Source organism: Rattus rattus, chromosome 2 (assembly GCF_011064425.1).
Source record: "Rattus rattus isolate New Zealand chromosome 2, Rrattus_CSIRO_v1, whole genome shotgun sequence".
NCBI classification, from domain to species: Eukaryota; Metazoa; Chordata; class Mammalia; order Rodentia; family Muridae; genus Rattus; species Rattus rattus.
The window spans coordinates 172,422,668-172,667,979 of NC_046155.1; the positions used below are offsets into that span (position 1 = coordinate 172,422,668).

Consider the following 245,312-nt stretch of genomic DNA (forward strand, 5'->3'; position numbering starts at 1 on the left):
GGCCTTTGTGGTGGAGGAGTGGCTGCTGAGGCTGGAGAGGGCATCTTGTAATTCATTAGACCTGTTGCCTATGGGCGAGTGACTGATTCAGTTAACCATGTTTTCTTTTTCTCAATTTCCCTATGATAGGACACAAGGCAAATGATCATTGCCAAGTATATAAGGCAGGGTTTCTCAACCTGTGGGTCTCAACCCCTTTGGAGGTTGAATGACCTTTTCACAAGGGTAACTCCTAATACCATCTGTATATTAGATATCTACATTGCATTTCATTACAGTAGCAAAATTACAGTTATGAAGTTACAATGAAAACAATTTTGTGGTTGGGGGGGCAAGGGTGGTCAGCACATCATGAGGAACTCTATTAAGGGGTTGCAGCATTAGGAAGGTAACTTTTTTTTCTTTTCCTTTTTTCGGAGCTGGGGACCGAACCCAGGGCCTTGTGCTTGCTAGGCAAGCGCTCTACCACTGAGCTAAATCCCCAACCCCAGGAAGGTAACTTTAAATATGAATAATGACCTGGCCTTGGGACAGGGAAGCATCCCAAATCAACAGTCTGTTACCAGTTGCCTAGCTGTGAGATTTCACTGAGCTGGACCTGTGGGGACCAACACTTGCCAAAGACATGTTTCTTAGTAATCTATCAGAGCAGTTGGCTGATGGCCTGGGCACCCATCCAGCTCTGCCCTCCGTGCAGAGTCTCAGCAGAAGGAGATGGCCAGGGGACCCGGTTGCAGCTGTTGTGGCCAATAAATCATTGTTCCCTGTCAGCTCTAACAGGGAGTCAAATTCCACCCCTGGAAGACAAGTCCCCAGTGTTACCTGGAATGGCGTCTAGGACAGGGATCAGGACCCGAGGCTTCCAGGTACTCACCTAGAGACATAATACCAATGTGTGCTGTGTAAAGATTATCCCTGTGTATTCAAACGCTGATTTCTGTGCCCCCTAAATCTGGTTGCCAATCTTATTCTAAAAAAAATCTCCTGTCTCAAAATTGTGTAAACATTGCTCTCCAATTATTCCCTGCTTGGTCAATAAAGCTAGCTCATCAGCCAATGATTGAGCAGGGGAGAGAAAGGAGATAGACTTCCTCCCAGCCAGGGGGACAGAGAATGGAGTAGGGATTAGCCAGGGGGAGAGAGTCCAGGAGACACCATGAGGAAACGCCTGGAGCAGACAGAGCCAGATCTGTACTATCCTGGGAATTTTGTCTGGGAGGTAGCCCGATTAGCATAGGGGATTAAAATAGATGAATACTGCTCAGTTGTTGTGCCCTTAAAGCTTGTTAAATAAAAATGGCAGTCAAATCTCAATGATTTGGGAGTTAGCTGGGTTAAGAGGAAAACTGCAACACTTATTAATCCCCACTAACACTCACCTACCTGAGGATCTCACAGCTCCTCCAGTGAGGCCCCTTCTGATTCCCACAGGGTTGTGATCATGATGAGGAGGCCCAAGAGTCTGGGCTGAGTTATCCAGCACACGTCCTTCTCTCTGCAGGGTGGAGTCAGTGAAGAATTCCGTCTCCACCATGTGTGTCCTGCACTAAATGTTCAAACCCCAATAAGGGGACACAATGCAGAGGAGAAGCAGGCACAGTCCAGGCCTGACAGCCTGGTGTAGGAAGCAGAAGAATCCTCTCGAAGGCCTGGAGATCAAAAGAGTTAACCGTGTGTTCAGAGAAACTCACAGACATTCAAGGTTTCTTCCATGTAGAATCTGTTTTCCTGGATGATATTTCAGAGCAACAGGGCCCCTCAACCCTTCAGATCCCCACTTAAGTAAATTAGAGGCTATTTCCTCCTTTACAGTCTCACACCTAAATGAACGTGTGCTACTTTGAGCAAGTACAAGGCTCAAAGATTCTCTGATTACGAGCAAAATCACAAGCCTTTTCCCCCTTTAGTAGCAGAGAATTTTTCTCTTTAACAGTTCGCTCGGCTGTAGTGGGCGAGTCCAGCAGGTTAAAAGCGAGGCTAGAAGGAAAAGCAAGATCACCCAGCAGTGTTGGGCCCTCTAGTCTTAGGGTCGTGTTTAGCCTAGGTTTGCAGATGGGGGTGTGTCCATCCTTCTAGGTGTAGGAAGGCAACATGAACCGCATTCCCACAGTGCCCTTGAAGCGGTGTCCTCTGCATGGAGTTCTTTCCTCAGGTGTCTCTGTCCCTTATATTTGGGGTGAGAGAGGCCTCCCCTAGCCACCTTCTCTAGAGACCAGGAGCATCCCTTCCCAGTGTATTTCTCTATGCCCCGGTGTATTTGCAGCCAATCCCTGGCTGTACCTCCTAGAAGCCTTTGCTGCTCTGCCAACCAGTCCACTAGAACCACAGCTTTGTGAAGATAGGGACCGAACTGCTGTTTGGAAAGACCATGTGCCTGGGAAAGACTCAAACGCCTGTGAATGAATGAATGAATGAATGAATGAATGAATGAATGAATAAACTAATGCCCTGTGTGTCCAAAGATTTTATTTACAAAATTCTCTGTTTAGTGACTAATGTAAGTGTTTAACTGATTTTTTTTTCTTTTTTTCGGAGCTGGGGACCGAACCCAGGGCCTTGCGCTTGCTAGGCAAGTGCTCTACCACTGAGCTAAATCCCCAACCCCCCCCCCCTTTTTTATATGGGGTTTGTGTGTGCACATACACATGTGCCTGATTAAAATTCAAGGTCAGGCTGATTCCTGGCAGCAGTTACCAGGCAAGGCAGGAAAGCGTGAGGTCTCCTGACGGTGGGGAAAAGAAGGGGAGTTTACCTCTCTCTAGAGAAAGATCGCCATTTATGTGACCTGGCCAGGCGTGGTCAGAGCATTCCTACGGAAACTCACTGAGTCATTAAAGAAAGAAAAGAAGGACAAGGGCTGGGTTTGGGGATTTAGCTCAGTGGTAGAGCGCTTGCCTAGCAAGCACAAGGCCCTGGGGTCGGTCCCTAGCTCCGGGGAGGGGGTAGGGGTGGGGGTGGGGGGGGTGGTGGTGGAAGACAAGGGCTGGAGAGATGGCTCAGTGGTTAAGAGCGCTGACTGCTCTTCCAGAGGTCCTGAGTTCAAATCCCAGCAACCACATGGTGGCTCACAACCATCTGTACTGAGATCTGATGCCCTCTTCCGGTGTGTACTCACATAAAATAACTAAATCTTAAAAAAAAAAAAGTAAAAGAGCATGCCAACACGGATAACTGTCCCTGGGCACAGGGCCCGCCCTGGGCTGAGGTAGACACACACAGTGACTCCCGTAGGAGAGAACTAGTTTCCCTTTCCCAGCAGGTATCAATTGCCAATAGCTTCTTAGGGGTGGGGCTTGATGTTTGACCCTGTGCAGGTCTTGTGCATGCTCCCAGTCTCTGTGCACGCTCATGTCCAGTCATGTCCGGGTGCTGTCATGGCTGGATGCCTGTCTCTTCACAGTCATCTACTACCTCCAGCTCTTAAAATCTTTTGCCTCCTCCTCTGAATAGATCCCAGAGCCCTGAGGGCATCGCAGTGTCCAGAATCCCTCCTTTTCCCTTTCCCTTTCTTTTTATAAAAAGTGATTCACTGTCAGGCAGTGGTGGCTCACGCCTTTGACCCCAGCACTTGGGAGGCAGCTCTGGCTGTCCTGGAACTTGCTCTGTAGACCATGCAACCCTTGAACTCAGAGATCCTCTGCCTGGTGGCGTTAGGGCATCTCTGGGATGAGCTAGAAACCCAGAGTAGTGGGAACTCCCAGGAATCTATGAGGGTGACCCTAGCTGAGACTCCTAGCAATGGGGGATGTGGATTGAACCGACCACCTCCTGGGACCATGTGAGACTTCCAATGGAGGGAATAGGACACCAACCCAGCCACAATCCTGCCTATAGGGTGCTCATAGCTAAAGATGGAGCAGGAATTGAGGGACTGGCCAACCAACTGACTGGTCCAGCTTGTGACCCATGCCATGAGAGGGAGCCCACCCCTGACACTGTTAAACGATATCCTGCTATACTTGCAGATCGGAGCTTAGCATAAGCATCATCTGAGATAGGTCTGGCCCAGCAGCTGATGCAGAGACCCACAGCCAAACATGAGACAGAAATCCTCCTGCTTGGGAAATCCTGCTAAAGAGGGGGAGGAGGGATTGAAGGAGCCAGAGGGGGGTCGAGGACACCACAAGAAAACCCACAGAATCAACCGACCTGCCCATAGCGGCTCACAGAGACTGAACCAACAACCATAGAGTCTGCATAGGACTGACCTAGGAACTCTGCCCATATGTAACAGATACGCAGCATGGGCTTCACATGGGACTCCTACCAGCAGAAGCAGGACCTGTCTCTACTCTGTTGCCTGCCTTTGGGATCCTTCCCCCTAACTGGGCTGCCTCATTCAGCCTCAACAGGAGAAGATGACCCTAGTCTTTCTGCAACTTGATAGGCCAAGGCTGATTGATATCCATGGGGGGCCTGCCCTTTTCCGAAGAGAAATAGGGGAGGAATGGATGGGGACAGTGGAGGAGGTTGGAGCGTAGGGAGAGAAGGGCTGGGAGGAGAGGACAGAGGGGAAACTTTGGTCAAGATGTAAAGTGATAAATAAATAAATAAATACATTAATTAATTAAAATGAAGCGACCACTTTAAACAAACATTTAGTGGGCTGGAGAAATGGCTCAGTGGTTGAGAACATTTGTTGCTCTTGTAAGGGACCCAGGTTTAATTCCTAACACCCACTAGATGACTCACAACCATCTGTAACTTCTAGACACATGGTATACACTCATACACATGTAATAAATACATTTTAAAGGTCTTTTTTATTGGATATTTTTTATTTACATTTCAAATGTTATTTCCCCCTATCCCACCCACCTCCCTAAAGGTCTTTTAAAAAATACTTAGGGGGTTGGGGATTTAGCTCAGTGGTAGAGCGCTTGCCTAGCAAGCACAAGGCCCTGGGTTCGGTCCTCAGCTCTGAAAAAAAATAATTAGAGTTGTATCTTCTTTTTAAATCCTGCATATACAGGCACTTTGCCTGATGTGTGTTTGGGTACACATGTGTGTACCTGGTGAATCTGAAAGCTGGGAGACATAAGATCCCCTGGACCAGGCTGGCCTCAAACTCACAAAGATCTGCCTGCCTCTGCCAAGTGCTGGGATTAAAGGTGTGCAGTACCCTGCCTGGTTCATTTGTTTTAAGGAGGCAGTAGTGATTTTTAAAAACCCTCAGCTGGGTGGTGGTGGCGCACGCCTTTAATCCCAGTGAGTTGAAAGGCAGAGGCAGGCAGATCTATCTCAAAATAAATAAACAAACAAACAGCCTTATGTGTTTATGTATCTCTTGTTCAAGGGCTAAGTAGCTGGGGGGGAGGGTCCCTTTATTGGTGAAAATGTTTTCCCTCAATGTTCCTTTTAATACTGTTAGCTACATTTAAGGCTGAGTACACAAGGTTTAAATTTGTATCCACCATATACGTTCCAGAACTCTTCCTGAGGCCATCAGGGGAAGAAGTCCGTCGGCAGAGCAGTTCCACTCCTCCGCCCCTACACGCATCCCGGAAACTGCTAATTTTACAGACGTTGTCAGAGATGGTAGATAAGCAAAGACAAAACAAAGATCGGAGACTCCGAGTCTGGAGGAAGTTTGCGGACGCAGCTATTCCACGAACAGGTCCCTTCAGGGAAGTTGTTCCCTTTGAGTCCTGGGCTGCTCTCTGGAGGCAAGAGACTGGCTTCAGATGCGTGTGGTATTAGATCTTCAGATGACACCCTCCCAAAGCCATGTACTATTATTATAACACAGGAACAGACTATGCCTGAGTCTAGACAGCCATTCTCAACCTGTGGGTCGCGACCCCCAAACAGCACCGGAAACCGCGAGTATTTACACTACACTCCATGACAGTAGCAAAATTAGACTTATAAAGTAACAACTGCAATATTTCTTATGAGGAACTGTATTAAAGGATCCCAGGTTTAGGAATTTCTAGTTTCGGTGCTATACTGGCCACCGACAAGCATTAAGTGGGTCTCTGGCCAGTGAAACAAACAAAATAAACCAAGGTAACAGGCAAGCGGGGCTGAGCAGGGGAGATCAGCAGGGGCAGGCAGGAAAACCCATCAAACACCGATCTCAGTAAGAGCACTCAGGAATCCTAACCCCGAGGGACAGAGGCACAGCTCTACCTTGACACCCTCAGCAGGCAGAGTTCCGGACAGACTGGATTCAAGACTTCAGATCTGAAAGGGATCTTAGGACTGGCTCGTAAAGGCAATTGCATATAGGTGTAAGTGTGAACATGGAAAAAAGAAAGACGGCCATAGTCCCAGTGAGTATGGCTTTCCGTGGGAACACAGCCTTTACACATGAGAAAAGAAGATCTGAGACATGGTCCTTTTCTATATATGTATCGCTGGCTGTCCTAGAATTTGCTATGCAGACCAGGCTAGTCTCACAGAGATCCACTTACCTCTTCCGGGACTAAAGGTGTGCACCACCATGCCTGGTTATAAACAGGAAATTTTAATATAGCCCAGAACATCTTTCTCCCTCTGCCTTTACCTAAAACAGGACATGATATTTTCCCTTGACACAGAATTCAGTAGAAAGTTATTCCTAGAATTATCTTGGTTTTTGTTATAGCCCCTAAAGGATTTCAAAATAGATTTCTTATTGTATTTAGTATATGCTTTGAACTCATGTGTAGTTTCTTAGAACTCTTATTAATGATTATGAATTACCAATTTAGAATTTTGTTTGTGGATGTCTTTATTTTTATTTTCTGTGAGTACTTTGCCCGAGTGTGTGAGTGCCTGGTGCCTACAGAGGCCAGAAGAGGGCGCCAAAGCCCCAAGATCTGGAGTTATAGATGCTTGTGAGCCACTAGGTGGGTGCTGGGAACTGAACCCGGTTCTTTGTCAATAATAAAAGTGTTCTTAACCACAGAACCAGCTCTCTCTATCCCCTATAATGCCTTTTGTGAACCTCTTAAAATTCTAACTGAAGTTGGAAAGGTGGCTCAGTGGTTAAGAACACTGCTCTTCCAGAGGTCCTGGGTTCAAATCCCAGCAACCACATGGTGGCTCACAACCATCTTTAATGGGATCTGATGCCCTCTTCTGGTGTGTCTGAAGACAGCTACAGTGTACTTGTATATAACAAATAAATAAATATTTTTAAAAAATTCTGAGCAGGCTGGCCATTTGTGATCTTTACGTGTGTGTGTGTGTGTGTGTGTGTGTGTGTGTGTGTGTACGTAGAACTTTGTCAAGTGCACAAAACAAACCAATTTAGAGGTAGCAAATGGAATCTTACAGGTATTTCGGTTTCCCTATTTTTGTTTTTACCTCTAGTTTCCCCCACCAGTGCAGCCCTGTCCTCTGAAAACCCTTTCTACACATCCGCTCCTCCTCAGCTTCCCTCTAGAGCCACTTTCTTGGGTCTAAGGACTGTAAGTGCACTCCCACTTTTTAAAGACTCACAGGAATCTGATTCTCTTGTGTACACCTCTCCTGGGACACACATCGATTACTGATGTCTAACAAGATAGGAGGGCTGATCTACGTGTAACTCATGTCGAACTTCCTCCAACTTAGAATATGAGAAAAAAAGTGACCTGTACCACTGTGTTCAAAAGCAAGGAGGTGTGGTGAAGCACTCCTTTAATCCAGCAGGATCTCGAGGCCAGCCTGGTCTACATAGCAAGTTCCAGGACAGCCAGGGCTACATGGGGAAACCCTATCTCAACAACAAAAATATTGAGGAGGACTGAACCCGGTAGGCACTTGGACCCATGACGCCTGTACCTCACCTGGAGCTTCCCATCTCTCCCATCATGCTTTGCTTCCAGAAACCAAGTAAGATTTCCCTTGTATCTGTGGAAGTAAGGGTTAGAATGGCTGGGCTTTTGTCTTGACTTTTATTGCTGTTTTGCTTTCTTAGACCATCTTATTCTGTAGCCCAGGCTCTCCTTAAATTTGCTACGTAGTCCAGGCTGGTCTTGATCCTGCCTCCTCTTCTTCCTCTTCCTCTTCTTCCTCCTCCTCCTCCCTTTCTCTTCCTCTTACTCCTCCTCTTCTTCTTCATTCTCTTCCTCTTCTTCCTCTTCTTTCTCTTTCTCTTCAATCTCTTCTCTTCTTCCTCTTCATTTCTCTTCCTTTTTTCTCTTCCTCTTCATTATCTTCCTCTTCCTTTTCTTCTTTCTCTTTCTCTTCTTCCTCTTCTCCTTCCTCCTCTTCCTGCTCTTCTTCTTGTTCTTCCTCCTTTTCTTCCTCTTTCTCTTCCACCTCCTCCCCCTCACAAGTGCTGGGGTTACAGGTTTGTGTTACTCTGCCCTACTCAATGTGTCTTCTTGTTTTGTTTGAGATGGGGTCTCATTAGGCAGCTCAAGATGGCTTGGAATTTGTGAGCTCCTGACTCAGGCTCCCAAGTGCCAGGACACAGCTACTACAGCCATACATGGATGATATTGACATTTAAAAAAAATTAAGTCAGTTTTTTGGCTTTTTTTTCTTTAAATAATTTTCAATGCGGGCTCATCTAACTCTGCATGACTAACGCGTGGTTTGCACATTAGCCAGATAGCACAGGTCTAGCACTACCCCTTTCCCGTTTAGCATGTTAGGAGCCCAGAGTACAGATCCCTCTCACTTCTGCTCAGGGAAACTTGTAGAGAAGGAGGGAGGAGAGAGGGGGGAGGGGAGGCTTTCAGGCTCCACCAGAATTAGAATCTATATTTAAACAAGAACCTTTGAGGTCCAAGATATGGCTCATGGGTTAGAAGCCTGAACCACTCTTGCAGAGGACCTAAGTATGATTCTCAGCATCCACTTCCGTAAAGAGACAGAGTATACTCCATCTCTGCTAAGATCTAATGCCTCTGCTTCTGCAGGCACCTGCACTCATGTACACACACACACACACACACACACACACACACACACACACACACACACCCCTACCTGTACTCACCTGAAGGCACATGCACACTACTAAAAAAAAACAAAAAAGACTCTTAAACTAAAACTAATAACCTTGAGTGGTCTGTGAGCACGTTGAAGTTTCATACGTTAAAGTACTTTCCAGCTCTAAATGCAAATATTTTACACTCACGCCTGTCATTTGACTGGGAGCCAGATGGAATTTACTAACCTGTGAAGTCCAGGCAGGTCTTGGGAAACACTGGTGGTGCTGAGCTGCCATCTGGTGTCCACACTTGGTAATTACACTTAACCATACTCGGGAGCTGGGGGCGCTGCAGGAATGTGACGACCAACTCACAGATGGGACTATGAATTACTGTTCTGCACATCAACTTCAAGGGACTGTCAGGGCAGCCCAGTCCCCCAGAACTGAGTAACTTCACATCTGAAAGTTAGGTTTACTGGGCTCAGTGGTAAAGGCAACCCTCCATCCCGCCCCAATCCTGAGAACATAGTTGGAGGTGCAGGACTCCCACAGTGAAAGAAAAGGACTTTCAAAAGCTGTCTCCTGATTCTCACTGACATGAAATGGTATGTGGGCACTCTACCCCCACAGTAGATAATAAATGTCTCACAAAAGTGAAGTTTAAATCTGTATTGTATTTTATTTCCTGTGTGTGCATGTGTGTTTTTCTATGTAGTAAGAGTGGAGACCACGAAACAACCCAGAGACATTTCTCAGGTGTCTTTTCCTGAGACCGTCTCCCATTGGCTCGGAACTTCACCAAGTAAGTTAGGCTAGTTGGCCAGCAAGCTCCAGGGGTCCTGCCATCTCACCTCCCATCTCACCACGGTATTACAGGGACACACCACCAAGCCCACGGAAGAAAGAATTTACAGGGAAGGGAGGCATAGGAAGAGAGACCCACCCCAGACATAGTGGGCGTGGACTTGGTCTAACTTCATTTTTAAACAATATCTTTTCAGTGTGTGTGTGTGTGTATGTGTGTGTGTGTGTGTGTGTGTGCGCGCGCGCGCGCGCGCACGGGCGCGAGCGCCACACATGAGCATGCGCATAGAGTACCAGTGTCTCTGGAGGCCAAAGGCTTTGATTCCCTTTCAGCTGGAGGTCAGGTGGTCATAAGCCACACCCACATGATGGCTCACAAACATCCCTAACTCCAGTTTCAGGATATCTGGGATCCTCTTCTGACCCCAAGGACATCAGGGATGACCACATGCCTAAAGACATGTTGTTCACTACACATGAAATAAAATAATCTAAAAATAAAACGTTTTCAGAAAGTCGTCCATTCGCCTACTCAAGATTCTGCAGGTTAAATGGTTCAAATTTCTATTCTCACTAATATTTTTTACTTTCACCACCACCAATCCACAGCATAATTTCTTCGTAGATCTGTATCTCCATACTCTCTGTCTGTCTGTCCTTCTATCCCACAGTGCATTTTAAACCTTCCCTCAAAACCAATACCAGAGTGAGATCTGCCATTCTCTGCAGTGCAGAATCATCCACACTTTCATCACAGGCGACCTGTGACTTCCTGCAGGGCAAAGACTGTGAACGGGAGATACAGGTCGTAAGCTAGGTACCCCGAGCATCTTCTCCTGGTTTTATATCCCCGTGGAAAAGGCACAGACATTAAGAAATTAGGATCCTTACTTCAGGGAACATAAATAAAAATCGGGGAATAAAATGTGGAAATAATCATCCAAAGAAAAACAGGTCTAGGAATGGAGGCGGGTGGTAAAGCCTTCATTCCACAGATGAAGTTCGTTCAGCAGCATTACAAAGAGAACAGAAACAGCGCCACCTATGGGCGAATGTGGCTACTCACAGGCTAATGATCAGGCCGGGCTGATAATCCCAGCTGATCTGGAGTGGGTCTAGTCGTCAGATATTTTGGATGCTTACCACAGGCTACTGCTGGTCCTGAATTAGCTCTTGGTTATGTTCACCAGGCAGGAGCCTGTACTCGCTCCCTGGGGGAAGCAGAGGTACCTACAATGAGCTCGGGCTGGTGTATTCTCTTTTAAAACTCCCACGTGAAGCACGAAGTGAAAAGATGTGGTATGTCCATTCAGTGAGATGTTATATGGCAATAGAAAGAAACAGCGCCCCCTTTCCTTCTTATTCATAGACCAGACCAGCTCTTCTGTGACCTCCCTGCCTCAGGCCACCAGACAGGCAGCAACCTGCCCCGCCCCCCAACACTCACCCTGAGGCCGTTGTTGTTTTGGCTTTACTTTGTCTTGTTTTTGTTTTCAGGCAGGTTCCTAAGTACTGGAGACTGGCCTAGAACCAGGTTGATCATGGAGGATGCCCTTGGAATCCTGATCCTCCTGCCTCAACCTCCCATGTGCTGTGATTACAGGAGTGCACCACCAAGACGAACTAAAATGACCGAATGTTCAATAGGAGGCAAGAGGATTTCCAGGTTCAGTTCAAAGCCTGGCCTGACCATGTCAAAAGTAATAGGAATAGTCAAAGGAGGTGACAGAGGACTTGAATCCCTTTAAGTCCCTGGGCTTTAGTCACTCCAGAAGCAGAGATGGGCACCCTCTGAGCTTGTAAACATAACGAGTTTCTGACTAGCCAGGGCTATGTAGAGAGACCCTGTCTCAAAACCAAATAAATTAATAAAATATATTAGTGATAAATTGTGTGCTTGAAACGGAGCACAGCCATGTACACCTGTAACTCCAGCACTGATTACATAGAGGCAAAGGGGTTAGAAGTTCAAGGCCAGCCTTTGTACTTAGAGATACCGTCTAACCAAAAACTATAAAAATAAAGCTGCTAACATGACTCATTGGGTCTGTTGACCAGGCTGGCCTGATAGTCAGTGGACCAGGCTGGCCTCTATAATTTGTGATCTTCCTGCCTCTGCCTCCAGAATGCTGGGGAAATAATCCTACACTACCACCTGTGTGTGTGTGTGTGTGTGTGTAATTTTTAAAAAATGACCAAAAAATTAGAAATAGGCTAGGTACGGTTGTGCATGAATAGGCTAGGTGTGGTTCCGCATGCTTGTAATTCTAGTCCTTGGGGAGTGGAGGCAGAAAGATCTAAAGAGCTCCAGGTCTTCCTTGTTACACAGCGAGTGTGAAGCCAGTCTGGGATACATAATACTTTGTCTCAAGAACAGAGGCTGGAGAGATGGCTCATCAGTTAAGTGTTGGAGTGATGTCTTTGTACACTGTGTGAAGATGTGTCTTTGTTCTTCTTTGCCTGGCTTATCACAAAAGGCTCGACAGTAAGATGAGACATCCGGCAGAGAGAGTGGAACCCTGGGGAAGAGAGAGCCCCCAGGGATTCACCACCCAGACTCGGAAGTCAGATGTATGAAACTGAGGAGAGATAATCAGCCACACGGCAGACATAGAATAGTATAACCAGGTAATATAAGTTAACAGCTAGTTGGAGAGCAAGCTTAAGATAAGGCCAAAAGCTTTGCAAATAAATATAAAGGCCTCTGTGTCATTATTCAGAGCAAAAGCAGGCACAGCCCTTTTACAAAGGCCCTGTGCTTTTATAGTCAAGCACAATTATTGCGCTTGCACAGGACCCAGGCTCAGTTCCTAGCACCCACACTGTGGTTCACAACTATCTGGAACTCCTGTCCAGGAGATCCATATGTGTGTATGTGTGTGTGTGTGTGTGTGTGTGTGTACATATATATATATACATATATATACATATATATGTACATATACATATATGTACATATATACATATACATATATATATGACACTAAAAAGGCAGCTGGTGGAAGAAACCCCTACCTAGTATTCGTGAAACTCCAGGTTCAATAGCCAACATTGCAAAAAGAGAAACACAACGCCAAAGACAGGGATTCAATGGTACAGTGCTTGGCTAGCATGCATGGAGCCATGGGTTTCATCCCCAGCACCATAGAAAGTGGTATGGGGGGGGGCGTGCAGCTTTGTAATCTTAGCACCTGAGAGGAGAAGGCAAGAGGATTAGGAGTCCAGGGCCATCCTCACTGTGGTGGTTTGAATGAGAACAGTCCCCAGGCTTGTGTTTGGAGGCTTAGTCCCCAGGGTCCCCAGTTGGTAGAACTGTTTGGGAGTCTTGGAGGTGTGGTCTTGTTGGAGGAAGTGTGTCACTGGGGTGGACTTTGAGGCTCCAGCGCTCTCTCTCTCTCTCTCTCTCTCTCTCTCTCTCTCTCTCTCTCTCTCTCTGTGTGTGTGTGTGTGTGTGTGTGTGTGTGTGTCTATGTAAGCTCTCAGCACCATGCCTACCTGCCTGCTGCCATGCTCCCCACCATGATGAGGGTGGATTCATCCTCTATAACTGTAAGCAAGCCCCCAGTTAAATGCTTTCTTTTCTTTTTTTAAGATTTATTTATTTATTATATATAATTACACTGTAGCTGTCTTCAGCTGCACCAGAAGAGGGCATCAGATCCCATTACAAATGGTTGTGAGTCACCATGTGGTTGCTGGGATTTGAACTCAGGACCTCTGGAAGAGCGGTCAGTGCTCTTAACAGCTGAGCCACCTCTCCAACCCCCAAATGCTTTCTTTTCTAAGCTGCCTTGGCCATGGTGTCTCTTCACAGCAATAGACAAGTAACTAGGGCACTGGGCTATATATATGGAGTTAGAGGCTAGCTTGGGAGTAAAAAAGCAAGCATGAAAAAACATGTGAGGACTGGAGAGATGGCTCAGAGGATAAGATCACTGGCTGCTCTTCTAGAGGTCCTAAGTTCGATTCCCAGAAACTACATGGTGGCTCATAGCTATCTATAATGAGATCTGGTGCCCTCTTCTGGAAGTTGGACATAGGAAGCTGAGGAGAGGTAACCAGTCACGTGGCAGACATAGAATAGTATAAACAGTTTAATATAAGTTACAAGTTGGGAAACAAGCCAAAGCTTATGGCCTAGGCATTTATTCGTAAAACATAAACCTCCAAGTCGTTATTTGGGAACTGGGGTGCAAGTGGAAACCCCAGGTTACATGTAGGAGACAAAAGATTCAGGGGCTGGAGAGATGGCTCAGCGGTTAAGAGCACTGATTGCACTTCCAGAGGTCCTGAGTTCAATTCCCAGCAACCACATGGTGGCTCACAACCATCTGTAATGGGATCTGATGCCCTCTTCTGGTGTGTCTGAAGACAGCTGCAGTGTACTCATATAAATAAAATAAATTTAAAAAAAAAAAAAAAAGAAAAAGAATGCTTGTTGCTCTTCCAGGGGCCTAGAGTTTGGTTCCTGGAAACCAGGTTGAATGAGTCACAACTGCCTATAACTCTATTCAAGGGCTCTCACAGCCTCTTCTGGCCTCTGTAGGCATCTGTATTCATGTGCATATGCCTACGCACACACATGCATGCGCACACACAAATAAATTTTTCATTTTAATTTTTTTAGAAAGAAAAAAGCTGTTCTTGGAAATTCCATCATCCTGGACACTTATTTATCTATCTTAGCTGGCTATTTGTCTATCTAATCTGTCTATCTGTCTGTCTGTCTATCTAATCTGTCTATCTCTCTATCTATTCTTTTGAGACAGGGTTTCTCTGTGTAGCCCTGACTGTCCTAGAATTCACTCTGTAGACCAGGCTGGCCTTGAACTCATGGATCTGCCTGCCTCTGCTTCATTATTGCTGGGACTAAAGGCCTGTGCCACCACCCCCCAATGCTAATGACAGAGATTCCTGATTCACACACATTACACACAAATGGTCATGGCAGAGACTTTGATCCCCACCTCCTGCCTGCCCATCGCCCTTCCCAGCACTTTACAAGTCAGGCCTCTTAAGAACCGCTCTCAGCGCTGTCTTCCAAGTCCTCACAACAGCTCATCGAGCTCTGAGCGTGCAGTGGCTTTTCCAGTGCAGAGCTTGAGAATCCTCCCCCTTCCTCCTGAAAAACGTTCTAAGGCATAAACACCACATGGTCAGGTCTGCCTACAGCAATGCCTATCCTCTGATACCAATTTCTATCCTAATTGGCTTCTGTTGCTGTGAAAAACAACAACAAAATCACCGGCGAAAAGCCAGTTGGGGAGGAAAGGCTTAATTCAGCTTACAGGTCCACTGTTAAAAGGTGGCCGATAGGGCCTCAAGGACAGAACCTGGACAGAGGGACTAAAGCAGAGACCTGTGAAGACTGCAGCCTACTGGCTTGCTTCCAGGCTCTCGGCAAGCTAGGTTCCTTATATAGCTTAGTCTCCGCCCCCATCCCAACCCCATCGGGAGCGGCACCACCCACAGTGGCTGGGCCCTCCCACATCAATTAGCAATCAAGATAAGGCCCTGCAGACATGGCCACAGGTCAATCTGATAGAGGCGATTGCTCAATTGAAGTTTACAACCAAGATTAGCCATCGAGGGCTGGCCTGCCGGTCTAGTCTGTCTACTTGGTGAGAGTTCCAGACCAGCAAAAGACCTTGTCTAACAAAGTAACAAGGCTGTTCAGGTTGACTTTTGGGACTGGAACGATGCTCAGTAGTTGAGAACACTGACTGTTCTTCCAGGGAGTCCAGGGTTCAACTCCCAGTACCCCTGTGGCGGTTCCAGTTTCAGAGGATCTGACACACTCCTCTGGCCCCTCTAGATAGCAGGTATACACACAGCACACAGACATACATTCAAGCAAAACACCCAAACACAAAAAATAAAAATAAATGGAAAAAATGGCCAATACCAAGTGTTTGAGAAATACTGGAGCAAGTGAAATTCCTCCCTCCTCCCTTCCTTCCCCTTCCCCACCCCTTTCTTTTCTTGACAGGGTCTCCTGAATCCCAGGCTGACTGGAACTCAGTATGTTGTGAAGCATGACTTTGAACTTTGGACCTTCCTGCCCGTACCTTGTAAGTGTCAAGATTAGAGGTGTGATCCACCAGGACTTACCAAGTAAGTTAGGTCCCCAGTCCTAAAAGTCTTCAATGGCTTTGTAACAGTGTGTTAATTAGAGCTGAGCATGGTGGTATGTGCCTGTAATTCCAGCATGAGGGAGATGGAGTTGAGAGAATCAAAGTACAATGTCACCCTCAACTCCATGGTGACTTCAAGCCTGTCCATTCTAGGTGTCCTTCCTTATACGCGTCTCAGGACCCTAACACAAAACGATGAATGGGGCAAGTAAGAAAGCTCATCTAGAAAAAGTGGTAGCGTTTTTTTTTTTTTCCTCCGGAGCTGGGGACCGAACCCAGGGCCTTGCGCTCACTAGGCAAGCGCTCTACTGCTGAGCTAAATCCCCAACCCCGTGGTAGCGGTTTTTAAAAATGAGTGAGCCATTTCAAAATGGTGTGGAACTGAGGTCGCCGCCACCCTCCCCTCACGAGGGTGTTTGGATGCTCCCTTTCCCGAACTGTGCCTGTTCCTTGCTAATCGTTAACCGATTCGGTGCCCAGATTGCCTTGGGGAAATCAGAACGGAGGCTAGAACCAGTCTTTTTCATGAAGCACCGAGACTACATACCAGCCGATTTGGAGGAAAAGACGGCCCGCCCTCCCTCCCGACCCATTTTCCCTCTTCCCCTATACACTCAATAAAATTAAAGTAAATCAAAAAAAGAAAGAAAGAAAAAAAGAAAAAGTGGTAGCTACACAAGCCCAGGGACCAGAGTTCAATCCCTGGAACCCCCTCAACGAGGAAACACTTGACTTCCAAGATGTCCTTTCACACCCACAGGCAGGCCATAACACCTGCCTACACAGACACTTTGAAAGAAGTCAGTCGGAACACCCACTTTGTAAAACTTCTTGGGAAGATGTACCCAACTCACCCTTTGAGTGGCAATTTTATTCATTCACTTAGTCACTGACGTTTTGTTTTGTTTTCTCTTTTTGTTTTCGTAATAGCATCTCGTGGTATAGAATGAGCTAACACGGATCTCTCTTCTGTCGAGGATTTTAGTGCATGAGTGTTTTGCTTGCATGTATGTGCACTGTGTATATGCCTGGTCAGAAGAGGGTATTGAATCCCCTGAAACTGGAGTTAGGGATGGCTGTAAGCCACCATGTAAGTGCTAGGGTGTGGGGCAAGCGGTCTGTGCCACCAGTCAGAAGAACTGGTAAGGTTGGAGCAGGTTCAAAAACCCCAGTAAATCTCATAATTGAGAACAGCATGCGTTGGAACCAGCTACTGGCTAGGCGCTACTGTAAGTGATCCCCAAAAAACAGATAGGAGCCAATCTGATACAATCACAGTGGGGCTTTTTTATTTTATTCCAGCTAGCTCGGGTCTCTCAGGGCACCAGCATCATGGAGTATATTTTTGGTGATGAGGAGCCCCAAATATCTATGGGGGCAAGGCTTTATGGTAAGCAGCAAGCATGGAGGGGGTTTGGGGGGAGGTAAGTGTGCAGGCTTCTAATTGGGAAGTTACTATGGCCTTTAACATCATTGACTGGTGCTGGGAATCATCATAAAACTTAATTTCTGGGCTGGAGAGATGGCTCAGCGGTTAAGAGCACCCAACTACTCTTCCAGAGGTCCTGAGTTCAATTCCCAGCAACCACATGGCGGCTCACAACCATCTGTAATGGGATCTGATGCCCTCTTCTGGTGTGTCTGAGGACAGCGACAGTGTGCTCATATATAATAAATAAACCTTTGAAAAAAAACTTAATTTCTGCTCCCCTCTGCATTGGTGGTCATTAGGCAAGGGGTGGGCTTGTAACCTGGGGATGCAGGTTTGTTGGAGTCGCTGGTCTTGTTGGGGATTAGCTTGGAAACTAATGCCAGGCCTGTTAGTTTGCCTGAGTTTAAACCAAGGTCAGGTTCTCTAAAAATGGAACATGTAACCATGACACCCCATTGAGAGGGCCATGACAGTCACATAGGGACAACACCTGAAGTCCTTCCCCATGCAAATAAAGCATCCCTAACACCTCAGACTGAGCCAAGGGATCTACCCCTGGTTCCTACCCTATCCCCAAATTCTTATAAGGTCCCTACCAACATGGAATAAAGTGCACGAGTTATTTCACCGAGAATCGCCCGAGGGTGGCTGTTTTATTGAGCTATAACTCTCTAGGTAAGAGTTTCTCTCAGGGCTGGAGAGATGGCTCAGTGGTTAAGAGCACCGACTGCTCTTCCAGAGGTCCTGAGTTCAAATCCCAGCAACCACATGGTGGCTCACAACCATCTGTAATGAGATGATGCCCTCTTCTGGTGTGTCTGAAGACAGCTACAGTGTACTCATATACAATAAATAAATAAATCTTAAAAAAAAAAAAGAGTTTCTCTCCCAAAGCATTCATTTCTGGACCTCAGCTCCACACAGCAGGCCATACTTGCTCCACCGGCTGCTGTTTGCTGTTTTAGTGGCTCAGTGGCTCCAGCTTCTGGCTGTCCATGGCAGCTCATTTGCTATGGCTGCCACCAGCACAGAGGCTGCAATAGTTTGGCTACCTGCCCTGCCGAGGCTTCCCCTCAGAGAGCTGTACTTCTTTGGCCATTCAGAGCCTCTCGGAACGTTTCAGTCTGACCCGGCTAGAGATCCTCAGATTTCGTGCATCCTGTCTCCCAGAAGTGCCACAGGCATTCCAGCAGGGATGCAAATATCCAGCCCTACACTGGGGATTGAACTCAGGTCCTCTGCCAAAACCAACAAGTGCTCTGAGATCAAGGAGGCATATCTCCAACCCCTGGCCTGAAGAATCTCTTGATCCTGCCTCAGTCTCTTGCCTGCTAGAATTATAGGCTTTTACTTTTATAACTGGCAAAGGTGAACACTCTTAAGAAGAATCTGGCAGCATGATCATGAGAGCCAATGTTCTATCCTGACACAGAGTTTCAGGGCTACATCTCACAAACACTAAGACCTAGAAAGCTGAACTCGTATGACAAAGCATCATTTCCTGGGGAGAGGAAACACACAAACCTATCCACCCCAGACAGGGATCCATGACAGACCAAAGTCCAGATGTTACCAAAGTCCAACTTGGTGAACCATGAATTTTACAGGACGGTAGGTGAGGGGTTACTTACAGGAGCAGAAATTACTAAAAGACGTTATATCACCAAAGCCCATCCCGACATGAGTGACAGGTCACAAAAGCTGGGACCCTAGAGCACACTGCACAACCTGCAGGCAGCTCAGTAAGTTGATCTAAACCTCTTCCAGACAGCTGGTCTCCCTGAGAGAGGGGGTCTAGTGAATCTGGTCAGTTTCAGGAACTTCCTGAAGCTATTTTGTTTCCATTCATGATGGAAAGTTTCAATCTCTGAGGAAACTTATACAACAGTGAGTACTTACAGGCAGATTTCATTTACATTCAGTACTTGTGGTGGTTTGAATGAAAATGTCCCCCATAAACCCAAGGGAGTAGCACTACTAGGAAGTGTGGCCTTGTTGGAAGAGGTGTAGCTTGGTTGGAGGTATGTTACTGGGGCTGGGCTTTGAGGTCCCTAAAAGCCCAAGTCAGATCCAGAATTTCTCTCTTCCTGTTGCCTGTTGATCCAGATGTAGAACTCTCAGCTACTTCTCCAGCATCATGTTTGCCTGCCCCCCACCCCCATGTTTCCCACCATGATGACAATGGACTAAACTTCTGACCTGTAAGCCAGCCCCAAATAAATGGCTTTTTTTTTCTTCTTCTCTATGTTGGATGGTGGCACATAACTTTAATCCAAACAGGCAAAGGCAGGAGGATTTCTGAATTCAAGGCCAGTCTGGTCTATGGGATGAGTTCTAGATAGCTAGAGCTACACAATGAAACTTTAGTCTTAAAAAACAAACCAAAAAAGTTTTCCTTTATGAGAGTTGCCATGGTCATGGTGTCTCTTCACAGCAATAAAACCCTAATTAACACAGTACTAAAACAGGCAAAAACGAATGCAGGGTCATGGACATAGTGACTGGTGTAAGAGTTCTCACTGTAGAGACTGTAGAGAGTCACTGTTCTGAGTGTAGAGAGAAGTGAGAGGAAGGAGGCAATGTTAAAAGGCATCTGAGAGATGGCCTAACACTGTTATTTTACTTACAGGATAGGATGGTTGGACATGCACACCCGTAATCCCACTAATTGAGAGGTTAAGGCAGGAGGATCAGGAGTGAAAGCCCAGTGTTGGCTACATAGTGAGTCTGAGGTAGCCTTTGCTACAAAATACTCCCTCTTAAACAAAATAAAGCCCAGTGGCAAAAGTCTATTAACTCCAGCGTCTGCAGAGGCTGAGGTGGGAAGACTGAAAATTCAAGCCTGAAAGAACTATACAGACTGAGCAGCCTTGGTGAAATTCTGCCTCGAAATAAAAAAGAAAAAGTTCTCTCAGTGGTAGAGAGTTTGCCTCTTACCTCTCCTGCACCAAAAAGCAAACAGGCAAACAAACAAGCTGAGATCTGTGCTGTACTCAAATTTACATTTCTTAAATTTATTTCATCTCCCTTCCTTCTCTCTTTTGCTTTCTGAGGCAGGATTTCGCTGTTTTTCTGTGTTGCTTTCAAGTAGCCCAGGCTATCCTATAACTCACTTCACAGATCAATCAGGCCACAAACTCTCCCAATCCTCTGGCCTCTCACTCTTTAAGTGCTGGGATTATGCCGCGCCCAACTAATTTTACAAATTTGTAGAAATAGGTTCACCGTGAATCCTTCCAATAAAATTTGGCGTAATGTACACTAGATGTCTTGAGTACTTCCTGGAGAGCTGTGATTGCAAGCACCCATGGCTTCTTGTTCCTTCCCAGTCGTTGGCTGCCTTTCTGGCCAGTGGAGGAAGATTCCATCGTTTGCAGAATTCTCCCTCAGCTTCAGTGAGAAGCGGCTTTCTCAGCTCAGCTGGTAGACGGCGCTGTAGGATCACCCACCTCTTGCTCATGCTCAGCCCTGGCCCCGACCCTCTCTTTAATTCTCCGGAATAGAGACTATATCCCAGCATCGCCAATTTTTCTGCAAAATTTTTGTGGTCGTGTCTGTCCGACAATGCCTCCCCCACCCCCTCCGCTACCATCCATTTCTGCAATTCGCATCCAGACCTGAAGCTGCGTTTGGTTCCTAGCATTCTGGTGGAAGTGACCTCTAGCTATTCGGGCCTCCAGGGCCATGCTTGGGAAATCTTGATAGAGATCCAGCCCGGCAGCCCGCTCTTGTCTCTGTCAGCTAATTGTTTAGTCGGATGTTTGTTTATCCTGGAGTGGAGGGGGGAGGGTGCGCGGGGGTGGCTGCCCCCAGGGAAGCCTGCTTCCTGTCGTTGGCTTACTCAGCTACCACAGCCTGCTTCAACCCTGGAAAGAATTGCAGGGCTGGGAAGGCCCTGCCTGATGGTGCCTTCACCCAACAACAACACTTCCGAGCCCTCTCCCTTGTGGTCAGACCTGTTGGTGACATCTATGGTAATTGTGGGAGTGCTAGACCTGCACTCTTAAGAGATAGGAAAGAATTAAGAGATAGGAATAACCAGGCTGCTGTGGTGGCACACGCCTTTAATTCTAGCACTCTAGAGGCAGAGACAGGCCAATCTGTGTGTGTGTGTGTGTGTGTGTGAGAGAGAGAGAGAGAGAGAGAGACGTACCCTGATCCAATTTTTGAGACATCTGAAACTATAAGAGTGATCAGACAAGGACTTTTACCATTAGATTGAATGCCAGCTATTCTTTTTGTTTTGTATTCAATTAATTATGCATTAACATATTTGGCTATTGTTAATAATTATTATTATTATTATTGGTTGAGCTAGAGTCCATGTAGCCTGTGCTGGTCTGGAACTAACAATGTTGCCAAGGTAGACCTTGAACTTCTGATTCTCCTGCCTCTACCTCCAAAGGCCTGTGATCACAATATTACAAGTGTGTGCCATCGCACCCCATTTATGTGGTGCTAGCGACTGAACCGAGGACAGGCTACATAGGCACTCTAGCAGCTGAACGACAGCCCTCGCCCAGGCTTCTCATTTATTAAAGTTCCAGGATCAGGCTATTCTGAGGGAGTGACGTCAACCCGAGACTTGAAGAAAAGGTGACAGGCTTCAAAGAGGAAAAACCTGAGTTCAGCGTGAGATACTGTCTTTTCACATATTTCCCAAGAGTGGGTTTGGTAGGGCTTTGTTTTTATTCTATGTGAATGATGGGCTTGCTTGCATGTATATCGATGTACCACATTCGTGCTTGGTGCCAGAGCCTTTGGAACTGTAGTTACAGATGGCTGTGAGCTGCCACGTAGGTGCTAGATATCGAACTCAGGTCCTTTGGAAGGTCATCCGGTGCTCTTAAGCACCACACCATTTCTCTGCCCTGCAAGGATCTTATAATTTTCTGGACTCTGTTGTGGTAATGCATGCAGTTGTGTGAGAAATAGGATTCGTTTTCTATCCAAAGTAGTTAGTCCAACAAAGGTCCACTTTTCCTAAACCTTCCTCTTTCCCTTTACCTAGTTGATGAGTCAGCCAATCATGTCAAATTGAGAATCTTGAGTTCCCATCAATGGGATAAGACAAAGTCGCCATCTCCATCAAGAATAAAAGACAAAAGCCATCTCAGCCACGTATGTTCAATAGTTGAGTTTAGATTTTGGTGCTCGCACACAGACATGCTTTTATAGAAATTCATCTTTACAAGACATGGGTATTTTTTACTTGCATGTCTGTGCAGTTTCTGGGGAGACCAGAAGAGGGCATCAGTTCCCCGGGAACTGGAGTTACATGCAGTTGTGAGCTGGAATAAAAGCTGAGTCTTTGGAAGAACTGCCAGGGGTCTTAACCTCTGATCCATCTTTACACCTCCCTGCAAGCACTGCGTTTGCAAAACAAAAATAATAGTAATAATAATAAACTCTCTGGCTGAGTTATTTTTGCTTTGTTGTTGTGTTCTTTTGTGCAACTCCAACATCATTCCTTTCCAACACTCAGGAAGCAGAGGCAGAGGACTGTCACACATTGAATTCCAGTCTGAGCTACATAGTAAATTCCAGGGCAGCCAAGGATAGCTAGCGAGAAAAAATGTCAATGGAAATTATCTTTAGCCAGACGTGGTGGCACATGCCTTTAATTCCAGCACTCCGGAGGCAGAGGTGGATTTAGGTCAGTTCAAGGCCAGCCTGGTCTACAAAGCAAGTTGCAGGGCAGCAGCCAAGGCTACACAGAGAAACCCTGTCTCAAAAACCAAAAAGAAAATATTTTACTCGAGACACTCTGTGCTTAGGATGGAATGCAGTGCCTTGTGTATATATACACGCCTTCTACAAATGACTTCTGTCCTCAGCCCCAGGCTGGCTTAGAACCCACTTTTAACTGTCAATCTCTTCAGCCTACACCACCAGAACCTTCCCTCCTAACAAACTTTAATGAGAGGCTTCATTTGTTGGGATGTTTTAAGATTTGAGCACATGTAATTTTATTTAGCAAGGCTTACTAAGTACTCAATACTTGGAAGTTATTCCCCTATACCCCACCCTCATTTAGAGACACAGTAGTCCTCCTTTAATTCCCTTGTTGCTTTCTGATGTATCCCGTGGCCAGGAGGGAGATATAAATAAGAGATCACATTCACATTTCTCTCATTACAGCGTAATATATTCAAAGTTTTTCTATTATTGTGGTTAGTTCTTTACTAAGAGTAATTCATCAGCTTATAGATATCCATGTATAGGGGAAATCGCCCATATTTTACAGGGTTCTAGTAGTTCGAGGGTCCCATTGTGAATTGTAGCCATAGGGACTATTATACCTCATTCGAGTCTCCATGCAACACTTTTTGAGTTCAGTATTGTTATCCCACTTTTCAGATAAAAAGCCTGGAAAGAAGTGCAATGCTGAATCGGAAACCACGTGCTTACTTCATGCATTCCGCACACTGTAAGGCGCCGGGAAAGCCTGTCTTTAACAATCCATCCTTCGGGAGGGCTCCCAGAGGAATACAGGGTTAGAGAGGAGCCCTCTTACATCACCATTTCCCCTGCAAGCACCCAAAGTGACATGTGGTTTGCTGTCATTTGCCCGATGCTGACCTGGAGGGTAGGGCTGCAATGCAGGGCCTGTCCTCCTTCTGCCTGGGACCAAGCACTGGGTGAAATCACCAGTAACTTGTATCAACGCGCCTGGCCCACAGGTTTTTCTTCAGCGCCCGGGAAAGAGCACGTGCCCCTGTCCCCGCCCACTCTTCCGGGCTGGCCAACGGAGAGCTTGGATTGGGCTGCGGGGGACCACGCCCCCTTGCCTTGCCCAATCGACTCCCTCGCTGGGTACGCTGCCTTCTTCACAGCCACGCCTTGCCGCCCCACGTTACGTCTATCTCTTTCCCCCCCCACCTCCGTTATCCCGAGGCTGCGGCTCGACTAGGCGAACCCACCTCCCTCTGCCTCCCATTGGCTAGTAAGGTCCCGCGCGAGCGGGATGGAGCCCTAAGTAACCCGCCCTGAAGATCCAGGCCATGCCTCTCAGAGCTGGCTTTCTCCTGGAGCCGGCGCGGTGTGGGGAGGGGCAGTGGGGATCTGCTGCCTGGAGCGCGCAACGTCGTGCGCGCCCCCTTCGGGCCCCTCCCTCCCTTTGGTGGCTTTGCAGACTGCAGCCGCCTCTGCGCAGGCGCACTAAGCCCACCCCGCGCCCTCCTGTGCCAGTTCGCGGGTGTCCTCGCGCTGTGTGAATCTGGCGCCGCAGACGCTGGGGTAGCGGCATTTTCCTCAGGCGCGCACGCGCACTCGCGCCCCCGGTGTCCGCGCGTGCCTGTCCTCCTGGGCTACTGTCCTCGAGGTGCGCTTGGCCCTGTGGGCCGTTATCCACCTTCCATCCCCCGCCCCAGCGCCTTTCGCCCCTCAGAAACGCACGCGCACTTGCGAGAGGGTCTCCAGCACGCGCACGGCCGCAGCGGCCGCAGGAAGGAGGCGACAACGCCGCCGCCGCCGCCATTGCGCGGGAGGGAGGGAGCGAGCGAGCGAGCGAGGCTGGTCCGCCCTCCCCCTGGTTCCCGCCCCTCCCCCCTTCCCCTCCCCGCCCCCCCGCCCCGAGGGAGAGCCGCGGCGCGGCGGGAGGAGGTGGAGGAGGCGGAGGAGGGAGCCCGCGAGGGAGGGTCCGCCCGGCCCCCCGCCGGAGCCGCCACCGCCGCCTCAGCCGCCTCAGGAACGAGTCGCTAGGGGAACATGGCGCCGGGCCCGCCGTCGCAGCGGCCGGGATCGCGGAGGCCGGGGCCGCGCTGAGGGCGCCCCCAAGGCTGGTAAGTGTCTCGTCGCTGGCAGAGGGGAATGTGGGGACGGGCGAGGCGCCGGGCGCCGCCCCGATGCGGGATCCAAGGGTGGGGGAAAAGGCGGGGACCGCAGGGCCCAGAGCCCGCGAACAATGGAGGAGCCGGAGGGGGAGGGGAGGGAGCGCCCCCCCAGCGCCCCGCGGTCCCCGCGTCCCGGCCGCTGCATGCCCGGGCCCGGCCCGCGCGGCCCGCCTTGCCCTTCCTATTCGCCACTGTCCCCGCAGCCCTGCAATCCCGGCGTCTGCCTCCTCACACGCCCCACCACTACCCGATGGGGGATCTCGGTGTCTCAGCCTCCACTTGAGATATCCGACTCCCAAATCTGAGCCGCCTCCTTTCCCACTTCCTACCCCCCGGACCCCTAGTCATACCCTTCGCTACCTTTTGGAGTCGGCTGTGCTCCTGGGACATCCTCCTCATTGACCCCTCTGTATCCCTTCAGGCGCTCACTTTGGACATTCGTGGCCCTTCTACCTTACCTGTTTTCTGCTAGCATCACTTTTGGGGGGAAGTCCCCATCCTCCTCCTTTGGCCTATCTACTGTTATTATCCCTGCCTTAGAACATCTTGCATCCCCAGGAGCTGTCCCTTTAGGACCTGCGGTTCCACCTCCGTGGAGATCCATACTAGATGTCTGTTGATGTAGTCACTGCTCTGCTGCCCTCCTGGTCTCTGCTTTGGACATAATTCCTCCTCCCATTTGAGCCCAACTGCCCCAAATTTTTGCCCTGGCCGCAACGCTGAACCTTCTGCACCTCCTTGGGAATGCCCCTAGGCTGCCTCTCCTACCGTTCTCAGATTTAGATGCTCCTTGCTCGCTTCCTTCTCTTCTCAGTGCTTGCTCCCGTTTTGCCATTCAGACCCTGTCCTCTTTTCCAGACCTTTCTGCCTGCCAACTCTGCCCCTGTGCAGGCGCTCTGATCTTGCATGCACTCCCCTGTGGTGCTTGGCTTTTTTGCCTCCTCTTTTACCCCCTTTTCTGTCCCTTAGGGTGTCTCATTTTTGCCATTCCCTTTAGCAGATCTCTGCCCTAACGCCAGCTCCACTCCGTTGTACTCTCTTTGCTCCTCTATTCTCGTTGAGTTTCTTCTTTCCCACTTTTATGTCAGCGCCCCTCGGCTTCAGTCATTTGCTCCCTCTCCCCCCAAGCCCATCTCCAGGAAGTTCATCTACACCAAGGAGTTGCTGCCTATGTCTTCTTTTCTCCTGGTGTGCCTCTGCACTTTAGATGTCTCTGACCCTGATGCCTATTTTGCCCTTTTCCTACAGGCTTTCCCCTTGTTTACTCTATTTGGTGCCCTTTCCTTATAGCCCCCTTTTGGAGCTGTCCATTTGTCTGCATATTTTTGAACTGTTTTAAACTTTACTGATGCTGTCTCTGTCAGAGTGACAGTCGTCAGCACTGATCTCCTTGCGTCCCATCTTTGGTCCCTCTTAATTCTAAGCCCTCCAACCCCCATTCAGCCTTTCACTGGACTTTTCTTCGTTCGCTGACCTTGTCTTGCTCTGCTTCTCAGCCTCCTTTCAAGTCCTTTTCCTTAGTTCTAACCTGAAGGTATCATTCTTTTCTTATTATTCTTGTCTCCCCTTTCTTGGAGCCTACACGTTCTTGTATAGATGCTCATTTTCTTTTGATACCGGTCTCCCAGTTCCTTTCTTCTTTTGCTTAACTCATATCACACCTGCTTCTCAGGGTTTCCCATCCACTGCCAACCAGTTCTCCATTGAGGACATGCCCCTGTCTTAGGTCTGTCTTTTACCTATTATGCATCTCTTAGCATTTGCCAGGGTAGGTTTAGCCGAGGTACTCTAGGCACAGATCCAGACTGCAGATTCTCTATGGAGTCCTGAGTGTTTTGAATTTTATCCTCAAAAATCCTCCTGAGATGAGAGAGAGAGAGAGAGAGAGAGAGAGAGAGAGAGAGAGAGAGAGAGAGAGAAGAGAGGAGAGAGAGAGGGAGGGAGGGGTAGGGATTGATTGGTTGCAGCTCTCTGCAGTCTGGGAGTGTCTCCCCATTTCTCTGATTCGTATCAAGGTTAGTGGTGGTGGGTAGGATTTATCTATTGCTCCATTTGTGTTCTCTTTGCTCCCTCTCTGGGCCTCACAGCTTTGTGCCCTTGGGAAAGGGGATTGCAGCTGCTCCTGACTCTATTCTTCTCACTTCCCTCCTTGCCTCTGAGCAGTTGTAGACCGTTGTATGCTCTACACTCTTCTACCTCCACCACACACCAGCACACTCCCACCCAACCCCCAGAAGCATTCGGGAGTATGTTTTTCTCATAAACTGAAAAGTTATGTTCTTGTTTTACTCCAGGCCAGGGAAATGCCAGTTCTCAAGTTTTGCAGGTCCCAGGGGGTGCTGTGGCCACACTTGGTGTTTACAGGCTAGTCTTCAGAAGCAGTAGTCTTGCCTTCTCCCCTGACCTTTGGTTAATGCTGTGACCTTGGGGTCAGATTAGACCCAGTGGGTTTCTTCCTTTTTCACCTATGCTCCTTGGAAGGCTCTAGCTTTCTGGTCTTCAAAATGGTGTGAGCGGGATTTGAAAAGCATTTTGTGGTGGTTGTTGAAAGGAAGAGTGCCAAGTGTCACTCAGATTTCTGCCCACTGGTATAGCCAGCACTCCTGGCCACAGGAGCCCAGTGTGTCTGGGCAGATCCATGCTGCCTGTGCAGGGAACCAGTGGTGAGTTCTGACTTCCTCAGACTTATGAGGGACCTGGTTAGGTAAAGTTGGAGAGGGCTGCCAATGGCTGGCTGATAGAAGTGCATTTGGGATTGTTGTCTGTGAACTGTGCCTTTCCTGCCTTTTCTAACCGTGTGTTCCTCAAGTTCCTCAATGATTTTGTGGTGGGTATTCAGGAAATTGATTCAGAAGTAGAGGTAGCTTTTTACAGAAGAGCTATCTGACTATATTGTTCTTTAACTTGGGAGGGTGAGACCTTTGGTGTGTTGTAGGTTTATTTATTTCTTGAGTAAATCTAAATCAAAAGCCTGTTGTTGTTGTTGTTGTTGTTGTTGTTATCCTTGTTTTCTTCCCTGTGGCCTAGGGCAATTGCATATTAAGACAGCTCTTCAGCTGTGAAGGCACATTTACTGGAAGGACTTTCTTAACTGAGCTATGATCAGACTGTTTATTTCAGCACCTGCTTAGAAATAGTTCTGTGTGAACACATTCGAAATAAAAAAATCTTCACTGTCATCTACAGAATTAGATCATTGACTCATCCAATGTTAGGGTATTTGTATACAAGAACATGGGGGTGGTGCATAATAGATCTGTGTGCTTTCCCTAGCTTTATAGAACTATAGGCTTTTTGGGTTCGGGTCTTGTCTCTTGTTCTTGTCAGTTATGTATTGTGTGGTTGGAAGCTGGGGTCTTGAACGTCGTTGCTAGGTTTGTTCTGCCGCTGAGCTGTAGGACTTTAAGCTTGAGAACAGTGGGGATTCTGATGCTTGTGTGCTTTTGTTTGTTTCTAATGGTGTTTCTCTGGCCTCAGGTCACAGCCTCCTGTATTCACTTTAGAGTTTCTGTACTCCGAGTCAATTCAAGCAGTTGTCTTATTTTTCATTCTTAATGTGGAGGTGACACCTACTTAAGAGTAGGAACAACTGTGTGCACAACACCACAACATGTGTTTCCAGAGTCCTCCTAACACTGGCGGCCTAAAAAGTTCTGCATCAAAGCTGAGAATAGGAAGAGGATTGACAGAAAGAACAAAGAGCTGTTTTTTCTTCTACGCTGGGAACTAATGTTTCAGGACTGTCAGATTTCTCTGATGGTAGTGGAAGCTCCAGTCCTGGAATTGACATTTGCTTTCGTGATGGAATTGGGTGCTACAGAAATGTGAGGTGGTAGCCTTGGCCTTATGGAACAGTTCTTTGCCAGTTGGGGCGGAGCGTGAAGCAAGACGGCAGCAGACAACTTTTTTCAATGCACTAGCATGTCTTCAAGGGCTCTTAGCCTGTCTAGAGTTTAGAACTGGCCCAGTGAGAGTCCTTTCTTAGTCCCTCCCCCTCTTTAAAACTAACCTTTCTTTGTGCTCATGACTCTTTTTTTCTTGCTCATTGCTTTCTTTTTTTAATTGGCTTGATGATGCCTCAGGACAAATAACAAGTCAGAAACTCATTCTTCTTCATACTAGACAGATTGGTGTAGGTGTCTGGCCTGAATAGTGAGTGACTTTTGGAAAAGGACAGTTGGAAAGGGTGCAGGTTGCATAGTGGACGGTTGTAGCCTCATGGCTGTGTATGAGGTTGGTCTTCCCGAGATCTACAGCAGATTAGCTCATTATAGCTGGAGGTAGGCAAGGTAACCTTGGTCTGATGTCTCTTGAAAGGTGTTGAACCTCTTGTAGGCCCTCCTTGTGATTTTGTAGCACTGTTGTCATTTGCCACCTGGCAATCTAAATAGTGTCTTTTGTTCATTTACTTTTATTTTTTTGAGACAGGATCTCACATAGCCCAGGCAGGCCTCTATCTGGATAGAGGTAGGTATCTGGATAGATCTGAGGGTAGCTTTTAAGTCATCTCTCTGCTTCTGTCTCCAAAATTCTGGGATTGCAGGTATGCACTACCACATCTGGTTTAATTTATCAAATCCATGTGACTTTTCATCAGTCATTTACTTAACTTACTTAAATTTTCTACCTTTCACAAACCCCAAAGATTATTTTGCCTGTAGATGGAAGGTGACTAACAGAAATGCTGCCTTGGGCCCTAGAGTTTTGTGGCGTCATCTAGAGTATCAGTGCAGCCTTTGCAGGTAGGAAAGTAAAAGGCTTGCCTGGGGTCATGTGGTAGGCTTCTACGATAGTACAAGAGCACTGGACACAAGAGTGGGGGCCTGCCTTCTGTCAAGGCCGTATTGTAATTAATTAGGATTGGGGACAGCTTGCTCCTCCACTGGGCTGGATATCACTGTCTGAAGTCTGAAGTCCAGCCCCGATGGTAGACTCCATTCAGTAGAACAAACTGTGTTGGAAGAGCTGGGGTTAGTGCTCAGTACCTGGGGCTGTGCTAGGATCCCCCTCTTGTCTTTGTCATGTCCTAAAACAGAATTGAGATAGGGCCTTTCCTGGGCTTACCTTTGTGGATACTTTTTTTCAATGGAAAATAAATACTGCCATTTTCTAAGCCATTCATATGGAAATTAGTTTATAACATGGGGGGGGGGCTCTCCAGATTGTATTAGCTACATAACTCAGCTTACACCTCTTTTATAAAATGGTAGGGAATTTTTCAAGCTGAGTCATTGTTGACCTAGGCTCTCAAATAGCAATGGTCTGAATAGTACTTGAATTACTGGTATTAAGAAGTGCAAACAAATCATTCGTGTTCATCTTCCCAAAAGTTTATTTCTATTTAACTTTTAAAACAATACTTTATCAGACTTTATCTATAAAGAATTCTTGAACATAAATGGGCCCCTGTCAATCTGATACTGAACACCTCTGAGCTTAGAGGAGAACTCAGTCCACTCGGCCATGAAACACCATCACAAGGTTGTCGTACTTTTGCTGGAACTAGCCAACCTGCCGAACTCCGCACCTTCCCTTAGGAGTGCAGTGCTGCTGTGCTGTGGCCTCTGCAGCAGCTGTGTCTTGTGCTTGTGCTCCTCCTCGGGCCTGCCCTCTTCCTGACCACTGTAGTGAAATTGAGCCATTGACAGAAAGCTTCACACGCTGTAAAGAAATATCGAGGGCTGGAGAGATGGCTCAGTGGTTAAGAGCACCCGACTACTCTTCCAAAGGTCCTGAGTTCAATTCCCAGCAACCACATGGTGGCTCGCAACCATCTGTAATGGGATCCGATGCCCTCTTCTGGTGTGTCTGAAGACAGCTACAGTGTACTTATATATGATAAATAAATAAATCTTTAAAAAAAAAAAAAGAAATATCGACAAAGCCAACCAGAGTGGCACACACCAGTAATCTTGGTGCCTGAGATGTGGAGGGAGTAGGAGATGATGTTTAGGGAAACCTCAACTACTTACTGAGTTCAAGGCCAGCCTGGGCTACTACAAGAATCCTATCTCACCCCCCCCCCCAAAAAAAAAGGAGGAAAAAAAAACCCAAACCAACTAGAAAAGGAAACTCCTATCCTGACCCTTTGACTTATCAACTATGTGATTTGGGAAAATTGTTTTTCCTTCTTGCAGAATAAAGGAATTGTATCTGCTGGCTCCTACTCTGCCGTATTGTCAACATAGTGAGAAATTTGGGCATTTCTGTTCCAGATTCAAATCCAGATATCACAAAATTAGGTAAAATTAAATTTGTCTTACAGAAAGAAGGTACAAATGTTTGACCAAGTACTGACTGCTTAACTCCATAGTTTTTTAGGAGACAGAAAGATAAAGTACCTCTTGAGTGAGTCTTTTTGGTGCTGGGGAGGAACCCAGGAACACATGCTATTGGGCATGTGCTCCATTGCTGACTTAGAGCCTCAGCCAAGATTTTCTCTTGAGAATATTTTTAGGCAACTGGAAATGTATAGAGAGACTATTGCCATAATTTGTTGACTTACAGCTAAAAAATAAAAATTATGAGGTGAGTGTATAGGCTCAGTGGTAGTCTTTTGTCTGGCATACGTCTGGTCCTGAGTTCCATTTCTAGCATAGCGGTTAGCTAATGTAAAACATTAAAAAGTACATGGAAATGCAGGTGTTTGGATAGAAAACACTGCTCCTTAGTTTTGTTTCATTGCTGACTATAATTGCTAATTTGTTCATTTATTTGTGTGTGTACACACGTGTATGCGTGCATGTACATATGCACCTGTTCATGCCGTGGTACATATATGGAAGTCGGGACAATTTATGAGAGTCAGTTATCTTCTACCATGTTGGACTTAGGGATTGAACTTAGTCAAACTCAGGTTGTCAGATTTGGCAGAAAGTTCCATCATCCACTGGGCCACCTTGCTAGCCCAGGTCACTATAATTATTTAGTAACTCTGAGTTGCAATTGGAAAACAGGGTTGGGGTTAGAATATGTTAGTCAGCTGAAGCTAAAGTATAGCCTTCCCACATGCAGAAGATTGATTTAAGATTGATTTATTCTTGCAGAGGACCTGGGTTCTATTAGTAGCATCCACATGATAGCACACAGCCATCTGTAACTCAGTTCCAGGGATCCAATTCCCCCTTCTGGCCTCAGTGGGCACCAGACACACATGGTGCACAAACGAACATGCAGGCAAAACTTCCAGACACAGAAAATGAAAATTTAGGAAAAAAATACATGTGCAATTGCATTGAACATTTTCCAATCTGCATTTAAATGATAGGTCAAAATCATGTTATCTCTTGGAGCCTGTGTTGGGTGTGAGACAAAAGAAAATGATCTCTGTTAATGCCATGGGTAATTAAAGAGGACTCTTTGTTCAGTAACACACTGATTGTATGTAAACGAAAGTCGGTACTGCATTAACACAAGATTATTGGGGTTTTGAATGCTGTGTCTTCAGCAGAATGGGTCAGAGCAAGAGGACTGCCTGGAGTGGGAGTGGGACAGGGTCCTGACCCTGTAGAGTGACACCACTTCCTTTATTCTCGGAAATGCCTATTAAGGTAGCAGAGGAAGCAGTGGATTCTGCTCTTGATGATCACCTTCTCCATGGCTTGAAATCCCAGTGTGTCTTTTTAATATTGCTGGATTCTAAGAAATGTCTCCCTCTGATTGATCAGTTGAATGCAGATAAAAACCCTTCTGAAAAATGAAAAAGGGAGGAGCCCCACCTGTTGGCCTGTGCCCAGTATTAAGCCACTAATATTGGAAAATGGGTAGTAGCTTTTGGACTTTTGATGTGTTGATAAGAAATACTTACTCTCCTGTGCACAGGTCTTTGTAAGTTGTTGTTGCTGTTATTGTTACTCTTTTGGGTGGTGGGTTTGAGAGTACCTCTGTATATGTGCTCCACAGCCTGATGACTGTGGAGGACAGTGACATTTGGTTGGTTCTCCAGAACTAGAGGTATAGAGGGTATAAGCCTCGAATATGGGTACTGGGAACTAAACCCAGAGCCTCTGCAAGAGTAGCAAATGCTCTTAACTACTAGCCCCAACAGATGGTATATAAATTGACACACACACACACACACACACACACACACACACACACACACACACACACACACACACTAGTGCTGGCTAACCCGAAACATACTTTGGTAGAATTTGGTAGCTTTGAGCACACAGTGACCCTTCTGTCTTGGCCTTTTAAATGCTGGGGTTAAAGGTGTGTGTCACTATGCCAGATACTCAGGCACAATTTTAAGAGTTATGCAGTCATGGATGTATATATAGTTACCTGTTTAATTAATTAACTAAGTAATGGTTTTTTGAGTCAGAGTCTCTGTGTAGTCCTGGCTGTCCTAGAACTCACTCTATAGACCAGACTGGTATTCAAGCTGCCACCACCACCACTCTAATAATTAATTTTGAGGCAAGGATCTCAATATATAGTTTGGCTAGCCTCCCGGTCCAGATGCCTCCCACCAGCCCCTTGAATTTTGGGATTACTAGCCACTACACTGGGTTATTTGCACTATCAATCTAGGCTGAGAAACAGAGATACAAACTATGATCCTATATGAACATATTGAGTATTGTGATGTTTATAAATTTAGAAGATGAAAATCTAAATGTTTTGACCTTACGGGGATTATTATGAAAAAATATGAAGTCATTTTAAAAATATGTTTTTCAAGAATATTTGACATGGGAAAGTGCACATAAAATTAAGTGTGTGTTGGGGGCAGGATATAGAGCTATATACAGGGTGAATCTAGTTAAAACATACATGGGAAAGAACTGAAAGAAGCCACACAGAAGTGCTGTTTGAGCTAGCTTTGTTGTAGAATTTGCAGTAAGGAACCACTGTTTTTCCTGCGTTGTAAATTGTGTGTGTGTGTGTGTGTGTGTGTGTGTGTGTGTGTGTGTGTGTGTGTGTGTGTGTGTGTGTATTTTAAAGATTATGTGTATGAGTGTTTTACCTTCATATATGTCTGTGCACCACATGCATGCCCAATGCCCAAGGAGAGGGTATTAAATCTGAAACTCGAGTTACAGATGGTTGTGAGCCAACATGTGGGTGCTAGGAACTGAACCTGTGTCATGAGCAAGGTCAGCAAATTCCCTTAAGGGAAGGCTTCACTTAACCCTGGAACTTGATGTTCCATAAGGCTGGCCTCAAACTCAGACAGATCTGCCTGTCTGCTTCTGCATCAGGTCTGCTGGGATTAAAGCTCAGCCAGTATGTCTGTGTACCCATGCCTGCCTGGTCTAAAGATGATTATAAGCTGCTATGTGTGTGCTGGGAACTAAAACTGTATCTTCTAGAAGAACTGCCAGTGCTCTTAGCTACTAAATCATCTTTCCGCCCCCCTTTTTTTTTTTTCTTTTTCTTTTTTTTTTTTGGAGCTGGGGATCAACCCAGGGCCTTGCGCTTACTAGGCAAGTGCTCTACCGCTTGAGCTAAATTCCCAACCCCCCCTTTATTATATATATATTTTAACAATGGCAGTAGTTTTTTTGCGGGGGGAGGTGCTGTGCAGTCATGCCACTGTGCATGTGTGGTGATTGATGAACAGCATTTTGGAGTACTTTTTCTTTTCTTGGAGAGTGGGACTTGAGACAGGGTTTCTCTGTGTAGTTCTAGCTTTTCTGGAACTCATTTTGTAGACTAGGCTGGCCTTGAACTTAGAGATCTGCTTGCATCTGTCTCCCATTGCTGTGTTTAGAGTCATGTACCACCAAGCCCAGCTATTTTTTTTTTTTTATTCCTGATTTTAGAAAAAAAAAAAAGTTAACAAGTCAGTGTACCGTATGTTTTTCTATATAAAATTGAAAGGAAATTTATGCTGAAAAACAAATTAAGGAGATCTTTTGGACTCTAGTCCCTCCAGGGCAGACACTGTTTCTCATAGAGTAGTCAAATTAATTATTAACAACAGCCACTGCTTACTTTGTACCAGTGGCTGCTAAGTAAGTCCTTCTCTCTTCCTCACAATCACCCTCGCAAGTGGGGGTTATTTCCAGCTTCTAGGTGGGGAACTGAGACACATGAGTGAGGAACTGGCCTAAGGCTACCTGGTCAACCATCCTGTATGGAAAGCTTCTTTAGTCTGTCTTTCCCTTTCCAGAATGTTCTGCACAGTGATCTCTCCCAGAGATGAAGAGAGCTAGAGTCACTTTGGCTGCTGGCAGTTGGAGCATAGTTCTGCCCAGTAAATCCCCTGTATGTTCTTGATTCAAGGAGAGTCAGGTCAGAGTCAGGAATAGCCATGAGGTTAATTATGTCTTTTTCACATTTTGGGGTGCTTTAGTGGTAGTAAGTACAGTGAGGAGACAAGGAGATGCTCTAGGCTTTGAACTGGAGATCCTACTGCCTTAGCCTCTGAAGTGTTGGGATTACAAGAATGTGTCACCCAACCTGTGTCTTTTTTTTTTTTTTTTTTGTGGGTTTTTTTTTTCAGAGCTGGGGACCGAACCCAGGGCCTTGCGCTTCCTAGGCAAGCGCTCTACCACTGAGCTAAATCCCCAACCCCACCAACCTGTGTCTTTTTTGTGGGCCAAAAATGTGTTTAAAGAGTTAAGTAATTTAAATAAATAACACAGAAAGCTCTAGGGGGTGGAAATGGATGGATCTTGAGTTCAGGTTCATCCTCAACAGGCTCGGGAGTTCAGGCCTGCCTGAGCTGGAGATCCTGTTTCCAAAAAAATTTTACATAGTTGTACTTAATATCTAATCTCTTTAATTCCATCTATTCAAATAATTTACACGGTTAGGAGCTGCTAAGCAGGAGAAGAGAGCAGGCTGGTTCTTTGTAGCTCATGGGTAGGAGAACAAGTTTTATTTAATCTTTTACCTCATTCAGCCACTGTTTGGGTGATGAGAAGTTAAGGGTGCCAGTTACACAAATTGAGTGTCCTTCTTGCTGAGTATGTGGGCCACTGAGGAACAAAGGCCCCTATTCCCTTACAGGTAACACAAGGAGCACACTGTTTCTATACCAGAAAGTACAGATTTGCGAGACCAGTGGCCTGATTCTTTCTTCCTGATCTTATCTTAAAGAATTAAGTGTGACTAAACATTTCAATGCAAGAATGCATTGACTGGGGCTAAGACAGATTTCATCTGAGGAAAAAAATTTTTTTAGGAAGCTGGTTGGGTTCATGTTTCTTTTGAATAAGGACTAACTTGGGCCAGTGTGTAGGTGAGTGGTAGAGCACTTGCCTGTGCACAGGTCTGATTTCCATTCCCAGCACCACAGGGAAAAAAGAATGATTTGGAAATCATGTTTCCCACATTGGCTTTTATTGTAGCTATTTAACAGAACACCATATGCACAGCAATGCAGGTTTATTGGCCACTAGTTTTTGCTCATAAGGGCTAGTTCCAGAAGACCTGATTGATGGTCACTTGCAGTGTTGAGGGGGTGTGTGACCAGGAAACTGCAAAGTTTGGGGCTGGGAGTGGAGGTATATATACCTTTAATCTGCATTCAGAAGGCTGAGGGTCTTGAGTTGAAGTTAGCCTGGACTATATATTTTCTACTGTAAATTAAAACAATAATAATAAAGGCTGGGTGGTGTTGTATAACTTTACTCATTATTGGCAGAGGCAGGCAGAGCACTAAGGAATGAGACCCTGTTTCTAAAAAATAAAGTAAATAATAAAAAACAAATACAAAAAGACTTTGGGCAGCTCTGCCAGTTAGTTTTGGTCCCAAGACAAGAACCTAGGGCCTCAAGATTCATACCTGCAGCTCACTGCATTATTTTTATTTCTAGAGCAGGCCTAACGAATAATATTGAGTTTAGTGTTTGTTGACTAAAAATGGTGAGTGTTGGACATGATGATGTCCACCTCTAAATCTCAACATGTGGCAGGTAGAGGTAGGAGAATTAGAATTCAAGATCAGCCTTGTTTGCATGAGATCCTGTCTCAAAAAAAAAGGTGTTGGATACGATCTGGAGAATTAACTCACTTAATAGAGTGTTCACGTAACACATACAAAACCCTAGGTTCTAATGCATAAAAATCAGGCATTTGAGTTTGAGGCCAGCCTGGGCTACAAGAGACCCTGTCATTGTTGTTATGCCATCCCCTTTTCCTTTTAAGGTCTTGAGCTAAGACCTAGAGAGGATGCAGTCTTGAGTACTTTGGTTCTTATTAGAGTATTGGGATTCCTCAAACTGTTCAGTAGGAGGAACATTTTCTCTGCTGTTTTCAGTTGCTTCTTACATGGGACTGGTTATTTTTATTGTGAGTTGTATATAAAACGGGTTCGGGGTTGGGGATTTAGCTCAGTGGTAGAGCGCTTGCCTAGAAAGTGCAAGGCCCTGGGTTTGGTCCTGAGCTCCAAAAAGAAAGAAAGGGGGGAAAAAAAAAACCAAAACCAACCAACCAACCAAACAAACAAACAAAAAACAGGCTCAATACTGACTGCCTACTTAATCTTTTACCCTCATGGACTCTGTAAAGATGGGAAACCCTTGAGCTTGTGGAGAGGAAAGGCACTGTAGGAATGTCCAGATAAGGATTAGGTTGCCCCAGGCTGGATTTGCTGCTGTAAGTGGAGCAGACCTGCTGCTGAGCTTGTTATCTCTTAGTCTTTGCAACAGCTGTCTCTGCCCCCAGGTTGCAGCGACTTTTGGGGTCTTATCAGCAAGTATCTTATATTTGGAGATGTTAACTCCAGGTCACAGGCCAAGTATCAGTCGTAACTGTGTGTCCAGACCTTCCAGCCCTAGGCTGGGCCTCAGTCACTTTCTCTCTCAGCAGGCTGTAGCCTGCACAAGGCCCTGTCCTTTCCCTCTCACCTAAGGCTGAATCCTCTTAGGCAAGACAAACTTCTCGTGACTCAGCTACCTCCTGGGAAGAGCAGAGCAGAGCGGAGCAGATCATAATGCCCAAGTGACTACTAATAGGGTCTCAGTGCAAATTCGAGCTCTAATGGTGGGTTTGGGAAGCGTGGAAGAGTGAATGCCTGCCTAGGTCATGGTCCGTGTTCACCAAATGCCTTTGTTAATTGTATGATGCCTGGAGTTGCCTCTTAAGGACCAACTGAGAGGTTGGTGGTTGGAAAGTTTACCAAACACAAGTCCCTGTAATTTGTTCAGGAAGGGGCTGAGGGAGAAAGTAGGCTCAAGGGTCAGACTAGAAATAGTATTTCCTAAGAAAGTTGAGGGACTTGCGTGGACATATGGAGGTGTGTGTTTTTTTGTTTGTTTGTTTTTAAAGATTTATTTACTTAAAGTATATGAGTACACTGTAGCTGTCTTTGGTAACAGTTTTGAAACAGGGTCTCACATAGTCTAGGATGGTTTTGAACTGGCTATATAGTGGATAACCTCTGATATTCCTTCCACTACCTTAGAAGGAGAGTATAAGTGTGTATTGTATTAAGATCTACACTGTGCTGGAAACCAAATGCAGGGCTTCCTGCATGCTAGGCAAACACTGCACTCCCAGTTCCTTTTATAGTCTATGGATAGTCTTACCCTACAGTGCAGGTTGGCTTGAAACTCAAAGTAATCCTTGTCTGTCCTCCCAAGTGCTAAAGTTGTGAGCCACCATACCTGGCTCTCCTTTGTTTGATAACCACACACCCTCTTCTCTCTTTTTAGGGTCTCTGTGTAGTCTTGGCTGTCCTGGAACTCACTATTTAAATCAGGTAGCCCTCAAACTCAAAGAGATCTACCTGCCTCAGTTTCTGCCTCCCAAGTGCTGAGACTAAAGGCATATATACTTCGTCTGGCCTGACTTTCCCTTCTGGAGGTAGGTTTCTTTGTTCTTGTTGTTAGTGTTATTTTATTTAGTAAAGTGCCTGGCATGTGAGTGCTTAATTGGGACTGGTTCCTTTTGTTGTTGTTTCCTTGTCAGTATTGGGGATTGAACCCAGCATATCATGTGTGCTAGGGTGTCTCCTGAGGCCTGAATGAAGGATAAAGTATTTTGGCTGAGGAAACTGGCACCAGAAACTAACTACCTGGGTGCCCAAGGCCTGCAGTAAACCTCCAGCTTGCAGCACATCTGCAGGTGCACTTTTTTTTTTTTTTTTTTTTTTATTAACTTGAATATTTCTTATATACATTTCGAGTGTTATTCCTTTCCCGGTTTCCGGGCAAACATCCCCTCCCCCTCCCCTTCCTTATGGGTGTTCCTCCCACCTCCCCCATTGCCGCCCTCCCCCAAAAGTCTAGTTCACTGGGGGTTCAGTATTAGCAGGACCCAGGGCTTCCCCTTCCACTGGTGCTCTTACTAGGATATTCATTGCTACCTATGAGGTCAGAGTCCAGGGTCAGTCCATGTATTAGTCTTTGGGTAGTGGCTTAGTCCCTGGAATGCAGGTGCACTCTTGACTACCGGCTTAGAGCCCACAGGACATGTTGGAAGGGGTCTGTTAGACAGAAGGAGACTTCACAAAATCCCCTCCTAATACAGCAGTCTACACAACATCCCTCTTCCCTGGGAGCTCACCCTTAGGGAAAGAAACCCTTTGAGGTTTCATCCAAAGAAACTAGATCCTCCAAGCTACATAGATGACTATAATAATAACAGACAGCTCTATGCCCTCTCTGTCTGCCAGGCACTGTGCATGCAACACATATCCTTGTGAACTTGATACTGTGTTTGCTCCCATTTCTCAGATGAGGAAGCTGAGGCAATGTGAATAGGTGGCATAGCTGAAGGGTTCAGGGGCAGGTAAAGACTTGTTTTATTATTATGAGGTGACAATTTGATCTGCACTAAAGGTACTCAGGTGGTAAGAGTATGGCCTTTTGATGTGTTCCCTTGATTTGTAGCAGAGCTACTTGTTAAAGATCTCCAGAATAACCATCAGCTAATTTCAATTCTCTCTTCCCTCCTATTTTGTTGTGGGGGCCTAATTGGACTTTTTAATATAGTTTCATTTGTGTGGGGGTGTATATGTGTGTTTAACCAGCATTTTATATAACCCAGGCTGGCCTCAAACTCACTCTGTAGCTGAGACTACACTTGAATTCCCAATCTTTTGCCTTTGCATATTAAGTGTTGGACTTACAGGTATAGCTAGCTATGCCTGGCTGTTAGGCTTTGGTTTTGGTTTGTTTTTCACATTTAATCTCAGCATACCTCAGCCAAGTTAGAGTCTGTTGCTTATTCATTTCTCTAATACCTCCTTGAAATGTTTGTTTGTTGGGTTTTCGAAAGCTATGGTATTTGTGATGCTACAATGCCAGTGGCTTGTGTTATCAGCATACTCTGGAATGTATACTCTTATGCCTGTCTCCTTATTCCCCTACCTCCACCTGCATTTTCAAGTTTGAATTAGCACCTGGACTTGTTTTATGTACAAAGGGATTGAGCCCAAGACCTTACGTAAGCTAGGCAATTGCTGTGCCATTAGACTATAGACTCATCCCATTGATTGGTTTGATTGATTTTTGTTTTGAAATAGGGTTTCTATGAGTTGTTTGGTATGGCCTTGAATTTATTCTGTAGCTTAAACAGGCCTTCAACTTCTCATCCTCCTGCCTCAGCTTTCTAAGTAGTTGGTATCACAGGCCCATGCTTGACAGTTAGGGCTTTTTGTAACATAAGCCATGCAATAGTGTCCTCTGCATTGTCACCTGTCAGTTTCTGCAATATCGCTAGTAGGACAAAGAAGCCAAGATTTTAATTTTATTTAATTTTGACTAACTTGACTATTAAAATGACCAAAGAACTAGAGAATGTGGTGGAGTCTGGATGATATATGCATAAAAGACAGCCCTCGCCTCCTTTTTTTGCTTCTTCCTACCTCCCTCTCTTCTTTCCCTCCCTCTCTTCCCCGGTTGCAGCTCTGGAGAAGGCCTGCCTTCTTTTTTTTTTTTTTCCCCGGAGCTGAGGACCGAACCCAGGGCCTTGTGCTTGCTAGGCAAGCGCTCTGCCACTGAGCTAAATCCCCAACCCAAGGGCTGCCTTCTTATGCCTTTGGTTTTGAGATAAAATCTCTTTGGGTAGTTCTTATTGAACTCTGAATCATTCTGCCTCAACTGAGTGCTGGGACTACAGATGTATGTTCCCATGCCCTGCCTTAACAGCTCTTTTAAAAATCTGTGGACCTATTTGACCATTTCACCAGCATTGCAATGATTTCTGCTGCACAGTGGGGTTTTTATTTTCTTACAGTGATGAGTATGGAACCCAGGGACTCCCACATGTTGTTAGGCACTCAACCTGAGCCACACCACAGGGTTTTATCCTTGGTCCTAGGAAGTGGATTTTGCTTAAGGCTGTCGGTTTGGGAGTTTTGGGAGTGAGTTTGTACAGCCGAGGTATGACTAATGCTGGTAAAGTAGAGATGATTATTACCATGCGGTAGATTGCTGCCTTATAACAATCAGAGGCCTGAAAACCGGGGAATAAGATGAGTCATTCTTCCTGGCCTCCCAGTGTCCCAGGTGGATTGGTAGCATTTTGTTCTGAGGACTAATTGAGGGGGTCCCCTCAGACTTTTATTGGAGCCTTACGAAGGATAAAAAAGGACTTAGCACCTGATCTGAAGAAGCAGAAACTGGTCTTTTTTCTTCTATAGGAGAAGCAACATGTTAGGTCAAGTTTGTTTTGTAGGAGTGTGTGTGTGTGCGTGTGTGCACTCCAGCACATATGTAGACCTCTTTGTAAATATGTATTCTTGTTCTGTTACATTTCTGAGAGTCCCTAGTTCTTATTTCAAGTCATCTGTTTTTGTTACTTGTGTTCTGTAGTCAAATGAATTTACCTTTCCTGTAGCCTGTGGGGTGATGAGGAAGCCTAGATACTGTGACAGTAAAGAATCAAACAGCAGTGTTCAGAAGTAAAGGGGAACATTTTAGGGAGTCTTTGAATTAAGTGGAATGGGGTGTAGGGTTTTTTTGAACCCTGGAAGAGAAAATGGAATTAATTAATGGGTGATTGGTGAAATAGGTAAGAAATCTTTCTTTTTTTGTGGTGCTGAGGATAGAGCCCAGGGCCTTGGCCAACAGTGGCAAGTGCTCTACTGCTAAGCCCCACCCCCACAGCCTATAGTTTAACTTCTGCCCTAAAGTTAATCTTTTACTTTTTTTGAGAGAAGGTCTCATTCTGTAGCCCAGGTTGGCCTGGAATGTAAGGTGTCCTACCTCTGTCCTGTCTTCCAAGTAAGTACTTGGACTATAGATGTGTGTCTCTGTGGCTGGCTTTTTTTTTTTTTTTTGGACCATAATACTGTGTGTCAATTGAGTCCTGTATGTACACTGAGCCATCTTGTTGGCCATGAACAGGGAAAGTTGGACAAGGACCATACATACATGGAGGTCAGAGAACAGCTTTTGGAAATTCTCTCCTTCTACTGTGTTTGTCCCAGGGATTGAACTTAGGTTTTTAGGTACAGCATCAAGTGCTTTTGACTCATAGTGCAATCTTTCCAGCTTATCCCACCTCACCCTCTTTTTTTCTTTTTGATGAAACAGGTTTTCTATTATGTAGTTCTGGCTGTCTACAACTTGCTATGTAGACCAGGGTGGCCTTAAACTCAGACCTGCCTGCCTCTGCCTCCTGAGTGCTGGAATTAAAGGTGTGTGCAGTCACACACCACACCTCCCCCTTTTTTCCCTGATCTAGGGACTCGCTATGTACACTAGATCAAAGATACGTGCCTGCTTTTGCCTCCCCAGTGTTGGTATTAAAGGTGTATCACCTTCAGCTGCTCCTGATCATTTTGACTACTTACTTCCTGTGTGCTAGGGTTCAGGCATAGCCCACCATGCCCAGCATTTAGGTTTCTGAGAATTGGTCTCAGGTCCTCATGCATGCTAGACACTCTACCAACTATATCACAACCTTTCATATGCCTTGTATCTGAGATTGTCCTCTCTAACCTACTCCTCCAGTCAAACTGAATAAAACCTAACAAAAGCAACCTAAAAACATAGCTTCACTAAGTCTGTTTACGTCTTGATACATAGCTTAGAGATTTCTTTTTTCCAACAAGTCTTCCCTCACATGCAGAAGGAAGTGCCTTATTTCATATGCTGCGTGCCCTTCAGTACTTAAACTTACTCTTCTGTCTTCCAGTGGCTTGTTTGTCTTTTCCATGTCAGACTCTGGTCAGGGCCTTCCATCATTGTTTCTCTAGGACCATAACCCAGGAGTCTAGGCATCGTCAGTAATCAGGAAATGCTGGTGGAACAAATACATTGTACAACAGAAGCAAGATTCCTGCCCACACCTCAGGCTCTGCTCACAGTTTCCTTCATATCCTGGACATATGGATGGCTGTGGTCTCTGCATCCATGTGTGCTGAAGAGAGCCACAGCTCTGCCAGAGAAGGAAGTATGGCTCTGTAAAGGGGAGAAATAGTTTATGTGTAGGCTTCCTTGAATTTCAAGCTCTCTGGGCTCCTATTTGAAGAAATGTTTTGTTTTTAAAACTCTGCTTAGTTATGCAGCATGATCTTTTCTTGTACTGTTTAAATCTATAGCTCACTTTGCTATAATAGATAATGTGTGTGTTATTTTAAACCTGTTACTTAGTAAACTAGTCAATAATAGCTAAATAGAATGTAGTCAAGTGTGGTGGCACATGCCTGTAATTCCTGCATTGAAGAGGTTGAGGCAGGAAAATGACTGAATTTGAGGCTAATCTGAGCTACACAGTAAGTTCCGGGCCACCTATCCTGGCTACATGGTAAGACCCTGGCTCCTTCTACTCCAGTCTTCAAGTTTCAGTCTTTGTTGCCTCTAGTTAGATATGACCAAAAATGCCCACCCCCAAAAACCAAAAACCAAAACAGATTCAGAGCAAAGGTAATAAAGAGAATTCTGGAGTGCTCTTGGGCTGTATCCTGAATTTGGTTTTGTCTATTTTCTGCAGAGTGTGGATCTGTAGCTTTCATCAAATCCTCAAAGGAATTCATGACCCAAAAAGCTTGCAGCCATTGGTTCAAAGTAATGCTGAGCCTCATGGCCTCGTTTTGTCTCTTACTGTACAGTTGAAATGGAGTGCTGTGTTTTTCTGATGCTCGTTTGGAGAGGTCCTTAGTGCAAAAGAACTCTGCTGTTGAGATTGTAAGAGAGGAAATGTGTAAGTTGTTCTTTTTGAAAGTTTGTTAATTTGGTTCTGAAACCTTTGTTTCTTCTTTGATTGTTGTTCTAGTGTTGGGGCAGCAGAGACTGGAGGATCCCAGGTGCTCACTAGCTGGCCAGTCTAGGGAAATTGGTGAGCTCCAGCTTCAGTGAGAAACCCTGTCTCAAAATATAAAGTGGAAAAAAAAAAATGAAGTGGAGAGCAGTTGAGATAGACATTTATTATTGTCCTTCGGCGTGTGCGTGCACACACTCGCACACACACACACACACACACGCACACACTAGCATGTGCATGCTTGACCACATGTACTCAAAAAAAAATTACTGAGCCATTCGGAGGAAAGAATAATGTACTTAAAGAGAATGGGAACGTAGATATTGTTAGAAACAGTGGCTTAAGCATTTTTATATATGGGTCTTTTTTCTTACATGATGTGGCTAGGATGAAGGTTTCTGATTCAGGGTTTCTGAAATTTTTTGTGTATGCACAGATTTGGATCAGATTGTTTACACTGGTATCAGGTTGTCTTAAGATTAAGAATTGGTTAATAGCCAGGTAGTGGTGGCGCAGGCCTTTAGTCCCAGCACTCAGGAAGTGAATCTGTGAGTTCAAGGCCAGCCTGGTCTATAGAGTGAGTTCTGGAACAGTCACAGCTACACAGAGAAACCCTGTCTTGAAAAATCAAAACACGGGTTGGGGATTTAGCTCAGTGGTAGAGCGCTTAAGGCCCTGGGTTCGGTCCCCAGCTCCGAAAAAAAAAACCACAAAAACCAACCAAACAACAAATGGATCTGGGGAGATGATGCAAGTAAAGACGCCTGTTCTTCCAGAGGCCTGGGTTTGATTCCTAGCAGCCACACAGCAGCTCACAGCCATCCATCCATAACTCCTTTTTTTTTTTTTTTTAAATATTTATTCATTTATTATATGTAAGTACACTGTAGCTGTCTTCAGACACACCAGAAGAGGGCATCAGATCTCATTACAGATGGTTGTGAGCCACCATGTGGTTGCTGGGAATTGAACTCAGGACCTCTGGAAGAGCAGTCGGTGCTCTTAACCACTGAGCCATCTCTCCAGCCCCCATCCATAACTCTTTAAGAATTAGTTCATTTGGCCTATTGGATAGAGTGGAGCTATAATAGACCTTTTACCCTGAAGTTGTGTATTTTAATACAGTGTTACTAGAGAACTTTTCCTAGTTGAAAAGAACGTATTGAAGGCATAGAAACCTTGAAAAGTTTTATATGCTCTTTTCTTGTTTGGTGTGTGGAAGGTGTCAGTGAGAGAGGTGGGAAGGAGAGGCTCTCAGGAGGAAATGAGGAACTTTCCGAAGATTTCTCTCCCTAGCTCCTCCAGCTGGGAATTCCCTCTGAACTTTCCAGCTACACTGGACCACTTGCTTTCAATTCACTGTGCTTTTAGACCGTGTCAGCTTATGAGTCCCTCTCCTGATTTGGAGTTGGTACTTATAGAAGATTTTGGAACTTTATTAAACGAAAAAGAATGTTGCATATGAAGGGAGTACTTACTTTCAGAGTCAAAGTGACTGAAAATGCAAAAGATTATCTGGCACCCATTTGAACTCTGAAGAGAGCTTAGGAAACCTCTTAAGACTAGAGAATGTAGATACTAGAAAGGCCCTGGCTAGAGCATGTCGCTTCTGGCCTGGGGTTGTCTTCAAGAATTTGGGCTTAGGTGCTGCTTCTGGCTGCTCCTGTACCACCAGGATGCATGGCTTCTGTTCAGTGGATAGCTTGGGTCAAGTCATGTTTTCCAGCCCTGAAATTCTGCAGTTAGGATTTGGTGAACTGGAGAAGGGACTTCAGCCCTGCTTTGAGTCATTTTAAAGAGCATGTGAGGAAACAAAGATGAAAATGTATGCTTCCCTGTTACAAATGTGTCTCCTCTTGCCTTTCTTAGTCCATACTTTAATCAGGTGAAGATTGTTTAAAGTTAAATAGAAGCTTAATACCAATAGAGCATGAACTGAGGGTATCAGGGCTTAGACAGAGTTGAGGACTTAAATCCTTACTAGGAAGTGAATTCCTTGACTGATTTGGTGTAGAATTGTAATACCATATTCACCAGGCATAAGCAATTTGAGAGAAGTGTGTTCACTTAATGAAAATTTTGGAGGGCCTTTTTACTAGGTTTTACTGGGTTTTTTCCTTTCTCCGTTTTTCTCCTGTTTATTTTAAGATAATGGACTGCCTCTTGTTACTAAATAGTTTGAGTCGATGAAGACTGCATCTTGGGGAAAAGCAGACTTATTATGCTGGAGCTTTGCTTTTTTTTGGGGGGGGAGGACCATATATCCAGGTTGTCTTCTAAGTAGTTCCAGTGTTTTTATTAGACTGATTTTTTAAAAAAGATTTATTTATTTTATTTATGTGACTACACAATTGCTCTCTTTAGACCCACCAAAGAGGACATTGAATCCCATAATAAATGGTTGTGAACCACCATGTGGTTGCTGGGAATTAAACTCAGGACCTCTGGAAGAGCAGTTGTTGCTCTTAACCTCTGAGCATCTCTCCAGCCCTGATTTTTTTTTTTTTTAAATTAGCTGAAAAATGATTGATTTTTGTTAGTGCTGGGGATAGAATCCAGGGCTTGGGCATACATGGTAGGTGACACTCTTCAGCCAAGGATGAGTTATCCTTAAGCCCTACTCCTTCTAGTACTAGGATTGTCCTGACGTTCTGAAAACAGCTCAAGTGATGCAATCAGGGTGCAATCTGTTGCGTGTGGATTTTAAGGGAAACTTCATGGACATACAACATGAAAGCTGGAAGATGTAGTCACCTTCCTTCTTTCTTTCTCTAGTTTTAGGTCTTGTATCTAAAGATGACCTTGATCATCATCCCTTCTCTATCTCTCAAATGTTGAAATGCAGGCATGTACCACCATGCCCAGTTTCTCTGGCATTGGGGGTGAAACCTAAGGCTTCTTCTTGCTTGTGTGCTAGGCTGGCATTCTGCCAATTAAGTTGCATCCCTAGCTTCCTATAAAGAGAAATTCCCAGGAAGGCTTTTGTACATGGAGCCCTGCTGCAAGATTTGTTAAGTAGCTCTGATTTATGAGTAAAAATGGCTCATTTGATTTATATGCTCTGAATGGTTTTACTTTCCCCTTTGAACCTTGAAATGAAATGGCCTTTACTCACAGTCTGGTCCTATTCTAACAAGGACCTCTTAGGCCAGCAGTGAAGCCCAGGCCCTTACTCCTGCTTGTCCCCTGTTCAGTGTCTTATTTTGCTGTTTCCTGAATAGCTGTTTTCCAGAGCAAGCTAATTGAAAGAGACTTCCACCTCCTCCTTTCTTTTTACCATACTACTTTCAATTTCTTTAAATTCAAGGCTGGTTCTCTTCTAGTATTTAACTGTGTCACTCTTCTCTGAGGGCCAAACTCATAGTAAGACTGTAAAGACATACTTTGTCTGGAGCTTTCAATGTTATCTCTAAAATAGTACTGTTATATAATCAGGGTTGGAGAGGGTTAGTTGTTTGTTTTTTTGGTTTTTTTTTGGGGGGGGGTTTGTTTGTTTGTTTTTGTTGTTGTTTTTAAAGAGATATTCCTTTGCCTCTTAAAAAAGAGGTGTGAATAAAACCCAACTTTTTTCCAGTAGGATAAGGAAAACTGAGGATAAATTAAGGGCAAAACCATTATGATACTACCCCTTTCATGGTTTGGAAAGTGGAGAATGGGGCTTCTTCACAGCTGAAACCCTCAGATAACTGAAATAATTCTAACTCTAAAATATTTTTTAACATTTATTTTATTGTGCTTGTTGGATGCAGGGGGTAAGGGTGAAGCTATGCTTCATAGCACATAAGTGGAGTTCAGAGGACAGCCTGCAGAGTTTTCTTCCCTCCTACCGTGTGGGCTCTGAGGATCAAACTCAGATCAATCTTGGAAGCATGACTTGTATTCACAGAGCCATCTTGCCAGCCCTCAGTTAATTCTTACTACTGAAATAGAAAGTCCATTCCCCCTTCATTCTCACTTAGGACAGGGTCTCTGTGGTTAACTGTGGAAGAAATTCTGAGTTTACACCCATAATTCCAGTACTCAAGAAGGAAGCAGCTGGGGCAGGTGAAGTACCCGGAATTGGAGGCAGCTTTGGTTACATAAGTTCTTGGCCAGTCTAGGTTTTCCATGAGATTGTGCCTCAAGCAAAACAAAAACAAGCAAACAAACAAGAAGAATGGTAACTGGAAAAGAAATTGTTTTCTTTATGAAGCTAGGTACTCAGTAGGTGTACGATGAGAAGACATGGATTGAATGACTCTTCCAGGCCTCAGTGTTCTCACATGTAGAATGAAGAGATAACTGCCCTTCCTTCCTGGAGCACTTAGTAATACTTTGAGCAGTATAAAGTACATTGTGGGGAGCAGGTTATTAAAATTGTGGGTTTAGGCAGATAAGACCTTGTTCCCCATAGTGGAGAGCTTTTTGATAGTGGAGCCTTTTATGTTTCCAGAAAGCCATGATGCTCTCATTCACTCATCTGTGGAATAGAGCAAGGGTATGGTTGAACTACTTGTATGTGTTTTAGAGGTCTCCAGCTGGGGCTCAGTAATCAGGAATGAGGCACTTAATGCCTTTAAGATACTTTTGTTCTCTGTCAGATGAGGGCGGCAATGCCTGTTTTGCTTGGTTATTGTGGAGGATTCTATAAAGTCAAAGGTGCTTGAGCTACGTCACAGCATGGCCCTTTTTATTTAGTGCTACACCTGACTTAGGAGGGAACATTTAGACAGATTGTGTTGAAGTCAGTTCTGAGACATCTTGTGTCTCTTGCCCATTTCTTGGGCAGTGAAAAAAACCTCACGTTGGCACAGGACTCCTGCTCTGTCCCCAAGAGGCCCTTAACAAATCTCAAGCAAGTGGTGACCCTTCTATAAAGGAGTGGCTAAATTACTGACATTTAATTTATTGAGAGATGTTTTCTGTGAGGCAGTCATATGTCATTGTCAGAATGAAGCATCCAGTAACTTCCCCTTTGCCAGAAGTTACATTCTCTGAAATGACTTTATTCTATCCAGTTTTTTGGTTTTTTGTTTTTTTTTTTTTGTTTTTTTTTTTGTTTTAAGATTTATTTATTATATACACTGTAGCTGTCCTCAGACACACCAGATCTCATTACAGATGGTTGCGAGCCACCATGTGGTTGCTGGGATTTGAACTCAGGACCTCTGGAAGAGCGGTCAGGGCTCTTAACCACTGAGCCATCTCTCCAGCCCTCTATCCAGTTCTTAAAGTTGGTACCTGGTTGTGGTAGTGTTTCCTCTGGTTCTTTGTTAGAGGTGATGATGGAGCTGCTATAGTGTTGAAGCGTTTGTCTACTGGGAATTATTATCAATGTATAAATATGAAACTGGGCATAGCAGTGCATGCCTGTGGCTCCCAATCTGTACAGACACTTGATTCAGTTGTAGAGACACTTGCATTTGCTTCTGTTTTGAAAGAATGGCTAGAGCACAGGTGACGTTGTACTCTTAAACCCTCAGTACCTGGGAGGTTGAGGCAGAGAGTTTGAAACAAATCTGGACTACATAGCAACTACCAGGCCAGCCAGAGCTACAGAGGAAGGTTCTGACTCAGAAAACAAAGTTAGAACAAAGGAACTATGTCAACACCCATAACTGACGTCCCACTTACTTCAGACAGCCTGGAAAGCAGCAAGAGGCAAGCATCATGTTCTCTAAGGTGTCCATCTCATGAAGCGTTTCTTTCTCATGGAAAATGGAGCCTGCAGGTGTCTGATGAAGGGCCATTAGTATGAGGTTAGTAGTTACAAAATTTGTGGCTACTTTGTTGGTATTCTTGTTTTTGTTTTGAATTTTTTGTGTATGGTTATTTTTATGCATTTAATATCTGTGTACCACATGTACACTTCGTGTCCCAGAAGAGGGCATCAGATCCTCTAGAACTGGAATTTCAGATGGTTGTAAGCCATTGTGTAAGTGCTCAGAACTGAACTCAGGTCCTCTGCAAGAGTAGCTGATGCCCTTAACCATTGAGCGTCTCTCTAGCCCAAACTACTGGTTTCTGTTTGGCCTTTTCCTTAAAAACCTCCAGTAGCTTTGTCTTGGCTTATGGAAATACCTGAAAGTAAATTTGGAGTAAGGCTTAAGGACACCGTGTGATCTCTGAGCAGGTTGTAAACACAGGCTTTCAGGAGTCAGACTTTCAGGATCTGCTTCAGATCCACACAGCTCTCAGTCCTTCCTGAGACAGTGGCAGTTTGCTCTAGAATGCAGTTTCAGACTAGCTCTTCAGCCAGGCTGAAGTTGCAGGCCCTTAGGGATGAAGACATAGACTTCATAGGAGGCTTCAGCAAGGAAGGGGTGAAAGTCCCTACACTGTGTATAACCCTCTTGCTGGATACCCCTACCACCCTGTGTTCCCTCACAGGGCTCAACACAGGTAAGTTGTTGGGAGTTTTTTCAAACTTTGAGTTCATACAGACTAGTGTGTAAGTAGCTAAGTATAGAGTGACTCTGGTTCTAAGAAATAATTGGAATGTAGCCACATTTTGGTGAGTGAAGAGTATCCTTTACTGAATGCTGTGAATGAGATGTCTTCAAAATGTTTTAAAGCAGTCACTAGGCAGGCAACTTACAAATGCTGAGAGCCAGGGTGAATAGAGGTGTGCACCTGTGATCCCAGCACTTAGGAAGGGGAGCCAGGAAGATCAAAAGATCAGTCTTGGCTACCTAGGAAGTAAAAAAAAAAAAAAAAAGAAAAGAAAAAAAAAAATTAAAAACCCAACACCTTGTCTGTGCTGAGTGAGACATGTGAAAAAGACATGTGAGGAAACAATCTCTTCCTTATCTGCAGCTGAGTTAGCCCTGGAGATACGCTGTGTCATCTGCCGTTTTAAACGGCAACAAGAACTGGAACTGCCATCCATTCTTGTACTCAGCTATATTTGGGAAGCCAAGGGAGGTGGAGTGAGAGTTTACAGGGAGGCCCTGTCTCAAAATAACAAAAAAAACCCAGCTAAACCTAGGCTTTAATATTAATTTATTTCTTTGTTTGTGGGGGTTGGGCTAGTGCCACAGCACATTTGTGGAGGTCTGAGAACTACTTCCTGGAGTTCTCTGGTCCTAGGGATGGAACTCAGGTCATCAGCCTTTTTTTTTTTTTTTTTTTTTTTTTTTATTTTTTTTTTTTTAACTGAGTATTTCTTATGTACATTTGGCAAACATCCCTTCCCTCCCCCCTTCCTTATGGGTGTTCCCTCCCACCCTCCCCCATTGCCGCCTCCCCTCGACAGTCTAGTTCACTGGGGGCCCAGTCTTAGCAGGGTTCCTTCCACTGGTGCCCTTAGGATATTCATTGCTACCTATGAGGTAAGAGTCCAGGGTCAGTCCATGTATAGTCTTTTAGGTAGTGGCTTAGTCCCTGGAAGCTCTGGTTGCTTGGCATTGTTGTACATAGGAGTCTCAAGCCCCTTCAAGCTCTTCCAGTTCATTCTCTGATTCCTTCAACGGGGTCCTGCTTCTCAGTTCAGTGGTTTGCTGCTTGCCTCTGTATTTGCTGTATTCTGGCTGTGTTGATCTCCACATCCGGCTCCTGTCGGTCTGCACTTCTTTGCTTCATCCATCTTGTCTAATTGGGTGGCTCTATATGTATGGGCCACATGTGGGGAGGCTCTGAATGGGTGTTCCTTCTGCCTCTGTTCTAAACTTTGCCTCCCTATTCCCTGCCAAGGGTATTTTTGTTCCCCTTTTTTTAAAGAAGGAGTGAAACAATCATCCCCTTGAGTTTCATTTAAAGCCACTAGGGTAATTCAAGCATTTGGGCTAATAGCCATTTATCAGTGAGTGCATACCATGTATGTCTTTCTGTGATTGGGTTAGCTCACTCAGAATGATATTTTCCAGTTCCAACCATTTGCCCAATTTTCATAAAGTTTGTTTTTGATAGCTGAGTAATATTCCATTGTGTAGATGTACCACATTTTCTGTATCCATTCCTCTGTTGAAGGGCATCTGGGTTCTTTCCAGGTGCTATTATAAATAAGGCCATGAACATAGTGGAGCACGGTCTTTTTTTATATGTTGGGGCATCTTTTGGGTATATGCCCAAGAGAGGTATAGCTGGATCCTCAGGCAGTTCAATGTCCAATTTTCTGAGAAACCTCCAGACTGATTTCCAGAATGGTTGTACCAGTCTGCAACCCCACCAACAATGGAGGAGTGGATCCTCGCCAGCATTTGCTGTCACCTGAGTTTTGATTCAGCCATTCTCACTGGTGTGAGGTGAAATCTCAGGGTTGTTTTGATTTGCATTTCCTGATGACTAAAGATGTTGAAATTTCTTTAGGTGTTTCTCAGCCATTCGCATTCCTCAGCTGTGAATTCTTTGTTTAGCTCTGAACCCCATTTTTTAATAGGGTTATTTGTCTCTCAAGGTCTAACTTTTTGAGTTCTTTTGTATATTTTGGATATAAGGCCTCTATCTGTTGTAGGATTGGTAAAGATCTTTTTCCCAATCTGTTGGTTGCCGCTTTTGTCCTGACCACAGTGTCCTTTGCCTTACAGAAGCTTTGTAGTTTTATGAGATCCCATTTGTCGATTCTTGATCTTAGAGCATAAGTTATTGGTTTTTGTTCAGAAATTTTTTCCAGTGCCCATGTGTTCCAGATGCTTCCTAGTTTTTTCTATCTATTAGTTTGTGTCTGGTTTGATGTGGAGGTCCTTGATCCATGGACTTAAGCTTTGTACAGGTGATAAGCATGGATCGATCTGCATTCTTCTACATGTTGACCTCCAGTTGAACCAGCACCATTTGCTGAAAATGCTATCTTTTTCCATTGGATGGAACCTTTGTCAAAAATCAAGTGACCATTTTTCAAGGGGCACCTTCACCCACTGAGTTTAACCTAGCAACTTAATGGTTACATTCAGGGCCTCATTGAATATCCCTAGAGAGAAATTTTCTGCAGTTGCCTTCTGGGATACCCAAAATAATCATCAAAAAAAACTCTATATTGTACTTTTTATATTCAATTCTACTACTTAATACTTCTGGGTTTATTTTCATTTTTATTATTTGGTTTGTTTGTTTGTTTGTTTGAAACAAAGTTTCTCTATGTAGCCCTGGCTATCCTGGTACTGGCTTTGTAGACTAGGGTGTTCTTGAATTCAGAGAGGTATAAACCATTACACCCAGTAGCTGCTGTTATTTCTCTATTCTCATCTCTCATCATTACTGTCCAAGCAGGAAAGTAGAAACAGCTATAGATAATATGGACATAAAAGTGTGTGTGTGTAAATATAAATATAAGTATTAAAAAAACAGCACAAGGATAGGGAGCCTGCTGTCATGGTCATAGTCCGCTTTGCTGCTGCTGGGGCCTGTGTTGAGCATTTGTCTACATTCCTCCACACTGTTTCACTGTCCTTACTGCTGGAGACAGACCAGCTATGTAGTCATCTCCTTGCCATCAGTTTCCATCAACCATTGGCAAAACCTAATTGGAGCCAAGTGGGAGAGGAATATAGGAAATGTAATTTGTAGGCTTCCAGTTCCATTCTCAACTATACAAGCAGGTGTGGGTTATGAATGCTGTGGGTTGGTGGTTCTCAACCTGTGGGTTGTGACCCCTTTGGCAAACCTCACAAATATTTACATTATGAATCATAACAGTAGCAAAATTACAGTTATGAAGTAGCAACGAAAATAATGTTATGGTTGGGGTTACCACAGCATGAAGAGCTGTATTAAAGAGACTCAGCCTTAGGAAGGGTGAGAAGCACTGCTGTAGGTGCTGTGGTAGTGACTGTTGTGTGGTGGGGATGGGCAAGGGAAAGTGTCCCTCATGCTGAGGACAGTACAACTGTGGAGCAGAGCTGCAGTGATTTACGCGGACTCTGTGGGGCTGGAAGCAGAACTTCACAGCAGTCAGGGAGCAACTTAGTCGCCAGTGAAGGATAGTTGGAATAAGGTTGGGGAGGGACTTGTGGGACTGGCCAGTAGGTTGGTTGTTATGGACATCAATGCCCTGACCTAGGCAAATCAGGAGGGAGCATCACAGTAGGATGAGCTTTGAAGTGAAAGACGGAACTAGGGCTTGGTAATGGAGCTGAAGAAAATTAACAATTACAAGTTTTTGGAATGAGTTTATGGAATGAGGCAAGTGATTAGCATAAATAATAAAATAATGAAATCTTACCTCCTGTTTTGCTATGCAAGCTGAAAAAAAGTTTTTTTTGTAAGACAAACAAGAAACAGTTGGGCCTTTAATGCTAGCACCTGAGAGGCAGCCTGGTCTATATAGCAAGTCCCAAGGTCCCAAGACAGCTGGAACTGATTAAAGAAATTTTTCCATAAGCAAAAGCAAACAAACTATGAAGGTGGAGCCCGCCTTTAATCCCATCACTCAGGAGGCAGAGGCAGGTGGATCTCTTGAGTTTGAGGACAGCCAGGGCTACACAGAAAGACCCTGTTTCAAACAAAACAAATCGAGACGTTCTTGTGTAGCCCAGGTTGCATTTGAACTTTTGATCTTCCATCTCCAAAGTACTGAAGATACTGTTTTTGCTTTGGTCTTTTGGGCTGGGGTTAAAAACCCAGAGCCTTACACATGCTAGGCATGTACTCTGATGAGTCATGTTTCTGCCCGTTTTGTTTTGCTTTTGTTTTTGTTTTCTAAGATATAAACTCACTCCATTTAGCAGGTTATTTATTGAGCCAGGTACTGTGTGCCATGCTGAAGCTAAATGAGAGCTAGATGACTCTTCTGGAGTTAAGTGAGAAATAATTCTTGATATTAGGACCTCTATAGTTGCTCTGTCTTCTGCTGGAGTGTTCATCTGGCAATCCTCCTACATTGTTACTTTCTCTGTCTGCTTGATGACTTCACTCTGAGCATTTACACGGAGACCTTTTCTCACCATTTTCCCCCTCGGACTTTATGTGCATTTGTGTACTTGTGTGCATGTCACAGAATACCTGTAGAGGTCAGAGAAAATTTTGTAGAAATTTGTTCTCTCCATGATGTGGACCCTGGGGAAGAACTCGGGTCATTTGGCCTGGTATCAAGGACTCTTCATCGATGAGATCTTTTGCTGACCTATGACCATCTTTTCTAACATTGCACTATTTCTCTCATTTGCTTAAGCTCTTACCCTGTTTGGTACAACTTCTCTGAATTATGTCTATTTTGTATTATTCACTTTTCTTTGCCAAATTCTGAGCTTCCTAAGGCAGACACTCTAAGCTTATTGCTGGTGTTTGTGCCTCATACCGAATTGGGTGTGCTTTATGGTCATTTTATCGAGTGGTTGGGTGGATGAATGAATTTAAGTAAATGAGTGCATCCTGGGAACTAAAGGGAAGGCCTCAGTAGCTGAAGTCTACTGAAGGAAAAGGTAGATGTGAGACCACATAGAGCCATGCTAACAATTTAGGATTTGGGTTTAAGTATAAGAAGGAAGTTTAATCTGTGAGCAAGGTATTTACAAGATGAGATTTGTTCTTTAAAAAGTAACCTGTTGCTTTAGGGAGTTCGATATATAGAGAGCAAGAGCATAGAATAGGCATGGGAGGGAACATGTGAGGGTACAGGATTCAGGTCAGCTCCCTCACAGCAAATATGTTGTCTCTCCTAGATGTTGACCATGACGTATCTGTCCATCCCTGGGAAGGGACTGATGGTTATCAGGCTGATTATAATGACATGCAGTTAGGTTTTTATTAGGTTAGCCACAGATCTCTAACTACCACTGTCCACAAATCTCGCTGACAGGGGAGAGCTGGCAAGGTAGCTTGGCTATGAAATGCCATTTAACTGGTTTTTATCTCTGTGTGCTTTCCCTCCCCACAGCAGGATTTGATGACCCAGCTAGTAAGAGTCCAGGCCTTGTTGACTACTTGCCAAGTACTCTTCCATGAAAATGTTAATATTACCTTGCTCAGAGTTCTCTGTTGCTCACTCACAGTGAGTGGCTTTTTTTTGGTGTGTGCTTTTGTTTGTTTGTTTGTTTGTCTAAAGACAGGGTTTCTTTCTCTATGTGGTCCTGGCTGTCCTGGAACTCACTATGTAGACCAGGCTGGCCTCAGAGATCCCCTTGCCTCTGCCTTCTGAGTCCTGGAATTTAAGGGTGTGTGCCACCAGCATCTGGCCCCTGAATGGCTTTTTTTTTTTTTTTTTTTTTTTCCGGAGCTGGGGGACCAACCCAGGGCCTTATGCGCTTCCCTAGGCAAAGCGCCTACCACTGAGCTAAATCCCCAACCCCTGAATGGCTTTTTTAAAGTGCACCTTTTTGCATTGTTTGTTTGAGATAGGGTCTGGCTGTGCAGACAGACTAGACTCAGGCTCAGATTTGGACTCAGAGAGATCCACCTGCCTCTTCCTCCTGAGTGCTGGCATTAAAGATATATACAGCCACACTCAACATGATTCTGCTTTTTTTATTAGAAGACTTTTCTTCTTTCTTTTCTTTTCTTTTCTTTTCTTTTCTTTTCTTTTCTTTTCTTTTCTTTTTTTCAGAGCTGGGGACCGAACCCAGAGCTTTGAGCTTGCTAGGCAAGCGCTCTACCACTGAGCTAAATCCCCAACCCCTTAGAAGCCTTTTCTAATGTCTTTTGACTTTTCAAGTTTGGTAGCCTGTGATAGGAATATTTTGCCTTCTGACATGTTAGCTGGCAAAGTAATAGAGGCAATCCTTTGTGAAGGTCACTTTGAAAGAGTACTAGTTGGTACTTAACATTCTTGACATTCTTACAGAGTGGCACAGGTTTATAGATGTTAAATGAAGTTCTAAAAGTCAAACAACCTTTAATTAGAAGCTAGCAAATATAAAACTTTGCTGCAGACAAAAGTTGCACCTGTAGAGAGACTGAGGGAGCTGCTGTATAACGAACGGGTAGTGCAAGAAGCCTGGGTTACTCTCAGGCCAGCTGCTCTCCATTGTCTGTTGTTCCCTGAGGTCTAGTGTGAGTGGGCACCTACAGCTTCTGAGCCTAGTTGACTTTTGTGTGGGCCTGACATAGCTTTTGGTTCTCATAATTCAACTGAGTCGAGTTCTCTATTAATAAGGAAAATAAGAGTTGAGTTGCTCAGGTGTTTTGAACTCATAATCTTGGTGGAGTGTTTTGTCTCCAGTTTTGAAATGATCCCCTAAGTGTGTGCCTGGGTTTGGAGGACAGAGATTAGATGCCATCCTGTGTTGCTCTCTGCTTTATTCTCTGTCGCATCCCCAAAACACACACCCCTACTAGTGCACAGCACACTGGAGGTACAGGTATGTGAGATCACCCCTGGCTAGGTTTGTGTTAGAGGTGGAAGTTGCTTGTTTTGTTTGATTGGTTGGTCTTTGAGACAGGGTTTTCCTGTGTAGTCCTGGCTTTCCTGGAACTCCCTCTGAAGACCAGGCTGGCTTCAAACTCACAGAGATCTGCCTGCCTCTGCCTCCCGAGTGCTGGGATTAAAGGCTTGTACTGCCACAGCCTGGCTGTGTTTATGTGGGTGCTGGGGAGCTGAATTGGGTACTAAATGTTTTTACCCACTGAGCCATCTCCCCATCCTGAAGTGGTTTGCTTTTTTTTTTTTTTTTTCTTTTTTTTAAATTTTTTTTTATTTTTTTAAACATTTATTTATTTATTATGTATACATCATACAGCTTTCTGCCTGCATGTATGCACCTGCAGGCCAGAAGAGGGCACCAGACCTGATCATAGATGGTTGTGAGCCACCATGTGGTTGCTGGGAATTGAACTCAGGACCTCTGGAAGAGCAGACAGTGCTCTTAACGTCTGAGCCATCTCTCCAGCCCTGTGGTTTGCTTTTTATATTTTAAATACATCTGAAGAGTCTATAAGCCTACAGATTGACGAATTATTGTCAAATAACCCTTCCCTTCAACAAGCAGACACATAGTCATCTTGTTCTGTATGTGATTCTTCTCTGGGCAGAAAAGTGTCTTCTGTTTTTCTTCTGTTTAGCTGAATGTACTCTATCCTTCATAAAGGGAAGGATATCCTACAAAAAGATTAATGTATCTAATGCAGCATCTTGGTATAGACAAGTTGTATCCCACACCTTGCTAGTGAGGGTTAACAGCAGAAAGGTTCGTCAAGTTATAAGTGGCATTTTAAGCCCCAGACAGGCTTGCATGGAGGCTTTCCTAAGAGGCAATGGGGCAGAGTTGAGGTCTGAGAAGGAAGATACAAGTGGTCAGGAGCTGTGGGCCCCAAATCTTCCTTGAGTGGCATGGACTGTAGAAAATCACATTAGCCATGCTACCTGTTTTCTCATAATCTTAACATCACAGCTGCAGTGCCTGACTTTGTTCTTTAGGATCCTATGTCACAGGGCAAGACATAAGGTCAAAAGGGAAGCTCTGGATTTGTTGACAGTTGCAGTTCAGTTTCTTGCATGCAGCTCAGAAAGTTATGCATGTTCTCGATAATTTGGACCAGGAGAAGAGGTATTCTGAAAGGCAGCCAAATGCATGGGATCAAGGTGATTTCTTCCTGCAGATAGGTCAGCTGTTGTTGCAGAAGAGTGGGCTGGGTCTGTTTTCCTTCTTAGTCTGAGGGCTGCAGCAGTGATAAGACGTGACTCACTGATCTTCAAAAAAATTACAGGCCAAGCACTTTCTAAGGAATGGTAGCTGATAAGGAGGAACTAGTTACTATTCTGGTCTGCTATCCAAAGGGAATCAGGAAGCTAGCACTATATAGTCTCTTTACTAAATTCCTCACAGGAACACAACTGTTTTCTTATGTTTGGACTTTCCATCGAGACATATTTTACAGTTTAAAGTTGCTCTTGAAGTGTTGGAGGGCGAACAGGTACTGTATGAACAGTATCTGTCTGTGGTGGAGACAGCTTGTTGCTGTGAATCAGCGGTGCTGGCCGGCCTCCAATCAGGATCCGCTTTAGCCTCCCTCGCTTCAGCAAGTGTGCACCACCAAGCCTTCCCTGGACTCTGTCCTCCCCTCCGCCTCACCCTTCACTTCCAAGTCATACTGCTTCTAGGATTTTGGTTGACCTCTCCCACTCTGGCTAGGCACAGGATGGCCCCAGAACTGAAGTGACTTCTGGGACTGCCTCTTCTCCTGGTCAACTTCCGGACCTTACTGGCTGCCAGCCCTCTGCCATGTGGGGGTTTTCAGTTAGAGACTGCAGACTTGTTCTTCAGCAGTCCTCTTTAGTTAATCTTGAGAAGAATCTTAGGAATCTTTTCAGATCAACCCCATTTCTTCAGATTTTGCTTCTTATTTTTCTGCCCTTTACCCTCAGCCCACTCCCTTGACAGAGAGCCATAGGGTCATTGATTTAAGTATGGGAAGGAAATTACGGCCTTGAGCACAGGCAGAAAGAATCTGGCTCCCAGCACTTCCTGTGAGCCACCACTAAATTACATAGCCAAGGCCTGACAAGGCTTTTCAAAGGAGCGACCCACACCGCCACCGTGTCAGTGATTCCATCGCAGGCAGTTGTTTGTACACAGCACTTGTTAAAAGCAGGTTGGACTTGGTCTTTACATGGGAAGCCGACTCCCATGAGGGTGAGAACAAGGGAGGGAGGGAGCAGGAAGGTGCCCTTCTTCACTCCAGAGCTGCCCTACTGTGTTTGTGCAAGCACGCTCAGAGCCTTGGCTCCTTAGAGAGTGAAGGCTGGCACCCTTGTGCACCAGGGCTCTGGCTAAACTGATACTTCTTCCTCTGTCTCAGTTTTACTTGTCTGGATAAACTTCTAGGAGAAGAAAGAGGGGAAAGAATTTGAGGGAATCATGGCAACTTGTTTGACTTTACCTTTAGGCAGAGTCTTGGGAATTGGGCTGCTAGATGTCTGAATATTTAGTGTTTTGTTTCAAAAAAGGAAAATCATAGAACCTTAAGAGCGTGTGTGCATGTGTTTTGAGGCAGGTCTCCAGGAGAGGTCTCTGACCTCTGGGGTTATATGCTGAAGCATGACCTTGAGCTTCTTTTCCTCCTGGAATCTAGGATTATAGGTGTGTGCTACTATGTCCAGACAGTTTATTTGGGGGTTGAATCTAGGGTTTGGTGCATACTAGCCAAGCACTCTGCCAACTGAACTATGTCCCCAGCCCTCTTCCTCCCTCCTTCCTTCCCACTCATTCATCCATCGGCTATGTAGCCTAGGCCTCCCAAGCGCTAAGTGTTAGAGTTACAGATATGTACCACAGTGCCTGGATCTTGATATGAAAACCAGGTTGGCCTGGAAAACACATAGTTCTACCTCCCCCATCTCCAGAGTGCTAGGATTAAAGGTGTACACCACAACTGGCAACATTTTTTAAAATGTGGAATCCCAGCATATAAAAGCAGACTAAGCTAGAATGTTCTCTTGAGGCTGAGAGTCCTGTTGTGCCACCTCTCGAGCCTGAAGAACTTCCAGTTACATCCTTGGCTCCCAAAGCATGACTTCTGCACTTGCAACAGTGAAGATTAGTGTCACCTGTTTGCCATGACCCTAGTAGGAGGACAATGGTCAAGAATATGATAAAGTGGCCTATTAGAGTCCCAGATGTGCTTGCTAGCTGTGTAAACTTCGTTTGCATGTCTCCTAGAAAATGATATAAAAGTGTATAAAGCTTACACGTAAAGTCTGAAAGTATGTATGCCTCTATGGTCTGGCTCAGAGAAGGAACCCAAAATGGACTTTTTATGTTGTGAAAGATAATACTTAAGTCCTAGTGCCCTGTCCTGACTCATCCCATCCTGTCGTCTGTCCATTTGTCTGTCCATTGTCCCCTACCCCAGAGTGTGTGCTTGTGTGTGTGTGTGTGATGCACATTCCTTGGTGCATGTGTGGCAGAGTTGGCTGTTTCCATCGTGTGAGTTCTAGGAATGGCACTCATACTGCCAGGCCTAGGCATAGCAGTAGGTGTCAATCTAGCTGGCCCGGTGTTTTTCTGTTCTTGCCAATAATAAACCAGCTTCTTTTTCTCAGACAGCCCAGTTTATTTGGGGCTGGGATTGCAGCTTGGATTGTACAGTGTGTGTCTAGCATGCACAATGGGTCCTAGCATCAATAAAGGCACAATGGAATATACTTGTAAACCCCAGAACTCAGGAGAATCAGCTGTTTCATCCCCAGCCTCCAGTTGGCCACCACAGTATGAGATCTTGCCTTACTTAAATGAGGGGGGAAAAAATGAGGAAAAAAAATTTGACTTTTTAAATGCAATTTTCTGCAGAAGAACAAAGAGCAAAGCCCCAGTTTAGCAGATTTTGAGATAAGATTAAGCCTAAGGCACAGTTTGTGCAGATTCCAGTCATTTGTTCATCTCTTTACCACAGTTGTGTGGGTTTTGTTTTGTTTTGTTTCATTTAATTCATGATGCTGTTTTTAACTTCATTTTAAACAAGACAGGTATATACATAATTTTGGGGACCAGAAAATAGCCAAGATGAATATGAGCATTGGTTTTGACTGTATAAACTTAAATTAGTTCATAAGTCCAACTGTTCCCTGTTAAAGTGCTGGGTGTAGAAGTTAACTTTGCTCTAGCTTGTGATTTTGTCCTTACCCCTTCAGTTCAGGCATCTTAGATAAAGTAAAAGCCACCCCCACCCCCACCCCAAAATGTTATGCATTTGATGTAAGTTACCTTACTTGCACAATAGCCCAGTTTAGGACTGGCAAATTATGGAATAATGCAAATGAATAGTGAGGAATAATTAGAGATAATGGGCTGAAATCCTAATTGTCAGGTTGAAATGCTTTCAGGGGAATAGTAAGGTTTATTGCTAGACTTTAAATGAGGCTAGTGTGTTCTTCACAGGCAACAGCAATGTATATGTCTTCTGCACTGTGCATAATCTTCTTGCATTTTCAGAAACATGAAGACTACTCATTGCGTTTTTTGTCAGACAGGGTCTCTCTCCTGGAGTCAGGTTATCCTTCAGCTTGAGGTCATTTTGCCTCGACTCCCAAATGTTGGAGTAAAGAATCTTTTCCTAAAAAGAGCTTTGTCCTTCCAAGAAATTAAAAAACCAACAAACAAAAACCTTACTAGATTTTTAAGTGTTTAAAAGCGAATGATGAGGCTGACACAGTAACTAAAGGTGCTGCCGCCAAGCTTGACGGCCTGACTTCCAGCCTGAGACCCACATGGTGGAAGGAGATGTCTCACTCCCACAAATTACTTTCTCAACAGCACATATGCATCATGGTATATATGTGCCCCCTCCCCCAAAAAATGTTATACAAAGTATTTTTTGTTTCACACTCTGGATAAAATTGGTCTTAATGTGAGGATAAGGTTCACTTGTTTTGTTTGTTTTTAATTTGGTAAGAATACCCAAGTGCACCGTGCCAATGTCTAGATAAGCTCTGTATGCCTGACTTATTGAAATACATTCAAGTTTGAATTTGCTTAAGTTTGCATTACCTTTCATGTGTAGTGCTTGTACAATATGTCCTAAATACTAGTTTTGTTTTTCTTACAATATGTCTGAGGAATATGAGAATCTACAGTCTTTGGGTCCTTGCACATGTGTCCACATGGGCCTTCAGTACTGGGCAGTGCCTCATGCCATTCACCCAGCCCTGTTTCCTTAGGAGCAGCATCCTCCCAAGTGGGTAGCTGAACACGTTACAGCTTCTGGGACTGTTATAGGATGCTGTCCAAGCATAACTAGAACCAGCAGTTCCTTAGAGTCAGTCCTAGGGAGAAGAGTACCTCTTGTTCCTAAGGGCTCTTCTCCTTCTTACTCGGGTAGCCCCACTCTGTATAGACAGACACTTAGGAGTCATGGATTCTCTGTTATGTCCTTATGCACAACAGCTTTGATCAGTGTCCCATAGCAAGGTAGAGAAAGCCCCCATTGAATTTGTGTGGCCCAGAGTTCTTGCTCTAAGCCCCTGTCAAGACAGTACCTGGGGCTGCTGCTTGGGCAGCATGCCTAATTCCAGTTTTACATGTCCACTTAATCCTGCCTGAAAGTGGACTCTACAATTGGTGTGGGGGGATGGGGGCAGGGATACAGACGTGCCTAGTGAGATACGCTGTATGTCCCATAATATAGTCAGGTGAAAGATGCAGGGCCAATGTAGCTTAGTGCAAGGCATGCCCTTTGTTCCCTCCCTAGTGCCACTGCTAGATACTGCTTGCAGCCTGTCGACCCTTTTACAAGTCTTATATTCTCTCAGTCTAATTATAGCTTCCTTGGGACTTCACTGATATATCTTGGTACTACCATAAAGCATCCCGAGAATTTTTCTTCAACAACTTTTTATTAATTAATCTATTTAGGGGGAGGGTCTCACTGTGTAACTCTGACTGGCTCTTAAAATGTGTAGACAAGGCTGTCCTCGAAGAAACTTGCTGCCTCCTGGGGCCTAGGATTAGAGCTGTGTCTGCATTTTTTAATACATCCAGCAGAGCAGCTTTCTGGCAATGTAAATATGTCTCTGAATAATTTTGCTAACTTTACAAACTTTAGTAATCGAGCACAGTAAGCACATCTGAATCCATATCTTGGGAGACTGTGTGCCTACCCAAAAGTCAAACTTCCTTACTTCCTACTCTTGATTTTCCTTCCCAGTCCACATTTCTGTGAACTAGCATCCTAGGAGTCAGTCACTCGCCCTACCTACCTACCTACCTACCTACCTACCGTCCGTCCTTCCTTCCGCCCTTCCTTCCTTCCTTCCTTCCTTCCTTCCTTCCTTCCTTTCTTTCTTTCTTTCTTTCTTTCTTTCTTTCTTTCTTTCTTTCTTTCTTTCTTTCTATATATAAGTGTTTTGCCTACATGTACCTGTACACACACACACACACACACACACACACACACACACACACACACACACACACACACCCATGAGCATGTGTACCCACAGAGGGCGTCAGAAGAGCTCATCAGATTCCTTAGAAGTAGAGTAAGGTATCATTGTGAGACACCTCGTGGGTGCTAGGAACCATTACTCAGGTCCTCTGCAAAAGCAAGACATGCTCTTACTGAGACAATCTCTCAGGTACCCTCCCCACCCCACCCCCTTTAAGCAGAGCAAATAGCTTTACTAGGGAAAAGTGAGAGGCAAATAAACTTCTGAGAAGGAAAGGGGCACCGGGGGAAGAATACTCTTTTTCTGTGCTTTGAGATAGGATGTTATGTATCAGGGCTGGCCTCAATATATAGCCCAGGATGACTTTGAACTCTTGACCTGTGTCCACTGTGCAAGAGCTGCCATGTGCCTCCATTTCCAACTTGGCAAATCCCTTTTATGACATCAATTCTGAGAATACAGGAATAAATATAAACTTTTTTTCTCACTATACTCTGACACCTCAATTCTAACATCAGAAATGTAGATCTTCCCACCTCCCTGTTCCACCCCCACCCCCATCAAGCAAACAGTTTGTTCTTCAGCAGACACCAGTGGGTCCCTCAGACTCAATGTAGCTCTAATATTATGTCCTCAGGGATCATGTCACCTCTCAGGTTTAGGGCTCAGTCTATCAAGATTCTTCCCCCCACTTCTCATGTAAGTCCTGGTGTTCTGTTTTACTGTACTCTGATTGTACACCAGTCTACCCACAGCCTCTTTCTTTGTTCATTTGCTAGTGTGGTCCACAAAGCATACAGATGATGTGTGGAGAGGGCAGGGTGAATTGGAAGGGATGTAGAGTGGCCACATGCTTACCCTTCTTGAGCTTCAGTGTTGTCAGCTGTATAAAGCTAGCTGAACCCTCTTTGGTTTTATGGAGCTGTGGGTAGGCACAGTTAATTAGATCATTGGCTGTTTGTGTTCAACTCTGTAGAGGCTGCAGCTTCAAGACCACTCTAATCCTGCCCTGCCTCACATCCCCCACGAGCTGCCTCCCTTTCAAAGTCATCAGCATATAACTACAGTGACGATTCCAGAGATTTTAGAAGTGAGCCAGGAGACAGGAATAAAATCAGATACGTATTGGTATAACATAGTAGGCAGGTAATCCAGAGAGAGATAGTGAACCAACTTCTGATTTTGTCTTTACTTTTGTCTTATACTTTGATCAGTTAAGCGGCTAGAATTCTGAAGCTGCCTGGTTCCAGCTGCTGAGGATAAAGTTTAAGGAATTGCTTTTGCTGAAACAGCCTCCTTCATTGATCATGGGAATCTAATTCTGTCCTCTGAGTAATTTGGCTTCAACATGTTGCTTTACGACCAGTTTGTAGAGTTTGGCTGGCCTCAGAACTTGAGGATCATGTTAGGTGTGGGCTGGCTGGGATGGTAAGAGCATCATTGTAGTCTTGTCACCAACCCTGGAACTCAGGGTCTTTTTAACAGGTCTCAGGAAAGCAAATGGAGAGGGGCTGTTGGCACATATTGTGAACAGAGCATCAGGTCTTTGGTAAATGCTCTTTAAAAAACTAACTTTAGGCCAGAGTATTTTCAAAACCAGACATCTGACTTTTCAGTTCTTGATTGAAAGCCTTGCCGTCCCTGATGCTTTGCTGGTTGGGCTTTCTGAAGTTTGCAGAGGGAATAGCATGGCTTAGAGTATTCATGCACAATGACCAAAACCAGCCTGTCTGACAAGCCTGTTTCCAGGCCAGACAAGTAACACTTAGCTTAGTCTTCCTACAGATCCAGAGGATCCATTTCAAAGATTCTCTGAATCATAAGCCCAGTATAGGTTCCCTAGCTGTGAGAATTTCCCTCCCACAGGAGGGAGGAGTCAGATCTGTAGCCTGTGTGAGAGGCAGCAGCCAGCAGGGCTCTCTGCTGCCTTCCAGACTCTTTTCTTCTTTTGTAAACCCATGGTTTCCACACAGCACACCCAGATACTATTATTTCAGTTTGTATTGGGTTGAAAGGTAGAATTATAGTTGCCATGCTCAAGTAGGATTTTCTTTTATCTGAGTTGATTAATTCATTAGAATATGGTAATTTGTTGGGTAAAGAGTTTAGGTGGCAATATTACCAAGAGCAATATGAGACAAAAGGTAAGGCCTACTAAAAATGAGCCCTTGATTAGCACTCCATCCATTGACTGAGGCGACATATGCTTATAATAGCAGTCAGTAATTCTGGATTGTTTCAAGACCATTCTCAGTTACATTGCCACTTTGAGTCCAGTTTGAGACCCTGTCTCAAAAAGTAAATCAACAAGGGAGGCAGACGTCATTTAAATTTTTTATTTTAGTTTTTTCTTTTTTCAAAAAATTTTATTTTGCACATATGAGTGTTTTGCATGCATGTATGTCTGTGCACCATGTGTGTTTGTGCCTGGTGCCTGCAGAGGTCAGAGAGAGGAGATCCCTAAAATCGGGGTTAGAGATAGATGGTTGTGAGCTGCCACGTGGGTGCTGGAAACTGAACCCAAGTCCTCTCTGCAAGACCAGTAAGTGCTCTTAACTGCTGAGCCTCTGTCCAGTCACTGCATTTCCTTATTCAGGACATTGACTTTACATTGTAGCTAAGTGTTAGATTGGGCTGATGGATGGATCATTTCTCAATTCTGAAGATTAGAGTGTCATAAAAATTGTTTCTGGGACTCTGCAGAAAAGGGGGAAGTTAGTGTAACAGAGGCCACCCAGTGGGACCTTTGTTTTGTACAGTCCTGGGGGCTGTTGGCATGTTGATTTTTTTTTTTTTTTTGACAAGTCATTTGGTAAGGCACTCATTAAGCAAGTGAGTAGAATTAAAGGTATTACTTAAAATCACCTTATAGTTCTGATTCCCAGAAACAAGGCACCCTCCGTATCTCTTTCAGGTTCAAAAGATTATCACATCTACTTAGTATGCTTGCCTGCTCTGCCTTTAAGTCAGTAGGTTTCATGTGTGCATGATGACCTTGGACTGTACTCCTGTTTTTTCATCTCTAGTTTCCCTCTATTCCAAATGAAAAGCAAAAACTACAGATCTTACCTTACTGCCTAATGCTGTGAAAATGAAAGCATTTGGGCTTTTAAAAAGTTTTTCTTGAGTTAAATTCAGCAGTTCAATAGAGCAGAGAATAGTGTTCTCTTTGTTTTCTTTTCAATGACTTTTTTATAAAATTTATTTCATTGTCATTTTAATACATTCCATATTATACTTTGATCATTTTTACCCCATTGTCTACTTTCATTTCTCTCCAACTCCTGTTTGAAACCCCTAACCCCTTTCCTATTTTTCGTTTACTTAGGGTTGTTTGCATGACCATGGGTTGGAAATTATTTACTGGAGCATGCCATACACTACTGAAGAAACTGATTCTATCCCACCAACCAATAACTGCTAATAGTTCCTCAGAGAAGGGTGGTATCTGCCCCTTCTGATTTTTTTTGTTTTTAGTTATTGTGTGTTTTACCTGCACGTATGTGTACTGTGTGCATGTGTGCCTAGTTTCTTTGGAGGCCAGAAGAAAGTGTCAGATCCCCTGAAAGAGTTACAGACCATTTTGAGTTGCTCTATGGGTTCTAGAAATAGAACCCAGGTCCTTTAGAACAGCAGATGCTCTTAATCACAGCCATCTCTCCAGCCCCAAGGTTTTGGGGATGTTATTTGTTTAAGATAGTGCCTTCTGTAACCCTGCTGCCTGAACTTGCTTTGCAGCCCAGCCTGGGTCTTGAATACCAACAGTCCTCCTGACTCCACCTTCTGGGGGTTAGGATTACTGACTGCCATTGAGGGCTGTTGTTTTAATGGTATTGCAGTTCGAACCCATGGCCTTTCATGCTAGGCAAATACTCTAGCCCTGAGATGTAGCCCACTTTTTAATTTTTTTGGAGACAGGGTCTAAGTTGTCCAAGCAATCCTTGAACTCGTGTTTCTGCTTAGTCTCCTGAGTACTGGGGTCATAGATGTGCACTGTGACACCTGGTTTGTGCTCTCTGCTTTTTTTTTTTTTTTTTTTCCTTCCTTCAAGGGACAAGGAATGTTCCCCCTGTATATATATCTTTCTTCTGCTGGCTTCTCTGCAGCTGAATAACAGATATTTTACTGGCTGATCATGATTGACACCTTTGAAACACTCAGAAACCGAGGTTGAAGAGGTTTAGGGAGATGCCTTTCCATTGTGCTGCTGACATGTGTTTTTATTCTTTACCTGACTGGGATGAAGGAAAACAACAGTAGCAAGTATTGTGTTGTGCTTTTCAAGAGTAACAGCCCATGAAATGATTTGTTCCCAGCCATAGTTGGTGGCATTTGGAGGTTGTTACATATTCTCTTATTTGGACATTATAATTTTGATTATGGCTAGAAGTTAGAATTCTGTGTCTTGTGGGTCATTGAAGACCAGAGCTCAGAAGCATATGTTACTATGGGTGATGTGTGTGGAGGGGACTATTTGTCAGGGAATACACCTCCAGGTACAGCCCCATGTATTTTCGGGTCACAGTGGCATTTCTGGTGCTGCCTTGGGAATGGTGCAGCTTCCTACTCTGGGTGATGGGTAAAAATGTCCTTGTGGAGAAGATGCTTTAGCTCAGAGTCAGTGCTACACATACCAGACACAATTCTAGACATTCTATAACAAGGTCTGTAGAGCACACATGTGTTTGCATGAGTTTTACAGCAGCACAACACCTGTGATAAAGAGTTGAACATACTCCTGAAGGGTCCTCCTCTCCAAGGTAGTTGACTTGACTCCTCACAAGATGTTAAGCTTTTAGGCTTTGTATTTTGTTGGTTTTCCTAGTCTCAGTAGTTCTACAGAATTCAATGATACAAGGAGTTACTGTTTTTAACCTGTTTTTAAATACATCTTGTGTTTATTTGTTTTTATTGTTTGAAATGGGTTATGTGGCTAAGGGTAACCAGGAATTCGCAGCAGTCTACTGCCTCAGCCTCCCGGATACTGAGGTTTCAAGAATGAGCCATCACAGCAGGTCGGGTTAATTTTATTTACTCTTACATTTAGTTTATCTGTATGAAAGTGCACTATATGCATGCTAGGGAGTTACTGGTGGTTGTGAGCCATCGTGTGCATGTTAAGAATTGAACACAGGTCCTCTGCAAGAACAGAAAGAAAGCATTTTATCTGCTGAGTCACCTTTCGAGCCCCTGGGTTAGTTTTAGAGATTTGTCTTTCCCCTGTTGTCACTCTCCATTGTTGAAAGGACTAGTATAGAAAACACTAGGATAGACATTCAATCTTGTCCCTTAGTTGTCCATTAAGGATTTGTTTGAGGACACTGGACATCATGAAGTCTTGGACACACCTTTCTTGTTCTCTCTGCTCTCTTTATGATCTTGTGATCATTAAGTTTAATGGCTCAGCTAAATTTTTTTTTTTTTTTTTTTTTTGGCCACCTCTTTGAAAAGTTGAACGTGTATGTGGGCAGGCACTTAAAGTTACTTCCTCTAAACTAAGTGTTTGAGACATCTTTAGATTTATAACCAGCTTTGTTTACTGTGTAATTCAGTCCAATTGAGGAACTAGTAAAACTGCACTATCCAGACATCAAAGCTGAGAGTGCAGTTACACTAAGGAACTTATTAGGTTTCTAATAAGTGGAAGGTAGCAGGTGTTCAAAAATTAACTGTTTCCGTGCCACCTGATTCTCGTGTTTTGGTAACATTTTTGGCTGTGAACATAATTTGGAATTTAAAAAAATATATATGCAGGGGGAACATTTCTTGTCCCTTGAAGGAAGAAAAAAAAAAGCAGGGAGCATTCAGACATAGTGGCATATAACATTCAGAAGGCTAAGCAGGAGTTGGAGTTCAAGGCCAGCCTGGGTTACATAGTGAGACCTTGTCTCAAAATGACAGCAAAACTACGTACATATTAGTGGCTGTTCCCTTCAAGGTTGGCTGTTCTTTTCATTTCAGCTTTCTGCAGCTAAGACCATCCTGCCATTTGAAAATTATGACTAAGCAAGGATTGAACAGATGATGGTGCATTTTTACTTCAAATTTTATGCAGTCTTTTGTTGCTTCGTTGTCCTCTGAGGTTTCTGGGAAGGAATGTGTTATTAGATCCATTGTACAGTACAGAATGCTGAGTCATAGGTTGCCAGTTGCATACTACGGTCACTTCAAGGAGAACCCTGTTGCTAAGTATGTTTCAAGATAGGTAAGTTTGAGCCCTTGTGACCCCTGTCCCTTGGGGTGAGCACCCTAGTCTTTTGGGACTTCATCAGTAGTCCTTCCCGACTCTGTCACCAATTAAAACAAACTGTAAGCTGTGTGTACTAGAGATCCCAGTGCCAAGCTTGCTGATCTTTGCATAGATAGCTCTTTCCTGCCCTGTGGTGTTAGAGGGAGGTAAATACAATTAAGATTTTTACAAGCAGCTCTTCAGTTAGTTTGTATGGCAGCCGTTCAGGGAAGTGGAGGCGGAAGTTTTCCCTTAGGTGCCCTGCTTGTTCCTGCTGACTTCTGCAGCCTTCCTTGAAGCTTGTCATGAAGTAGTTTTTACATATAACACCTTAGGTTTCTTTAAAAGTTTTGATTTTTCAAATTGTCATGAAAAATGTTTAGAAGTGACCCATGACCACTTGAGGGTGCCATCTCAGCAGACAATGGTGTTCTCTCTTTTGTCTCCTAGAATAAAATGTGGTGTTACTAAGTCCAGTGTCTCATGCCTCTCAGAGTCTGAGACGGGGAATATAGAGTTCAAGGCTTGCCTGTGGACCCTGAATCAAAGTAAAAAGCAGAGGCAGTAGGATTATAGCGTTTTGGGACAATAAAGGGGAGGAGGAAGAGAGAGAGCTTGCTTCGAATCCACCAGTGAAAGGGCTGGGAAAGGGATGGTTCAGCAGTAGATCATTTGTTCATCGTGTCCAAAGTCTTTGGTACCACCCCTAGCACTACACAAAAGCAAAACAACAATAACAAAAAAAAAAAAAAGATTTCTAGAGCAGTGGTTCTCAACCTTTCTAATGCTTTGACTTCGCTACAGTTCCTCATGTTGTAGTGACCCTCAGCTGTAACATTATTATTGTATAAGGGGTAATTTTGGTGCTGCTGTGAATAGTAAAGTATCTGTGTTTTCCAGTGGTCTTAGGCAACAAACACTGTGAAAGGGTTGATCTAAAGGGGTCACAACCCACAGATTGAAAAACGCGGGTCTAGAGAGATAGCTCAACAGTTAAAAGCACTTGTTGCTCTTGCGGAGAACCTAAGTTTTTTTTACCCAGTACCCATATGGTGCCTCACAACCATCTACAACTCCGTTCCTGGGAAATCCAACATCCCCTTCTGATCTCCATGAGCATCAGGCATGCACAGGGTGCACATCTTGCATATATAAAACACTTGCATACATAAAATAAATAATTTTAAAAGGCTTAAAGAAAAGATCTGTATTTTGGGGGTTTTTTGTTTTGTTTTGTTTGTATTTTTGTTTTTGTTTTGTTTTGTTTTTTTTGTTTTTTTGACATTTCTGTGAAGCACACCAAAGCATGATGTTTATAGAAATGCTTCCTACCAGGTGCAAATGATATTCCCAAGAAGATTGGTCTGCTTGCTATTTTAGATAGTCTCAGGAGACTGCTTGACTGTAGGCTTGGCAGTCGCAGAGTTACACTTGAGTGTGCAAGTAAATATCAGTACCACAGAATAGTGGATTCCAGAGGCCCATGTATGCAGAAGTAGCCAGAGGTGGTTTATTTTATTTACTTCAGTTGAAAGGATGCTAAAGACTTTGACACCATAATAACAGTTTGCTACTGACTGAAAATGTTAGAACTTTTTGGTTTTAACAAAAACTTTTTTAACAATTTGGATTCCTTAAAGTGCCGCTCCTCTGCTCCATTCTTGCTTCCTTGGATCCTGACCATGGAAAGACTCTGCATTAGCCAGGCAATGGTGGTGCCGCCTTTAATCCCAGCACCTGGGAGGCAGAGGCAGGCAGATCTCTGTGACTTTGAGGCCAACCTCGTCTACAGACTGAGTTCCAGGGCAGCCAGGGCTACATAGAGAAACCTTGTCTAGAAAAACAGAGAGAGAGAGAGAGAGAGAGAGAGAGAGAGAGAGAGAGAGAGAGGAGAGAGAAGAAGAAGAAGAAGAAGAAGAAGAAGAAGAAGAAGAAGAAGAAGAAGAAGAAGAAGAAGAAAAAGCTAAAGAAAGACTGCATTATTTTAAGTTGCTCAGCCCAGTCTCTTGATGGTTCCCCCCAACTAGCCTCACCTTTTCTTGTTCTTTTTTTTTTTCCTATTGAGGGAGCAGTCTTTGATGAGTTCCTTTGTTTAAAATGTTCAACAGGGATCACGTGTGATGTAGCTGCCTAAGTCTAGAGAGCTAGCTTTTCAGGCTTTATAGCCACCTTAGTACTCATTTCTCTAGAAGTATTACAGATACGGGGAGGACACAGGAGCCAGCTGGAAAACTTTACAGGCCAGCTCTCATCAGGAACTCCTGAGAATTTGTCATTGGTAACAGTAAAAACAACACAGAAAAATATCATATACTCTGTCATAGTTAGACTTCTTATCACTGTGATGAAATACCATGACGAAAAGCAACTTGGGGACTGTCACACATGAACAGTCTGTCATCAAAAGCAGTGAGAGCAGGAACTCAAGCAAGCCAAGAACCTGGAAGCAGGAGCTGATGCACAGGCCATGGAGGGGTTACAATTACTGGCTTGCTGATTATGATTTGCTTAGCCTGCTTTCTTTTAGAACCCAGGACCACCAACCCAAGAATGGTGCCACTCACAATAGACTGGGCCCTCTCACGTCAATCACTAATCAAGAAAATTGCTTACAGCAAGATCTTACAGATGTATTTTCTCACTTGAAGTTCCCTTCTTTCAGATGTCAAGTTGACATTTAACTAGCCAGCACACACACTTAATCCAGATTTACCTATTTACATTTTATTCCTCTGCAATGATTATGTTTTGAAAGGTTCCCATGTGCCCCACGTTGGCCTGAGACTGGCTTTAGTTAGGATCTTGCATAGCCGGATCTTCTGCCTGCATCTCTCAAGTGTTTATACTTGGTTACAGGCAAGCACTATCACTTCCATGTTGTGTGGGGTAAGGATCAAGACCGGGATTTCATTTATACTAGGTCAGCATTGTACTGACTGAGCCATAGCCCTAGTCCCTTGTTGGCATTTTTACTCTCTCTAAAACAGATTTTTTTTCCTGAACATTTACATTCATTTTGCCTCCCCCTGCCCCAAATACTTTTCTCTAAAAGTAGGGATACTTTATCTCAGTATAGCCATCCATTTTATATATACTAGTATTATTTTTTCTGATTTATTCTTCTTACTCAAGTGTTCTATCACTGAGCTTCATCCTTTTACCTGCATTGATTTTAGTGTATAAAAGATGAGTAACACAAAGTTAAAATCTTAGCCATTTTTAGTACATATTTCATTAGTGTTCAACCTATTCATAATATGTAGTCATTACAGCAGTCCATCCCTGTGACGTCATTCCACATGTGAATGCAGGGTCCCCATTCACTACTTCCCTCATCCATTGAAACCAGCATCACTACACTTTCTGATTTTTACACCTCTTAAGATAGAAAATATATTAAGTCTACTGTTAAATCCCTTTCAGATTTAAGTATGTGTGCCCATGTAGATGTGTGTATGTGAATGCTTGCTACTGTGTTCCTGTGCAGTCAGGGGATCAGCTTGATGGGGTTACATCTTCTTTGACAGGCTTAGTGGCCAGCGTTACCACCCACCAGTGCTCTGTGGGGGAGGTGGGGCATCTCTGTTGCTCTAGTTTTTCTTTTAGGTCTTTGATCCATTCACAATTGTTTTCTGTTTGTTTAGATTTTTTGTTCTTGTTTTTTTAGACAGAGTTGTAATGTGTAGTCTTGGAGACACACATAGAACTTGCTATGTGGACCAGGCTGGCCTTAAATTCAGAGATTTCCCCAGTGCTGAGATTAAAAGCATGCCCCACCACTCAGTACCTTGCAAATGCTATACAAATATTCGTACATCCGAGTTACATCCCCTGCCTAAAGTTAGTTAGCTTCTGTATGTGGTATAGATAAAGACCTACCTCTCTCTGTCATTTCCTGTGTGAAGATCCACCTTTTCCACCAAATGGTAAAAAGTCTGTCCTCGGGGTTGGGGATTTAGCTCAGTGGTAGAGCGCTTGCCTAACAAGCACAAGGCCCTGGGTTCGGTCCCCAGCTCCGGGGGGGGGGGGTGTCTGTCCTTTTCCCAGTGAATGATCTCATCAACATCCTTGTCAAAAGTCATTTAACTAGCCAGGCATGGTGGCAGAGATAGTCACTCTGTGAGTCTGGGGCCAGCCTGTTTTTTTTAAAAAGTCACTAATGATATATATGATGATTTAGCTGTAAACTTTCAATTTCTTTTCCATTGGTCTGTCTTTGTGTCACTGCAGGACTGTTTTGTTGTAGCTTTGTAATAAATTTGAAAGCAATATTATGAGTCTTCCAGGTTCGTTCTTTCCTTACTCCTTTCTCTTCTATCCTCCCCACTCCCTCTATGTGGTCCAGGCTACTCTTGACCTATTGTTTCTCCTGCCTCAGTCTCCTAAGTGCTTCCACACCACACTGATGATGTAGATTTTGATTTCAGAGTAAAGGTGTTGTCTGCTTTCTCCATTGTAATTACTGTTAAGAGCTTTCTCCTGGTTATCAATAAGGCTTAGGAAGGCACTTGACTTAGCTGTCAGTGTCCTGCCCCTCAATATTTCCCCTATATTTAACCTTCTGTTGTGATTTATATTTGATCCAATAATTAGACTTTAGTTCATATTTTTTGCAGTGGGGTGTAATTCATTACTGTACAATTTCTTTGCTTCTCAGATTATCCTAGAACTGACTCATGGGAGCCCCTTCAAGATGACACCATAAAAGATGACGCTATTGTCCTTGTGAAAATGTCCCACCATCATCATTTTGTTTGTTTGTGGCACACACCTTTTATCCCAGCACTCAGGAGACACGGGCAGAGGTTGATTTCTGAGTCCAAGGCCAGCCTGGTCTACAGATCAGTTCCAAAACAGCCAGAGCTACACGGAGAAACCCTACCTCAAAAAAAAAAAACAAAAAAAACAAAAAAAACAAAAAAGATGTTTCTTGCCCATCTTGTATCCACCCTACCTTAGAGTTAGCCGCATTTCCTCCAGACTCACTTGTCACTCTACATTCATTACTTGTCATTTTACATTCTCCTTACTTTATATCCACCTGTTCTTGTCTGTGCTATACCTGTTTGAAAACACATTGATACAAGCCTTTTTACTATTATCATTTTGTGTAATAATGTATATGCGCATACCCTCCTGTATAGGCATGTACATGCCACAGCATATGTGTGGGAGTTAGAGGCCAACTTTGAACAATTGGTTCTTTTCTTCCTCCATGGGATCCAGAAATCAAACTTGGGTTGTCAGCAAATACCTTTACCCTCAGAGCCATTTCAGCAACTTTGATGTCAGCCTTAATCACTCACTTAGCACAAGGCCTGGTACATTAGGTTTACTAAATATTTTTGGATTAAAAAATACTTTTATTGTAATTCAGTGGTTAAAATAGTTTGGATGCTGATGGTTTTTCTTTTTCCCCTCTGTCTAGGCAGACATGTTGGCTATTTGTCGATGAGAAGTAGGAAGAACTGACATACTGGTTTAGAACACTATGGGACCTAACATTTGCGCTGCTTGGGCAGCCAGTGTCCACTGGCACTGCTAAGAAGCCCTCACTCTACTGCAGAACAGTAATCTGATCTTGGAAGTGGCTGTTTGTGGCAGGATGTTTCGAAGATGATGATGGCAAGAAAGCAAGATGTCCGAATCCCCACCTACAACATCAGTGTGGTGGGATTGTCCGGCACTGAGAAGGAGAAAGGCCAGTGCGGCATTGGGAAGTCTTGTCTATGTAACCGCTTTGTGCGCCCAAGTGCTGATGAGTTTCACCTGGACCACACTTCTGTCCTCAGCACCAGTGACTTTGGTGGGCGGGTGGTCAATAATGACCATTTTCTGTACTGGGGAGAAGTTAGCCGCTCCCTGGAGGACTGTGTGGAATGTAAGATGCACATTGTGGAGCAGACGGAGTTTATTGACGATCAGACTTTTCAACCTCATCGAAGCACGGCACTGCAGCCCTACATCAAGAGAGCCGCAGCCACCAAGCTTGCTTCAGCTGAAAAACTCATGTATTTTTGCACTGACCAGCTAGGGCTGGAGCAAGACTTTGAGCAGAAACAGATGCCAGATGGGAAGCTGCTGGTTGACGGTTTTCTTCTGGGCATCGATGTTAGCAGGGGCATGAACAGGAACTTCGATGACCAGCTCAAGTTTGTCTCCAATCTCTACAATCAGCTTGCAAAAACAAAAAAGCCCATAGTAATAGTCCTGACCAAGTGTGATGAGGGTGTTGAGCGGTACATTAGAGATGCACATACTTTTGCCTTAAGCAAAAAGAACCTCCAGGTTGTAGAGACCTCTGCAAGGTCCAATGTGAATGTGGACTTGGCTTTCAGCACCTTAGTGCAACTCATTGATAAGAGTCGAGGGAAGACGAAAATCATCCCTTACTTTGAAGCTCTCAAGCAGCAGAGTCAGCAGATAGCTACAGCAAAGGACAAGTATGAGTGGTTGGTGAGCCGCATTGTGAAAAGTCACAATGAGAACTGGCTGAGTGTCAGCCGAAAGATGCAGGCCTCCCCTGAGTACCAGGACTATGTCTATCTGGAAGGGACACAGAAAGCCAAGAAGCTCTTCCTGCAGCACATTCACCGCCTCAAGCATGAGCATATTGAGCGCCGGAGAAAGCTGTACCTGGCAGCCCTGCCATTGGCTTTTGAAGCCCTCATACCTAATCTAGATGAAGTAGACCACCTGAGCTGCATTAAAGCAAAAAAGCTGTTAGAGACCAAGCCAGAGTTCTTAAAGTGGTTTGTTGTACTTGAAGAGACACCATGGGATGAAACCAGCCACATTGACAACATGGAAAATGAGCGGATTCCCTTTGACTTGATGGATACTGTCCCTGCTGAGCAGTTGTATGAGACCCACTTGGAGAAGCTGAGGAATGAGAGGAAGAGAGCTGAGATGCGAAGGGCTTTCAAAGAAAACCTGGAGACCTCTCCTTTCATAACTCCTGGGAAACCTTGGGAAGAAGCTCGTAGTTTTATTATGAATGAAGACTTCTACCAGTGGCTGGAAGAATCTGTGTACATGGACATCTATGGCAAGCACCAAAAGCAGATTATAGACCGGGCAAAAGAAGAGTTCCAAGAGTTGCTTTTGGAGTATTCAGAATTGTTTTATGAGCTGGAGCTGGATGCTAAACCCAGTAAGGAAAAGATGGGTGTTATCCAGGATGTTCTGGGTGAAGAGCAACGATTTAAAGCATTGCAGAAACTCCAAGCAGAGCGTGATGCCCTCATTCTGAAGCACATTCATTTTGTGTACCACCCAACAAAGGAGACCTGCCCAAGCTGTCCAGCTTGCGTAGATGCTAAGATTGAACATTTGATCAGTTCTCGCTTTATCCGACCATCTGATAGGAATCAGAAAAACTCTTTGTCTGACCCCAATATTGATAGGATCAATTTGGTTATTTTAGGCAAAGATGGCCTTGCCCGAGAGTTAGCCAATGAAATTCGAGCTCTTTGTACAAATGATGACAAGTATGTAATAGATGGTAAAATGTATGAGCTTTCTCTGAGGCCAATAGAGGGAAATGTCCGGCTTCCTGTGAACTCTTTCCAGACACCAACCTTCCAACCCCATGGCTGTCTCTGCCTTTACAATTCAAAGGAGTCGCTGTCCTATGTGGTGGAGAGTATAGAGAAGAGCAGAGAATCTACACTGGGCAGGCGGGATAATCACTTAGTCCACCTCCCCTTGACCTTAATTTTAGTTAACAAGAGAGGGGACACAAGTGGAGAGACTCTGCACAGCTTAATACAGCAAGGCCAGCAGATTGCTAGCAAACTTCAGTGTGTCTTTCTTGATCCTGCGTCTGCTGGCATTGGTTATGGACGCAACATTAACGAGAAGCAGATCAGTCAAGTTCTGAAGGGACTCCTGGACTCTAAGCGCAACTTAAACCTGGTTAGTTCTACTGCTAGTATCAAAGATTTGGCTGATGTGGACCTTCGAATTGTCATGTGTCTCATGTGTGGTGATCCTTTTAGTGCAGATGACATTCTCTCTCCTGTCCTGCAGTCCCAAACTTGTAAATCTTCCCACTGTGGGAGCAGCAACTCTGTTTTACTTGAACTTCCAATTGGAGTACACAAGAAGCGCATTGAGCTGTCTGTTCTTTCATACCATTCCTCATTTAGCATCCGAAAGAGCCGGTTGGTTCATGGGTACATTGTTTTTTATTCAGCCAAACGTAAGGCCTCCTTGGCAATGTTACGTGCCTTTCTTTGTGAAGTGCAGGATATTATCCCCATCCAGCTTGTCGCACTCACTGATGGCGCTATAGATGTCCTGGACAATGACTTAAGTCGAGAGCAGCTAACAGAGGGAGAGGAGATTGCACAAGAAATTGATGGGAGATTCACAAGCATCCCTTGTAGCCAGCCCCAGCATAAACTCGAGCTCTTTCATCCCTTTTTTAAAGATGTGGTGGAGAAAAAGAACATAATCGAGGCCACACACATGTACGATAATGTGGCTGAGGCCTGCAGCACCACTGAGGAGGTGTTCAACTCCCCCAGGGCTGGGTCACCCCTCTGCAATTCAAACTTACAGGACTCAGAAGAAGATGTGGAGCCTCCATCGTACCACCTTTTTCGGGAAGATGCGACATTGCCCTCCCTGTCCAAAGATCATTCCAAGTTCTCAATGGAGCTGGAGGGAAACGACGGGCTGTCTTTCATAATGAGCAACTTTGAGAGTAAACTGAACAACAAAGTACCTCCACCAGTCAAACCAAAGCCTCCTGTGCATTTTGAGATCACAAAAGATCTTTCTTACTTAGACCAAGGTCATCGGGAGGGACAGAGGAAGTCTATGTCTTCTAGCCCCTGGATGCCTCAGGATGGATTTGATCCTTCTGACTACGCAGAGCCCATGGATGCTGTGGTCAAGCCAAGGAATGAGGAAGAAAACATATACTCGGTGCCCCACGACAGCACCCAGGGCAAGATCATTACCATTCGGAACATCAACAAAGCCCAGTCCAATGGCAGTGGCAATGGTTCTGACAGTGAGATGGACACAAGCTCTCTAGAGCGAGGCCGCAAAGTATCTGCAGTGAGTAAGCCTGTGCTGTACAGGACGAGATGCACCCGCCTGGGGCGGTTTGCTAGTTACCGCACCAGCTTCAGTGTCGGGAGTGATGATGAGCTGGGACCCATCCGAAAGAAAGAGGAGGACCAGGCATCCCAAGGTTATAAAGGGGACAATGCTGTCATCCCATATGAAACAGATGAGGACCCCAGGAGGAGGAATATCCTTCGAAGTCTAAGGAGGAACACCAAGGTAAGACCTGACTTACAGTGAGTTAGTAGGGGTTTGCACAGCATCTCTGAGATCTGATTGGTGATGAAAACTATTCAAGGACAACTTGGTTTTTTAAAAAAAAATACTGGATGTGAGAGCACATACCCATGAGAGTACATTCATTCTTTGGCCTGGTGTTAAGAATCAGCCTGTGCATTAGGTATCTACTACTGGCAGGTCTCATGGGTTTGCCTCTACCTAGAGCAGTAATTACCCAAAAGAGCAAGTGGTGTAGAGCCCTTCAGTGTCCTGACAAGTTGCCAAGCCAGTGACATTATGGATTCTCTTTGCTGTCTTAAAGATTGTAGATTTGCACCCTTTGTCTGAACATCCATCTTGTATCTGTATTACTCTCACATGGTCCTTCTTTCCTATGCTGATCACAAAGGATGAGGGACTTTACATTAGTGAGGAATAAATGGTTCTCTGCACACACAAATCTGTAAAAGTGCTGAAATGGCAAAAAGTCTCAAAATGAAGTTTATCCCTATTTAAAAAGTGCAGCTTTTACATGTTTCTCACTGCTTCCTTCCTCTGCAGTCATCGCTTCAGTCAGTGAGTCTCTAAACTTAAGGAACACCAGGTGTAGAGGGACCGACAAGGGAAGGAAGAAGTTATTCTAGTAGTTTACATGTCAGGCTTGTCCCTAATGCAGCAGCAGATGAAGTGTCTTCTTGCCGAAGACTATAGGTTGGTGTTTGTGAGGCAGAGAGCTGAAGGTAGTGCCCTGTCCTCTTAAAGGGCTTGAACTTTGAGACAAAGTATCACCCAACTCACCCTGCCATTTATTGTAGGCAGTTCTGTTCAGAGGATGACCTCTTGGTGAGACTCTGACACAGATATAATAACCTGTGACCGTCATCAACACAGGACCATGCTCACTCCCCTCCCCCCTGTCAGGAAACAGCAGACATCAGCTACTCCTGTAAGACTTTACAAGGGCCTTGAAGGATGCAGTTGCCGTAAATGAATACTATATGACACACCATATCAAAATATCGTATAATTTGGAGTCCTAAGAGATAGCATAAAGGCCATTGTGGTAGCCCATGACCCTGGGAGATGTAGGAGTATGATACCATTGTGACCCAGGACATGCAGAGTGCTCTCAGTCACTACTGGCCAGGGCTTCCATGGCCTACCTGTCTGTGAAGTGTCAGAAAGGGCAGAACAGTGTTGTATAGGTTCTGGGCCCCTATCTCTGGCTACTACTTTTCTTCCCATTTGGTTATTCCACAACTTAATGTGTCTACTTGGGGTCCATGCTGCCTTTTGGATTTTGTTCTTCAAGACTTGGAGGGAAGATCCAGTGAAAGTGGTTTTTATTTAGGAATCTAACCAACCTCCCTGTGTTTTCCCCAAAGGTCCCCTGCTAAATGATACTGAATCTGAGTGTTTTAAATGTTTTGGCTTTCTTCCTTCTCCACTCCTGGTAAAAACTACTGCTGGAACAGCTTATGCAAATGCTGACAGCCTTCTGATTTGTGGGGGTGTTTGGCACACCTGGGAATTAGGAAGGTGGCATAATAGCACACTGAATTACAAGTCTTTTTCTGACTTATGGCAATATTTTTAATACTGCAAACGTTGCTTTGAAAACATATTCTCAGACAGGGGATGTAGCTCAGTTGGTAGAGAATGCACCAAGCCTTTGAGAAGCACTGGGTTCTAGTTCCAGCACTACCTAAAACCAAGTATGGTGGTGCACATCTGTAATCCCCATATTCAAGAGGTAAAGACAGGAGGATCCTACCAGATCTAAGGCCAGCCTGGAACCTTTCTCAAAAAAAATAAAAAAATAGTTTTTTAAAAATTGTCAAACAAGCCCTGTTTGACAATTCAGACTCTGTGGTGAAGGCTCAACTCCATAGAAACAGCTAGTCTCTGCATCCTAAGCTGTGTACCTGCTGGCAACATGACCCCAGCTGCTGGATCAGCAGGCATGAAGTACCACCTTCCGGCCCTGTCTTGAGTTATACAGGCCACACCTCTGTGAATCAGATTGAAATGATTCCTCTGGCCCAACAACCATGGCATGCCAACAGTCATCTTAGGAGTATCCTTACGGAAGAGTGGGTAGAAGCTGGCGTTGTGTTTCCCTGACATGGAGAGTGGTGCTTTCGAGCGAGCACGGCTGGTTTTCATCTCTGTGGAGAGGAGGAAAGCCTTTGCTACAGAGCATGCCTCCTGTTAAGACTGCTGCCATTGGGAATGCAGACTGACACTTGTTTTACTGGAAGAGCAAGATACCATCAGGGCAGAGAGTACAAGCCACCCTCCATAAGGGATTTATCTTTTGATTTTTATTGGCATGACGAAGCAGTACAACGATTATTTCAAGTGAGGGGAAAACATTCTGGAATTTCGCTGGTCATAAAAAACAACTCAGACCCTCCTGTAGGCCATACTACTGGGGAAGTGCCCCTCCCCTCCTACTGGACCAAGCCATAACACTCAGATAATGCAGTTAGATCTATGTGGTTGCTGTGAATGGATTATCTGTCTGCCCAGTTAAAACCTGTGGACAGAGCTCATGTTAGGATAGCTCAGGTAGATTGGGGGTCACTATTAGCTGCTGAGGCCAAGAACGAAGTTCCCAGGTCAGATCCCAACTCCCTGCTTTCTTATTTGGACCATGAGCACATAATGTCCCTCCTCTGGCTCTGAGGTCCTCTGGTCTTCTGAGGGCTGATTATTGTGGGCCAGTAGTTTGGGTTCTCGTCACCGTGAAACTCGACCTGGAAGAGGGATGAGGCTGAAGCACACGCAGTGCATAGGGTGACATGCCCCAGCAGCAGGTAGAACATGACACTGTACCCAGGGAGAGGACTGCTGCAGCCCTCCTAACCACACCACTTCCTCTTTGGTACAAGGTTTAACCCACAGTGATTCAGCTACTTGTTCTGTGCTCACCCTGACAACCACCCTAATGAAGAGAAGCTCTGCTCTGGGTACCAATGTGATGGGGAAAAAAGAAAAAAAAAAACAACTCCTCAGTACTCCTGCTAATTTGCTAGATTAATACCTTACTATAGAACTATAGTCAGAGAGAGGAACGCTTTCATCTCTTCTAATGAAAATGCAGGCTGTAAAGCCAATGCTCCTTCTTGGGTCCTTTTCCCAACGGAACCATTCAGTAGCCCACCCTCAGTGGGAGCCTTCCGCACTCAACTGAATGAAATTGAAACTCCAAGATTGCACTTGGGCGGCTGTGAATAGAGCTTTGTCTAAAGCTGCCGCTGTTCATGTCTCTGTCTCCCAAGGCTATGTGTTTGCAAAGACGAGATCGGGACCAGCAGCTCTTATTTTAAAGCCAAAAAGCAAGCCGCGTAGCCTTGCTTCACAATTGTACCCTTGGGGCTCATTTAGTATGCTGAAATTTGGTGTGTTTGACCACGATTTAAAGACTAGACATTATTGGCTGTTTACCCTTCTGTCAGAAATGTTCTTACTCCTGTGTTTAATAAAAAGATACAATAGTGATAAAGAAAATCTTTCACTTACTGTGGCTGCCACATGACAGGACAACCTATTGAAAAGTGAACTGTTTGAATCACACATTGTTTGGTCTATAAGGCACCAAGTAACCAGTTTGACAGTTTGTGTCCCCCCAGTGAATTGGCTTATTTCATTGGATTTAGTGAATTGGCTGGTTGTTGTGGCTTTGTGCGGACACAGCTCTCGTTTTGTGAGGCCTAGAACGGAGTTAAAGTTTCTAGTGTGAATGAAAACCAGCTGGGGAGTTGGGCTGCCCACATCCCTGAGAGGGATATTGGTTTTGACAGACAAGTGGAATGTGATAAGAGCTCTTTGTAACTTGCTCAGAAAAACCTCAGTGTGTGTTTCTGAGCTTAGTCCTCCTGAGTGAGCATAAGATCAGATACCTGAATGCTATGATCCTAGCTCGTACTTCGAGGTAGAAGCAGGAGGATTGGGAGCTCGGGGTCACCTTTGGTACATAGTGAATTTGAGGCCAACATGGGCTACATGAAACTGCTTTTTTAAAAACAGGACTAACATGGCCTTTCTGACTTCTAAAAAGAGATTTATTGGGGCTGGAGAGATGGCTCAGTGGATAAGAAGAGGCACATGCAGGCAAAATGCTCATGCACATAAAACAAAAAGAAAAATCTTTAAAATGTTTAGTTTTTAAAGAAAGAAACTAAAGAAAGTATTTTGGCTACCATGTACAAGCAGCTTCGCCCTTTAAAAAGCCAGCATTCGGTTTGGTGCGAGGGCATCAGCAGGCGCTTGTCTTAGCCTGCTGTTAGGGTGTCCAAATGTGCTAGTTAGTGTTCCTCTGTGATAGCTTCTGAACCTGAATGTACTTTGTTACCAGACAGGGAGGTACTAGATATGGAGGAGTTCTTTAACAAAGTTTCTGCTCAACTGAGACATCTAGGAAAGTTCCCAAAGGAATTGGTAATTTAAAACTAACATTGAAACAGCACCAAGCAGGCAATTAAAAATGGAGGATTCATGGGGGTACAGTGTGAAATTCAGAGTGGGGAGAGGAGACCAGAATCTTTTTATATGGGTACAGTTTGTAGTGTGGCTGCCACAAAAAAAGAATGCCAAATTATGGAACGCATACTGGTAGGTGTGTGCTTTCACCTGTGCAATTTTTTAATCCCATCCTTTATTTTATAGATGAGTATATTTTGGAGCACATTTTGAGGTGTGGTCTGTTGTGGGGAAGGCATGGGAACAGATGTGGTCTCAGTGGGAAAAGAAGTTCTTACTTTTCACAGTTGGCTGGACCAGGAAGCAGAGCTGATTTATATCTTAGAGATGAGGTGACTAAGTCTCAGAGAGATTAAACACTACCCCAACAGGGAATGGTGGTACTTGCCTGTAATTCCAGCCCTTGGGAGAACCATGAGTTCAAAGCTAGTCTCAGCTCCACACTGACTTTGAGGCCAGTCTGGCTACATGAGACACTGTCTCAAAAACAAGTAAATACCTTACCTTGTCTGGCTTACCACTATGCAAAGAATGGATGAGTTTTTGAGGCCAGTCTTCTAGCTGCCATTCCGCTGCAAAAAAGTTGCTAGTATTCACTGTTCATGTGCACATGTTTAGACCAAGGAGCCCATTCACTGTGTTTATTCAAACAGAGTGTAGGTTGGTAAGTCCATTTCTCTATGCTGTTCTCCCAAGAACATGGTACTGTTGTTTCTGTCTTCAAAGGCTAGTCAAGTAGGGCCAAAATAGGCATGGAGGGACTGAATTAGCCATTGGAACTTTAAGAAGTTGTTTTAAACTCATGCCAGAGGATTTTCAGTTTATTTTACTGTGTTTTTTGAGGCAGTCTCTATGTAGCCTAGGCTGGCCTCAAGCTCAGTGATCCTGTCTGAGACTCCTGAGTGCTAGGATTATGTGTACCATCATGCCTGGTTTCTCTGTTATTTTAAACCTAAAGAACTTCTGTACTGTGTTTTTGGCTTTTGTTTGTTTGATTTGCTGTTAAAAGTAGACAATGTGGGGTTGGGGATTTAGCTCAGTGGTAGAGCGCTTGCCTAGAAAGCGCAAGGCCCTGGGTTCGGCCCCCAGCTCCGAAAAAAAGAAAAAAGAAAAAAAAAAAAGTAGACAATGTTTTTAACTATCTGCTTTAGCTTGCACACACCTGTGCCTTAAATAAAATATGGAGCCCAGATCTTTATTTCAAAAGACAAAGAATTCTGTGATGCTTCCCTAAGCCAGCTGTCTCTGCTCCACGACCTGGTTAGACCAAACTAACTGCAGGGCCCAGGTGAGGTCAGCTGCGTTCCAGAACTACCCCTCTTCCCAAAGGCCAGGCCCACAAGTCTGGCAAAGTCAGGGTCACTGTGCTTGAGATTTCTGGCAGGGATTACATAGTTGTGCCTGGGTCCAGCGGCCTCTTCTACCTTGCCTACAGCTGCACTGTCCAGGAATTCAGTCTTGAGATTCTCGACTTGCCAGGACGCAGGTTTGCCAGGCTTGCTAGACTCTATCACTCTGCAGTGGACTGACACAACCGCCTTCCTGTTTGCCCTAAATCAAGGTGCTCTAAGCTGATGAGTGCCAAGAGCATGAGTAACTTAATTGAAAGGGCCCCTTTGAAGCTCTGTAGGAAACATGAGAGAATGATTGTTAACTAGAAAATCACAGTGTTGGCTATGAATGCAAGATGGGGTGGAGGAAGCCTGAGTGATGTCTTCTTTTGTTTTTCGAGACAAGCTTTCACTATACTGTACAAGCTGGCTTCAGATTTGGGCAATCCTCCTGCCTCTGTCTCCCAAATGCTAGGATTGCAGGTGTGAGCTAATACACACAGCTTTAAGCTTGTTTAAAGGAAACAAAGAGGTCTGGAACAGTGGAGCCATTATTCATTCCATCAGCATTCCATCCTATCTAAAAGGATAGGAGGAGGTGATTTAAGCTGGGCCTGCCTTCATCTGGGGCATTAATGTTTCATCCTGGAGGAAGTAGTGTGGGCTTTGGCTACAGTTGCTCACAGCCTTTTACAGGGTCTCTGATCTCTGCTGTGAAAGGGGCTAATACACTTTTGCCTTGCAGGATGGCTTTGACGTTTCAACACCTAGCTAGCTTCCTAGGGAATTGCTTTTGCATCGTTTGATCCATTCGAGGCACAGATGTGTGGGTCATTCTAGGGCTTGGCCTCTTCTAGCCTTTTCCAGTTAGGCCTGCTAAGTGAGTACCCCAAAAGAAGATGGATGTTGAGAACACCTCCTGTGAGAGTGCTCCCTGTGATTCCCTAAAGAGGGACATGTGCCTGACTGGGGACATGAGACATCTGGCATGCCACTTGGGAGAATGACATTTCTAACTAAGATGTACACAGTAACCCTTCAGATGTCAGAAGTGTGGGTAATATCAGAAGCTAGCCCAGCTCTTGGCATAGCATTCCATATACTGACTTTGCAATGGGGAAAGTTTAGAGTAGTTGTTCAAGAGTTCCTTTCTAATTTTGTGATGCTTTGGGAAACCTTTAGATATCTAAAGGATGTTTTTGACATTCTATAATCCAGAGTTTAAATCTTAAGAGAGCGCATGTGAAGAGATGGAATGGAATTCATGTCATTCAGCAAGGGGGACTGATACTGTCTAAATACTATCTTAATAAATTGAAGGGTTAAACTAGATCTTGGACTCTCTGAGGTGAAAGGGATACAAAGCAGTCTAATTTATATTTTATCCTGCTCTCATCTCTGCAGTACAACTATACAGAATAAGCCTGCTCCTTAGTAGCAGTAGGTGGCCCCTATAACCTAGCATAACTGTTTTAGGGCCCTTCTTTTTTCTGCTTGAAATTGTCTGAGCATAGTTGCCCATGCTTATAATCCCAGTACAGAGAAGACAGAGGCAAAACGATTCAAGACCTTAAGACCAGCCTGGTTTATATGAGATACTATTTTTTAAAAATGGTGGTGGTGGTGGTGGTGGTGGTGGTGGTGGTGGTGGTGGTGGTGGTGGTGGTGGTGGTGGTGGTGGTGGTGGTGGTGGTGGTGGTGGTGGTGGTATATGAGATACTATTCTTTAAAGTAGTAGTAGTAGTTGTGTCGTCGTCGTTGTTGTTGTTGTTACAGTAATAGTAATAATCTGTAACCAGAAAGATGACCCAGAGGTCAAGAGCTCTTAATGCTCTATCAGAAGATTGAAGTTCAGATCCCAGCACTCCCATCAGATGGCTTGCAGATGCCTATAACTTTGGCTCAAGGGATCAGACACCACTACCACCCCTTTCTGGCTCTGTGGGCATACATGTGCAGACACTGTCTTGATTAGTTTTGGGTTTGTTTGTTTGTTTGTTTTTTAAATCAACCTGATATAAGCTAGAGTCATTTGAGAAGAGAGAATATCAACTGAGAAAATGTCTCTATCACATTTGCCTACATACAGAGCATTTTTTTTTTTGACTGATGATTGTTGTAGAAGAGCCCAGATCACTGTGATTACTACCATCCCTGGGTAGATTGTCCATAAGGAAGTGAGCTAGTTTAGGCACGGTGGCACACACCTTTAATCCTAGCACTCTGGAAGCAGAGGCAGGCAGATCTCAAGTTTGAGACCAGCCTGCTTTACATAGTGAGATCCTGTCTCAAAAACCAAACTTAGAAAACGTTAAGTAAACAAGACTGATAGATCATTCCCCTGTGGTCTTTGCTTCAGTTCTTATATCTAGGTTTTTGCCTTGAGGTCCTGTCCTGACTTCCTTGAATGAAGGATTATAATAATGGATGTTGTAAATGAAGTAAAAACTCTTTCTCTCCAGGTTGCCTGTGGTCTTACCACAGCAATAAAAAGCAAGATAACACATACACAAATAAAGCCTTTGAGTATATTACCTTTACAACCCTTTACACATCTAGATGGTCGATGTGCGTTTATTCCTTTTCCAGCATCCATTTACTCATTCTACCTACCCCAAGAATTTTCCCCCAGGAAGTTTACTTAAAACCGTAGTGCTATAAGCACAAGTTCTGCAGTCTCACAGAAGACCCACCTAGGTGGGCTTTTCTTGCATTCATCTCCAGGGTCTCACACCTCCCTCCTTCCCTCCCTTCTTCATTGCCTCCCTCCCTCACTTCCTTTCTTCATTTCTCTTTCTTTCTCTTGCCGTTCCTCCTCCATTATTTTCTGTGTAAACCCAGGCATATCTTGTGTCTGTAGAGGTCAGAGGACAACTTTGAGGCACAAGTTTTTTCCTTTCCCTGGGTGGGTCCTGGGTATAGAAAAAGATCCTCGGCTTTAGTAGCAGGTGCTGAGCCAGCTCAGTGGCCCCAAGGTTCTAGGTATGCATGTTTTGTTGTTGAGTGGGTTTTGTTTTGTTTTTGTATGGGAGTGTGGTGGTATTCTGGGGGCATGGATAGCAGTGGCATGCTATCATACAGTCCACTAGAAGGGACTGGGCACTGAACAGTAAAGTGCTTGCCAATCAGGATCTCTCCCCATGGTTCCAGATCTCTAGTACTACCAGAGAGGGGAGTGGGAGAAAGAAAAAGAAACTGGGCATCTAGTGATACAAAGTACTTGGGTGAAACAAATCTCTCTAGCCAGTAACTTGATAGTATATCCTGAGTATCAGTCTGAGGAGTATGTTGTTTCAATTTGATTAGATGCTACAATTAAGGCTAGAAGGAGGTATCCTGGTGATGACTGGGCGAATGGGGCCATCTCCTGCCTTTTGGTTCTCCTCTTTGCCTTAGCAGCACTTTATTTGGAAGCTTGAGTTTTACTGAGAAATAATTTACCTTCATTTTAATAGAGAAATTTGTCAGGATTGATGGAAGTGTTGTTTTAATTCAGATGGTCAGTCACTGGTTATTCACATTCCAGAACTGACCTTTTAAATGGCAGGGACATTTACAGGGAGAACATTGCTTGACTCAAGGCTGCAATACTGTGCATCTGCTGAAAGGTCCCACCCATAACATCCTGTGATCAGGGAGCTCTCAGGAAGGTAGATAGAGATGATATGGTACTTGACCCAAGCCACATTAGTCAGATTGAAAACCTTGAAATCTGTTTTTCTTTTGTGAGATAGGGTCTTTAACCCACTCTGGCTTCAAACTTGCTATCTTGTCAAGGATGACCTTGAACTTCTGGTCCTCTAACTCCACCTCCAAGTGCTGTAATTAAAGGAAGGCATGTGCCCCCCCGTATCCAGTTTTATGTGGTGCTGGGCATCAAACCTGAAGTTTTATGCATGCTAGACAAGTATCTTACCAATTGAGTCATATCATCAGCAGGTTCTTTTGGAGGAGGCTATGGGGGTTATCTCAGTGTGTTATCTTTTTGGGTTTGTTTGTTTTTTGGGTTTTTTTTTTGTTTTGTTTTGTTTTTTTTGGTGGGGAAGGAGTTGTTTTGCTTTGGTTTGGTTTGGTTTTGAGACAAGTTCTCTCTAGCCCTGGCTGTTTGGTACTCTGTATGTAGACTAGGCTAGCCTCAAATTCATGGAGATCTACCTGCTTTTGCCTTCCAAGTGCTGAGATTAAAGGGCCACCTTTGACAATTTTACACTTACACACACACACACACACACACACACTCTTGATCATATCTACCTTCTCCAATCCTTATTTCCCATGTCTTTTTTTTCTTCTTTTCTTTTTCTTTTTTAAAGTAATATACTGAGTACAATTGATGTTACCTATATGCACACCATGGGCAACATACCAGTGCCTACATCCCAGAAGTAAAATGACTCCCTCTTTCTCAGTAACCATAAGTTATCAACAGCTCCTCAGCTAGATAGAGCCTGTGAACCCTTCCTCCATCCGTGCTGGATTTTCACCAGGTTTACTCTTCCAGAACTCCCTCCTGTGGAGCAGGCCCCAGGTCCAGTCAGCGTAATCGGTTACTCCTCTAACAGTCATGCCACTGCTGTGCTTGCTGGTACATAAATTATTTATGTTGAGCTTTATACAAGTATAGATTACAGGCATGCATCCCGCACTGTTGAGCAGTCTAGATTTGTCCATAAAGAAAGATCATAAGTCACCAGTTTGTTTTTCCCTAAAGTCGGTGCTTGCTTACCTGAAGAGCTGTGGCTTGTGTTTGGCAGGACCAAACCACGTGGGATACATGGATCTTCACATTGAATTATTTAGCAGGCTGATGGTTGGGCTCTCTTTACCTTTTGATTGTTTTCTGAGGTATTACCAGTTGGCAGCCCAGAATACTTTTTAATTTGCCTCAGCCCTCTCTAATCCCAACTTGTACTCCCATTCCCCCTTCCCCAAATTTGCACCAGAAGTTCTTAAAGAAGCTCAGACTAAACAGGACCTATCTTGTTCCCTTAAAAGGAATATTAAAATAAAAGGAAGTGAGCAGAAGAAAAGGGAAAGGTTGATCTATGACCTGGTAGTTGAACGTCTTCTTCCGAGGGTTTCGGAAAGGTCCTGAAATAGGCTTCCAGCCCTTACACATTGTTGAGGGGAGCTGTAGCCCTGCTGCATTGGGCTGAGCCACTGGGAAATGAAACCTGGATGGCAGAGACACAGCGTTCTAATTTACCTGGACCCCGTCCTGTTGCCCTCATCTTTTAGTAGATACTTTAACAAAGGTGGACATTCTATGCCTGCTTCCTTGGCTTTGGAGAGTTTACATTGGTATAAAATATGTTTTTTTGTTTTTTGGGTTTTTCCCATATGAGATTCAAAATAAATACATTTAAGCAGGAAAAGGTGGTTTGAGTGAGTTTGAGGCATCAGTTATAGGGTTAAACAGTATGGGTTTTAGTGATCAAGCACTCCCCCCCCCTCGGAGCTGGGGACCGAACCCAGGGCCTTGCGCTTCCTAGGCAAGCGCTCTACCACTGAGCTAAATCCCCAACCCCTGTGATCAAGCACTTTTACTAGTTGAGTCATTTAGACCTTTGAGATTTCTTTTTCTTGGGTTGGGGATTTAGCTCAGTGGTAGAGCACTTGCCTAGCAAGCACAAGGCTCTGGGTTCGGTCCCCAGCTCCGAAAAAAAAGAGAGAGAGAGAGATTTCTTTTTCTTGAAAAAGTGAATGGTTGTGAGGTTTTAAAGCAAGTACATATGGGACTTGTTTGGTAATAGTAAAATCTCAGTGTTTGTCACTGCCCCTGCTGGTTGGTGGGTAAGTGGGTGGAAACATGGTCTCACGATGATATAGCCCAGGCTGTTCTAGAACTCTTGATATTCCTGCCTCAGCCTCCTAGAACCTGAGATTCAGTCATGGGCCTGGATCATGTCTTTGTATTGTTTCATTAGTAGGCACTACCATTTCCTAGTGTGGAAAACACCAGGAATTAACCCTAGGCTGATAAATCACTATATTTTTTTTTTCCTGGAGAGAGGAAATTACTAGTTTTTTGTACTTGTGTTTGATCTTCCCAAAGCATCAGCCATCTCTGAGTATATACCATCTATCATCCGAGCAGATTGTTTGGAAAACTTCCTGTTTACTCCAGTGTGTCCCCAGTGGAGGATATGGATGCCATTATGATGTTACTTGTTAAGTAAACTTGGCCTGGCTCTTATAAACATCTTTGTTTTAATAATGCACTCTCACACTAACGGTGTGACTATGTGACAACTTTCCAGTATCTTGTACAATATTTGGAGGCCAGAAAGTAATATTAGGGAGATGAGCAAATTTGGGTCTGTTTGTCTTGCTTGAAATCTTTTCAACAAAGATACTCACTTTTTGTGCTTCCTTTTTTTTTTTTTTTTTTTTTTTTCTTTTTTCTTTCCTGGACAGAAACCAAAGCCCAAACCCCGACCATCCATCACAAAGGCAACCTGGGAGAGTAACTATTTTGGGGTGCCTTTAACAACAGTGGTGACTCCAGAGAAGCCGATACCCATTTTCATTGAAAGATGCATTGAGTACATTGAAGCCACAGGTAAGAGTCTGAAGCAGATAGTACCTCCCACTCCCTGCAGGGAGCATCCAAGAGAGCTGAGATCTGTGAGCTTGTTGGAAATGAGAGATGCTAACTACGAGAAGGACTTGGATGATCTGACAGCTGAGTCTGTCAGGAGGCTAACATGTGGCAGCAGTTCTGTCCTCAGACCAGAGACATCTTTAGCATGTGGCTAGTTGTTGGTAGTTGCCTGGTTGTCTGGGTTCCCTTGTAGGTCTGTAAATTGCATGTGGGGGAAAAAGGGCTTTATATGAGATGCATATTATTACATTTAATAGTGGAAACAAGTATTTGAGACTGTTAGCATTTCTGGCATTCTGATCAGGCATCTGAGACTCATACAGACTTAGGGTCTCTGCTCTATGAGGTAAGAAAAGAGTCATATTGCTTGAATATCTTGTGATCATATAGCTAGGTTTTTGCACACAAGAGAATGTGAGACACGTGGCTCTTTGACTTCTAATGTCATACCACTGATTCTCTCTACTTTCTCCTAGCTGCTTGCAGGGATCTTTGAGGATGTTCTGAAGCAGGTGCCTATTACTGTGGATTCCCAAGCATTATTAGATAAACTTAAAAATGTAGGCTTGGGAGCCAGTACACACCTTTAGTCTCAGCACTAAAGAGGACAGAGACATGCCTGTCTCTGTGAGTTTGAGGCCAATCTGCTCTATCTAACAAGTTCCAGGCCAGCCAGGTAAACAGTGAGACACTGACTCAAACCCCTCATCCCACCCCACACCCCATAGGAAGAACAAAAAAACTATAGACTTGGGAGGCTGGAGAGAATTTCAGCATTTAGGAGCACTGTAAGTTATTGCAGAAGACTGGGGTTTGATACCCAGCACCCACATAGCAGAATCTATGTGGAAAATACAGGGGCTTGGGCTGGATGTGTAGCTCAGTGCTAGAGCACTTACCTGGCTTGTGCAAGGACCTGAGTGTGATTCTGCTATGTGGTTGCTATTCTGTTGTGGTTTGCCTTGGGGTTTTCTCTGAATTTGTTAAATAAAGGCAAGAGCGTGAGATTTGGGCAGAGGTAGGAGTTGGGAGAGGGGGATTAGATTCAGAGGTTAGGTTGACAGTTGACAGTTGGAGACAGTTGGAAGTGGAACCTGAGGAGGGGGGGGAGGATTGACAGTTGAGGAGGAGGGTTAGAGAAGGAAGCCAGGAGGAAGAAGAGAGGGAGTTGGAGGGACGATGGGGGAACTGAGAGAGTTAGAGGTACCAGGGGGGAGAAGAAGCTGGAGACTTGGTAAATAAAAGGTGCAGGGATGAGTAATTTGGGAACTGGGATTAGGACAGTGTAATGTGGATCTGCCAAATCTGGGCAGCTGGATTGCTTTAATGCTAAATGAGTGTGTTTTTTTTTAAGAAAAAGAGTCTCAATTTAAGTAAGTGTGGCTGGGGCTGAGTTTATGCCAAGATATCCAGCAATATCTGGGGCACTGAGTGTGGAACCCTAGCAGGTAAACACCAGTTGTATGCTCTTTTTGTATGAGTCTCAGTATAAGAAAGTGTGTGTGGCTGGGTTGTGTTTCTGCCAAGATATCCAGAAGATATCTGGGAAGCGGTGTGGAACCTAGCAGGGAAAAACACCCTGAGGGAAAACTTATTCCACCCCGGTTTTAGTTTTATACATTTTTTACTTTATTTTTGTTTTTTATTTTTACGACAACATATGGGCAGCCCAACTAAACCATTAGAACTCAACTAACCTGAGATAAAAGTTTACTTCCCTCTCAACCCTAGAATAGGCAAGTACTAGTGGATTGGGGAATTGACTGGGTCTGGAGGGTCTCGAAGAATCGAGAGGACTGCGTATTCTGAAGCAGAGGGAGAAAAAAAAAGGTACAGGGGCTTCAGATCAGATACTACTTTGATGTAAGAGAGATATATAACTTTATAATACTTAAAGATGAAACATAATGAATATCTTTTGGGCCTTATGGAATGATATTTTGAATATGGTCGACAGTTGAAATTTTTGAGGAAAAAGACACTTTATCATTTACCAGTATTGCAATATTCATTCTTCTGATTTACTATATCTTCTCAAAAGACAGGGCCCCTAAATAACAAATTTCTAGCTTTAGAACAGAAGATACAGGTAATTGTGGAACAACATGAACAACAGAAAGAAAAAATTAAATCTTGGCAATATAGCCTAGAAGGAACACTAGAATTGAAGACACAGAAATTATAGATCAGAATAAAAGACAGAAAGATGAAAATGAAAGTGATAGACAGGAACTAGAAAGGATGTTAGAACAGAACATACAACAGCATTTTACAACCCTAAATAGCAAATGTTCTAGCCTTAGAACAGAAGATACAGGTAATTATGGAACAACATGAACAACAGAAGAGAAAATTAAATCTTGGCAATGTAGCCTAGAAGGAACACTAGAATTGAAGACACAGAAAATTATAGATCAGAATAGAGACAGAAAGATGAAAATGAAAGTGATGAACAGAAACTAGGAAAGGATGTTAGAACAAGAACATACAACAGCTCACAGATCATACTGAACAGCAGAGAGAAAGTAATGAGGTTTGAAGCAAGACTTAGAGAATAACTTTTAAAATTAATCAATCAAAGATAATGGATAACAAATTATTAAGTACAATATAAAAGAAAATTCAAAGTGTGGAAGCAAAACCTTGAACAGAATTCAGGAACTCAAAAGAACAGGGGAAAGACAGAAAAGAAATATGGAAAAACCTTACGGATGCAGACTTTAAGAAGGAATTTAAAGGTACAACTAAAGAAAAACTCAGGTAAAGACAGAAGATAAAAATTAGGAAAAGCCAACCCTAGGTTTTAGAAACAAACTTTAAGTCTCTATCCAGTTAATTATTGCAACAAAAAGGCCTCCAAGCGATGATCATCCACAGGGTTATGAAGAATTTGAATGGCAACCCATGGATGTATTAGAATTAAGAAATTTAAGGAAAGTGTAACTAATTTTTGGAATGCATTAGCCATTTGTAAACAAATCTTAATTTCTTGGGCTATTAAAAATGATAATCCCCAAGACTGGAAAGATATGGTAGGCAATTCTAGAGCCTGCTGAAAATTTGCAATGGATTTCATGGTGGAGAAAAAGTGAGGGAGATAACAGACAAAATAGGGAGGCTAGGGCAGAGAGATTTCCACAGATCAACTGTTTAGTGAGAAGGCCGCTTTGCTGAAGTAGAGGTGCAGGCTATATGTAAGAAACTCTGTCATGGTGTCGATTGTCAGCCTTAAAGGCCTGGGACAAAGTGGCAGAATCAGGGAAAAAGACTTGAAACATTCACTCAAAGTCATTACAAGGTCTAAAAACCTTCCCTGACTTTTACAAACCACTCAGCTGTGGAAAAGAGTGTATCAGATTAAAAAAAAAAAGCTGACAGAAAGCGATAGTGAGTCTTTAGCCTTTGAAAATGCAAATACCAAATGCAGGGAAGTAATTAGACCACCACTAAAGGCAAGGTCCGCACCAATAGATGAGTGGATTAGATATACAGCTGATGTTGGATCTTGTTCTCCTGATACTACTTTGATAGGAGAAGCTGCCACTGGACTAGAGATATTAAGATTTCAAATGTTTTAATTGTGGTGAGCAGACCCATCTCAGATATTACTGTAATAAAAACCAAAGTGATACAAAAAGGGGACTGTGCCTCCTAGAATGTGTCAAAAAGATGTGGCGAATATGGACATTTGACTAGGAAGTGTACAGCAACAACAGACAGATGGGACGCATCCTGACAAAAAAACTCCCAAGGGGGCCTCTTAGGCCCCAATACCAGGCAGGAGAGTTCTCCTCCTCAGAACGATTAAACAACAAGACTTCAAAAGCGAATATTTTGGCTAACGTCTATAGGGGACCAAAGGCCAAAACTAAAATACTGGTAGATAATATAAATTGAAGGAATGGTTGACACTGGAGCAGATATTTACCATCATCTCTCCAAAATCTTGGCCCATTAGTTGGCCACTTCAAAAGGAGTGGATATGCAGTTTCAAGGTGTTGGCACTTTATCCCAAATAAAACAAAGCATCAGGTGGCTTAAATGTATGGGACCAGAGGTCAGGTTGGAAATTAAGGCCAAGGACATGGCTGATATAGCCATTAATTTATGGGGAAGAGATCTACTACAGCAGTGGAAAACTCAAATTAATATCCCCTCAGTTTCAGGTTCTGGCCCTAAAATTCATCAGACTCCTAATAAAAACTTTAAATTAGTCAGGAATGTTATCAAGGACAGTTAGAGACTGTCCGCTGTCCATAAGCAAAGATACAGCAGAGGCTGACAATTTAGTGCTACCTCAAGGAGTTTTTCCACTGCTGTTAAAACAACAACAGCCTTGCCACTATTGGCTGACTGACCAACCATCTGGATTGATCAGTGGTCCATGACAAAAAAAAAAATACAGGCATTAGGCAGCTAGTCAGGAGCAGCTGGAGGCTCAGTACATAGAGGAGTCCACCAGCCCTTGGAATTCTCCAGTATTTGTCATTAAAAAACAGTCTAGCAAATGGAGGTATTGACAGATCTCAGAGCAATTAATAAGATTTTTCAGCGATGGGTTCCATGCAGCCTGGATCCCACTGCCTTCTTTGTTGCCTAGGGAGGCCTATTATAGTGATTGACTTAAAAAGATTGCTTTTCACTATTCCTCATGAAGGCTTATAAGGAAAGGTTTGCCTTTTCGGTGCCTACCTTTAAGAACAGATACCGCCCCACAAAAAGATATATCAATGGAAAGTCCTTCCACAAGGAATGTTAAATAGCCCAACCTTGTCAATATTTGTACAGCAGCCATTAGATATAATTAGCAAAATTTCCCTAATCTATTATTTATCATTACATGGATGACATATTTTATTGTCTGATTCAGATATAAATATCCTATCCTGGAAAAGAATGTTTGATGAAGTAAAAAAACATTACCATGCTGGGGATTAATCGCCTGAGAAAATACAAAGAGGGGATTCTATTAATTATCTAGGTATAAAATAAGTGCATTAAAAGAATTAGGCCTAAAAGGTGCAAATCAAAGAAGCAAATTAAGGACACTTAATGATTTTCAGAAACTACTTGGAGACATTAACTGGTTTGAGGCCTGTGATTGGCTTGACTACTCAAAGAGTTGAGCAATTTATTTCAAACACTGGCGCTTATAAAGAATTAAATAGTCTAAGGAAACTATCAGCTTGAGGCTGAGAAAGAGCTAACTTTTGGTAGAAAGGAAACTGCAGGGCTACATCTGGACTGCGTATTGATCCAAAGATGGCTTATACATAATAATCATCTTGCCCTCTACTCATTCCCCACAGGAATTCTCAACAAAAGGGAAGATTATATCTTAGGAATGGATATTTTAGCACATAAACAGAGTAAGAACTGAAAACCTACATTGAGAAGATCCCTGAATTGATACTAAAGGAAAATTGAGACTTCCGACAATTGAAGGGAATGGATCCGAGCTGAAATTATTGGTACCTTTTACTAATGAAATTAACTCTTTGTGTACAAAATGAACATTGGGCAAAGAGCATGCAGTAACTTTGGGAGACATTAACAACAAATACCCCAAAAGCAAAGACTTCAGTTCATAAACTAACTAACTGGATCCTCCCTCAGATAGTAAAGGAACTCCAATATCTGAGCCCCTAAGATTTTACACTGATGCCAGTAAGTCAGGGAAGGCAGGATATAAATTGAAAATGTAAACAAAGGTGACTGAGAGTCCCTATAAGTCCAGTTCAAAATCTGAAAACTGTAATACTCATGGTGTTGTCAGATTTTCTAGAGCCCTTCTTAATATAGTAACTGACTCTTCAATATGCAGAAAGGGTTGTTTTACATAGAGACTGTTGAAACATTCAGGATGATTCAATTGACATCACTATTTATTCAGCTACAACAAAAAATCAGAAATAGGAGTTACCCACTATATATAACACACCTTAAGATCCATACAGGTCTGTAGCCCCTGACACAAGGTAATAATGAAATTGACCAGCTACTGATAGGAGGTACTAGATGTTCTAGAATTTTACAAAAAACCATGTTAACAAAGCAAAGCTTGAAGAAAGAATTTTCTATCACTTGGCAACAACCAAAGAGATTGTGAGGCAATGTCCTACTTGCTCGTTATATAATCAAACTCCATGCCTATGAACTTAAACTAAGGGGTACCCAAAAGAAATGAAATTTGGCAAATGGATGTTCTCCACACAGAGTTTGTAAGCTGAAATACATACATCATACTATAGATACATATTCAGGATTTCAATGGGGCAACTGCCTTAACGTCGAAAAGGCCCGATTCTTGTAATTACACATTTGTTGGTGCAGCTATAAGCGGAATACCCATACAAATTAAAGCGGACAATGGTCCAGCATATATCTCTAATAAGATTAAGCTTCTTTGACTATTATAATATAAAACATGTTACAGGTATACCACACAATCCCTACAGGACAATAGTTGAGAGATCTAATCGAAGTCTAAAGGAGATGCTTAACAGGCAAAAGGGTCAACAAAAACTCAGATAGATACATAGTGCTTTTAACTTAAAATTTTTTAAATGCTGATGAACAAAACAGCACTTTAGCTAAAAGCATATTGGATTGTGGAAAGACTATCAGAACTAAACCAGCCTGTTTATATTAAGGATATTCTGACGCCAGAATGGAAAATGGGAAATGTGTAGTTGGGGAAGGGTTATGCCTATGTTTCTACAGGAGAAGAAAAGCTGTGGTTCCTTCCAAAGCTGATAAAATCAGAAATGACAGGGGAGACCTCCACAAAGTCCTTGGCAACACAGAAGAAAAAGGAGACTAAGACGATCAACAAATAGGTGATGTATATGAGGTTGTTTAGTCTCCGTGTATGAACTGGCTGAGACCGAAATGCCCATAAACAGCCAGTGCTATTTTGAGTGCAAATTTCATAACCTTGGTCATTATGTATTACAAAATTATCCGGTTTGATTATATGATTAACCAACCTGGAAAAAGTGTAGTCATTTTTTTGATCTTTATTTACTAAACTGTGCACCCTGCTTATCCCATTTAAAATTCTTATAGAACTATATAATGCTTGTAGAGTTTTTTGTGCTTCAGGATTAAGGAAGAGAAAAATAGCTCTTAAATTATACACACTCTTGGATGCTGAGATTCCTGGACTTTCCATTCCAACTTCGTTTTTGATTCTCCCTTAATTACACTGGAAAGATGCTTGATTTAAAGGGCCTTTCAGAACTTTTCCAGAATGGACATCTTACTTATCCAGCCCCTTCAGACTGTCATAGTCAAGATGTCAGCTAAGCGATGAACTTTCTCAGCACAGAAATGACTGGCAAACCAAATCCTGCTAGCTCTACTTCGAAAAAAAGCCAACTTTTCCTAATACCCCTTGGGCCCCAGAAGGGAATTCTTCGCCCAATCCAGCTAGGAAGCAGACAAGGAAGATAAATAAGTCCCATTTCCTTATGTTGGGGTGGATGGTTCTGTTTATTTCAAGAACTGTGGATAAGTTTTCTTTTTTGAGATACAATACAAATACCAGCTTTGGGCAGGGGAACCAGAATGTAAACTCAGGGATTTGCTACTTTTCCTTTCCTTTTGTATCCTTCTTAGATATGATAATACATAGAAATTAGAGAAATAGACAAAACAGATAGATTGACAACTTACTCTTTAAACAAAATTTTACAGCTATATTTTACATTGATAGAAATGTTTATAATTGATACAAAGTTGAAGCTGTAATCTTTCATTGTATAGAATGCATTTTACACAAATGCCAGGTTTTCAATGGTATACTTTGTTGATTTATAACAGATTAATATTGCTACTTAATACGGGCATTGTGCCTCCACTATGCATCTAAGAATATAAGTCTTAGGGAACCAAGTCCTATAACTGCTGTTATACATTATTTTAGTTAGTGTAAAGTACCAGCTAAGGCAAGATGGCAAGTTATGGTTCTAAGTCAGTTTAGATGTTTTGTAGTATTTCATTAGAGAGGGCCAACGGTACTCTATGCTTAATAAAGTTCAGCAAACCTATGTAGATAGGGAAATCTTCAAGGGACATCAAGTCCAAAGAATAACCTTGTTTATGGACATTTCTTCATCTAGATCATTTTGAGAGATTTGTCTTACTTGACAGGGCCCCCCTTAGGACTCGAAGAAGAACTTGAGCATCAATGGAGTTGTTTCAAATCGTGGTAACGAACCACTGAGCAAATTGCTTCAATTCATCTACAGACAGACACTGTCCAGAAAGGACAAACAGTGCAGAATAGTCGACTGATAATCTCTGCGAGGCAGGGATCAGTCCTTCAAAATCTGCATTGATAAGGTCTGTCAGATGATCCTGGGCCAGAAGGCTGAAGACTGATGCTCAACATATTAAGGAATAAGGGGACTGTCCAGGTGATCAACAGTCTTTATAAAATTGGCTAAGCTTGGAAGCCAGTGTTTGTGCTTCCATGTTTTCAGGTAATATTAATCATTCTTGGATTTCTGATGTGGTTAAGACTAGTAGTCTCATGACAACGAATATGGTTTAGTATTGAGAAAGATGATAAATCTGTTAGAGTAGTTTTTTAGGGTGCATAGGATCTAGAACAGGATATAGTCAAGTATAGTTTTAGTATAGATGACATGGTTAATGAACAAAATTGATGGACTGGGTGATCAGCATTATTGTTGGTTTTTTATAAATTGCAGAATGGTAATAATGATGCTTAGTTCACCCTATGTATAGGAAAAAGTTTTTTAACTGGACAAAAGGGGGGAAAATGTTGTGGTTTGCCTTGCCAAGATGGTGTGGATAACATGGTTGGTGAACAGAGTTGGTGGACTGGGTGATCAGCATATTGTTGGTTTTGTAAATGCAGAATGGTAATAATGATGCTTGGATTCACCCTATGTATAGGGAAAGGTTTTTAACTATGGACAAAAGGGGGGAAATGTTGTGGTTTGCCTTTGGGGTTTTCTCTGAATTTGTTAAATAAAGCAAGAGCATTGATTTGGGGGCAGAGGTAGGAGTTGGGAGAGGGATTAGATTCAGAGGTTGGGTTGACAGTTGATGTTAGAACAGTTGAGCCAGTGGGAACCTGAAAGGAGGGGGGGTGAGGATTGACAGTTGGGGAGGAGGGTTAGAAGGAAGCCAGGAGGGGAAAAGAGAGGGAGTTGGAGGGAATGATGGGAACTGAGAGAGAGTTAGAGGCACCAGGGGGGAGAAGAAGCTGAGACTTGGTAAATAAAAGGCAGGGATGGAGTAATTTGGGAACTGAGATTAGGACAGATGTGGATCTGCCAAATCTAGATGGATTGTTTAATGCCTAAAAATGAGGTGTTTTTTTTTAAGAAAGAGTCTCAATTTAAGTAAGTGTGGCTGGGCTGAGTTTATGCCAAGATATCCAGCAGATATCTAGGGCACTGAGGTGTGTGGAACCCTAGCAGAATTAAAAACACCAGTTGTATGCTCTTTGTGTAAGTCTCCTGTATAAGAAAGTGTGGTTGGGTTGTGTTTCTGCCAAGATATCCAGTAAGATATCTGGGGGGGCGAGGTGTGGAACCCTAGCAGGGAAAAACACCCTAGGGAAAACATTCCACCCCCGGTTTTCGTTTATACATTTTTACTTTTACTTTATTTTTATTTATTTACGACAACATACAGGGGCTTGGGCTGGATGTGTAGCTCAGTGCTAGAGCACTTACCTGGCTTGTGCAAGGACCTGAGTGTGATTCCTCACACAAACACAGGAATCTGTGTCCTCTTAGTCATTTCACCCTGACCTTTATCTACCTTCAGCCACTGCCAAGCCAAGCTGCTACTCTATGAACTCTACCAGACTGCATCTCTGTCCCCCAAATACTGACTTGTCTGATCGTACTCCATTCTCTCAAGTGTACATTATCTCTTGTTTCTGCCTTCTCTCTTTCTCAGTTTATCCTGCTGATGTGATCTTGCTGCAAAAAAGCCTCTTCATTCTTCGTCATTGTACTGCTGACCCTTCCTGCCCATATGCAAGCCTGTTTGGTTTTATGTTTAAATAAGACATTGTTTTATATGCATGTTCCTCGACCCCTAAACTCTCTGAAAACATACCTATTTTTTTTCTTTTTTTTTTTTCGGAGCTGGGGACCGAACCCAGGGCCTTGCGCTTCCTAGGCAAGCGCTCTACCACTGAGCTAAATCCCCAACCCCTGCATACCTATTTTTTAAAGCAGCTATTTACTTTGACAAAAGTACACATTTTGTACAACTTGTTTGAAATATAGAGTGCCTTACTGCATTGTATCTTACAGCAGTGTTGCATAAACATCAGTCATCAGTGAGCACCATACCTCTGTTGCTGATTGGGAAGCGTCATCTCCCTGTGTGCTTAAGAAGCAGGGTCCTGGTTCATACCTTAAATCTTAGCAGTTGGGATACAGAGGCAGGCAGATCTCTGAGTTCCAGGTCAAACAGTGAGACCCTGTGTCAGAAGAAGAGTCAGAATAGCTGACGGTCTTCTGAGTCCTGATGAATCGTTCAACTCTTAGCCCTGCTTGGGTCAGAGTCTCTGCTCTGTCATGTGTTCATCACTAGATCAATAACCATGATAACTGTCCTGCCTCATGGAAAAGCCACTGGGCTCAAAGAGACCCCCATGAGTGGCATAGATCATGGTGCCTGGCCATAGACATGCTCCAAGAATCCTAAATTTTAACCACGGGCCGCTGTGGCTCTGTGTTTATGTCTCATTCCTGCCTCCAGAGGCACTGTATTATCTCTGCTCCTGTGCCACTGCCTCCATCCCTCACCTCTGGGAAAAAAAAAGAGTCTTGAGTTCCAATCTATAAGTCAGGCTGGCCTCCTTGGTCTACTGTCTCTTTGCAAGGATCATAGGTATATATGTGTCACCAGACCCATGGCTCACCCCCACCCCTACCCCCTTTCTCTTAGTTACCAACTTGAAGGTAGCAAAAGCTATTGAAAAGTTGAAAGGGTCTTCATACTACACTGGCATTGTCAACTGTGATTATAAGAATATTTACCAGGGGCCTGCCAAAATGTTCAATAGATAAAAGCCTTTGATAACAAAGGTAACCCGTGGTGTAAAGTGAGAACCACTTCCTGAAAGCCCATGACCTCCACACATATCCCACAGTATGTATGGGCATATGCAGACACACTGGTGATGATAATAATTTTGGAAAGAAAGCAGTATTTGCCAAGGGTTAGGCCATATCTCAATGCTCAGTCACCTGCTCAACAGAAGTACTGGGTTCCACATCCAGCACCTGAAAGAAAAACACCATTACCCTTGATAGTATTAATAGTGTCATTTTAAACAGTAATCTATGTTTGAATTTGCTCAGCTAACTTTAAACTGTTACTGTTGTGTTTTTTTTATTCCAGGATACAAACAGTTATATATTACATTTGTCTACTAGAACTGCCCCTTCTGTACTTAACCCCACCCCCACACCACCACCCCTACTGCTACTATGGCTTTTTCTGAAGGGTCTAGACAGCTTCTTTATAGAATAGCCCTAGAGGCATCTTAATCGTACTCAGCCCACTTCGGCACTACCCACAACCTCTCAGAGCATGGTCCTGGCTAGTCCTCAGTGTGTCGTGGACACAGGGCCACTGCTTCCTCCTCAAGCAGGCCATGTCTGTGGTGTGAATTCTGAGATCTCTGTAAGCTTGTGTTGAATAATTGGATGAACTTTTCCCAGCTTGAACTTCCCTTCAGGAAAGTGGGTGCTCTCACTAGCCTGTCATCTCTTGCTCTTTGCTCGTGGGAGGAATAGCCCTGTAACTGCACAGTTTCACATGGGTGTCCAGCCAAGCCCCCCCAGACCAACAGAACCAGCATCCCACCAAACCTTGTCAGAGCAGACCAATCTCAAAAGATTTCTACATGCCCCTTAATCTTGGCACATTGACACATGGCTCTGGCAGACAAAACAATGCACTGCACCTTGCATTTCAGAGGTAAGCTTGAGAGCTCAGTCAGACCCCAGCCTCAACGCCCATGATGCTTCCACCCACCCAGTTCTCAACCTTAACAGCACAACTAGCAGGAGCGTAGACAGCAGAGTGGAACTTAGGGTGAGAGAGTGACTTAATACTCTGTAAATCAGACAACTTAAGCTATCCTGGCACCTTTAAAAATTGTGGGCTTTGGGGCATTTGTTGTTTGTTTGTTTGTCTGTTTGCTTGTTTGTTTGTTTGTTTTTGAAGCAGTCTTATGGAGCCCAGGCTAACCTTGCTACTTCAGTGAGGATGAACATGTAAATTCTCCATACTTCTGCCTTCTTTTCTCATGGCTTTCTCATGTGAAAACTGCCATTCCCGATGCTTTATTTATAACCTGGCTTCAGTTGAAGCTCTTCCTGAGTACATTTTCCACCTTAGGTGAACGTTGGAACATCATGGATGTAGATTGATTCTTGTTCTTACTTTTTCAATGACCAGTTCTTTTACCTTTGTTAAATGTTGCACAAAATTGCATTGTGCCGAGGCAGGTGGTGGCCAGTGGTTAGAAGAGCTCCCAGATTGATTTGCAGATGCTGTTAGGCAGCTGTGGGGTCAGCCTCTGTGCTTGCTGTGCTAATAGCGCGTTAGATTTTCATCCTATCAGCTCCAGTTACATGGAAAAGCTGGAAGAGTGCATGTTGCCACAGCTGCTCTGGGACCTCCATGAGAGTCACTATGCGCTAAGGAGGCTGAGGGCTGGCTTTCTGTCATATGTTCTCCCTGGCCCTTGGTTTTCATTTATGTGGAAAATTGCTTGAGACTATAGAGTCACTGCTCCCTTGTGGAATAGTGTGACTCCTAAGTAACAGAGAATACTGGCCAAGTTAATGGAGTTCCTGCTTCATGGCAGGAAGTAGAAGTCTTCAATTCTGCACAGAGTATTTGCCTGGAACATGGTGAGGGGTCACTTTTAGAACTTCGCTGTTCTAAGAATACCTGTTCAGAATAAGGTCTGATTTGGAATTGGCCTGGTAACTAAATAAATTTCAAAGCCTAGGTCTCCAACCAGATTTGAATCAAGGATTCCTATGGTTTGAGAAATGACCGTGCTCTAATATCATAGGAACCTATGAGGGAACTTTCAAGGGCCCCTCAAGCAAGCATGATAGGTGACCACGATGGGAAGTAATGAAGTGGTTTCATGGGCAGAAGATACCTGTTTGATGTCTCAAATTATAATATTCAGACCATTCTGTATACCTAACTGGTAGGGCTCAAATCTGATGGTACATTTTTAAAAAACTTTTTTTTTATGTATATGGCTGTTTTGCTTGTGTGTATGTCTGCACTGTGTGTGTACAGGGCCTGTGGGGGCCAGAATCCTAGATCTGTACAGTTTCGAACCACCATGTGGGTGCTGGGAATTGAACATCTGGAGGAGTGGCTGCTGCACTTAACCACTGAGCCATCTCTCCAGCCTCCTCTTGGTACATTTTAGTTTTAGTTCTTATGAATTAAGAAAGTTCCCAAAGTCAAGCAAGCCTGGTAGCTGCTAAATAATGCCAAAAATGACCTGCTGTCATCCCAGCAGCTCACTCCTATCTGTATGTTCATGGACGTTGTAAGCAGTCATTGTTTTAGGGTATGTATGTGTGAGTTTGCCTTTCATAATAGCTTGTTTTGTTTGAAAAAAAAAACAGGTATAGTGGAAAGCAAGCCCCTGGGACAGAGTAGGGACATCCTAACCTTCTTCTGGGAGGACCTTGGTAGCATTACAGTACAGGGTTAGTGTCACTGGTAAGAAGATGGCAGGATGTGTGTTCCCATCCACTAATCTCAGAATCAGTACAGCATAAATCTTGAGAAAGCCTGGCACCCCAAGGGGCTGCTGCTAGTTGGGTGCAGTGTTGTAACTGAAGCCCATTCATTTGTAAAAGTTCTTTGTGGGCCAGGTGTGGTGGTGACACTTAAGCACTCAAGGAGACAGGCAGATGTGCTCTGTGAGTTTAAGGCCAGCCTGGTCTACATAGTGAAAGTCTGTTTCCAAAAAAACCCCAAAAACTAAAAAGTTTTGTGGGAAGTCCTAGAATGAAGTCACACCACCTTACCTTGGTTATGATGTAGTGTATGGTCAACTAATGGTTCTGTGAAGCAAGTGGTGCTGTCCCATCTACCCTTCTGTGATACTGGACCTTGTTAGACAGCACTACTGATCAGGCTTGCCTGAGTGGGGAAGTCTCACACACAGGACTACATGCTTGTAGGGAGACAGAAACTTCCTCATAAGTAGGTCTGAAAATCATCTGCTGGTAGGGGTAGCAGATGTATCTATTAATTAAGCACCTCCTATATGCTAAGCACTGTGTTGAACTTGTGTTGCCCTCATGATGTCCAGGATGGGAGAGATAAGTAAGCTTGGGGTTTTCCACCCACACTCAATTCCCTAAATAACTACTCTAAGATTTAATTATTTATGAATAAATGCCTAGTCCATAAGCTTTGGCTTGTTCCCTGACTAGCTCATAACTTATCTAACTATTCTATTCTGTGTGCACCACATGTCTGGTTACCTTTCCTCAGTTTCATTTGTCCATCTCCTCAGAGTCCAGGTGGCAGGAAAAAAATCCTCCTCCTACCTTACTCTTTCCCAACAGGAAGTTCCACCTTCTAATCCTGCCTCAGCTTATTGACCATTAGGAGATTATACCTACAGAGACAGACATAATCATACATCCATAATTACTCAGCATAGAACATGATAGGGTTTTTACATAATAGGGAATAAAGAGACTAGCAAGATCACGTGTTAGTGAGGAGGTGGAGCAGTTAGCATCCTCAAAGACACCACAGAGGGGTGTAGGAAAGAGGGGTGGCTTTGCAGAGCTCTTTGGCACATTATGAAAAAGTTAAATATACACTTGCCATCCACTTCTAGGTATTTATTTGCCCAAGAGAAATAAAAACATGTTCACCCAGACTTATACCACAGTTTGTAATACCTTTGTTCAGGAGATCCCCAAGTTGGAAAGAACCCAGATGTCCCTCAACAGGTAAAAGAACAAACTCTGGTGCATCCCCTCCATTGATATAACTTGGAGCCTAAAGGTGCTAGTTCTGCCACACCCACTAACATGATAGACTGCAGCTGCCATTCTGCCAAGAGTGACAGAAGCTAGTCACAAAACCACAGAAATAACTGCAGAACTCTGGGAGAAGGCCATTCTCTGGTGGCAGGCAGGCAGGTCAGTGTAGCCTAATAGCTGGCCCAGGAATGATTTTCTACAAAGGAACCCAAAAAAACTTGGGGGCAGGGACCAGCATTCAGTGTTTTGATTGTGGTAATTTTGCTCATAATACACATTTCATAATTGGCACTTTAAATGGATACCTCAGTAAATCACATCTTAGTGAAGTTGATCTTAGATACTCAAGAGTTGCTGGCTGAATGGTTCAGAAAACTTTTTGTTTTACAATCTTATAGCCTAAGCCTGCTGTGATAGTTCATGCCTCTCATTTCCTTAGGTGCTGTTTCAACAATAAATTTTATAAATATACGTGGTTAGATATAAATAACTGTTCGTGGTAGCACATTTCTTTAATCTTAGCACTCTGGAAGCAAAGATAGCTGGATCTATGTTGAGGCCAGACAGAGCTACACATTGAGTTAGTAATTGAAGTACCTTGTGCTGGAGAGGGCCAAGCTTACTATGCTAACAAAGTGGCTGAATGTACCCTGCCCACTAGCAGTGCACCCTAACCTTATAAACTTCCTTGACAAATATTTCATCTGAATCTTTATCAGGAGACAATGACTAGATAAATCAGATTTGTTATATTTCCAAGACAACTGCCTCTAACTCAACAGAACAGTCGCGTGAAGAAGAGATTGGGCACCTGCTAAGATGCCTGTGCCAATGAGGCCCTTCCCCTGTGTAGGCCAGTGCTGAGTCCACTGGCTGTGACAGACATCTTACCACATTTGCCTGTGTCCCCAGGCTGTCAGTCAGCAGATTCCGAGAACCCAGATGTTTCTATATTCTAGGAGAAGGCCTGGGATGGCTTGCTTGATGTTAGCCATTGTTTCAGTAGCACCTACCAGTGACCTGCGTGGGTTAGATATCAAAATAGCGGTCTCAGAGCAGCAGGCTGAGTAACACTAGACTAGGCCCACAATAGATTTCTTAAAACTTGTCCCTGAAGGTGATTATACATGAAGAGAAGTACACCATTCGTGTGCACAATACAGATGTGCATGATGGAGCACATCCATGCTGCTGTAGCCAAGACTAGGCTGTGCCCTAGTTCTTTCTTTCCCTCAGGAAGCATAAGCACGTCCTGACTTCTGACAAGGTAAAATGGTTTTAACAGTGAAGTGGTACCAGATAATCCTTTTGTACCTGGCTTCCCTCATTCAGTATTGTATCTGTGGGGCAGTTATGAACAGTCAGTCCTGCAGTAAGCATGTGCCTAAGAGGGAGGTTTGAGTAATTCAGTTTAGCGTGCTGAACATGATATGATGGCTCTGTGGTTTGGTATTTCTTAGGGTTAAGGATCAGGATGGGGAGAGCACAGTGACACACATTCCTGTAGTAGCAAATATTTTTTTTTTTTTTTTTTTTTTGGTTCTTTTTTTTGGAGCTTGGGACCCGAACCCAGGGGCCTCATGCGCTTCCCTAAAGCGCTCTACCACTGAGCTAAATCCCCAACCCCCAAATATTTCTACCTATAGGGGGCACTTGGTTGCCTGTGCCCTGCAGTTCCTCTCTTTACTGTGGCTCTCTGTAGTTTTTCAATTCAGATTGGTTTACACAATCTTGATGACCCCAGAGTTCTGCTTGCCTAGCCATTATTCTCTGCTTAATGTTGGGGGGGGGGGGGAGTAACGCTCACCCTCACAACGCTCACCCTCGCACTTGACGGTGGTGCATAGGTCTCACCCAAGCTGCAGAACACAAGGGTCAGCTCTCAGGTAATATGAGAAGACAAATTAGGTTAGGTAGGAAGTAAGTCCAGTGGCCTGCAGCCATACTTCTGTCATTCTTTGTGTACTTGTGTATGTGGTTCAGTGTTATGTCTCTACTCAGAGGCAACCCCCAGCTCCTCAGCACAAGTGAAACCCTCCATAAGAAGAACGACTCCGCTTCGTTTGCCCGGGTAAATGTGGGTGCTGCTTTTTGCATGGCAGATTTAGGTTTCACCACTGATTGATGGAAGCATCTTCAGGGAACAGCTCCTGCCATTAGATCAAAGGCCTTTGGGAGATGGCCTCTTAGCAAACATTCTCAGGGCCGACTGAGCATCCCTGTGGGGGCAGGTCGCAGAATGCCACTGTCATTGTTAGCAGTGGGTCTGCTGCCTTCAGCATAAACCCCTGCCGTACATGCAGCACATTTTGGTTGTGTTTCTTTCTCACTAGTGAAGTCTGTACAGGATGACCCTCAGGCCAAACCTTGACTTTGCTGCTCACTAGCAAATGTTTAACCTCGCTTTGCCTTCACTCCCTGTACTGTAAAATGGGACTAATAAAAGCACTTTGAGTCACTGGAATGATTCAATGTGTTACAGACCTTGTAACAGTAGCTAGTGGCCATAACTAATATGCCTGTTGTCATTGCCTCTGCTGCGGCTGTTGACGTTGTCCAGGATATTGCACCCTTATCTGCCCTACACAGAGGTGTCAGCTCTCAGGGTCCAGACTGGCTACTCCCCACAAAGAATAACTTCCCTGAAGGACGTTCCTTTATGAATTACTAAAGGCTGTAGCAGGGTGGATCAGCATGGACTCTGTAACCCATGTAATCGCTTTAAAATCCCAGTTTTACCATTGATGCAGGCTAAACTGCTTCCTGTCTCCACAACCAGTGACCTTACCCACCTTTTTAGGACTGAACCTAAGAAAATGTGTGAGTGATGTGAGGTGCTTACCTGGGGTCAGACAACCTCAGAACAGGATTGGGGGACTGCTGTATGCTGTGAGAGTTATGTTTAACCTTTTTTTTTTTTAAAGATTTATTTATTTTATTTATATGAGTACACTCACTGTCTTCAGACACACCAGAAGGGAGCGTCAGATCTCATTACAGATGGTTGTGAGCCACCATGTGGTTGCTGGGAATTGAACTCAGGACCTCTGGAAGAGCAGCCAGTGCTCTTAACCGCCGAGCCATCTCTCCATCCCTACTTTTAACCTCTTATTACTTTCTATTCTACTTGAGATCCCAGTATCCTGTTCATAGCACTTCCTGCAGCCCAAGTCTGCCATGCAACTTAGGATTGGCTTTCCCCCAGAGAGCTCACGTCTCAACTTCATTTCGTTCTTGCGTGTTTACATCTCTGCCTGCTCCAGTGAGTCAGAGTGGTTGGCCATTGCATTGAAGGCTCTGAAAGTAGAAATTGTGCGTCCTCACCATGTGCTGTTGAGGATGCTAAGCATTTACTGCTGCACAGTACCTAAGTCCTTGCCCCTATGTAGCCTATGGAACAGTTGGGCAAAAGGGGGGCAAACTATGAAGGATATTAGTGATTAATGCTCCAAAGAAAAGAAATGAAGTATCTCCCTCTGGAATATGAACTCTCTGAATTAATCATATATATTTCGTTGCAGTAAGGTTTGGGGAGATAGGCTTTTGGGTGGATTGGTTTGTTGGGTGATTGTTTTGTCGAAACAGGGTTTTGCTATGTAGCTCGGTTTGGTCTGACACTCACTGTATAACCCAGGATGACCCTAAACTCAGGATCTTCCTTTCTCTGCCTCTTCTTCAAGTGCTGGGATTTCAGATATGTGCTACCACATTAGGCTCAGTTGCTTTTGAGGAGGTAAAAGTTAGTAAGAACTGGAGCCATTCTGTGTCCTGGAGAAGCGCCTTCAGACAGAGAGATTGTAAGTGGGATGTCCTGAGACTGGGATGTTGTAGACAGAGCCATGGGTACTCTGAGAATTAACACCATTGGTTGAGGGCTTTGAGGGGGGATGAGATTTAGCTTCCTTCTAGAAAAGCAACTCTGCCACTGTGTGGAGTACCTGAGCCTGAGAGGGCTCACGGGCTCTTGCTGTAGCTGCCTTTATACAATCTCACGCTACTCTTTTTCTGGAAGGAGAGAAGGCACCCAGGCCCTGGTCTCCCTTGTTGCTCACTGACATCCCCCAGATCTGCAGTACCAGCTGGAGTGCTGCAGCTTAACCTGGAAGTGGCATGAATGGGAGCCCTCACTGGGAAAACACAGCACAGATGGATCGCGTCTGCCCTGGTTTTACCTAGGCACTCTTCAGTGCCCTGTCTCCACATTACTATTCATCACTGCCTCCTGTATGATGGACCATGCCCTTCCCTTTCTTCCATTCTAGCAGGCTACTAGTATAGCACATCTCTCTTTGTAGGTGGGTTATGTGTCTGTTTGTCTGTTGCCATTCATAAGGAGCCACATGAAAGAACTGTTGTCTTCTGACCATGGGTGGATACAGCAGGAAGGAGGCCTTCTGCAGGTCAGGAGGGACTCAGCACAAACTTAAGTTGTCACTTTGATCTTCAACTTTATAGCTTCACAAGTGTCAGGACATAAATGTTGTGTTGTTTCCCAGTGCCTTGAGTATTGTTTTAGGGTCAGAGTGTCAGTGAACCCAGAAGCAAAGAATTGCTACTGGCTTCAGAACACCATAAGCCTCTCCTCAGCCCCAGCTCCCTAGTTCCTCAGGGCCTCAGAGACCTTTGTGCCTATAGGGCCACAACAAAGAACTAGGTCAACAGAACAGGAATTGAGGCAACAGAGTCAGAACAAGGCAGGGGTGAAGATGTGAGGTGTACATTCGAGAACCTCAGACAGAAAAGATAAAGGTACTCTTTTGTTTAGTGCCTGGCTCTCAACTGCCGAACTGGTTTGAAACAGAAGATGACTTGAGAATCGGATAATGGAACCCCACTTTTACAAACAGAGATGGCGTAAGACCTTGTGATTTCACTCTGGTTTAGGTCCTTTTACTTTTGGCTGGAATCCTTCAGCTGCTTAAGTTCAGTGGCCTCCCAACAGCTTTAAGACAAAACAAAACAAAACACAGTTCATCTTTTCACGTCAGCTGCACTTGTTGAAATGAGACCTTTCTAGAGTGTGTCCCAGAGCTCCTGAGAAGTGAAACTACAGTTGGTTTCTATACTTGGTGATCTATTTTGTGGGTTTCAAAAGCCACAACAGAAGAAAGAGTTCTCTGTTGTGGTTGTCAGGAGCCAACATTTGGGCTGTGACAGCAACACAGTGTTGTGCAACAGTTTATGACGAGGTGCTCACTTCTGGCTCCTGCTCTGTTCTAACTAGAAGGTGCTGCAGGACCCCAAGTCCACAAGTCTTCTGAGATGATTTTCAGCATGGAGCTAGCCTATCATGGTAGAACAAGGTGTGTGGTAATAGAGTAAGAAAAACCAAAGTAGAGATGCCTGCCCTGGACTCGACAGAGTAGGATTTCATTCATTGATTCTGACAGACATGGTCTTGCTATTAATATAGAACCCAGGCTGTCTTCTGACCATGGGTGGGTACAGCAGCAAGACTTTTCAATCCTCCTTCCACAAACTCTCTTCTAAGTGCTGAGATTACATACAGACTTGTCTCACTGTGTTCAGCCTCAGCATAATTTTTCTATGTATGCTGTGTACAGCATGCATATGCACTGTTACACCCATATGACGGTTAGAGAACAGATTTCACATGTCTACTCTCACCTACTGCATTGTTTCTATAGCTGTGCTCTGTACTCTAGGCTGGGAAGAGTGGGAGGTACCAAGGCATTCTGCACATCCCATCTCAAAGTAGCTGTGGACTTAGAGACACATGTTGCTGTATCTGGCTGTTTTACATGGGTCTCATGGCATTGAACTCGGTCGTCAGGCTTGCATAGCAAGCGCTTTTACCTGCTAAGCCGTTTCCCAGCCCCTAAACACAGTTGATTCCAAGCTGCCCCTCCATAGGGATGGGCGCTTGGTGGTGGGCTTAGGCACTAACATTTAGTTGGCCCTGTTTGGAAAACATTAAAATGGGCATAGGCCAGATAAGAATGTGATAATACTTCTTTAATGACAAGAATGGTTGGAATATTGACTGTTTTAAAAGCATCTTTCTATCTCACATTTACATTTCAGCAGACTTCTTGATGGCAGTCCTGTATCTCCTAATCTGACCAGTAGAGTAATCTTTGAAGGAAAAGACTAAAAGTTGTTGGTTTTTTTCTAAACAAAATTTAAATTGCTGTATGAATGCTGTGCGATCTCCCCTCCCTCCCTTTGTGGTACTGGGCACAAAGCACAAACCTGTGCTGGCTAAGCTGTGATACCACAGATCTCCATGCCAAGTCCATGCCTTTTCTTCTGAAATACGTGAAGGAAAAAGCAAGCCTGGCACACAGCTCTTAAGCGTCATATAACTGGAAAGGTGCTAATGTGGAGCAGCTAGCTGGAGGCATCCATTCCACACATGGTCATGGCTCTACACAAGTACCGCAACATACATGTAGGACCTCTGAAGAAGTCGGTTCTCTTCTTCAGTTGTGTAGGTCCCAGGGATGGAATTCGAGTCATCAAGTTTGGCAAACACCTTTATCTGCTGAGATCTCATTAACTCAAATATATGCAAAAGTCATTGTCTTGAGGGTGTTTTTGGTTTGTTTCTGAGACAAGATGATTTCACTAGGGTGTCAAGACTAGGCTTAAACCTGTGGACTTAAGGATCCTCCTACCAGAGCTGTAGGTGTTGGCACATGCCTTTAATCCTAGCAACTAGCAAGGCTTCTTGCCTTGGAAGGCAGAAGCAGGCAGAGCTCTGAGTTGGAAGCCAGCCTAGTCTGCAGAGTGAGTTCCAGGACAGCCAGGGTTACATACACAAAACACCTGTCTGGAAAAACAAAACAAAACAAGTCCTCCTACCTCATTTTCACAAGTAACTGAAACTATAGGCACTTGTCACACCAGTAGTACTCCTTTTTATCTTGGGGGGTGGGGGATGTGATTTGAATTATTAAAGTAATGGTTTAGAATATATGATATGTTCATTCCAATAGGCTTTCTCTGTAACCATTGTGAATGGTGACAATATGATTATGGCCAGTGTCCGAGTACATCCAAGTTTAGCTCTGGATTTCTCAATCATTCTTTTGTTTCTGTGTGAGGATATATCCTCCTATCAAAGAGGACAGTGACTAGGGCACAGTTGGTAGTCCTAGCCATTAGAAAACAGAAATGGGAGAGATTGTCTGTGTTCAAATGGCTGTGAAGGGGCTAGAGTCTAGTGGTAAAGCATATACTCAAGGCTCTGGGTTGTATCCCCATTATCATAAAGACAGAACCCTGAGGAGGTGAGGGAGGGCACTATTAATGGTCATCTTTCTTGTCCTTAGCTTGTGTGTGCAGTGGAGGTGTCTTCTCTACCTAGACTCCAAGAAAGGTGATCTTGAAAAGATATTTTGTAAGTTATAAAACTTCACAACTTTTTTTTTGTCTGAGACCATGTCTTCCACTGCTTGGCTAGGACCTTATACGAACGCTATCCTGATCTTTGCAACAGCCCTGGGAGGCTGACTTTTGACGTGGACATAAACCTTTACAGAGATTGAGCGTGAGGCTGTGGATGCCTCTCCATGACAGCACCTATCTGAGCAGCAAAAACAAGCAAAATTAGATAGAGGCCGTTAGCAGCCTTCCTCTTCAGGTGAGGAGATAGGCTCTTTCTTCTAGAAGATTTATTTAATAAGTGGTCGTCACTTAAAGGTGACTTATGAACTGTGGTTTGAGCACATATCTGTGGATGAGTGTGCAACATACTTGTGAAGGCCAGAGGTAGATGCCAGATATCTCCTTCAAACACTCTTGACTTTATCTTTTGAGAAAAGGTCTCTCATTGAACCGAAAGCTAGGCTGGCTGCCCAATAAGCACCAGGAAACCACTGGTCTCTGCCTTCCCTCCTTACCCCCATTGACAGGAATAACCCACATCCAGTTTCTGGGTGATGGGGACTTAAACTCAGGTTCTCATGGTTCTGTGAGGCAGATAATATACTGACTGAGGCACCTCACCAGCCTTCATGACCTTAAATTGTAAGGAGAGCAGTACACAGATTTTGTTGTCCTTGTTAAACAAGGTTGCTTTTTTGATTTTAAAAAGCAGGATCTCACTGTGTAGCCCTGACTGACCTAGAGCTCATTATCTAGAGCTCTGTCCTTGAACTCAGAGAGATCTGCCTGCCTCTGTTTTCCAGGTGTTAAGATTAAAAGCTTTTGGGCTGGAGAGATGACTCAGTGGTTAAGAGCATTGCCTGCTCTTCCAGAGGTCCTGAGTTCAAATCCTAGCAACCACATGGGGGTTCACAGCCATCTGTAACAGGATCTGATGTACTCTTCTGGTGTGTATCTGAAGGCAGCTGCATAGTGTACTCATATACAATAAATAAATAAATAAATAAATAAATAAATAAATAAATAAATAAATACTTCTGCCATCACACCTAGCCTTTTTTTTTTTAAAGATTTATTTTATTTATATGAGCATTCTGCATTCATGTATATCTATTCCCCTCATGTGTGCCTGATGCCCATGGAGGTCAGAAGAGGTTGTCAGATCCCTTAGAACTGGAGTTCTGTCTAAAAAAATATTACTTAATTTATTATGTGTGGGTTGTGCCTGTGCTGGGAATCTAACCCAGGTCCTCTGCTAGAGCTTGACTGCAGATCTCCCCCCCCCCCGTTTATTTTTAATCTTGTGATATATGTTAGTCTTAGTGCTGTTAGAATCCACAAAAGGGTGTTGGAACCCTGGAGCTGCAGTTATAAGGGCTGTGAGCCACCCAGTGTGAATGCTGAGAGCAATATGCACTCTTTAACTGCTGGCCCATCTCTCCAGCTACCCATTTCGGAAATTTCTGCATATGCACATATTCTTGTTTTTGTTATTGTTTAAAAGAAACAAATTGAAATGACATGCATTTGGGTTGGGGATTTGACTCAGTGGTAGAGCGCTTGCCTAGCAAGCACAAGGCCTTGGGTTCGGTCCCCAGCTCCAAAAAAAGAAAGAAAGGAAGGAAGGAAGGAAGGAAGGAAGGAAGGAAGGAAGGAAGGAAGGAAGGAAGGAAAGAAAGAAAAGAAATGACATGCATTTGTATGACAAGTTTTGTGTGCTTTGCAGTTTTTGAGGCAATGTCTCATTAATATCTCAAGTTCTCCGTCTTCTGGTGTTAGGACTGTAGGCCTCTTCCTCTGAGCCAATCTTCTACAAGCCACGCCGTCCTTCCCCCTACCTCCCTTCCTCTGCATATTCCTTCTTTGCATGTCTCAGGTTATTTAATCAGCTGGCTGCCGAAAGGTGTGCGTTCGTCTCATGTTTTACAGGTCACACTGCAGGCTTGCATCATTTGTCTTTCAATGAGGTGTCCTTCCCACCTTTCCTTTGCCTCCTAGGTAAGCCAGAGCATCCTATTAAGCTACTTTCCCCTACATTTACTTAAGTATATGTGAGTGTACTTTCACATGGGAAGTCAGAGGATAGCTTGCAAGAATCCATTTGCTCCTTCCACCATAAGGGTTTTGAGTTATCAGGTTTGGTGGCAAGTTTCTTTACCAACTGAGCCATCTCACTTTTGTTTTGATATGTATATGTGTAAATATGTGTATACATAGATTTTTTTTTTTTTTCCTTTTCTTTTTTTCGGAGCTGGAGACCGAACCCAGGGCCTTGCGCTTGCTAGGCAAGCGCTCTACCACTGAGCTAAATCCCCAACCCCGTATACATAGATTTTTAAAAGCCCAACATAGGGGGTTGGAGAGATGGCTCAGTGGTTTTAAAAGAACTGACTGCTCTTCTAGAGGTCCTTGAGTTCAATTCCCAGCAACCACATGGTGGCTCACAACCATCTATAAATAAAGTAAATAAATCTTTAAAAAAGGAAAAACAAAAAAACCCAGCATAGACTAAGGCAGTGCTTCTCAGCCTGTGTGTCACAACCCTTTTTGGAGTTGACCAACCCTTTCACAGGGGTCACATATTAGATGCCCAGATATCAATTATTTATATTATAATTCATATCAGCAGCAACTTCCTACAGTTAGGAAGTAGCAATGAAATAATGCTATGTTTGGGGTCACCACAACATGAGGAACTGTATAAAGAGGAGTTGCAGCATTAGAAAGGTTGACAACCATTAGGCTAAGTGAAAGAAAGAACTCTCAAGTGTGGGAAGGGTCCTGAGGAAAGAATATGGTTTATTTTTTTTACTTACATTAATTTAGTTGTATGTATGGATACATATATGTACCACCGTGTGTATGTGGAGGGACGAGGACAGAAACTTTTTGAGGATCCAGTCTCTACTTCTACTGTGTGGGTCCCAGGGGTCAAACTCAAGTTACCAATTCATATAGCAGGCACCTTTATGCACTGAGCACTCTCATCAGTCCTGATACTCTCCTTATTAAATGACATTGTGAATCCTACTGTATCACCATCAGGGGAGATTATTATGTTTTTAATTTTTAGTTTGTTTTGTAGAACTGTGACTATGGCAGAGACTCCCAGGTAACCCAAATAAACTGAGTATGCAGCAGTGGTTTCAAGGTCCCACTGACCCTCTGTAGTAGTGTAGTTGTGCTCAATGGAACAACCATTGTTAGAGAAGGAGGTTCTACCCAGTTGTGTTTGGTTCTGTTTCAACCAGTGTGACAGTCCCTTCAGAAGACAGAAATGAACATGTGCCAACATGTACCGGGTACAACCGGAGCCACAGAGACTTGGAGGAGACAACAACCTTAGCTAGGCATGAGTGTACACATCTGTGATCCCAGTACTCCAAGAGAACATTGTGACAAGTTCTGGTGTAGGTTCTCAAAATACAAAACATAAATCAAATATACTTCATTCTCCTTCATATGTATTTTTAGCTGTCATATATTATTACTTCTAGATAGCCTTCCAGTACATTTTTTAACAATTACTATATATAATGTTAAATCTCTACTTTTATTTTTTAATATTTGTGTATGGGTGTTTTGCATACATGTATATCTGTATACTATTTGTATTCCTGGTGCCCAGAGTTGCCAGAGAGGGTATCAGGTCACCTGGAACTGGAATTCCAGACCTTTGCAAGGTGCTAGGAATTGAATCTTAAGACCTCTAAAAACATCCAGCACACCCAATCCTTCAGCTATCTCACCAGCTTCTTTGAATAATAAAACTTGGTTCTATTTTGTTTATTGTGGTGTTGTGGGGTGTGTGTGTGTGTTTGTTTTGAGACAGGGTCTCCATGAGACCCCTGGCTGGTCTGGAACTCACAGGGATCCAGCTTCGTCCACCTCCTGAATGGAGTTAGAGGCATGTACCACTTTTGGCACGAGTAGTAAATCTTTAATATTGAGTCTTTTCTAGCCCATGAGATCACTCGGCAGATAAAGACACTTGCTGCCAAGGCTGACTCCCATAGTTCCCTCTTCAAGACCCACATGGTAAAAGGAGAGAGCCAACTCCACCACATATGTATCATGCCATGTACATGCGTGTTATGTGTGCACAAACACAAACTTGATAAATGTTATAAAGTAAAATAAGTATTTTTTAAAATTTGCCTTATCTTACTGGTTTTACTTTCTTTCTATTTCAAAATCATAGCTCCTAAATTCTTATTTTAAAATGTGCTATAAAATTACTTTCAACTCAATTTCCATTCCCTTATTCTACCCCATGCTACCCCCCAGAATGTTTTGTATCTTCATGGTGTTTCATTCTTACAGTCTTAAATAGCAACTAAGAACCTGTTGTTCACTAGTTTCTATTTGGTGCTGGAGGATAAAAAATAATAGGGTGACCCATAACGCCCTGAGGCAGTCAGTCCACCTAGGAAAACCTTAAGTCAAAAGTATGCTTGAATCTTCCTTTGAGATGGGTTCTCACATAACCCAGGCTGTCCTTGAGAATGACAGGCTCTGGAGAATGATCATCTGCCACCATTTATATGGAGCCAAGGATTGGCCTTGGGGTCTCATGCATCTTAGGTGAATTCAGTACCAGCTGAGCTGTGTCCCCAGACCTCCTATTACATCTTCAAGCAGCACTTTAATGTGTGTTTTCCATTTTTTTCACAAAGCATCTATGCAATCTGGGACTTGGTTTGTTTAGTGTATTTTAAACATTACATGAAGGTGTGTTCTTGCTTCTGATTTTTAATAGGGCCTTAGCTCTGCAGCCAGGTAGGCCGCAAACTCAAGGTCCCCCAACTTGGCCCCCTGAGTGCGGAGATTACAGGAAAACTCTAGCACCTCTCAGTGTGCTCTTGCTGTCTTTGTGCTATTTTCCTTGTTTCACGTATTTTTAGTTATTATCTTACTTTTCTTTGTAAAGTTTAACAGCAAGTTGAGTCCATCGGAAAATACATCTTATTGAGTTTAAATAAGGCATTTTCAATGCAGAGAATATCCTAAGGCTAGCCCTCAATAAAGAGGTGACTATTGAGAGCATTAGAGAGGAGCTGGTGTTGCATGTTTTACCCAGTGTCCAAGCAGCAGCAGACCTTCCATGGTAGGAATGTCAGGAAGAAAGTAGGCATGTGGGAGTGGAGGCTTACCTAAGAGAGAGTCCCATTCTCTGCAGAGGGTGGGAACATCATGTAGGAGAGCAAGGTAGACTGGTACAAAGCAGGAGATGTACTGCTCTTATCCTTTGAAGGTCAGCCTGCAACACCTGGGGTTGCTCAGGGCTTAGCAGACTCTTCCTTAGGTTGCTTGGACTCTAAGAAAGGTCATGCACCAGGATTTTGGGATTTGCACTCTTAAAGGTCTATTAAAGATTTCCTTGGGAAAGAGAATGTTTCTCTCTGTCTGTCTGTCTGTCTGTCTGTCTCTCTCTTTCTCTCTCTCTCTCTAAACACACACATACATACACACACACACACACACACACACACACACACACACACACACACACACTCTTTCTCATCGTTATTTCTATTGAGAAGAAGTCAGTGGAGCCTACCTATATCAACTTCCCTTGTCAGTGCTCTCCATCATCCTGGACAGAGGTGAAAACTGTGCACGGAGAATCTGGTGTTGTCCCACATCTAGCCTTGCCACTTGATGTTTTCTTCATTCACTCCAAACTTCAGGTCATGATCAGAACTGCTACTACCATTCCTCAAAAATTTTCCCTGGAACACTTCTCTGGCCCGTCCTCCAAGCCAGAGCCCAACTGAACCATCTGTCTGTGTGCCCTGTACCTTTCTCTACAAGTACTCTATGCACTAGCCCCTGATTGTTTGCTTCCTCAATAGACCCTAAGTTCCTCGGGGGAAGACATTGGGTCTTCACATTGTTTCTTTCAAGCCAAGTGCACAAGACTCTACTAAATGGTGAATGAATGAATAGTGTAAAACACTCAAAAGACCCCATCCCTCAAAGGCTCCATTTAGCCATGGAAATGTGTAATGGGTAACAGAAAAGGAGAGATGCATATAATACTAAGGTCCTAAACAAGCTTTCAGTATCTGGGTAGGAACAAATGTCCCATGTCTTTAGTATGGGGTTAAGGGATGGGTGCATGTGACTTCTAGCTGCAGCCAGCAGAATGAAAGGCAGGAGTCAGCCTAGAAAGACTGGTGGGAAAATTGATGTCCTTCAGGTAGAAGCTAACAACAGAAATTCCAGTACATCTAACCCACACTGAAAAAAGAAAGCAACAAAATACTGTGGGGGCTATTATTATTATTCATAATAGCCAGAGAGGTAGACACTCAAATAGCAAACCCATGCCTTGCCAACAGAAATACAGTAGCATCCACCTATACACTAGCCTGTCACTTAGCCACAGAGGGGATGGGATAGCTAAAATTCTTGAATGGTGCTACAGTCATTGAAGTAGACCAGTTACAAAGACCATTTACACCAAATATCCAAAACAGGCAACAGGAAGTAGGGTAGCAGTAAAGGAGGCAGGAATTTGGAGTGTCAGCTCATGGGAACAGCTTCTTTATTATGGGCTGGCACAGGGTTGTAAAATTAATGGTTGACTTTTCTAGCTATACTAGGGGGGAAAGGAAAACTCTTGTGTGGTAATCAACAGTTGTAAAATATCAGTAAATAGAGGATAAAAAGATAACTTTCCCGTGGGATTGGTCAATTTTTCAGAGTCCACAGTTACTTGCTCTGATTTAAGGTGAATCCTTAAAGAAGAGGCCTTCTTCTTTAAGAAGGTGTTGTTCACTTCTTGGAGCACCTGGAGGATGGGAAGAAGACAGCCTTGGGGGGTTGGGATTTAGCTCAGTGGTAGAGCGCTTGCCTAGGAAGTGCAAGGCCCTGGGTTCGGTCCCCAGCTCCGAAAAAAAGAACCAAAAAAAAAAAAGAAGAAGAAGACAGCCTTGGTCTATGCTAGGTTTTTGTTTTGTTTTGGTTTTTTTTATTGTGACCAAATACTTTTCAGAAACAGCTTAGGGTAGGAAGAGTAAAGTGAACAAGGAAACCAATTCACAGATACAATACAAGATGAGATCCTGGGCACTGACTGCTTGGGGGCCTCTGATTGGCTGGAGTTGTCCAACACAAACTCCTTCCTTCATCCTTGGTGTTAGGTTTGTCCCCACACAGTGTTCCATTTGTGTTTCATACAAGTTTTGTTCCTCGTTCCATCTTTGATTGCTACAAGGTGTTGCTGCTGTGGTCCTTTCTTTGGCGTTTGCTTAAGCATTTGGTGTATGGAGGCCCTAGGGCAATGCAGAACAAGATTAGGGGATGACAGACTTTCAGACCTCTGCCACCTTTCATTTGGAAGATGATGTTTTCAGTCATGTGTGTTGGGTGAACGTCTGGAGATCTGAACCTGAAAGTCACAGTGGAGATGTCATGCGGTATGCACTTACTGCTTGTTTATATCCTTTATAGGGTGTTTCCCTTCCAGGGGCATGTCTGTATTAGTTACTTTTCTCATTGCTGCAACAAAAACAGTTTAAGCAGGAGAGGGTTTATTTTGGCTCCCAGTTTGAAGGGATGGTGAAGAATGTCAGGTGGCTGCTTACATCATGTCCAGTTGGCCTGCCTTTTCCATTTTTCTCTGACATGGTGCTATCCACATTGACAGTGCTTCTTCTCAACCTCAGTTAAGCCTGTCTGGAAACATCTTCACAGATGTACCCTGAGACCCGTCTTCTAGGTAATAGTAAACCAGTCAAGCTGCCAAAGAAGGTGAACAGTCATACTGTCTGTCCAAAGTGTTTGCGACATACCCACCAAAGATCCTTCCTTCAAAGGTGAAAGGGCATAGTGTTATAGACGAGATCAGGAAAACCTTCAGAGGAGAGGCCCCACAGGGTGACTGAGCCTGTGAATTGTAGTTTGCTCTTCACAGCTCTGAGAGGCCTAGTGGAGTCCAATCACCTGATGTGGGCCCTGAGTTGCTACAGCCAGCCTCTGGTGGTGCTGAGTCCCATCCCTACAGCTCCATCCTTCTAAATATATAGTCAGTGACCAAGTACTCTGACAACAAGCATGGGTAATGGGGACCAGTAGCTATTTGAGCAGAGTACCAAATTCACCCTTGGCTTTGCATTCCACAGCTCACCTCTATATAAAAGAATCAAAATGAGTATCTGTACCTCTCATCTGTCAGTGTTGGAGTCTAGGCTAGCTTCATTTTATCTCCCTCTCAGTAGCACACTTCTACACTGGGTTTCATATGATCATGGGAAATAGCTGACCAGTATTAGGGAGCACTTGAGAATGTGATGCACTATTCTGAAAAGACCAACCCAGTTTTTCCTGGAACTAATCTCTAAAAAATTCCACCAAGCTGTTAAATGGAAAATAGCTGCTAAGAGTTTGAACATGCAAATACTTTCAGCTCTATAACTAACCAAGCAAACTGCAGTGTCACCCTGATGGGGGACAGCAGGACAAAAGGCCAACTAATGCCTGAACTGACTTCTCCCAGCTGTTGGTGAACTCCCAGATTGCCCAATCCAGTTGTGAAAAGCACTTTATTTGGACCTAGCACACAACACAGAACAGTGTCTTTGGTGAACAAAGTGCCAGTGCAGCGTCTGCAGGCAACATGGCCAGAGTTGCTCTGAACAAGTTCCTCCACTCTTCGGGTACCCATTTCCTTAAGGGTTGCATGAGACAAAAATAGCTCCTGTGGGTGTTCAAGAGACAACCTAGCCAGGCGCTGATTTGGAGCTCACCTGCCAGGCTCTGGGTTTCCTAATTCTCACTCTGACTTCCTCCCATCCCTGGGAGCTGTGACTTCCACTGCTGTGGTAGGAAAACCAGATCCAGAAAGAGACTAGGCCTAGGACTCAAATCCAGAGTGATTGTCTTCCTAGCATCCAAATGATTTGTATTAGTAAGCCAGAGAGACACATCAGGTAGAGCCCTGGAGCCTTACAGGAAAGTGGAATTAGGCCAGATAGCATTGGAGTTTGTTCCCCGCATGCCAGCCCCTCTGTGCTTGAGGGCCTGCCTCCTGCAAGTGTCAGCACCACTGTAACAGCATGACATCATCCACCATACACTTCCAGTTCTGACTCTACCTCTCAGAGTTAGCAGGGAATTTCCAGAGCTTTTAGAAGTTGTATATCAGGCACCTGTTAGAGTACCCTGCCTAGTTCCACCTAGTAGTTGGGCTTCTTCCAACCCCTGAGGGGACCCACAAGGAGGCTAGAGGCCATAACCTCATCTGAAAGGTGCACTGAGAGGAACCTGATCCTCATCAACATAGCCTTTTTCCTCATAGAGCTTTTTCCTTAAAGACTGGTTTCATAATACATTAGCTAATCTCCCATGAGCTGGACCTTAAAGCCACACTAATCCCTTTTTACAATAGAAAACAAAAATCCCAGAGTTCTTTGGACACTAACTGCTCACAGCATCATTGGAGACCTTCCTTCTGTGCTGTGATTTACAGTCTTGGGCTAGACAGAGCTCGTTCTAACCCAGGAAGGCTCCATACCTCACTGGGTGTAACAGCTGTTTGGGAGAGCCTCAACACGAGCTGCTTGAAGCCTTTGGGCTTGTGCTGTGGAGTTGCTTCTCGTGGGCCTCCTTGCCTCCCCATGTACTGTGGCCAGAGTAGGCGAGTACAAGGCTGGACACAACCAACAGACCCACTGCAAGTCATCACTTCCCTTGTGCCCTTTCCATTGCTGTTAAGATACTAGAATATAAGGTACGTGGTTTCATAAGCTGTAGTTGGAGGGATCTGTGTGACTTAAATCACCTCCAGTTCTAAAGTGCTTTTTTTGTTCACCTTTGTGCCTTAACACCCTCCTGCTTCCTTGTAAGTGAAGCAAGCACAAGTCACTTGCATTCCAAAAAGGTGGTCTTCTTGCCAGCTCTTTCGTGATCCAGATAAGTGGAATTCATTTAGCTCGTGACTTTGCCATGCTAAAGGATTTCCTTGGGACTAGGTGCACTGCATGATCAGATCAGCGTGCCCTGGCATGCTGCCTGGAGAGCCCAGCAGCCAAAGAGAAGTCAAGCATGTTTCACCAAGTAACCCTGCCTCCCGTCTGAGACAGAAATAGTCTGGGTGTCAGCCCAAGTCCCCAGCATAGTTCCAAAAGCAGGCCTGTTCTACCTAGTTGTCTTGGCTGCCCTGGCCCTCTGTGTTGGGGACACACGTGTCTTGTCCTGAGTGAGCAGATAAGGGATCTTTGGTCATGCAAGAAAAGCAGGATCATGGCAGCAGCGGCCTGGCTGCCTGTCCCCTTCTCTTATCTGTTTGTCCTTCACTCTCCCCTCCATCTTACATTAGTGGATCACCACACTCCCGACTTCCCACTTGAGGTTTCCAGAAACTTAGAGGTTGATGTCCTGCCAGTCCTGGTGGTAGTAGGGGGATGGCGTTAGCAGGTGCTGCCACCCTACATTCCTGAGTGTGCCATTCTTAGAAGCAAGGCTTGATGCTGATGTTCTTTTTTTTTTTTTTTAATTCTTTTTTTCGGAGCTGGGGACCGAACCCAGGGCCTTGCGCTTCCTAGGCAAGCACTCTACCACTGAGCCAAATCCCCAACCCTGATGCTGATGTTCTTGTAGACAGTACAGGCAAAACAGCCCCAACATGAGTTCCTGTGGTTTCTCCACTTTTCAGATACAGATCTGAGGCGAGGCTATGGGCAATTGGGAGGGCCGGCAGGTCACTCAGCATCACTGACCAAACCAAGAAACCTTATCTGCAACAAGCCCTGGTCCACCCTTTAGAGCTGGTTATTAAAAATGTCTAAGACCCACATAGGTTAGCGAGGAAGGGTGAGTGTATCCAAGAGGCCAAGAACTTGGGTAAGCTCCGAAAGCACTGCCTCTGCCACTTGTGGGATATCCCAGACACAAAGAAGAATGCACACTATGGGAACAGCTGGACGAAGGCATAGTCTCCCAGCAGTGAGCACCTACAGTGCTACATTAGGTTAATAGCTGCTCTAAACACAGGGCCAAACACAAACCACTCTGCTAGAATAGGGCCTGGACCTTCCATACCCACAGAATGGGATTCAGCACAGTAGCTCTTGCTTTTGGCTCAATCCTCACCACCCTATACCCTGTTTGGTGGTGATGGCACTGCATAGCTGCACAGTTACACTCTGCAAAGTTGCAACCATGGTAGACTGTGTACATGTGTCCTGAGGAAGAGCTGCTGTGGTGCCCAGATACATCATAGAGGATGTGAATGGGTTATGCCATGCTTTTTTTGCCTCTGGGAAGTCCACTGAATTGCTTGCTGTCCATCCTATCTGGTTGGTTGGTTGGTTGGTTGGTTGGTTGGTTGGTTTTAAAGATTCATTTATTATACATGAGTATGCTGTAGCTGTCTTCAGACACACAGAAGAGGGCATCAGATCCCATTACAGATGGTTCCTAGCCACCATGTGGTTGCTGGGAATTGAACTCAGGACCTCTCTGGAAAAGCAGTCAGTGCTCTTAACCTCTGAGCCATCTCTCCATCCCAGGGTAGAGTGTTTTAACATGCTAACAGCACCAGTTACTTTAAAAAAAAAAAAAAAAAAAAAGCTAAAGTGCTGATTTTTTAATATCTAAATATAGAAAGTAAAAGCATAACAGCTCCAGGTTTGCCTTGGAGGAAGTATTGATTCATGCTAAAAAGGAAATCAGAAGAACAGAGAGGTGGTTATGCAGGAACATTGGTACAGCCTACAAGCCTTACAGAAGGACTTCTGGTCAAGAAGGCTGCCAGTGTGAGGAGAAAAGCTCATTTGGATATTAACATTTGCTCAGAAAGCTGGGTTTGGTGGCACTCGCCCTTAATTACAGTACTCAGGAGGCAGAGATATGTGGATCCCTGAGAGTTCTGTGCTAGCCAAGACTATATAGAAAAAAAAGATGTCTCTGGGGGTGGAGAAAATGTCCAAGAGCCAATTCTCCCGCTCAGTTTTCAGGCTCCTGTGAGACATTGTGCCCCCAGCCTCTCCTGGGATCTAGTTGGTTGAAGAGTAAAAATGGAAGAATGGAAGAATGAATGAATGAATGAATGAATGAATGAATGAATGAATGAATGAAGAGTAAAAATGGGCCATTCCTAGCCTAACTAGTTTTGACCAATAGTAAAGGCTCTGCAATGTAACTTCCTGCCATATGCACACTTAGTAAGCTCATGATGTCACACTTGGCCGTAACCAAAAGGACAAAAAGCAATAGTAAATTCCAAGCAGAGGAGGATCTTGCTTTTGTCTGTTTTGGAGGGTAGGCAGTGGTTGAGACAGGTCTCACTATGTAGATTACCATACCCAGTTTGTTTGCTCGATTTTTCTCTCCTTCCTTCCTTTTCTTTTTTTTTTATCAATATCAATATCATATGTGACCGCGGTTAAAAATTCAGTGGTACCTAAGGGCTTGTTTACATAGAAAAAGCAATTGTGGGTGACCAGAGAGATTGCCTAAGTGATGGTTTGGAGTATGCATTCTTTTTCTAAAGGACCTAGTTTCTTTCCAGCACCCACATCGGTGGCTCAGACCTGTTCATAACTCCAGCTCCAGGAGATCCAACACTTGGTCTCAGGTCACCTACCCTTATTTGCATGCACACAATTTAATTTTATTTTAGAGCAGTTAACAACATTCCTGGACAACATTTCTTCCTAACAGCATCTTTTTGTTTTGAGTGTATTACATGGGTTTTATTGATACTCATGAAATTTAGGTAGAAGAGAGACCTAACTTTGGATAGTAGAGAGGCCACTTTCTAGAGCCATTTTTGGGAATGTATCGTTTCTCGCCAAACTAAACTATAGCATGCTGTAGCCTGTTCTGTATAAGCTCCATCCCTGCTTTTTTTTTATTTATTTTTTTTTTTTTTAGGTATGTGAGTACACTGTAGCTGATCTTCAGTTGTGAACCTTGAACCACCATGTGGTTGCTGGAATTGAACTCAGGACCTCTGGAAAGAGGGCACCAGACTGTTCTTCCAGAGGTCATGAGTTCAATTCCCAGCAACCACATGGTGGCTCACAACCATCTGTAAAGAGATCCGATGCCTCTTCTGGTGAATCTGAAGACAGCTACAGTGTACTCATATATAATAAATAAATAAATCTTTAAAAAAAAAAAAAAAAACTGGAGATTATTAGCAAAATACCCAATTTAAATGGTAAAATCTAGCAGGGTTAAGGAAGATCATGTCTGGAAGCTCTCCCTCCACCTTGCATGTGCTACTTTGTCAGTTAACTCCAGCATTCTCATCACTGCAGTGGAACTGGAGGCAGCCTGCCTTACGGAGCTACTGTGAAGGCCTCTGTACAGAAGCACAGCCAGCACTGTGCACCTGCGCCTCTTTCTGAGTGAGCGCTTGGCACACGGCTCATTATCGTGATTATTGTTGGGCGCTACCTCCCTGGGACAGATACTAATCTCAAACAGCATCCTATACAGATGGTTATCCACTAAGAAGGGAATGAAAAGTTCTGGACCATTCTTTAAATGACATCCATGGCTATTAATAGTTATTTTATATATTGAGAGAGCATTTGCCATCCTGTAATTTCCATTCTCAAGCATGCTGTGCTCCCTAGAGCCATTGGAACAAAATGATTCTAGATAGCAGTTGTTCAGATGTTTGAAATGTGTGTGTGTGTGTGTGTGTGTGTGTGTGTGTGTGTGTCTGTGTGTCTGTGTGTCTGTGTGTGTGTCTGTGTGTATACATGCAGAGACCAGAGGTTAATAATAATCAGGCATCTTTCTCACATTGGCTGTTCTTACTTTTTAAGACCAGATTTCACTGAATCTGGAGCTTGCTGTTTTAGCTAGATTGGTTACTTAGCCAGTCCCTAGAATCTACCTCTCTACAGCCCCCAGAGAAGATATTTGAAACCAGAAGGGGCCATTTTCAAAGTGGAAGGCTTGCTGGTTGAAGTGTGCTTCAATAAGAATACTTAGAGTATCCTGGTCTCCACCCATTTGCCAGCCACTGGTCACTTTTAGCCAGCACGATAGGCACAGTCAGCTCTTGGTGCTGTTTGTTTTTAATTGATTGTAAGTGGTAGTTGTAATAAATTGTGCTTGCTAGGCTAATGATACCTTTCCTAAATTATGCCATGGTGTTGGATACAACAGCAACAGGATTGCTATTTTAAAATGAGGTTTGGTAAAACAAACAGGCAGGCCGCTTACAGGAAATGCTGAACTGATGATTAATTGATGTTCTGGAGCTGGCCTCTTGTTCTCAGATGTGCTGTTCCTGTGATGACCCTGTAGTGAGGCTGCAGCCCACACCCTACTTTATTTCCAGATAGCCAACATGTATTTCTTTTCTGCCCTCTTGTGCAGAGGGTAATGATGGCTAGCTCATGCTGGCTCTTGGCCTTTGTACAGTATCAGGAGTAGCCAGGGCTACAGAGAAACCTTGAACCGAAGTTTGATTCTGAGCACTCACATCCTGTGGCTCACAATCACCTGAAACTCCCACCTTCAGGTCCCTCTGGCCTGTGAGGGCAACGTACTTACATGCACAGCATATACACAGACATGCAAATTTTTATTTAGTTTTTTGTTTTGAGACAGGGTTGCTATGTAGCCCCAGCTGGGCTCACTGTATAGATCAGGCTAGCTTCAAACTCAAAAAAACCACCTGCCTCTGCCATCCAGTAGTTGGGATTAAAGATATGTGTCCCCAACCTGGTTCATATACATCATTTAAATTTTAAATTAAGGTTTTGGTGTTGTTTTTTGGGGGAGGGTGCGGGGTATGGCTAGGTGGGTTTATTTTTTTTAAGACAGAGTTTCTTTGTGTAGCCCTAACTGTCTCTAGAACTTGCTCTGTAGATAGAGCTGGCCTTAAATGGAGAGATCTGCCTGCCTCTGCTTCCCAAGTATGTACTGGAATTAAAGGTGTGCGCCACTACCACCCAGCAAATTTAAGTTTGGGGTTTTGCTTTATTTAAAGAAAAACAAAACAGACCATCCATTTTTCTGAGGAGACTACACCTGGACCCAAGTTGTACATGAACTTAGAGCAGCATCAAGTCCAATGTGGTAGCTGCCAGGGAAGAGCTATGTCACCAAACACCGAACTACCCCTACCCACTGTCCATGTGGAGGACTAAACATACATCATCCTGCTCCATTGATTCAGAGGTGAATGGGGGTGGGGTAGATAGACACTGGGATCCCAGCAGGCAGAGGATAGCATGGCCAGAGGCATGATGGCTCCTCTACAGCCAGATGCTGCTGTTGAATTTGGTGCTACTTAATTCTGTGGGGTCAAAGGTCTATGGGCATTTAGTTTTTTAGAAGGGAACTGGTGACTTCTGATAGATGTTTGTCAGAGTCCATCTGCTAGTCCAGGACCCTGGAACACATAGGTCAAGGGATCTTATTCACCCGATGGCCTCTCCAGAGGCAGCAGTCACAGTGCTGACCAGGTTGAAATGCCTGGCTCTCAGAAGCCCGTTGCCTGGGATATGCATGTTTCTCCTCCCCAAGCCCTCCCTTCAGCCCATACTGCATCCCAGTATAGGGCGTTGTTTCTTTGACCACAGAACCCATCCTCAGTGAGGTTGCACCTTTTTGGCAGCTGGAAAATGGACTCTAGTGACCAGGAAAGCCTTTTTACATGTAAAGACAAATTATCCTGAGGTTTTGTTTGTTTTGTTTTAATATAAAGTGTTTTGGCCTGCATGTGTATACGTGCCTAATGCTCAAGGAAAGGGCATCAGATTCCCCTAGAACAGAGTTAGTGACAAAAGCTGGGAGCCAAACCTGAGTCCTATATAAAAGCAAAACTTAGCCATTGCTCCAGCTATGACATTATGTTTTTGTGATTTGATTTTTTTTTATGATTAGTCTTGAAGAAAATGCTTATGGTTAAATTTGTTTGGGTTTAGGGTCTTAATGGAGTAAAAACCTGGAACTCACTGTGTAGAACAGCTTGGCCTCAAACTTACAGAGATCCACCTGTTTCTGCCTTGAGTGTTGGGATTAAAGTATATACCACAGTGCAATTTTTTTTTTTTTAATTTTTAATTAGCATGCTTGAGAAAAAGCAATAAAAGGGGCTGAAGGATGGCTCAGCATTCTAGAGGACCTGAGTTCAATTTTTCAGCACTTTGCTCAACATGCAGGTAAAACATCAATGCACATAAAATAAAAAAAACCATTTTAAAAAAAGTAATAAAGAGCCAGGCCTGTGGTGCATGCCTTTATTCCCAGCACTCAGGAGTCAAAGGTCAAAGTATCTATGAGTTGAAACCAACAAGACTACATAGCAATACCTTTGTCTCAAAACAAAGAAATAATTTTGATAAAATAAGAAAGCTAGTGGGCTGGAGATGGCTCAGTGGTTAAGATTACTCTTCCAGAGGGCCTGAGTTCAATTCCCAGCAACCACATGGTGGCTCACAACCATCTGTAAAGAGATCTGATGCCCTCTTCTGGTGTATCTGAAAAGCTACAGTGAATATATAATAAATGAATAAATCTTTAAGAAAAAAAAATGCTAAACTAAGATAACTAGAATTCTGTTTTTTTTTTTGAGGGATTTCTGTGTAGCCGTGACTATTCTGTAACTTACTGTGTGACCAGGCTGGCCTTAAAACTGAAGAGATCTGCTTGCCTCTGCTTCCCAAGTGAGTGCTTTTTTGGCTAATCCTGAGGCTGGGATTAAAGGCGTATGCCACCACCTCCTGGCAATTGGGTTTCTTGAGCCCAGGAATTCAAGGGCAACCTGGCAATAAGGCAAGACAACACCCCCAAAAAAAAGGTAATTTACATTCTATCCATTCAGTGTTCCATTCTTTTTTTTTTTTTTTTTTTTTTTTTTTTTTTTTTGGAGCTGGGGACCGAACCTAGGGCCTTGCGCTGTTGCTAGGCAAGCACTCTACCACTGAGCTAAATCCCCAACCCTCAGTGTTCCATTCTTGATTCACGTCTTTACTTTAAAAAAACTCAAACCGTGTTCAGAATCCTTGATGTCCTGCAAATGGCAGTAGAGCCTTTCCTTATGATCCTTACAACCGGACCCCAAACAGGTGGCACCAACCTTGGCTGTCAGGTGAAGCAGTACATCTACAAAGAGTAGTGACATCTGCATCATAAATCTGAAGAGGACCTGGGAGAAGCTCTGGTGTCAGCATCATCTCTAAGAGCACTGGCCTCTTTGATCCTAGGGCCTTGATTTACTGGATCTAAGCAGCCTTCAGGAAGCTTCATCTTCTGGTAGTTACAGATCCCAGGACTGACTACCAACCCTACTGAGATGTCTGCCGTCTGCCTGCCATTGCTCTCTGTGACACAAATTTTCCTCTGTGCTGTGTGGACCTTGCCATTCTATGCAACAACAAGGGAGCTCACTCAGTGAATCTGATGATGTTGCTAGCCCAGGAAGTTCTGCACATGTGTGGCACCATCTCCCATGAGCATCCATGGGAGATCATGCCTGATCTCTCCCTCTGCAGAGATCCTGAAGAAATTGCAAAAGAAAAACAAACATAGCTGAAAAAGCTATGACCAGGGAGAACTGTCAGAGCGAATGGAGAACACTGGTTCCTCAGCTCATTGCTGCTCAGAGGTGGCACGCTGATCTGATGCTGTAGAGGGGCCTCCGTACCTGTCTAATAGTTCCAGCCATTGAGAACTGGCCTGCCGCTCATATGGCCCAGGCCAGTGAATGGGTTGGAACTACTAGGGAGCCGTTCTGCAAACACTTGAGCAAAAGAAGGGAAGATGCGTGGGAAATAAATATTTTCTTTAAAAAAGGTAATGGGGGGAGGAAAACAAACAGTTTTTAATATTCAAAGACCTCTTTTAAGTACATAGTGAGAAGCACTGCCAAGGGAAATCAGCAGCATTAGTGAGAAATAGACCTAAGCTGGGGTCTGGGGAGTTTCGTGGTGGAGCACTTGCTGGGCAGATTCCTTCCTAGCACTGCTGGAACACAAAAAGCTACTTACAGCTTTCTACCGGTGAAAGACCGGGAGAACCTAGACAAGGATAAAACTGTTTCTGGAATCATTGTATATGCTGGGATCTTTAGAAACATGGTGTGTGATGTTCTTGATTTGTTCTTGGTTTTTATGTTGCTAAAGATCAAACCAAGGCAGGTGGCCTACCACTGAAACTGCACTGAGAGCTCAGTCCACTCCTAAGAGCTGTGTTATAAAAACATGAGCACACTGAATTATAGAGGAAAGTGTCATGGGATGCTCCGTATGTGAAAGAAGAGACTGTGTCAATTCTTCGTCTATTTGGGGTCAAAAAAAAGCTTATTGAATGTCCAGCAAGGGAACAGCTGAGGTGGGACACACTGGGCCTTTCTTTCTGCTATCTGTGCCTCTGGTACTGGAATGGAGATCCTGCTCGTAGCCGGCAAGTGCTCTAGCACTGAACCACATTTCTAGCCCTTTATCTTCCTTTTACTTTTTGTGAGTGCTTGGTTTTTATTTATTTTGTTGCTGGTAGAGGTGTCACTTCTTCCCTGGGTTCCAGAGATTAAGCTGAGGCTATCAGCCTTGCCAGTGCCTTTGTCTGCTGAGCTGTCTCACCAAGCTCTTTTTTGGCCTTCTGAGACATGGTCGCTCTCTGTCACTCTTGTAAACGTGGCACTCATATGTTGCCGAGACTGGGCTTATTTTGACACCTGCTTCCTACCTTCTAGAATTACAGGTGTGTACCACTGGCTTTTTATTTTTATTTTTAATAGGAAAACACTCAGGTGGGAGGAAGAGGTCAGAGGGCCTGAGATCAGGTAGCTCACAACTGCCTGTAACTCAGCTTCAGAGCATCTGTTGCCTTCTTCTGTATACTGCAGCCACTGCACTCCTGTGGTGTACACACATAGACAAAGGTAAAGGCTGGGGAGATGACTCCACAGTTAAGAGCTTTTCTAGAGGACTCAGGTCAATTTTCCAGTACTGTTGTCAGGCCTTCATTGGTACCAGGCATATAAGTGTGGTGGACAGACATACACTCAGGCAAAACTCTCATCGCGTGATGTTTTTTACTATAATACTTAAGACTGTACATTAACATGTGAGTAATATTGACAGGGTATATAAGGCATGCCTCCAATTCTAGCACTCCAGAAACGGGAGCACACGATCTCCGAGTTTGAGGCCTGCCGGGTCCACATATCACATTCTAGCAAGTGCTAAACCAAATGCAGCAGAGACTGGAAGATCAGGTGTTCAAGGCCAGACTGAATATCTTTAGAGTAAAGGAAGGTGGGGCCCAGTCCTGTGATATTTTTAAGTAAAAAGAGAAAGAGCTGAAGCATCAAACAAGAAAGTACTGTTATTCCTGCTCTCCCCCTCATGGTGAGAACCTTGTAGACTCTGCAGACAGTCCCTGTCCCCATGCACAGACCCTATCTGCTCTCCAGCTCTGGTTCATAGGACCTGTTTATTCTTTCTCCACAGGACTAAGCACAGAAGGCATCTACCGGGTCAGCGGAAACAAGTCAGAAATGGAAAGTTTGCAAAGACAGTTTGATCAAGGTAAGTAAGACACAGTCTGGCCATGTCACTGGTCCCGAGCAGATACTGTGGCTAGATCATCAGCAGGGCGTGAGTGCCTTCACCCTGTAAACCTGAGCTGAGCCCAGAGGTATTGGCTCCCATTGCTGTCCACAGCTACCACTATAGGTTTCCCTGGCCCTGCCTCACTTCTCTGGAAGGGCCTTGCCTCCCTGGCCTGGGACCAGGGTGGTAGCATTTGAATTAATGAGCAGGTCAGAAATATCTACATCTCAAATGGACCTGTAGAAGACAAAGTGGGGGAACATTTCATGGTACCTGAGGCACTGAGCTGCAGCTCCCACTTCCAAGCTGAACTCGTGGGTGGCCCTGCTCCTATGAGCATTAGTCTATGAGAGGCTCCAAGGCTCTTAATATGAAAAATGCCCACAATGAAGTCTAAGCCAGGCCATCAGTGCCAGGGCAGAACAGTGAAGTACTCTTAGCTACCATCAACCAGAGAGTAGGGAAGCAGAGGGAACAGGGGCCAACTTCTGGAGCAACCAGCTCATCTGCTGTCCTGGGCCAACTGACAGTGACATCTTGTAATCATATACCACTGTTCCAACATCAAGAATATGTCCTGGTAAAACACATTTCGTTGTGCACATGTCAGATAATACACATATGCTAAGCCACGATGTCACCAGGTGGAGTTTTATCTTAGAGGTACGTAACTGTAAGAATCCAAACAGCTGTAATCCAGAGAGGAACACTTCATGCCCATCTGTAGACAAGTCTACAGAATCAATCATGCAGTGAGACCTAGAGACAGGCAGAAAAAGAGAGGAAGGAAGAAGGCTCAATGGAGCGGTGGGCTGGGGAGAAAGAGGGATTCTTCCTCTCTCCATCAGAATCTAGATGAGGGTATGACTATGGCTGGCAGGAAGGGAAATAAGGAAAAAGCTGAAGCTCGTCAGAACCAAGTTGGATGGCAGGTGGCCTAGGAGACCATGGTCCCCAGTCACTCTTCTCCTCCCCACAGGCCAGAAGTGACCTGTCATACCATGTTTGTGAACCAGCTCCTCAGCACTCCCATGCTAATCCCAAGCCCCCGCCCTGGGCTACATCTATAAGCCTTTTCTGGGAGCTTTCTTGTGGTTTCTGCTAACTTAGATGGGTCTGGCCTCACTTTGTTGGCTTTCTTTCAGATCACAATCTGGACCTGGCAGAGAAAGACTTCACTGTGAACACTGTGGCAGGGGCCATGAAGAGTTTTTTCTCGGAGCTACCAGACCCCCTGGTACCATACAGCATGCAGATTGACTTGGTGGAAGCTCACAGTAAGTACTGACAGCCTGAGAGAGGCTCCAGGTAGCCCTGCCCTTTTTACAGAGGCACTTCTCTGAGTGTTCCACAGGGCAGCTTGTAGGTCTCTAAGTCTAGCCTCTAACTTGGGGGTGAGGGGTGATCCCTGTCTCTCTTCTATGACTGGCCTCCATATATCTACCCTGCGCTTACTCCTTGAGGTGAAGCTGGAACTTCTAGTTCTGAAGCACATTGTCCTGGATCTTTTCTTTACCTCTCAGCTGCCTCGTTAAAGGCAGCAAGACTGTGACCTGAGGCCCAACAAACCATTAGAAAGTTACCTCTGGAACTGGAGAAATGGCTCGGTGGTTATAAGACTGCTTTTGCAGAGGACATAGCTGTCCAAAACTCCTGTTCCAAAGGTTCTAATATCCTCTTCTGACTTCTGAAAGTACCAGCCACATGTGTGATGTACAGACGTGAATGCAGGCAGAGTACACAAACTAAAATTAATACATCTAAAAACTTTTTTTTCTGTTTGTTTGTTAAAGAATAAAATTACCTGTGTGCATGTGTGGGGAAGGAGGATGCCCGGTGGCTTTGGCCAGAAGATCACAAGGCTCAAGGCTCTGTAGCACATAAGTACTGTGGGGTCTTTTGTTGTTTATTCGAGGTGGTGTCTCAGATATCCCAGGGTGCCCTCAGACACCTTATCTTGCTCTCCTCTAACTCGCATGGTTGGCATTATGGCATGTGCCACCATGTCTGACTTAGAACCTCTAGTTTTAATGACAGCAATTGAGGGCAGCAATTCTTAACCTATGGAATGTGACCCCTTTCAAAGGGGTCACATATTAAATATCCTACATATCAGATATTTACAATACAACTCATAACAGTGACAAAATTACAGTAATGAAGTAGCAATGAAAATAATTTTATGGTTGAGAGTCACTACAATATGAGGAACTGTATTAGGAAGGTTGAGACCCACTGCTCTAGGGTGACCATTGTGTGGGATTTTTCCCATTGTCTGGCCTTTAGGAGAATGTCATATGCCTTGACATCTCTTAGTCTCTTAAGGCTGCCCACCATAAGGCACTTACTCTATTTTTTTTGCCAAAGAAAGCCCTGGTTCTTGCAGGGGAAAAAAGGGAAGACCCAGAAACAGCAATTCCTCTACGACTACTGAAGGGGTTTGCACACAGCCTGATCTACCTAGTGAGTTCCAGGACAGACAGACAGAACTACATAGTATAATCCCATCTCAAAAAGGAAAAAAAGGGGGTTGGGGATTTAGCTCAGTAGTAGAGCACTTGCCTAGCAAGCGCAAGGCCCTGGGTTCGGTCCCCAGCTCTGAAAAAAAGAAAAAAAAAAAAAAGAATTCCCTTTCCAGGCATCAAGAAAGAGGTCAGACAAGAAAAGATGTATGGTCCTGGCTAACTCATCACTGCCTGGCTCAAGCTTACTCTCAAGACTGTGCTGATGTTACAGGTCAAGTGGCTTCCAGTCCTGAGTCCCCACTCCTCTAATGAAGCCAGCTCAGCTGTGGAGGGTGTAGGACTCAGGTTATCTACACATGCTCTGTTTTCACATTTGCTAGCCTCTCCTTTTTACCCACCTGTCAAGGCTGGGAGGGAGCACTTATGTGGGGGAGGATCATCTTAGACTCATGCTGTCTTTCTAAGGGAAGTTAGAAAGAGGTTCAGGAGGCCTTGCACTGGTTAGTACCCAGCTGCTGGAGAACCAGTTCTCGCATTTGCTTTGCCTTGACCTGGCGCCATCTAGAGGCATGTTGAATGCTGGCACCCAACAGAATTGCCATTGTTTCTTGAAACAACTGACATGGCACCTTTTTGTTTGGGGAGGGGCAAAAGAAGTTGTTGATAGAAGGCTGTCTTAGGGTTTCTATTGCTACAACAAAGATATCATGACTAAAAAGCAAGTTGGGGAGGGAAGGGTTTATTCTCCTTACACTTCCATACCGCTGTTCATCACCAAAGGAAGTCAGGTCAGAAAGAAACCTAAAGCACGAGCTGATTCAGAGGACATGGAGAGTACTGCTTACTGGCTTCCTCCTCATGGCTTGTTCAGCCTGACGTCTCAGTGACTCCACCCACAATGAACTTGACCCTCCCTCATTGATCACTAATTGACAAAGTGCCTTACAGCTGGATCTCATGGAGGCATTTCCTCAAGTGAGGCTCTTTTCTCTCTGATGACTAGCTTGTGTCAAGTTGACACACAAAACCAGCCAGTACAACTGACCCCTTGTCAACTTGACATACAAACATCACTGTTAAACCACAACCTTATTATTCATCCCTTTCTTATGGATAACCTTTCTTACTCATCCCCAAGATCTCACATTAAAAACAGCTTTAAAAGTGCCTCAGTCTTTACAAACCCAAACACATTAAAACTTCATTCCCTTTAAAATATCCAATCTCTTTTAAAATTAAGTCTGTTAACATTCAAGATCTTGCAATTATGGGTGCCAATAAAAATAAAAACCAGGGGTTGGGGATTTAGCTCAGTGGTAGAGCGCTTGCCTAGGAAGCGCAAGGCTCTGGGTTCGGTCCCCAGCTCCGGAAAAAAAAGAACCAAAAAAATAAAATAAAATAAAATAAAAACCAAATACTTTCTTACTTCAAGAGGGGAAACCAGGGCACAGTCACAATCAAATCAAAGCAAAATCAGACTCCAGGATCCAAGGTCTGGGATCCACTCACAGTCTTTCTGACTTCCCCGAAGGGGTTGAGTCACTTTTCCAGCTCTGCCCTCTGCAGCACACAGCTTGTCTTCTAGGATCTGCCTGGCTCCACTCCGCTGCTGCTGCTATTCTTGGTGGTCCTTTCATGGTACTGGCATCTTCAAAAATGGCTGGGTTCCCTTGCTGCGACTGGCCTGCACTTTCACCTATTGGTTCATAGGCTCTTTTCATGGTGCCAAGCCTCAACTTCTCTGCATGACCCCTTCAGTCCTGCCACCGAAGCTGAACCTCTCACAGTGCCAAGCCTCAGCTGTTCTCCATGCCTTCAAAACCTGGGTGACTCTTGCACACTACCAAGTCCAGCTGCCAACATGAGGTACAACTGTGGTCACCTCTGAAACATATGTTTCTATGTGCTGACTCTCAAGAAACACTTCCGAAAGGATTTCACCTCAACAATGCTGGCCCCTTCTTAATCACTGCTAATTTCTTAGCTCTAGCTAACCAGCATCGGTTGTCCTAGTAATGTAAAGATTTCACTTCAGTAGTTCTGGTCTCTTGTTAATTACATCTAATCAGAACCACAAAGTCTTAATTGAAAATAGCAAATGGCCCTGATAGAGTCTTCCCTCTGAAACTTCACAAGCCAAGCCTCCATCTTCTGCACTGCTCTGAACAGTCTTGTCTTCCAAGCTCCTAAAGAACTTCCCACTGAGCTCTCAACACTGAATGGCTTTTCTAGCCCAAAGTTCCAAAGTCCTTCCACAATCTTCCCCCAAAACATGGTCAGGCCTGTTACAGCAATACCCCACTCCTGGTGCCAACTTCTGTCTTAGTTAGGGTTTTACTGCTGTGAACAGACACCATGACCAAGGCAACTCTTACAAGGACAGGATTTAATTGGGGTTGGCTTACAAGTTCAAAGATTCAGTCCATTATCATCAAGGTGGGAGCATGGCAATATTCAGGCAGACATGGTACAGGAGGAGCTAAGAGTTCCACATCTTCATCTGAAGGCTGCTAGGAGAAGACTGGATTCTAGGCAGCTAGGATGAGGGCCTTAAAACCCACACCCACAGTGACACACCTACTCCAACAAAGCCACATCTTCTAATAGGGCCACTCCCTAGACAAAGCATATACAAACCATCACAGAAGGTCCATTTCCCTTCCTCCAGTTGCTTCCGACACCTAGTCTCTAGGTTTCTACAGTTCAGAAGGAACTGCACAGCAGCCTAGGAAGGTTGGAGTCTCATAACTTCCTCTCCATTACACACTTTTTGGACCCCCGCTAGTCATCTTTGTCTGCCCTTTCTTGACTGTCTGACAGGAGTGAGTAAGGACGAGGGGATCTCACTGACATGGTACCTAACAGCAGAAGCAGCAAATGGAGCACAGGGCTCTATGGATCAAAGTGGACTTAACCGAGTCTGAAGCCAGGCAGTGAAAAGTTTGTGTAAAGGGAAGATTATGTGCCCTAAAGTTACACAGATTTCCATGGCAATAGCACCTTGACCAGCTCTATTCACTTATTGCCTCAGAGTAGCTGTGTGTGTTCAGGCTTGCATTTGGTTCCACATCCCATCACAACAGATACCAAGGTCACTGTTTGATTGTTGTGTATGCATCAGAATTCCACAGTATTGAACACTACTGAGGGGTGCTCACCAAGTGGATTCTGTGTGCTTATCTGCCGCTTATCTTCCCAGCTTAGCCAAGGTGACATGGAGACTCAGGCACCACCAGAGCTCGCAGATTGTTGCTTGCTGTATGCAGCAGGCGCTGCTGGATTACTGATGCATGTTCTTCATCACCAGTGAGGTAGAGGATGGTTTCTCCATGGTACAGAGGAGCCCAAGGCTCTGAGAGTGACACAACTTGGCTGGAGGTCACACGGCTGGGGACTTAGCAAGCTGGAACTTGAATTCCTGCTTTTCCTGGGTGGAAGCCGATGCTCTCTGTAGACTCAAGCAAGCTGAGCTGCAAGTGCACAAAGCTCCGTGGTGAGGGGAAAGGCAAGGAGAGGTGAGGAGGAGGGGTCCTGAGCTATGGAAGCTCTAGCAGGGCTAGAGTCATAGGCAGCAGGTGGGAGCCTTCTGTTACCCTCTCTTCCCTGACACCTCATCCCGACCAGGACATGCTTCCAACCTGATGGCCTTTTTCTTTCTGGTTCTCTACCACAACACAACCAATCCCTTCCTTGTCTAGAGTCCCTCCAATCTGTCTGGTCCCAACAAGCTGCCTTACGGCTTATGTGCTGACAAGTCCTAGAGGTAGGTCCAGTTAGGGACACTAAACCTGTAGTCTCTTGGTGCTTGATCGTCCAAGAGAAATTATTCTCAATGCATGCTTATCATCGCCCCTTCTCACTAGGCAAATGAGACAGCTTATGCTAGATATTATATGACTGACAGCCAGACTGTGGCATAGATGGAGGGCCCTCACTCCTTTATGGGCTTCTGTTCCCATACTACCTCAGGGTGCTGCGTTCTCTTATCTGTCCAGATAGTTGTTCAGGGACCCTGTGTCCCTCACTACAAGTACATGTGTTACGGCTTGTATGGACAGAGAGTCATGGCTGTGACAGACAATATATGGTTCCAACTGCAGTCTGGTGGACAAGAGACACTGCCCCACTTGCTGCATGACCATGCCTCCAGAAGAGTCTGAATTTTCTATTTTGAGCCAAACAAAGGGTACTCCCTGCCCAGCCTTAGCCATAATCTTGTTTGCCACTTGGAAGACCAGGTTACACCTGGGCCTGCCTATATTTCTCAAGCCTCTGCCCAGCTCTCTCCTGTTCTGTTACTATAAATATGCATGGTTCACAGCCTGGAACTCAGCTGACAGTAAACAGTCAGGGTGGCGACAGTGGGATCCAGGGTCCTTGCCACAAGGTGTTTTGGCCAGGGCCAGTTCTTAAACCTTTTTTGTTGTTTGTTTGTTTTTTAGTTTGGGTCTTTTCATTGGTTGGATTTTTTTTGTTTTTGATTTTTTTTTTTGAGACAAGCTCTCACTCTATAGTACAAGCTACCCTCAAACTCTGGGTTGATCTTCCCGTCCTGGTGTGTCTAGTGCTGGATTTTCAGGTGTATATACTACAGCTGTCTCTTTATACCTTTTAGAGTCCTGTATACTCTGAGGATGTTCATAAGGTCCCTGGTAGTCATGACTTTCTCTTCCTTGGGGCTTCTTAAGGATGTTGCCAGCTGCAGCATGTGTATATAGACTGCACCTTGGTTCTTCCAGCCCCTGAAGACCTGCCCACAACCTGACTCCATTCCTTTCACAGGCTCTAAGGCATGGCAGGGGGTCTGGAGCAGAGGGCAGTGCTGAAGTCCAGCCCCACTTTCTGCCTGGATGCCTGCTAAGGATTGGATAGCAAGAGCCGCCGGAAACTGTCTCTCAGGGTACTGTAACACTGAAGATGTAAGACCCTTCTGTCTCCTAGAGGACAGAGGATACAAGTGAAATCTCAGTGTTGGGAATGGAATGCCTCTCTCCTGTGTTGGTCAGAGAGATACCCAGAGCATAGGATATTACCATGACACTTGGTTGCCCACCATAGCTCAGTGAGAAGATCCTGTTGCTGAAGACGTCACTCACTTTTGTATGTAGGATACAGATTTCTATCTCAACTGAGCAGAAAACTCACTATTGGCTAACCTACATATTGCCAGAAGGTGCCATGTGGGCTGCTGTGAGAGAAAAGACATTAATAGTCTTACCCAGAGCTCAACCCTGCATATTACAGTACCTGGCAAAGGTGTGTCCATTGTTACAGTGGTGGCATGACAGGTACAGTTCAAACCAACTTCTTCCTGATTGGATATGGTTAGGTCTGAGCCTTCTCCCCAAGAGAAATTTCGTATCAGATACTGTAAATATATTCAATAGCCCATGACTGAGGAGATCATGGGCAAAGTAAAAAAAGGCAATGATGGGGTAGAGTAGGACCTGGATTACTGGTACACTGTGTGCCTAGTATGTGAGGGTTCTAGGTTCCATCCCCAGCGCCTTAAATAGAGAAACCAGCCTTGCCTTAGCGTTATAGACCTAGGACCAGACTGCAAGGAAGATCCTGTCTCTCTCCTGGTGGTCCTTCCTCCATTCACTTGGTGCTCCTCAGTGCTCATGAGCACAGGGACCTGGCAGGGAATCAAATAGGTTGGGAGAGAGAGGGAGGGAGTACAGGACAGGAACCACATAGGTCTTTCTTGGGCTTCTGACCCAAGAGACCGCCAGGAGGAGTGTGAGCTTTCCCACGGAGAGCATGAACCGGTATCAGAACAGCAGCACCACCTCAGAGAAGAGGCACCCATCACTGCTGTTCCTCAGGTGGGAAGTGCAGGTCTGATGCTGAGTGAAGCTGCTGTCGGTGACATACTGCCACACGGTGCCTGCTGAAAAGAGGCATGGCCACGTTCCAGTCGTTGGGGACCTACAGGGACCTGTGCATGCTTGCATCTAAAAGGAGCTCACTTGTTCTAGTGAGTGAAAGTGAGCCCTGCTCACGGCTCTTGTGTGTGCTTGTATAATCGATCAGCATCCTCCTTCCTGGGGCTTCCTTCTGCTAAACAGAATTCTTACTGAAACACAAGAACAGACTACTGGGCTACAGGTCAGCCATGAAGACTGAACCATTGAAGTGACTCTGGTTAGAAACTGAAGCTGGACTAGTTCACACCTCAATTCCTGTGGCTTCAATCATCTTCTGACAGGCAGACAACTCCCATTGTTCAGGTTCCCTGCCAGTCAGAACAGCTCCAGGCCCTCAGCATGTGCCCAACTGTGAGCTCACCTTGACGCTCCAGTTCTAGAGGTGCAACCTGTAGACTCTCACAGACAGGAGGCTGAGCGACCCTTGGGTGTCACTTGCCCAGGTTCACAGCTTCAGGGTGCTGCAGACAGGATGGTTAACCCAGACCACCTGACTCGGGTTTGGGCTCTGAACTGCAGCCCTTACATAACAACGCTCCTTCAGGCTCACCCGGTTGTGGCCTTCTAGCATGTCCTCTACTGTAGATTCCCAACTAGGAAGCTGTGGTCTTACCTTTTTTTATTTTTTAATTATTAAAAATAGATTTGTTTTGTTTTTTGACAGGGTCTCACTATATAGAAAACAAACAGGCATCTAAAAAAATAACAAGATAAAATAAAAACAAGCTAGAATAGGACAAAACCAGCAAGCTAACAGGAGAAAAGAGCCAAAGAACAAGCTCAGGAGACAGACAAAAGCCACTGCAGTTTGGTTTTTGTTTTGTGGGAGGGTGGGGGTGTGCACACATGTGGAAGTTAGTGGACAGCTTACAGGAGGCAGTATTTTGTACCCTATGTGTCCCAAGGATCAAGCTTAGGTTGTCAGACCCATGGACCATTTCACTAGCATGCTGCAGGCCCACACAGCAGTGGCCACAGAAACGCCTTTCCCTGTGCAGAGGAGTCAGAGCTGACTGGTGCTGCTCTATTTGGAGTCTGAACTTTTTTTTTTTTTTTTTTTTTTTTTGCCTCCTGGCCAGAACGAACCAAACTCAGCTCAGTTCTGCAGGTGGTTAGTTCAAATCCCTGCTCCATGGCCATTCTGATTCCTTCTTTCCCATACTCAAAACAGGGCACATTGTGGAGATGGCTGACCTGGCATGGCATGGATGACATGCTTCCTGTCACAGCACGTTAGAACTCTCAGTGGGCACAGTTGGCGACAGTAAGAGCAGGGGCATGTGGTCCCTTTGAGCTGCATAAGAATCACCCACTGTATCAGCCCCTCCGACAGAACCATGTGCAGGGAAGGACAGAGCCCTGGTCTTGTGGCAGACCCCCTCCCTCCTTCCATGGTCTGTCAGTGTGGGTGGGTGGCAGCACCCTCCGTCTGGCCAGGAAGCAAGCAGTCTTAATACATTGGGGTGCCTGTCTCCAGGGGCAACCAATGAGCAAAGAATGGTGTTCTTTATGGTAGAGTCTGTGATGGTTCGTCTTGGGGGTTGGGGGGAGGCAGGAAGCCCAGGCACACAGTACTGCCCTTCAGCAGGGGCCTGGGACATAGACGTCGTCTGGACCCCAGTCCAGGTGTGCGGCCATGGGTGCAGGCTCTGGGCATGAGAGTAGGATGAGGCTGCCCTCCCAGGGGATTTCCAGAGCACACCTGGGCTGGCCACCAGCCACCTGTCCTACCAGCTGCTCTGTACCCTCCTGCTGTCCTCAGAATACCCACCAACTCAGCCCTGAAAGCCTTTCGTTTTCTCTTTCAGAGATCAACGACAGGGAGCAGAAGCTGCATGCTCTGAAGGAAGTGCTGAAGAAGTTCCCTAAGGAGAACCATGAAGTCTTCAAATATGTCATCTCCCACCTGAACAGGTAGGTTCAGTAGACGCTGTCTGTTTCTCTTCCTTCCTGAGCGGCATGTCAGGTTAGTTACCTGAGGACAAGGCCAGCAGGACCCACCCTCGTACAGCAGCAAGCGGCATAGCTAGGCCCTTGGCACCTTGCTTTCCATTCTGGCTCTGGCTTCTAGCCTGTGAGGGGTGGCGGAGTAGTTTCTCTGGCAGGTGCTAGCTAGTGCCTTCCGAAACTTCACGGAATGAAGAATGCCAAGAGCTTCTCACAGCTGCTCCTCGTCCATGTCTCAGCTGCTGTGAGGCAGATCACACATCAGGAGGGGTGCCTTGGGACAGAGCAGCCTGTCCTGTGAGCAAAGCACTTAACCAATACTCAGGTTTAGCCACTCATGGTGGGCCTGTTGGCAGAGGGGTGGTTTTTGCAGCCATGCACTAACTTCCTGCCCATCCCAGCATCATCACCAATTTGGTTGACGGTCTGGGCCCTGCAGCTCCTTGAAGCTGGTGGCAGGTTCGGGCTGAAGCTGGGCGGTAGGGAGGACCCCCTGAGGCCCTGTGCAGATTTCACCTGGCTTTGCTGTCATCCGCAGAGTCAGCCACAACAACAAGGTGAATCTTATGACCAGTGAGAACCTGTCCATCTGCTTCTGGCCCACGTTGATGCGGCCTGACTTCAGCAGCATGGACGCACTCACAGCCACTCGCTCCTACCAGACCATCATCGAGCTCTTCATCCAGCAGTGCCCCTTCTTCTTCTACAACCGGCCGATCAGTGAGCCACCGGGGGCTGCGCCTGGCTCCCCTTCAGCCATGGCACCCACTGTCCCCTTCCTCACCTCTACACCTGCTACCAGTCAGCCATCACCTCCCCAGTCACCTCCTCCAACCCCTCAGTCCCCAATGCAGCCATTGCTCTCCTCTCAGCTCCAAGCCGAACACACGCTGTGAGCCACCACAGCCCAGGAAGCAGGAAAATCAGTCGTCTTCTTGACAGGGTGGCATTTGGCCTTGAACAAAATCAGGTCTCCTGGGGTGGAGGTCACAGCCAAGCGCCTTTTTAAGACTTCAGTGGCAGCACCAGCCAGTGTCCACCACTGCTGGGCAGTTGAGCCCTGCTGTTCGTTTACCTGCCCTGGCTATGGCTGTGGCAAGCTCTGAGGCCCCGCCTTGGTCTGGGCCAATCTGAGAACTGAACTGACCAGATGGCGGCCCCATCACCCTTACTGCTCCTTGGACCCCTTGGCCCAACCCGTTTGCCTGCACCAGCGTCAGGCCCCACCGTCAGGACATCACCCCAGCCTCTGCCAGGGGCAGAGGTAACCCCAGCAGGGCTGGCCCCTCTACAGAGGACGTTTCCCAGTTTGTCCTCTCTCATCATCCACACACACACCTGCAACGGGGTCTTGGGGACATGTGGGCTATGGCTCTGCTACCCCATGGGACACACTGGGGCACTGGCATGGCCCAACAGCACAGCAAGAGGAGAGCTTTGTGCCTAGACCCAGTGTGTGGCTTTCCTCCAACCCCTTCCCAGGCTTCTGATCCATTCCCTGCCGCAAAGGAACACTGGAAGAAAGATGGAACTCCTCCACAGAGACAGAAAGACCGAAATCACGGAAAGAAAACAGACCTCAAGTTTCCACTCCCACCTGCCAGGTGGCCACTGGGTAACAATCCCCTTTGTCTATGTGTGACAGCAAAGTAAGGACACCTGGGCAGTGACTACAAACACAGACCCCAACCCCTACCCCCAGAGAAGACAGAGCCCTTGGAAAGATTATTAGCACGGCCCTTGCCCCTGCTGCCAACCAACACACTACATACATACATACACTACTATAGAAACACAGCAGACGTGTGCACACAGCACCCAGGTTGGCGTGTTTGGTTTGAAGTGGGGTCATTTCATCCCATGCTGTGAATGAACCAGAAAAGGGTGTCTGGGATATGAGCAGGTATGGCACCTTCCAGAAATGATCAACTGGTTATGGAATGAGGGATCCTGTTCTTAGGCACAGGTACCCATGCCTGGCTTGTCACACTGACCAGCCCTGACACTTTCCCCAGCAGCCTCCCCATACTCTCCTCCTGATATGGCAGCCCTTACGGGCTCTTGCCTTTGCCCCCACTTTAATCTAAGCACTGGGCCATGAAATCTGACACTAAGGTACCCTGAGCATAGGAGGGGCATGGGTCGCACCATTGCACTTTAGAAATAGCATGTGGGAGTGTTCCCAAGGGCCTCAGGTGGCCTGCCACCCTGCCTTTACCTCTGTAGGACAAGAGGAGGATGCCTGGCCTCTGGCCCAGGGTCCTGCCCTAGAGAAGCTGGCTGTCTCCCTATCTCTAGTACTTGGCAACATAAGGTGCTTGCAAACACTAAGGCTGCCCCCTGCAAAGTAATCTCCAAGACAAAACCAAACGCAAGGTACAAATGTGTTATACGTAAGTGTCTCCCTTCCTGGGGGTCTGTGTTGGGTGCTGTGGCCTGGAGTCAATAGGAGCATAATGTGTGTAGTGCCCACTAAGGTTGCAGTCAGTCCTCTGCCCTGACTTCATGCCCCAAGCCTCAGCTATTGAAATGGCTTCCATTCAGTAGCTTCTGTGTTGGGTCTTTGCAGAGATGGAATTGGAGCCATCCTGCTGTGAACAGAGTTATGAACCAGGCACCCATCTATAAGGCTGCTGCCTATTATGTCGACAGGGCAGTGGGTGGCAGACAGAGGTAGGCACATGGCTAGTAGAGCCCTGCTTGGACCTCACTTCTGCTTCAGGCACTCTAAGTGACCTTCCCACTCATGACAAGGCAACTGGGGAACTACAGAAGACAGAGCACTCAGGGCTTGAGTAGATGGCAGGTCAGCTGCTGCCCTACCCAGAAAGTAGCCCTGGAGGTGACCACAGCCTGGCACCACCCAACATTACCACGGGACCCAGGGCTGAGTTTCGCGTTTCACACTGGGTAGTATGCGTTCCTTCTGCACTGTCCCATCCTTCTCACCTCAACCTTTTAAGGGATATGGAAAGGTCTGGTGCTCTGTCTTCCCCCACGCTCTCCATTTTCTCCAGCCAACGCAGGCAGCAGCAGTAACAGACTTCTTAGAACCTTCACACTGTATCTACCACTACATAGGGTGACATAAGAGCAACTTGTAGGCCAGAGGGGTGGGGTGAGCCGTCCTGTGGTCTGTACCTCCACCCCTGGTCTAGCGGGAGGAATCCTGAAGACCTGCATCACCTAAGTGAGGACCCTACAGGGTACCTTATGCTCTGCTCCCAGACCCTGACTTACCATTGGGCCAACGACGATCCTCATCCCCCAAAGTCATCTACAGATGGCAGGTGGAAGAGGGAGGTTCTCCATTCCACACCCACTACCAGTGTGCATGGGGAGGGGATGGGGATGAAGTAGGTCAGTCCAGGGACACTAGAGAGGCTACGGCTCTAGCCCTATTGCCCAGCCATGAAGCCACCCAAGTAGTGGAGCCAGGACATAAGTTATTGTTCACATTAAAGAATCATGTTCCCTGTGTACATTTTAAGCAAAGGAAAGTCTTGGGATTGTATGGGAATAAAACTTGTTTGAAAATTTGGAATAGTGCTGTTGTCGGCTTATTTTTCTGGTATTTGTATTTTCACATGTTAAATGATCTTTATATGTGTTGGATTAACAAGTATTTTGAGTTTTCTGAGAACAAACAAACATTAATGGTATTGAAGTGTGTTAGTAGTCTGGCCATGTGCCCAAACTTCTGTTTTGCAGCAAAAGTGGAAACCTGTCTGTACAGCGAGTGTAATGATTTCCTGTATCGTGGCTCAAAACCAGGGCCTCTCTAGCTGCTGTTAGCAATGTCTGCTTCGTTTCCAGGCTTTTTTTAAAAACACATCATGGGTTTCTGAGGCTCCAGCCTGTTTAGTGCATGCAGCCATCACGGCAGCCAAGCATCTCTGAATGAGGTGTTTTTGTTTGGTTTTGGTTTTTAAGATCATGTATTTGCTACAAAGTATTGTACTTGTCTCAATGGGAATGGTGTAAAAAAAAAAAAAAGAAAGAAAAGAAAAGGCCTTATGTGATATGTACCATAGTTAATAAATCAATCTTGTAAAAAACATAAATAAAAACAGGCCTGAGAGAAATGAAGGGCTGCAGTCTCCAAAGCAGCCTGGGGCCAAGTGGGGGTGATCCTACTCCCTCTTCCCCCACGGCGGTGTTCCACAGGACAGAAGTCTGAGAGCCACAGATGGCCCAAGCTTTGGGAAAGTCCTCAGTGAGAAGGCCAGCCTCCCGAAGCAGCCACCACCAAAAACATTCCTACCATCTCTGGAAATGTTGAAGGAATTAGGCGTGGTGCGCACCTGAAGTCCTAGGACCGAGTGTACTGAGGCAGTTGGTTTTAGACATCTCTGTGAGAGGAAGTTTGAATGGATGTATGTAGGGGCACATGGGCCATCATGGAGGCCCATCAGAGAACACCTTGGTGAAGTAGGATCACTCCTCCCATTGTCTGGGTCCCAGATGGTGGCAAGGCTCCTACCACCCTGTGGGTTCCTCTACCTCCATTGTAGTGCTCACGCTTGCTGGGACTCTGATAGAACCCACGTGCACCTTCTACCTGACCTCCCTTGACCCTTCCCTACGACAGGGAAGGTGTCTTCCACAGCACCACTAAATGGATGGGAAAAAAACTCCAGGCAGCCTCAAACTTAAAACAAGCCCACCTTCTTCCTCCTCCTCCTCAAGTTTGTTTTGTTTCAGAAGGTTTCTCCATATAACCCTGGCTGTCCTGGAACTCACTCCGTAGAGTTGAACTTAGAGATCACCTGCCTCTGCCTCCTGAGTGTTGGGATTAAAGGTATGCACTACCACTGCTGGGCTACCTACATGTGAGTTACAGGCAGTTGTGAGCCACCCAATGAACCAAACTTGGGCCCTCTGCAAAAGCAGCAAGCTCTCTCAACCTCTGAGTCATCTCTCCATCCCCTATTTTCAGTTTTTTTGGGTTTTTTTTTTCCCCCGGAGTTGGGGACCGAACCCAGGGCCTTGCGCTTGCTAGGCAAGCACTCTACCACTGAGCCAAATCCCCAACCCCGGTTTTTTGGGGGGTTTTTGGGGGTTTGTTTGGTTTTTTTTGGAAACAGTATGAAAAGTGTTCTATGAATGTGGTTTTGTGGGTAAGTGCAGTGCCTGTAGATGCCAGAAGAGGGCATAGGAACTCCTGGAATTGGAGTTACTAGTTGTGAGCTGGGAAGAGGATTCTGGGCCTCTATAAACACTAAGTGATCTCCAGCCCCAAGATATTAATATGTAGCTCAGACTTCCTGTATTCAGTGCAATCCTGAATCAGCCTCCTGAGTGCTGAGATTACAGGTGTAAGCTGCCATTCACCTAAGTCTAGAATTACGGTGGGCACATCTGTGGCTCTCCTATGCCCAGCCAGAATGTCATCACTTGATTCTAGGCTGGAATGGTGGCACGTTGGGTAAAAGCACTTAGCACCAACTACTGAGGACTTCATCCCTGGGACCTTCACAGTTGTCCTTTCATTTTTATTGTTTAGTCTGAGGCTACCCTTGAACTGATTCTCTTGCCTCCAACTTCCTGAGTAATAGGATTGCAGATAGGCTACTCCCATCACCCCTGACTGGGAGCGTCTCTAAATGTACTTGACTTGGTATTAATTGTCTCCACTCATTTAATTCAGAATCCCAGAGCATGTGCTCTGTGCCAGGGCCCAGGGAGCACAGCCACAGCTCCGCCTGCCCAGAACCCTCTTCTCAGTGGACTCATCAGAGATGCCTTCATGTCATTTACAGCTATAGTTGTGTGTGTGTCTACTGTGACCAGTGGTCGCTCATTAAGCATTAAGGCCTCCCTGAGGAAGTGACCAGAAGAGCACACACAAAATCACAGGCTAGAGAGATGACTCAGTTAAGAACATTGATTGCTCTTTTTTTTTTTTTTTTTTTTTTTTTTTTCCCCGGAGCTGGGGACCAAACCCTGCTCTACCACTGAGCTAAATCCCCAACCTCGCATTGACTGCTCTTGCAGAGGATCTGAGTTCAGTTACCAGCACCTACACAAGCTAACTACTGATCATAGCTCTACTGTCCTCTATCAGCCCCTGTAGTTGCATGTACACACACCCAATATTAAGTCCATAAAAAGCAGCCAAACCTGGTGTTACAGGCTTATCCTAGTAGTTACTCAGGCTAAGGCAGGAGAATTGCCCTTTTCAGACCTGCTTGGGCTACAGAGGAATTAAAGGCTTAACAAGACTTATCTCACAAAAAGTAAAAGGAGGTGGGTGTGGATCAGTGGTAGAGTTTGCCTAGCGTACACAAGGCAGAGCTATGGGTTCAATCCTCAGCCAGGGCAAGAAGTGGCAAAATAGCCAAGTGTGGAAGCTCATGCCTATAGTCCCCACAATCAAAACCAGGGCGGAGAGATGGATGGCTCGGCAGTTAAGAGCACTGACTGTTCTTCCAGAGGTCCTGAGTTCAAATCCCAGCAACCATACATACGGCAGCTCAAAACTGTTAACGTCCAAGATCTGACACCATCACACAGAAACATACATGCAGGCAAAACACCAATGCCATAAAATGAGCACATAATATCTTTAAAAGCTGAGGCAGCGGGGTTGGGGATTTAGCTCAGTGGTAGAAAAGCAAGGAGGTTTGGTCCCCAGCTCAAAAAAAAAAAAAAGAAAAGAAAAGAAAGCTGAGGCAGGGGGTTGGGGATTTAGCTCAGTGGTAGAACGCTTGCCTAGCAAGCGCAAGGCCCTGGGTTCGGTCCCCAGCTCCGAAAAAAAAAAAAAAAGAAAAGAAAAGAAAGCTGAGGCAGGGGTTGGGGATTTAGCTCAGTGGTAGAGCGCTGCCTAGCAATCACAAAGCCGGGTTCGGGTCCCCAGCTCCAAAAAAAAAAAAAAAAAAAAAAAAAAAAAAGCTGAGGCAGGAGGATTATGAGTTTAAGGGACGGACACTTTGAGACCTCATCTCAAAAATCACTAAAAACATCAGGGGGGCGGGGAGGTCAGTCCAAGCCAGAAAAGATTTGAGTGAATTCCACTCTGGGTGTTGAGCTGAAAGTCAGTTGGGTTAGCACACTGCGGGAATGTAAACATGGGAAGAGGGGGGTGTTGCACAGCTTAGAAGTCCAGACAACAGTCATTTGAATGTTGCATGCACCTGTGTGAACCAGTGCTAGACATGCCGGATTGCATCAATCCAACACCTGCAGAGAGAATGCACTGCCTTGTTCCACATGGCCACCAGGGGTCAGCAGAACATCGCCCTGCCGTTCTGCATGAAGGAATACTAAAGTTGAGGTTGGGGACTTTCTGAAGAAAGCACCCTGGGGCTGGAGAAGGCAGGGCGGGGTTGGGGGTGGGATTGGAAGAGACTTGTTCTGAAAACTGGGCCTCAGAATCAAAGTGTCTCTCGTGGCAACTGAGAAGGGGGGGCATAACTACCGTCATTCTGTCGCAATTGGTCAGTTCGTCCACCACTCCTACCAAGTCCATTCATTTATTCTGCCACTCTGTTACAGGAGGTCAGGGGACAGGCCACATGGAGCTTGATGAACTAAGAAACAATTCAGGCCAGGTGCAGGGTGCCAGGAATCTGTAATCTTGACACTGAGGAGCTTACATTTAAGGCCAGCTTAAGTTACACAAGACCTTGTCTCCAGGGCGAAAAAAGCAACATGGGGCTGGTGTGAAGGGCACTAACTGTTCTTGTGAAAGTCCCGGGTTCAATTCCCCACGCCCACATGAGGCCTCAAACCGTCTGTAATTCCAGTTCCAGGGGATCTTATGTCCTCTTCTGGCCTCCGTGAGCACCAAGCCCCAAGACTTAAATGCAGACAAAAATATATAAAAATAAAATAATTTTAAAAAATTGCAACAAAGAGGACTAGCCTGATAACGTGAACTCAATCCATAGGGCCTACATAGTAGGTGAGAATGGACACCGTCTGACCTCTGCACACAATAAAATAAAGGCTGGAAAGATGATTTAGAAGTAAAAAAAAAAAAGTACTTGCTGTTTTTCCAGAGGCCCTGAGTTAGGTTCCCAGCACCCATGTTGTGACTACACTTCAGCTACAGGGGATCTCATGCCCTTTTCTGGCTTTCAAAGGCATTGCAATGTGACAAACTTTAATAACATAAAAATAATCCTTAGATCTGGAGCAGTGGTTCAGCAGTTCAGAGAACTGCCTGCTCCTCTAGAGGACCCAGGTTGGAGTCTTAGCACCCACATGGCAGCTCACAAAATTTGTAACTCCTATTCTAGGTGATTTGGCACCCTCTTCTGGCCACTGAGGACACCAGAAATGCAAATGATTTACAAACATACATATTCGGGCAAAACAACCCAGATACATTAAAATCAATAAACTAGTAGATCTATAAAAATTAATAAATTTGTTGGGCTGTGGTGACACACATTTAATTCCCAGCACTCCGGAGGCAGAGGCAGACAGATCTCTGAATTCAAGGCCAGCCTAGTTTACAGAGCTAGATCCAGGACAGCCAAGGCTACACAAAGAAACCCTGTCTTAAAAATAAACAAGCAAACAAACATCAATAATTTTGACTGGGGTGACCTAAAACTGCAATCCCATCATCCGGGAGGCAGAGGCAGGGTGCTTTCTATGAGTTCAAGGCCAGCCAAGGTTACATGGTGAGATTGTCTGAAAACAACAAATATCAGTAAGGGTAGGGACTGGAGTGTCGCTTAGATGCTAGAGATGCTTAGATGCTTGTCTGGTGCACAAGCCCTGGGTTTGAGCCCCAGCACTGAACACAAGTAGAGAACATCTGTAATCTCAGCAGGGTTTGCCATACACACAAACCTGAAGACCTGATCCTCAGAGCCCATATACAAAGCCAAGTGCAATGGCCACACATCTCAAATCCCAGCAATCCTACTGTGAGAAGCAAGGCCGAGACAGGGAATCGCCACGAAGCTCAGGGGCTAGCTTGCCTGGTAACCAACCACGCAAGGCACAAGCAAGCCCCTTAGCAGTCCACTGGCCATCGGGTGCCCCCTAGCGATCGCAAACAGAACTTCGGCTCCGTTACCAAACAGCCTTTTCTCTCAAGCAAGTTTTCAAGCCTTGCTAGTTTTCACCAGTTCCCCCCATTCTCCTGTTTCTGCCACACCCAGCTCCAGTTGCCAGCCAATCCCACCTATGATAACTTAGAAATATCACATGAGTCTAACAGATATGGCGCCCGCCCTTTATCTCAGCAGGAAGGATATCTGTGAGTATAAGAGGAGCTTGGAACATACCGAGTTCCTGGCCAGTCAGGGCTACAAAGGGAGACCCAGACTCTGAAAGAGAGAAGGCTTCGGGGAGGGATGAGGGGTCCCATGGCCTTTCAGGCCATCTCCCATCCTGTTCTTTACCTGGTGGGACTTATCCACACAGAAACCTTGCTGCAGAGTTCAGCCAAACAGGAGGCCCAAACAAAACCGGACTTAGGTCCCAGCTCTCCACGCCCTGGCCTTAGTTGCACATGAGCCAGTCTGAAGTGGGAAAAGATGGGCCGCGGTGGAAAAGGACTCACACCACACACCACACACACACACACACACACACACACACACACACACACACACACACACACACACACGCTTCCTTTCAACCTTCCATTTTGCCAGCCTTGCCTTTTGCCCCTCCCTCTGATTCCTCAAAGCTTCCTTTGGATCCAGTTCTGAAACAACAAGCCGCTAGCAGTGGGGCGAACTCTCAACTTCCAGGTCACAGATGGGGACACAGACCCCCGAAATGGAGCATGCGTCTTACAAGCTTGCAACGCACGCACGGTAGGGTAGAGTGTGTATCTGAGGACACACGTGGCTTTGGGAACAAATAAATTCCCAGCGTGTGAGATATGCCGGGGCAGCTAAAATCAGCACAGCTCAGCTCTCCACACTTTCTGGCCAGTTTCTGTGTATTTTTATGAGACTCCAAAAGTTTTTGATCGGCAAAGTAACGAATGTCGCCCTTTGAAATTAAAAGCTGAGGAAAATATTTTAAAAATAGACAAATGAATCAGAGGCTGGAAACCTAGCGAGGTGGCTATAAAGCCCAGGCCAGACAGAGCTACCAAGATCCAGGTAGAGAGAGTGGTCCTTCATCGTACTACTTGGTAGACAAAGCCAGGCAGATTTCTGTGTCCAGGCTAGCCTGGTCTACATAGAGAGTTCTAGTCCAGACAGGGCTGTATAGTGAAACCAGGTCTTGAAAGAGAGAGAGAAAGAGAGAGAGGAGAGAGAGAGAGAGAGAGAGAGAGAGAGAGAGAGAGAGAGAGAGAGAGAGAGAGAGAGAGGTGGCTTAGTGGGACTAGTATCCACCAAGTGGCATACCTCAGTGGTAGAACCGCTGCCTAGAATCCCCCAGTGAATGAGCTATCAGAGTCCCTGAACTCCATTCCCAGCAACACCAAAATAGTTTTGTTTTAATTTTTTATTTTTTGTGGTATATCTCATTTACAAGGTGAGATAAGACATAAATATGGGGAGAATGAACTTTTCTTTTTTTTTTCCCAAGGGAGGGAATTGAACCCAGGACTTCATCCATGCTGGTCAAGCTTGCTCCCACTGAGCTACAGCAGTGGGAAAACGTATTTTCAAGTCCTAAAACTTCTCAGTGGGGGTTGGGGATTTAGCTCAGTGGTAGAGCGCTTGCCTAGCAAGCGCAAGGCCCTGGGTTCGGTCCCCAGCTCCGGAAAAACAAAAACAAAAACAAAAAAAAAAAAAAAAAAGTTCCCAAAAAAAAATGGGTTTAAAAAACATCCCCGGGGTTGGGAAAAAAAACAAAAAAACATACAAAAAAAAAAAAAAAAAAACACTTCTCAGTGAGAAGTATTGCCTTCCATCTTCAAATCTTGTTGATGTTCTGTTCATGGGAAGATGGTGAATCCTTGGGGGCTGTGCCTTCTTTTGATCTCTGGCTGTAGCCTGGGCTAAACTCCCCGGGTAGCCCAGTGAGCCGGCTCAGCCAGTACAAAGCACAGGAGCAGCAATCCTGATGGCGGTTAGAACTGGAGCCCTTATGAAGCCCCACAGTCGAGCTATTAGGAAGCTGTGCTTGCAGTTGATCGTAGACGGAAGAGGGGGTGGCTGTGTGGCTCTGTTGTAGAGCACACCAAGCCCTGGGTTTGGTTCTCAGGTCAAGGGGGTAACCTCAGCTATGTAGTTAAGTCTGAGGTCAGCCTAGATGTCCTGGCTAGTTGTTGTTGCTGCTGCTGCTGCTGTTGTTTGTTTGTCAACTAGACACAAGCTAGGATGATCCAAAAAGAGGACTCTCAATTGAGAGAATGCCTCCTTCAGACCGGCCTGCAGAGAAGTCAGTGTGAGCATTTTCTTCATGATCGATGTGGGAGGGAGAGCCCAGCCCACTACGGGCAGTGCCACCATTGGACACTGGGCTGCATAAGAGAGTAGGAGGGGCCGCAAAGTTAAGCCAGTGAACGGTGCTCCTCCACGGCCTCTGCTTCAGTTCCTACCTTCAGGCTCCTGCCCTGACTTTCCTTCATTGTAAAATAAAATAAATCCGTATTCCCTCTCGCCTGGCCACTACTCCCGGAATGGTGACTCTGAGACTAGTGATTTATTAATAAAGCCCAAGCCGTCAGCTTTGGCGCATCCCCTGAGGAGCCTGTAACTTCCTTAACCCATTCAAACTGCCCTGTGTCTGCCACTTAGTTCCCTCTCCTCCAGTCCCTACCTGCTTCTTCCTCAGTGTCTTCTCAGCGTCTCCTCCAGCATCACACTTGTATCTCCCCTCTCATCAATCCGTGTCTCCTTTAATTCTTTCATTTTTTCCCAGAATCCTCTCTTCCTGCCAGTGTCCCACCTCCTATTTCCTGCCTCAGCTCATAGGACATCAGCTTTTTTCATTGACAGGTGATGGTTATAGGAGAGTCTCTCCACAGTTCATGAAGTATTACATACTATAAACTGAAATAAACCTCTCTCTCTCTCTCTCTCTCTCTCTCTCTCTCTCTCTCTCTCTCTCTCTCCCTCCCTCCCTTCCTCCCTCAGAAAGTCCTGTCTATAGGTCTACAGGAGGTGGCCATTTCAGGCCTCACATCCCCCTGCTAGGAGTCCCAAGAAGAGTCATCCCCATAGACTCCCTGGGACATCCTCCCGGTTCCCAGTCCTTGCTGGTCCAGAATCTTAATTCAAAATAACAAACGGTTCCATGGAGTCTTTAAACTTCCCTTTGAAGCTCCACTAGCCAGACCTTCATCTTCTGCATTGCCCTCAGCATCTCATCTGTTGCAGGATATTGGGTCACACTGTGACCCCAAGATTGTGTTGTTTACTGGAAAAACCTATTTCTAGTTGTGGTGCGGCTCAGCCTCAGCACAAATCTTTTATCTCTCTGGATGGACTACAGACACACCTTTAGCACACACCTTTAATCCCAAACAGTGAAGGTAAAGTTAATCTGTAGAAGAAAGCACCCATATTTGAAAGTGGTGTCTAATGGAGCGGCAGACAAAGTGATGAATCAGAGAAAGATTTGACAGAATAGGATACACCCAACTCTCAGAAGAAGGGGGGCAGAGCAGAGAGGAGAGAGGGCAGTTTTACGAGGACAGTTACAGAGAGATGGGTCGCAGAGAGAGAACAAGCTAGACACAGGAAGACAGAGCAAACCAGAGAGTGAGACGGAGCCAGAAGGTTAGAACATATTGCCAAAGAAGAACAATTCAGGAGAAGCTGAGAGAAGCCGGTCTGAATCAGTCAGCTTAAAGAGGAGCTTGAGCCAGAGCAGCTGAACTGAATCAGCCAGCCAGAGTTCAGAAAGAGCTAGAAAGGGTGAGCTTATTCGACAGTAAGTTTCAGAGGCTGGGGGTTGGGGATTTAGCTCAGTGGTAGAGCGCTTGCCTAGCAAGTGCAAGGCCCTGGGTTTGGTCCTCAGCTCCAAAAAAAAAGTTTCAGAAGCTGAAAACATTCTAGGCCTTGATAAGATTGAAGGGAGGCTGGAAGATTCCAGGATGAGGCCTAGGTTAGCAGACAGGGGCAGTAAACCTCAGAGAGGGCAATTACATCAGAGGAATAAAAGTTACTTTTTTTTAAAGATTTATTTACTTTATTTATATGAGTACACTGTAGCTGTCTTCAGACACACCAGAAGAGGGCATCAGATCCCATTACAGATGATTGTGAGCCACCATGTGGTTGCTGGGAATTGAACTCAGGACCTCTGGAAGAGCAGTCGGTGCTCTTAACACTGAGCCATCTCTCCAGCCCCAGGTTATTCTTACACTCATCTTTCACACACCTACAGAACAGCTCACTGAACACCCAATGGCTTTTCTTACACAAGTCGAAAAGTCCTTCCACAGCCCTCTCCAAACATGGTCAGGTCTGTCCCAACAATATGCCGCTTCATAGTACCAACTTGTCTTCGTCACGATACCTGTGAAGAGACACCTGTTGTATCTGGAAGCGTTCATGAACCCCAAAAGACCACTGAAGAGCTGACTCTGATGTAATCACATTTGGGTCTCTTTATTACAAACTCGGGTTTGGGCCCACTCACCACCAACACACAGGACAGGTTGGTGAAGCAGCCCTCTGCCCTCATTGGGACAAGGTTTTATAGGAAAACTGGAGCAAGGGGTGGGGGGGGATGTCCAGCTTGGCTAGCATCTAATAGAATGATTACTGTAAGCCGGCAGGTGGGTGCTCTGAAGCAAGCCAGTGAACACATGGTCTGAAAGCACACGTGAAACGGTCAGACTAGTCTTGATTAACTGTTGCTAGGAAGTAACCCCCAGGGCATGGACCAAGGACAAGCCGTGGGGGGGTCCTTCCTGATACTTGGGTGCCGCTTGGTTTCAGCTGCAGGTCAAGTTGTCGTGGTTTTTGTTTTTGTTTTTGTTTTTGTTTTTGTTTTTTTTTCTTTTAAGATAGAGACTGGTCCCAAGATGGAGTAGGTTTGGCCTCTCACACCATGACCAAACTAACTTGGGGAGGAAAGGAAAGGGTTTGTTTGGCTTATGTTTCCAAACCACTGTTGATCATCCAAGAAAGTTAGGACAGGAATTCAAGCGGGGCAAGTTCTGGAAGGTTCAGAGCTGAGGGAAAGTGTAGGAAGGCCTGAGGGAGGCAAAGGCCTGTCTTGCACACCCAGGTCCCTGAGGGGCCGGGAGCAGGACCATAGTCCTTCCTTTCCCATTCATTCATTCAACTGTTTGTTTTATATGAGTTGGGTTTGAGGAAGGGAGAAGAGGAGAAGAGAGCAAGGAGGAAGAAGGTCTAGGAGGGAAGGACACAGGAACCATCCTCTGTGCAGATGCTTATTAACACAGTAACGTGGTAAAGGCCTTAAGAAAAAACAAAATGAGGAGGTTTTTTTTTTTTTTTTTCTGTTTAAGATTATTTTATTGAGGAGTTTGAGGCAGGGAGACAGGGAGGGCGTTGCAGCCTCCCCATAGCCGCCCCCCCCCAATTCCCACCTCCTAAGCAGCTCTCCCTATAGTATGGGGACTTTATGCAAACTCCGCCCCATGGAGAAAGAGGAGGATATTAAATGGCAGCAGACAGGATGGTGGTGCTCCTGGGTGCTGGGGGGGGCTGTCAGGGCTCCAGAGGGAGGACGGGAGAGAAGGGGTTAACATCGATGGCTCCCCAGACTCCTCGGGGGCAACAGTGGACTGGCAGCTTCCCAGTGTTCATACAGGTCTTCATCTGGCCCAGAGTTTTGGCCTGGATCTTGTGGCAAGCCTCACACATCTTGCGGGGTTTTTCAGGGTGGTCAGGGAAGACAGGCTGGGTGTTCATGGTGCTGTGGGTGCTGATCTCGAACTTAGCCAGCTCCTGGGTCAGCCACTCCATCTCATACAAGGACAAGAATTCAGCGCTGCACACACAGATGAAGGTCACCTATTCAGAGTCCTTGAAATGTTGGCTAACGAATCAGCAGACAGTCAATGTCTTCTCTAACTTGGAAGTCTGCTGGTCGGCATTCACGTACCCCAAGCTGAGCACGTTGCACATCTGTGAGATGAACTTTTTGGTTTTTTTGATTTGTTTTTCCTTTTGGTTTTTTGAGACAAAAAGGACTGTGTGTAGCCCTGGCTGTCCTGACACTCACTCTGTAGACCAGGCTGGCCTAGAGCTCACAGATCCACCTGCCTCTGCCTCCTGAGTGCTGGGACTAAAGGCGGGCACCACCGTGCCTAGCTCACCATGGAGAATCTATCAAAAGCCTATGAAATGTTCTGAGCTGGGTCTGTGGAAATGATCAAAGCAGCCCTCCCGTCCCTTAGGCAGATGGACCCGAATGCAGCTGTCAGTGCTCTTACCCTGCTACCCTTGCCCCATGAAGATCCACTTAAGGCTGTGCTGCTTGGTGGCAATGCTAAGTGTGGGTTCGAGTGGCTCCACAGCAGGCGCACCCCGAACTCCTCAGCCGCAACCCCACCCACAACCCAGCCACCCCTGCCGTCATTCTAGAGGCACAGAGCCTTCTTCTATGTAATTATAAACAGTCTCTCTCTCCTTTCTCTTTCTTTCTCTCTCTTTCTTTCTCTTTTCCTTCCTTTTTTTTTTTTTTCTTTTCTTTTTTAGTGAGCTGGGGACTTAAACCAGGGCCTTTGGGCTTTAGTCAGGGTAGACCACTGAGCCTAAATCCCCCAACCCCCTTCTTGGTCCTTTCTAGTGCAGGAAAAAAAAAAAACTCAGAGATCCACCTGTCTGTGCCTCTCAAGTGCTGGGATTAAAGCTGTGTGCCACCCCTGCCCCTCGACAGTTTGGGGTAGTACTGGGGTGGGGGGTGTGCTTGTGTTACTGTGCACCAATGGAGGACAGGAGAGTCAGGAGTCAGTTCTCTTCACTGCATCGTGGGGTCCAGGGATGCAGCTCAGGTCATCGAATGTGACAGCCAAGCACTCTTAACCACTGAGCTGTCTCTGTGGGGCTGGAGAAATGAGTCAATGGTTAAGAGCAATGGCGGCTGTTCTTCCAGAGGATTCAGGTTCGATTTCAAACACCCCGTGGCTTAGAACAAGCTGTACCTCCAGCTCTAGGAGGGTCCGATGCCCTCTTCCAGATTCAGCATGCACCGGGCACACAGGCATACATGCAGGCAAAACACTGTTACACACAAAATAAAATTAAGCCAGGCGTGGTGGTGCACACCCTTAACCCCGGCACTCTGGAGGCAGAGACTGGCAGACGGCTGTGAGTTCCAGGGCAGCCTAGTTTGCATAGAGAGCTCTAAGCCAGCCAGGGCTACCCGGAGTAAGGAAGCTGGGGCTTGGTTAATGTGTGACAGTTAAAGCCGAGCAGGAGGAGGACAGTGTAGTAAAAGTGCTTGCTACCAAGCCTGGCAACCTGAGTTCAATCCCCAGGACCCGGGCAGGCGCAGGAGAGACCAACTCCCAGGACTTGTCCTCTGTCCTTCACAGGCTGCCACAGCACAGATAGATAGATAGATAGATAGATAGATAGATAGATAGATAGATAGACAGACAGATAGATAAATGTAATAAAAAGATATTTGTTAGATGGTGAGGGGCTTAGTGTTTCAGTTTGAGTTTCCAGAACCCATGTTGTGAGGTTCACTATGCCCTGCAACTTTAGCTCCAAGGGATCCAACACCCTCCTCTGGACTCTTCTAGCATCTTCACACACACACACACACACACACACACACACACACACACACACACACACACAAACAATTGAACTAACTATGTAGGCTCATATTTTCAGGACTGTCTCCACCGTTGGAGACTTTTAAAAAAAAAAGCTTTCTTATTTACTTTATGTTTATGAGCGCTCTATCTGCATGTACACCTGCAGGCCAGGAGAGGGCATCAGATCCCCTTACAGATGGCTGTGAGCCACCGTGCTGTTGCCGGGGATTGAACTCAGGACCTCTGGAAGAGCAGTCAGTGCTCTTAGCCTCTGAGCCATCGCTCCAGGCTGTATCCCCTGTTGGGATTAAAGCATTTCTGTGTGTGTGTTTGTTTTTAGCAACAGCACATGGCAGTGCGCACCTGTGATCTCAGTGTTTGGGAGAGGGAATCAGGAGGACCAAGAGCTCAAGGCCAGCCTGGATGAAGTGAGACCCTGTCTCAAAACAATAAAGTAGAGGCTAAATTCAGCTGTGACAGTAAGACTTGGCGCTGGCGGGATGCTTCTGAGCTCGGGCAGGAAGCCTGTATCAGTTCATGTCAGCCCTCTCTGCTTAGGGCCTACTTCCCTGGGTGACCTGTTATTCCCGGGGTGCTTCCACCTTGCTGAACCCCCAGACTTTCAGCCCTTCCTTTGTCTTTCGTTTGTTTGTTCTGGGGCTTGTTGTTGTTCTCTGGTCTGGTTTTCCAGACAGACCTTCTCTGTGTAGGTCTAGCTGTCCTAAAATCCACTCTGTAGAGCAGCCTGACCTTGAACTCCCAGCTAACAGCCTTTGCCTCCTAAATGCTGGGATTAAAGTCCTGCCCCACCACTGGCTGGCTTCTTTTTACATTTTGTGAGTGCACAGATGTTATGACACTCGTTTAGAGGTCAGGGGACAACTCGGGGAGTTGGTTCTTTCCTTAGGGGTGTGTTCTGGGAATCAAACGGGTCATCTGACCTGGCGGCAAGCAATTTACCCCTGAGCCATCTTGTCAGTCCCCTTTTAAAATCCGAGTACACGCGTCTGCTCACACGCATGCCATGGCTGCAGTTCACGTGGAGGTCAGAGGCAATCTCTTGTCTTCTTGCCTTGTTTGAGGCAGTCTCTTGCCATGTAACCAGCTGGCCTGCCGGCTTTCCCGGGATCACGCGCTGCGCGCGCACCATAGGAATGCTGGTATGACAGGCACACAGCGCTGCCTTGACTTTCTGTGGTTTCTGGGGATTTGTATTCAGGCTGGCCTCGCTCCTCCACGGCAAGCTTTATGCACTGAGCCATTCTCCCAGCCCAGTCACTCTTTATTCTATTTTTTGAGACAGGATCTCACCCTGGATCCCAGACTGGACTCATTTTATAACCCAGGCTTGACTCCAACTTGTGCAATCCTCTTGCCTCAGCGTCCCATATGCTGGGATTAACAAGTGAGTGCCACCACATCCCCCTGTCTCTCCATTCTCATTTATGAAAGTGGGTGCCCAAAGGTTGGGGTTCTAGTTCCAATGGGGAGGCACAGAGATGAGACCAAGGGGCCCAGGACTGTCATTCCCAGGCCACGGCCTGATCCTAATGGAGTCTGGCGTCCTGGAACTCTCACTTAGGAAGGGAGATCGTGAAAGGCCCGGATTTACATCTCTGAGTGTCCCCTCCTACTAAACCGTGATGCGGATTGCCCCAAGAGTCCCAAGGGGCTGCCCTGGGGCGGGGGGTGTGTAACTGAATTTGGCGATCGTGGTGGGACTCCAGGGTGGAGAGAGGCTGACGCTGGAGCCTCTTGATGTGGTCAGAGGGTGAGGGTACTCAGACACACCAGGCCAACACCCGCCTAGGATCTATCCAGCAGGCAGGGGCCGCTGTGGGCGGAGCGAAGCAGGCACCGCCCCTCGCTGCCGCTGTCCGTGGTCTCTAAGTCTGCGAGGCCGCCGTGGGCGCCGAGAGCCGGGCTCCCCAGCCCGCGCGCCCCGGGGTCTATGGAGCGGTCCCTCCACGCCACCCGGCCGGCCCCACGCCGCGCCCTGAGCGCGCCCAGAGGCCAGGTAACCCTGTCGGGATCCCTGCGGGTGCGGGACGCCTGAAGGTTTGGCGGGAGGGAATGGAGACTTCTGGGTCCTGCTGGGATGTGGGGCTGAGACTCTTGGTGACCTGGAGGCCGACCTGGAGGCCACAGCATCCGGACAACTATACCGCCGGGATCCAGAGAGTGGTGCATGGTTGTTGGGGTCCTGGTCACAGAGGCTCAGGGAGCTAGACGTCAGTGCGATTTGGTAAGGCTTGGAGGCCACCTGGATGCTGGGGACATGATCGCTCCGGACGCCTAATTGTGAAGAGGAAAGAACCAGATGGACACGTCCCTGGTTCTAGAGGATCTGAATTCCAGTACCTGGGCCCCGAGTATCGCGTCCATCCTGGAGTCACGGTGACCAGCGGTGTCCTGGACCATGGTCTTACGCCTTGGTCTTTAGGGAGGAAGTTGTAGATTGGGAATATTTAGTAACCGGGTCAGGTGGCGCCACCCCGAGGGGCTTGAGTGCTTCCTGGGCAGGACTTGGGGTGGGGTCCATCTGTCCTCCCTGCCTCCTTAGCCCAGGCTAGGAAGTGGGAGCAGCTGCAGACCTGGGGAGTGTGACTCTGGGGATGGCTTTGGGGGACAGATCCTTCGGATGTTGGGAGCTTTGGGGGGGACGGAGCCTGGAGTGTCTGGGCCCCGGCGAGGCGCCCGCCCCGAGCGCAGCTTGGGCATGCTTGGCACGCAGCGCGCGGGCCGGTCCGATCCGTATGCGCGCCGCGTGCGCCCATTGGTATGCGGGAGCCGGCCCGGCGCGGGCGTGAGGCGGGCGCGCTGGCGGGCCGCGCGGGGGAGGCGGCGGCGGGGCACGTCCTCACCCGGAGCGCCAGGGTGGGAACCGCGGCTTCCCAGGAAGGGGAAACTGAGGAAGGCATCCAAACCAGCTCCTGGTTTGACCCTTGGGGACACGCACGCACCTCACTTTCCCAAGACATTCTTCCCCCAGGGAACTGAGCCCCACCTGCGACTCCTTCGCGCCTGAATTCTCGAGTCCCCGTCGAGATGGCGACCCCCTATCCCAGAAGCGGTGGCCGAGGTGAAGTCAAGTGCGGGGGAGGCCGTGGAGCCGGCGTCCCCTGGGATTTCCTGCCCGGGCTGATGGTCAAGGCCCCTCCCGGACCCTGGTGAGCAAATCTGCCCCTAAATGGCCTCTCCCACCGAAGGCCTGCGGGGGTTGGGAGGGGGGGTTCACAGCCGTTCAGATGACATTCATCCTCGGGTCGGTGCCCTGACCCTGTGTCTAGACTTCGTCACCCTCACTTATTGCTGAGTTCTGTTTTTTAGTTCCCCAGCTCCGAATTCACCCCCGACAAGGAGAAGGTTCTGTCTCCAGAAGCAGGAGGCTCGCCAGTTCAAGGCCAGCCTGGGCAAAATAGACTGTATCTCAAGGCAAAAACAAGAGCCGGGCGTGGTTATGCACGCCTTTTATCTCAGTGTTCCCGAGGCAGAAGCAAGCTAATCTCTCTCTAAGTTTAAGGCCAGCCTGGTGTGCATTGTGAGGCCCCTGTCTCTAAAAAACAAAAAGCAGAAAACAAAAGCAAGCCTGAGGAATGTAGTTCAGTGATAGGCTCTGGGTTCATACCCTAGTACCGCAAATACTGTAGTAATAACTATTATTATTATTATCATTACTATCGTTGTTATTAAATAAATAAAGGTTCTGTCCCTGTCCTCAAAAGCCAGCAGAGATGTAGAATTCGCACTCAGGTCTACCCCACGTCCTGAAGTGCTGGGACCACGCTTCCAGGACCCTTTTACTGACACCTCCTCCACGCCGCCCGCCCAGCCTGCAGGCGCAGCGCAAAGAGAAGTCCCGCAACGCGGCGCGCTGGCGGCGCGGAAAGGAAAATCTCGAGTTCTTCGAGCTGGCCAAGTTGCTCCCTCTGCCCGGTGCCATCTCCAGCCAGCTGGACAAGGCGTCCATAGTGCGTCTTAGCGTCACATACCTCCGCCTGCGTCGGTTTGCGGCTCTGGGAGCACCTCCCTGGGGGTTGCGGGCCGTCGGGCCTCCGGCTGGCCTCGGTGAGTGCGCATGCTCATGTTGCCAATCCTCTTCTGCTGCCCCACTCCCAGCCTTGGGGACAGGATTGAGAAAGCCGGACTCCTGGGGAGTCCACCAGACTTTTTGTGGTTTCTTAACTGGTAACTTACGCTCTCGAGGGGACAAAAAGTTGAGGGTTTTATAAACTTTTGACCTAAGTCAGAACCTGGCGGCAATCTGTATCACTAGAAAAGGTGGTGGTTATTATTGTTGTCGTTTGATGAGACAGCCTTACTCTGTAGGCTAGCCTGGGACTTGATATGTGCACCTGGCTGGCCTCCAGCACACCTACCTCTGGCACCTGTGGGTGCTGGGTTTAAGGTGAGCACCACCACCCTGTCTTGGCTCTTGAATTTTAGACAGTGCCTCCTGTAGACTCGCCTGACCTGGAATTTGATATGTAGTAGAGGCTAGCCCTGAATTTGGGATCCTCCTGCCTATGGATCTTCAATGCTGGGAGGACAGGTGTGCTACCACACACAGCAAAGGCTATTATATTTATTAGACGAGATGAACCAGTATTGCCACAAAAGAGATTTCCAACTATGTAGTGCACCCCCCCCAACACCCCCAACAACCCCCCAAGGCCTCCACTCAACTAGTAAGGATTGGCTCCTGAATGGGCCTGTGGAGCTCCAGGGAATGCAGAAAACGGGGGGCGGGGGGGGGACCTGAATTTCCTATTCGGGGTGAGGAGGTAACAAGATGGCCCCGGGAGGATGACAGGTCATCAGGAAGGTTCTCCTTGGTGACGTTAGCTGTGTGTCCATCCCGACACCACCACCACCACCCCAGCTCTGCGGCCCCAGGGAGGTGCCTCCCCTCTTCCTGTGCTGCACTGTCTTTAATCCCAGCACTCAGGAGGCAGAGGCAGAGGCAGGTAGATCTCAGTGAGTTCCAGGCCAGCGGTCTACAGACTGAATTCCAGGACAGGCAGGGCTACAGAGAGAAGAAACCCTGTCTCAGAGAAAAAGAAAGAGAGAGAGAGAGAGAGAGAGAGAGAGAGAGAGAGAGAGAGAGAGAGAGAGAGAGAGAAAGAAGAAACAGGAGTGACCATCACCGTCCTCCCACCCATCAGTCTGACCAGAAACTGATGAACTGGAGCTCCCTGCAAAGGGCCAGGCAGCCTTCGCTATGCGGCCTGTGTCAGCCTGCTGTCTGTGGAGAGTCAACTCCATGTGTGATACCATTGTGAGTGCCCAGGACCTAGCAGGAACACAGTAGACCAGAGTCCTCCTCTGCCTCAGTCTGGTGCTCCTAAGGCTGAGGCAGGAGAATCACCATGAATATGAAGCCAGCCTCTGCCACACAATGAGATTCTGTCTCAAAACAAAAAGAAAAAGGGGCCAGGCACGGTGGCATTTTCATTCCAGCACTTGAGAGACAAAGGCAGGCAGATCTCCGTGGGTTTAGGTCCAGCCTATATATGGAGTTCGAGATCAGCCAGGGCTACAGGAAGAGACCCATTCTCAGAAACAAACAAACAAACAAACAAACAAACACATTCCAACAAGGGGGCACAGAAGCACAGGCCTGTAATTGTAACAAGCTCTTTCTTAGCTACATAGTGAATTCTAGAGCAGCCTGGGCTCAAAAAAGATTAATAGAAGGAGAAAAAAAAAATGAAGTGAAGAGTCCCTTGTAGACGCAGGTGTAACACAGAAAGGGAAAATTTGTAATCTATAATTTGTAAAAATGTAGAATATGTAAGATGTCAACATATACATGAATATCTCGTTTTTCTTCCCACCTTAGATTGCTGATGCCTAGAATATTAGACTTTCACCATTCTAGTTTATTTATCCCTGCTTAATTGGCATTACAGGACAGCGAAAGTGTTATATATGGTCACAGGTGAAGAAACCATACACACACACACACACACACACACACACACACACACACACACACACACACACACACTCCGGAAGAGTGGGGTCCTTAGAGTGGGGTTGGAGAGGGCTCCTATTCCCTTCCTGCCCTGGTATCCAGAGAGGAGGTGGGGGGAGAGAAAATAGCATTGATTAAGCCCCGCAATAAATCACCATTTAAATTTAAATAATCCGGCTTCCCAGGCGGTAATTAGGCGAATTGACTGGCGCTGAGAGAATGCCGCATTAGCGAGGCTGATTACTGTCATTACAGCGAACAACATGTGTGCCGGCGGGGGATAAACATCTTGTCTATTGTCCTGGAGCCCCAGGGAGGGAAAGGGGGGCTGAGAGAGCCCTGGCGGTGTCCAGCCCCCCAACACTTGGAGGGGCATCCGGAAGCTTCAAGAGATAGAGTCTCACGCTGGTCATAGCTCCCGGGCTGTCTCTCGGCTACTTCCACAATGCCCACCTGGTCAGGAGCGCGCGTGGGTGGCTCAGCATCGAGTCTCCAGACAACCAGATCCAAAAACTTAGGCCCCTGCTAATCTACACACAAAGGAGCTCTCTGAAGACTGGACGGGAGGCCCTGGGAAACCGAGGGCCAAAGGGGAAAGATGGCGGCTACCTGGTTCATCTTCTAAGAGGCTTTTATTTTACGTGTTTGGGTGTTTTGCCTGAATGCACCTGTCCACAGGTGTCCACGGAGGCCAGAAGGGGACACGGGATCCCCCTGAAATTGGAGCTACACACACTTGTGAGCTGCCATGTGGATTCTGGGAATCAAACCCGGGTCCTCTGGAAGAGCAGCCAGTGAGTGCTCTTAACTGCTGAGCCAGCTCTTCGACTCCCCTAAAAGTTTTTTGGGGTGTGGGGTGTGTGTGTGTGTGTGTGTGTGTGCGCGTGTGTATGCAAGTTTTACCTACTGACCCATTTCAGTGACCTTGGATTTAAGGTTTTTTATCTATTTTTTATTTATTTATTTTTAGACAAGGTCTCTCTGTGCCGCCCTAGATGGCCTAGAACTCTCTACTCACAGAAATCTGCCTTCCTCTGCTCCTGGGATTCAATTTAAACTCCACCACATCTGTCTGCCTTGGCTCACTTTTTTTTTTTTTTTCGAGTTGCATGTTAGGGCCTACCACTGAGCCGAACCCCAGGGCCAATTTTTTAACTGCTTTGGCTAGGCAAGTTTTGCTTTTGGTTTTGTTTTTATCTTTTCTTTTAGAATTCCCATTCATCCCCTTGTATTTAAGCTCACTATTATTTTATACAAGGATGTTTTTTGTATGCATGTCTGTGCACCACTTTCGTGCCTGGTGCCCAGGGAGGCTGCCAGAAGGCATTGGATACCTGGGGACTGCATTCGAAAAACGTTTGTGAGCCACCATGTGGGTGAGTCCTTTGGAAGAACAGCCAGTCCTCTTACCCTCTGAGCCACCTCTCTGGCTCTCATCCCCACCAGCAGGGAAGATGAGGACCCTAAGGAAACAGACTTAGTTAATTTGTGATTTTTATTACTGGACAGTGGTAACTCTTCCCGAGTCTGTTGACCCATGCGGACAGACAGGGCGAGAGGGGCGGAGCATATTTGATTTACACTGTGTGATAAGGAGTGATCTCTCTCTCTCTCTCTCTCTCTCTCTCTCTCTCTCTCTCTCTCTCTCTCTCTCTCTTCCCCCCTCCCTTCTTCTTTCTCTCTCTCTCTGGGAAGAGAACTGAGGCCTTGATTGATACAAGACAGTAACCAGGCCTAGGGCCCCTCCGATAGCTATGGCAGGAAGGATGGTGTGTCCTTGTCAGCCCGGTTGGGTTAGGATTGCTTACCCAGAAGGCCTGTTTCCCTGACTACACAGCAGGCTCCCACCTTGGATTCCGGTCCCGCCTCTAAGCCTCAATCTATAAAACATGACGGTTATCCAGGAGCTTCAGAGTGTGTGTGTGTGTGGGGGGGCATTATTTGTTTTATTTTACTTTTTGAGGCAGGGTTTCTCGGTGTAAGCAACCCTGGCTGTCTGGACTCGCTTTGTATACCACACTAGCCTCGAACTCACAGAGATCCTCCTGCCTCTGCCTCCCAAGTGCTGGGATTAAAGGCATATGTCACCACTGGCTTCTTTTTTCTGTGTTTTAAAGTTTTCAAAAACTGTGTGTGTATGTGTTTGTGCCTGTATGTGTATATGTGCACCATGTGTGTGCAGCTGCTGGAAGCCAGAGGGTGTTGAATCCCCTGCAGCTGTTACCTGTGGTTGTAAGCCACCCAAGCTGGGTTCTGGGACCAAGCTATTCCTCTAGTCTGTGTTCTTTTTTTTTTTTTTTAAGATTTATTTATGTATATGAGTACACTATCACTGTCTTCAGACACCAGAAGAGGGCGTCAGATCTCATTACAAATGGTTCTGAGCCAACCATGTGGTTGCTGGGAATTGAACTCAGGACCTCTGGAAGAGCAGTCAGTGCTCTTAACCCCTGAGCCATCTCTCCAGCCTTTTTTTTTTTTTTTTTTTTTCTTTTTTCTTTTTTTCGGAGCTGGGGACCGACCCCAGGGCCTTGCGCTTCCTAGGCAAGCCCACCACTGAGCTAAACCCCAACCCCGCAAGGTCTGTGTTCTTAACTGCTGAAACATCCATCCAGTCCTTTTATTATTCTTTATAAGTGTGTGCATGTGCATGCGAGCATGTATGTGTGCAAGAATTGTGGAGTGTGTGTGCGTGTGTGTGTGGGTGTGTGTGTGTGTGTGTGTGTGTGTGTGTGTGTGTGTGTGTGTGTGTGTGTGTGACCAGGTGTCAACCCTAGCCTTCCTCCTTTTCTTGAGCTAAGTCTGTTTATTGGTCAGTGCAGCACAGGGCAGGCCAGCTGGCCCACAGGCTCCTAGGGAGTCTTCCATCGCCGTCTCTCATCTCCCAGTAGGAATAATGAGTTACAGTGCTCACTGCTATGTTTCACATGGGTTCTGGGGACTCGAGTTAGTTCTCCACACTTTCGTAGCAAATGCTCTCCCAGCTGGGTCATCTCCCCAGCCCTCTCCCCCAGTTGTTCACTGAGCTAAAACAATGTTGGGGAATGCAGGAAATGCTCAACAAACTGTGGTCGGGTGAGGTGATGTCTTAGTCTCCAGGTAGGACACTACCTCAGGAGGAAGTGACCTTTGAACTGAGACTTGAAGGAGTGAAGAAGTCAGGGGGCAGAAGGGCCAGGCAGAGGACTGGAGCAAAGGGCAGGCTAGAAGCAGAAGGAGACAGTGAGGGAGAATGGGGGGATAAACTGAGAAAGGAAGTGGGGAAGCAAGGAGGAGGAGGAAGAGGGAACCCCAGAAACTCTTAGGATGTTCTAAACTGGCACATTAGCATTTCTCCTGGTGATGTATTAGTCACCACTGTATTCTTCTTTGTTGTGGCCCTGGAGGCCTTTGGTGTACAAAACCCAGCTGCCCTCAGCATGGGGTCGGGGTTGGGATTCGGTTGGTAGAGCATTTGCCTAGCATGTAGGAAGCCCTGGGTTTCGCCCCCAGCACTAGACAAACCAGGCGCCGTGCAGACCTGCAGCCCCAGTGTGCAAGAAGAGAAGAGAGGGGATCTGGAGTGCGAGATCATCTTTGGCTGCATGGTGAGCGCCAGCAGGGCAGTGGGGATGCATGGTGAGCGCCAGCAGGGCAGTGGGGCTGCATGGTGAGCGCCAGCAGGGCAGTGGGGATGCATGGTGAGCGCCAGCAGGGCAGTGGGGGTGCATGGTGAGCGCCCAGCAGGGCAGTGGGGATGCACACCTCCCAGCACTTGGGGCAAGGCAGAGGCAAGGGGATCTCTGTGAGCTCGAGGCCAGCCTGGTCTACAGTGTGAGTTTCAGGACAGCCTGGGCTACACAGTAAAAAAAAAAAAAAAAACTGTCTTGAGAGAGAGAGGTAATTCTCACAACAGGTTGAGGTCCCCTGGGCATCACTCGAACCCCATGCTGACAGACGACTGAGTGCTAGGACGACTCCCCTTCCACTCACTAAGGACACAAGACAGGAGACTCATAGGATGGGAAGGGAGAGAACCCCCTGAAACTTGGTAGGGATCTTACCTGTCCTCCCTTCTCTAAGCCTACCCGCTCTCCACGCATGGGTCTCCCCACTTCCTTTCTCCCCACCCACCTCAGTCTCCCACCACCCCCACTCCAGTGTTGCCTGACAAATGTTTATTAGCTGAATAAGAGATTAACTGAATAGGTGGTTTTCAGGGTCTTCGGATTTCCAGGGAGGGGGCAGCTGTGAAGGTGGAACACACCTGTTGAGTTGGGACGTGGACGGGGGCTGTGGGTGGGAAGAATAGGGAGCGGGTAGGTTTGTGGAGGTAGAAAATGGGGGTACCAAGACATCAGTCGGCAATCCTGAGCACACCTTGGGGATCCTTGAGGCAGGGGTGGGTCATCTGCGGGGCGGGGCAGCAGGTCCCCAAGCTCTCCCCCTGAACACCCCCACCCCAGCACGCCCATTAATGCTGTTAATTGCAGCGGCTCAGTCTGACCCGGGCTGATCCCCGGAGAGGGAAAATGAAGGAATTAGCAAAAATGACAGGGGAAAATTGCCACAATTAGCAGGCAGCATTGTTCCTGCCTGTCACGGGGCTGCTTGGAGCTGGGTTTCAGGGGAGGGGTCCCCATCACCCCCCCACACTTATTGTTCCTGGAGGTTCAGATGGGGAGGAAGCAGGAGAAACAACAGTCAGATGGGGGGGTGGATCTAGGGAGGCCTGGGATAGACTCTGACAGCCTGGCCAACTTGGGGGAGTCCTGAGGAACAGGGGTGGCAGGGCCTGCCCAGGAACAGCACCACTCCCACTTCACTCCCTGCTTTCCTTCCTCACGCTCCCAAGATGCTTGGTAGTCTAGGGATTCAGGCCCCTGCAGCAAACCCATTTAAAGAGGACACAAGAGGAAGAGGTGACCCCAGGCCCTCAGCCTAACAGAGGGAAGGTCACTGACAGAGTGCTCAGATCTCTTTTGGGGTGCGGGGGTAGGGTATCGTCTACTACAGCAATGGGTGGTGTGGATGGCATCCAGGAGTCCTGACTGGGGGTGGGGGACATCTGTCTCAGAATGTATGTCTCTCTGAAATTCTAAGTTTCTCCTTTGTATGTGTCTTTATCTCTGCGAAAGTTACTCTGTTTTATATATGTCTCTGTTATGGTATACTATACTATACAAAATATCAGCAGGAGACAAACTCAGTGCCAGCACCCCAGCCTAGGATTCCGTAGTGAGGAGCTGGGGGCGTGGCTCAGTGGGAGAGCCCTTGTCTAGAATCCCCCAGTGAGGAGCTGGGGGCGTGGCTCAGTGGGAGAGCCCTTGTCTAGAATCCCCCAGTGAGGGGCTGGGGGCGTGGCTCAGTGGGAAAGTAACTGCCTAATATGTGCAAGATTCTGGGTTCAATCCACAGTACTGAAAAAAGAAAGCTGAAACCCTGTACTCAGGTCTTGGGATGCATCCCTGTAAGTGTAGTTCTCAGGAAACTGAGGCAGGAGAATGGTAAATTTGAGTCAAATCTGGGCTATTTATTGAGACTATTTCAAAGAAACTAAAATTTTCATCTGAAATTTATGCAAAGTAAAATCAGCTAGCTTTTTTTCTTTTTTTTTTTTTTTTTTGGTTCTTTTTTCCAGAGCTGGGGACCGAACCCAGGGCCTTGCGCTTCCTAGGCAAGCGCTCTACCACTGAGCTAAATCCCCAACCCCAATCAGCTAGCTTTTTAAAAACTTATATTGTTTATGTGTTCATGTGTGTGTGTGTGGGCAGGACACAGCATACATGTGGAGGTCAGAGGACAGTTTGTCTCATCGCATCGTTTGATTCTGGGGATCAAACTCAGATCTTCAGGTTTGATGGTACATGTATTTACCCACTAAACCATTTCAACAACTTACTTTTAAAGTCATTTATAGGGGGCTGGAGAGATGGCTCAGTGGTTAGAGCACTAACTGTTCTTCCAGAGGTCCTGAGTTCAAATCCCAGCAACCACATGGTGGCTCACAACCATCTGTAATGGGATCTGATGCCCTCTTCTGGTGTGTCTGAAGACAGCTACAGTGTACTCATATACAAAATAAATAAATAAATCTTTAAAAAACATGTCATTTATAGTGGGCAGAGCTTGCTCAGGGTAGGTTCAGTCCCCAGCTGAAAAAAAAAGAACCAAAAAAAAACAAAAAACAAAAAAAAAAACATGTCATTTATAGCGTGTATGTCTGTGTAGCACAGATGTGTAGTACCGACAAAGGCCAGCAGAGGGCATCAAATCCCTGAGACTAGGTGAGCTGCCAAAGAATTCAACCTGGGTCCTTCTGCAAGAGCGGCTGGTGTGTGCTCTTAACCACTCAGCCAGTTCTCCACACCTCCCCCCATGCTGGCTTTTAGACAGGGTCTCACCTGTGCCCTGACTGGCCTGGAACTTGCTGTGTAAACAAGGCTGGTTTTGTTTGGTTGGTTTTATTTAAAGATTTATTCATTTATTTTATGAGTACACTGCAGCTGTCTTCAGACACACCAGAAGAGGGCATCAATCCCATTACAGATGGTTGTGAGCCACCATGTGGTTGCTGGGGATTGAACTCAGGACCTCTGGAAGAGCAGTCGGTGCTCTTAACCACTGAGCCATCTCTGCAGCACAAGGCTATTTTAAAGTATCCAAATCAACACTATTTACTGCATAGTCCCACAGCCACGAAGCAGCCACCTCCCCAGCGCTGGCAAGCACAGACCTGCTTTCTGTTCCCATCGATTTGCCGGTTTTAGACATTTCATAGACGTGGGATCACTGGCCTTGTGTGCCTGTCTGCTTTCATAATTTTCCATCACAGATCAAGGCTTCAGTCTCCTTCACAGTTAGGTTAGAGTCCTCCCAGGGGATCTACTGCGTTTTTATCCATTCTTGGAGGATGGGCATTGGGGGATTTTTCTTGGCTTCGTGTAATGCTGTTCTCGCCATACAGCACTCCTCACTATACCTGGCTTCAGTTTCTTAGGTTGTGAAGTGGTTGCCAGAGGCTCCCATCATAGCTCATTTTATTTGTTGAAGAATCACAAACCCGTTTTCTTCAGCTGCTCTCTTTGTGTACATTCCACCTTACAGTGCAAGAGAATCCAACTTCTCACTCTCATAATTTCGGGTTTTTTTTTTCCCCCTGTCTTTTGTTATTGTTCTTCAGTGCAGAGGATTGAATCCAGAGCCTGTGAATGCTAGACAAGTACTCTACCGGAGTTCCTCACTGGGATATTCTAGGCAGGGGCTCTACCACTGAGCCACACCCCCAGACCTCACTGGGGGATTCTAGGCAGGGGCTCTACCACTGAGCCACGCCCCCAGCCCCTCCCTGGGGGATTCTAGGCAGGGGATCTACCACTGAGCCATGCCCCCAGCCCCTCACTGGGGGACTCTAGGCAGGGGCTCTACCACTGAGCCACGCCCCCAGCCCCTCCCTGGGGGATTCTAGGCAGGGGCTTTATCGTGATCTATATTGACAGCCCTCTTTTCAACGTTTGAGATAGGAACTCGTCTGTTATGTACCCCAGGCAGGCCTTTAGTTCTTGATTCTCCTCCTTAGCCTGCCAGGTAGTTGGAGTTACAGGCCTTCACCACCAGCCTTGGGTTAGTCATTGAACCTGGGCTTCAGGGCCCAGTGAGGACAGTCCGCGCTGTTCTCGTCACCAGGACTGCCTGTACTGTATAGGACCTGCGAACAGCAGTACTCGAGAGCTTTCTGTTTGGGTATGTAAAAGAATAAGGGCGTGAACAAATCCCTCTTTTCAATGTCTGTCACTCAGTCCCATAGGGAACAGCGTTCCGGTGAACTGGTTCTCTATAGTGGCTGGTTGGGAGTTTAAGAGTGACTGGGTCCCTAAGGGCTGCCCAGAGCAGTGAACCGGACCACGAGGCCCTGATTGTCCTCCTCCTTCTGTCCCCAGCCCCAGGTCGCCGAGGCGCTGTGGCTCTGGTCTCTGAAGTCTTCGAGCAACACCTGGGTGGACACATCCTGCAGGTGAGCCCTTCCTTCCTAGCCTGCTGCTTTGTGCTGCCACCTGGTGGTAGCATCTAGGAATAGCACTACTTTTCCTGAGTCAGTTCCCTTCCTACACCTGCTCCATTTGTCTCTAGTCCTTGGATGGCTTCGTGTTCGCCTTGAACCAGGAAGGAAAATTCCTCTACATCTCAGAGACAGTGTCCATCTACCTGGGTCTCTCACAGGTAAGAACCTCCGACAGTAGGCCGCCATCTTTACTGCCTGGCCTATGCATGCCCTTGCTCTCTTCTGGCATCACTAAACCCAACATAAAGAACAGACAACCTTCCTTGGAACCCCACGCAGTCTGACACATGCTGGGAGGACTCAAGCAGGACCACAAGTTCAAAGCCAGCCAGTGAAACTTAGCAAGACCTGGTCTCAAAATGAAAATTTGGTCTAGAGATGTAGTTCTACAGCTATGTGTGCTTGTCTAGAATCTCCCCCAGCGAGGGGCTGAGCTCAGTGAGGGTGTGATTCAGCGGTGTGCTGCTTGTGTAGCATTCCGGAGGTCCTGGGATTCAAACCATTGTGGCTGGGGCAGGATTGCACCTTGGTTGATAGAATGCTCACCTAGTATCCACAAAGCCCTGGACTCCTTACATAAACCGGGCATGGCGGTGAGGTATAAACCTATACATTAAATTCCAGCATCTGAGAGGTGGAGGCAGGAGGATCAGAAGTTCCAGGGTAGCCTAAGCTATATAAAGTTGTCTCAAAAACTAAGATGTGTAGGTGACAAAGTAAGGTGGATGAGATGGTTGTGTGGGCGGAGCAGGGAGGGGGATGGTGGTGAGGACTTCAGAGAGGATGAAGGATGAAGGTTAAAGGAAGACAGGTCACCCAACCCAAGCAGAGGGACAGTGGAAGACGGCATGGTGGATTTCTGAGTAAGAATTGCCATCGTTGGATTTGCAGCTTTCAGGAGAGTTTTAAATGGTGCCTGAAGGTCAGAGGCTCACTGTGGACTCGGAGCATGATCCGTGCAGAAAGCTAGAGGCTGTACTGAGGAGGCCTGGCATGGGATCCATGTGAGATCCGAGAGGCCAATCTCCAAGACTCGAACTCATTACCAAATTGGAAACTGTCGGACTTGATGTAATTTCCAGCACTTGGGAGGCTGAGGCAGAAGGACCACCACAAGTCTGAGGCCAGCCTGGGCTACCTAGCAAAACCTCTATCTATAAAAAAACAAAAGGGACCAAGTATTGCAGCAAATGCCATTAATCCAGAATTTCAGGAGGTACAGGCAGGCAGATTAATGAATTTGAATGAATGAATTTGGTCTATATATAATAAATGAATTTAAAAAAAAAAACAAGAACTATGAAAGTAAGACCCTGTCTCAAAACAAACAACCCAAACAAACAAAAACTCCTCCCTCCATAATTTAAAAAAGCAGGAAACTTCTAAGAAAAAAACAAGCCTGGTGTGAAGTGCGCTTGAGGGTTGGCGAGCAGGCTAAGTCCAGCCTCAGCTATTGCGCTCACGCGCTCCTGCATTCCCCTCCATCACCGGCAGGTGGAGCTGACGGGCAGCAGCGTCTTCGACTACATCCATCCTGGGGACCACTCGGAGGTCCTAGAGCAACTTGGATTGAGGGCCGCAACCACTGGCCCCCCTACGCCGCCTTCTGTGTCCTCCACTTCCTCCTCGTCGTCTTCCTCCTCGCTGGTGGACACCCCCGAGATTGGTAATTTCCAGGAATCCCCAACTTGCCAGCGAATGAAGCCTGAGGGTAGATCCTGGTGTTTGTGTTCAACATACTACACTCTACAAAACGAGATTTTGTAAAAACAAAACAAAAAAAGAAACGGGTCATGACAACTTAAGGCAGTGACACTAGGGTGTCTGAACTTGCCTGGCTCCCCAGAATGGCCAAGACACACCAAAATTTGAGCTGCTACATGGAAGTGGGAAAAAGTCTGAGCGCTTTGTGTGTGTGCATGTGCGCACATTTAAATGTTTCTTTGGGCCCTAACCCCACAGAGTGATCAGATTACTTGTCCCAAGTCACCCATTTATTTCATCTTTTTAATTGTTTGTATGTGCTGTGTGTTTAACTTTCAGGAGCCAGTTCTTTTTGTTGATTTTTTTTTTTTGTTTTTTTCTTTTGTTTTGTTTGGGGTTTTGTTGTTGTTGTTGTTTATGTGTTTGAGACAGGGTTTCTCTGTATAACCGCTCTGGTTGTCCTAGAACTCACTCTGTAGATCAGGCTGGCTTTGAACTCAGAGATCCTCCTGCCTCTGCCTCCTGAGTTCTGAGGTAAAGACCTGTGCCACCACTGCCCAGCCCCCTGGCCTGTCCTCTGTGGGTCACAGGTGGCTGCTCCAGCCTGGGGCCAACTGATGCCTGGGGAGCAGAACTGAGAAATGGCTTCCGAGCAGGAAAGAGGGGCTCATCTGACCTTGGACCTGGCTGTCCCATGAGGAGAGATTGTTTTATCAGTGCACCTGTGAGGCCATTAGATGCATCTGACTTGTCTGGAGTGGTCACACTGAGGCTGGTTCTGAGATGACAGGATTCTGGAAAACTCTATAATGGTTCCCTCTTGTTCTGCCTCAGAAGCCAGCCCCACCGAGGCATCCCCTGCCTTCCGGGTCCAGGAGCGGTCCTTCTTTGTCCGAATGAAGTCTACCCTCACCAAGAGGGGTCTGAATGTCAAAGCCTCGGGGTACAAGGTGGGTATGAGCTGTCTTTCTCCCTCCTGTGTGCCAGCTATATCCCAGGATACAGGATATTGAGAACAGAAACTGGGAGACACTCAAAGCTTTTCTTGGGCCAAGGGATCTATGGGTATCAGGTGGAACTGAGTGAAACTTTGACTTGGCTGTAGTCCTCCTGCCTCAGAGGAGTCCCACCTGCCACCTCCCCAGACAACCCCACCTTCCACAGGTCATTCATGTGACAGGACGCCTGAGGGCCCGAGCGCTGGGTCTTGTAGCCCTTGGACACACGCTGCCCCCAGCCCCGCTGGCTGAGCTGCCTCTGCATGGACACATGATTGTGTTTCGCCTCAGCCTGGGCCTCACCATTCTTGCTTGTGAAAGCAGGTACCGGGGTAGGGGCGGGAGGGAAGGTGGGTCCACTGAAAACCTGGGGATATGTGCAGATCACTCAATCCTGGACCTTTAGTCTGGGGCCGTGGGGAATTATGGGAGGAGAGAGAGCAAGGGAGATGGCAAAGGTGCCTGGGAGAAGGGGGCGTGGCCCCGGCTCCCTGGCCAGGCTTGTCCATTTCTCGCCTCCCGTAACTCGTCCTTTCCTTCACCTATATTATTACTATGCCCATTTCACAGAAGGAAACTGAGGCTCAGAGGATGGGACTGCAAAAGGGTGTGGACCCTGGGGAACGCCGAAGCCAGCGCTGCTGTCTCCAGTCACCCAATGTCTCCAACTCCCTTTCCCTTTCTTTGCTGTGTCCTCCAGAGTGAGCGACCATATGGACATGGGGCCCTCAGAACTGGTGGGACGCAGCTGCTACCAGTTTGTCCACGGACAGGATGTGACCAGGATCCGCCAAAGCCATCTGGACCGTGAGGCACACTTCTGTACCCTCTCCCCGCCCACCTACCACCACAAAGACACGAATGACCCTGCTTCCCTGTTCCCTGGAAGTCTTTCTTCAGGGCTAACCAGAATCTCTGCTTGCACTGCAGCTCCTGGGGGCTGTTCCGAACACAAAGCAACAAAGAGGCTGAGCCATGGCTCGGGGGAGGGGGCAGCAAGTGGGGTATGAGGGGTCTCTGACCAATGCTGGGGTACCTCTGGGTCTCTGATTACCTCTGTGCCTTTCTCTGTCTTTCTCCATTCTCCCCACTCTCGCTGCCTCTGCCTGTCTCCTGCCCACCTGCCTTGACCCTCCCCACCCCTCTGGGCTCTCTGCTCCCCTGGGATGGACCAGTGCTGGACAAAGGGCAGGTGGTGACTGGTTACTACCGTTGGCTGCAGCGTGCGGGGGGCTTCGTGTGGCTGCAGTCTGTAGCCACTGTGGCCGGGAACGGGAAGAGTGCTGGGGAGCATCACGTGCTGTGGGTCAGTCACGTGCTCAGGTGAGAGGTGGCCCATCGCGGCAGCCGCTCCCCATCCCAGCCAGGGCTTTTAAGGGAGGGCTCTGTAGACATGAAGGGAAAAGAACCTAGGAGGCTTAGGTATGGAATGGCCTCTCTTGGTGGATACGGAGAGGAATTCCTGTTGGGAGGAGACATATCTGTGATGTAGGCAGGGTGTGGTGTGCCTCCGGTGGAAAGTGTGAGTTTGACTCTAGAGCACTGGGGAGCCACAGCGGACTCTATACATGGAGAACGAGAGTGGTGCAACATACACGCGTTGTGAGCTGAGAGCACAGAACGGATAAGCCTCAGGTCTACAGCCTGAGCTGCCCAGGGAGGAACAGAGCATTTGGGGCTGGAGCACAGTGGGGGGGGGGGGCAGGGGAGGCTGTAAATGGCAGCAGGACATTTTATCTCGTGATCACTGGAAAACTATTGAAGGTCTTATGTCTGGAGGGGGTCACAGGCAAATCGGTACTTTTGGAAAAACCCTTCTTTCCGCTGAGTGCAGACTGGGAAAAAATAGGGACTGGAGAACAAGAGGAGGCTGGGGCATGGTTTAAGAGATGCAGGGAGAGAGGGAGGTGCCATTTACCCCTTTGTTGCGCTGATTTGATTTGGACCCGAGATGGGAGCAGGTGATTTAGATCAAAGAGACGCAGGTAACGATGACATGGGTAGAGAGGATCCCCATGTAACACGAGACGGCTGACAGTGGCCCAGGTTTGCCACAGCAAGGAGAACTCAGATGGGAATTTATTTTGGAACTGTGCTTGGTCCTCTGGACCCAGCCAGTAGAAAGACTGGGGCAGAAGAATGGGAAGTTCAAGGCCACTTTGGGAAACCTGGGGAGACTCTGTCTCAATAAGGAATGTTCCGTGGTAGAGCCCCTGCCTAGAATCCCCCAGTGCTGGAGATGTGGCTCAGTGGTAGAGCCCCTGCCTAGAATCCCCCAGTGAGGAGCTGGGGGCGTGGCTCAGTGGTAGAGCCCCTGCCTAGAATCGCCCAGTGAGGAGCTGGGGGCGTGGCTCAGTGGTAGAGCCCCTGCCTAGAATCCCCCAGTGAGGGGCTGGGGGCGTGGTCAGTGGTAGAGCCCCTGCCTAGAATCCCCCAGTGAGGGGCTGGGGCCGTGGTCAGGGGCAGAGCCCGTGCCTAGCATCCCCCAGTGAGCGCCTGGGGCCGTGTTCAGTGGTAGAGCCCCTGCCTAGAATCCCCCAGTGCTGGGGGTGTGGCTCTGTGGTAGAGGTCTAGAGCATAGGAGGCTCTTGGGTTTAATTCAAGGGGTGTGTGTGTGTGTGTGTGTGTGTGTGTGTGTGTGTGTGTGTGTCCGTGTCCAACTAGGAGTTTATAGGTCTGATAGAAAATTTTAGTGCCACAGGATAGTGTCCACAAGTTCCATACTGGAAAATGTCTATACTTACTGTTGTCCCAAGACCCCTGGTTTTCAGCTCCATCATCTTGTCCCCAGCCATGCTGAAGGTGGTCAAACACCCCTGGATGCCTTCCAGCTTCCAGCCATCGTGTCTCAGGAGGAGTCATCCAGCCCGGGCCCAGAGCCCACAAGTAAGCTAACCCCTTCCCATTCTACACCCAGGGAAGACGGAAGGGCCGCTGGGACTACCCATTGCAGAAGCCAACCCATGTGACTGTTTACATTAACAGCTGATGTTAAATGTCCTTCGGGCTGGGAGATGACTGGAAGGGTAAAGTGTTTGCCAGGAAAGCTTGAGGACATGGGTGTAGCCCTTATAAAGAAAAGCCAGGTGTGAAACACACGTCTGTGATCCCAGTGCTTGCCCCTGAGGCTGAATTTGCAAGCTCAGTGTTGATTGAGAGACCCTGTCTCACTCGGGAGGCAGAGGCAAGAGGATCTCTGTGACTTCAAGGCCAGCCTGGTCTACAGAGTGAGTTCCAGGACAGTCAGGGCTACACAGACTCTGTCTCAAGAAAAACAAAATGTCCCTGGCTGAGGGCACTTGTTCTTGCAGAGAACTCAGGCTTCGTTCCCAGCACTCTCAGGGCTCAGAGCCACCCATATCTCCAGTTCTCAGGGACCCAATGCTCTCTTCTGTCTTCAATAGGCATCAGGCATTTATGTGGTACATAGACATACATAGACAAAACACACATACACATAAATAAAATAAAGAGCACTGACTGCTCCTGCAGAGGGCTGGGTTTCAATTCCAAGCACCCCCATGGTGAGGCACAGCCATCTGTGACTCCAGTCCCAGTGGATCTAATGCTCTCTCTCCTGGCTCCCAGAGGTGTGTCTGTAGGAGACAGACACACGTACAGGCAAAGTACTCAAACACACGAAACAAATTTAAACAATCTGAATAACAGTTCTCTAAATATGAAAAACCGCTGGGGTGGGGAGTGGCTGTCTCAGGACAAGCCTTCATTCCCACAGCTCAGAAGCAGGCGGGTCTCTGTAAGTTTGAAGCCAGCCTGGTCTACACAATGAGTTTTAGACTGGGGGGGGGGGCTACACAGTGAGACCATACCTCAAAAAACAACACAGTCAAGCAGGGCATGAGGGTACACACCTTTAATCAAAGCAGTTGGGAGGCGGTAGCAGGCAGACCTCCGGTTCAAGGCCAGCCTTGTCTACAGAGCGAGTTCCAGGCCAGCCAGAACTACATTGTGAGACCCTGTCTGGGGGGCTGAGGAGGAGCGTCAAACATCTTCATCCTCAAGTTACCCGCCATATTTCAGATTGTAACCAGAAACCTGTGGCCAGTGGCTGTCTCTCAGGACAACACAGAGGAGATGTGTCCAGTATCATCAAAGTTCTATGGCTGAAGGGAGGACGTGCTGGAGAGTTCCATTATCTGTAGAGGTCTAGCTGGGGACTTCTCGGTCTAGGCTTTACTGGTGTGTCGGGGCTGGATGGGTCTTAGCGGTGCTGTGGGAGGTGCCTACTGTGTGCCCGAAGGGAGATAAACCACTGGGGCTTGGGAACTGCAGGCCTACTGCGCTATGCCTACACTTCAAGGGCAAGGGCTGGGGACACACTCATGCCTTTGGAAGCCTCCTCCAAGGCTGGTGTGGTAGTGAAGGACTACAGTGCCAGTTACTGGGAGGCTGAGACAGCTTAGCCTTGACAACTTAGCCAGACTATGTCTCAAAGAGTAAAAGGGTGGGGTTGGGGATTTAGCTTCGTGGGAGGGGGCTTTCCAAGGAACCGCAAGGCCCTGGGTTCAGCCCCCAGCCCCGAAAAAAAGAACCAAAAAAAAAAAAAAAAAAAAGAGTAAAAGGGTCTGGGGAGGTGACCCAGTGTACACAGGGCTTGCTGTGCTTGCTGTGCATACATAAACCCCTGAGTGTGACCTGGGTGGTGGTACACAGCCACCTTTCATCCCAGGACCTGGGAGGCAGAGGCAGGTGGATCTCTGTGAGCTCCAGGCTACCCTGGTCTCCAGAGTGAGTTTCAGGCACACAAGAGAAACCCTGTGTCGAAAACAAAACCAAAACCCAAGCAAACAAAAGACCTGTGTTTGGATCTCCATCACCCTTAGAAGATCTGAGTGAACGCAGTGTTGAGGGGGGGCGGACACATGTAGATCCCAGAAGTTTGCTGACCAATCAGCCTAGTCAGAAACATATGGGCTCTAGGTTCAGTAAGTCTCTGTCTCAAAGAACAATAATCCAGCGAAATGCTCATCAAATAGAAATGCCTTGCCCGGGGTTGGGGATTTAGCTCAGTGGTAGAGCGCTTGCCTAGGAAGCCCAAGGCCCTGGGTTCGGTCCCCAGCAAAAAAAAAAACCAAAAAAAAAAAAAAAAAATGCCTTGCCCTGTGCCCTCCATGTGTGTATCATGGGGCCCGTGCACCCACACTCACACATACAGAGCAGTCACAAATGCGGCTGCCGGGATGGCTCAGTGGGTAACGACCCAAACCTGATGACCTGAGTTTGATCCTCAGAACCCACATGAAGGTAGAAATAGAAACCCGACTCGGCACAGCTGTCTTCTGACCTGGCTCATACCTTCCCACGCAGTAATGATGATGATGATGATGATAGTGATAAGGAAGTGCGCCAGTGTTGATGTTTCACCGCCATACCTTCACTCACACACGGAAAGCCAAAAGAAGGCTTAGAATCTGGCTCAACAGTTGGCCTGAGGAGAATCCATCACTAAGGGGCTGGGAGCATGGCTCAGTGGTAGAGCCCCTGCCTAGAATCCCCCAATGAGGGGCTGGGGGCGTGGCTCAGTGGTAGAGCCCCTGCCTAGAATCCCCCAATGAGGGGCTGGGGGCGTGGCTCAGTGATAGTGCATTTATCTTGACCTCTCCCTTTCCGTGGGTACAGGCTGTAAGGGGCTGTGGGCGTGGCTTAGCAGTAGAGCTCTGCAAAGAATACATATAAAGTATCTTCTTCAGAGGAAGAGCCTCCAGTTGAGCGGAAACAGACTGTGCCTGTGGAACAGGACAAGGACAAGGACCCTCAGGCCCGAGGCAAACGCATCAAAGTGGAGGCCAGCCCGAAGGAAGTTAGAGGCTCAGAAGACAGTGGAGAGGAAGAGGTCTCGGATCCACCGGCTCCGCCTCGGCCGGAATTCACTTCTGTCATTAGGGCAGGGGCCCTGAAGCATGATCCAGTACTGCCGTGGGGTTTGACAACTCCTGGAGACCCCTCGCCTGCCCTCCTTCATGCAGGCTTCCTGCCACCCGTTGTGCGAGGCCTGTGTACCCCAGGCACCATCCGTTATGGCCCTGCAGAGTTAAGCCTGATGTATCCACATCTGCACAGGCTGGGTCCAGGCCCCTCGCTTCCAGAGGCCTTTTACCCTACGCTGGGCCTGCCCTACCCGGGGCCCACAGGTACTAGGGTGCAGCGAAAGGGAGACTGAAAACAGTGTAACACCGGAGGGCCAAACCTGAGGCATAGATCAAGTGCTGGAGTCATTCTTGAGAATTAAACACCACTTCCTGAGGGGCTCCATCCTCAAGGATTCGGCCTCTCGTGATTGCTATTTCTTGTTCCTTTAAAATTATTATTTACTCGTATGTGTGGCCATGTGTGGTATGGTATGGAAACGTGGACCCTGAGTATCAAACTCAGGCTTGGGAGCAAGTGCCTTTACCCACTGAACCATCTTGCTTCATCCCTCTTCTCCCCGCCCCACCTCCCCAGATAACAGGAGCTATCACTCAAGAGTCTTGAACTGCTGAAGGGTCAGGTTTTAATGTCCCAGTCGTCAGGCCCAGCCAGTCCCCACAGCCCTGCTGTTTACTCGGGGGGGGGGGTGGCCGGCCCGCTTCATCTGGGCCTTCCGTACTGGCTGCCCCATCATCCTCAGGCACCAATTCCACGTCCAGTTCCAACTGGCCCATGTAGAGACCTACTGCGCAAGCCCAGAGCAGACTGGCAGCCAACACTGCCCCTACACCAGCGGCAGCACCAGCAAGCGTCAGTTGCATGGGTCCCCGTAGTGCTGCCAGACCCACTGCATACGAGGCTCCGCCCCACACCACGCATAGGCCACCCAGCAGGAAGAAGCCTGTGGAAGAAGGAGCAGTAGTCAATAGTTACAGGGTCCAGGGTATCCCAAGGGGCTACCAGGGTGATGGGTGGGGAAGATGAGTCAGTACGAGCACAGGGCCGAGCAAGGCTTCTAACATCAGCCAGTGAGAGGTTGGAGGAGTGCCAGCTAATGTAAGGCTTACTCGGGCAACTTAGACTGTCTCAAATTAACACGGCAGGAATGGGGCGTCGGGTGGGGGTGTGGCTCCCAGGTTAGGAGCACTCTTTGCTCTTGCAGATGGTCTGAGTTCAGTTCCCAGAACCCACATGGTGGCTCATGACCATCTGTACCTCCAGTCTGATGGGCTCTGGTGCTTTCTTCTGGCTTCATAGGTACCAGGAAAGCACATGGTCTCCATATACACTTATACACATAAAATAAAAATAAATCTTAAAAAACCAAAAAGGTTGGATCTTTCAATGAGGGACTGGGGGCGTGGCTCAGTGGTAGAGCCCTGCCTAGAATCCCCCAGTGAGGGGCTGGGGGTAGAGAACATTGCTAAAATATTCACCAGCAAAAGGCTGGGGACTTGTAGCTCAGTGATACAGCACTTTAGTAGGCTAGTTTCCTCCCCATTAGAACAATAAATAAATAAGGCAGACAAGGGCTCAAGTACATGAGTTTTTGTAAAGGCAAGTATCTGGGACTTGGAGGTGAAATCTAATATCCAAAGGGTCTGGTCTGGGTGTGTAGACAAAGGTGTACACATAAGTCAAGGCCACTTGGACACTGTCTGGAGGACTCCTCACAATGCCGATGGAGGAGGTGTAAGAGGGACTTACATCAGTGAGGCAAGAGAAAAGGGAGTGCTCTCCTTTTACAACTGTTAGGGTAGGAGGACTCAGAACTGGAGGAAAAGGGGGAGGGGGTCCCCATTTCCCATAGGGGATGGTCTGTACTCACCATAGGCAGCTTCCCGGCCCATGTCACTCTGCATGAAGGAGATGACCCCAATGCCTGATGCCAGAAGTCCATTTCGGAACCAGGAGAGAAAAGCTGCAGGGAGTTGGAGGGTGGAGCTCTGTATCAGCCAAGCCCTGCTTCCTAGATCCCCTCTCACCCTATACAGCCACAAAAGTATTCTAGATGTGCATCCCTTATGGGAAGTCCCATGCAAGTCCTTTTTCTTTTCCCTTCTGTCCCAGACACTCAAAATCTAGAGCAGGAATTGAAGACGTTCAGTCTGAGGATAGAGTTTTCCCAAGTTGGCTCACTTGTGCATCCTGTGGTCTTCCTCTCTCTCCCTCAGACCTCTGGGACAAACTTCTCCACAGAGGCCTGCCTCTAGCCTCTCCATTCCCCTCCGTGGTAACCGCTCCTACCTGGCATGGTCTCATCCATGCGTCCACCATCTCCTCACCGTTCAAGTCCGAGTGTTGCCAAATGGTTGTTCCCACGATTAGCCCCATCCTATACCAGCCAGGCTTCAGGCTCTCAACCCAATGCCTTGTTTGAGATTCCTCCCCCTGCAGCCCAGATCACCTCTCCCTCCAATCAGCAGCCACCTTCTCTACCATTGGTTAAGCGCTGGTCCAATCCGGAACTTCCCCTTCTTCTGCGGGTAGCCACACTCTTGTTTTATTCCAAGTGGTCCCCTCTGTCTGCAATCCTAACCGATACCCCTGTCGCAGGCAAACTTGTTCCCTCCCAGCTGCCTCTGGAACGGTCTCTCACCTAGGAAGTGTGGTGCTGCCAGCTACTTCTCCTAACCGTAACACCCCCGCCCCCTAATCCCTGCTGAACCCCATTAGCCAGGACCCAAAAGATGGTGCCCTATGCGGCCAGGCTGCAAAATCTCCTACCCACCCCCCAACACCGTTTCCCTGCGCTCACATGAGCAAACTGCCCCCGCTGAGCACAGGCCCTGTTCCCAGCAGATGCTTGCCTTACTCTCGCCGCCCACTCCCACGTGCACACAGGAGGAACCCTTCTACTTGTATCGCAAACGACCCCGGCCCCTGCCACTGACCTGTCTCATGTGCCTTGCGGAGGAGCCAAGCGTCCGCTCGATCCAGCTCGGACACCGGGGGCGGCGAGGCTCCTGCGCGTGGACCGTGGCCGGGGGCGAAGGACCCGCGTGCACCCCCGCTGCGGGGCCGCTGAAGCGGCTGCAGAGACCCCCGGAAGCGCAGGCGGGCAAGGCGCGCGACCCGAGCCCACCACCAGCCGCCTCCCATGGCTTGCAATGGGGCCGCGACGCGCGCTCCGCCCCACGGACCTACTGTAGGCTGGAAGTCACATCACTCATGAGAAACGACGCGGCCATTGGTGATCTGCCCGCAACTCAATCCCGGAACGCAATACCTATTGGTGTATCTGGCTGTGTCTCCACCTCAGTTATATGTGCCGGTAGTGTGTGACCCACCTTATTTTTGTCATCAGACTACAAATCCCAGAGATCAATGCACGGCAAGCTGTTCGACCTGCAGGAGGGTATGGAGCAATGTCTGCTGGGACTTGTAGTTTCAAAAAATAACTGCTCTCCAAATTTGTATTAGTTGCTTAAACTAGTTGCAAAACTCTAGTAAACTCACGGAAACAACTGCCAGTTACCTCACTAAAGAGGACACACAACTATTTTGTCGTATTCCTCTTCCGTTTTTCTTCTATGCAGATGTTAATAAGATGCCATTTCTGAAAATTCATTCCTCCCCTTACACTCTTTCCAAAACATTATTACCGATCTAACCCCCGGTACTGGGAATCAAACTTAGTAATAGTGGCAGAGAGAGTGTTTAATGGAAAAGAGACGGCAGAGAGGCAGATGAGAGGGCAGAAGCATCAGACTCGAGACCTGGCAAAGACCCTGTTTTCAAATTGGCATCTTTAATTATGATGTAGGACTGGTGGACTGAGTCCTGCGTTCTCTGGGATCCTATGTGTGAAGAATAATGGATCTTTTTCGGTATGCTTTTACCTATTTCCTCAGGCACAATTAGTTTGTAGTCAGCTGTCCTCCATCATCTCTTATGACACCTAGACATGGACAGGTGTTTGGCCCAGATCACATCTTCTGTCTGGTCAGAGTATGGGATCTCCTGGGCAATCAAGAATGTGAGGCGCCCAATTTTTAGGGCCACCCCATGGGCTGTCTTGTTGCCCTCTGGGATGGACTTTAGTCCTTCTGTTGGACCGGAAGGACCACCACCAAAGATCCGCTCGTCCCCAAAGACCACCGACACCAGATTCGATGCAATCAGCAAGAGGACTTTTATTCCAAGCGCGCTGGGGTCCACAGTCCTACGCCACGTTGCAGAATCGGGACAGCTTTTATACGGTTTACAACAAAGCCCGCACATCGCAAACCAATCATTTCATTGCATCAAGAGCCTGAGGGGGCTATCTTACGCCCTTTCACCTAGTTCCATACAGAGAGCTGGCTCAAGAAATGTGACCTTTTACCTACTTACTGGCAGAGAGCAGGGTCTGGAATTTGAGGTATTTAGGGCTTCTTAGGGTGAGATAGCATTTTAGCATTTCTAAACTGACTTCTCAGCTGCATTTTTTATTCTTTCACTTCCTTCTGCTGTCAGAAGGCCTCTCTCTTTAAAATAGTCCCACAGACATCAGCAAGGCACACTAGGTATCTGTGTCTCTTGTCTTTTCTCAGCTCAGGAGTGGCTCCTCACATAGGATCTTGGTGTTTGAGACCACCACTGCCCCAGCTACCTCTGTCTATCCTGAATGAGGCTGTGGCCATTGGTGAACCATGTTACCTCTGCATCCATCAAGGGAGTATTTTGGTCCTGTGGATGTGGGCCAAAATGTCACGCGGAGGCTCATAGATCCAGGTCAGGGTCAGGCAGCAGGGCCCCTAAACAGTTATCCTGGGGGCAATCAAGAAGAGAGGCTGGTAATGTGTCTTCTGGCATCTTCTTTAACCAGGAGGATGTTGCCGGTCGCTGCACTGATGTGTAAATAAGAGCGGGGGCGGGGGTGGGGCGGGGGGCGGGGGGCGGGGCTTCTGACAAAGGGAGGTCACTAGAGAAGGCACAAAGGCACAATAGTGTGAGTTTTTCAGGGCCTCTAAGAAGCTTGATGATTTTTGTTTGTTTGTTTGTTTGTTTCTGTTGCCGCCGGACAGTCACTTATAAACGGATGAAGAGACTTTATCTTCAGGTTTTAGCAAGACAGAATGTTGAGCTTTATAATTATCAACAAAAAAGCTGATAGGTTTCCCTTTTACTTTTAGGGTTACCCTTGGCTTGGGAAGGGGGCACTTTTGATCTTTAGCACACACACACACACCCTTATCTCCTCCTTCTGTGGCTATCCGGTTAGCAGCCACAGCCAAACCAGAAGACCTGGCCTGGTTAGTAATTCCAGTTCTCAGGGGGTAAAGGCAGGAGGATATCCTTGACTACAGAGGATGATTCAAACCAGCCAGGGCTATACGACCCAGTGTGGAAATAAGAGTGGTAGAAGTGACTGTTGGAGAAGGGTCCTGTGCACCCCCTCCCCATCTAGATATAGTCTGGACATGTGCATTGCCACACGCATTGAAGAATCTCCCCTGCCAATGTGGTGTGAAAATGCTCCCCAGGCTTCTCTGATTGGTTAATAAAAGGCTGAACAGCCAATGTCAGGGCAGGGGAGATAGAAAGGCTGGACTGACCAGTTCAGTCAGTCAACCAGGTCTCAAGGGACGGACTGAGGATTAAAGAAAACAAGAGAGACAGTCAACATTATAGTATGACCTCACCACATGCTGAGGCGGGTTTAACTTTTTTTTTTTTTTTTTTTTTTGAGTCTGCTTTTATATCATTCTAGGTACATGCGAAGAATATGCCAGTCCTAAGGCATAAACAAAGTGATCAAGGAAAAAACAAGGCACCAAAAGCTCTCCACACTAGACTTCCCATTCCAGTCCGGGCCTTGAGGGAGAGGGGGCAGGGGAGTTGGCTATGAGGCAGGTGAGTTTACAGGAGAAGAAGCAACATGAGGCAGGTAGAGGAAGAAGATGGTCACCAAGAGAAGTCGCCAAGGGAGTACTCCATGACAGGTACCGCAGAGGGAGCCTGAGAGAGACTAAATTCAAATAACTCAGGCGGGGTGGGGGTGGTATTTGACTGGGAAGCAGCTAGATAGCATAGAGGGTCAGGAATATCTGCTCAGTTACTGTGCTTAAAGCTTGTTGAGTCAATCAATAGGTCTCATCTCCATTATTTGGGAGCGAGCCGGGTTAGAAAAAAAGCGGCACCTTTAAATTTCGTCCTCTAAATGACTCAAGCTGATAGTGTTATATTCTGGAATATTCTGGATATTCTGTAAGGGAGGTTAGCCACCATGCTGTGGGACACATGACCCAGCCTGTGGTGAGGAGAGGAACTGAAGTCCCAGCCCTGAGCCAACTCCCACCTCTCACACACTGGAGAGGACAAGACCAGCCCAGGCCGCGCCAAGTGTCTGAATAACTGCGACCCACCCCTGAACTTCAGGACCGAGGCACCACAGCCACCAGGCTTGGCCACCCTGGATGCTGACTCAGGAACCGTGCGGAGTAATATGGGCTAAGAGTGATTTCCAGTTGATAAATTTGAGGACAGCTATCTGAGAATTATCCATGGTAGGAGGAGAAAAGAGAGTAAATGAAAAAAAAAGAAAGAAAGAAAGAAAGAAAATAAAAAGAGGAAAGAACATTGCTGTGGGTTTTCTTCAAGCTATTTGTATTTTGATGTTAATTTTGTTTTTTTCAAGAGAGGCTGCCCAAGAGGAGCAGCCAATCACATGCTCAGGATCTCCTGAGAACCTTCTCCCCATTTTAACTGGTCAATAAGGGCTAGAGCGAGTGATTGGCAGTGGAGGGGAAAGTGGAACTGGAAGTTCTGAGGGTGGGGGCAGGTAGAGAGGCAGAAGAGGACTAGAAGGGAAGGAGAAGAGGGGGAGGACCGGGAGGATGGGGAGAGGGAGGAGAGGAAGGAGGAAGAGGGGGAGGAAGTAACCATGATGGAGCAGAACAATGTGGCCAGGAGAAACCACAAGTAGCAAAGGGTCTTGGGGTTGGGGATTTAGCTCAGAGCACTTGCCTAGCAAGCACAAGGCCCGGGGTTCAGCCCCCAGCTCAAAAAAAAAAAAAAAAAAAAAAAAAGAGTGGAAACAGCAAAGGGTCTTACAGCTGGGGAATACGTTAGTACAGAATTAGATCTGCCCGATCTAGGCTTACGTCCTTTAATAACTGGACTGTGTGTTTTTATATGGGTTTATTAGGTATGGCAGAAGAGAGCGTTGATTACATTACCATAGAGCACATCCAGCAGCAGACACATCCGGGAGGGTCCAGAGCAGACACAACCCTGACTGCGCTGGGCATGTGGGGGTGGGGGGGAAAGGGGATCGAAGGGATCCAGGTGCAGCATCAAGGTACAGAAGGAACAGGTAACCCAAGTGGTTAGATTATACAGGAACAAGCATCCCGGGCCCCTCAGCTAGAAAGTTCCCGGTAGCTCCGCCGGGCATGGCGGCCAGGAGGGCCCTGTGACCGGTGGGAACGGAGGGATACCCCAGAACCTGCACGCCAGCTCCACTGTGACATGTTAAACAGGCACCTCAGCCCAGGATAGGAGCTTGGTGGGTGGGGGTGAGGGGGGGAAGGGCGGAGGCGTAATAGGAAGGACCTGAGGCAAAGCTCCTGTGGCTGGAGTTAGAGGCGGCTAGGAGAACCACAGCAGAATGACGTGAAGGAGAGAATAAGCCGGGTTCCAGAGGTCTTGCAGAGCATGATGGGAGCACTGTGTATTTATCCCCAGTATTCAGGCTGCCACTGAAAGCCTGATGGATGCTATGAAAGTGTAGTACGCCCATGGGTTAATGAGACACTGTGTAGTCCAGGCTGGCCTTGAACTTGATCCTCCTGCATGAGTCTCAGGAGTGCTGGGATCATAGCCACGGATCATCATGTCCAGCTCAGGACACTCACGATATCTTGCTCCTTCATCTGTTACTTGAATTTTTCTTCTTTTTGAGACAGGGCGTCACATAGTCCAGCTTTGCCTTGAACTTGCTATGTCAGCTCAGAGAACAACTCTGGATGCCCGATTGTCCTGCCTTTACCTTCTGAGTGCTGGGATTATAGGCTTGCAGCTCCATGACTGTCTTACTCCATGTGGGGATGGAGCCCAGGGCCTGCTAAGCGAGTGTCCTACCAACTGAGCTACAACTCCAGCTTGGCTCGAGGTCCTTAATTCAAGTGAGGAAGGGCTGGGAGCTAGAAAGAGGCCAGCCTTGAGGGGAGGACAAATGGACACCAGATACTCTGAGAGCTGAAAATACCAGAGAACATTTTTCCCATTCCTTGGCTAGGGAAATGCTCTGGTTCGTGCCTATAAGGAGGGAAGAAGAATCATCATCTGAATGCTGGCAAGGGTAAGGCAGAGAAAACAAAACTCCCTTAAAGAGATATACCTGGGGCCGGAGAGATGGCTCAGTGGTTAAGACTGCTCTTCCAGAGGTCCTTAAATCCCAGCAACTACATGGTGGCTCACAACCATCTGTAATGAGATCTGATGCCCTCTTCTGGTGTGTCTGAAGACAGCTACAGTGTACTCATATATAATAAATAAATCAATCTTTAAATTAAAAAAAGATATATGCCTGTGGCTGGCTGGTAATTGGCCATGAGGTTTGAAGGAGAATTATCTAGGGACATTTAAAACTTTGTCAATGCTCTAGTTCACTATAGAGCAATGCAGGATGACCTGTGGCAGGCAGGGTGGTGACAAGCTGTTTGTTTTTCTTTACAGACATGCACACCCCTGAAGATAGGGATTCTCTGCGGCCCTGGCTGTCCTAGAACTCACTCTTAGACCAGGTTGGCCTCAAACTCAGAGAGTCAACTGCCTCTGCCTCTGGAGGGTTGGGATTAAAAGCGTGCACCACCACTGAGTTCCTGTTTGCTTTTCAAGTAACAATATATGTGTATGTGCATGTGTGTGTGCACGTGTGTGTATGTGCATGTACATATGTGTATTATGTGTGTGTGCGTGTGCATGTGTATATGCATGTGTGTATTGTGTATGTGTGCATGTGTGTGCATGTGTGTGTTGTGTGTGTGTGCATGTGTGTGTGCATGTGCATGTGTGTGCATGTACATGTGTGTGCGTGTGTGTATGCATGCAGGCTGGGCTACATAATAAAACCTGTTCACAATAAGGTAGCAGTGGTTGGAGATGGATGGCTAAACAGTTATGACTGCGTATTGCTTTTACTTAGGACCTGTTCCCAGTACCCACATGGCAGCTTGCAACCAATGACCATTCCAGACCCACAGGCTAAGAAGCCCTTTTCTGGCCTGTGAGGGCATGAAGCATGTACATGGCAACATGGCATGGGTTGTACAAACCCTGTGTTTGAACTGAGCATTGCATAAACCTAGCATTGGTGGCACACTTGGCAGGTGGGGGAAGGGCAAATCAAGAATTCAGAGAGATCCTGCGCTACATAAAATAAGCAAGTCCGGGGGATTCGGGGGTTGGGGACATTACAAAACAAATAAGCAAGGCCAGCCTGGGTTAAATGAGATTAAAAAAGAAGAAAAAGAAAACAGATGTGTGTGTGTGTGTGTGTGTGTGTGTGTGTGTGTGTGTGTGCGTGTGTTTCCCTCTGTGTGTGTGTAACCCTGGCTCTCATAGAACTCAGAGTTCTGCCTGCCTGTGCCTCCTGAGTGCTGGGATTAAAGGCGTCACCAGCACTGCTTGGCTCTCTTTGGACTTTTTAATGTGGCCCTGGACTGGTTCTCCTGTGAGAAGCAGCTCAGAGAGCATAGGAGAACAAAGAGGAGCATGTCACACATACAAGACCATTGTCACTCCACTGCCACTGCAAGGCTAGATTCTGCAGGAGCCCCGTGACTGCCCCACAGAGCACACAGGACCTTACCAACTTTTCTGTTGCTATGATAAAGTGTCATAACCAAAGCGATTTATAGAGGAAAATGTTTATTTTGGCTCACAGATTCCATCATAGCAGGAAGGCACAGCTGCAGGTACAGGAAGCTAAGAGATTCCCATCTCAGCCTCAAGCAGGAAGCAGAGGGAACACGAACTGGAAACAGGGTGAGACCGTACACTCTGGAAGCCCCGCTCCCAGCGATGTTCTTCCTTCAGCAAGGAAACTTTCCCAAACACAACCACCAATGAGAATTCTGTGGGGGCCAAGCGTTCAAATACCCAGGCCTACTCTGTGTGTATATTGTTATATATGTGTGTATCTCATTCAAACCACTAAACACAAGACTTAACAAACATTGCAGCTGCTTCTTGGTATCCCAGGGAGGTTGTGCCAAAAAGGAATGTTTACAGATGTGTGAATTTTGTGGCCTTCAGAGAAGACTCAAAATTTTCCTTCCTTCCTTCCTTCCTTCCTTCCTTCCTTCCTTCCTTCCTTCCTTCCTTCCTTCTTTCCTGCCTGCCTGCCTTTCTCTCTTTCTCTTTCTCTTTCTCTTTCTCTTTCTCTTTCTCTTTCTCTTTCTCTTTCTCTTTCTCTTTCTCTTTCTCTTTCTCTCCTCCCCTCCCCTCCCCTTCCCTTCTTTCCCCTTCCTTTTTTTCTTTGTATACAATAAAAACTTAGGGCCCTGGGGCTGAAGAGAGGGTTAGGTAGTTAAGAACACTGACTGGGTTGCTATGGACACCAACATCAGCCAATGGGCCTGGCTGCTGTACCTGTAGGAGTTGAACGAGACACCCCAGCATGCCCTGCAGGTCAACTATGCTGGGGTGACCAGGTGATGGTGGACGAGCTTGGCAAAGTGCTGACGCCCACCTAGGTTAGAAAAAGGCCCAGCAGCATTTCATGGGATGGCCTTGATCCAGGGAAAGTTTACACCCTGGCCCTCACAGACCAGGATGCTCCCAGCAGGAAGGACCCCAAATTCAGGGAGTAGCATCACTTCCTGGTGGTCAACATGAAGGGCAGCATTAGCAGTGGCACTGTCCTCTCAGATTACATGGGCTCTGGGCCTCCCAGCAGCACAGGTCTCCACTGCCTGGTCTGGCTGTTTTGCTTTCGAGCAGGAACAGCCGCTGAGTTGCAAAGAGCCCATCCCCAGCAACAGGTCTGAGGACAATCGTGGCAAGTTCAAGGTGGAGGCCTTCCATAAGAAGGCTACCTGGGGGGTTGGGATTTAGCTCAGTGGTAGAGCGCTTGCCTAGCAAGCGCCAAGGCCCTGGGTTCGGTCCCCAGCTCAAAAAAAAAAAAAGAAAAAAAAAAAAAAAAAAAAGAAGGCTACCTGGGAGCCCCGGTGGCGGGCACGTGTTACCAGGCAGAGTGGGATGATTATGTGCCCAAGCTGTACGAACAGCTGGCTGGGAAATAGTAGTGCTGCAGAGGCCAACAATCCTAGGGACCCCCTCACCCCCACCCAGTATGAGCGAGGTGTGTAAAGCATGTCCCCACACACACACCTCCTCTCATGGGGAGTTCTCAGCTTGAAAGACCCGAGGAGTGGGGAGACCCTCACTCAAGTCTCGGGATGACGCGACACCCCCCCCAAGAAATCACGAGAGACCATCCTTGCTGTAAGCACACAAGGTTTATTGATAGGAACCAGTGCACTGGGGTTGAGACTCGTATCCCACGCAGGGGCAGAGGAGTTCGACCCCAAGTAGCTGGGAGAAGGGGTATTTAAAGGAAGAAACCACAACCCAAAGGGTAGGGATGGCGTCATTGGAAAATGTCGAGAATACCAGTGAAAAATCACAAGGAGAAGCTTCCTGTTTCTCAAGATTGTTTAACTTTATGGTCAGCCAGTTCCTGGGAGAAGTTTGCTGTTTCTCAAGATTGTTCTTTAAGATTTTAATCTAACTTTATGGTCAGCTAGTTCTTGGGAGAGAGTTGCTGAACCGACTGGTGTAATTCTTCTGCTCTAAACTTTTGTCTAGAGGGGGGTCAACCGTAAAACTTCTACCTTTCAAGTCAGAAACAAAAACAAAGTGGCTACACACATCTTATATATTTAGACCAAACACAATTTTCTTACTATTTCTAGTTGTAATGTCAAGAGAAGAGCACCTTGTCACCTGTTGAAGCCAATAAACACAACCACAGAGACTTTTCTAGGAGAAACAACCATCAGCTCCCTACCATAGAAGCTGAGAAGCTGCTGGCCCCTGTAAGAGCAGCTGTGCAGACAACCAGCTCCTGACAGGGCTTCTCCAGCTGTGCTAGACTCCCGGCTACGGGGGCAGGGCCTCAAAGGCCAATAGAGACTGCTTTTTTTTTTTTCTTTTTTGAAATGAGTTAAAACTAAATCAAGGGGTGAACCTAGATAAAATTTTAATCTTTTTTTTTTTTTTGAACATGAAACACAGAACATTAAAGCAATGAGAAACAAAAGACACAGACATAAACTGACAGACATGGACAGATTGGTGCACCAAGGACAGACAATAGACAGAGAGGGGAGAGAACTAGATGATGTCTCACCAAAGGGACCCAGATATCCTACCTAAGGGACCCAGAACCAGAAATAAACATTTCTCCAATAGGAGACAGGAGGAGGCAGGACGTCTCCTGACCTCCTTCTTTCCCTAAGAGAGCTCCAAAAAAGCTTAAGCTCATTTTCCTTCTCTTTGACTAAAGCATCCCTGGAGAGTTGGGGAGGACCGTTTTTCTCAAACCCATGCTCTCTCACGTCTAGGGTGTAAACTGTCTCTAGTCAGGGTCCAAAGACTAAAAGCATCTATAAGAATTATCTTTTTTGGGTTGGGGATTTAGCTCAGTGGTAGAGCGCTTGCCTATGGCGCAAGGCCCTGGGTTCAGTCCCCAGCTCAAAAAAAAAAAAAAAAAAAAAAGAAAAAAAAAAAAAAAAAAGAATTATCTTTGCGACTATACATGGACTGACCCTGGGCTCCAATTGCATAGGTAGCAATGAATAGCCTAGTAAGAGCACCAGTGGAAGGGGAAGCCCTTGGTCCTGCTAAGACTGAACCCCCAGTGAACTCGATTGTTGGGGGGAGGGCGGTAATGGGGGGAGGATGGGGAGGGGAACACCCATATAGAAGGGGAGGGGGAGGGGTTAGGGAGATGTTGGCCCGGAAACCGGGAAAGGGAATAACAATCAAAATGTAAATAGAAATACTCAAGTTAATAAAGAAAAAAAAGAATAAATATTAAAATATTTAAAATAAATTAAAATAAATAAATATTAAAATAATTAAAAAAAAGAATTATCTTTGCTTCTCTAGATTTTAACATAACTCTAAAGAACAGATACACAAAAACACTTTACCATTACCTTGTCCCTTTTTACAAGGTTTATTCACCACTGGCCCAAATCTTCCTTTATTTTCATTCGCGTGTGCTTTCAATTCCACTGGTGTCCTTCACTGTATCCCGCTTACTGGAGCCCCACTTTGGGCACCCTTTGAGCAAGGCAGCTCAGTCAGTCATCAGGTTCTCTAGGGCAGGGGTGAGTGTTAAAAAGAAAAAAGACGGGGTTGGGGATTTAGCTCAGTGGTAGAGCGCTTGCCTAGGAAGCGCAAAGCCCTGAGTTCGGTCCTCAGCTCGAAAAAAAAAAGAAAAAAAAAAAAAGAAAAAAGACAGACAACATTTACTTTTTTTTTTTTCTTTCTTTTTTTTTTTTTCTCTTTTTCTGGAGCTGAGGACCTAACCAGGGCCTTGCACTTGCTGAGGCAAGCGCTCTACCACTGAGCTAAATCCTCAACCAACAGACAATATTTAACATGATTCCAGCCAGTTCTAAGGCTGAAGAGGGTTTATTGTTTTCCAGTCTGCTTTTATACCACTTTAATTACATGCAGAATAATAAGATCAGTTCTGGGTCAAGGAACAAGGAAGACAATAAACAAAACCTTTCTACTAGGGGCTGGTCAAGGTGACCAAGACAAAAGGACTGCCACCCACCTCTGTCTCTGATGAACTTGCTCTGAGTTTACATTAACTCAAATGTAAATGTTCTTAATCTGGGCCCATTTCCTGAGTCACGGCCCAAAGTCAGAGTCCCACTTAAGCTTACTTCTTTTGTCCTGGCCTAATGTCAAATTCCTGCAGAGCATCTTGAAGCAAGTGGGCCCTAAAAGGCTCTCCACAAGAGGGGCCTGGGTTTGGTTTTTAGCACCCACATGAGACACAGAACCACCTGTAATTCTAGTTCCAGGGGATTCAGTGCTCTCTTCTGGCCTCCACAGACATTGTATGCACCTAGTGCACAGACATACATGAAGTGAAAACACTTATAACACGCAAAATAAATAATCTTTTAAAATGCATGTAGGTATGGTTTTTGTGCATGATAGTGCAGTCCCCACAGAGGCTAGATGAGAGAGTCAGATTCCTGCGACCTGGAAGTAGAGTGTTGTTGCTAGGAATTCATCTGGGTTGCAAGAGCAGTGGATGTTTTGTTTTGTTTTGTTTTGTTTTTTGTCTGTTTGTTTTCTGTATGTTCAAAGCAGGGTTTCTCTGTGTAGCCCTGGCTATTCTGGAACTTACTGTGTAGACCAGGTTGGCCTTCAACTCAGAGATCATCTGGCCTCTGTCTCCAGAGTGCTGGGCCCTGGGACACACCCTCTCTCCTCAGGTAATATTTTAATTAGTGGAAGGAGTCTTCCTAAAGGATCACTCAGGGGACACAGTGGCAATGCATCAAAGTAGTTCAGCACAGATCAGTTCATCCATTTTCCATACTTCTTAAATTGTTTTTGAATAGAAACATGGTGCTTCCAAGGGTTTGCTAAAGGGAATAGCTTACTTCCATTGTTTACATGCAAATGTACCATGCTGGTGGTGATCCCAGGTTGCCAACAGTTGGGAGGTGCATAGCTAGAAGAGACTTCATGGAGAATACAGGTGACATTCTTAGATGCCCAGTGTATTGTTTGAAGAGGGCTGTGTGCATAGTCCAAGCCAAGTGGAGTTCCAGGTTGCTAAACTATTCCCTATGCTCGACTGCCTCCCTAGCCAGTAGAACCACATAGTTGTTTTATCCCTTCATTCATTCACTATGTATGTCAGGCTGGCCTTGAACTTGCATGTTGGGGATTGGTTTCAATGCTTCGAATAAGTTGGGAATCTGTGTGTCCAAATGCTGAGGGTCTGAGTCCCCAGTTGGTTTTTCATTGATCAATAAAGAGCCAATGGACAATGGCTGGGCAGCTAGACTGAGGTGGGACTTTTAGATTTGCATAAGTCAGGAACTTGGAGAAAGGAAGAAAGAATCACCATGACTTGGGAGAGAAGGATGGAACATAAGAGCTGCAGAAGAGAAAACCAACCAGCAATGTAAGAATCCACGTAAGCGGCCACTGGCCACTTTCTTGATTGGGCCTGGGGTTACAGGGAAAGGTTTGGGAGTCTCAGGAGTACTAGAGGGGAGCATTTGCTAACAGGGGAGGTTTAGGAGTATAGTACATAGTTCAAGAAAATGTACCATGCTGGCAAACCCTTGGAAGCACCGCTAGAAACAGCATGTCAAAAACTAACTGGAGTGTGTGTGTGTGTGTGTGTGTGTGTGTGTGTGTGTGTGTGTGTGTGTGTGTGTGTGTCTTTCATTCTCAACACCAGATTGCTCCTGGGCGAGCATGCAGCTGCGACCTGCCAGGGACCAAAGCTGCATAGGTAAACTCGCTATGCACTAACTTGCAGCCATCCTCCTGCCTCTGCCTCCCAAGTACAGGAATTGTAGCTGTGCACTACTATAGCCAGCTGTGGTGGATTGAATATGCTTGGCCCAGGGAGTGGCACTATTAGACTTAGCCTTGTCAGAGGAAGTGTGTCACTGTAGGGGTCGGCTTGGAGACCCTCCTCTGAGCTGTCTTCTCCTAGTTCCCTTCAGAACAAGATGTAGAACTCTCAGCTCCTCCAGCACCATGCCTGCACCATGCCTGCCTGGACACGACCATGCTTCCCACCATGATGTTAATGGACTGAACCTCTGAACCTGGAAGCCAGCCCCAATTAAATGTTCTCCTTAAAAGAGTTGCCTTATGCGAATATTCTCGCTGTTCTGATTTTGTGATAATCAGGACAGGCTAAACATTCACTATAGTACGACCATGCATGTGTCCCCAGACCTGGTTCTTTACCTGGGTCTGGTTTTCTCAATGCTGGTGACAAGCCAGGTCTGATTTATTAAATGTATGAGCTGTATGGTCATAGGATGGCTGAGATTTTAAGGTATTTTTTTTTTTTTTTTTTTCCGGAGCTGGGGACCAAACCCAGGGCCTTGCGCTTGCTAGGCAAGCGCTCTACCACTGAGCTAAATCCCCAACCCGATTTTAAGGTATTTTTAATTGGTTTTAAGAGTGACAGCCGCCGGGGTTGGGGATTTAGCTCAGTGGTAGAGCACTTGCCTAGCAAGCGCAAGGCCCTGGGTTCGGTCCCCAGCTCCGAAAAAAAGAAAAGGGAAAAAAAAAAGAGTGACAGCCGCCACTTTAACAATTATGCTAATCTGCCTCCTTACCTAAAGAACATGTAGGGGAATTCTGTAATTATCAGTTGCCATTAAATGACTTGTAAACCTTTTATTTAAAAAAAAAAAAAAAAAGAGTTGCCTTGGTCACGGTGCCTCTTCACAGCAATGGAAACCCTAACTAAGACACCATCATTTCAATTTAAACTTAAATTAACTGAAGATAAGAATTCCACCTTTCTACTCCATAGGAGCTCCATTCTCCTGTCTCCCTCTTAAGCTTCACATGTAAACTTCTTTCTGAAAAGTAAAAATAAAATAATGCCAGGGGCTAGGGAGATAGCTTGGTGGTAAAAGTGTTTGCTGTGCAAGAATAAGGAGCAGAGTTTGGACACCCAGCACCCACATAACTGCTGGGCAGACATGACACTTTCCCCACAAACCCAGTGTATAGGTGGCAGATACAGGACACACACACACACACACACACACACACACACACACACACACACACACACCACACACACACACACCACAAAGAATAAGCTGGCTCTTGGGCTCTATTCCCAGAACCACATAAGGGGACCTGGGGGGGCCGGGTACACCAGTCATCTTAGAACTGGAGAAACAGAAGGTAGAGAGTTCAGAAACTCACAGTCATTTACAGTTGTACAGCAAGTTAAGAGGTCAGTCTTAATGATCCTGTCCCAAAACATAAAGAGCAAAGCAAGCAGGGCATAGCACCACATAACTAATCCCAGCACACAGGAGGCAGAGGCAGGTGGATCTCTGAGTTTGAGAGTTTGAGACCAGCCTGGTCTACAGAGTGAGTTCCAGGACAGCCAGGGCTACAGAGAGACGGGGGGGGGGAGAACAAAAAAAAAAAGAAAAGGGCTGTAGAGATGGCTCAGTGGTTAAGAGCACTGACTGCTCTTCCAGAGGCACTGAGTTCAATTCCCAGCAACCACATGGTTGCTCACAACCTTCTGAAATGGAATTGGATGCCCTCTTCTGGTGTGTCTGAAGACAGCTACAGTGTACTTATATATAATAAATAAACAAATCTTAAAAACAGAGAGAGAGAAAAGAGAAACCAGGCAGTGGTAGCACATAATTTTAATCCTAGCACTCAGGAGGCAGAGGGAGGCAGATCTTTGGGTTCAAGGCCAGCCTGGTCTACATATGAGCCAGGATATCCACAACCACATGGAGAGATTCTAACTCAAAAATCACCTAAATAGGGTTGGGGATTTAGCTCAGTGGTAGAGTGCTTGCCTAGCAAGCGCAAGGCCCTGGGTTCGGTCCCCAGCTCAAAAAAAAAAAAAAAAAAAAGTCACCTAAATAAATAAATAAAGAGCAGCAAAAAGTAGGGGAGAGATGGAATGGACCAGGAAGTTTACAGACAGCATCTACAGTCTACTTACTCAGAGAAGAACAACAGTGACAGAGACAGAGTAGGAATGAAGTTACATGCCTGTGAGCCTAGTACTTGAGAGGCTGAGGCTAGCCTGAGCTACAAGATCCTGTCTGACAAAAACGAAAACAAGAGGCATTCTTTTGCTTTTGAGTACTGCAGGATGTCATAAGCTCCCTTACTTTCTTGCTGTCCCTGAGCTAAATCTTTTTGCCTTTTAGACAGTTGGCTGAAAACATGGAGGCCGAGGATGTTACCATGTGTCAACAGGGCATAGGTGAGTTCCCCACAGCCATGGCTGCACAGAAACCCTGTCTCGTCTCGGAAAGCAAAAGCAAACAAGCAAACAAATAAGGGAGGGGAGCTAGAGAGACGACTCAGTAATGAAGAGCACTGCTATTCCAAAGACCCAGGTTCAATTTCTAGTACCCATATGGCAACTCAAAACTGTCAATAACTCCAGTTCTAAGGAATCTAACACCATTACACCAATGCATATAAAGTAAAATAAAATGAAATAAAAACTATTTTTAAAAAGCTGTGTGATAGGTGGGCTTTGTGAGTCACATCTAGGGTAAAAGTATATACAAACAAAAAGGAACAAGAAAAAGAGGCCAAGAGGGTTGGGGATTTAGCTCAGTGGTAGAGCGCTTGCCTAGCAACCACAAGGCCCTGGGTTGGTCCCCAGCTCGAAAAAAAAAAAAAAAAAAAAAAAAAAAAGAAAAAAAAAAAAAAAAAAAGAGGCCAAACAAAAACCCAAACCATCTCTACAGCCTGAACAGTTAGCGTATCTTACCTTATTTACCATGTTGGGGAATAAGCATTGGACACATAGACACACCTCTCCTAATCCGTGTTGAGACTGAAGGTCTGTGACTGTCTTCCAGCTCCAACTCTCTTCCCTGATCCCAGCAGTGCAAATGCGACCGGGTAGTGCTGGGCTGGGGATGTAATCAGTTGGTATATTTGCCCTCTGTGCACAGAGCCCTAGACACGCCTGGCAGGGTGCCACATGCCTGTGATCTTAGCACTTGGAAGATAGGAGACAGGAAATTCATGAGTTCAAGATCATCCTTGGCTATATGAAGGTCAGTGAAATTCTGCCTCAAAAAACAGACAAATATCCTAGGCTTGCTAGGCTGGACAAAGATCCAAACTCAAAGTTCACTGAAGCAGCACACTCCAGTGTCACAAGTCGTTACACCATCTTCAGTAGGGGAATGTCTGTAAGGGTATGTGTGTGCTTATCTACGCGTTTCTGCGCGCACACACACACACACACACACACACACGTGCACAGAGAGGTAAAGTGGGGCTTGTTAGTGTGTACCTAGAATCCTAGCCCACAGGACCTGGAGGCAGAAGTCTCAGGAGTTCAAGGCTTGCCTGGAGACTATCTCAGAGGGATGAGAGCACAGTGGATGGGGAAATATGGCCACCAGCAGCCCACAAACATTTCATACATCATGGTTCTAGTTATCTCAAGTGTGTTATGACTGAAAAAAGGTTTTCCTCCTTTCTTTTTTTCAGAGCTGGGGACCGAACCCAGGGCCTTGTGCTTGCTAGGCAAGTGCTCTACCACTGAGCTAAATCCCCAACCCCAGGTTTTCCTCCTTTCACCTCAGGTCTAGCCCAAGCCTCAAACTGAGCATCCTCCTGCCTCAGCCTCCTAAGTGCTAGGATAATGCTTGTGCATCTGCTCTATTACTGTTTCTCGAGGATCTGAGGCTCAGGTGTCCCAGGCCTAGTGCTTCCCAGAATGCTTGAAGCCCTGGGCCCAGCCAACTCCCCACCCTCCTTGTCTGTTCCCTGGCAGGGCAGAAACGAGACTAGACTTGACGACTGTTTAAAATAACTGCATCCTTTAATGGCAGTAATACAATTACTGGATTAAGAGACCACATGAGAAGGCAGGTGAGGTTTCTGGAAGACAGATACTGAGTACAAAAGGGGCGGGAGAGCCATGCGACGATCATTGTAAAAATACAGTACGTTATATACATATTTGCACCATCGACTTTCAACTCAGAAATACTATTTACACGTTTGTTACAATCCTGGTTAGAGAACAATCTTTCTTTACGAGTGTGGCCTGACGGCAAGTGGGGATTCAAGCGGATGTCTTTGTCCCATGAGGGCCTTCAGTTAACTGTTCCGGAGGAAGGCTCCAGACTCCACCTCACCCACAGATTTCAGCCTTAAAAATTCATTTAATTTTTTCTTTAGCAAAAGGACAGCTTTTTTCTAATATAGACCAGGCTGGCTTTGAACCTGTGATCCTCCTGCCCCTCCTCCTGAGTGCCGGGATGACAGGCGCACTACCAAGCCTGGCCTTCAAAAAGGGAATTTCCAAAGGGGTGGAGGGGATCCAAACACTGCCACACTGTACTCTTCCTATCCTATGCTCACCATGGCCCCAGTCTTGGCCATGAGGCCAGGGCTGGGGCCCAAAGACAAATCTCATTGATGATTGTTTAAGAAAATAAAACAAAAATAAAAAACACAAGACAAACCAACCAACCTGATCTTGGTGCACTGACCCCAAGGGTTGTGAGGCTGTGGGGCACAAGCCCCTCCCACCCTGGCTACAGGCTCCAAACTGTTCTGAAGGGATTTCTTTGGGGTGTGGAGGGTATGAGGGTGGTGTGGGATGGGACATGGGAGCCTGTCCCCTCCCCTGAGGTGGAGGGGAATCCACTGGCTGTGTGTGTCAGGTCTCCTTATTAGCAAGAAGGAAGCAGTTGGGTCAATAGACCCAATATAAAAGAGGCAGGCTGCAAGAAAGCAGACCTGTAGGGCCTGGCATGTGACTGAGGCAGAAAGGTCTGCAGGTCTTACCCAGCTTCCTGATCCAATTTTAGGGACATGGTCACAGGAGTCTCTGCCTCCCTCATTCTTTGGACAAGGCCAGCCCTAAGCTGTGTAGTGGGGGAGGCTGTGGAAATGCCTTCACTATGTGGTTTATGGCAGATACTTTGGGCCTCCCCGCCTGAAGGGGCTTGATCCCTTTCCTAGAAAAGGCCAACACACCGGCTGGATACCTGCTGTTTCCTCAGCATTTTGGGAAGGACTCAATAATCCAACACCACAACAGATCACTGACATCCAGCTTGTCAGCTCGGGAGGGAAAAGCAAACACTATCTGGTACTCTACAGATAACATGGCTAAGGGGTGTGGAAGCAGCCAGCAGACACACTTTGCCAGGGCCACTCGGCCTCTCCTTGGGGGCCTGGCAGGTGGCCACACCACGGATCCTTGAGCTGTCTCGAGAGTCAGGCCAGTGGCACAGGGTAGGTAATACTGAGGGAGAATGCTTCAGGGGGCTGTCCCAGCCTTGCCAGGCCTGCGCCTACAGGTCTGTCTTATCAAGGGTCCCCTGCAGGGTTGCAGGGTGTCTGCCACTTTCAGGACTAACCCTGGACGGAGAATGCGGGGTGCATAGGCCGAGCAGGTTTGGGCCGGGCTTTGCCAGGCCCTTTCTCTCCTGTTGGCCTTTCTCTCACTTCACTATTGCTTTGTCCTGAAGCAAGCGGACACAGACTGCATGCTAGAGAGGACAGTTGACCCCGGGGCTCTAGAAACCCCTGTACCAGCTCCACACCATGTGATGTGGTTCTGACAAGCTTCCAGCAGCACAGGGTGAGTGGCCTTCAGTGCTTTCCCAGTCATGCTTCCCTCAGCTCCAGGGGAGCCCCAGGCTGGGTACTTGCCACTGTCCAATGCAGGGTATAAGTTGCTCACTGGGCAGAGGGAGCCCAGGAGCTTGCAGCACTGACCAGACCCCAAGATGATTAGATACAATTTATGACTCAAAGAAGTACTATTTAAAAAAGGAGAAAAAAAGGGGGGGAGGAAGAAAAATGTGAAGAAAGAACACCCTGCCCGCCTGCCCCACCTCCCGCCCATAACTCTGGTGGCTGCCCTAAATGTCACCCTGGGAGGGTGGTGGAGTGGGAGGAGCACTGGCCCCCACTAACACTACTGGCAGAAGGGGGAGGCTGTGGGGTCAAAGCCTTTAAAAACGTCCTTCAGGGAACCCGCATCCTGCTCACCCTCACGGGCAGGGCTGTTGCCAGCAAACGGGCTCCCTGTGCCTGTTTTGGGGGTTGGCTTTACAGTTCCAAAGAGAGTGGGCACTGGTAGGTTGTGTACCCCAGGTTGGGTTGTGGCCCCCTCAGGGGGCGGGGTGGATGAGGCAGCAGTGGGGGCTGCTGTGGCCTTGGGCCGGGGCCGGTTGTAGCTATTGTATCTGTCCGTGGCGGTGGCACCATCTGTGCTGGCCTTCCCTGTCTCTGGCTGCTCCAGGGCAGACTTTCGGACAAACGGGGGCTCCTTTGCCTTGGAGGCTGAGCTCTTTCCATTGCCCTCAGGACCCTTGGGCTGAGCACTTGTGTCGGAAGTTGGCTCTGCAGTTTTGCCACCTGCATTGGGAGTCCTTGGGTCATACAAGCTGATGCCACTTAGCACACTGCTCTGCCCACTGCTGCTGCCCTGGCCCAAGCCACCAGCTGCCAGTACTCGGGGGTCATAGGGAGCCGTGGCTGGTGGGGAGTCCCCACTTGGGCTGGCAGCAGGAGGCGATGCTTCAGTAGGACAGGGCTTGGCTGCACGGGAGGCTGCCCCAGGATCTGCTGGCTTCTGTAATCTGGGGTCAGTAGGGGTCTTCCGCACCCTGGGATCACTGGGCTTTTCACTCTGGCCAGGGGTGTTGACATTGACAGTCTTGAGGATTCGAGAGAGGAGTTCAAAGTCAGGTAGGTTAGAGCCAGAGGTGCTGGGATCTGTGGACCCTGGACGCTGCTGCCGGGTATTGGGAGGTCCAGGGGGTGTGGAACGGTGTAGCCTAGGATCTAGGGCGGGTAGGGACTGCAGGGCAGCAGGCACTGGGGGTACGTCCTGCTTGGGGATGGGCAAGGGGATCAGGTCTTCAGGGTTCCAGAGGACTGTGCGAGCAAAGCTCGGCTTGCTCAGGGTCACATCCTTCTTGATGTGGCTGAACTGTTGCAGCTGAGAGCGAGGGTCCCGTAGTGGGTGTCCAGGCAGGGGGTCCAGGGGAATGGTTACTGCCTTCTCACGCAAGGCCCTCTCCCCTTCCTCCTCTTCTGCAGGGGGCTGTCCTTTTGAACTGCTGGGGCATGCAGGGCTGGAATGAAGGCTGCCTTCAGTCTTGGAGGTGGGCAGAGCACGAGCCAACCGAGGGTCAGAGGGCCCTGAGTCCCCAGGGCCAGACCCTCCTGAAGTCTCTGCATGGCGGCTGAGTCTTGGGTCCCGACTGAGGCGGGGGTCAGCCAGCCGGCCTCCTGTGGTGTGTCCCTTCTGGAGCCGGGGATCCCCCAGCCCACTGCTGCTTGGTTCCCCAACTGAAGCCTGGGGTCGGCTTGACGTCTGTTGCCTCAATGTCTTGAGGATAGATGTGACACTGCTTCCCCCTTCATCCTCGTCACTTGAGTACCAGTTTCCAGTGTCACCTGAGAGAGAGCAGAGCAAATGGAGAGGCATGAATGGCTGCATCCCATAGTCCTCTTGTACCCCTAGGTGTCCCTGATGTGTGGTTCTGTGCTTCCAGCTAGGAGCTGGGGGTGGCATGGCCTGGCTCTGAGCAGTGATATCATCGTGGCTTCTCTCTCAGACCATTCCTGGTAGGCAGTCTGACCTGAATATCTCGCAATCACCCAAGGAAGTCCTGTCATCAACTTGCTTACTAGACACATGAAATAGAGGTATGGTGCCATTAAGTCAGGGTAGGGCTGGGCCTCAGTGCCCACAGCCCGCTGCTTCTTCCCACCCTCCAAGCAGATTTGGTCCAGACAAATATGGCTAGACCAGCACTAGGCACCTCTTGCTGGAAGTCCGGTTAACAGCCATGCTGACAGCTCACACACGCATCCCCAGGTCCCTCAAAGCGATTCAGGGGTCAGGGAAGGGCAAGTACAACAGCAAACAGAGCCCAGGAGGGAAACCTGAGCCACCAGGGTGGGGCCGCCGACTTTGTCCTTCCTCCTGCTATTCCCACTAGCTTGCTCCCAAATTCCAGAGAGCCCTGGTCCAGTATTCAGCCCTGAGGTGGATGCCACCGGGTGACCACTTGACCCTGTGACTACAGCACTCACGATCTGCATCTCTATGCTGGTTGGTCAGTCCTCTTTGGTCTTGGCTTCCCAAGTTTATAACCTAGGGCTCGGACAGTGAGAATGTCTCTCCAGCTTCTTTAGGAAATGCAGTCTGAGCTAGGAACCCGCCCCCCCCCCCCCTTCTTCACAGTCAGGAGTCTTCCAAACCCAAGATGCAGAGCAGCAGCCCTGGCCTCCACTTCCTCAGAGTGAGGCGGCAGCCAAGGACAGGGCCTCCCTGCCAAGCTACTTTCAGACACAGCACCCAGCCTAGGTGCCCCCCCTCGTCCCTGCACAGAGCCGGCTGGGCCCCTGCAGGGGGACACATGCCTTCCTCATTCTCCCGGTCCTGCTTGCTGCTCTCAGCCAGCCTCCTCGCTCTCTCCTCCTCCTGCTGCTTCTGCTGGATCCTCAGGTACAGGGCCCTCTGAGCCGAGGGCAAGAAGTCGGGTACACCGGCGCCTGCCTTCGGCCGGCCTGGGGGCCCTCCCTCGGGAAAGCTGTCAGGCTCCAGAGGGTGCTCAGGGAAGAGGGGCTCCCCAGGCTGCCCCGGCAACTCTTCGTAGTGCCCGTAGTCCTCTGTGGCAGGGAAGAGGGTTTGTGTCGGGAAGGCCTCCGTTGGAAAAGCCAAGACTGGTGGCAAGTGTGAGGATGAGGATGGCCACCCGTCCCTTCCTCCTCCCCAGGCATGGGTGCCTTGAGAGTCCAGCAGGAGCCCATAGTGGGCCAGCTGGCAGGGAAAGGATGAGGCTCAGGGAGGGCATGATAGATGCTTATGGATGTCAGCACACTGTGTGCATACACCTCAGGCTATGGATGTCAGCACACTGTGTGCATACACCTCAGGCAGGATGTCTGTGGACAGGCCATACCCCTCTCAGGCTGGGTAGCTGCTGCTGTCCTCACAGGAAGCAGGCTTGGTTTATCATCTGCCATGAGTGGTCTCATGGCTTCTTGCAGGTATGTCTAAGTGTTTGACACTGTAATGTGATACTGTCCTCTACCAAGTTCATGCTCGAGAAAGCATGTAATCAAAGAAATAATCTCACACACACAGAAACAAAGGTCCTAATTTTGTTTGTTTTTGAGGAAAGAGCTCACTACGCAGCCCTGGATGGCCTGGAACTCTCTAAACAGACCAGGTTGGCTTTGAACTCACAAGGATCCACCTACCTCTGCCTACCGAGTGCTGGGATTGAAGGCGTGAGCCATGATGCCCAGCAGTCATAATGCTTAATTAAGTTTAAGATTCTGTGTTGTGCTGCATTCCTAGCTTCTCTCAGCTGCATGCAGTGCCTACCCTGAAGGTTGGATATGCCTGTAAGAAACTCACTGCATCTCCCAGAAGAGAACGAAACGCACTAAAATCTCAGTCCAGCTCATGGCATCCCCCCAACCCACTCTGTCCTCTCAGCGTCCCTGGAGTCACTGACTGCATGAGGCAGCTTCCCTTGCACGGCCAGAGCAAGTCTCTCCTCCCTCAACAACCAGGTCCACTACGTATAGCGGATACAACACCACTGTCTCACTGAGTCCCTGGATCGTAGGGTGCTGAGCTAGCATGCCCAGGTCTGTCAAGAGTCAACTGTCCCTTGCACATGTGACATGACTTTTATCCAGCTAGGACAAGATACCGAGCATCAGAGATGTGGTTCATGCCACCAAAGGAGGTAGTCTGGTATTTAAATAGAGAAACTGGGGCCCAGGAAGATGGCTCAGTAGCCTACTGTCACACAACTGGATCGCCACTACAACCTGAAGCAAGGCAAGCCTGGCAATGGCCCAGCAGTCAGTACTTGGTGAGTAGGAGGGTGTCCCGGTGCCTAGAGAGCTGTACTAGCTGAAATGGCAATCACTTCGGTTCAAATGAGTTCTGCCTTAGATGTACAGTGATAATTGACAAACATGTCAACTCGGTCTACACACACTTGCATACTGCTATGTGCACCACCACCCCACCACCCCATATACACCACAAACTGCAAAACTCTAAGACCTCCCAGTGAGTGAAGGTGGCCTGAGTTTTGGTTAGAGCCTAATGGGACCTCTTCTATGCTACAGCTCCTCGGGGGCTGGGACACAGGCTGAGGCTTCACCTCCATAGAACATCAATCGCCAGAAGGCTAAGTAAATGTACAGAAACCACAGCAGCTCTGTGCTGTAAAGAGTAGTTCCTGGAACTCACACTAGAGCTCACTTTCGCTGTAGAGACACCTATCATCAGCAAGCAACTAACTCAGGCTAGGCAACAGCATCTCCCTCCATTTGGTGGTCTGCCTTTTCTAGCATCTCTTCAAACCCACTCTTTACCATGCATTGTGGATGCTTTATCCCCGCACCCCCGCACCTCCCAGGCTCCTTGTGCTTTGAGGCAGCAGTGATCCTCACATCCAACAGAACAGCCTGAATGTCGGTGAAGGCCTGCCTATACTTGGCGCCCATCCTCCTAGCTGCTCCTTCCAGCCCTACACAGCACATACATACAGGTCACATTGGCTCCAACGTGCCAGTCCCAAACCCCGTGACCCATCTCTGTATCCTTGGCTACCTCCTGGTCTCCACCTGGATGCACCTGCTATCAGCAACTGCACGGGAACCCGGAAACTCCCACCACTGTTCTGGCTGATTGGCAGTCTCACTGTATCCTCCCAAGCGCTGGGAACCACAAGTGCATGTCCTACTGCCCTCTACTGCTCGGTAGAGCGGGCGATACCACAGTGACACACACACCTGCATATGTTAAGATGTCGCCCTCTCGCTCCTTTATAGATGCATAGCCATCTCTATCTCTGCTGTCCTCAGACAAGCTGGTCAGCTATGGCACCTGGCCACATTCTCAGAGAAGCTTCAGATGACTGCCCCTGCTAGGGCTGTGGCTCTGTACAGTCCTATGCTATTTTCTAACAATGGCTAAAGCTAAAATGAGCCATCCGACTTCTCTCTGGTTTGCTCTACTAAAATGCAACTATACCAAGGACAGAGACCACGACTCTGAGCTTTGGCCTGGGGCAGGTCCCTCCTCCTCCTTGAATCTCCCACAGCATCTATCCTTGACTATGCTGGACACCGAGGTTGCTAACATCACAGGACACAGGCAAGAACCTGTCCAGTCAATGGTTTCAGACAGGCAGAGTTATTGAGCCCAGCACTACCTGGAAGAGGGTCCCTGCCTTCCTCCTGATGGCTGCCAGGCACACAAGCACAGCTTCCTAAGGTATTTTTGCTTTGCTCACGATTGATGCTAGGCCCTATGAGTACTGTTTCCTACACTGACAGCAAACACAAGAGTCCTCCAGCCCCCATAAGGCCAAGGGCCCCCTAATATTTAAAACACCTGTAGACTGGGAATGGAACTGGAATGCTGCTGTAAGACTGGCCAAGGAAGAAAAGTCACTTCTGACCTCCATCCCACCCTGGTGAGCCCAGCTCTGCAGTCTAGCTGTTGCCTACATACCTGCATCCCCAACAAGACCCGGCTCCATTTCCATGCCCTCTTGCTGCGGGTAGAAGTTCTCATAGAAGTTCTGGGCTGGCGGGATAGGAGCCATCATTCCAGAGTGTGGGGAGTCTCCAGGACCATAGGGCATCATTGGGGGGCCACCAGGACCCATGGGAGGGCCAGGGTTCATGCCAGGACCCATTGGCATGTCGGGATGCATGTCAGGGTGCATGTCAGGGTGCATGTCGGGGTGCATATCGGGGTGCATGTCGGGGTGCATATCAGGGTGCATGTCTGGGTGCATGTCAGGATGCATGGGCCCCCCCATTGGCCCTGGGGGTCCCATGTTGGGGCCAGGACCCATTGGCCCTGAGGGTCCACCAGGTCCAGGGAACCTAGAAGAGGAAATGGTTCTTGTGATGAAGCTGCTAAGGAAAGGCAGCAGCACCCAGCCAGCAGTGCTCACTTAGAGCCTGGGGCCAGGAGCCCAAATGGGGAATGACAGCTTCAGAAGGACAGAGCCCTGCCAGGCCATGCTCCTGTGCTTCTAAGGGCAAGCAATATACTCACCTCACACCCAGTTTCTCAGCTAGCTGCCCTGTGGGTCGCACCACAATCTCAAACAAAGAGGGGATCTTCTTGTTGTACATGTCCTGCTGTAGCTGCTGTGGGGACAGCGGTTCATGTGCTGGCATGGCCATTTGAGGAGGCCCAGGAGGTGGGGGAGGGGGTGGTGGTGGAGGAGGAGGGCCACCTTGCATGGGCCTGCCGTTAGGAGAGGTGGGGGCTGGGGGTCCAGGGGGCCGTGGAGGAGTAGGCAGGAGCCCCACACCAGGAGGTGGCTTAGGCAAGGGGTTGATGCCCTGCTTCTTCAGCTCTTCCACCTCCTTCTCATCCTCAGCACCTGCTTCTGCATCATCAGCCAACATCTGTGGGAAGCAGAGGAAGTCACATCAGAAGACTCTACTAAGTCAGACTCAATTTTCTGAGGAAAAACTTAAAACACACACCTGCTGGGGGCCTTTAGAGCACAGGGTCTAGGACCTAAATTCATCTGCTTCATCAAACTGGGCATAGTGCTACACAATTGCAATCTTAGCATTAGGGATGAGGAAGCAGGAAAATCAAGTTTGAAGGCAGCCTCCCTCCTAGGCCTCTAATGACCTGAGACAGATTTTTCCAGCAAGGTTTCAAATCACAGTGCACTTCTCTCTACCAATGATCAAGTGTGAAAACCTAGTCAATTTCCTTAATAATCTGAGACAGCTACCAAAGAAGACAAGCCTGGGGTTCAACACTAGCAGGTACTGCCGGGTAACAAACCGGATGAAAGCAGTCTTGCTGGCACCCACCTCAGCACCCTTAGGGATGTCTTCTAACATGGAAAGCTCTACAGCTGGGCTTCTGTCTTCCCTATGTGTGAAGCCTTTACAACCCAGACCCTACAGCTTAAGGAGGAACCTGGTCTTCTAATCTGAGCCCAGTGACATGAACAAGGCAAACACACGAGAAAATGACCAGAGGATAGAACATAAACTACGCACCAGCACTTTCAGCACAAATGGAGGGAACAGACAAATATCTGTCATTATACTCCCTTGCAGCCTTTCCATACATGGCCTTTCTACTAGCAAGGACCACTGCTACTAGGCTCTTGTTGAACAGTCCCACTGCTAGGACTGAGCTGTGTCACCAAACCTTTCATTACAGCTAATGCCAGAATCCAAAGGTCTATCCCTGTGTAAAGATGATGCTCATCACCAGCTATGGCAGCGCACACCTTTGATCCCAGCACTCTGGAGGGACAGGCAGGATAGTATCTATGGACATGAGGTCAGTCTAGTCTACAGACTGAATTCTAGAACAGCCAGGGCCACAGAGAAAACTTGTCTTCAGACACACCAGAAGAGGGCAACAGATACCATTACAGATGGTTGTGAGCCACCATGTGATGAGAAAACTTGTCTAAAGAAAAAAAAAAAGTGACTCAGACTTGCATGCACAAATAAGGTAGCTGCCACAAACTTTAAGCTTTTGCCCAAACAAGAAATATACAAATGTATTTTAACCAATGACTGGATCAACAAAGCTAACTTTATCAGCTGAGGAGTTCAACCTGGCAGGCAACTGCATTGAACTACAGTTGCTGTAAGCAGATCAAAAGTGCCCTATGGGGGGTTGGGGATTAGCTCAGTGGTAGAGCGCTTGCCTAGGAAGTGCAAGGCCCTGGGTTGGTCCCCAGCTCGAAAAAAAAGAAAAAAAAAAAAAAAAAAAAAAAAAAAAAAGTGCCCTATGGCATGCACAAGGCAGACACACACCTCTAGCCTACTTTATTCTACAGTTCTACCTAGAACACACTTGTTTTCTCCAGTGATGATGGGGATCAAACTCAGGGCCTTGTGAATGAGAGGTATAGGCTCTCCCACCTGCTCCCCATCCCTGTGATACCCTGCAAAAGCAAACTATAGGGATACAAATCATATAGGCAGTTGCTAAAGGAATTGGGGGAGGGGGAGACACATTTATATTAAAAGAGAGGGATTCCAAGTATTGGGATAAAGTAAGTGTGTGTGTGTGTGTGTGTGTGTGTGTGTGTGGTATGTCTAGATTGTACAGAGCAGAGATAAATCTACATGTTGGTCAATACCCACTGATCTGCTGGGCAGAACTTGGTGGTGTGCATGCTTGTAATCTCAGAACTTGGGAGCTGAAGTCAGGAGGATCATGGGTTTAATAATGACTGTAGATATGTAGTGATTTCAAGGCCAACCTGGACTACACAAGACTGTTTCAAACAAAAACAGCCAGTCCACCTCAGAGAAGCTGAAGCTCTGCCATGCAAGGGAGAGACCAGGCACCTTTCCCTGGGGTGAGAGCTATCTTGACAGACGTATAAAATGTTTTCTTTTTGCACTTCTTTTTGCATAAACTCGGTACCGAAGCACCTGTACCTTCTCAAATAGCCATCCAGGTAACAATCATGGATCAGGCCATGCCAATTAGCCGAGTCAGCAGTTTGTGAAGAACGTAACTGTGCTGGTAGAAGATGCACTAAAGCCGACAGACAGGCTTCCAGGAGACTGTTGCCAAGGTAACAGCAACAGGATCTTTGATCCTGGAAAGCTTCTTTGTGAGCCATGTGTGATGCATGTCCCTATTAATGACATAATTGTGGGTGGCTGGGAACTTTCTCATCGTGGGAACTAGTGAGCAAATGAGGGTGTGAGAAATTCAGGAAGTAAAAATGCCTGAATACTTCGTGGTTTTCTCTCTTTTTCTCCTTTCTGTTTCTAAAATAAAATAATTTTTTTTTTTTTTTTTTTTTTGGAGCTGGGGACCGAACTCAGGGCCTTGCGATTGCTAGGCAAGTGTTCTACCACTGAGCTAAATCCCCAACCCCAATAAAATAATTTCAAAACATTTTTTCCTTAAAAAAAGAAAAGGAGGGGTTGGGGATTTAGCTCAGTGGTAGAGCATTTGCCTAGCAAGCGCAAGGCCCTGGGTTCAGTCCCCAGCTCTGAAAAAAAGAAAAAATTAAAAGAAAGAAAGAAAGAAGGAAAGAAAGAAAGAAGGAAAAAAAGAAATCGTCACCCTAGCATGGTGGCATACATCTTTGATCCCAGCATTTAGGAGGCAGAGACCAGCCTGGTCTACAGAGCAGTTCTAGGACAGAGAAACCCCATAAGTTGAGCACTGAGAAGAGTAGGTATGAAGAGGTCAGCATGGGCCACAAAGCAAAATTGTCAAAACAAAACAAAAAGAAAGGGGGTGGGGCTACTGCAAACTTAAAATAACCGGAGATATGGTGGCACACACCTTTAATCTCAGCACTCATCCTGATCTACATGGGGAGCTCTAGGACAGCCAGGGCTACATAGAGACCATGTCTTAAAACAAAACTAAACAAACAAAACAAAACAAAACCCCAACCAAACTTCAAAAAATAAAACAAAGCTACAAGAAAAACTAGACTGATCCAGGGGCAGGACTGGGCTCCTGCTTTTGAGTGTGAACACTGAACCTCCAGCAGGGGGCGTCCTTTAATCAGACACTGCTGGTCCTTCCAGAGAACTGACTACACTCTGAAGAGACTGGATGCTGATCATCTAGTTCGCTTAGGCTGATAGGCTCCCAAAAGGAATGACAAAAGAAAGCACCCCCACTAACTGTACCAATCTGGAAAAGAAAAACAGACACCAGGATGAGTGTCAAATGGCACCTGGTTTGTGAGATCCTGGTCCCACTCCCTTCTCTGCGCAAGTCCCTGTGACTACAGAGACACTGGCATTTCCAATCTCTGGGCATCTCAGTCTCTCTATACAACACACCACCACACCACAAGGTGACAGTCCTTTCATCCCACTGCCCCCTAGTGTACCCAGTGCAGCTGCCTCAGGTCTGTGGTTAGGATGCAGCAGAACCCCTCACCCCTCCACCTCTTCTGTCTGAAGGAGAGGTGAGTAATGTACAGACAGGTAGAACTTGCAACAGACTCTGAGCCTGCAAAGGTTGTCTGTGCCAAGAGTGGTGTCGGCTCCCGTGAGTGCTATACCATGCCACCCCAGACATTACCTTATCTAGGAGCTCTCGTGTCTCTTCAGTCAGCGGGTCATGGGAGAACATGCAGTCGTCACCATTGATGCAGTTTCCAGTGGTGTGGTATAACTTACATGGAAAGTCACGTTCATGACTCATTAAGGCAAACACTTCTTCTCAGAACCCACCCTAAAGAACAAACCACCCCCTTCATTTTGGAGGTGAGATGACACTCAAGAATTGTGCAGTGGCTGTCAGCGGCTGTTCTCAACACTACGTCAACTCCAGAGCAAGTTCTGGCCCAGACAGCTGTCCTTGGAAAGGGTCCCCAAACTCTACAGAGAAAGGGAGTGAAGGGTGTGGGCTTCCTCAGGTGAAGATGTGAACAGCTCAGACAGAGAGTGAAAGGGGCAGCAGGAGAGGTGACCGACCAGGGAGGTCCCGGGAGCAGCAATGCAGGACAGATGCGACAGATGTGATGGCAAAGGATATCGTGCATATAGGGGCAGTTCTCAGCACGCGCACAGAACCCCGTAATGTAAAATTTGCACAACTCTCGCTTCTTCGGTAGCTCAATGTCGTGGCTAAAATTGCAGTGGTCTCCCTGGAAAAAGAGAAGACAGTCTAAAGGTTTAGGAAGCAAGTTCTGGTCCAACTTTTCACACTGGCCATTGCTGATTCTTCCTAATTCATCTCTGTCCCTCCTTTCACATCTACTCTGCCCCATACTATTTATTGTCTGGCAATAAAAACTCATCACATAAGCTAGTTCTACATTCTGTCCTTCCTAGCTGAACCGTGGTTTTGTTTGAGGAAGATCGCCTGGTTAAAAATACCCCATTTTTCAGCTTCCCTTGTTTAGCCCATGAAACATAGGTAAAAACTTCTAGGCAAGATATGTCCTAAATTAAAACAGATTTTGATTTGGAGCGGGGGTGGGGGGCAGGGGCTGGGGAGAGAGGGGAGACAAGATCTCATTATGTCTGGAATTTGATATGTAGATCAGGCTGGCCTCAAAGCTAGTGACCTTCCTGCCTCAGAATCCCAAGAGCTGGGATTAAGAGGACTGTGCCACCACTTTCTGGCATCTTCTTAGACCATGGATACAAAGGTGAAAAACACAGCAGTGATTATACAAGTACAGTCCATGATGACAAATGCCACAGGTTTAAGAAAGGTGGCAGAGGGCTGAAGAGATGGCTCAGCAGTTAAGAGCACTGACTGTTCTTCCAGAGGTCCTGAGTTCAATTCTCAGCAACCACATGGTGGCTCACAACCATCTGTAATGGGATCTGATGCCCTCTTCTGGTGTGTCTGAGGACAATGACAGTGTACTCATGCATAAAATAAATGAATAAATCTTTAAAAAAAAAAAAAAAAAAAAAAAGGAAGGTAGCAGAAAGGAGTCTAGGTCCCCAGGAAAACACTGATCACTGCAGTAGCCTTGAACTCACTCAAGCCCCACTAAGATTCCTGATCTGAATAACAAGTAAGTGTTGAAACTATAGAGTTAAGACTGAGGATAGGCCTGGTGGTGGCTGCTGCACACCTTTAATCCCAGCGCTCAGGGGGCAGAGGCAGGAGGGTCTCTGAGTTTCAGAACAGCCAAGACTACACAGAAAAACCCTGTCTCAAAAGAAAAAGACAAAAACCCTACGTCCTGACTTCTGAGGGAGCAGTACTTCTCAGGCATATATGCCACCTGCCTGCTTGCTGCCTTTGCATCACCGTCACAAGCCAGCTATGTCCTAACTAAATGGTCACACTCATCTCTTGCACAACTCTGATGTCCAAGGCTGATTCTTCCCAACCCTGAAGTTCAACAGCATAATGGGAACAGAATAAGCCCTGAGGATTCATTTGAGACTACAGAGACTAGACACAAATTTCTACAGGAAAGGAGAAAGTGCCCCTAAACCTCAGACTCTCTACACATCTTTCCCTAGGAAGAAAGCTGAGTCTCCTGGGCTGCCCAGAGGTCTCCCGGCTCCAAGAGGTGCCAAGAAGGGCAGGCTATCACACAGTCCTTCCCACCCCCAACAGTGTGCACTGGGGCAGCCCATCCACGTGGGTCACATGTCCTCAGGTGGTGCTCTTACCCAAGTGCATCGTCCCTCCACGAAGTACTTGCAGATGACTTTGCCTTTCTTGTCAGATTGTTGGTGGGGCTTGTCATGATCACTCCGCCGGTAGCTTCCGCCGCCACCATCCTGTGAGCAATGTACAAGAAGAGAGGATAGGAGTACATTAAATGTAGAGAGAACAGGACAGACATGACAGTTCCTGTCACACCACATGCAATGCAGTACTCAGATGGGAAAAACTCTGGCACCTGAGGTGTGCAGGGTCGCACCCCTCCTAGAGGGGGTAGCCAAGCCTTTTCTGGAAACTCTCCTGAACATCAGAGTGCACCATCTAGAACCTTCCCACTTCAGAAACTCAACAAGATGGTTGCAGGTACTGCTAAAGTAGTGTTTTTTTTTTTTTTTTTGGTTCTTTTTTTCAGAGCTGGGGACCGAACCCAGGGCCTTGCGCTTCCTAGGCAAGCCCCCTACCACTGAGCTAAATCCCCAACCCCTAAAGTAGTGTTTTAAGCAGAGGGCTGTACTAACAGGGCACCACCCTGGGAAACTGGTGAACACTGACCAGCCCATGGGTCAGGAGTTGACTGGGACATGGGACAGGATCAGACTTCACAGAGCAGCTCATTAGAAAACAACAAGCCAGGATGGTTGTGATACACAGTTTTAGTTCCAGCACTGAGAAGGAGGCAGAGGCAGGCAGCTCGGGGTGTCTAAGGATCCTGGTCTATAGAGTGAGTTCCAGAACAGCCAGGGCCACACAGAGAAACCTTGTCTTGAAAAAGACTAAAAGAAGAAAGAAAAGAAAAGAAAAGAAAAGAAAAGAAAAGAAAAGAAAGAAAGAAAGAAAGAAAGAAAGAAAGGAGGGAGGGAGGGAGGGAGGGAGGGGATGGATGAAAGGAAGGAAGGAAAAGAAAGGAAGGAGGGAGGGAGGGAGGGAGGGAGGGAGAGAGAGAGAGAGAGAGAGAATGAATGAGAAGGAACTGGCTGCTTTTCCAAAGGATCAAGGTAAATTTCAATCCTTCACATGGCCATTCACAACCGTTTGCAACCCCAGTCCCAGAGGATCCAATGCCTTTGTCCAGCCTCTGTGGGTACCAGGCACATACTTGTCCACAGACACAGGCATAGGCAGAACACCCATACACAGAAAAATAAAATTAAGAAACAAAACACAAGAATTTCAAGTGTACTCACGCCCATGTCGTCATCGTAGAAGTCGTCCTCGTCATTCATCCCGCCCTTGCTCATGCCCCCTCTGCTGCCTCGACCTCGGCCCCGGCCCATCCCTTTTCCTCGGCCTCCTCTGGAACCCCGGCCTCGGCCTCGACTTAACCCTGTGGAGCAGCAGAAAAGGGATTTAACTTCTCATGCTAAGGCAAGCAGTTGCTGCAGCCCAGCCAGCATGTCCTCAAGGAGTCCTTGCCCACCTCGACCTCGGCTGTCCTTGGACCTTCGGTACTGGTTTAGCTCCTTGGAATATTCATCATAATCATCATCTCCCATGGGCTCCTCGCTTTCGCCATACTGGATTCAAAAGAAAACAAGGCAGAAATGTCATCCTAGAGACAGCCCTGAGTTAACACTGAATGGCAGCATGTGTGGTGGTGGGTCGCAAACCCTACCCTTGTAGCCTTCTTACTTCAGACTCTAACCCCATCAGGCAAAGCCAATCACAGGGCCTCCGGGCACAAGGGACAGCTGTACAACTTCAAGAAATAAGTCACAAGGGGGTTGGGGATTTAGCACAGTGGTAGAGCGCTTGCCTAGCAAGCACAAGGCCCTGAGTTCGGTTCCCAGCTCCAAAAAAAAAGAAAAAAGAAAAAAAAAAAAGAAAGAAAGAAAATAAATAAGTCACTCGATGAATATAAAGACAGGGACAGGGACAGAATGGTGTGTACTCTATCCATCCCTCCTGTGCCTGCCGTAAGAGGCAGAACTCATTCTAGAAGACACTCAGAGAAGCCCTGCCTTACTCGGCACAAGGGCTTTGCAATCTGCCTTCCCCTGCTTCAGACACCAAGTCAAGGTTTTCTTTTCTTTCCAAGAGGAACCTTTTAAAATTGGGCCTGTCACTCAAAGCCTTCTGTCCCTTGGGTACCCCACATCCTCCTGTCTTAGTCTCTTCCTGCCCACCTGAAGGACTTGCAGCTCAGGGAACCTACCAGTCACACTGCTGGTCCCAAGAGCTACGGAAAACCTTACCTCTATCTCCTCATCATACAAGTCCTCTTCGTCCTCTGGGTGCTCTCCCATGGAGCCTCGGCCTCGGCCTCTGCTGCCCCTGCCCATGCCTCGGCCTCGAGATCCTCCTCGGCTTCCGCGGCCCCTGTAGCCCCTGCCTCGGCCTCGGCTACCTGTGGGGTGATTGGGACCCTGAGCCTCACATGGCTAGAGACTACAACAAGGAAGAGGGGGGTCCCATTTCCTATGTCTTCCTCGAGTCCTCCTCCTTTAGGAAGCCATCCAAACTGTCCCGTGCAGACTATAGTGCCTCTGGTTCCCTCAAAGGGCGACCTGGCACTCTGGACACACAGCTACTCCTGTCCTTACTAGCTGGTCTCTCACTACCTGACTATTCATGGCTGCACTTTCCAAGACAGCAGGTACCAGCCCTTGGTGGCTAAAAATCCTAGGACCCGTGATGTACCAACTGGAAGATCCATACCAGATTTTGAAGACTTAGGGAGAATTAGGGAGAGAACAGCAGTCTTGGTGTCTGTTACAGACTCTGGTGTGACTCAAGTGTGAGTAAAGGAGTACTGGCTCCAACGCTACAGGCAGGCCCCCGCAGGGCCTCCACAGTGGAGCCTGCTGCACAGGTGTCCAAGAGCAAACATGGAAACAGTACTCTCAGCAGTGAACTGTATCACAAATCTAAGAACCCAAACTGGAAGATCTTTAGAAGCCTCTATTAGCTGGCTGGGTTGCTTTTGTTTTTACTTTAAGAAACCCTGAAGGAGATTGCCCTTCCTCATCTTCCCTTATACCTCAGGCAACAAGTTTATCAGCTTTCTGGGGTCCAAAGTTCAGAGATAAACATCTGGTCAGGTGATGAAAAGTCCAGGACTGGAGATAGCAGAGCTGGGGCCTCCAGCTCTCCTCAGCCTGGCCCAGATGAGGGACACTTGCTGTCCCTGCTCTGTGTCTGTTATCCCAAGTGCTGAGTGTACAATTTTTGTACACTTCAGCTATCTTTGAGTGACTGCCTGGTTCTTTTGGATAAGGCTCAGTACAAGCTGGCTGCTATAGTCTCCTTGACTCCTTAATCTCCAACCGCACCAGCTGAACTGGCCCTGGAGAAGTACTGAGAAGGGAGGGGATGGGAAGGGCTTACCTCTGCCCCGGCTGCTGCCCTCCTTGGCACGCCGGTACTGGTTCAGCTCTTTGGTGAAGTCGTCGTAGTCTTCCTTCCCCATGTCCTCTTCTTCGTCCCCCTCATACTCCCCGTACTGCTCATTCTCATAGTCCTCGTACATGCTGTAGCCCTTGCTATCAATCTTGGAGTAGGACTTCTTGGGCAGGGGTGTGTTGTGTGATGAGGAATATTGCTGGTGGGACTGTTCAGGCGAGAGTAGAGAGGGTGAGCCAGTGCCCACAGCCTGGATCAGGCTACTTAGGTCACCCCAGTTCTCAGAACTTGTGGATTTGTCTCAAGCCTCTACTGTCCCTGGTTTACCACTGGTTCTTGGCCTCTCTGTAGACATGTTTACCCTAATGGGCCAAGGTTTAGAAGGAAAGGAGAAACTGGACTGCTTTGTCCCTGGAGAACCAAGGACAAGGATGCAGAGTGAGCAGAGCAGGGGAGAAGCCTGGAGTCAAGAGGAAGGGTTTCCTTGTTCAAGCTTTCCCTAGGGCCTCTGATTTCAATGAATAGCCTGATTGGTAGCCATAGCAGATTGCTATTTCCAAAGACACCTCCCAAGACGCCTTTCAAGGTGAACAGATAAGACTAAGTGTGGCACATTCAGATATCGAGGAACACCTTACCAATGGAAGCTGTGGGAATGGAAACACTTTACTATATCATGGTTTTGAGACAGGGTCTTATGTAACCTAGCCTGGAACTCTTTCTCTTTCTTTTCTTTCTTTCTTTTTTTCTTTTTTTCTTTTTGGAGGGGAAGTGGGGTGGTAGTGGTGGTTCAAGATGGGGTTTTTCTGTGTAGGCCTGGGACTCTTGATCTGTCTCCATCTCCGAGAGTCGGGATTAGATCTGCACGGTCATGCTGGCTTTAAACACATTGCTAAAGGCACGGTGTAAGGACCCTTGTCTATAGTCCCAACCACATGGGAGGTTGAGGTAGAAAAACTGCTTGAACCCAATTCACAGTTGCCCTCCTGGGTAAAAGTAAAGATTTGGTCTCAAAATTGGAAACAAAAACCAAACCAAGGGGCTGGGGATTTAGCCCAGTGGTAGAGCGCTTACCTAGGAAGCAGCAAGGCCCTGGGTTCGGTCCCCAGCTCCGAAAAAAAAGAACCAAAAAAAAAAAAAAACAAAAAAACAAAAAAACAAAACAAAACAACAAACCCAATTTTCTGCATGTTTATAACAAAAACGTACCCAGGCCCCATATGCTATAAAATATACCACTGGATGGCTTTGGTGACAGGGCTGAGGGGGTTTCAGGGCAGTAAAACCACTGCAAACAAAGCTCAAGAAGCTAAAGGAAACTAATGGGAGTGGAGAGTACAGATGGAGACTGTCCATATCCCCTCGTGAGCTGTGACACTGTAGCGTACTTGTGTAACATTTCAGTGATGGGCTGGGCTCAACTACAAAAGAAAACCCACACTCACTACAGGAAAATGCAAAATAGATATCGACACTCAAGCTTCTGGTCTTATCTGACCCCTCCCTAGTACCAGGAAGACACCCTTCCTCAGTAATCAGTCTTCATTACTTTCCTAGATAGAATCGCCATTATCTACTGCGGTGCATGATGCTGTCACAGGAAAAGGCTTTAAAAAGCACCACCACAGGGCTGAAGAGATGCCTCAGCAGCTAAGAGCAATGGCTGCTCCTCCAGGGAATTCGGATTCAGTTCCCAGCACCTGTTTAGAGGCTCACAACTGTCTGTAACTCTAGTTCCAGAGGATGCATATGGTGCAGACAGACAGACATATACAAAGGAGGCACAGTAAAACAACAAAACGAAAAGATTCTAATAATAAAATAGGTGCCATCACACCCTGCCAAGTCAAACCCCCCACCCACACCCACCCCCTTGTCTTGTTTCCTTGTTTTTCCAGACAGGATTTCTCTGTATAGGAGTCCTGGCTATCTTGGAATTCACTTTGTAGACCAGGCTGGCCTCAAACTCAGAGATCCACCTGCCTCTGCCTCTCAAGTGCTGAGCTTAAGGGTGTGCACCACCACCACAACCAGCCCTAGTCCACGGTTTTAAAAGACAGGGTTTTGCTGTGCTGCTCAGACTAGGCTCCAACTCTTGTTTATTATTTATTTTTATATGTATTAGTATTCTGATGCATGTGAATCTGTGCACCATGAACATACAGTGCTCACAGAGACCAGAATTCCCTTTAGCCACTATGTAGTTCCTAGGTCCTTTGCCCTTAACCACTGAGCTATTTCTCCAGCTTCTGACTTCAACTCTTACTCTTTCTGCCTCACCTTTCCTTGTACTGGGATTACTAGTTTGTGCCAGCACTTCCTGTTTGTACTCTTCTATGGTTTATTATTAGTATTGGTGGCAGTGGTGCTGCCCAAGGCCATGAGCACAGAAGCAAGCTTTAGACTACTAAGCTACATCCCCAGCCTTGTTTTTTCTTATATGTTTTTCTGAGAATGAAAGCATATGCACACATGATAAGTTTATGGTTAAGTTCAGAGTTGTAATAGGGTATTTAAGGTCTAACTGTACAGCCCTGGAGATAATTTACTCTACTGGCCATTTCATTCTCTTGCCAGTTTCCCACAAAAGGTAACTTATGAACAGTTGAAAGCAGTCAGCTGTGACCTGGACAAGTTAGACATACTGTGTCCTGCCAAGCTATGGGGGAGACTTGACACTGGGCAGGCTCAGGAGCAGCCCTTGTGAAGAAAGCCACTGCCCTGGCTCAAACCCATACATTCCAACTCACTTGTTTCCTCATCCATAAATAGGGATGAAAATAATACCTACTGTCTCTGGGGTCCCACCCACCCGCCCATGCAGAAGACACAAGATGCAGTATTACTCACTGGCACGTATGGGGGCTATAGTCCCGGTACTTGCGGTGACCCTTCTCACTGGGGCTGAAATCTGAGTCATCTGAGAAGTCTGAGAAGTCATCGCTGGAGGAAGCATGGCGCTGCAATGACAATGACAGAGGCCACACTACGAGTGAGTCTGGTGCTGGCAGGCCACCTTGGCACAGCCAGCCCCAGGACAAACAATGCTGGAATGTGTCTGGAAGGACTGCGCTCGGCCTGAAAACTCCTCCCCTGGGGGCACTCAATGGCAACAGAGCATAAGTTCCAGATCTTTATAAACTGTCCCCAGGCCGTGGATGCTAGGAACGGTTGTTACAAAGAGTGCCCACTGGGCAGACAGACAGACAGGTCTGAGCAAGCAGTAGGTGTGGGGAACCCTCTGGGACCTACTTTGTGCTTAGATTTCCGCCTTTTCTTTGATCTCCTCTTCTCCTTCTCCCGTTCCTTCTTCCGCTTCCTTTTCAGCCTCCTATGAGACTTTTCCTCATCGGAGTCGCTGTGGTGCTTCTCCCCCTTTTCTTTCCGACTCCTCTCTTGTCCTCCAGGGGTATCCTGGATGTCCTCAGCCCCATCATCTTCCAGTTCACCTTCTTCCAACTCACCATCTTCCCTGCAAACCAACACCCAAACCACTGTGAGCTGGGGGACTGCAGTGGAGCCTTTTGAAGGAAGGCTCTAGACTGGTGAGGCAAACAGCAGCAGAGAGCCCAAAGGACATGGGTAACAGCTCTAGTGGCTGGAATAGGCCCCAGGAGGATGCAGGCCAACTCCCATCCTTCTGTGAAAGGACTGTGTCTGTGAGTTTAACTAGGTCAAAAGAGGTGAGAGGTTACCACCAGAAGGCAAGGGGTACAGCTGAGGGGTAGGGTGCTTGCTTAGCACATAAGAGGCCCTGGGTCCCAGCCCTAGCCTTGAAAAATGAATAAATAAAAAGCCAGGCTAAGTCAGGCCTGGTACTACAAGCCTTTCATCCCCTCTGCCTCTACAGAGGCAGAGACAGTGGCAGGTTCTCTGAGTTCGAGGCCAGCCTGTTCTTACATAGGAGTTCCAGGCTACCCAGTACTACACAGTGAGACCCTGTCTCAAAAAGAAAACAAAACAGAAAACCAAAAAGTAACACTAATGAAATAAGGAATAAAAAGAAAGGTGCTATGCTCACACAGACAAACCTACTTCAAGTTTCCCCACCATTCCATCGCCTAAGTGTTCCCAGCAGAAAAGCAGTAGCTCCTGTGGCCACAGAGCTGAGGAATATGTCCCCTGGGTTACCACAGGCTCTGAGGGGCCCAGCTGCCCAGCTCCCACATCTCTCTTCTTTACAGCATTACTCAAAACCTACTGGAACAAGGAAGTTCATTTGCAGAGAACCCCAATTAGGGCCCAAGATGGTAGAGCCAGACCCCACCCGTGAGCAGCCCTCCCTTAGCTGGCCCTGTCCCCTCTCCAGCCTCACGCCCTTCTCAGGGAGCGTTCCTGACTTTTTCAACTCCATGTCACTCAATACTCAGTACTTTGAAAAGTAAAAGCACTCTCCTAGCCTCACAAGCTATGAGTCATCCGACAGGTCTAAATAGCTCAGCACAGGCTGAGGGTGGGGGCAGGTTATCTGTGGGTGAAGTCAGTGCAGGGTCAAGAAAGCAGCAGATGGAAAAGGAGTCCACAGTGTTCAAGCCGAACCACAGACACAGATGTTGCTAAGTACAGATGTTGGTAGAGTAGAAAAATCTTTTAAACTTAGCTAGGAATAATGGGAGACAGAGGAAGGTTATCTCTTGAGTTTAAGGCCAGGTTACATGATATCAGGCCAGCAAAGAAAGTGAGACCCTGCCTGAGGAAGAAAAAGATTTTTAAAATCTCCAGGCCTGCCTGGTGGTACACACCTTCAATCCCAGCACCCAGGAGGGCAGAGACAAAGCCACCCTGGTCTGCACGGTGAGTTCTAGGACAACAAGAGCTACAGAGAGCTTGTCTCACAAGACAAACAACAAACAACACACAAACATATGTGACAACAACAGAAAGGCATGTAGCGGCCATAAAGGCTCCTTGCACCTCAACTAATAAGGAACAAAAAGAGTATGATGACAGTAACAAGAATAAGCTGAGGAGGCGGGTTGAAGGCCAGCCTGGGCTACTTGACTAGCATGCAAGAGTCTAGGGTCCATCCTATACCACACCAAAAAAATAAGTTTTCAAAACTGCAATAGAAGCCAGGCAGTGGTGCACACACCTTTAGATCCTAGCACTCAGGAGGCAAAGGCAGGCTAGGACCGCCTGGACTTGTTACACAGAGAAACCCTATCTTGAAAAACCAAATGACCTAACCAAAACAACAACAAAAACAAAAAAGAAAATCAAACAAATCAATAGGCCTAAGACCCAAAAGGCTAACCAAAAATCAGACCACAACAGCTCTCCAAAGAGGCTTCAAGGAAGGAGGAAACAACCACTTAGAGGCCCTGAGGGTCCTAAGGGCTCCAATGGAAACAACAGCCTCTCTTTCTCCAGCCCTTCACAGCTTCAAGAGGCGCTTCTCTAATTAATTGAGAGCCCAATTTCAAAGGCCCCAGGCTCAACACCCAAGAGGTTTGGCCCCCAAAGACAGACAAAGTGGAGGTCAAGAACAGCACTCACACTGCAGGATGTAAGGCTCATTACACTATGCCAAAGGCAAGCACAGTGGGGAAAGGACTCCACCTGCACGAGAACACAGCCTACTTTGGAAGGGCAGGGTACAGAGCGGCATTCCTGTTAAGGGAGGCCCTGTAGGTGCGGCTCGGAGCCAGCAGCAATGGGAGCACCTGACTAGGAAAACTGGTCTACTCAGTGATGTGGTTGGTACCTGCCATATCAGGTACCCTCAGTGAAGGGAGGGATGGGAATTGCCTTGGTCCGGGCTGAGCCATGCTGTGGGATAGAGGGAGAAGGCAGAGCCTAGAAGCTGACTAGTGCCCGGCAGACTGGAATCCCATGTGGAGGAAAGCTAAGGGCCAAGGCTGCAATGGTACTTGGCAAAGGGGTACCTCACTGTCTCCTTTCCTGCCGTTTCCTCATTAAAAAAACAAACAAAAAAAACACAACAAAACAACAACAACAAAAAAACCAGCAATTAACACTGTTAATTGGATAGTCCCTCACCTAGGCACAGGACCACACAGGCAGAGAAATTAGCTCAGGCTGAGGATGATGACAGGACCCCACTTCTAACACCCTGGCAACGTGTAACAAGATTTTCCAAGGAATTCATGAACCTTAACTGTCACCAAGAATCATAGAGTTTTTCTTCCAGGTCTCCCTACCCTACAAAGACTTCAGCCCAATAGTGATTCTCGCCTCACCAGTGTGGCTAACAAGCCTAGGCATATATCTGGGCTCAGTGAGAGCTACATACACACACTTGTATAAAATTAGCTGGCACATGCTTCAAACTTTGTTTCCCTGGAATGGAGATGCAAAAAAATAAATAAATTCATAAAATAAATAAAGTTTTTGGAAATCTAACCAGGCAGGCATCCACATCTGTAACCCCACTCTGTAGGCTGAGGTAAAAGGATCTCTAGTTTAGGGTCAGTCTTGGCTACAGAGCAAGACCCAGTCTCAAAATGCGAAAATAGAAAATAAATTAAAAAAGCTGCTTGTGACTTAGAAGAGGTACTGGAAGGTGATACTAGATTGGTCACTACATCTGCAGAGACATCCAGCTGACCCCTGCCCTCAGCCCCTACAGCCCTATGTGATCTGTCATGTTCATGCTGCAGATGCCTTCCCAGCTAAGAGGCCTGTGTGAGTATCAGGTCCAACTACATCCTTCAGACTATTCACTAGGAAGGAAGGAAGCCCATTGGGAAAGGGCAGATAATCCCAAGGGCCGTGGACAGAACACAGCTGGGAGATTTATGAAAAGTCACTTTAACAGGCTGCCAGAAAAATCCATGTCAGAGAGGGATTAAACACCGAGGGAGCACGCTTAATAGACTGTGACATAATCCCCAAAGAAGAGCGGGGAGAGGGAACCCCACTGCACTAATCATTTCAATCTAGGCCTGCCAAACCCTCCTGAGACAGGTGCCCAGGAGGAAAACACTACGGCTGGGCAGAGACCTCCACTAGCAGTTCACCTGCCTGTTTGCAGCCAGAGCCAAGGTCAGAACCCTAGAGACAAGAACCAGCCATCCTGGGAGACTGGTCAGAAGACAGAAATGGGAATAAGACTGCTTCCAACCTCCTAAACAAAGCTTCCCAAGCATTCAAATTTCCATTTTGGGGCCCAAATGCAGCTCCTCTTTGGTCAAAGAATACACATGGATGGCCAATCTAAGTCACACCTTCTGAGCACCCCTCCACCCCAGCCCTTAGCTTACAGGGCTCATACAACATAGGCTTGGCAAAAATACCCAGATCTGGTGTTCTCAAGCAGGCTCAGTGACTGAGCAACATACTTCAGCCTACAGACCAAGTGTAACACAATCAGCGCTGCCTCCTTCCCAGAATGGGCTCTCATCTGGACAATGGGATAGCCTGATACGGATCTCCAGGGTGGGAAGGTTAAATGATATACAAAAGCCCCGCATAAGGAGCAGCCATACAGTAAAAGCTATACTTGTCCAAGAAGGCGTTGGTGCACTGAAAGGCACTGTGTGCCTACAATCCTAGCACTTGGGAGGCAGAAGCAGGAAGATCAGGAACTCAAAGTCATCCTTAGCCTCAGAGCAACTTTGAGGCTGACCTGGGCAGTCTGAAAACATCTCAAAAACCAGAACCCATAGAATGAGATAGTACAGTAATACCAATAAACACAACACGGAGACGCCTGAAAGACTTGACATGTGTCCTAAGAAGACGTGTGAGTTGAAGCAACAGCTGGTTCTTCTTGGGAGACACTGTTGACTACCCAACTGCAAGTGTCTATTTCATTGTGGCCATCCTCTCCCAAGCAATCCTGCTGACAAAACTGTCTCCACTTCAATTAATCTACATGGGACCCCAGAGTCTCAGAATGGCTGACCAAGAGGACAGGCAGAGATGACAGGGCGGACAGTGAGAGCAATGAAGCTTGGAAGACAAGACAAGGACCCCACAGGAGAAGAAGCTGTGCTCTCGGCAGCTCTGCAGAGTGAGTGTTGGGCCAGATCAAAAGCCAGGAGCTTGGGGCCCTGGTTTACAGGGGGTTGGGGGAGAACCACACCACAAACACAAATGGAGACTTATGGAACAGTGGCTATTACCTGAAGCTCATTAGGCTGCTAGGTTAATGTGAAGGTCGGGGTTATGATCATTAACTGACCAGACTCTCAACAAATCCCTGGGTAGGCTCTGAATGACCCATTAACTGGGGATAAAGAAAAAAAAAATCACAAAAAATTATGAGGCTCTGCCTCTTCCAATTCGTACAACCGGCTGAAGTGCAGGAGTCAAGGTCAGTCACTAGGAACCAAGGCAAGGAGCCTCTCCTTTAGAAGGCTGGCCTGGGCTCACACCTAAAGAAGCCTCTTTCCCATCCCACGACCTTCCCTTGATCTAGGAAGTGGTACAGCAGCCAATGGGGACTGCACTGAGGGCTTTGCAGGGCTAGGAGAGCCCTGAAGTAAGCCTCTGCATCTCACACATGTTTGTCAGTGTCCTTAGTACCCAGTTCATCAACAAGAAACCAAGAGCAAGTGGGCTCTGTGCTGCCCTCCCCTTAGCATTTGCAGGTACAGTCATAACCTGTTTTGTGATGTCATGATGCCATCTCCATGGTAACATGCCTGCCTTGTGACAACCAGCTGAACTACTAGCACAAACCAATCACTGAAAGAAAGAGACCAGCTGATGCTAGTGCATGGATCTGAACCCCCTAGAGCAGGCCACACATAGGACGTCCAAGCAATCGGAACCAGGGCTGGGTATATCAGGCATTTAATAACTAATTGCTAAATTTGCTAAGAATAATAAAAGTTTCCAGTATATATATATTTTAAAAAATCCTAGCCAGGCAGGGTGGCACATGCCTTTAATCCCAGCACTCATGAGGCAAAGACAGATAGATCTCTGAATTCAAGGTCAGCTTGGTCTACACAGCAAGATATAGGACAGTTAGGACAACATGCAAATGGTCTCAAACAAATAAAACCCTTACAGGAGCCCACAGCCACATTCTCTGGTGTGCCTTTTCTCAAGTGTCCTCTTTCTCTTATTTCTCATGTAAAATCTATATTAAAAATGTCTTTTGGTAAAGTCCAACTCTGTGCTGGCAATCAGGGTCATCAGTGTTCATTGTTCTTCCCGAGGCCATGGGATTCCAGCTCCCATGTGGAACATAAATATCGCAGAGGAGCCACCAGCCTCTTCTGGCCTCCATGAGCAGCAGCCACTCATGTGGTGCACATACACTCAAGCATAAAATACAAATATTTAAATATCTAATTCTTAAGAGCTTCAAGTCAATTGTAAGAGCTTATGCCTATAATCACAGTACTTGAGAGGCAGGACAATAATTTTGAAGCCAGCCTAGACTATACATAGCAAGACTCTCACAAAAAAAAAAAAAAAAAAAAAAAAAAAAAAAGACTGCTCACACAAACTGGAAAAAAAGGGAAAAAGCAAAAATGGCAGGCTAGGGTTGGGAAGCATCTTGCTGTATTCCTTTCTGTACCTTAGGGTCCTATAGAGTCAGAAGGCAGTCTGCATTACTCACTACTAATATACTATCTATAGCTTCATGCTGAACTCATCCTTGTCTCCTCTTATTACCATAGGCTTCATTGCCACCCCCATTTTACAGACAAGCAAACTGAGGCTAAGAAATGGGAAGGAATCTGCCTATAGGGTCACAGCAAGCAGAACTGAAAATGGAAACCAGGACTCTGACCCCAACACCCAGCTCTGAATCTCTAGCCTTAAGAGAACTTGAAATCATCTGTATAGGAATAATTTATTGAGCAAACAAAATAAGCAGCATGTATTTGAAACTATTTGAGCTGGGATGGTTTATCAGGTAAAGATGGAAGGGGAAACCGCTCCTCCATCAGATCAGGACAGTTTGACTAGAATGAGACACTGTCTTGGGGTGGAAGTGATGCAAACCCCAAAGAAGAAAGTTCAGGGGTTGGGGATTTAGCTCAGTGGTAGAGCGCTTGCCTAGGAAGCGCAAGGCCCTGGGTTGGTCCCCAGCTCTGGGGAAAAAAAAAAAAAAAGAACCAAAAAAAAAAAAAGAAAGTTCCAAAGTCCCCCAAGGAAATGTATTTCACAAGCCGCAGCCCCGACACTGCCCTTCATTCAAGCACAAGTCAATTTTGAAAAAACATCTAAGAAAGCCAGCCTAGAGGAACCTCCCAGACACAAAGTTGCCATTTCCTCGGTGGGGGTAGCTATTGTCTGACTCCCTTGCTGTTCCAGGAGATAACCCTCAGCAACTACCGCACCCTATACTAAGCCACAGGGTACCCGCTGAGCAACTTTGGACGGCTCAAAGGCAAGGCCATCTTATTTCTATTACTCAGAAATGTCTACCTAATTTGAACAAAGACCCTGCCTTCTACTTTTTTAGGGAAATCAATCGTGCCACCTAGCCTATAATAAAACATGCGGGACAAGCATTCCAGCACTCAACTAACTATATTCCCTGCTTTTGTAAGAAGATTTTTATGTTTATGTACATGTACCTGTGCACATCTGCCCATGTCTGTGTGAGGTCACTGGAGGCCAGGAGGCAGCAGATTCCCTAGACACAGGTGGTTGTAAACCCCAGATAGATGTGGGTGCTGGGAACATAACTCAGATCCTCTGGACAAGCAGCAAGCTCCTTTAACCAGTAAAGGGCTGGTTTTGTTGTCTTGTTTTGTTTTGTTTGGGGGTGGGGGTGACACAGGGTTTCTATGCAACCCTGGCTGTCCTAGAACTCACTCTGTAGATCAGGCTGGCCTCAAACTCAAAGGATTTGCCTGCCTTTGCCTTCCCAGTGCTAGGATTAAAGGCATGTGCTACCACTGCCCTGTGACTTTGAATCAGTTCTCATGAATGAAAATCCCATCCACGAGGGCTGAGTATGTAGCTCTGTGGTAAAGCACTGGTCTAGTACACTCCGGTTCAATCCCCAGCACCTCAAAAAAGGAAACACCCATCCATCCACTTTCCAGCTGAAAAGCTTAGGCCTGGGTCTCTACATGCTCAGGAGTAGATTACAAGGATGACCAAACCTCTGAAGACAAAGTGGCGGCAGTGTTGCCCACCTCTGCAGGACCAACTTTCTATGGGATACCTACACTCCCCAGGCACTCCTGCTTAAGCATACTGCCTATGGTCACTGTGAACAAAGGCCAGCAAGCCTGGTCACAGGCCCAGAGTATATGCTGTCATTTTTTTTGCAGGCCACATAGTCCTTGTCTCTGTTTTTCAGTTCTACTGTTAGTAAGGATAAAGCAAGTGGGCATGGCTATGTAGATAAATATGGCCTACAAAAACTGACTTGGGACAAAGACAATATCTGCAGAGTCCTAGGCTAGACAAACAGCTTTCAAATCTCCTTTTCATACTTGTTTGCAGTACTGGGGATGGGAATGAAACCTAGGGCTTGCTACATGCCAGGCAAGCAAAACACCACTGATGCACACATACCCAGTCAGTACTATTTTCTATTTCTATCTCTACAGGATCTAGCAGAGTCGCCCCGGGCTGCCCATGAGTCTGCCTTAGCTTCTGGGAAGGTAGGAATCTAGGGTTAGTCATCATGCCAGGCTCAAACTTTCTGCCTTTCATCTATACCTCCTTTACATTCTGTGTAAATATAAAGGAAGTATAACTTGTTACATTTTCTACCCTCTTTTGATGTTTGTCTAATATGCAGACATATCAATACATGGTCATAGCCCATAGTGAGCATATCAGTATGAAAAGTACGGTACCTGAGAGGTACTGTAGTAGTTGTCTTTAATCACAACCTCAGGAGGCAGATTTGAGTTTGAGGTCAACCTAATCTTTTTTTTTTTTTCTTTTTTCTTTTTTTCAGAGTTGGGGACCGAACCCAGGGCCTTGCGCTTGCTAAGCAAGCGCTCTACCACTGAGCTAAACCACCAACCCCGTCAACCTAATCTTTATAGCAAGTTGAGAACCTGGGTCAAATAACAACAACAAAAAAAAAAAATTACTACATCACACTGTACTTGAGAGGCAGAAGCAGAAGGACTTCTTCAAGATTAAGGCCAACCTGGATGATAGAATGAGAGCCTGACTCATATAAGAAAAGAAACTGAAGGGATGGATGGCTCGGTATTTAAGAGCACTGGATGCTCTTTTAGAAGACATAGTTTCCAGCCCCCAGGTATAACTACAGTTCCAGGGGTTCTACTGCTTCTGGCCTCTGGGAGCCCCTGCACTACTGTATACATGCCAACACACACACTTTAAATAAAAATAATCTGGGGTTGGGGATTTAGCTCAGTGGTAGAGCGCTTGCCTAGCAAGCGCAAGGCCCTAAGGTTGGTCCCCAGCTCAAAAAAAAAAAAAAAAATCTAACAGAGCACAGGGGTAGGGGTGGGGAGGGAGTACCAAAGTACTGGAGCAGGCTCAGGACAGAACAATGGGGACAAATAGCATCTGTCACATACAGCCCCCTGCAATTTTTGTGACTGGATCTTTTTGTTGATTTCTCAGCAAATGCTCAGGTTAAGGAGCCATGTGTGAAGCCTGCAGCAGAGCCTCATGGTTATCCTTTGGCTTTTCTACTTATAAAGGTAACAGCTGTGCTACAAACTCAGATCTAGCCTTAAAAAGGCAAAGGACACTGGGACACACATCTGTCATTGCAGCACTTAGAAGGCAGAGGCAGGATTGCCGTACATTGGCTTCAGCTTGGTGAGCTGCCCAGTGTTCTATGCCAGTCAGGGCTACTGTGCAGCAACCAACCAACAAAGCAACAAATACAGGGGCTACTCAGGCATGGCGGCAAATCTGCACTCTAAGACTAAGGAAGAGCACCGCTTAAGAGTTGGAGGCCCAAGCACAAGGCCCTGGGTTCGGTCCCCAAATCCAAAAAAAAAAAAAAAAAAAAAAAAAAAAAAAAAGAGTTGGAGGCCAACATGGATTAAACTGTGAGGCCTTGCTTCACAAACAAAACACAGAAACAAGCAAGGGCTGGGAACTCAGCTCTGGAGCAGCTATCTAGCAGGAACTGGGCCTATGGTTCCTCCTCTCCCCTAGTATTCAAACCAAAAGAGACATATGAAGCATTTCTGTTCCCAACAAAGGGCAGGACAAGCCTAGCTGCTCAATAGACGCAGGCCTTCAGAACTCAGCCACAGTACAAGAGGCGGCAGATCCTGGAATCTAGCAGGCCTGGCCCTCAAGAGATTCAGGCCAGGAAGGGCTGGCTGAAGCACAGCAAAAGGGAGGGGTAGAGTGAGGTTGGCTCTGGGTCCCCAGCTTCCTGGTTCTCAGGGGCCAACCTCAGCTGGAATGCTGACTCACTCCATTCTAACTGCAAAAGCAAACACATACCAATACATCATCTCCCACTGGCTCAGGACAGCAGGACCACTTCAGCATCTATATCAAGCACTGTGAAACAGGAAGTGCCAAAAGATGACTTCCATTGTAGTCCCCAGCAGGCCTCTTTTGATTAAGAAAGCTGCCCAGAACCTGAGAGGTCCAAGATGAGCGAACTTCCCTCAGACAGACACATCCTGCTTCTGTTTACACACAGGACTGCCAGTGTTCTATTTAGAATTTCTCCCAGTAAGGACAGAGTGGCAGCCACTGTATGGGTGGCCTGTAGTGCCCACCGGACGGTGGTGACCCTGAGTGGGCACTGGTGCTGGATGGCATCAGCCCCAAATAGCAGTAGCTGTTTTCAAATACCCACACTCTTTCTTCACATCCTGTTGACATCTGCAGTGTTCAGAGATGTCACCACTTGCCTGACAAACAAGGAGCTGAGTCACCAATCAACACAACCAAAGCAGGGAAAAAAGCATAGGATTCTCTACTGGGAGGAGCAATCTGGCCAGGAGAAACAAGCTCCTTATTTCTAGCAGACAGCCTCCATCCTAATGAAAAAGTATCTCTCTGATGATGTAGCTGAACTAGCACCCACTGAGAGGCCAAGTCTTCATTTCTATCACACCAAATTAAGAATTACCTCAATGGGCAACATGCCTGCACCTCACGCATAGCACTAACCCAGCTATGAACTGCTGCACTGTGTCTAACAGTGTATCTACAGCATACACAGACTCAACAGAGCTTTGTAGCAGATGAGGACTCAAAACTTGGAAAGCCAGAGCTGGAAAGTTTGCCTTAACTTATCCAAACAGGCAGCTTGCCATTTACAAGGCCTTAATTATGTAACCGACTCCAGACCATCCTCCATTACCTCTGCCAATGAGCGAGCCGCTCCTCCCTGGCCTTCAAAGCAGTCAGCAAGTAACAACTGCCAGGAAGCTGCAACCTTCCTGTTGGCCTGCTGTGCACCCCAGCAGTGGTGAGACATAGCCGTGGGCCTGGCTCAACTCAAGCCCTATCACTTCAGATCCTATTGCAGGGCCAAATCAGCCACTCTGGCACTACTAGAAGAGTCCATCCAGTGACCACAAGTAGGTTCCCTGAATTTGGTTTGACTTAAAGCTATCCAGAGACCTAGAAGCAGTCTAATCAGTGACGTTCAACAGAGGTATTCACTAGAAATGGATCCCTAATCCTTACTCCCATGAAAGAGGTTTCCAGGGACTCAACAGTCCCCCAACCTCCGCACCTCTTCCACAAAACAAAGTGAAGAATCTGACCTGGCTCTGAGACAGCCATGGGCAAGAGCAATGGGCAGCCAGTGCCAGGGCCTAGGAGCCTGTCCTAGGGCTCAGCTATAGGGAAACAAACTCAAGAGCCACAGTCACCAGGCAGAACAGCCAGGACAGCCTGCCTTCCCGAACAAGTCCCTTTAAGATGGGTCTTCTTGGGTAAGGCAAAGCCACAAGGATGAGTTCCTAGAACAGCTGGCTACCTTCACTTCCAGAAATGTCTGTCTTGTCAAAAATCAAACCCTTAGAGTACATGAAGTAGAGCCCTTAGAAGACAGACTAGGACTTAGAAAGCCCCTATCCTGAATGATCTTTTTCCTCTTTGGTGGAGTAAACTGGAGAACTGGGTGCTGGGGACTCTACCTTGGAGCATCTACAGTGTCATGGTCAGAATCCATTCTGCTCCTTTTGGGAGATTTTGACTTTCAAATAAAATCTTTCATCCAGAGAAAACAAACTTCCAAGGTTACAAAGTATATAAGCTTTACTGTTAAAATCAGGGATTCCCAGTGACACCCTTTTCTTTGCTTTTGCAACATCCATTAATTTCATTATTAACTAATACTGGTACATCAGTTTAGGGAGAAAAAAAAGGTACTACTGTGACATTTCAAAAATACAGAATACTTAAACTCAGTTGGCTTAATATTAGGACTCCTTTGCCAACAACAAAAAACAAAAAACCAAAAACCAAAAAACAAAACAAAACAAAACAAAAAAAAAAGCTAAAAACAAAAAAAGCCCTTGCAGGGATATGCCTGAGAGCATTTTAAATACAATGTTTGTAGGAAATATTCTCACATTCAGCAAAATGACTGCTAAATTGATTCCCAAAAGGAATCTCATTTCCTAATATTTTATTTTTAAAGTTTAAATATTCTTTTACAACGTAGTAATCCTAAACACTTGGAATGGAAGGGTTATCAGCTGACAGTTTCTGCTCTGAGCTCCTGGAAGAATTTTACACAAGATGGGAACCTTCAAATGTTGTTTCCAGCTGACCCAGCGCACTGGAGAGTGTGTTTCGTTCGTGCTTTAGACGTTTTGTGGGGGAATGCTGTACATTCTGGAAATCTTCCTCAAAGAGCTGATTTTACATCAGACCACCACTGCATGGCAGTTAAAACTGAATACATCTATGGGAGTAAAACAAACAGCCTAACAAACTGCAGCTTACAGGGTCCTCAAGTGCAGACGGACATCACTCCTCCTGACAATGCAAAGGGGACAGGACTAGGCTTGTGTGAGGAAGACTTCCCTTGCCAACAAAGTATTTTAGGGACAATGGAACTTCAGCGTGTTTTTGTCTTTAACAGAAAAACTTATGCTTGTAAAACACATCAGAAGGACAGTGTTAGGTCCTGCAAGTCATTGCTGCTGATTTTGTTGTTGTTTAACTTGTATGTGTAGGATGAGGGGGACTGAGTGGGGACATGTTCTCTCCAACATGACTGGGCGTGTAACACGTTTTACATCAACTTCTCACGGTCAGGCATGTGCTTTTGAACAAAGAGCAGTGGAGACAGGAGAGATCAGGGTTTGACACAGTTTACAGATACATTTTGTGCTTAGACAGTACTTTACAAATGACTTGCTCAATTTAAATGTCTATTACCATAAGTAACACTTGAGTAAAAAATATGAAAAATGGGCCTGCTTGCAACAGTCTTTTTTGGGAGGGGGGGAGAGTGTGACTTTAACTTGAATACAAGTATAAACCAAATTCTGTAAGCTTATCCCCTCCAGAGGGACTTGCAGTAGCCACTTTCACATGAAGGCTGGAGACAAAGCAATGGATGAAAATAGAGGGTCACCAAGGGTCTGAAAACATACTGGGCCTTTTCATGGATTTTTGTCATGTTACAGTAACACTTTTTTTTTTAAACTGTGTACATCAAAATTTTATAAATTAAACACTGAAAGGATGTGCAAGTCTAAAGGGCTCAATAGATTAGAATCCTGATTTGAACATAATAAATCCACTCTCAAGCATCACTTTGGTCTAAAGGCGAGGAGTAAGCAGGCAGGAAAGGGACTAAAAGAGGGAGATAATTGAATTACTCAATAAAAGAGGCTACTTACCATCCCAACCCATTGTAAGACATACACTTCTGACATAAGAGAACTCCTTAGAGGTCGGATAAAGCTCGTAAGCACCTTTGAGTAAAGCACCTGCCCCCGAGAGGGCCTGGAAGCCCAACGTGGGCTTAGCGAACAGACCTCCGCTAATCTGTTTATTTCCTTGAACTGTAGTCTGGCTGCGAAGGGCTGCGATTCCCAGGACGATACATTTAATTAGAACAAAACAGAAAAAAAAATTGTAAAAAAAGCTCACCAAACTGCTGCACCTGTGTCTTTGAATGTGGGTGGCATTTCTTTTAAAAGGCAAAGGAGGGTCTGTGAAGGAGAAAGGGAAAACAGAAGGTGGAAGTGGGGAGAAAGGGCTGAGACCCAAGTCTGAAGGGGTCCTCTGTGGTTCCCTAGGCGGCTGCGAGCCATCTGTCTAGCGTATTCTCCATCCTACCCCCTCCACACACACACACACACACACACACACACACACACACACTCCCTCCAAGACTAGCTTTTCTGATCCCTGAAACCCCTTTCTATTTTCAAACCTACTCAGTTTAGTCCCCAGGAGTCAGCAAACCATGAACCCCGTATCTTTCGGCTCCAGCAAGGCAAAAATGGCCCCAAACGCGCGGGGCTGGTCCCATTATCATCCGCCAGAGAAGGGCGTGGGGAATCCATTTCGCACTTAATAAAGGACAAGAGGCGCCACAGTTTACGTCCTGCCAAAGTACAAGGGGAGATCTCCTTTGCTCCCGAAGGAGCGATTGCACCCTGCTTTGCCCCAGAGGGGCGATGCCCGAGAGAAAGCGATGGCTAACTTCCTCTACCATCCAATGCAGCAAAAGCAACACACACACACACAGCCACAGGCCCGCAAAAAAAAAAAAAAAAAAAGACTCAAGGACTAAGGACCCTCCACCACTGTCACCTACCTACAAAAAGATTGGGACCCGAAAAAAACGATAGGTTTTCCAAAGAAGGTCAGGGGCTTTCATCAAAAGAGCTGGAGATGCACCCCTTACCTGCCTGCCTTCTAGAGAGTTGCTAGAAAATACCTCCCGCCAAAAAATTAAAAGTGCACAAGGGCCCCCATCCTAAGGAACCTTCCTTAGAACGATAGAGCGAAGGCTGATCCAAACCCCCACTTTCTGCCTCCGTTAGACTCGGGTAGCTATCCAAAATGGACAGGGTATGCCTCCCCCAGAAGAAAGGATACTGTAGGGGATTGGGAAGAGCCCCAAATCCGAACCCCTAAGAGAGGAGCTGTAAGCTGGAGAACCCCCTAAAACAAGAGAATCCGGGGGCCCCTCCCCCAAAAGCCTTTCCCGAAGCCAGGCGACAGGCCTCTGACGGCCAGCTCCCGGAGCAGGGGCGGCCGAGGAGGCTGATGGGCCTCAGCAAGCCCACCCCCTTGGCGGCCCGTGCCCCGGGCGGGCGGACGGACAGACAGACCGGCGGGCGCGGGGGGTCCGGGGGGCGCCTCCTCACCTTCCCCTCAGCATGGCGCCCAAAAAAAGACAGAGCGAGAGCGAGGGAGAGCGGGCGAACGCCGCGAGGGGGGGCAACGCATGAGGCCGGGAGAGAAAGCGAAGCGAGAAAGAGCGAGCGAGCTAGAGACACCCACCGACCCCGCCCTTCCTCCTCCTCCTCCTCCTCCTCCTCCGCGGCCCGGCCCAACATGGCGGCCGTCCCCTTCCTCCTCCTCCTCCCCCCCCCCGGGGGACGCTGCCCGGCCCAGGCCGGGGGGCCTGACCTGTCGTCAGGGAGCGGGAGGCGGTGGTGGAGGAGGTGCGGGGTGGCCGCGCGGCCGTCGGGGGAACACGGAGGAGGCGAAGGCGTTGATGGCGGCGGTGGCGATGGCGGCGGTGGCGACTCTGATGGCGGCGGCGGGGGGGTCCCGGGCACGGCCTCCATCGTTCCTTTGAGGGGGAGGGGATGTTAATGCACGAAAAAGGACTGCTTGGGCGTGGCGGGAGGGGCACACTTCAGCTCTCCAGGGCTCCTGATGGAAATTGGGCATATATATAGATATATAGTATTTTTTTCGGTTTCGGAATCACCTCTGAGCCGACTTCCACGTAGGCCGCGAGGCCTAGGCCCCGGAGAGGCCGCCCGCCGCCTGCTTTCTCTGCAGCCTGGCCCTGCGGTCACTCGCTCACGGGCACAGGACCCTCATCGGGACGAGAGGTCCCCTTCCGCCATACACACACACACACGCGCGGGCCCCCAAGGCCTGAGACCCGGGGGACACGAACACTGGTGGGTGGTTGGGTGTAATTAGCGCGGGCCGCGCGCAACGGAGCAAGCGAAGGGAAAGGGGGAAAGAGGAGAGCGAGCAAGGGAATGGTTAAAAAAAATCAGGGAGAAGAGGGAACGGGCTATGGAGATGGGCCGACTGTCTGCCCGCCCTAGATGCCCCAGCTGCCCGGCCCCCGCCGCGGTCAGGAATTGACACAAAATGGCGGCACAGCCGGGACGAGCACAGAGGCTGAAGCTGGAGGAAGGGCGTGGAGGGAGGGGGTAACTGGGAGGCCGAAGAAGCGTCACGTGGAGAAGGGCAGAGACAGCCCGCCCGAAGGCAGGCGGAAAGAACCGAAGCGGAAGGGCGAGGCGGAGAAGAGAAGACGGAAAGAACCGAACACAGCTGAGAATAACTCGAGACTAAAATGAGCCGGAAAGAGCCGAAGGAGGATCTAGGTCACTGAAGCAACGTGAAGCGGATCAAAGACCCACCTAAAGAACCAAGGGTGGTCGTGGGGGTGGGGCTAGAGAAGGCACGGAGAGCCGGAAATAGCCGAAGCGCTTCGGGATTGGAGAACCCGGGGGACTTGCGATAATCCGGAAAGAGCCGAAGTCAGTGAAGGGATCCCAGTAGGAGGCGGAAGTAGCCGAAATAAATTGAGCCGAGCGAATAGGAATTAGCGAATGAGCTGAACGGGTGGGGCTGGAAAGGCGATTAAATAACTCAAGGGTAAATGACTTTCAGGAACTCGCCCCAAAGCAAGCGAGAAGAGCCGAAAATTGCTAGTTTGAAGGAAGGCGGGAAGAGCCAAAAGTTTTAGGTGGGAGAATAATGGGAGGGAAAAAAATTTAACCGAAAGCCGGAGACCGGTCCCAGGAGTCGGACGTTTCCGAAGAGGGGCTGGAGCAGAGGCGGCCCGGAGATGACGTCACTACATAACTCAGCCAGTGGCGTCATCCTTGGAGGCGAGAAGGGCGGGGCCAGGCTGTGAAGGCGAAGTGGAAATCTTGACAGGGTTCTTAAACCATTAACAAAAATTTTGACGTCCACCCCCTGCCCAAGTTGATGTTCCTAGTTTATAGATGGAGCCTGAACCCGAAGCCTGGTTGTTTAGTTGGCTTAAGATCATGTGTTTGGAGCCGGGATATGCAGAAACGTTGAAATTGGTAGTGCTAGCCTCTAAGCATACAGGAAACCCTTCATCCGCAGCACCTTATAGAATCGGTTGCGGTGGCCACAGAGTGTAACAGCAGCACTCAGTGTGGAGGCAGAAGAATGAGAAACTCAAGATCATCCTGACCCACACAGTGGAAGAACCTACTCCCGAAAGATACCACATTCTCTAACCTCATGCAAGAATCATGGTGCAGGCAGGGACAAGGAAGGAGAAGAGAGTCAGAGCCTTGTGACAAGGGAAATTTTTTTTTTCACCTGAGATATAGGGATAGGGGTGTTATGAAATATAATGCAGCGGGCCCATGCAATTTATGTCCCTAAGAAATTACACCTCGTAACAGATTTATTGGGGAAGGGACAGGAGTGAGGGCCAAGAGAAGGGGTAAAGGCTGACAGACTGAAGCAGAGCCATAAGAACAAAGAACAGGGGTTGGGGATTTAGCTCAGTGGTAGAGCCCTTGCCTAGCAAGCGCAAGGCCCTGGGTTCGGTCCCCAGCTCCGAAAAAAAGAAAAAGAAAAAAAAAAAAAAGAACAAAGAACAGAAAGGGGGCACCAGGGACAGAAATGGGAAGAGATAGCAGAGACACACACACACACACACACACACACACACACACACACACACACACACGGGAGGGGGAACACATACCTGCAGAACCTGGCAGCAGGTGATGACTTAAACCATCAATTGGTACCTGGGGCAGGACAACTGGATGCTAACATGGGGGTCTTGACACAAAACTCTTTGAGAAATAGTGAGCCAGTGATGCAAACCTTAATCTAGTCTCTTTGGGGGCAACCCAAATTCTGTATTTGCTACACAAATTCTGAGACTCATCCCCAGCCTCATTTCCTTTTTTTTTTTTTTAAGATTTATTCATTTATTATATATAAGTACACTGTAGCTGTCTTCAGAGGGCATCGGATCTCTTTACAGATGGTTGTGAGCCACCGTGTGGTTGCTGGGAATTGAACTCAGGACCTCTGGAAGAGCAGTCAGTGCTCTTAACTGCTGAGTCATCTCTCCAGCTCCCCCCAGCCTCATTTCCTAATCTAGACTGGACTACACAGCTCTGTCAAGAAAGAAGGGTGCCAGGTGTGGTGGCACATGCCTTTAATCCTAGCATGCCACAGGCAGAGGCTGGTGGCTCGATGTGCTTTTGAGGTTGAGGCCAGCCTGCTCTATAGAGAAAGTTCCAGGACAGCCAGAGCTGCTACAGATAGAAATCCTGTCTTAACTAAAAAGAGGAGGAGGAGAAGGAGGCAGCCAGTAAGATGAATACAGAACTTGCTGCCAAATCTGATGACCTGAGTTTTAGGTCAGCCAGGGTCAGCTTGGGCCCCACATGGTAGAAGGAAGAGATCGTTGGTCTAGCTGAGCTAAATCGATAGATCTTTATCCCAGCAAGGTCATTCTTACTACACAATGTGTTTTAGCCCAGGGCTAAATAGCAAGACCTTGTCTGGAACAAGCAAACTTTTCTGTGGAAGCACTGTTTGAAACATCCCAGCTGAGCATGGTTGCACACAGCTTTAACCCAGTACTCAGGAGCAAAGGCAGGCAGATCTCTAGGAGTTTAAGAACAGACTAATTTACAGTTCCAGGACAGCCAGGGCTTTGTAGAGATCCATCACACCCTCCCTAGCAAAACTTTTTCCTAGGACATTACACATGCTGGGAGATACTTCTGAGTCGCATCCTCAGCAGTTTAACTTTTTAAACTTTTTAAAGACAAGTGCCAAGTTATGGGGGCGCAGTACTTTAGTCCCAGAACTCACAAGGCACAAGCAGGTGGTCTCTGAGTTCAAGTCCAGCCTGGTCTACGGAGTGAGTTCCAAGACAGCCATGTCTACAGAGAAACCCTATTTTCTTGGGGTGAGGTGGGGGAGGTGGGGGAAAGACAGTATCATTTAGCCCGGACTGGCCTTAAATTTTCTACAGAGCTGAGAATAACCCTGAGCTCCTCATCCCCGCCCCCATCTCCAATTTCTACTTGCTGGCAGTACAGATGTGTCACGCTACCTGACTTTCACCATTTATTGTTGGAGAAAATAAAACAAAACAAAGCCAAAAATGCCAGTAGACCTCCTCCTTGGATCTCTTTTTGCCTTGCTTTGTCTCTGTCTTCCCTCTTCTCTTCCCAAATTAGATTTTATCATGTTACTGTAATAGCCTGGAACTCCTAGGCTATCCTCTCTGATCCTCTAACCGAAATAAGACTGGAGGTGCCTATCACTATCCCCAGTGCTCTTCCTATCTGGATTTTTTTTTTTTTTTTTTTTTTTTTTTTTTTTTTTTCGGAGCTGGGGACCGAACCCAGGGCCTTGTGCTTCCTATCTGGATTTTTGACAGCCTTATATAGACCAGGCTAGCCTTCAACTTCCTATATAGTGGAGGAGAACCTTGAACTTCTGAGCCTCCTGCATTCATTTCTGGGGTGCTGGGATTATGGACGGGCATCGTCCCATCTAGGGGAGCAAACCCAGAATTTCCTGTATACCAAGCAAAGTTTCTAACCAATCAAACTCTGTTCCCAGGCCAACCAGGGTTTTTGCTTTCCGGCTCTAAGGAGGGTTTTATTATGTAAAGGAAAGGATTCTACAGAAAAGATATTCTCAGTCCCTTCGAGTGAGGAAGAAATGCCTGGTACCAGCCATCTGGAAGGGAAAGGAACCCATGAGAACCTAGCAGTGCAGGTGAACACCTTTAATTCAGCACTGGGGAGGCAGAGGCAGCTTCATCTCTGAGATAATGGCCAGCCTGGTCAACAAAGCAAGTTTCAGGACAGCCAGTGCTACACTGAATAACTCTTGAAAAAAAAGAAAAGAAAGGAAGCAATCAGGGGAGGAAAGGCATTCCACAAAGTTGTCCTTGCTGCATGCAAACCAATTTCTCTTTCCCTCTTATTTTATAATCCAAGCCAGCTTTTTAGCAAAAAGGTGACGGAATAAAATCTAAATGGACAGATCCATTCTCTTCTCAAGGGATGATGTCGCCCCCTAGAGGACCTCTGTGAAATTGCCGAGAAAAATTAATGAGTAGTTTTCAGTAATCAACTTTCTCCTGGGAATAACAGGATGCCCTCCCTTAGGATCTTTTGTTTTGTTTTTTGGTTTTTCTTAATTAATTTTTTACTGTTAGTTACAATGATGAAGGGTTTGTTTCCAGGGACCAGATATTCATCCCTTAGGATCTTTTGTTTTGTTTTTTGGTTTTTCTTAATTAATTTTTTACTGTTAGTTACAATGATGAAGGGTTTGTTTCCAGGGACCAGATATTCATCTTAAGTGACTGCCTCATTAACAAGTAATGAAAGCCAGTCCTGGGGCAAAAGGCAAAAATTCAGAAACACAGAAGTCGAGGCAGCACAATGAGGAGTTCACGGTTATCCTCCAGTACATGGCAACCTGGAGTCAGGAGGGACAACATGAGATCTTGTCACAGAAAAAAGAAAGGAAGAGGGATGGAGAGATGGCTCAGTATTTAAGAGCACTCTTCCAGAGGTCTCAAAGTTCAAATCCCAGCAACCACATGGTGGCTCACAACTGTCTGTAACTCCAGTCCCAGGGAATCCAGGCACTGGGTGTGCATGTGATGCACAGACATACATGAAGGCAAAACACCCATACACCCAAAGGGTATTATTATTATTATTATTATTATTATTATTATTATTATTATTATTATTTTATACAATACTCAGGGTTGAAGGTGGTTTGAGAGTGGTGCTCATAGAGAAGAAATAAGAATGGAATGTAGATTAAGTCAGTGATAGGAGTTTCCTGCTCCCAGCCCTGGATTCCATCACCAACAGTGCAGATAAAAAAAAAACAAAAAACAGGGGTTGGGGATTTAGCTCAGCCGGTGCGCAAGGCCCTGGGTTCGATCCCAGCTCTGAAAAAGAAAAAAAAAAAAAAAAAAAGAAAAAAAAAAAAAACAAAACCTGTATGCAGCCCCAGCATGGTTTCTTTTCTTTTCTTTTCTTTTCTTTTCTTTTCTTTTCTTTTCTTTTTTTTGGAGCTGGGGAGCGAACCCAGGGCCTTGTGCTTGCTAGGCAAGTGCTCTACCACTGAGCTAAATCCCCAGCCCCCCAGCATGGTTTCTTATATCTGTAATCCTAGTACTCCAGATGCTGAGGCAGGAGGATTGTTTTTAGTTGCAGGCCAGGCTATGAATACTGAGTGAGACTAGCCTGGCTCTCATAGATGCCTCTGCCTCTACCTTCTGAATGTGGGATGAAAGGTTGAGATAATGTCTCACTCAGCAACTGCTGGAACAACCAGCAATGCTCGAGGGCCTTGGAGAGCTAGAGCTGGCTGCTTGCTGCAGCTCTTCCAAATACAAGAGCTAATTTCAGAAGGCCACAAGGTTCATGGAAGAGGACCTCGGTCACGGAAGGGGATTGCTTGATTACACAGCCTTGCCTGCTGTGTAAGTATCAAGTGAAAGAGCTCATCACAAAGGCAGGAATGGTGAGAAGTGTAGCCTAGGGATGGAGAGATGGCTTAGTGGTTAAGAGCCACCATGTATTGATTTTTACTTTATGTGCGTGTGGGCACCCCTGGACTCCAGCGG

The 245,312-nt window shown here is 46.5% G+C and overlaps 4 protein-coding genes, 1 non-coding gene and 1 pseudogene across 6 annotated transcripts; 4 read left to right on the forward strand and 2 right to left on the reverse strand.

The window, feature by feature from the left end:
* The first annotated feature begins 24,508 nt into the window (after nt 1-24,508).
* Nucleotides 24,509-147,668, forward strand: Arhgap35 (Rho GTPase activating protein 35). Its single transcript, XM_032894374.1, has 7 exons — nt 24,509-25,008; nt 75,562-79,430; nt 91,664-91,808; nt 133,681-133,758; nt 134,928-135,059; nt 143,986-144,091; nt 144,663-147,668. The coding sequence occupies exons 2-7, from the start codon at nt 75,750-75,752 to the stop codon at nt 145,018-145,020; spliced, it is 4,500 nt and encodes a 1,499-aa protein (XP_032750265.1). The 5' UTR covers nt 24,509-25,008; nt 75,562-75,749; the 3' UTR covers nt 145,021-147,668.
* A 14,983-nt stretch (nt 147,669-162,651) lies between these two features.
* Nucleotides 162,652-183,800, forward strand: Npas1 (neuronal PAS domain protein 1). The gene is made up of 12 exons (XM_032894375.1): nt 162,652-162,759; nt 163,735-163,912; nt 164,575-164,810; nt 174,639-174,712; nt 174,829-174,918; nt 176,255-176,426; nt 177,299-177,414; nt 177,629-177,786; nt 178,163-178,269; nt 178,638-178,785; nt 180,254-180,348; nt 183,174-183,800. The coding sequence occupies exons 2-12, from the start codon at nt 163,791-163,793 to the stop codon at nt 183,641-183,643; spliced, it is 1,788 nt and encodes a 595-aa protein (XP_032750266.1). The 5' UTR covers nt 162,652-162,759; nt 163,735-163,790; the 3' UTR covers nt 183,644-183,800.
* A 115-nt stretch (nt 183,801-183,915) lies between these two features.
* On the reverse strand, nt 183,916-186,671 carry Tmem160 (transmembrane protein 160). Its single transcript, XM_032894376.1, has 3 exons — nt 186,288-186,671; nt 185,222-185,314; nt 183,916-184,294 (listed from the first exon to the last, which is right to left on the reverse strand). The coding sequence occupies exons 1-3, from the start codon at nt 186,493-186,495 to the stop codon at nt 183,945-183,947; spliced, it is 651 nt and encodes a 216-aa protein (XP_032750267.1). The 5' UTR covers nt 186,496-186,671; the 3' UTR covers nt 183,916-183,944.
* A 7,264-nt stretch (nt 186,672-193,935) lies between these two features.
* Nucleotides 193,936-194,627, forward strand: LOC116894498 (annotated as a pseudogene).
* A 4,627-nt stretch (nt 194,628-199,254) lies between these two features.
* Nucleotides 199,255-199,386, forward strand: LOC116894948. The gene has a single exon (XR_004387144.1). It is a non-coding gene; the product is annotated as a small nucleolar RNA SNORA72 (small nucleolar RNA).
* A 3,547-nt stretch (nt 199,387-202,933) lies between these two features.
* Nucleotides 202,934-240,042, reverse strand: Zc3h4 (zinc finger CCCH-type containing 4). Of its 2 annotated transcripts, XM_032894378.1 has the most exons (15): nt 239,072-240,042; nt 223,865-224,084; nt 223,469-223,572; nt 221,009-221,015; nt 220,598-220,820; nt 219,466-219,617; nt 218,691-218,787; nt 218,458-218,597; nt 217,279-217,389; nt 215,672-215,783; nt 215,216-215,325; nt 211,214-211,572; nt 210,659-211,038; nt 207,535-207,783; nt 202,934-206,562 (listed from the first exon to the last, which is right to left on the reverse strand). In XM_032894378.1, exons 1-15 carry the CDS (start codon nt 239,230-239,232, stop codon nt 205,073-205,075), a joined length of 3,915 nt encoding a protein of 1,304 aa, XP_032750269.1. In that variant the 5' UTR covers nt 239,233-240,042; the 3' UTR covers nt 202,934-205,072. The 2 variants fall into 2 exon arrangements, with proteins under 2 accessions (XP_032750269.1, XP_032750268.1); XM_032894377.1 differs by lacking the exons at nt 221,009-221,015; nt 223,865-224,084; nt 239,072-240,042 and having other exon boundaries at nt 223,463-223,570.
* Nucleotides 240,043-245,312: the final 5,270 nt, after the last annotated feature.

What these genes read in the sequence shown, in the direction of transcription:
- Arhgap35 (XM_032894374.1), top strand. Translation starts at nt 75,750, where the DNA reads ATGATGATGGCAAGAAAGCAAGATGTCCGAATCCCCACCTACAACATC. An exon ending in GCAAAGACAGTTTGATCAAG is followed by an intron (nt 133,759 to 134,927) that starts GTAAGTAAGACA and finishes GCTTTCTTTCAG; the next exon opens with ATCACAATCTGGACCTGGCA. An exon ending in GTCATCTCCCACCTGAACAG is followed by an intron (nt 144,092 to 144,662) that starts GTAGGTTCAGTA and finishes TGTCATCCGCAG; the next exon opens with AGTCAGCCACAACAACAAGG.
- Npas1 (XM_032894375.1), top strand. Translation starts at nt 163,791, where the DNA reads ATGGCGACCCCCTATCCCAGAAGCGGTGGCCGAGGTGAAGTCAAGTGC. An exon ending in GGTGGACACCCCCGAGATTG is followed by an intron (nt 176,427 to 177,298) that starts GTAATTTCCAGG and finishes GTTCTGCCTCAG; the next exon opens with AAGCCAGCCCCACCGAGGCA. An exon ending in CCCGGGCCCAGAGCCCACAA is followed by an intron (nt 180,349 to 183,173) that starts GTAAGCTAACCC and finishes TATCTTCTTCAG; the next exon opens with AGGAAGAGCCTCCAGTTGAG.
- Zc3h4 (XM_032894378.1), bottom strand. Translation starts at nt 239,232, where the DNA reads ATGGAGGCCGTGCCCGGGACCCCCCCGCCGCCGCCATCAGAGTCGCCA. An exon ending in GGGCAGCAGCCGGGGCAGAG is followed by an intron (nt 219,618 to 220,597) that starts GTAAGCCCTTCC and finishes ATCACCCCACAG; the next exon opens with GTAGCCGAGGCCGAGGCAGG. An exon ending in GCTGAGAAACTGGGTGTGAG is followed by an intron (nt 211,039 to 211,213) that starts GTGAGTATATTG and finishes TTCCTCTTCTAG; the next exon opens with GTTCCCTGGACCTGGTGGAC.
- Tmem160 (XM_032894376.1), bottom strand. Translation starts at nt 186,495, where the DNA reads ATGGGAGGCGGCTGGTGGTGGGCTCGGGTCGCGCGCCTTGCCCGCCTG. An exon ending in CCGCAAGGCACATGAGACAG is followed by an intron (nt 185,315 to 186,287) that starts GTCAGTGGCAGG and finishes AACTCCCTGCAG; the next exon opens with CTTTTCTCTCCTGGTTCCGA. An exon ending in GGGCCGGGAAGCTGCCTATG is followed by an intron (nt 184,295 to 185,221) that starts GTGAGTACAGAC and finishes CTTCTTCCACAG; the next exon opens with GCTTCTTCCTGCTGGGTGGC.